The 288358-nt window shown below is 41.5% G+C and overlaps 2 protein-coding genes and 2 pseudogenes across 4 annotated transcripts; 2 read left to right on the top strand and 2 right to left on the bottom strand.

The window, feature by feature from the left end:
- The first annotated feature begins 64687 nt into the window (after positions 1-64687).
- WWTR1 (WW domain containing transcription regulator 1) lies at positions 64688-208054 on the top strand. 3 transcript variants are annotated; one of them, XM_045385124.2, is made up of 8 exons: positions 64688-64948; positions 65404-65837; positions 151990-152126; positions 181176-181378; positions 196432-196565; positions 198279-198391; positions 204294-204452; positions 206060-208054. In XM_045385124.2, exons 2-8 carry the CDS (start codon positions 65407-65409, stop codon positions 206071-206073), a joined length of 1191 nt encoding a protein of 396 aa, XP_045241059.1. In that variant the 5' UTR covers positions 64688-64948; positions 65404-65406; the 3' UTR covers positions 206074-208054. The 3 variants fall into 3 exon arrangements, with proteins under 3 accessions (XP_045241059.1, XP_005546133.1, XP_073887369.1); XM_074031268.1 differs by lacking the exon at positions 206060-208054 and adding an exon at position 65254 and having other exon boundaries at positions 64714-64774; positions 204294-205038; XM_005546076.5 differs by lacking the exon at positions 206060-208054 and having other exon boundaries at positions 204294-205038.
- LOC123572005 (U6 spliceosomal RNA) lies at positions 198673-198768 on the bottom strand (annotated as a pseudogene).
- Positions 208055-222379: 14325 nt separating the features above from the next.
- On the bottom strand, positions 222380-251258 carry TM4SF4 (transmembrane 4 L six family member 4). The gene is made up of 5 exons (XM_005546072.5): positions 250903-251258; positions 250038-250127; positions 237108-237244; positions 227451-227640; positions 222380-222988 (listed from the first exon to the last, which is right to left on the bottom strand). Exons 1-5 carry the CDS (start codon positions 251074-251076, stop codon positions 222971-222973), a joined length of 609 nt encoding a protein of 202 aa, XP_005546129.1. The 5' UTR covers positions 251077-251258; the 3' UTR covers positions 222380-222970.
- A 10321-nt stretch (positions 251259-261579) lies between these two features.
- On the top strand, positions 261580-262419 carry LOC102132353 (peptidyl-prolyl cis-trans isomerase FKBP1A pseudogene; annotated as a pseudogene).
- The last annotated feature ends 25939 nt before the right edge of the window (positions 262420-288358 follow it).

Here is a 288358-nt window from a genome sequence, read left to right as displayed (position 1 = left end):
CTTGGAGATGCCTGCAACTGCAGGCCCCCAAAGACGGAGTCACAGCCCTGGCTTGGGGAGCTCCCAGGTCTGGGCTCCTCGAAGGGCCGCAGCTGTTCTCTCCTCTTCACCCACAACACGGCGAGCAAGGGACGGGTTTCAGCCCTGTTTGTGTTAACAGCTCTTTTAGCCTTGCCATTTGGTGGGTTCCGAGTTCTTGTTCTGCCTTCAAGAAGAATGGGGTACACAGACAAGTGGAGGGTGAGCAAGGCGAAGAGGAGCTTTACTGAGCAATAGAACAGCTTAGAGGAGACCTGCAGTGGGCAGCTCCTTTCCATAGCCAGGGTGTCTCGACCAGTTTTCAGCTCTCAGCAGAGAAGGTAGCTCCTCTCTGCAGCCAGTCGTCCCATCATCTCTTCAGCTCCTCTCTGCAGCTGGTCATCCCCTTGTCTCCCTGTCCTCTCTCCATCCTCTCTTCCGAGTTTGACTCTGGGGGGTTTTTATGGGCCTCAGAGGGTAGGAAGTGTGTGCTGATTGGTCCATGGGTGGCCGTGGATGGGCCCAGGGAAAAGCACCGCACGTTCCCACTCTGGTCCGTGGGACTGGCAGCCCGGCCCCCAGGCTTCAGGCCCCCCTCCTTGGCTTGAAGGTAGGAGTTTCCTGGGGACCCACCCCATTTTGCCCAGGAGTCTATCTGCTTCCTGCTGCTGTTCATGGTGCCCAGGTTGTTCGTGCCAAGGGGCACGCCAGCGCCTGGCTGTCCTCAGCACCCCCTGGTCTCCCTCCCATGCTCATTAGTTCCCAAAGTCCAGAGAGGGCAGAGTGGCAGGGGCCGAGTGTGTCAGTGCTGCCCTGAGACTGCACACACCCAGCCAGGCTGCAACAGTGCCCGGGCTTGGCCCCATCCTTGCTCTGAGATCCGAGGGGGATGCTGGGAGCGGGGAGAGGCTAGATACTGGGGGCAGATACCTCTGAGCCTGCGGGGACAAGGGTGGCCTTCCTGGGCCCCTGAGAGTGCATAGATGCCTGGTTCTGCAGTCGCAGCTGGGCGCTGCAGCTGCGGGGCTCCTGCCTGCTCCCAGCCCCTAAGAGCACAGGGAGACCGGGGTCCATGTCCACAGCGGTGTCTTGGGTGGCTGCAACCGCACCCGAAAGGTCCAGGCTGCTCCCTGCTCCCTGCTCCCGCTAGCTTCATGAAGGTGACACCGCCCCAGGCCCAGCTCCGCCTTGGGTCCCCTCTCTGCCCACCTCTTCATGTGCGACCGCACTGCTCTTCTGTCAGTAGGCAACTCGGCCTGGCCCCATCACAGCAGCCGCCACTGGAGGGCTCCCAGGGCAGGCTCCAGAGACTGTCACCTCCTCCCCGCAGTGGTGGACAGCAAGAGCAGCGACGTGGGACCAGGGTCCAGAGCGGCAGAGGCTCTGGGCCTGGGATCAAGTCCCACCCAACTGCACGAGGGTTGGGCGAGGGTTGGGCAGGAAAGTGGAAGTCGGCTGCCTCAGGGATGCAGGCCACAGGGGTCACAACGCTGCCACTGTCGCTCCCACAGCCGCTCCCTCAGCCACTGTCCATGCCCCTCTGCTGCTGCTATCACTGTGATCCTTATTTTATAACTGCCTCAGAGAAGTTAAATAAACAGATTTAAAAATTCAAGATGTAGGACGGGCGCGGTGGCTCATGCCTGTAGTTCCAGCACTTTGGGGGGCAGAGGCTGGTGGATCACCTGAGGTCAGGAGTTCGAGACCAGCCTGGCCAACATGGCAAAACCCCGTCTCTACTAAAAATACAAAAATTAGTCGAGCGTGGTGGCGGGTACCTGTAATCCCAGCTACTCAGGAGGCTGAGGCAGGAGAATCACTTGAACCCAGGAGGCAGAGGTTGCGGTGAGCCAAGATTATGCCACTGCACTCCAGCCTGGGCAACAAAGCGAGACTCCGTCTCAAAAAAATAAAAAATAAAATTAATTAATTAATTAATTAAATAAAATAAAAATTCAAGATGTATGTACATTATTATGGAAGAGAATTCATGGTTTTATTTTTTTCAGAATTGGCATAGACAGTCCTGAATTTCTAATGGTTTATGTGTGAAAATGTTTTTTTAATGTCAAATAGTTTAACTTAAGTATATTTTTAAATGAATACTGAGTGCACGGAAAAATATATTCTGGACTTCAGTTCCTCAAACTCCACCTTCACCTGCAAATCAAATGTTTTAGACCGTTTTCTTTTCTGAGTATTACCTTTTCTCTCCACCTACATTCTCTGCTAACCAGGATAGTCACTCTTATATGCAGCATATGTGAAACCAAATGTTTGGGAGACAGTGTGGGTGGGGAGAAAAAGTGTAGCCTTGAGCATCAGACACCTCCTTACCTTACTTAATTTACAGCATGCCCTTGAGCAAATGTTGTAACTGATGGAGTCTCAGTTTACACTTTTGCAAATGTCATAATAATAATATCTATGTCTTGCAGTTTTTTAGAGGATTAAATGAGATATCATTTATATTGTCCTGAAGTGTAATTGGTTCCAAAATACTTTCCACCCTTGTTAGTAGTAAAATGAGTAATATTTATCAATAAATTACTTTGCACTTTAGTTGTAGTTTAGACTAGTGTGAAAGCCTGGATTGTTACTATTCCATAGGAATTAGCTCCTGGTTTTGGCCTGAGACTAACTAATGTCTAATCCTCAAAATTCCTACTCATAAGGTTCAATAATAAGCAGATGGGTTACACAGCCCTAATTTTGCAGGTCACACATACTTTTCCTCTTGATATAAGGTTTTGTCAGCAGCTAAAAACATCCAGGTTACTCAAAAAGTGTGATCAATATATAACAACACAGGAATTGTCTAAGAAGAATTCAGGAACAAGAGAATGCTGGGTAAATCACAGACTGATTATGAGAGAGCCACGGCTATAGAAAAAAATCTGATTTAGAGAAACGATAATTTTTTGTGTTTTCTCTTACCCCTTCCCTCCCTTTAGTTCCCAATAATTTTATTTTATAGCAAAGATACTTAAAATAAAATTTTATTTGATAGCAAGTCAGGGTCTTGCTTTGTTGCCCAGGCTGGAGTATAGTGGCTATTCGCAGGTGTGGTCATAGTGTACTACAGCCTCAAACTCTTGGCCTCAATCCTCCCATCTCAGCCTCAAAAGTAGGTTGGACTACAGCTACACATTACTAATTTTAAATTTTAAAATGTAAAATAAAATTTTGCCTTTCTTCGTTTTTCTTTCTTTCCATTACTTAAACTTCATTTGACATGTATACAATCAAGAACTACAGACTGAGTCCTTACTACATGTCAGAAACTTATAGAATACAATAATAAGTGAAACAGCCAGTCTTTGATTTCAGGAAGTTAACATTGGTTGGGAAGGCAGATAACTAGAGGTAAGTAACAATAAATAAATAAGATGGTTTCAGAGAATGCTAAATATTATAAGGAAAATAAAATAAATATGACAGAGAGTAACTAGGGAGTATCTTTAGATTGGGTGGTCAGAGAAGGCTTTCTAAAGAGAGCTTGAGCTAAGACCTGACTGATAAGGTCTGAGCCATTTGAAAATGTGGCAGGAAAATGTGATGCACAGAAGCCAAGAGAAGAAAATGTTTTAAGAAAGAGAAATTGGGCAATTGAATCTGCTGATAAAGTAGGTGAGATAAAAACCAGAAGTGATTATTAAAGTTTACCTTTGGTAACCTGGGCAAAAGCAGGGACTGTGGTGCCATCTGGATGCAAGTTCAACTGCTGAGGCTAAGGGAAGAAGTCTGCCAAAGGCAGAAACTAGTGATCAGGTTGTATATGCCCAGAAGCTGGTTAGATTGTTCTTTATAAAATAAAGTAGCTCTAGTACCCCCAGTACCTCACAAAACAAATGCATCTACTTGGTTTGTATCACTTCTGACAAGTTGTGCTAATAATAATAGTAGAATTATTTATGATTTTACTACTGATTTCATATAATTTTGACTATTATATCAAGATCCTGAATTTTCCTTTTTCTTTTTTTTAGTTGAAGTTAATAATTTTTAAAATTTTTACTTTTGTAGAGAAAAGATCTCGCTGTGGTGACCAGACTGGTCCTGAACTTCTGGGCTCAAGCCACCTTGGCCTCCCAACCTGCTGGGATTACAGGCATGAGCAGCCACATCCAGCCTCCTTTTTTTTTTTTTTTTTAACAGGTGTGTAAGACCATAGGCTTCTGTCTCCTCCTCACCCCTTCCCATCTTCTTTTGTAACTGTGCCCATAAATGAATATATAATCAATTTGGGTGGAGTTTATCACTGAAAGCTTCCTAAACTGGGGAGTAAATCAGTTTGGCACAGTGGTTATGAGAGTAGATTTTGACTGTGACTTGGCTTTATATGCTGGCTCTACTCTTTACTACATATGTGAACTTGGACAAATTATTTAACTTCCTTATGCTTCAATTTCTTCCTTTGTTAAAAGGTGATAACGGGCCAGGCACAGTGGCTCATGCCTGTAATCCCAGCACTTTGGCAGGCCGAGGTGGGTGGATCACTTGAGGTCAGGAGTTCAAGACCAGCCTGACCAACAGGTGAAACCCCGTCTCTACTAAAAATACAAAAATTAACCGGGCCTGGTGGTGTGCACCTGTAATCCCAGCTACTCAGGAGGCTGAGGCAGGAGAATCACTTAAACTTGGGAGGCAGATGTTGCAGTGAGCTGAGATCACGCCACTGCACTCCAGCCTGGACAGCACAGCGAGACTCAATCTCAAAAAAAAAAGGGGGTGGTGGGGATAATGATAATGTTTTATAAGTGTTTTGTAGGTATCAATTTATCTAATCTTCACAATAATCCTATAAGTAGTATAATTAAACTTCCTTTAGAGATGAGAAAACCATCTCATCTAAGGCAGATGTTATCTGCCTTAGATCACAAAACTGATAAATAGCAAACCAGAATTTGATCCTAGGCAGTGTGGTTCACAACCTAGAGCCTTTAACTGCAAGGATGTCTCCCTGTCTGTCCTAAAGGGTCATGCTCTGCACTGTGTAGGCCTGAAAGCCCTTCTCCAAGTCTTGTTGGACCTGGGTGAACACCTGACCCAAAAACATACAATACTTGTATAGCCCAGCTAGAAAGATGACTTGAACTGGTCAGATTCTTTCACTCTGAGGAATTTGTTCTGAAAACATGGGAATAAGCTGCCACATGATGGTGTGAACTGCAACTGAAAAGTCCAGTACAGCTGGGGCCTTGATGGCCACTGGGAGTCTTATGTGAAAAGAATCAGCAGAGGGAAGAAGAGAAAAAAAAAAAAAAAAAAACAGGGCAGATGCACCATGACAAAACTAAGTGGAACGGCTCGTGACCTCTGAGGGAGCAGCCAGCCTCATTCCGTTCCTAAAGTTTCTCAGGTCTGGTCCCGCAAAGGCCCAACTGTCGTTAGTTCTCTTCTTTTCTTTTTCTTTCTTTCCTTTTTTTTTTTTTTTTTTTTTTTTTTTTTGACAGAGTTTCGCTCTTGTTGCCCAGTCTGGAGTGCAGTGACGTGATCTCAGCTCACTGCAACCTCCGCCTGCCAGGATCAAGCAGTTGTCCCACCTCAGCCTCTTGAGTAGCTGGGATTAGAGGCATGCGCCACCACACTCGGCTAATTTTGTATTTTTAGTAGAGACAGGGTTTCACCAAGTTGATCAGGCTGGTCTCAAACTCCTAACCTCAGGTGATCCACCCAGCTCAGCCTCCCAAAGTGCTGGGATTACGGGTGTGAGCCACCGCACCTGGCCGAGTCCTTAGTTCTTTGAGTGAGCCCACTGTGTATCCTTCCAAAAAAACAACAAACAAAAGACACAGCTGTTATAATCATAGCAAAAAAAAATCCTTTACTTAACCTAGCATGAATGGTTCTCTGTTCCTTGTAAAATAACAACAGCAACTACAAAACCACCTTACTTAAAAATGGGCGAATAATTTGAACATACATTTCTCCAAAGAAGACGTACAAATCGCCAACAAAGTATAGAAAAAGATACTCAAAATCACTACTCAACAGGGAGATTTTAATACAAATCAAAACCAAAATGAGTTAACACGTCACACCAATTAGGATGGTTATTATTTTAAAAAAAGAAAAGAAAAAAAGGCCGGACATGATGGCTCACACCTATAATCCCAGCACTTTGGGAAGTCGAGGCAGGCAGACTGCTTGAGCCCAGGAATTTGAGGCCAGCCTGGGCAACATGGCAAAGCCCCCTCTCTACAGAAAATACAAAAATTATCTGGGCACGGTGGCATGTGCCTATAGTCTCAGTACTCAGGAGGCTGGGGTGAGAGGATTGCTTGAGCCCGGGAGGCAGAGGTTGCAGTGAGCGGCAGAGTGAGACCCTGTTTCAAGAAAAATAAAATAAAGTATAAATATAAATAAAACCAAAAAAAAAGGTAAGTATTGGTGAGGTTGTGAAGAAACTGGAACACTAGTATGATGTTGGTGAGAATAAAATGGTACAACAGCTGTGGAAAACAGTATGGAGATTCTTCAACAAATTAAAAATAGAACTACAGTATAATACAGAAATCCCACTTCTGGGTGTATTTCCAAAAGAATTGAAATCAGGATCTCATAAAGATATCTGCACCCTTATGTTCACTGAAGCACTATTCACAATAGTCAAGATATGAAATCAACGTAAGTGTCCATCAACAGACAAATGGGTAAACAAAATATAGCATATGCTTAAAATAGAATATTATTCTGCCTTAAAAAGGAAAAAGTTCTGACACACACTATAATATGGATGAACCCTGAGGACATATTAAGTGAAGTAAGTCAGTCACAAAAAGACAAATACTGTATATTCCCACATATATGAGATACCTAGAGTGGTCAAATTCATAGAAAGAGAAAATAGAATGGTGGCTGCCAGAAGCAGGGCCATGGTGGGGGTTGAGGGGAGATGGGGAGTTGTTTAATGGGCATAGAGTTTCAGTTTTGCAAAATGAAAAGAGATCTGAAGATTGGTTGTACGACAATGTGAATGTACTTAGTACTACTGAACTGTACACTTCAAAATGGTTAAGATAATAAATGTTATATTAAGATTGGTTGTACAACAATGTGAATGTACTTAGTACTACTGAACTGTACACTTCAAAATGGTTAAGACAATAAATGTTATATTAAGTATATTTTACCACAATTAAAAAACCAACAAGCAAACAAAACCAACCAACCAACAAAACAAACAGAAACCAACAAGAAAAAAAAAGTTGTCAGTCATATTGAGACCACAGTGAGTCTGTGTTATTGAGAGAAATAGAGAGTTGGGGGGAAAATGCCTGTTGGGTGAGGAAGACATGAACTCAGTCACTTACATGTCCAGGTACGGTGTTCTGTAGTGCACCAAGTAGAAATGTCCAGTCATGAGCTGGGGTACAGGTCCGAGGCTAGGAAGACAAAACAGTAGCCCTTTACTGCAGGATTGATTAGATGAGAGAGGGCATTGGTTAGGACAAAGGAATCAGGCAGAGGACCATGACCGTAATTCTAGTTTAGGAGAACAGTATTGGTATGGCCATACCACACTGTTGGCCATACCGATTGGTATGGCCATTTCCCCAGAAAGGGGAAGCTGGAGCCTGAGCAGGCGGTAGAGACTATTGCGAGTTCAGTAAGAGACACATAAGTTTGGGGACATGCAAACATATTCAATTGGCAGTCAGTTTGCTGCCTGAAAGGGTGATTGTAGCTGAGAACCTACATTGCCCCTAGCGCAGCATTTCCTTAGGTAGGCTGTGAGTCCTCTGAGAAATGATTCCTTCCGATATTCACAGTGCACATGAATATATCAGAGGCCCTCAGAGTGCTCTGGGAAAGAGAATTGCTTAATTTTGTTAAACCTGGGTTTTCCAAAACTCATCTGACTGCCCTGCCTTTTTTTTTTCATAAAACATCTATTAATTTAATGAGGACTACACTTTGCGGAATTTTTCTCCGGTTTATGAAGATATTTCTTAGTTGACAAAGGGAAGCAAAGGAGAAACTGGTTAGATAGTTGACACATCTGTGAATATTCAGTGTGTCCCTATTAAGTCACCAAAACAGACTGAGAAAGCTTCCAAAAACCCAGGCCTGGCCTGGAAACTGAGGACACTAACCCCTCTGCATGGGGAGTGGTGGTGAAGGTTGCTGGGGGCTTTGATCAAAGACAGCTTGCTGTCTTGGCTTTCTCCCTACACTGCATGTGCTAGTGAAGCCTGGCCAATCCCTCCCCTAGTTCTTTTTTATCCTCTACATTGGCTCCTTGTCCTTGCTTTTCCATTTGCATAACTAATGCACACAACATAGAGTTCCTGCAATTTTAAAGACAGCTGGCCAGCACATCTTGGATGCTGATGTCAGGAAACATCTGGAAGAGGGCTAAAGTTACTGTAGGCCCAGCTGAGAACAATGGAAGCACATTAATATGGAAAATTCAGTATTGGGGTTGGCGGGTGGCTTGTGTAAATAAAAATGGCTGTCAGGCCAACTTATAAAAGTCTTGTGCAAAACCTTATTGTAGTTTTGGCATTAATGCCACCGAGCAATTGAGTGGTAGACCAGCTAAAACTGAAATATTGCTGCTTTGTTTTGGATATGTGTCATTGAGACTTTCCTTTTCTTAAAAGTTTTCCTAGAAGTCCTGCCAGCTCAGCAAGATATTCTATTCTAAAAAGTTCATAAAATAGTGTTAATAATAAATAAACATTATTTATTATATTAATATTAATTAATCAATATATTAATATATTATATAATAATATGATCAATATATTAATGTATAATCAATATATTAATTTATTAATCTATAATTAATATTTATTAATAAATAATATTAGGATGACCTCTCTTCTTTCTCCTTGATCCCTCTTGCTCAAAATATAAAGATATAAAATAGAGTTCTGCTACACCGTTTTCTGCTATCTCTAAGAAGTCAGTGTTGGCCGAGTATGGTGGCTCACGCCTGTAATCTCATCACTTTGGGAGGCTGAGGCGGGTGGGTCACCTGAGGTCAGGAGTTCGGGACCAGCCTGATCAACATGGAGAAACCCCGTCTCTAGTAAAAATACAAAATTAGCCGGGCATGGTAGTGCATGCCTATAATCCCAGCTACTCGGGAGGCTGAGGCAAGAGAATCGTTTGAACCCAGGAGGCGGAGGTTGTGGTGAGCCGAGATCACGCCATTGCACTCCAGCCTGGGCAATAAGAGCGAAACTCTGTCTCAAAAAAATAAAAAAGAAGAAGTCAGTGTTAGTAGAAATATTAAGGTATACAAATATTTAAATGTGAACATTATAGGATGTGCCTGAAAATTTTAAATGTGAACATTCTTTTTCTTTTTTTTTTTTTTTTTTCTTTTGAGACAGAGTCTCTCTCTGTCACCCAGGCTTGAGTGCAGTGGTATATGGTGTGATCTAAACTCACCGTAGCCTCCACCTCCCAGGCACAAGCAATTCTTCTGCCTCAACCCCCTATCCTAAGTAGCTGGGACTGTGGGCACACGCCACCACACCCGGCTAATTTTTGTATTTTTTGTAGAGATGGAGTTTCAAATATTGCCCAGGCTGGTCTCAAACTTCTGGACTCAAGCAATCCACCCGCCTTGGCCTCCCACAGTGCTAGGATTACAGAAAGGAGCCACCTCGCTGCAACATTACTGTTCAAGGCTGTGTGGCGTAGTAGTTAAATAAAACAGATTTTGGAGTTTGAATTCTAGCTCCTCCTCTTACCCAACTATATGAAACCTTGAGAAAATTACTTAATTAGCATAACTTTGTTTTGAAAATTATGTTAATTATTTTTGCCAGTTGGAATTGTCATGCGGAGCGCACAAGCTAACATATGTTGGCAGAGATTAATGATTAGTTGCCCAGGTCAGCTATTCTTACTGTAGTTTTGTTGATATGTAAGGATTAAGAAGAAATCCTTGCTATAATCTATTTTGCAATCCAACTGCAAAACACTGAGCATTTGCTTTCAATTTCCTGTCCAACAGATAAATGTTTTGAAATTAAGGTTTCTCCCCTTAAGCATTATTTTAAACTTCTACCTACTGTTTCACTTTATTTTGTAGAAACTGAAAATGGCATCTTGTCTCTTGTACAAGTTCATGATTACTATGTCATATTGTCTTCTGACATTTGAATTCCTGGTCTTGATACCTGCTTTTTCCCTGTGAAAGCTTATTGGATTTTCTCCTATTTATAAGGGCCTGACATTTCACAATAGTCTATTTCCATCCATTGTCTAGGTATTTTTTGGGCGCTATCAATCTGGCAGCTCATATCCTTTGGTTTTCGAAATCTTGAATTATTGATTTATTATGAGCTCCTCCCCATCAATTTTTCTGTTCTCTTTCTCTCTTTCTGGAACTCCTGTTTATTGAAATATTGTACCTTGTAGACTGATCCTCTGATTGTCTTTTCTTTCCTGTTGTCCTTTTCTTTGTCTTTTAGCTTTATTTTCCTAGAGAGTTTCTCAACTTTATCATCTAACCCATCTAAGTTTTAAGATTCCGTGATTTTTTTTTTTTTTTTTTTTTTTTTTGAGACGGAGTCTTGCTCTGTCCCCCAGGCTGGAGTGCAGTGGCCGGATCTCAGCTCACTGCAAGCTCTGCCTCCCGGGTTCAGGCCATTCTCCTGCCTCAGCCTCCCGAGTAGCTGGGATTACAGGCGCCCGCCGCCTCACCCGGCTAGTTTTTTGTATTTTTTAGTAGAGACGGGGTTTCACCGTTTTAGCCAGGATGGTCTTGATCTCCTGACCTCGTGATCCGCCCGTCTCGGCCTCCCAAAGTGCTAGGATTACAGGCTTGAGCCACCACGCCCGGCCAAGATTCCGTGATTATATTTCAAATTTCTAACAGTTATTTTTTGTTCTTTTTATTTCATCCTATTCTTGTAACATCTGTTTACTTCTCTGAAGATATTATTAGCTTTTTTAAAGCTTTATTTCCCTGCATATTCTTAAGACTTTGTTTCCTCTCTAGCTTTTTTTTTTTTTCTTTTGTGTGTTCTGTCTCTGTCTTCCCTGGTAGAGGCGTTTTTCAGATGTATGATAATTCTGGCCCTTCACTTATGTTTTAGAGCTAATGGACACCTCTGTGCCATGGATGAAGCTTGTTGCCTTTTGTCTTTAGAATGATCAATCTGGGCCATTTCTATGGGAGGGGGATATTCTTGTCTTTAGGTCTTTTTCTTGGTCTGAGTAAGTTTCCTAGAAGGTAAATGTCTACTCTCCTTCCTGGAATGGTTCCTTATGCTGATTGCCTCTGTTCTGGACTGAGAATAGTGTTTCATTATATAAACCTGTTTTCAAATCTGTCTGCTTTCAGCATAGTATTCCCACTCTTTATCATGCCTAGTGTCCCTAGTTCTGGCTTAGAGACCCTCTATTACATCTTCTGCAGCAGCCACTAACCTCCATTTAGGAGGGAGGCTTTGGGGGTAGCCTATTCTGGGAACTGGCTTGCTTCTTGGTTTCCCCTGTGTTGATTTAGAATTTAGCCTTCTCAGTTTGTTACGTGACGTACTAAGTATCCTATTTTTTAGCTCTTAAAATTTTGTTGCTGTCGTTATTTTCTCCCCCTTTTAATTTGCTAAAATCCTTTTATTTTTATTTTAGTAGAGGTTTGGGGGTAAACACATTTGTTCAATCAGCCATCTTTAATCAGTATTTTTAAAAAAGATATTCTTGGCCAGGCACAGTGGCTCATGCCTGTGATCTCAGCACTTTGGGAGGCTGATGCAAGAGCACTGCTTGAGCTCAGAAGTCCAAGGCTACAATGAGCCATGATCATGCCACTGCACTCTAGCCTGGGTGACAAAGGGAAAGCCCATCTCAGAGGTGTATTAGTCCATTCTTGTGTTGCTATAAAGGAAGGCTCAAAGCGTGGTACTTTATAAGATAAAGAGGTTTATTTTGGTTCATGGTTCTATTGGCTTGATGAGAAGCATGGACCAGCATCTGCTTCTGATGGGGCCTCAGGAAGCTTCCAATCATGGCAGAAGGTGAAGGGGAGCTGGTGTGTCACATGGTGAGAGAGGGAGCAAGAGAGACAGTGAGGAGTTGCTAGGCTCATTTTAAACAACCAGATCTCGTGTGAACTCATAGAGTGAGGACTCACTCATTATGTCGAGGACAGCACCAACCCTTTTATGAAGGATCCACCCCCATGACCCAAACACCTCCCAAGAGGCCCTCCTTCTACACTGGAGGTCACATTTCAACATGAGATTTGGAGGGTACAAACATCTAAACCAAAATGAGGGTGGGGAGATGATATTCTTAATGTAATAATTTTTTTTCTGAAAAATTAGATTTTCTGTGCCAGAATCCCAAATCCAAGAACTCTAAGATAAAGTAAAGTGCCTGAGAATAGCTTTGTAAACATGTTCATTTAATTTCTAACTGGGTCTTAATATTTTGGCCATCATAACTGTTGTGTGGTAGATGTTTCTGTTTGTTGGCAAAACCCTCTTGGGTTGTTCATCACCTTTATGTCGTTATAGATGTAAACAACATGTGCGCTCCAGATGGACTCTGAAATTCAGGCTCCCACTTTATGACACACTCCTCTACAACACCAGAGACTCCCAAACACAAGTCATTATATCGGCTCATTTCAGCTCACATCTTGGCGACTCTCAAGAGAGAAACCTCAGAGTGACTAAAATCTCCATAATGAGAAGACACGTACATTCAATATCTATTTTGGTAGGAGACTTTATATTCAGCCTTCTTTCTGTAAAGTGAGATGTGGTAGATTTGGGCTTAGGGTGAGCTGTATGTGGAGTAAAGAGTAACAAGATAAGCAAGGACTTAACTCCATAGTAAATGTTAACGCTTTCTACATCTTTAACCCCAATTTTATGTGCCAAAGCAAGAATCCCCACAACTGATACCCTCCTGGCAGATCTGACTTCAGGAAAGGCAATTCAGGCAGCTATTTGAATGGGCCTGGACTGTGTGGGCCTGTGGCCAGTCTCACAACAAAACAGAATCAACAGCCTTGCAGTCTCAGAAATGCAGTGGTCATTCTGGTAAGCAATAGTCAAAACTAAAATTTCTTAAACTGATTTTTGGCCTCTATAGTCAAAGGAAAACTAATCCTACTTGTTATTTCATAGATGGAAAAAATCCATTTGCCAATCAGGATGTGTCTGATACTACTTTTTTTTGGTTTCAAGAGTAAAATCAAGAAAAATTGCTTTTTAAAAGTCAAAGAATCACTTTGCCATAATATTATTACAACCATGTTGAATCTGAAAAAAATTAATAATAATAAGGCTTAGAGAGGTTGAGTAACTTACCTAAGGTTACCAAATTAGTAAAGACTGAACTGGGATTTAAAAGCAAGGTTTTTAAAATTTTTCTCCAAAACCCAGAATCTTTGCATTGAGCCAGCCTGCCATTCTGAGACAGACAATGTTCATAACATTTGCATATTGTTTGTACAGTGTTCATTTTTTAATGTAGGACACATTTCATACATGCCAAGAGGAATCATATGCTTATTCTTGCTAGTATATGGCAAACTTGTCCATTGTGTAATACAAATATGACTCATGACTGCTGTCATCAGTACAGCAAATCACCTTTCATCACAGGTACACAGATGACAAATACAGAGTGTGGAAGGGGTCAGCTGAAGGTGCTACTTTCCTGGGCTGTCATTTTTTTGTTTGTTTGTTTGTTTTACATCTGCCACTTCATTTATTTTATTTGCAGGAGGAGTTGAAACAAATTTTAAGGGAGATTTTCATTTTCCCCCTAAACATGAATCATTCAAGTAAAACCAACTTCACTATAGAAATGTAGCAAAGTAAGGGGAAAGCAGCACAACAACCCAAGAGGCAAAGGCTGAGGGAAGGGGTGGGTGCAGTCTGTGTGTAAAATATGCATAAATGCCTTATGATTCACCTGGTCAAGACTGCCTCCCCAGAAGGCAAGCACAAGGGCCCATTTTAAGAGGATGTTTCCCCCCATACATCTAAGAATGCTTCAACTTAAAGAGCTTAAGATTAAAAAGACAAAAAAGAAAACAAAACTAACCAAAGAAACCCCCAAAATCCCCATGAACCGCCCAGCCATAACCATCTTCCTGAATCCATCATAGGAGTTTCATTTCATTTTATAAAAAGATAAATAAAAAATATGGAAAAAGATATTTTATCATCTTGTATTTGTAAAGATAATAGAATTCACGAATTTCTTAGAAAACAGACCAGACACTGCCCTCCAGTTCTACCCTGTTGCTGGGAGGATCAGCAGGACTAGAAAGTTTGGGATACTGGAGCTGCTGGTAGAGAATGGGAAGTCCAGCCCAGAAGAAATTAGGAAATATGGCTCAGGGGCACGTGAGGTGTGGTTAGGAGCAACTCCACGTGATATATGGCTGCACAGAAAAGGGGAACACAAGGTGGTTGGAAAGGCCTTAAACTCCTCCTTGACATACAAAACCGATTTTTACAAAGATCCAGGCAGTTTGGTCCCAAACTAAGGTGAACACTTCAAAGTTTATTCACATGCTTTACTTTCTCTTTTAAGAATCCTAGTTTCCTAAATTAAATTAGAATTAAATTCTAATATTACCACATACGCCTAAAAAGAAAAAAGAAAAAAAAAAAAAGAAAGGCTTTTAAAATCAGGACAGGGGAGAAGAGATTGAAAATCATCAAATTAGACCTCTTAGCTCCAAATGAAATGAAATTAAGAACAAAAACTTCTGGACCTACCGCAGCGATTGCAGCTGCAGCTCGCAACAGCGTTTTGGGCTATCATTTTATCTAAAACGATCACTGCTCCATAGAAAGACTGCAAAGACTTGGAGTCCTGTGTTTCAGTCCTGCTATTGCTGCTAACCAGTTGTATTCGGCTTGTTATCTATGAAGAAAACTCACCTTTGTTAAATTCCCAGTGTGTGTTGGGCACAGCTTTCTTTTTTAATTTATGTGGTTTTTTTTTTAGAAGCTCATACGTGTCCAAGGGTTATGAAGGATACTAAAGTTAGACTCTTCCACCCATGGCTCCCAGCCTGTGATCCCCTTCCCAGGGTTATCTATTGTTACCAATTTTGCATAATACTTCTAGAGTACCAGGAACTTTAAATATATTATGTCAGCTAAGTTTCCTGGTTGTTGCTCCAATTTAATTTAATTTAATTTTTTTTGTCTTTTTCAGGATTTAGGACAGGAAAGGAAGGCCAGTGTATGTACTCAGTCTGCATATTTGTTCCAATTTTACAGTTTCTGAAATTGAGCTTAGTAGCTACTTGCAAATAACTAATTAGTAGTGGAACTAAGATTAATTCACCCTTTCTGTACTCATTGAATAATTATAATGGTACCATGCTAGGCTTTGAAGATGGGATTGTGAGGCACCTAGATCCTTCCTGTCAGTCTAATGGAGGGGTTTTCTTTTTTTTATTAATTTTTTTCTTTAATTAGGGATAGGATCTCACTGTGTTGCCCAGGGCTGGCCTTGAGCTCCTAGGCTCAAGCAGTCTTCCCACCTCAGCTTCCCAAGGTGCTGGGATTACAGGCCTGAGCCACCTTACTCAGCCCAGTGAAGAAGTTTTAAAAAGTAAACAGATAAGCTACTGCTTCCACTGTCACCATGTGATGTGCCTGCTCCCACTTTGCCTTCTGCCATAACCGAAAGTTCCTGAAGCCTTCACCAGAAGCTGAGAAGATGTAGGTGCCATGCTTGTATAGTCTGCAGAACTGTGAGCCAGTTAAACCTCTGTTCTTTATAAATTGCCCAGTCTCTGGTATATCTTTATAGTAATGCAAAAGTGGATTGATAGAGAAAATTGGTACTGATGAGTGGGGTGTAGCTATAAAGATATTTGAAGATGTGGAAGTGGCTTTGAAACTGGGTAACAGGCAGAGGTTGCAAGAGTTTGGAGGGCTCAGAAGAAGACAGGAAGATGAGAGAAGGTTTGGAACTTCTTCAAGGCTGGTTAAATGGTTGTGACCAAATGCTGATAGAGATATTGACAATAAAATCCAGGCTGATGAGGTCTCAGACGGAAATGAGGAAATTATTGGGAACTGCAGTACAGGTTACCCATGTTATGCCCTAACAAAGAGCCTGGCTTTACTATGTTCATGCCCTAGGGGTCTGTGGGAGTTTGAACTTAAGAGTGATGACTGGCGGAGTGTGGTGGCTCATGCCTATAATCCCAGCACTTTGGGAGGCCAAGGCAGGCAGATCACCTGAGGTCGGGAGTTCAGGACCAGCCTGACCAACATGGAGAAACTCCTTCTCTACTAAAATACAAAATTAGCTGGGCATGGTGGCACATGCCTATAATCCCAGCTACTCGGGAAGCTGAAGCAGGAGAATCACTTGAACTGGGGAGGCGGAGGTTGCACTGAGCCGAGATCACACGGTTGCACTCCAGCCTGGGGAACAAGAGCAAAACTCCATCTCAAAAAAAAAAAAAAAACAGAAAGTGATGACCTAGAATATCTGGCAGAAAAAATTTCTAAGCAACAATGCATTCAAGATGTGCCCTGGCTGCTTCTAATCACCTACAATCAGATACAGGAGCAAAGAAATGACTTAAAGTTGGAACCTACATTTAAAAGGGAAGCAGACTGTAAAAGTTTGGAAAATCTGTAGCCTTGCTATATGGCAGAGAAAGAAAAAGCACTTTCAGGAGAGAAACACAAAGCAGGCTGCAGAATAAGCACTTGCTAGAGAGATTAGCATGACTAAATGGGAGCCAAGTGCTAATAGCCAAGACAATGGGAAAAGGGCCTTAAAGGCATTTCAGGGATCTTCTAGGAATTCCCTCCCATCACAGGCCCAGAGGCTTAGGAGGAAAGAATAGTTTCAGGGACCAGGTACAGGACATCACCACTCTGTGGAACCTCAGGACACTGCTTCCCATATCCTGGCTGTTCTGGCTCCAACCTTGGCTGAAAGGGGTGCAGGTACAGCTTGTGCTGAAGTTCTGGAGGGTATAATACATAAGTCTTGGCAGTTTCCATGTGGTGTTAATTCTGCAGGTGCTCAGAATGCAAGTGTGAAGAAGACTTGATGGTTTCCTCCTAGATTTCGGATGTATGGAAAAGTCTGGGTGTCCAGGCAGAAGCCTGCCACAGGAGTGGAGCTCCTACAGAGAAACCCTACTAAGGCAATGCCTAGGGGAAATGTGGATTCCAGCCCCCACCACAGTGTCCCCACCAGGGCACTGCCTCATGGAGCTATCAGGAGTGGCCCACTGTATTAGTCTGTTCTCACGCTGCTAACAAAGACATACCCAAAACTGGGTAATTTATAAAGGAAAGAGGTTTAATTGACTCACAGTTCAACATGGCTGGGGAGTCCTCAGGAAACTTACAATCATGGCAGAAGTGAAACAGGAACGTCTTACATGGTGGCAGGTGAGAGAAGTGAGAACCAAGTGAAGGGGGAAGTCCCTTGTAAAACTATCAGATATTGTGAGAACCCACTCACTATCATGACAACAGTATGGGGGGAACTGCCCTCATGATTCAATTATCTTCACCTAGGCCTGCCCTTGACACATGGGGATTATTATAATTTGAGATGAGATTTGGGTGGGGACACAGAGCCAAACCACATCACTCACCATCCTCCATATTCCAGAATGATAGATTCACTGGCAGCTTGCACCCTCTGCCTGGAAAACATGCAAGCACTCAACTCCAACCTGTGAGAGCAACCACATGGGCTGCATCCTGCAAAGCCACGTGGGCAAGGCTGCTCAAGGCCTTGGAAGCCTATCCCTCACATCAGGATGCAGGACCTAGAATCAAGGATTGTGTTGGAGCTTTAAGATTTAATGCCTGCCCTCCTGGGTTCCAGACCTGCATGGGCCTATTACCCCTTTCTTTTGGCCAACTCCTCCCTTTTGGAATGGGAATGTTTACCCAATGCCTGTACTATCACTGTATCTTTGAATTCAATAACTTGTTTTTTATTTTACAGGTTTGTAGATAGAAGGAACTTCGCCTTGAGTTTCAGATGAGACTTTGGACTTTTGAACTTTTGAGTTAAAGCTGGAATAAGTTAAGACTTTAGGGAACTATTACGAAGGCATGATTGTATTTTGAAATGTGAGAAGGACATGAGATTTGGGGGTGCAGTGGCAGAATAATATAGTTTGGATGTTTGTCCCTTCCAAATCTTATGTTGAAATGTAATCCCCAGTGTTGGAGGTGGGACCTGGTGGGAGGAGGTTGGATCATGAGGCTTTGGGTAGTGTGAACACATTAACAATATTGATTCTTCCAGTCCATGAACATGGAATATATTTCCATTTATTTGTAATCCTTTTCAATTTTTTCATCAATGTTTTATAGTTGTCATGATCCCTCATGAATGGCTTAGCATCATCCCCTGGGTGATGAGTGAGTTCTCACTCTGGTATTTTACAGGAGATCTGTTCGTTTAAAAGAGTGTGGCACCTTTCCCCTCTCTCTTGCTCCCACTCTTGCCACATGACATGCCTGCTCCCACTTTACCTTCTGCTATGATTATAAGCTTCCTGAGGCCCTCACCAGAAGCTGAGCAGATGTTGGTGCCATGCTTGTACAGCCTGTAGAACTGTGAGCCAATTAAACCTCTTTTATTTGTAAATTCCCCAGCCTCAGATATTCCTTTATAGCAATACAAAAATGAACTAAAACATCTATCATGTGCTGTGGTTCTTACGAGAGTACCATCAACTCAACTTATAGCACTGAGGAAAGCTGTTAGAAAAAGTGACCTCCATGCTAAGACATCAAGAATGAGTTAGAAGTTAGCCAGGTGAAGAGGAAAATGTGAGAGGGTGGACAGAAGAGTAATCTTAAGCCTGATGTTTTGGGAGGCTTTCAGGGTGACTGAATCTGTTGCGGGAGTGTGCCCAAGGTGACTGGGGAGGAGTAAACTGAAGACTGAGTAGTTCAGATATTATAAAGCCTGTGAAGATTTAGTAGGGGAGTGATGTGATCACATTCTAACTATGGGATGGAGAATGGATTCAAAAAGGCCATGCTGGTTGAGAGGCTGCCACAGGGGAGAACCCATAGCAGCCTGGAGTCAAGGTCAATGCTGAGGTATTTGGGAAGTAGAACCAAAAGACTTTCAGGGACTGGTATGCAGTAATGGTCATGAGAAAAGATTCTGTAACCACCAGGAATCTTTGCCCTGTTTCCTGACAGCAGAACCATTGGACATTGAATTGCTTGTGACATCGTACAGGGCATTACTATAACCTCTTTAAATATCACATTTCTTATTTGCAAGATGGGAGTAAAAATTGGGTTAAAATGGGATAATATTAGTACTTACCTTGTAAGGTCATCATAAGAACTAAAAGAGAATTCCTGTAAAGGTTTTAGTGTAGTTCCCACATATATGAAGCATTTGGGAAATCTCAAGGCAAAAGGAGGAGCCAAGCATGTCTTTCCAGGTACAAGCTTGGGCATCTAAGTGTTTGGTGATGCCAGTTTCTGTGTTGAGGAACACAGAAAAGGGGATGGATTTGGAGGACGGTGATAAACTCGGTCTGCCTTTGTTTGAGTCCAAAGCCCACATCTCTCCACTACACTAGTTTCCTTAAAGACACTGCCACTTCCTATCTGTGTTATCTTTTTTCCAAAAATATATATATTTTTTCTTTCCTTTTCTTTTTTTTTTTTTTTTTGAGATGGAGCCTTGCTGTGTCACCCAGGCTGGCGTGCAGTGGTATGATTTCAGCTCATTGCAACTTCTGCCTCCTGAGTTCAAGCAATTCTCCTGTCCCAGCCTGCCAAGTACCTGGGTTTACAGGCATCTGCCATCATGCCCAGCTAATTTTTGTATTTTTAGTAGAGATGGGGTTTCACCATGTTGACCAGGCTGATCTCAAACTCCTGACCTCAAGTGATTCGCCCGCCTCAGCCTCCCAAAGTGCTGTGATTACAGGTGTAAGCCACCACGCCCAGCCCTTTAATAATTTTTTTATTTTGAATTTTTATGGGTATGCAGTAGGTATATAGATTTATGAAGTGCATGAGATATTTTCATACAGGCATACAATGAGCAATAATCCCATCAGGGTAAATGGGGTATCATCACCTCAAGTTTTTATCATTTCTCTGTGATATAAACATTCAGATTATACTCTTAATTATTTTAAAATGTACAATAAATTATTGTTGGCTGTAGTCACCCTGTTGTGCTGTCAAATACTAGATCTTATTCGTTCCACCTAACAATATTTTTGTATGTATTAACCTTCCCCACTTGCACCCACTTTCACTATCTTTCCCAGCCTCTGGTAATCATCATTCTACACTCTATCTCCATGCATTCAATTGTTTTAATTTTTACCTTTCACAAATGATTGAGAACATGCAAAGTTTGTCTTTCTGTGCCTGGCTTATTTCACTTAACATAATGTGTTCCAATTCCATCTGTGTTGCAAATGACAGGATCTTTTTCTTTTTGTGGCTGAATAGTATTCCATTGTGTATGTGTACCATATTTTCTCTATCCATTTATCTATTGATGAACACTTAGATTGATTCCAAATCTTGGCTATTATGAATAGTGATGCAGTGAACATGGAGTGCAGATATCTCTTCTATATTCTGATTTTCTTTATTTTGTGTGTATACCTAGCAGTGGGATTGCTGGATCATATGGTAGTTTTTTAGTTTTTTGAAGAAACACCATACTGTTCTGCATAATTGATGTATTGATTTACATTCTCACCAACAGTGTATGAGGGTTCTCATTTCTGTGCATCCTTGCCTTATCGCCTGTCTTTTGGATACAAGCCACTTTAACTGGGGTAAGATGATATCCCATTTTGTTTTGGTTTGCATTTCTCTGATGATCAATAATGTTGAACACCTTTTCAGGCACCTGCTTGCCATTTGTATGTCTTCTTTTGAGAAATGTCTATTTAGATCTTTTGCCCATTTTAATTGGATTATTATTTTCCCCATTGAGTTATGCATTAATCTTCTATTTATTAATCCCTTGTTAGATGAATAGTGTGTAAATATTTTCTCCCACTTCACTTTGTCTTTTCAATTCATTGATAATATCCTTTGCTGTCCAAAAGCTTTTTAACTTGGTGTGATTCAATTTGTCCATTTTTGCTTTGGTTGCTTGTGCTTAGGAGATATTACTCAAGAAATCTTGGCCCAGACCAATGTCCTGGAGAGTTTCTCCAATGTTTTCCTTTAGCTGTTTTATAGTTTCAAGTATTATATTTAAGTCTTTAATTCATTTATATTCAACTTTTGTATATGTCAAGAGATAGTAATCTAGTTTTATTATTCCACATATGGATATCCAGTTTTCCCATCATCATTTATTAAAGAGACTGTCCTTTCCCCAATGTATGTTCTTGGCACCTTTGTTGAAAATGAATTCACTGTAGATGTATAGATTGATTTCTGGATTCTCTATTCTGTCCCATTGGTCTGTGTATCTGTTTTATGCCAGTATCTTGCTGTTTCAGTTACTATAGCTCTGTGACATAATTTGAAGTCAAGTAATATGATTCCTCCAGTTTTGCTCTTTTTGCTCAAAATGGTTATGACTATTCTAGGTTTTTCGTGGTTCCATATACATTTTAGCATGATTTTTTTTCTGTTTATGTGAAGAATGTCATTGGTATTTTGATAAAGATTGCTTTAAATCTGTAGATTGATTGGGTAGTGTAGACATATTAACAATATTGATTCTTCCAATCCATGAACATGGAATATATTTCCATTTATTTGTGTCCTTTTCAACTTTTTTCATCAACGTTTTATAGTTGTCATGGTAGAGAACACCACTTCTTTCATTACGCTTATATCTAGGTATCTAATTTTATTTGTAGTTATTGTACATGGGATACTATCTTGATTTCTTTTTCAGATTGTTTGCTGTTGGCATATAGAAATGCTACTGTTTTTGTATGCTGGCTTTGTATCCTGCAACTTTATGAAATTTGTTTATTAGTTCTAATAAATTTTTTGGGAGTCTTTAGGTTTCTCCAAATATAAGTTCATATTATCTGCAAACAAGGATAATTTGACTTCTTCTTTTCCAATTTGTGTGCCCTTTATTTTTTTTCTCTTTTATGATTGCTCTAGCTAGGACTTCCAGTAGTATGTTGAATAACAGTGGTGAAAGTGGGGCCATGCACGGTGGCTCACACCTGTAATCCCAACACTTTGGGAGGATTAGGCGGCTGGATCACCTGAGGTCAGGAGTTCACGACCAGCCTGGCCAACATGGCAAAAACCCATCTCTACTAAAAAGTGCAAAAATTAGCTGTGTGCAGTGGCAGGCACCTGTAATCCCAGCTACTTGGGAGGCTGAGGCAGAAAAATCGCTTGAACCCGAGAGGCGGAGGTTGCAGTGAGCCGAGATTGCACCATTGCACTCCAGCCTGGGTGACAAGAATGAAACTCCGCCTCAAACAAACAAACAGTGGTGAAAGTGGGCATCCTTGTTGTATTCCCAATCTTAGAGGAAAGGCTTTCAGTTTTTTCCCATTACGTGTGATACTGACTGTGGGTCTGTCATATATGGCTTCTATCATGTTGAGGTATATTCAACGCATTACCCAGTTTGTTGAGGGTTTTCATCATGAAGGGATATTGAATTTTATCAAATAGTATTTCAAGATTAATTGAAATGATCAGATGGCTTTTATCTTTCATTCTGTTGATATGATGTATCACATTGTTTGAGTTGCATATGTTGAATCATTCTTGCATTGTTGAGGTAAATTCCACTTGGTCATAATGAATTATTTTTTAATGTGTTGTTGAATTCAGTTTGCAAGTATTTTGTTAAGGATTTTTGCATCAATGTTCATCAGAGATATTGGCCTATAGTTTTCTTTTTCTTTTTATTGTATTATTTTTTATTTTTTTTAATGTGTCTTTGTCTGGTGTTGGTATCAGGGTAATACAGACCTCATAGAATGAGTTTGGAAGAATTCACTCCTCCTCTATTTTTTGGAGTAGTGTGAGTAGGATTAGTATTAGCTTTTCTTTTTAAATGTTTTGTAAAAATTAGCAGCGAAGCCATAGTGTCCCAGGTTTTTCTTTGCTGGCATACTTTTTATTGTAGCTTTGATCTCATTATTGTTTTGGTCTCTTCAGGTTTTGAATCTCTTCATGGTTCCGTCTTAGTAGGTTGTGTGTGTCTAGGAATTTATTCATTTCTTCTAGGTTTTCCTATTTATTGGCATATGGTTACTCATAATAGTCTCTAATGATCTTTTGAACTTCTGTGGTATCAGTTATAATGTCTCCTTTTTCATCTCTAATTTTATTTATCTGAGTCTTCTCTCTTTTTTTCCTAGTCTGGCTAAAGGTTTGTTGATTTTGTTTATCTTTTCAAAAAAATGAACTTTTCATTTTATTGCTCTTTTGTATTTTTTTTAAATTTCATTTTTGTTTATTTCTGCTCTGATCTTTATTATTTCTTCTACTAACTTTGGGTTTGGTTTGCTCTTGCCTTTCTGGTTCTTTAAGATACATCATTAAGTTGTTTATTTGAAGTTTTTCCTCTTTTTTGATGTAGGCATTTATTGCTATAAACTTTCCTCTCATTACTGCTTTTGCTGTATCCCATAGGTTTTGGTATGTTGTGTTTTTATTTTTATGTGTTTCAAGACATTTTTTCCTTTTAAAAATATTTTTTAAATTTTAAATTTTTTTTCAATCAATGCCATGCCAGAATTTCAAGAAATCTTTAAAGTTCTTTCTTAATTTCTTCATTGATTCACTGATCATTCAGGAGCATTGTTTAATTTCCATGTGTTTATATAGTTTTCAAAGTTCCTTATGTTACTGATTTCTCATTTTATTCCATTGTGGACAGAGAAAATACTTAAGATGATTTCAGTGTTTTTGTAGCCTAATAAATGGTCTGTTCTTGAGAATGATCCGTGTGTTGAGGAGAAGAATGTTTATTCTGTAGCCATTGGATGAAATGTTCTGTAAACATCTACTAGGTCCATTTGGTGTATAGTGCAGATTAAGTCTGATGTTTCTTTGTTGATTTGCTGTCTGGATGATCTGTGTAACGCTAAAAGTGGGGTGCTGAAGTCTCCAGCTATTATTGTATTGGGGTCTATCTCTCTCTTTAGCTCAAATATTTGCTTTATATATCTGAATGCTCCATTGTTGGGTGTGTGTGTGTATGTATATGTGTGTATATATATGTGCGTGTGTATATATATATATAAAATTGTTGTATTATCTTTCTGAATTGACCCCTTTATCATTATATAATGACCTTCTTTGCCTATTTTTATAGTTTTTGACTTGAAATCTATTTTGTCTAAGTATAGCTACTCCTGCTTTTTTTCATTTCCATTTGCATGGAATGTCTTTTTCCATCCCTTTATTTTTGGTATGTGCGTCCTTATAAGTAAAATGTATTTTGTGTAGGTAACAGATAATTGGGTCTTGTTTTTGTATCCATTCAGCCACTCTTTGTCTTTTGATTGGAGAGTTTCGTTCATTTATAGTCAACGTTATTGTTGGTAAGTGGGGACTTACTCCTGCCAGTTTGTTGTTTTCTAGTTGTTTTGTGGTTTTATCTCCCTTCTTTCCTTCTTTTCTGTCTTCCTTTTTGTGAAAATGATTTTCTCTGGTAGTATGTTTCAATTTCTTGCTTTTTATTTTTTGTGTATCTGTTGTGGGTTTTTTAATTCAAGGTTACCATGAGGCTTGCAAATAACATCTTATAACCCATTATTTAAAACTGGTAGCTTAACTCTGTTTGCAAAACCAAACTAACTAACTAACAAGCCAAGGGAAAACTAATAAAAATTATACTTTTACTTCAACCCTGCCTCTCACTTTTAACTCCTTGTTGTTTCTATTTCTATCTTATTACACTATCTATATCTTAAAAGTTATTGTTTGCATTGGGAGTTATACCTGATGTAAATGACGAGTTGATGGGTGCTGACGAGTTGATGGGTGCAGCACGCCAACATGGCACAAGTATACATATGTAACAAACCTGCACGTTATGCACATGTACCCTAGAACTTAAAGTATAATAATAAAATAATAAATAAATAAATAAATAAAAAGTTATTGTAGTTATTATTTTTTTATTTTTTTATTTTTTGAGACGGAGTCTCGCTGTGTCTCCCAGACTGGAGTGCAGTGGTGCCATCTGGGCTCACTGCAAGCTCCGCCTCCCGGGTTCACGCCATTCTCCTGCCTCAGCCTCGCCAGTAGCTGGGACTACAGGCGCCCGCCACCACGCCCAGCTAATTTTTTTGTATTTTTAGTAGAGACGGGGTTTCACTGTGTTAGCCAGGATGGTCTCTATCTCCTGACCTCGTGATCCACCCACCTCGGCCTCCCGAAGTGCTGGAATTACAGGCGTGAGCCACCACGCCCGGCCGTAGTTATTATTTTTGATAGGTTCGTCTTTTAGTATTCCTACTCAAGATTTGAGTAGTTTACACACCACAATTTTAGTGTGGTAGTATTCTGTATTTTCTGTGTACTCACTATTACCAGTGAATTTTATATGTTCAGATGATTTCTTATTGCTCATTAATTCCCTTTAGCATTTCTTATAAGACAGTCCCAGTGTTGACAAAATCCCTCAGCTTTCATTTATCTGGGAAAGTCTTTATTTATTCTTCATGTTTGAAGGATATTTCCACAGGATATAGTTTTCTAAGATAAACATTTTTTCCTTTCAGTACTTTAAATATGTCATGCCACTGTTTCCTGGCCTGCAAGATTTCCACTGGAAAGTCTGTTGCCAGAAGTATTGGAACTCCTTTATTGTTACTTGTTTCTTTTGTTTTGCTGCTTTTAGGATCCTTTCTTTATCCTTGACCTTTGGGAGTTTGATTATTAAATGTCTTGATATGGTCTTATTGGGGTTAAATCTGCTTGGTGATCTATGACCTTTCTATACTTGAATATTGATATATCTCTCTAGGTTCGGAAAGTTCTTTGTTATTATCTCTATGAATAAACTTTTTACTCCAGTCTCTCTCTCTACCTCCTCTTTAATGCCAATAACTCTTAGATTTGCCCTTTTGGGGGCTATTTTCTGGATCTTGAAGGCATTTTTAAAAATCATTTTTATTCTTTTTTTTCTGTCTTCTCTGCTTTTTTTTTTTTTTTTTTTTGAGATAAGGTCTCGCTCCGTCACCCAGGCTGGAGTGCAGTGGCATGATCTCAGCTCATTGCAACCTCCACCTCCTGTGCTCAAACAATCTTCCTGCCTCACCCTCCCAAGTAGCTGGGACTACAGGTGCAAACCACCATGCCCCGCTAATTTTTGTATTTTTGGAGAGATGGGGTTTCACCATGTTGCCAAGGCTAGACTTGCACTTCTGAGTTCAAGCGATCCACCCACCTCAGCCTCTCAAAGAGCTAGCATTATAGGTGTGAGCCACCATTCCCATCTTGCCCTTGCATATTCAAATAGCCTGTCTTGAAGCTCACTAATACATTCTTCTATTTAAGCCATTCTGCTGTAGAGAGACTCTGATGCATTCTTCAATTTCTCAATTGAAATTTTCAGCTCCAGAATTTCTCCTTGATTTTTAGAATTTATTTCAATTTCTGTTAAATTCATCTCATAGGATTTTGAATTTCTTTTCTGTGTTACCTTGAAGTTCATTGAGCTTCCTCAAAACAGCGATTTTGAATTCTCTCTCCAGAAGTTCACATGTCTCTGTCACTCTGGGATTGGTTACTGGTTCCTTATTTGGTTCATTTGGTAAGGTCCTGTTTTTCTGGATGGTCTTGATGCTTGTGAATGTTCATCAATGTCTAGGTACTGAGGAGTTAGGTATTTATTCTAATCTTCACAATGTGGGCTTGTTTGCACTCACCCTTCTTGAGAATGTTTTCCAAGTACTCAAAGGGAATTGAGTGTTGTGATCTAAGTCTTTGGTCACTGAAGCCATATATACATTAGGAGGCACCCCAATCCCAGTAATGCCGTGACTCTTGCAGACTTGTAGAAGTACTGCCTTGGTAGTCTTAGATAAGAACTGGGAGCATTCCCTGGATTACCAGGCAGTCTTCTATTCTCTTTCCTCCTTTCCCTCAAATGGAATCTCTCTCTACATGCTGAGCTGCCTGGAGTTGGGGGAAGGGTGACACAAGCAGTCCTGTGGCCACCATTGCTGGGACTGTGCTGGATCACACCTAAAGCCAGTAAAGTACTGGGTCTCGCCCAAGGCCTGTGTCAATTATTGCCTGGCTATTGCTTATGTTTACTCAAGGCCTAAGGGCTCATTAGTCAAGAGGTGATGAATCCTGCCAGGCTTATGTCTTTCCCTTCAGGGCAGCGGGTTCCCTTCTGGCCCAGGGTGGGTCTAGATATGCTGTCTGGAAGCTAGGACCTGGAATCGGGAACTTTAGGAATCTATTTGGTACTTTATTTTACTGTGGCTAAGCTGGTACCCACATTGCAAGAAAATGACCTTTTTATTCTTCCCTCTTCTTTCCTCAAGCAGAAATCTCTCCCCATGTCCACCACCACCATGAGCCCCAGGTCCACGGCAACAACTGCCTGGCTACTGCTGATGTTTATTCAAGGCACGAGGACCCTTTAGTAAGCAGTTGAATCCTGCTGGGTCTTGGTATCTCCCTTCAGGACAGCGGGTTTCCTTCAGCCCTAGGGCAGATGTAGAAATGCCATCCACTTCTAGAGCTAAGGCCTGGAGCTAAGGCCTGGAATTGGGGACCTTAGGGGTCTGTGTGGTACTTTATTTTACTGTAGCTGAGCTGGTACCCAAGTTGCAAGACAAAGTCCTTTTTACTCGTCCCTCTCCTTTCCTCTAGCAGAAGGTGTCTCTCCCATGGCCACAATAGGTGAGAACGTACTGGGTCACACCCAAAGGCAGCACTGCCTAGCTGTGTGATCTTGAGCAAATTACTCAATATCATCTGCAAAACGGAAATGATAGTAAATAGTACCTTTCCCATAGGATTGTTATAAGGATTAAATGAGTTCACATGTGAACCTAGTATATTATTAGCTACTGTAATTGGTTGTAAAAGTGTGGATATACCTAATGGTACACTTTTTAAAAAAAAATCTTTTTGCCTCTAATATCACGTGTTGAATGTCAGGCATGCCATCTCTTTTTAAATATATTTAAACTAAAAACATTATTAAAGAAGAAATGAGAGATTGCTCTGGCTACAAGGTGAAGAAATGATCAGAGTCAGGGCAGGATTCACCAGGAAAGCTTCTCAGTAGTGAGTCTGCAGTTAGTTCTGGAGGCTATGATGCAGCTATCTTATAGATAAGCACACAGGGCAAGTTGCTAGGGGAACCCAGGCTCTAAAATTGCAGTTGAGTCTTAGTAGGTAAAAGGTAATATGGGTAAGATGATTGCTGCTGGTAGAACTCAATAGGAGGGAAGGCCTGGGGGAGACTGTCAGTAGTGAACCTGGGGCCTAGAGGCAACAATAAAAGTAATGCTTATTTTCAGTTCCTGCAGTCTGTGACTCCTTCAAACATACTCCTGAGGGCAAAAGGTAACTGACCTTAGGGTGAGGTAGTTGGAAGATAGACTATATAGGTAAAGTCTATATAGACTATATAGACTATAAAGAAAGGCATTGTAGAGCTACACACAGCATTTGCAAAGCCATAAAGTGTGCAACAGATGTACTCAGAACTCCCATAGTTCAGAAGTGGGGTGGATAGCAATGAAAGAAGAGACCCCAGAAGAATGGAGAAGGGGCTAGATTATGCTATCTTGTATTGCTGTGCATGGCAGCCTCAGCCTCTTTTTAGTGCCTGCTTAGTATTTATCTATCCCTCAGGGAATGTGACCCTATTCCCAGCTCAGGGGTAAATCCTGATAGTCTACACCAATCATAATAATCTTTTTCATTTCCTAGCATTGGTTTAGGTATGAGTGTGTAACCCAGTGTAGCCAATGAGACATAGAGAGAAGTTGCCTAGGAGGTCTTTGGGAAAGGTTTATTCACTCTAATGTGTGTGTGTGTGTGTGTGTGTGTGTGTGTATTTGTGTGTGTGTGTGTATATATACATATATATTTAGAGATGGTGTCTTGCTGTATTTATTGCCCAGGCTGGAGTGCAGTGGCTATTCACAGGTATGACCATAGCCTTGAACTCCTGGCCTCAAGGGATCCTCCAGCCTCAGCCTCCTTAGAGCCTTGGACTTCAGCTACTGGCCACCATCCCTAGTTGGTTTCTTCACTCTGAAAGGAGACCTAAGAAATCGACAGTCTCTTTCCTTCCACTGATGTTGATGTCTGAGATGTGATGCCTGGAAGTAGGGCTACTACGTCATGACCATGAATAGATCTAGCCTGAAAACCGAGCTAATACTCCAAGAATGGTAGAGCAGAGATAGAACAAACTGGAGTCATTTATGTCATTGCAGGGCACTGCATCAGCCAAACATAAAAGTGCTCTACCTGGTAACCTCTCGCTATCTGAGATAATAAATGCTCCCTATTGTTTAAGCCAATCTGAGATAGGGCTTTCTGTTACTTGTGGCTGAAGGCATGGGAATTGAAACAACATGCAAATAAATTTAGCCTTATCATGTAGGCAACATGGGATCAAAAAACGATCTTTAAGCAAGAAGTGACATCAGCATTTTTTTGCATTATGGACTAAGCATTCTGTCAAATAAATTTACTATAATTTTAACATTTAAAGGTACTCCAATTTGATTTTGTCCCATGATATAAAAAATACCATATGTTATATTACATATGCCATTTAGTTTGAAATAAATTTACAAACTGGAATTTAAAATGATAAAGTCTACTCTGCTAATGATGTTGAGTAGGTGCTAGAGGAAGTGAGAGTGAAGGAAAAATGATCAGGTAAGTCCATGAGAAGTAATGAGAACTTTAATGAGGAGGAACTGATGAATCAAGAAGCAATATCATCTGGACTTAGTGATGACTGGTGGTAAAAGGGAAGGGTTACAGAATGATTCCAAAATGTTGGACTTGGATTTCCAGGGCTCTATTTACCAGGAGAAGAGCCTGAAGAAGGTTTTGGTTGCAGTGACCAGAAACCTAATCAAACTAGCTAAGGAAGGATACAGGAGTATCTCTCAGAGCCCGGAGCAAGAAGTTTCACTGGGCCTCAGCCAGAGTAGATTGAACCCTAGGGAACTGGACTCCACCTATTCTGGGTGGTGGCATATGGTCTCTCATTTCTGCTTCTCTCAGCACATCAGCCTCATTTTCTCCAGACTGGTTTTCTCTGTTGGGCATGGTGATCTTATAGTTATCCCAGCCCCAGGTTTCTTGGACCTCTTCACATAAGGTCCCAGCAGAGACTAACTCAGGTCTTCTATGTTTCAGTTCCAAACTCTCAGGAGAGAGACTCTAATTAGTCCATCTTCCATCAGGTGCCCATTCTTTGTCCTGAGGGTTCTGGTTGAACAGCTAAATTAGTGGTATGTATGCAATTCCTCCCAGGATTATGAGAGCATGTCCTCTAAAAGGGGATATGGGAGTAGCAAAACAATAATTGATGGAGGAAATGAGTACATTTCAAGTATGTTAGTGGCTTCAAATGGTGAAAGAGATAGGGATGGGAGCAAATGATAAATTAAAATTTGAATATATTAATTTTGTGGAGCTCAAGGGACTGCCAATGGAAAATGTCTTTTAAGCAGAGGTCTGAACTGAAGTTGGAAAGGTGACACCATCAGAATGTAGGTGGGAATTAAAAAAGAAAGAAGGCTGGGTACAGTGCAGCACACCTATAATCCCAACAATTTGAAAGGCAGAGGCAGGAGGATTGCTTGAGCCCAGGAGTTCGAAAGCAGCCTGAGCAATACGGTGAAACCCCGTCTCTACAAAAAATACAAATATTAGGTGGGTATGGTAGCATGCAACTGTAGTCCCAGCTACTTGAGTGACTGAGGTGGGAGGATTGCTTGAGCCCAGAAGGTTGAGCCTGCAGTGAGCCAGGATGGCCCCACGGCACTCCAGCCTGGGTGACAGAGTGAGACACTGTCTCAAAAAGGAAAAAAAAAAAAAAAGGAATAATGATATATGAGACAGACCTCTCAGAAGGATCACATAGACTGAGAAGAGGAGAGTCAAGGTTTGCGCTACCAGACGCTGATTTGTTTTTATTTTTATCTACTTTTAAAGTAATGAATAGTTCGATTTTTAGAATCTTGAAATGGTATTTACACAGAGTTTCCTTCCCACCCGTGTCCCAGTCATAACATTTCCCTTGCCTGTAGGCGATGTCGTCATTTATATCTTTTCAAAGATCAACTGGGCGTGGTGGCTGACGCCTGTAATCCTAACACTTTGGGAGGCTGAGGTTGAAGGACGTTTGGACCCAGGAGTTCAAGACCAGCCTGGGCAACATAGCGAGACCCTGTCTCTATTTATGTAATTTTATAAATATATATATATATGTAATTTTATAAATATATATATATTCTAAACGGAAAATGTTAAAAAATGATAATCTATGCATGTACCAGTAAATGCCTTTATTATTTCTACATTCCCCATATTTTTTAAACACAAATAGTAATATACCATTTACTTAACTTATTTAAACAATTCCTGAGTGATGGATGTTTAAAGTGTTTTCAACTTTTGCTATTATGAACAAAACAACCATGAGTAACTGGAATGCAATTTTTTAAAAAAGAAATGGGTGAAGAAGATAAACTAATGAAGAGGCTTGAGGAGGTCATTAATGGCTCTTGCTCCTACAGCGCCACTCAAACTACATTAACAGGAGCCATCAATAATCTCCACCCCAGCTCATCTCTCTTGGACACTGCATGCTGTCACGCTTCTCCCTTGGCCTCTGTCACACCCCCTTCCCATTGGATTTGCACTCGCTTGTCTGCTCCTCGTCAGACCTCTGGCTCTTGTCTAAATCTATACTGTCCTTTTCTTTTTCTGTTTCTTAAAGGCGGAATCTCGTTCTGTTGCCCAGGCTGAAGTGCAGTGGTGCAATCTCAGCTTACTGCAACCTCCACCTCCCAAGTTGCAGAGATTCTCCTGCCTCAGCCTCCTGAGTATCTGGGATTACAGGCGCACACCACCATGCCCAGCTAATTTTTGTATTTTTAGTAGAGATGGGGTTTCACCATGTAGGCCAGGCTGGTCTCGAACTCCTGACCTCAAGTGATCCATCCGCTTTGGCCTCCCAAAGTGCTGGGATTACAGGCATGAGCCCCTGCACCCAGCCTAAATATCCTAAGTGAGGCAGGGCAACTGTAAGAAGTTATTCTGTGGTTACACTTCTGGAATCTAGAAAGGGCTTTAGGTGTAAAACCATTATGAAAACTAACAATCTTACTAATAGGGATACATTAATATCATTCCTCAATATTTATTAGCCCTGTGACCTTGGACAAACTCATTGACCTTTCTGAGCCTTACTGTCCTCACTTGTAAAATCAAAAGAATAATAGTATTCCTTTCATAGGGTGGTTGTGAGGATGAAATGAAAAGATGTATGTAAGCACTCAGAAATAATATTCGGCAGGCACACTCTGCAGAAGGTAATGAAAAGCATTTCATAGTAACATCTCATTGCATTTCAGCTAATATAGAGCTATCTCCAGATGGGCACCTGGGAATTCCTTTCCCCATCTTTGTCTTTTGGTCTTTTCTATTTTACCCTATTGCACATCCCCCAGGGTCCATGCTTCATCCTGCCAGAGCCACAGGAGGTTCAAAGCCAAAGTCAAGTTGGGAAGACTGAAGGTGGCTTCTTATGGCTTTCCATGGTAGTTTCTGCAAGGCAAATAAATCTACTTCAAAAAATTATCCTCTTTCTACCTACAGTAGGGAGATCTCTATCTCCCTGTAGTTTAATACTATAGGTTGAAGGATAAGGGCTAAGTAAGGAGGCAGATAATATAAAAGTAGACTATACTTTTTGAAACCTTGGTAGTGAAGGGAAGAGAGACAGAAACACTAATAATGGGGTTAAGGTTGCAATCATTTGAAATTTAGGCTTATTTACAGTCTATTCAATATTGTATGTTGAATGATGCAGTCCAAGCTGGGAAAAATAGGCTTTTGTAGAGGAGTGTGCTTCTCTTCTAGACCAGAGAGGTTGGCTCATTCTGGAGCACTCAAAGCAACCAACTCTAACTTCACCAAAGTAGAAAAATTAGCCTCTTAACAAAGAAATTCTTTGCAGTCCTTGGTGCCCTGGGCCAATTTTTGAAGTCAAAAGACCTCAACACATTTTTGTTGTTTTTATCAATTTAATACATTCACTTACTATTATTATCTGCCTTCAAAAATATCTGACTTTAGGGATGACAGTTTTCACTAATCTGGGGAGTTAACCTTAAAACTAGTAAGTGTCTCTATGGTACAGCCAAAGTTACAAAGCCAGATTGAATCTGCAGATACCAGTGATGGTTGGTGTTTGCTTACCCACTAATCACTAAGAGACCTGACTCCCAGGGGTCTTAAATGTTGGGGTGGAAGATGGTGAATCAGTCTACAGTGCTTACTTCCTGACAGCAAATCAGGAAGTTGATCTTTTTTTTACATTTAAATTTAATTTTTATTTTACTGTGGTAAGAATATATAACATGAGAGCTACCCTCTTAACAGATTTTTTTTTTTTTCTTTTTTTGAGACGGAGTTTTGCTCTTGTTGGCCAGGCTGGAGTGCAATGGCATAATCTCGGCTCACCACAACCTCCACCTCCCAGGTTCAAGCGAATCTCCTGCCTCAGCCTCCCGAATAGCTGGGATTACAGGCATGTGCCACCACGCCCGGCTAATTTTGTATTTTTAGTAGATACGGGGTTTATCCATGTTGGTCAGGCTGGTCTCGAACTCCCGACCTCAGGTGATCCTCCTGCTTCGGTCTCCCAAAGTGCTGGGATTACAGGCATGAGCCACCATGCCCGGCAACAGATTTTTAAGTATGCAATACCATATTGTCAACTATAGGCACAATATTGTACAGCAGATTTCTAGAACTTATTCACCTCACATAACCGAAACTTTAACAACTCCCTGTTTTCTCTTCCCCTCCTCTGCTCTCTGTTTCCATATATATGACTATTTTAGGTTTCTCATATAAGTGGAATCATGCAATATTTGTCCTTCTGTGGCTGGTTTATTTTACTTAGCATAATGTCCTTAAGTTTCATCTATGTTGTCGCATATTCAGGATTTCCTCCTGTTTTAAAGCTGAATAATATTCTATTGTATATATACACAACATTTTCTTATCCATCCATCTACTGATGAACATTTAGGTCATTTCCACATCTTGGTTATTATGAATAGCACTGCAATGAACATAGGATTGCAAATATTTCTTTGAGATCCTGATGTCAATTCTATTGGATAAAATTTCTGAAATAAAGAACTCCCACAACTCAACAGCAAAAAAACTAACGCCTGATTTTCAAATGGACTAAGGACTTGAATATACATTTCTTAAAAAAAAACACATACAGACGGCCAATGGGTATATTAAAAAATGTTCAATTCCACTAATCATCAGGAAAACATAAATCAAAACCACAATGAGGTATCACCTCACTCCTGTTGATATGACTATTACCAAAAAGACAAAAGATAAGAGATGTTGGTGAGGATGTGGTAAAACTGGAACACTTGTTTACTGTTGGTGGAAATGTAAAATGGTACAGTCACTATGGAAAACAGCAGGGAGGTTCTTCAAAAAGTTAAAAATATAACTACCATATAATCAGCCATCTACTTCTGAGTACTTATTTAAAAAGTTGATCTTGATTGACAACCTGAAGTTAAAGAAAATATGGGAAAACTCTTACACCACACATTCAGTCTCTTTGGATGGCAGTTTATTTAGATGGATCCAAATTTCAAATTGTTTTTACCCAGCAATTCTACTTCTTATATTGAAAGCTGTAAGTACGAGATGTATGTACAAGGTATTACAGATGTATGTTCTTTGCAGCATTGTTTGATAAATCTATCCATCTTTCACTAAAAATAAAACTGAAAGCAACTAAAATGTTTATAAGTATGGAACTGATTTTATATATTATAATACAGCCACCAATATTACATAATACATATGTAAAAAGAAAAATAATAGTCAATTTTTGTTTCAGAGACAGGGCCTTGCTCTGTCACTCAGGCTGGAGTGAAGTGGCATGGTCATAGCTCACTGCAGCCCCAAACTCCTGGGCTCAAGCAATCCTCCTGCCCCAGCCTCCTGAGTAGCTGGGACTACAGGTTCATAGATGTAGCCACTGAGCCTGGCTAATTCTTTTTTCATTTTTCTTTTAGAAATGGTGTCTCTCTTGGCCGGGCGCGGTGGCTCAAGCCTGTAATCCCAGCACTTTGGGAGGCCGAGACAGGTGGATCACGAGGTCAGGAGATCAAGACCATCCTGGCGAACACGGTGAAACCCCGTCTCTACTAAAAAAAATACAAAAAAACTAGCCGGGCGAGGTGGTGGGCGCCTGTAGTCCCAGCTACTCGCGAGGCTGAGGCAGGAGAATGGCGTAAACCCGGGAGGCGGAGCTTGCAGTGAGCTGAGATCTGGCCACTGCACTCCAGCCTGGGCGACAGAGCAAGACTCCACCTCAAAAAAAAAAAAAAAAAGAAAAGAAAAAAGAAATGGTGTCTCTCTGTGTTTCCTAGGCTGGTCTCAAACTCCTGGCCTCAAGTGATCCTCCCATCTCAGCCTCCCAAATAAGTTTTTTTTTTTTGAGACGGGGTCTTGCTTTGTCACCCAGGCTGGAGTGCAGTGGCACAATGTTGGCTCACTGAAACCTCTGCCTCCTGGGTTCAAGCAATTCTTCTGCCTCAGCCTCCCAAGTAGCTAAGATTACAGGTGCCTGCCACCGCAGCGGGCTAATTTTTGTATTTTTAAAAGAGACAGGGTATCACCATATTGACCAGGCTGGTCTTGAACTCCTGACCTCAGGTGATCCGCCCACCTCGGCCTCCCAAAGTGCTGGGATTACAGGAATGAGCCACCGTGCCCGACCTCAAATAAGTATTTTACATGTGTACCCTCATTTGATATTCACAACAGCTCTATGTGCAAAGTGACCGTGCATCTTGATTTACCAAACGGTCTCCACTTATACCTGTCACAATATAATGATTAGTAGTGCCCCCTTCATTCTCAAAAGTACCTCTCTTGGACAGTAAGTTATGTGGTCACTTTATCTATGAGGAGGTTACTGTCATCACCTTATTGAATAGCTGAGGAAAGGAAAGTGTTAAGTAACTTTCCCACATTCACACAAGTAGAAGGAGAGACCAGAAGAGATTTACCATGATCTCAGAATACAATCCTGAACTTCTTGGGGCAAAGAAATGTTGCCTGTCTCGGCCGGGCGCGGTGGCTCAAGCCTGTAATCCCAGCACTTTGGGAGGCCGAGACGGGCGGATCATGAGGTCAGGAGATCGAGACCATCCTGGATAACCCAGTGAAACCCCGTCTCTACTAAAAAATACAAAAAAAAAAATTAGCCGGGCGAGGTGGCGGGCGCCTGTAGTCCCAGCTACGCGGGAGGCTGAGGCAGGAGAATGGCGTGAACCCAGGAGGCGGAGCTTGCAGTGAGCTGAGATCCGGCCACTGTACTCCAGCCTGGGCGACAGAGCCAGACTCCGTCTCAAAAAAAAAAAAAAAAAAAAAAAAGAAATGTTGCCTGTCTCTCTAGGACACGATTGGCTTCCAATCAAAGCTTGAGAAATCAGCCCTGAAAAATTGGGAAATCCTAGTGGCAGGCTTGCAGATGGCAGGGAGGGTAGGACAGTTAAGTCTGTCCATTTCCTCATAAAAGTATATCATTATTCCACCTGAGAGGTTTTTATCATCATCCCTAGGAGTTCATCACTTTTCTTTGCCAATCTTTGGCTCCTTCTCAGGAATTATGGCCTGGTTTTACTTTTCTGTGTTGGCATTTTACTTTTTTTTTTTTTTTTTTTTTTCCCACCATTCCGTCTGTTCTCTTTCCCTGAACTCCTGACAGAGGTGATGCTTTGAGGGCAGGGGTAATCACAGGCATAATGATATTTATCTAACTTATCTATAGCATGCTAGGATCAGTCCAGCTAAACTAGGTAAATTCCTGTTGTGTTTACTGTTTTACTGGAAGCCAACTTATCTGGAAAGGCTGAACAGTACAGAGAAAGAGGTTAGAATTTCAGGAAGTTAGGACACTTCTTTGGGTTCAGTGGTGAATATGCTGGCTGCCAAATTGTTATCTCATATCATGCTCAAAATAACCCTGAAAGGTAGGTAGTATTGTCCTAATTTTCTGATGTGGAAATTATAAAGCACATAAACAAATCTCACTAAATTCAAACATACGTATCCATTCTTAACTCTTTCTTAACTTGGTATCCCAAAATGCTCATCACCAACCCAATGGAAGTCAGAGAGGAAACAATAACCTACTGATTGCAGTTGAAATATACTTTTCAAAAATTTACTTTTATAAATTTTACAAAAACTTATGGCTTTGGGTCAGGCATGGTGGCTCATACCTGTAATCCTTGGCCTTTGGGAGGCCAAGGCGGGCAGATCACCTGAGGTCAGGAATTCAAGACCAGCCTGGCTAACATGGTGAAACCCCGTGTCTAAGCTAAAAATACAGAAAATTAGCTGGGCATGGTGATGTGCTCCTGTAATCCCAGTTACCAGGGAGGCTGAAGCAGGAAAATCATTTGAACCAGGAGGCAGAGGTTGCAGTGAGCCAAGATCACGCTATTGCACTCCAGCTTGGGCAACAAAGCGAAACTCCGTCTCAAAAAAAAAAAAAAAGGGGCCTTGTGAACACATTAATATAGTTCTTCCAGGACCTTGGAAAGTTCCCATGAAATTGAGGGTCGTGATGTTTAAGCTTTATTAGTTTCCTGAAAAATCTATAAATCCATTTCTGATAACAGAGATAGAATTTGGTAGATAAGGGAGAAATTCCTAACTTGTGTGTTACTGGCAGCTGGTACATAAAGAAATTGATACCGTAAACCTTCACAGTGGCAGGGTAGGACTTGGTGACTTGCCTCAGGCTGTGGATCAAAGTTGCTCCAGCGAGTGGGATCTAATGGCATAGACTGTGGTCCCTGCAGGGTAGGTAGTGAGCATGGTGAGTGATTTCTGGCACTCACTGCCTCCTGTGATTAACAGAACATGGCTATTAAGCAGAATGTACTACTGGCCATTATGGTAAAAGGGCCTGCAGAACTGCCAGGGGAGTTTGTGTTCCAGAGGAGGGGAGGCTAACTTGGGGCTGCACAGTTCTAAGTGATGGCCTCAAACCTGTCTTTACAGAAGTTGGCCACTTCTGTTGTTGCTCAGGTACCCTCCTATTGGCATCCACTCTAGCTGCACAGTAATTATAATCACGTGTATAAGTGTTCTGTGAATTAGAGCTTCAACGTAATTTTGAAATAGTTGAGATGAAAAAGTTAGACTAGATTACAAATCCATCTCATTATCTCAAGAAATGCACCATTACATTTGCCAATGATGTTAGGTTGTTTGAATATAATATCAACTGTGAATATAACATCAACTGGTTGGGTGTGGTGGCCCCTACCTGTAATCCCAGCACTTTGAGAGGCCAAAGTGAGTGGATCAGCTGAGATCAGGAGTTCAAGATCAGCCTGACCAACATGGTGAAACCCCGTCTCCACTAAAGAAATACAAAAATTAGCTGGGTGTGGTGGTGGGCATCTGTGGTACCAGCTACTCAGGAGGCTGAGGCATGAGAATTGCTTCAACTTGGGAGGTGGAGGTAGCAGTGAGCTGAGATCGCTCTGACACCCAGGCTGGAGTGCAGTGGTGTGATCTTGGCTCACTGCAACCTCCTCTTCCCAGATTCAAGCGATTCTCCTGCCTCAGCCTCCTGAGTAACTGGGATTACAGGCGCGTGCCACGACCCTGGGCTGATTTTGTATTTTTAGTAGAGATGGGGTTTCACCATGTTGGCCTGGCTGGTCTCAAACTCCTGACCTTAGTGGATCCACCAGTCTCGGCCTCTCAAAGTGCTGGGATTATAGGCGTGATACATTAGATACATTGAGTTTTAGGTTCCCGTGGGAACACCATAGGTGACGTTAAGTGGTGTCTAAGACTGGAAAGTGCTCTGCAGATATACATTTGGAGCTTGTCAGTGTATGAAAGGTAGTCAAAGCCATGGGAATGGATGAATCTGACCAAGACACTGGGTAATGGGAAGCAAATAGAGCCAACAACAGAATTTTGGGATCACTACCTTAATATTACATGCCAGGGCTGTTTGCAAATACAGTGATTTCTTTCATAAGTGTATTTGGGAGGAAAGCATTTTTAGCGAATATGAAATTGCTCCTGTAGGGAAGCATCAAGTTGCCTTGGGACTGTGCCCTCTCCATTTAAGAGTCTCGGCCAGGTGCGGCAGCTCACCCCTGTAATCCCAGCACTTTGAGAGGCCGAGGCGGGCAGATCACCTGAGGTAAAGAGTTTGAGATCAACCTGACCAACATGGTGACACCCCGTCTCTCCTAAAAATACAAAATTATCTGGGTATGGTGGCACGTGCCTGTAATCCCAGCTATTCGGGACGCTGGGGCAGGAGAATCGCTTGAACCCGGGAGTCAGAGGTGGCAGTGAGCCAAGATTGCACCATTGCACTCCAGCCTGGGCAACAAGAGTGAAACTCCGTCAAAAAAAAAAAGAGTCTCAAGATTATCCAGTTGACTGAGGAGAGCAGATGGTGGTGACAGACTTCAGGGTTTAACACGATGTTTCTGGTTGCTCCTTCTCTGACTCTTCTGCTGACTTTCACTATTGAAAAGCATGCACACTGCCATTCCCATTGCTTTTCCTGCTCTCCCTTTATTGTCTCTCTTAAAAAGTCAGTGGTGTGGCAAGCAAGGCATGTACCTTGAAAATAGGCAGACCTGGTTTAGAATCCCAGCTAACTGTGGCCATGGGCAAATTACTTAGTCTCTCTAATCTTCTGTTTTCCTTATCATAAATCTGAACTAACAATATCTGCCAGGCAGAGTTGCTGTGAGGACTGGAAACAGTGTGTAAAAGCACCCTGCAAAAAACCGGATGTACTGAAGCTGTGCTTACCATCATCAGACAGGTCATCTACCATAATGGATTTTTTTTCTTGTTCCTTCTTTCTGCAAAAAACACAAAGAATCTAATCTGATAAGGATTTTGCCCTCATTCAATAAAAATGAGACTGGATTTTCATATTGTTGAAGAGATGATTAGGACTCCCCTTTAAAACCAGAGATGCTAAAATCCTTAAATTATCTGGAAACATTCTTATTGAATTTTGCTGATGAAGAATCAATGCTGAAGATTTTTTTTTTTTTTTTTTGTCTCTTTCCCTTCTCTTTTTGGGGAAATCAGAATTCCTGTTCTGAAATGTAAGTAGATCTTTATCTTAAAAATAGGTTGACAAGGACATCTCTCTCCTTTTTCTTTAAGCAGATGGTGATTTGTGATTTTTTTCCCCTGGTGTTGGATTCTGCCTGGAGGCATTAGGTGTGGACATTAGGACATGGTCAATGTTCCAACATAATTCCTTACCAGTAGATATCAGTTTCTGCAAGTAATTTCTGCACTGAAATTTTGAGTTCTAATATTACTCCTTCACTCCACTTCCATGTTTTTAATTAGGTTCTGGCCATTTTACCTAGAAACAACACTGCTCCTCACATGAGACACTTTTAACACTGATAGTTTCATTGTCTTCTTCTAAACTCTTTCTTCTGGCTGTCCAAATTTCTTCAGTGCCATTATTCTCCTGGTGATACAAGTTCAAAAATCAGGAGGCTGGGTGGCTGAAAAACATGATCAAAGACCCTGATCATTCCTATCTTTCTGTTCACCCATCTTCATCTTCAGGCCAGCTGCCCTCTTGGTTACAAAATGGCTTCCAGAGATCTAGGCATCACCCTAGATACCCCAATGTTCAGATGAAGCGGACAGTAGTTTCTCTTGTGTATGTAATATGAATAAATAAATATTTCCCTAAAGTCCTTCAGCAGACTTCTCACATCTCGTTGGCCAAAACATGCTCATTTTAAAAACAATCAGTCACTGGTAAGGAGTATAGGGTTGTCATGATTGGCTTAGATTAATCAAGATATGGCCCTGAGCCAGGGATAGTGTCATCTTCCCTGATGTGTAGATACCCAAATAAAATGGGAGTTCTTCTAACAAGAAAAAAAGGGGAAAATCAAAAGAAGTGAGATATATGATTCCGGTTTCCTTCTACCATCTTAGTCCAAGCCCTGGACTAGCATCTCAAGGACAACTGTGATAGTTTCCCAACTGGTCTCCCCACATTTTTCCCTCACAATTTTGTTGGATTTATCTTCCAGAAACACTGCTTTTCCACTTAGCCCTTTTGTTTAAAAATGCCATTGGTTCTCTCTAACCTTCAGAAAAACATTCAGACATACCATAGAATGTTTAAACCATAAAACATAAGAGTTAGAAGGCCCAGGGAGCTTGGAATGTCAAAAGCTAGCACCAAGAATATTAGCTGTGAGCTAGACTAGAAAACATGGACGTGTGGTCTTAGCTAAATACCTCTTTTGCTTACCCAAACGAACAGTATACAGAAATCTCCCTAAAAGAACAATCTTCAAGCTAAGTTAAGTAACTTTCTAAGGAGGTGTATGAGCACAGATTTTTCTTTTAAGAGAATCAATTTTGGCTTGTTCTCTCTGAAGGCTAGCCTTAAGTTTCATACAACATCTTTTTTTTTTTTTTTTTGGTGGAGTCTCTCTCTGTCATCCAAGATGGAGTACAGTGGTGTGATCACGGCTTGCTGCAACCTCCGCCTCCTAGGTTCAAGTGATTCTTCTGCCCCAGCCTACTGAGAAGCTGGGACTACAGGCACGCACCACCATGCCTGGCTAATTTTTGTATTTCTAGTACAGATGGGATTTCACCATATTGCCAGGCTGGTCTCAAACTCCTGACCTCGTGATCCACCTGTCTTGGCCTCCCAAAGTCCTGGGACTACAGGCGTGAGCCACCATGCCCGGCCCTACAATTTATTTTATTTTATTTATTTATTTATTTTTTTTTTTGAGAGAGAAAGAGATAAAGACAGAGAGAGAGAGAGAGAGAGAGACAATGTCTTGCTCTGTCACCCAGGCTGAAGTGCAGTGGCATGATCATGGCTCACTGCCGCCTTGGCTTCCTTGGCTCAAGCGATCCTCCTACCTCAGCCTCCCCAGTAGCTGGGACTACAGGCCTGTGCCTACCATGCCCGGCTAATTTGTGTGTGTGTGTGTGTGTGTGTGTGTGTGTGTAGAGACGAGGTCTCACTATGTTGCCTAGGCTGGTCTTCTACTATGTTGCCTAGACTTAAGCAATCTTCTCACCTCAGCCTCCCAAAGTGCTGGGATTGTAGGCATGAGCCATCATAGCCGGCCAAATTCTTATTTTCACTTTCCATCTCAAAATAGCCTATCTTCTCCTTACCAGTCTTTTTTTTTTTTTTTTTTTTGAGACGGAGTCTTGCTCTGTCGCCCAGGCTGGAGTGCAGTGACCAGATCTCAGCTCACTGCAAGCTCCGCCTCCCGGGTTCCCGCCATTCTCCTGCCTCAGCCTCCCGAGTAGCTGGGACTACAGGCGCCCGCCACCTCGCCCGGCTAGTTTTTTTGTATTTTTTTAGTAGAGACGGGGTTTCACCATGTTCGCCAGGATGGTCTCGATCTCCTGACCTCGTGATCCGCCCGTCTCGGCCTCCCAAAGTGCTGGGATTACAGGCTTGAGCCACCGCGCCCGGCCCTCCTTACCAGTCTTGAATCTTACCTTGGTACCTCCAAAGTCTTGAGACCTCTGGGAAATAGGCGAGGGGGAAACAAAGGGACCATTTGAAGTATTGGCTTTGAGAAAGCCTCCTTTAATAATGAAGCAAATCACCCGGCAGGTCTTTCCATTAAGTGTGAGGTGTGGTTTTAGAGTTGGGGTATTTGGGCCTGTATTGGGAGGCTATGTATTCAGACATATTGTAGAGTGGAGAGATGGAGTGACTGAGCACCTCCCATCCCTGGCTTCTCTGGTTATTGTCAAAGAATGCATAGCTCTGGAAAGAGAGACCCATGACAGCAAAGCAAAGAACACTTCAAATGCTAAAAATGGAGTCTGCTTTCTGTTTTCACTTATTTTCAAAACAAAATTCTCAAAACCTAGGAGGTGAGATTAGCTGAAAAAAATGTCTCCGAGCAGCAGATGCGGTGCCAGATACTGATGCTGATTCAGGGCTGAGTGATGCATCCATATCAAGCACATACCAAATTTTCACGTGCCTTTCCGAGTGTCATTCACCTTTTGTAGAAAGCAGTGTGAATGATCTTCTAAACTTGGGGATAACATAAAAATAGTTTTAAATTTAAATGGAATGTTTTCTGAGGTTACTACATTCTCTACTACACACGATGGAATTCATGGATTAAAAATTCACCTGATTTTTTTACATAATGTACACATCATTGAATAAAGTAATTAAAACCTACTTCTATGAAATTACATCATTGAATATTTTTCCAGTGGTAGTCAATTCTCAACTTATTTCTTCTTTTAACTGATTTTTAATTTTTTATTTTTTTAAAAAACAGAGACAGGGTCTCACTATATTGCCCAGACTGGCCTCAGACTCCTGGGCTCAAGCAATCATCCTACCTCAGCCTCCCAAAGTGCTGGGAGCCACTGTACCTGGCCTATTTCTTCTTTTAAAACATTTATTTTTACTCCTATTAATACAAAGTAGCATTATATGCTAGCTGCCAGACTTCATTTTTAACAATTCATACTTTTTCTTTTTCATTAAATAGATAGGAAAAGTTAACAATAAAAGTTCTAAAAACAGCTAGGTGTGGCAGCATGTACCTATAGTCCCAGCTACTCAGAGGCTGAGGCGCGAGGATCGCTTGAGCCCAGGAGTCCAAGGCTGCAGTGAGCTCTGATTGTACCACTGTACTCCAGCTTGGTGACCAAGTGAGACCCTATTTCTTAAAAAAAAAAAAAAGGAAAAAACTTCTTTCATTCCCATCCATCCTCTTATATATCTTTTTATATAAAGATTTTTGGGCGGTAACATTTATAAAAATAAAAAGTAGGAATAAAACTGGTACTCTAAGTTGAGACACATGAACTAATTGAAAATAGTCCCATTCATCTTATTAAGAACTATACCTCTAATAAAATGTTTCAAGTTATTTCTATTAATTTATCATGTGTGTGGGTTATTTTGATATTTTTACACCAGTAATAATTGTCATGATAAGAAGTTTTTGACTCTTTAGAGGCTTGGCCATGGTGGAAACTATTACCTGGCTCCCAAAATTTGTTCCACCCTCCTTCGGGTACGTAGCTAGCCTACTTTTCCCCATCACCCTTGCTGGGACATGGGGTCACGTAATTGTTCTGGCAACAGAATGTGAGTGGAAATGATATAGGTCACTTCCAGGCCTGGTCCCATGAAATACCTTCTGTGCTTTTCTTTGCTTTTTCTCCTTCTACCAGCTACATGAATTGAGAATGAGGCTCTAGGAAAGGGGTTGGCAAACTTTGGTAAAAAGCCAGACAGTAACTATTTTGGGCTTTGCGGCCACATAAAGCCTCTGATGCATATTCTACATTTTTTTTTTTTTTGGTAGCCTTTTAAAGATGTAAATTTATTCTTAGCTCCCAGGGCACACAAAATAGGCCCACAAGCTAAACCCTTTTTCTAGGAGACAGTGAAACCATAAGATGAAAGGAACTAGATTCCCCTCATCATTGTGTGGTGGGGAGCACTTTGCTTCCCTGGGGACCTCACCCAGGACTATTCTGTGGGAAAGAAGTAGGTTTTGATTGTGTTGAGCCATTACATGCTGGACCTATTTGTTATTACAAATCAGTCTCACAATAACACAGGAAATAAAAAATAAATTTACAAACATTTTTAATGCAGAGAAGTATAATATAACAGAATGAATAATAAGACCTTTAAGCATAATAATATAGCACATTAAGATAAAATATGTAGAAGTAGAATAAAAATAGGAGTTTAGGGAGAAAACATCTGACTGTTAAAAAAGAGCTAATTTGTAGACTTCTAAAATGGATGTGGTGGGCATCAGATTGCTTGGATTTAGATTCAATTGGATATTTCAGAGCACATTGCAATAGTTTATTTTAAAATATCGATATTAATAACATCCCAAAAATTACAACCTTTGCAATTATTTAAACATACGATGTAATATTTTAGATGTCAACTAAAAATTTTGTGAAGGAGTACACGGTTTTAAAAATTTCTGTTAGGGGATATGCCAGCAGAAACCTTTGAAGAGGCTTCAAAGAACCCTTATAGACTCAGAACCAAACCTCTTTGAAAGCTTCATAGATTCCCTGGGCCGAATGTACAAGCAGGGGTTTTTCTGGTTTACCTCTGCTCTTTTCGAAATCCTGTGTCTAGGTCACCTTAGACAGTGTTCACACACAGGAATGTCCTTGCGTGTCAGGAGTCCTGCCAGCGGTGTTGCCAGGCCAGGTGTAGACCCGTTTCTTCTGACCTTAGATTCTCCCGTGGATCATGAGGATGAAGCTGTTTTCTTTCTTCCTTTCAAAAGTTTTCCCTTCTTGGTGGTTCTGAGGATTCATGAGTTAAATATTTGTTACGTTTTGCAATATTTAGCTGAAAGTACAAAGTCTTATTTATTATTGCTGGATGAATGAAAGGTATTATACAAGTGCAAAGTATCATTTCATCCCAGGACGGACGGCCTTGTCATGCTTAATCCCCAGGAAGCTCATGACCCCATTCTCTTGCACCACCTCCTCATTTACATAACCAGCCATAAATTGAGTTGAAAGGACTCCTGAGGATTTGCACTTTCTCCTTTTCTTCAGAGTGTGTATCTGCCTAAGCAGTGTGATAACTTTTTTCTCAAACTGGATCGATAGTTCTTAGCTGGTCCTGCTGCAGTAGGAGTCCAGTGGCTGGAGAGAGGAAGCTCCTGGGCAGTGAGTAAATAAAGAGAATTGACTTCCTTTTTCATCTGTTGCTGTCTACTCATGTGGCCCTGGACAAGTCACTTCACCTCTTGCCTCATTTTCTTTTCTTTTTTTTGAGACGGAGTCTGGCTCTGTTGCCCAGGCTGGAGAGCAGTGGCATGATCTTGGCTCACTGCAAGCTCCACCTCCCGGGTTCACGCCATTCTCTTGCCTTAGCCTCCCTAGTAGCTGAGACTACTGGCGCCCGCCACCATGCCAGGCTAATTTTTTCTATTTTTTGGTAGAGACGGGGTTTCACCGTGTTAACCAGGATGGTCTTGATCTCCTGACCTCGTGATCCGCCCGTCTCGGCCTCCCAAAGTGCTGGGATTACAGGCTTGAGCCACCGCGCCCGGCCTTGCCTCATCTTCTTCACCTAAAAAATGAGAGTTGGAATAAGTAGTTTTTACATTTCCTTTAAACCTAAAATTTCCTCCTAGCATGTCAAAATGCTGAAGAACTGGTCTGAAATTTTCAGCATACTGGCATGCATCACTTGTGATATGTGATATGGGATGTACACCGAGAAGTACAAGTGAATTCAACACATGAGAAATATGTTTTTCCAAATAACTTTAGGGTAAAGTTGTCTGTTTAAACCCAGTTTTCACAGTAAATGTGTTTTACACTGTTAGATGTATGTGGCTGCTGCTGCTGCTGATCCCAGTGATGGTGAGAGTGATGGGGGTGATGAAAATGATGGTGATGGTGGTGGTGGTAATTGTAATGGTGGTTGTGGTAGAGGTGAGGATGGTGATTTTGGTGGTGGCAAAGGCGGTATAAGTGGTGTTGATAATGATGGTAGTGCCGGTGGTGGCAGAAGTGGAGGTAATGAGGGTGGTGAGGGAGGTGATGGAGTTGGTTTCACTAGTGATGGTGGTAGTGGTGGAGACGGTGGTGTATACTTCACAGTGACTTTGAATGAAAATGTATATATTAATGCATTTATCACAGAGTCTGTTCATCTTTGTGATTCCCATAGTACTTGGCACACTGCCCTCCAGAAAGAAGGTACCCATTAAACATCTGATGAAAGAATATCTAGCAGATAATTACAGAAACATCTACTTTCGAAGGCAAAAACTTTACTCTTTTGAAGATCTCAGGTTTAATTTCGCTTGATATGGTAGGCTTTCTAAGACAGCTATGAAAATACTGTCACCAAATACTATCACATTGCTCATACTTAACTCTCTAGGGAAGGATGAAAGCTTGTGTATAATACAGAAGGTTCTTTTATCAAAATTGATGGAAAAAAGGCCACTGCGGTAAATCTACTCAAAAAGAGATCAAAATCTCACAGGAAGAAGTTTGACTAGGAATTTCTCTGAAAATTTAAACTAAAAAATATAAAAATAATGTTGTTGTATAAGTCGGTGGTCCCCAAACTTTTTGGCACCAGGGACAGGTTTCATGGAAGACAATTTTTTCACAGATGGCAAGTGGGGCTGGGTAGAGTCAGGGAGGTGGGGTAGGGGATGGGGAGGATGGCTTGGGGATAAAACTCTTTCACCTCAGATCATCAGGCGTTTGATCCTCATAAGGAGAGTGCAACCTAGATCCCTCATATGTGCAGTTCACAATAGAGTTCGTGCTCCTATGAGAATCTAATGCTCCCACTGATCCGACAGAAGGTGGAACTCAAGTGGTAATAATGCTCACTTGTGCCCACTCACCTCCTGCTATGTGGTCCATTTCCTAACAGGCCACGGACAGGTACTGGTCCAGAGCCCGGGGGGTTGGGGACCCCTGGTATTAATATAAGTGACAAAATTTAGGTTACTGTAGAAACTATAGGCTAGTCCTTAAAATGTACCCTGAATTTTTTTCATGTTTTGAGACAGGGTCTGTTGCCCAGGCTGGACAGTGGGGCAATCACAGCTCAATGCAGCCTCAACCTCTTGGGCTCAAGCGATCCTCTCACCTCAGCCTTCTGAGTAGCTGGGACTACAGGCACAAGCCACCATGCCTGGTTAATTTTTTTAATTTTTGAAGAGACAGGGTCTCACTATGTTGCCCAGGCTGGTTTCAAATTCCTTGGCTCAAGCGATCCTCCTGTTTTAGCCTCCCAAAGTGTTGGGATTACAGGCATGAGCCACCAAGACCTGCCAATGTACCATAATTAAATCAAGTGTTCCTTTTTTTCGCTTTTTGAAGGGCACATCATTTTTCCAGTAAAAATTAATAACATACAGAACATTCACTCAAAATGCATGCAAAAATACTCAAAGGGTTTAAACGACTTTCCCTAATGCCTTTATTAATATTTGGTTTTTCAAATAATTCTTCTAACATGATTATCCTTATTGATTGTTTACTTCTTAGGTTGTTAATTGGTTTAGCAGATACAAAAGAGTCTAAATATTCTCTAAAAACAATTAATTTAAAGGAATATTTTATCTTTTGCAAGATTTATATTTTTATTTGCATTGTGTAGATAGAGATTTACAACTTCCAATAATCAGAGACACTCTCAATGTTAAGTAGGAAGAGATGTTTGAGTGCATATTAGGGAATATTTTTATTATAGGGTGATTTTTGCTTTCCTATATCACAATGTTTCAGTGGAGCCCCTGGTAATTTGGAAATTTGGATAACAAAGATAACTTGTATTCACTCAGTCACCATCCATTCAATATTACTGAAAAAAATGTACTGTGACATTATATTTTTCAAAAAAGGCTGTAATGGTATTTCTCATCCCACATGCTCATCCTACCATGTGACCTAGCCCCTTCTTGATTAAGAGATGGAATCTAGGCCGGGCACAGTGGCTCACGCCTGTAATCCCAGCACTTTGGGAGGCTGAGGTGGGTGGATCACGAGGTCAGGAGTTCGAGACCAGCCTGGCCAACATGGTGAAGCCCTGTCTCTACTAAAAAATACAAAAAATTAGCCAGGCCTGGTGGTACGCACCTGTAGTCCCAGCTACTTACGAGTTTGAGGCAGGAGAATCACTTGAACCTGGGAGGCAGAGGTTGCAGTGAGCTGAGATTGTCCAACTGCACTCCAGCCTAGGTGACAGAGTGAGACTCCGTCTCAAAAAAAAAAAGAGAGAGAGAGAGATGGAATCTATATCCCTTCCCCTTGAACCTGGGTGGACTTTGTGGCTTTTCTGTCAACAGAAGGTGGTGGAAGTGACACTATGTGATTTCAGAGGATAGATCATAAGAAGTGACAGAGCTTCTGCCTGGTTCCTTCTCTGGACATTTTCTCAGCATCCAGTCATCCAGCAAGGAAGCCTAGGCCACATGGGGAGGCTACTTGTAGGTGTTCCAGTCAGCAGTCCTAGACAACGGCCAGAATCAGCCACCAGACATGTGAGTAAAGAAGCCTTTGAGATGACTCCAGTCCCAGCTTCCATCTGACACCAACTGCCTGAGAGACCTTGAGAGACAGCTGCCTAGCTGAGCTCAATCCACAGGACCATGAGAGATAATAATAACCAATTATTTTTATCATTTGATACCACTGAGGTTGGAGTGGCTTGTTTTGTAGCAATAGATAACCTGAAACACTTATTTTAATATAATTGGCTTTAAAAATACTTCTAATGTAATAAGGTTCTAAAATGGTAGTCCTGGAACAACAAGAATTCCATAGTTGCTGTGCTTAGGTCTGCTGTACAACCTCACAGTATGAAGGGAAGTCACCCTCACAGTATGAGGAGAAGTCACCCTCACAGTGTGAGGAGAAGTAGGTCTTCATTTCCTTGAACATGCAGCCATACCCATGAGACTTCTAAAAATGATATCAAGATAACAGAAGTCTGGTTAGTGTTATTGAAGTTCCTCTCCATGTAGAGAGACTCTTAAGAGAATGGGGCTGGACAGGTCGGACTAAGGTGCTTTGACTCTAATGGTAGCCGAAGCCCTCAGGTGACTTTAGTGGCTCCTGTTACCAATGGCTGCTGTAGGGAAGCTTCCTACCCATTACTCAACCCTGACCTCTAGATACAGGTCAAGAGTTTCATCAATTAGTCTGTTCTTAGCCCCATTTTACTCCAGGCAAGGAACTTAGTAAATATGAAGGAGCAGCACTGGAGAGAAGATCTAGAGCAAGAGAAATGGAGCCACCACTGAAACATGAGACAGGATGACTGGTGAAAACCGTCAGCTTGTTAGACAAAAGAAAAGCTACAGCTGAGTGTGGTGGCTCACACCTATAATCCTAGCACGTTGGGAGGCCAAGGTAGGCAGATCACTTGAGTTCAGGAGTTCGAAACAGCTTGGCTAACATGGTGAAACTCCATCTCTACTAAAATACAAAAATTAGCAGGACTTGGTGGTGGGTGCCTATAATCCCAGCTACTCGGGAGGCTGAGGTTGGAGAATCGCTTGAACCTGGGAGGGGGAGGTTGCGGGGAGCCGAGATTGTGCCATTGCACTCCAGCCTGGGCAAAAAGAGCAAAACTCCGTCTCAAAAAAAAAAAAAAAAAAAAAAAATACAACCAACCAAACAAACAAGAAACAAAGAAGTAGGGACCCTGGAATACCATGGCAAGTACTGAAAGGCTCAATAGGATGGATGGATGGATGGATGGATAATAGAGGTGGTGGGGGGCACTTAGTAGGAAAATTAGTTCATGCAATTATCATGGGTTGTTTTATGGATTGGTTGGTTCCATATGTGGGTGAAAGTTAAAAATGGAGAGTAGCTCAGAAACTTCCCAGTAGGTAGAACTACAAGCGTTGCAGCTGGTCATTCATTTTGTGTGGGAGAAGAGGTGATTGCTTGGACAAGAATATATACACTTTCATGTTTAGTAGTACTGAAAAGGAAAGGACTGGAAGACTGGAGACAAAATGGTCAGAAGGAGAGGCATTTGGATGGATATATGGGAGTGGGCATAATGCATAAAGATCTTTGTATCACATACAAAAAATTTCCCACTCAAAAGTATTTGTCATTGAAGAGGCACTAAACAACCACATAGACAGAATGGACTTGGCCAGTAATGTTAGTCAGTCTTGGCCATTTACCATGAATTGACGTGACAGGGAAATTAAAGGTGACAGAGACAGAGGCTATACATGAGCCAATGGCATGGACTCTACTTACTAACCCTGATGTAGTTCATGCTGCTTTTGAATGTCCAATGTGCTAACAACAGAAACTGAGCCTCTGATATGATGTTATTCCTAGAATAGTCCAAATGGCCACTTGGCTGATTGTAATGGGTCTCTTCCATCCAGTTCGTCCACACGGGAATAGATATGTATTCTGGTCATGAGTTTGCCTTTCTTGCCCACAGAGTCTCAGTCAGTACCACTATCTGGAAACTCCCAGAATGCCCGATTGAAATCCTATGCAATATTGTATCCGATCAGAAGAGCAGCTTTACAGCAAAGATGATGCAGAAATGACCCCTTGGCTATAGGAGCCACTGATGTATTACACAGTAAGCTATGTAGAATTAGCTGCACTAATAGAGTGAAGGTATAGCTGAAGCACCAGCTTGTAGGCAATATTCTGCAAGGATGAGGTGCCATCCTTCAGGTTATAGTACATAGACTAAATCACAGAGACCTTTATATGATTCTGTGTCACCAATAGAAAGAGTGCATGAGTCCACAAACAAAAAGGTGGAAGCAAGAGTGATTCCACTGCCATCACTCCCAGTGACCCGCTGGGAACTTTGTGCTTCCCGTCCTCACAACTTTGAGTTCTGAAGGGTTAAAGGTCCAAGTCCCCAGAAGACGTGCTCTCTCACTAGGGGATATAGCAAGGGTCCTATTGAACTATAATTTATGAATGCCACCTAGGCACTTCAGATTCTTGTGTCCAGGGACCAGTAAGAGAGAATGGTCATCATTGTTCTGGCTGGGATCCATGACCCTGGGCAACAGAAAGAGCTACAACTACTGTTGCACAAGGCAGGCAAGGAGGAATGTGCATGACCAGGTGACCCACTGGGGTGTCTCTGGGGGCTCACTTTCCTGGTTATAACTATGATGGACAATCTGAGAAGGGTATGATTCCAAAGGCATGGGCCTCTTCAGAATGAAGGTTTGAGTGGCACCACCAGGTTGGACATCAGCACCTGTAGAGGGGATAGCACTGGATATGGAAAACTTAAGAGTAGATAGTGAAGGAGGAAGAGGATAAATACCAGTTATGGCCTCAAGACCAACTACAGCGGTAGGGACTGTGGTTTGTCTCATTATTCTTCCTCTTCTAAGTTTCCCCTGAGGAGGAGAGGCCCACAGCAACCTTGGACGAACTGCACCCTGAAAATGAAGAAGTCAGCCTGTGTGATGCAGTCTGTACGGACTGTGATAAAAAAGCCATGTCCCATATGGGTAAATGCTTAGGACTTTCTTCAATAGAGTCACTGTGAGGACAGCAGTGAGCTGATATCTTCACCAGCCACACCTGTAAAATTGTCCGCACTATTTACACTGAAGGCCAAGGTTACTTGTCTACCAAGGGTTGAACCCAGCTAGGTGCTAGAGCTGAGCCATTACTGCCCATTGCAGGACGCCCCTAAAGGTCAGCTGTTGCCTTGGAAGCACTGGGCTGGTCGGGGCTGAGACTTTTCCTGGCCAGCCCTCCTTCCTACCCTCCTCCTTCACTACTGACAGACATGTATTGCAATCTGAATACTCTCCTGGCTTACTCTCCTTCTTTCTCCTCTTTAACTTTTACAGGCATTTTCCCCAATGTATCTCTGCTCAACTAACTCTATCTTGGCATCTGCTTCCTGGTGGATCTGAACTGACCCATAAATCATGCTTACTAGTTATTTCCAGGTAATCATCTATTTTTATTCATTTTTTTCTTGATTGGTAGTTTGAACAAGATATTAAACATACTTACTGTATAAATACAGATATCATTGTTGGCCAATTTACTGTAATTGAACTCTCCAGAGGGGTTTCAGGATGGTTTTGCTTCTTCTAGAAATTGTAGCAGGAAAGCAGAGGTCTACCTTTGTCTGTTTTCAGAAGGGCAAGTTTACCTTCAGAGTTTCCCTGGATTTCTTTTAATGTTTCCTTTCCTTTTCCCTCCCACTGGACTCTAGTAGTGGGGACCGTGTTTGTCTTCTTTAAACCATAGAAGTGCAAGTTCAAATGAAATGACATTTCTAGAAGAATGGAAATTCCTTAAGTGAGGCCCTTTTGAGTTCAGATGGATATGTGATAACAGAAAGAAAAGAGCACTCTTGTACCTAGACTAGCTACCCACTGCTGCCCAGGCTGCAGAGTAATGGGACTGGTGCAGGAACTCATTGGGTATTTTCTTTGGTAAGATTATGTGGTCACAAAGGAGGTTCCTTTGTAGAAAAACACCTATATGTGGGGTTCTTATTACTTGTTCCACAAAAACAAAACCCCTGGCAGTGGTGAAATAGAAAAGACTGACTAAAGGTAAAAACTTGGACTCTGTACAAAGGCCTTTGGTGATTTTGAGTAAAAAAAGGCCAAGTCTCTCCCACACCAATGGCTTACTTTGGAGGCTGTAAAGTTACTCATTTAGCAAAGCTGACCAGAAAGTCAAAGGGAGGATTCATTAGCAAGGTTGAAATTTACCACTAGATTATGCTTGTCTTTCCAGCCAAACAGAAAGAGACTTCGTGGCAGTCTTTTTGTGGGGTGTTCAAACACTAATGAAAAAAGCTTTGAAACCAAGATGACTTTTTTTGGTGAGTGGAATGTCTGAGGGAGCTTATGTGGAGAAATCAATATAACTATTGCCTCAGTGTTGTCAGAGAATTTATTAAAAGGGATCCCCCATTCCCCATTGGTAACTAATTATTTTTTTCTAAGAATGGGATTCAACAGTTCAAATTTTAGACCTTGGGTTGTGGTGTGAAGCAACCAAGAGTCAGGTTTTTCGTTTTTGTTTTTGAGACACAATCTTGCTCTATTGCCCTGCCTGGAGTGCAGTGGCGCCATCTCAGCTTACTGCAACCTCTCCCTCCCAGGCTCAAGCAATTCTAACTCCTAAGCAGCTGGGATTACAGGTGCCCGCCACCATGCCCAGCTAATTTTTTGTATTTTTAGTAGAGATGGGGTTTCACCATGTTGACCAGGCTGGTCTCGAACTCCTGACCTCAGGTGATCTGCCCGCCTTAGCCTCCCAAAGTGCTGAGATTACAGGCGTGAGCCACCATGCCTGGCCAAGAGTCAGCTCTTGACAACCCCAAAATACCTATCCTTAGGGCAGATAGAAGAGAGAGATTTTTCACATGATAATGTATTTAAATCAGGATTAGACAAAGAACTTCGTCCTTCCTTGCTGAAATATATAAGTTGTCATATTTAATGGGAAAAAAGGCAGTCTTTTACACTTATGAGAGAAGTGGATAACTAAAAATCTAGAGGCTTCTTTCCCTAAAAGTCATTAACCAGTATTATTTTTATAGATTTAATGCCAACTAACCAGACTCTGAATTATTATCATCTCTAGTGTTGAACTCCAGGCTGTACAATCTATACCAAGGATGAGTCTTGATTGACACTTTCACAGACAGCAGTTACAGAATTTTTTAGGAAGGTGACAGGTAAATCTCAGGGGTCTTCTCATTCACTTTTTCTTTGGTATCTTATCAAGACGTTTTAATTCTCTTTTCAAATATCTTCAGATTCTTCTCCCTCTGGTGAAACAGATGGCAGGTAGGAGGAAATATACAGAATGAACTGTGAAATTTTCTTGCCTAAAATCATTCACAAAACATGGGAGATGATGATTCAATAGAACTACAATGTGCAGCCACTAAGTTAGTGCCTATGTAATTCTAACGTTGTTTGGCTGTTAAGAGCTTCATGTGATACCTCCAAGTCTAGAAGGACTCAACCAGAGTATGAGGACAGACTGAGACTTGGGGGCTTCCAAGAATTTGGAGTATAGTGGGATGCTGGGTTGCCTAGACATCATTAGTAAGATTTTTTTCATACTTTTTTTTTTTTTTTTTTTTGAGACAGAGTCTCACTCTGTCGCCCAGGCTGGAGTGCAGTGGCGTGATCTCCGCTCACTGCAAGCTCCATCTCCCGGGTTCACTGTATTCTCCTGTCTCAGCCTCCCTAGTAACTGGGACTACAGGCGCCCGCCACCACGCCCTGCTAATTTCGGGATCTCCTGATTTCCTGATCCGCCCACCTCGACCTCCCAAAGTGCTGGGATTACAGGCGCAAGCCACCGCCCCCCATTAGTAAGACCTTTCTTTTCCTATAGCAAAATGCATTGAGTTCCAAATGAACAATTTACAAAATAATTTTAGGAATACAACTCTTTTTTTTTTTTTTTTTGAGACGGAGTCTTGCTCTGTTGCCCAGGCTGGACTGCAGTGGCCGGATCTCAGCTCACTGCAAGCTCCGCCTCCCGGGTTTACGCCATTCTCCTGGCTCAGCCTCCCGAGTAGCTGGGACTACAGGCGCCCGCCACCTCGCCCGGCTAGATTTTTGTATTTTTTAGTAGAGACGGGGTTTCACCGTGTTAGCCAGGATGGTCTCGATCTCCTGACCTCGTGATCTGCCCGTCTCGGCCTCCCAAAGTGCTGGGATTACAGGCTTGAGCCACCGCGCCCGGCCAGGAATACAACTCTTAAAAAAAGTAGAGACCCATTGCTTCATAGTAATTAGAAATGATGGTTCACATCACAGAAGGATTCTTTAATACACACAAGCGCTCCAAAATCAGGGTTTGATTGAATTTTCAGTACCTCCAACACATGTAAGTTTTTATTTGTTTAATGAGAGGGAGGAGACAACTAAGCTTCGATATAAATTTGAGGAGCCTCTGTGCATCGTATGGCCATTAGATGACAAAACATTTGTGAAATGATACTGTAAGTCAGTGGAGGAAAAATGCCTTTAAAAACAGCCTCTCTTTCCCTCTCTTTAAAGGAAAAGGCAGAATTGTGTATGCTCACAGAGGAGGAAGTAATTAAGAGTCTGATTCTGTTAGGAAATTGTAGAAGAAATATCATTTGAAAGCCTGAGAGATACTGGAGGGTTTGAGTCCTGGTGCTCTTATTATAAATCAGTGGCCTTTGGCAAGACATAAACTTTTCTAAACCTTGGTTTTCTTATCTGTACTATAGTTCTAGTAAGACTTATCTGCCCATTCTCACAGGGTTACTATGAGATTCATGTGTGACTGTACATGTGAAGTTGTTTTGTAGTCTGTAAAATATTATATAAATATGATTTATTATTATTGCCCTAGTTGAAATACTAACAGCTTTTAATGACCATAACTAGATTGAGATGTCTTCAGTCATATGGTCAAATTAGGATTTATTGTGTGGCAGATGCTGTATGAGAATTAATCTACTATCTTATCTAAGATTATCTAGAAATATATATTTTTAAAGAAAATTTAGCCATTTTTAAGCATGTGTGAATTGAACTGGTGCCCACAGGCACTGGCTTTCTTACACTCAGGTCCTCTCTCCACCTTATTTTGATTTGGAGGGCTGTCTTCTCCTTGGCTCCAAACCACAAATTAACTTTTTTGACCAGGCATGAAAAGTGTCCTAACTTGTGTCTGGACAATGCACAGAGAGGTAATAGTAGAGCTCATATATACTTGACTCTTGTCACCAAGAAAAATAAGACAAGGAAGAGCAGTGGCTTGAACAGCTGGTGTAACCAGATCTGTGACTTATTTGGGTAAAGGGAGGAGTTGAGTGAAATCGTCAACCAATAAATGTTCTAATCAGGTGGCAAACTCTTCCAAGCTCAGCTTGAAAGATCACTTCTGGCCTTGCACACAATGGATATTCAAAAAATATGTACTGTATTTGTTGAATGGAAGGATAATATTGAGCACCTTGAAATTCCCCCTACCCCAAACACTGCTAATTAGTTCTCTCATCACACCCAAAATAATACTAATAATATGGTTTGTACTTCTGAGAGTGATGATTCACCGTTACCATGTTACACATATATACAGATCTAAGCACAAAAAGAGAAGTATTTATCTTTTTACTTTTACATAGTTTTAAAATATAATTTTAGCACCTTTTCATTCATTTTTCCATGTTTTTGAACAAAGTTATAATGATGGTATTCACAGATCTTTGTTTCTGAATTTTTCTCATTAAAATTATAAAAATTCTTAAAAACATTTTTCAGGTTGTCACATTGTCTTCATAAACACTTTCAAATAACTATAAAACACTTAATTGCATATGTTAAGCTGTTAGATATACTCAACCATTCTCCTCTTAAATATTTAGGAAATTTCTGGGCCGGGCACAGTGTCTCATGCCTGTAATCCCAGCACTTTGGGAGGCCGAGGGGGGCGGATCATGAGGTAAGGAGATTGAGACCATCCTGGCCAACATGGTGAAATCCCATCTCTACTAAAAATATAAAAATTAGCTGGGCATGGTGATTTTGGGGCACCTGTAAACCCAGCTACTTGGGAGGCTGAGGCAGGAGAATGACTTGAACCTGGGAGGCGGAGTTTGCAGTGAGCCAAGATCACGCCACGGCACTCCAGCCTGGTGACAGAGCAAGACTCTGTCTCAAAAAAAAAAAAGAAAAGAAAAAAAAAGAAAGGAAATTTCTAATTTCTCTAACTTCCCACTATTATAGATCATGGTGCAATGAGCAACTCTGCAATATGGCTTGATAGCTTCTAAACCAAACTGTATATTGTTAAGCCTTTTCAAAAGTGTATTTTTATTTTCTAGGAAAATATCTATTACTTACTATTTCCCATTTAAAAATATTTCCACCAGTCCCTTGCCCCAAAATGATAGCAAAAATACTAAAGGATAAATAACTTACATAAGGTACTGAAGTTAAGTAAAGATTAAATATCAAAATCCCTTTTTTTCTCTAGCCCAAGTGCATTACTAAAGCACTAGATAACATCAGACAAAAGATAGTGCCTTCTGGCCGGGCGTGGTGGTTCATGCCTGTAATCCCAGCACTTTGGGAAGCCAAGGTGGGTGGATCACACCTGAGGTCGGGAGTTCGAGACCAGCCTGACCAACATGGAGAAACCCCGTCTCTACTAAAATACAAAATCAGCCAGACGTGATGGCGCGTGCCTGTAATCCAAGCTACTCCGGAGGCTAAGGCAGAAGAATCGTTTGAACCCGGGAGGCAGAGGTTGCGGTGAGCTGAGATGGTGCCATTAAACTCCAGCCTGGGCAACAGGAGTGAAACTCCGTCTGAAAAAAAAAAAAAAAAAAAAATAGTGCCTTCCATGATCATCATCATCATCATCAAAATTATCTTCCTTATCATCATGCTAGTGATGCATTTATTAAGAACAAAGTGAAGCATGGCAACGAAAGAGTAAATGCAGAAATGAGTGGCAGCACCAATTATTTTTTATTTAGGTATTTGCATATTTGCTACATGCTGGACACTGTGCTAGACACTTGGGATATGGTAAATTATGAAAACGCAAGTATCACGTTTGATTTGTCAAGGAACTGGTCAACTCTTATCCTCATGTTGAAATAAAGTTTAACCTTATTCTATAGTTTTTTGGACTCCCCATTATTCAAACCTTTATCTATTCAAGGTCCTTGTCTGTTTTGCTACTCTTCAGTTGCTAATGGCGACCCAACCCTGGCTCTGGGAATTTTCTCCATACTGGTTCAGCAAGTCAGGGCAGGTTCTGCCCCAAGGGCTTCTGGGACCACAGTCCTTTAACTTAGCCACCCCACCAAGTTTCTAACTGTACATCTTTGCTGGAATCAGTCATTCAGACCAAGTCAGCAACCCAGAAGTAGGGCTGAGAAAAGCAGCTGAGGCTTTCCTGAGACAAAAATGGCAGATGAATAGCAGGGGCAAAATCCACTGGGCTAGGCATGTACGGAACACTCCTGCATGGAGAACACTTTGTCAGGCATGGGAAAAACAAAAAGAAAGTGAAGTTCTCTTAGACTTGTTCTCAAAGAGCTTGCAATCTTGCTAAAGAGTTGAGTCCAGAAGTAGCTGAAATTGTAGTGAGTGGTGAGAAATTATCTAACAAATTTCATAGTACACTAATGGGTGCTGAAAGAGGAATGGGCAAAATCATCTAAGGGTCATTATGCTCTCAACAAGGAATTGTGGCCTTCTTAGGAGCAGTTTCATAAGGAATTTTTTTTTTTTTTGAGATGGAGTCTCGCTCTGTTGCCTAGGCTGGAGTGCAATGGCATGATCTCAGCTCACTGCAACCTCCACCTGCTGGGTTCAAGCAATTCTCCTGCCTCAGCCTCCTAAGTAGCTGGGATTGCAGGTGCGCGCCACCACGCATGGCTAATTTTTGTACTTTTAGTAGGGATGGGGTTTCACCATGTTGGCCAGGCTGGTCTCAAACTCCTGACCTCAGGTGATCTGCCTGCCTTGGCCTCCCAAAGTACTGGGATTACAGGTGTGAGCCACTGCACCTGGCCTCATAAAGAAATTTAAGCTGCTTCTAGCCCTGCAGCTATTTACAATCCAGCTGGGGAGGCACGAGATTCTGAGGTGAATGTTACAATACAATATAGGCTGTACATGGTGACTCACATCTGTAATCCCAGCACTTTGCGAGGCCGAGGTGGGTGGATTACCTGAGATCGGGAGTTCGAGATTAGCCTGGCCAACATGGTGAAACCCCATCTCTACTAAAAGTACAAAAATTAGCCAGGCGTGATGACAGGCACCTGTAATCCCAGCTACTTGAAAGGCTGAGGCAGGAGAATCTCGGCCTCCGCCCGGGAGGCAGAGATTGCAGTGAACTGAGATTGTGCCATTGCACTCCAACCTGGGCGACAGAGTGAGACTCTGTCTCAAAAAACAGTATAAGGCAGTGTTTGGTTACATGTTTGATTACATGTGGAAAGAGTGAAAAAGACAAGAACAAGGAGAATTTAGGAAGAAGGGAGAGATTACTAAACGCCTGTCAATGGAGTTTGGAGGACAATTTTGAGCAGAATTCAAATAGCAGAGTTCAGATAAGTGTAGTAAAGAATTAGGCAAAATATGCTTGGGTCAGAGCCTGGCTGAAGTGGGAGAAAGACACTTTATTAGGGAGCCATGTAAGAACCAGGGTCAGAAAGCTATGAAGATGGCAGTGTGTTGGGAAACCTTTAGTGCTGGATTGATAGCTTTGACTTATATACTTGTGAACAGTTGTTAAAAAAAAACTTCCGAGCTAGGTAATGACATTATAAAAGAAGGAGACCAGAAAACAGAGACTGGAGGCAGAGAAACCAGTTAGGAGGCCACTTCAAGCATTTTGAGATAAGGTCCTGTCCTGAGAGTGGGAAGCGAAATATGGATTTTTGGGGACACCAGAAGAAAGAACCAATAGCACTTGACACCGATTGGATGTGAACAGAGAGGGAAGAGAAATGGATGACTCAAGAGAAGCTTCAGTAGGAAGTGTGTTGAGGGGAGGATTTAGAAGCAGGCAATGGACTTTGTTGGAAAGTGTTTGCAAATGGAAAGATTTACATATCTATCAGCAGGAGTATGCTCTCAACTGATTATCTTATAAAAGCTGTGGAGTTTCTCTATGAGATAGTCAGACAAAAGGTATCACATGATTTAAAATGGCAATACCAGGAAGCAACTCCACACACAGGATGCACTCTGGAGAATGTGCTCTGGTCTAGAGTTACAAACCCTGGGCTGAATCTCAGGATTTTTTTTTTTTTTTTTTTTTTTACATGGTTTCATTGTATATATTTGGACAAAATACTTTCTAACTCATCGATCCAGTTTTCTTATCTTTAGGTCTCCATGAGACAAAACAGCCATATTTGTTGAGTGCTTTAGTATGTTAAGCAGGCTTTGTGTGAAGAACTTTATTTGTGGCCGGGCATGATGGCTCAAGCCTATAATCCTAGCACTTTGGGAGGCCAAGGTGGGCAGATCACTTGAGGCTAGGAGTTCAAGATCAGCCTGGCCAACATGATGAAATCCTGTCTCTACTAAAAAAATTAGCCGGGCATGGTGGTGCATGTCTGTAGTCCCAACTACTCAGGAGGCTGAGGCACAAGAATCACTTGAACCTGGGAGGTGAAGGGGGCAGTGAGCCGAGATTAAGCCATTGCACTCTAGCCTGGGCAACAAAGTGAAACCCTGTCTAAAAAAAAAAAAAAAGAAAAAAAAAAGAAAAAGACTTTATTTGCATTTTTTAAAATTCTTAGAATGCACATTCTGCATTTTAAAACAAAAACATTTCAATATTTTGTGGCTTAAAGCAACATCCATTTTATTTGTTCACAATTCTGCAATCTGGGCTGGGCTTGGCTCTGCAGCTCTGCTGGTCTTATTGGTGATCACTGATGTGTCTGCAGTTAGCTAGTGGGGTTGGCTGAGGCTGGGCTCAGCTCAGGTGCTGGGCAGCAGGACTTTTCCCGCTCTCCAAGTATCTCAGGGCCTTTCCTTCTCCATGTGGTTTATCCAGCAGGGTAACTGGACTTCTTAGTGGCTCAGGTCTCCTAAAAGTACAAACTGGAAGCTTCTATACCTTCCTAGGAGATGGGATGGGAAAGGCAGGGAAGTGGCACAACTTCACTGCTGCATTTTCCTGGTTAAGGCAAATCACTGGCCCAGTCCAGATTAAGTGGAAGGGGCTACATAACGGTATTGATAACATGAGGCTGGGCCATTGAAAGGCTGCAGTGTAGCAGAGAGACTACCACAATATTATTTCCAATTTGTAAATGAGCAAACTGTGACTTAGGAATGCTAAGCTACTGGCATAATGTAGCGGGTAGAGCCAGCTTCAAAGATTGTGTTCTAAATCACATATCAACAAATAAAACAAATATGTGTTTTCACCTAGAATCCTGTGGGGTCCAGAAATTATACACTTATTTACTGTGCTGCCTCTTATGGGCAGTACCTGATACATACAAGACACCTGTAAATGTTATTTAATCTGAAGCTATTGTTAGAATGGCTGGGACAACAGTAAATCTTTTGAATTATTCACTATTACATCTTATATGCTATTTGAGAACTGGGAGTTTTTCAGTTATCCTGTGTTAAGGGCAATTTCTGTTTCAGACATCTACTTCATCTGTTGCACTATCTATTTCTTGAAGCTTGGAAAGAAACGAAGACTGCATCCTTGCCCATGCAGTTCCAATCCTGATTCTCACTGCCCATCCAATTCCAACCCTGATTCTCACCTTTCTTCTGGGGTGAGGACCTTCCTGGAGTATAGCTGGCCTCAAGTTTTCATCCTTTAATCATCAAGTCAGCCTTGTGACTTCTGAATTACTATCATTAGGTTCCAGTCACTTCCTCTAGTTCCATAGCTTATTTCCTCCATTGTTGCAACTGTGATGGCTTCTGAGAGTAACTTGCAGATATTCTACTTTCCAAGGAGTGACCTGTACTAGCTTCCCCTCTCCTTTTGCCAGTCCTTGGGCAGAGGACTTGCTTCACGGAAAACATCTGGTTTCAAAGGTTCCTGAAAGGAGCTGTCCTCTGCTTACGTTTGAAGATGATACACGGCCAGGAGTGGTGTCTCACGCCTGTAATTCCAGCACTTAAGGAGGCCAAGGCAGGCAGATCACTGGAGATCAGGAGTTTGAGACCATCCTGTTTAACATGACGAAACCCCATCTCTACTAAAAGTACAAAAATTAGCCACGTGTGGTGGTGGGTGCCCGTAATCCCAGCTATTCGGGAGGCTGAGGCAGGAGAATTGCTTGAACCCTGGAGGCGGAGGTTGCAGTGAGTGGAGATTATGCCACTGCACTCCAGCCTGGGCAATAGAGTGAGAATCCATTTCAAAAAAAAAAGGATGATACATGTATGCCTGCCTTAGTCTAAGGCGGCCCTAATTTTTTCCAGTCTGTGAGGAGTCTGGAATTGGAGCACACCTCCAAGTACAGATAACAGGTGAGGTGGTTCACTTTGGTGGGTGTTGTTCTGTTTTGAGTATGGATGTAGCCATTCAGGAAGTGGCCCCAACATTCTCCTACCTTTTCCGAGGCAAAACTATCAGTGGCCTTGTCTTTTCCTTACACTTTTCTCCTTCAAGGTGTTTGGGTGAGGGAGAAAGGACTTAGCTCTCCTAAATTAAATTAAATGAAACAAAACACAAGGCAGCTCCAGATTTTAACTTTGACTTTATTTTACCCTATAAAAATATTAAGGGAGGCCGGGCGCAGTGGCTCATGCCTGTAATCCCAGCACTTAGGGAGGCCGAGGCAGGTGAATCACCTGAGGTCAGAAGTTGAGACTAGCCTGGCCAACATGGTGAAATCCCGTCTTTACTTTTGAAAAATAAAAAAATTAGCTGGGCGTGGTGGTGGCAGGCGCCTTAATCCCAGCTATTTGGGAGGTAGAGGCAGGAGAATTGTTTGAACCCGGAAGGTGGAGGTTGCGGTGAGCCGAGATGGAGCTATTGCACTAAAGCCTGGGGGACAAGAGCGAGACTTCCCTCAAAAAAAAAAAAAAAAGAAAGAAAGAAAGAAAGAAAAAAAGAAAAATTAAGGCACAATACGTGAACTTGAAGAACATACAGTTCTGTTTTAACACTTATGTAATCAGCCCGGTGCTGTGCGAAGTGCTTTACATTGTCTCATTTGATTTACTTAATAAACTCCTATTTGAATCAAATGGAGTGGGGTAGGGGTTTCCTGGAATTTGGCTTACCTCGCCATCTCCCCCCACCCTTTCCCTTCAGTGGAAAGGGAACCAGAGAGAAAAGAAATTGAGCTGCTCTGAAGGGCAAGGCCTCCTCCCACTTCCCGCAGCTGTTTCGCCAGGCTTGACCTTCTTCCCTTAGCTAGAGGCAGGGGGTCTCCACCCCTCGCCCAGATCTAGTCGGTGGGAAGGTGGGTGGCTTTTTTCGGGTCATTGGCGCACCCTCCCTACTCCTAGCCACCTGCTCGGGTTCCATCCCAGCTCCAGGCTCCCTGGAGGGCGGCAGGGACATTCCAATCCTCCCACAACCCTCACGGATGTTGCGGGGGAGGGGGGCGCAACTGCTCTTCTCTTCCAGCACCCAGCTTTGACCCGGTTTCTTCTCAATCCCTAGTGGCCTGAGTCACCCCCGTAGAGGAAATTAAGGATTGATGAATGGTTTGAAAGTTGTTTGTTTACAACCCACCCGTTGGCGAAGCCGCATCTCCAGTGACAGAGGCACTTTCTGGGCACCGTCTGTGCTCTAGCAGACAATTGAGAGCCAGGCAGCCAAGATGCCTCCTCGCCAGACCAAATATGGTCACAAGAGCTAAGCAGCCTCTCGTGGAAAGGCTGGCCTTGTTGGAGTCTCCCCACGCCGGGGCGCACCCGGGCCGGCCTTTGGGCAGAATCGCTGGTCAGCGCGGCGCTCCGGGTGCTGCCGGCCTCGGCGTCTGGCTGCAGGGGAGGGCGCGGTGTCCAGGACCGGCCCTTCCTAGGCCTGAGCCCCTCATCCGCTTGCCCTCCGCCACCCCCGGCCTTGGTTTCGGTCCACAAGCCCTTGATGAAACAGGCTCAGGCCACTTTCCCTTTGATCCCGCCCCAAGTCCGTGGTAAACTCAAAGGAACGCAGATGCAGGGCTCCGCGGGAGAGGTCCGCGTGGCCGGGAGCAGTGGGTGGGGGGCACCCGTCTCCTCTTACCCAGTAAAGTACCCATCACGCCCAGGGTTTTCTGGAGCCGGAGTGGGAGGAGGAGGAGGAGGAAGAGGAGGGGCGAGCGGGGGCCGGCCGGCTCGGGACTAGGAGGTCATACATAATTCAACAGCTCAACTTTCGGGCCCGCCTCTTTCCTGGGGGTGGGAGTTTGCTCCAAACTTTGTTTATGGGACAGTCCGGGAGCTGCTGCGGCCGCGCTGTCTGCTTCTCCTGCGCCTCCTTTTCGCCCAGCGCGAGCTCCTTAGGCCAGCTCGGGGGATGTGAGAGCCGAAGCCCCTAGACTGCCAGGCACCGAGTCGGGTCAGGATTTGTCAGCCAAGCCTCGGCTCCAGCTCCGCAATCTCGGGACTCACCCGAGCGACCCAGGCCCGACGGCAAGTTCGGGCGGGACGGCGGCCGCCTCGCGCTCAGGCTCAGCTTCGCTGCCCGCCCAGGTAGTGCCCGCTGGAGCTCGCGCGCTCACCCGGCACCACTCCAGGGCTCCAGGCTCCCCAGGCTTCCGGAGTCGAGACGTGGTGGAGTTGGCTCGGGCTGAACTTCTTTCGGGGGGCTGCCTGTCCCGGAAAGCTGCGACCTTTCCTTTGCCATCCTGCGGTTCAGCAAGCCTCGAGTGCAGTTACTCCCTCCACCCCTCGCCCTTCCTTCTCCTCCTCCCGGCAACTTCTTTGCTTCAAGAAAGTTGCATAATTCTCGAGGCCAGGAGGGACCCCTCCCCCATCCTGCTGGTCTCACCGCTGAGTGTCTGGGATCTCCAGGCGGGCAATTATCTGTCTCCTCGTTTCCTTTTCCCTCTATTCTTCCTCCCACTATCTCGCCCTCTCACCCTATAACCCTTTTACCCACTTCCTCCGACTTTAAATAAAAGACTGATCTGACCTTCTTTTTGCAGAAGATGAATCCGGCCTCGGCGCCCCCTCCGCTCCCGCCGCCTGGGCAGCAAGTGATCCACGTCACGCAGGACCTAGACACAGACCTCGAAGCCCTCTTCAACTCTGTCATGAACCCGAAGCCTAGCTCGTGGCGGAAGAAGATCCTGCCGGAGTCTTTCTTCAAGGAGCCTGATTCGGGCTCGCACTCGCGCCAGTCCAGCACCGACTCTTCGGGCGGCCACCCGGGGCCTCGACTGGCTGGGGGTGCCCAGCATGTCCGCTCGCACTCGTCGCCCGCGTCCCTGCAGCTGGGCACCGGCGCGGGTGCTGCGGGTAGCCCCGCGCAGCAGCACGCGCACCTCCGCCAGCAGTCCTACGACGTGACCGACGAGCTGCCGCTGCCCCCGGGCTGGGAGATGACCTTCACGGCCACTGGCCAGAGATACTTCCTGAAGTAAGTCAACTTGGAGCCGAAGACGGCACCAAGGCACAGTGCCCAACGCGCGCGTGTGTTCGTGTGTGTATGTGTGTGTGACACACACACAGAGAGAGAGAGATGGTGTGTGTCCTTCCACGGTTATTTCACAGATATGGAGAGCTGGAAGCAGGGAGTGAGTCTCTGGGTGTTGGAATTGTAGGGATCAGAAGCGGAGGAGAGTGTGGTGAAGTTCATCCACCATAAAACACACAGGTGACTTTGCTCTGAATCTGCAGGATTGAAGCCAACTCCTGGGCACAGACCCTTAGTCCCTTCCTTGGCCACTCTGAGTCAGATAGTCCAGAGCCAGGCCCTTTGGGATGTGACACCAAGATAAATGAGAGAAAAGCTGTGAAGCTTGAGGAACAGAGGGACTTTTGGTGAAGTAGGTGGTCTGCAGGTTCTGTCTTCTTGGGAAAAGCAAGCTGGAAAAGTGAACAGTGGCTGGTAGGCCGTAGTGCTCCCAGCTGGGTGACATAATGACCACACAGCACAGTGATGTAATTAGCAACTGTGTGGTGAAGTAGCTGTGGGCTGGACAAATCAATCGTGTGGAAATTGTGTCAGGAGTTTTATTGCATTAAACTTGTTAACCTAAAATACCATCAAATCACAAGCCTGCTCTTCTTCCTTTCACATTGTTCCAGCTTTTTGATGTCATGAATTTTACATTAGTTCAAATTATCACATTACACCCCACAGGAAAATATATTCTCAAACACTAGAGGAGATTGTTTCAATTGCAGTACCCTAAGATAACTACATTCTTCAGGAGAAACCAAGCTGGAACTTGAAATGTTCCATCGAGGTCATAGGGTCAGACTATCAAAGATGGAGGTTGTGCCAGCCTGACCACTTGGTTCAGGATTGCCTGCACTGCCAGTGAGGGAAACTCCTCTCCTAAAAAACTGACTTAGATTTCATTTTAAAGCCTATATTTCTTTAGTAGAGTAGCCTTAGTTCAAAAGACTATGTACAATTTTAAAACTTTAATCAAGCCTTTCTTTGGCACTAATATTTGATGCTTTGATTGCTATGAGAGAGCTTTAAGAATGCATACACAGTGATGGATGAAGTTTACTATAGTGAACCCTTTGACTCATACCAGTGACCAATTCCTATTCCTTCCCCATCTCAAGGCTGTTAGTATCTTGTTCAAGGAGTTCTTTTTGTGTTTCTGAGGTTGGTATAATGCTGAGATTCTGAAACAGACTTGATGGTCATTTATGCGACGGCTGGTCTTCTCTGGGTTATTGAGTGATAGTTTGTACATGTGCTCAGTCCTTTGACTTCTAAGTAGTGGGTGGAGTCAAGTATGTGATGTAATAACATGACTTTTTTTTTTTTTTTTTTTTTTTTGAGACAAAGTCTCACTTTGTCACCCACGCTGTAGTGCAGTGGGACAATCTTGGCTCACTTGCAACCTCCGCCTCCCGGGTTCAAGCAATTCCCCTGCCTCAGCCTCCCGAGTAGCTGGGATTACAGGCACCCACCACCATGCCTGGCTAATTTTTGTATTTTTAGTAGAGTGGAGGTTTCACCATGTTAGCCAGGCTGGTCTCGAACTCCTGACCTCAAGTGATCCGCCTGCCTCATCCTCCTAAAGTGCTGGCATTACAAGCTTGAGCCACCTTGCCCAGCCCTACATAATTTCTAAACTGTGTTTATGAATATATACACACATACGTATGGTATATGATCAGCATTAACTGTGATTATTAAAAATATGAAATAAGAGCTAAGCTTGCCTAAAATCTGAGGAAAACTAGATGAAAAAGACCCTGAAACAAAAGCAAAACAAAAAAATTGCTTTTACACATTGTGTTTGGAGTGATTGGAGTAGCACAGAACTGCCTGTGAACAAGGGCAAAAGTGGAATTAGCCTTGGATTTAGAGAAAGTTGCCGTGATCTCTCTGCCCATCCCCCCAACCACAACCACTCTCCAATCCAAAGCAGAGTGCATCTTCATTTCACTCTGGGTAGTCAATGAAAATGACAGCTGAAAAAAATGTGTAAGTAGTAGGCTGGCCTGATCTGGTGCTATCCCTGGAAGTTTTTTGGCCAAGTGACTAAGAGAGGTTAAGAATTTGTCAGTGACTATTGTCTTTCAGGATAAGCAATCTGCCAAGAGTTCTCTGAATTTCTTGTAGAGTTTGTTTAAAGTTGTAATAAGGTAAATGTCATACACTTTGTTACACAGCCTCAAAAGGTAATATATTTCAGTGGATTAAGTAGAAGCTTGCAAAATGATGGTGACTCACTCAGAGTTAATTTTCATTAAGTCTGTTTATTACTTTACTTGCCATCTATGAAATAGGGCTGGGGCTAGCAGATAAATCTTTTTTTTTTTTATTTTGGCTGGGGTAGAGATGGGGTTTCACTATGTTGCCTAGGCTAGTTTCAAACTCGTGGACTCAAGTGATTCTCCTGCCTTGGCCTCCCAAAGTGCTGGGATTACAGGCATGAGCTACCATGCCCAGCCAAAAGAAGAATCTTTTTCTTGACTTTGTTGGGAGTTGAGGGCTTTATAAGTTAGAAATCAAAGGATTTGGCCGGGCGCGGTGGCTCAAGCCTGTAATCCCAGCACTTTGGGAGGCCGAGACGGGCGGATCACTAGGTCAGGAGATCGAGACCATCCTGGCTAACACGGTGAAACCCGGTCTCTACTAAAAAATACAAAAAACTAGCCGGGCGAGGTGGCGGGCGCCTGTAGTCCCAGCTACTCAGGAGGCTGAGACAGGAGAATGGCCCGAACCTGGGAGGCGGAGCTTGCAGTGAGCTGAGATCTGGCCACTGCACTCCAGCCTGGGCGACAGAGCGAGACTCCGTCTCAAAAAAAAAAAAAAAAAAAAAGAAATCAAAGGATTTTAGAATAATAAGGGTCACTTTTGTTTTGTTTAGTTTTTGACTAGAAAACTGAGGCCAGGGAAAGGTGATGATAGGAATTTGGGAAAGTCATGTGGTTATTTAATGGTGGACCCTGGACTGGACCGCTAATCTGTTGCTGTCTACTTAGGGAACACTTTTCCTTTTTCCCCAGCCCACCTTTCCCCCATGTCACTTCCTTAGCTAAACAATGAACTTAATGGGAAATAGAGCCTGGACATCTAAGAAGCTTTAAAAAAGCCTTTTGTCATTTTCTCAGGTAAGATTGTTGCTAGGTATATGATGTAGTCACTTTCTGGAACCTCCCGAAGGCACCTTTCCTGACCATTTACACCTTTCCTGTGGTGTTCAGATGTCCTGTGGTATTCAGATATTCCTTTAGAGTAATAATGACCAGGGCATGGTGGTGCCTATCTGCAGACCCTCCCACCTCCACCCGATCTCTAAATAGAAAGTTCTTAAAAATTGGAGTAACAATGAAGCAGATTGAATGTTAAAACACGTAGCCTCTGAAAACCACTGTGTTCATTCATTATTCCTGCTGTTCTCTAATTCTCATGAATCAGGCTGAGGTGTTGAGCAACCTGGCACACTGATTGAATACCGATCACATTAAATTTTTAAAAGGTCTCTGATTATAAATAGAATACATGCTTTTACAGAAAATGGGGAATTATAAAGAAGAAAGTTATCTAGCTTCAGTAGAATTTCCCATCTTTACTCTTTTGCAAACATTCTTATAAAAATCTTTCATTTGAATAACGTGATTTTATAAGAAAAAAGATTTTATCCTCCTCTTAAATACAATTCCAACTATAATATTTGACTGTTACGTCTAATTTTTAGTGACAATTTTAGTGTTCTGCCTTTTCTGAAATGTGTGACAGAAAATTATTTTTGTCCAAGTGATCCATGCACTTGGTAACAAATCCAATATACAGGAGGACTTTTGTTGAAAAACAATGGTTTCCTTCACCTCCTCAAGGCTCACAGACGGAACCTTTCAATTTTTTTCAACTGTTTCCATATTTAATTCTTAGACTGTTACCTTCTTAAGCCTAAGTAATATGCTTTTACCACCATGTTTTGATTTATCAACTTTTAGCACCTGATATGAAAGTGAGAATGTAGCTCTTTAAGCTAGTTTTCTTTTTTCTCTCCCAGGTTTGATGTTTATTACATTTTAGGTTTGTCTGTTAGGTCACCTTTTTTTTATAATCACATTTTTTTTTTTTTTTTTTTTTTTTGAGACGGAGTCTCGCTCTGTCACCCAGGCTGGAGTGCAGTGGCCGGATCTCAGCTCACTGCAAGCTCCGCCTCTCGGGTTTACGCCATTCTCCTGCCTCAGCCTCCCGAGTAGCTGGGACCACAGGCGCCCGCCACCTCGCCCGGCTAGTTTTTTTTGTATTTTTTAGTAGAGACGGGGTTTCACCGGGTTAGCCAGGATGGTCTCGATCTCCTGACCTCGTGATCTGCCCGTCTCGGCCTCCCAAAGTGCTGGGATTACAGGCTTGAGCCACCGCGCCCGGCCCACTTTTTTTTTTTTTTTTTTAAAGACAAGGTCTGTCTGTGTCATCCAGGCTAGAGTGCAGTGGGAATCATAGCTCACTGCAGCCTCAAACTCCTGAGCTCAAGTGATCCTCCCACCTCAGCTTCCCAAGTAACTAGTACTATAGGTTTGCACCACCATGTTTGGCTAATTTATTTAACTCTTTTGTAGAGACAAGGTTTCCTATGCTGCCCAGGCTGGTCTCAAACTCCTGGCCTCAAGCAATCCTCCCACCTCGGCTTCCTAAAGCTGTAGGATTACAGGTGTGAGCCACCACACCTGGCTTTTGTCAACTTTTGATAGTATTTCTTGATTCCTTATGGTGTATGTCAGTAATGTTTGGACTGCTACCAGTTCTACCCTTCACTCTGACAATGTTGCTTTCACGTTGCCAAAGCCCTGAACCCATAACCTGTATTTGTGCTTTGCCCCAAAGTTGACCATCTTATTCATATATGATTCTTAAAGTTGAAAATCCATAGGCAACATTTACATGACTACAATTCTGTGAAATGATTCATTGCCTTGTGTGTTGGGATTGGATTTTAGACTTGCACTGTGGGTCTGGTATTAGGATTCCTGGGCCATTCAAAGGACGAGGTATCTAGCCCTAAAGTCAAATGGTTTTTTTTTTGGTTTCTCACTCTTCATCAGTTGTTTAAATTTGTCTTACCTTGTAGTTTTTTCATATTTGGACCATGACTTTCTTAAATTTTTTTCCTATTATTTCTGATTGCCTTTTAATGTGTTCATGCATTATTTGCCATTATTATGATCTCAAAAGTTTTCTAGGCTCTCAATCTTGTCTAACCTATCAAGTCTTCTTTGTCTAAGCTGTATGCCAAGATTCCTTTCTTGTTCTGTGCCGTTCTGAACTGATTATTCACTAGGCCCACTACAGAGCTGTCATCCTGGGACTTCTTTCCATAGCTGGAAGTGCGGTTTCCTTTTCCCGTGTCTTCCTGTTTGTTTGGTTTATCCCTCATTTTGCTGCAGTACATGCTTGAGTAACTTCTTAATAAATGGTTTGTAGGAGGTAAGTTTTTCAAGTCCTTTTCTATCTGAACGTATTTACTTAAAAATTGTTCTGACTCTGGCTTGTTTTTTCTGTTTATCTTTGAATGACAGTATTATGTAGCTGTTTTCATAAGGGCCTTTTGTTATTCAAAAAATACTGTTTGCTACCTCAGTTGTCTGTAATGTGAAGAGAGTGATACCTGTTGCCTGGTGGTTTGAAAGATGAGCATATTTAGAGCATCTGGCACACAGGAGATGTTCAGTACAAGTTAGTTCTTGCTTCCCCTTCTCTCTCTCCCAACATGCATAGCGTATTTACCCAGCCAAAATCAGAAGCAGAAACCTTGGCAATAGGGGTCAGGTGATTTTTGACTCTGGATTACAGCTGTAGCTTTGAGGGACAACCTGGATCTGGAGTTGAAAGTCAGTTTTAAGTTTAAAATAAGGACTTAGAGTCAACTTTCCTGGTTAAGAGAAACCTAAATAGGAATGCTCACTGTAAGTGCCCTTTTGCTTCAGCATCTTGGGCAGAGGATACTCAACTCCATCTGATAAGTGTCTAGTTTTTGTTGTTTGGAATCTAGATTGTCACTACAAATTGAGCTGTTTTTGTGTGTGGGATAGGGGAGGAAGAGGAAATGGAGAAGGGGGAGAAATGAGCAGGAAAGGTAATTGACATTTGTTGATTACCTGCTGAATGCCAGACAAGGCAGAAAGTGAGTGTCAGTGCATCCCAGAGAGAGAGCAACAGAATTGTATGCGTATGGAACTTTTTCATAACCCTAGATGCTTTTACATATATTATTTCTTTTAACCCTCACAGTGATCCTGTGAACAGGTATATATTATTACCTCATTTTACTGTTGAGTAAACTGAGGCTCACTGAGGTTAAGTAAATGCCCTGGGGTCACATAACAGGTGAGTGGCAGAGATGGGATTAGAACTCTGTGATTCCAAAACCTGTGTTCCTTTCCTTATGCTGTGCTGTCTCATGCCAGTTGTGTGGCCCATAATTAGATCTTGTAATTATGTATCCTTGATGATCACATAACTGTGGTGGTGGAGTGGTGGATGGATTTTTAGAGTTTGCTTCTGAACTGAGTCTGGGTTATCCTATTTGAAACTGTCATTGATGGTGAGATAGAGACGATGGAAGAAAACCCAAATATACCAGAAATGGGTAGTACACCTCCAATGCCTATTTATATTTTATTCTCATCAAAATTTCCACTAAGGTGACTCACAACAGTAATCTCATCACTTTGGGGTGCCGAGGTGGGAGGATTGCTTGAGGCCAAGAGTTTGAGACAAGCCTGGGCAACATAGTGAGACTCTGTCTCTACAGAAATATATATATATATATATATATATTTTTTTTTTTTTTTTTTTTTTTTTGAGACAGAGTTTCACTATTGTCGCCTAGGCTGGAGTGCAATGGCGCAATCTCAGCTCACTGCAGCCTCCAGCTCCCGGGTTCAACTGATTCTCCTGCCTCAGCCTCACGAGTAGCTGGGATTATAGGCACCTGCCACCACACCCGGCTAATTTTTATGTTTTTAGTAGAGATGGGGTTTCACCATGTTGGCCAGGCTGGTCTCTAACTCCTGACCTCAGGTGATCAACCTGCCTTGGCATCCGAAAGTGCTGGGATTACAGGTGTGAGCCACCGCACCCAGCAGTCATACGGATTTCTTTCAGCTTATTCTTTACTTGCGTGCTCTCTTTCCTGGACTTCTAGCTTTTATTTAATGTTCCATCTAGGCATAGCAGAAAATAAATAAGAAAGGAAAAGATGACGTTCACTTGCTCAGTGCTCTTAGGAGAGGACGTGAAATGAAGAAACATTTACAAAGTGCTGAGCGCAGTGCCTGGCACAAGCACCACCTTTGCAAGTTCGTTCCTGTTATTGTTCGGGTTTTAGGTAGTGAAGGGGGCGACGATCTTCCAGGGCCTTGCCTTTGTGCCATCTAAAGATCTTTAGCCAGTTCAGCTAATTTACAACTAAAAGTCATTGAACTCGGCTGAGCGCGGTGGCTCACGCCTGTAATCCCAGAACTTTGGGAGGCCGAGGCAGGCAGATCACCTGAGGTTGGGAGTTTGAGACCAGCCTGACCAACATGGAGAAACCTCGTCTCTACGAAAAATACAAAATTAGCCAGGCATGGTGGCGCATGCCTGTAATTCCAGCTACTCAGGAGGCTGAGGCAGGAGAATCACTTGAACCCGGGAGGCGGAGGTTGCAGTGAGCCGAGATCGTGCCATTGCACTCCAGACTGGCAACGTGAGCAAAACTCTGTCTCAAAAAAAAAAAAATAAATAAAAATAAAAAAAATAAATAAATAAAATCATTGAACTCCTGTGTGTGTTAGCATCGTGAGTATGTCTTAAAAGAAGAAATGTGTGGCTGGCTTTATCACTGCAGGCAGCTGACAGAATCTGGAGAGAGGGAATACAGACAAACCAGGCCAAAGAGCTGGTTTCGAACTGTGTGTGGTCCTAGAGCCTTGATCAGCTGCCTTCCATCTTGGTTTGCCGGAAGCCTTTGTAAGGTGTGTCCTCGGTCAGTCAGTCATTTATAATATGACTACAGGTCTGAAATTTGCAGCTGTACAGAATGTCTGTCAGTTTCTCCCGTTGGCTATGCTCCTTCTGGCCTCAGGAACTTGGCACAAGCTGTTTCCTGTGCCTGGAACACTATTTCCCTGCTTTTTGCCTGCTTAACTCCTCCATTACCTTCAGATATCAGTTTTGGATGCCACATCCTACAGGAAATTTTCCCTGACTTGCAGCCCCCACTCTGGTTTCAATGCTCCTGCTCCTCTTCCCCTAGGCCCTTCTGTTTCCCCAGTCGTTGCTCCACTCCCGTATTACTGTTTCCCGCCCCCCTGCCCCCTTTTTTTTTACTGCACTGTAACCTTCATCAGGGCAAGAACGATGTTTGTCTTGCTTGGCATTGTATAATTTGAGCACAGTGCCTGGCACATAGTAGGTGTTCGAAAGGAACCGTGTATTACTTATTTTTAGCCATTTTCATTGTAAACTTGCACCCTGGAATTCGTAGGAGTCTTCCATGCTTGGAAGTGGCATTCCATTGTATCTGTGCCCCTTTGACTGCAAGATTAATGTCAGAGCTCCAGATACTAAATACAGTGGAGAGGGAGATGGATAAAGGCTGGGTGTTCAGAGAAGTCTCATAAAGGTGCTTAGACATAAATAGAACCTTCAAAAAATGGGAAAGATATAGGTAGGTGTGCAGACAAGCCTTCCAGGACAAAAGGGATGGGAAGAGAGGTATAGAGGCAGAAATGCTGAGGGTGTGTTTCTGAGACTAAGAGGAGCTTGTACTGACTTGTATTAAAAGATAGGTGTTAGTTGGTAGATGATTATGCATCCGATTGAGGTTCTGGAGCCTCAGCTGGGATGAGCTCATTGACCTTTTGCTAGTGAATGTCAACTTTCTCATCCCTTAGTTTTGAGATACACGAGTCCTAGCTTTTTGTGACCGTAGCATAAGACTCCACCATTGTCACCTATGTGGAGATCCTCCTGGTTGTTTAGAGAACTAAGCATTTTATACTGACTTAAATGAGTCTAGAAATGATAGTCTTCCTATCTATCCTTTCATAGCTCCATCTATATTCAATTTAGTAAGTACAGTTCCAAAATTGTGGGTGGTCTTTACTTCCCAAGTAAGTGGGATACCAGGCTACCCTTGACTTGGGACCGCCCCTGCTGGATCTATCATTTCTGCTTGTAAATGAATAGCTTTTGAGTCTGCTTGTTCCCAGAATATTCTCTTGTGGTTTTCGGTACTTTCTCAGTTCCTCTGAGGCTGATCAACTAGACACAGACAAACTGAGTTTCTGGAACCGTAGTCATCCCGTCAGGGCCCACCTAGGCCCAGTTCCCTGAGGATGCCCTGCCTGAGCAGCCAGTAGCCTCCCTCTCAGGAACACATCTTCTAAACTCGAAAGTTCGTGTTTTCAGGTAACTTCTTTAAATTAAAAAAAAAAAAAAATTTTTAAAGAGGTAATAAATACATTTAAGTCCCAAAAAGCTAAAATAAGTACAAAGGCATTTACTGGGAAGAGTCTTTCACTCTCCCCCGGTCCTCTTGTCCCCCTCCCCAGAGCACTAGTTTTTTGTTTTTCCAGAGAAACTGTGTGAGTACAAGCATGCGAGTATCAATGTAGACATCCACCTAGACCATGTCAACACAATACAATGGTAGTGTACTGTACACACTCTTCGGCACCTTCTTTTTTTTCACTTAATATAATGTATCTTGGAGTTCATTTCTCTTCTGTACATAAACATCTGTTTTCTTTAAGGACCACATAGTATTCCATTGTTTAGGAATTTAAAGATACATCATGTCCCCTATTGATGAACATTTAAATTGTTTCTTTCTCTTTTGAATTAAAAATTTTATGTGTTCAAACACTGCTGGAGGGAGAAAAATGGAAAAGAAATTCTTCTGATCTTCTCTGAATCCCCCATATAGAAAGTACCACTGTTAACACTTTATTCAGAAATATTCTTTGCACAAAGAACAGCTCTCTGGTTCCCATCTAATTTGTTAGCTAGCTAGTCTGTTATCTAATTTATATGTCATCCACTGTTCTGTCAATCAATCTGCTTATCCTTCTTATACAAGGCTGATGCATGGTCTACCAAATTCAATAACCAGTTAGAGTGGATGCCCAACCAATAAGAACTGATGGCATACTGCTGGGAAGTAACTGATTATATAGCTTAGTGCTACTCAAAGTATGGTCCATGGACTGATGCCAATGTACAATTGTAACTGGCCTATGAAGAGCTAGATACAGAAGTTGGGAGTATTTAGAAACTTTATGGCGAAATGGCATTGCTGTGACATCCAAGTAGGTGACCAATGGAATTATCTTGTGGAACAGGGTAGTTTGGGTGTGTCGATCTTGTGTGGTGAGTCACATGTGGTATGAGCTATGTATAAGCCATCCACAATAGGACTACATACTGGTCTTGACAGATTGGAAATAAAACCCTGGTCCTTCACCATAGATAGTTTGAGAAGCAGTAATCTGTTTATCTCTCTCAGTGACCTATCTAATATGTCTGTCATCAATCTCTTTATCCATTCACCTATGTATCTACTTACCTATCATTTTATTTTTCCATCCATCCTTCTAGCTATATTTTATGCATCAACCAATTATTCATACCTTTCATTAACTTAATAATAATTCTAAGAGATTGAATGTCAAAATGGAAATCTGTGGCACAAAGGTTATATATAATCTGTTTTCTAGTACATAATATATTTTATGTCTTTGTGACCTCTATGCTAACTCATTATTTTAAAATTTTGCTGTGGCACATCTCAATTCTGAACACTGTACAAAAATCCAATTTCTCTTCTTTTTTGTGACTAGTGTGCTGGTAAGCATTGCCAGCGACAGACTCAGGAGTCAAAACCTGGTGACTGGAGAAAAATACACATGCTGGGTTGTTTATTTAAAAAAATAAATTTATTTTTGATGGCTTTTCTGCAGATTTTAAAATACTGAATATTTTTCTCCTAGTTTGCACTTGCAAAGCATTTCTTAGCCCAGGTTTTCAAAGGGGCACGTAGCACCTATCACAGTTGAGGCTGCAACTTTGATAACCCATCAGAAAGGAGAAAACCCAAGCAAATGGTAAATGTGACTGTAATGAATAAACATAACTTTTACTGACGTCATTTATTTTGGGGTTTGTTTTTAAAAAGCTGGCTTTTGTTATAAAAATAATATATACTCTTACCAAAAAGTCCAAACAGAGCTGAAGGATATAAAGTGAAAAGTAGGGGCCTGGCAGTGGTTTATGCCTGTAATCCCAGCATTTTAAGAGGCCATGGTGGGTGGATCACTTCAGGTCAGGAGTTTAAGAGCAGCCTGGCCAACATGGTGAAACCCTGTACCTACTATAATCCCAGCTACCTGGGAGGCTGAGGCATGAGATTGCTTGAACCTGGGAGGTGGAAGTTGGAGTGAGCTGAGATCAGGCCACTGCATTCCAGCCTGGGCAACAGAACAAGACTCTGTCTCAAAAAAAAACCAGAAGTGAACAGTAAAAGTACTACCCACCTCCCAGCACCACACCCCCTCCCCCACCAACCCCAACACACACACTAGGTTTACTCCTCAGAAGTAACTACTGTTCACAATTACTGTGTTATCTTCCAAGGATTTATGATGCATATATGTGTATATGACTTGATTGATAAAAACAGCATTACTTTGTTTTTGCATTGTGGGAAGTCTCTGTTACCGGTTAAGCCTCACATAACCTCAGGGCTGGGTAGAGTACAGACATGGATTAAATTCTGGAGAACTGGATGCAATGCCTGATGGGATGTCTTAGGGTGAAAAGCCTTATCCGGGTAACCATGATCTAGAGACTGGCATTTGGCTTTGGGGTTCAAGAAAGTGACGTCTCTACTGGCCCAAAACTGGTCAGGTTTTCGAGGACTGTCTGATGTGAGCCATACTGGGGAGAAACAGGGATAGAAATTTTCATTGCTGTTCCAGAAGTATAAGTAGTGACTGGAATGTTCTGCCACTCTGGAATGAAGGTACTCATAAGAGTGATTTAATTGCTGAAAAGTTGCTTTAGTGGTGCTGGAAAAGAGAAGAAGTGAAATCATTTTAATCATTGAAGGGATATTAGGAGGTACCTTTGACAGGATTTGGTGATGGATTGGATAAAGGCAGCAAGTAAAGCAGGAGGAAAGGAAGATTTGCAGATTGCTGGCTGTCTAATGTCAGGGCCGGTGGTGCCTCTAATTGTAGCAAGGAGTACTGGGAGGCTTGGAAGAGGTGGAGAAATTATTTAACATGCTGAGTTTGAAGTGACTTTAAGATGCTCAAGGGAAGTAAATGGGGCATAGGGGAATGTGTATAATTATTCAAATCCTGGTATGGTTGAGATTTCTTAGAGAGGTTACAGATAGAGTGAGAAGAAAAGAGAAGTCCTGATGGACCCTGTAAAGAGATGGAGAAAGAATAGAAAGAGAGGTAGGAGGAAATCCAGAGAGTGGAAAGAAAGTCTTTCAAGAAGGAAGAATGGTTAGCTCTGTGGCGTGTTTCTCAGAGATCAAGGAAGATAAGGACTGAAAAATGTCCAGTGAATGACTTTTCTACGAGGACACTTTCCCAGGATAGGTTGGAACAGGGCCTGAGGTACTAATTCTTATGATAATTCAGATAATTTAGTTTTGAGAGAGAGAAAAATGTGGAAAATAAAGATCTCTATTAGATAAGGTGTGAATATACTCCCACAGAGTCCCACGAGTTCCCATATAACCTGTAATGTCTCTCACTTTATTGCTGTATACCACACGTTTGCTTATTTAAGCACCCTATTAAAACGGGGTCCGAAATCAGTGTTTTATAACTAACTGAGATAAGTTATAAGGCTCGGGTGAAAACATGACTCTAATTGATATGATCATCACTTGCTGTGAGGAAAATTACAGTCTCCAATCCTAGCCTGGTAAAATTGTTGTCACAATTTGTAGTGCACAGGACTGTTATTGCTGGCACACGTCATAACTAAATTACAGCCATAAAAATAGCAGATTATGTTTGGAGAGTATCAGTTAAAAATTTGTGGTTCCAAATATTATGTAACTGTAGTTTCAGGTAAATGTTTATCTTTCCTATCTTTGTTTCTCTATTCACCGGAACTGATTTTGATACCTGGCAAAGGGGACTCAGATTAATGCAAGTAACTTCGTCAGGCCAGTTTGCCCTTTCACAATATAAAGTAAATAAAATGTGTTTAATTTTATCAAACTGGTTTGAGTTTGGCTGCATTTTGTAGTTAAAGCTTGTATTATGGTTAAGAGGCTATTCTGTATTTTGCTAATTTGGGAGCACTTGGTGGCCTTGTTACAGATTTGGGATTTGTAAAGACATGTGAATTTAGTAGGCCGGATTAAGAGTCATAAAAGAAGCCGTAAACTTGAGTGCTGCTCATAAAATTACTTAGGTTTTCTGCATTCTCTAGTGCAACCATCCCCACTTTGTGGGTCTTTGTTTTAGGTACTATGTGAAATATAACCCTATGCGTATGGAACTTTTGGCAAATAAGGATTTCTCTTACAAAATTATATCGTCCAACTTATATTTGGGTATTCATGCATTTTAACATAAAATCCAACCATAAAGCTACATTGTAGAAAAACTTGAAGGAAGGAAGGCAGGAATGGAGAAAGCTGATCAGCTACCTAAAAGTTAAGCTGTAACCAAGGGTATGTTTAAAACATCTCTTTTTTACCTAGGCTTTTAAAAAAGTTTAGCTATCTTATCTATCATCTAAGAAAAGTTAAACTTGAGTTATTGATCTTGCATGTCTGCATCCAAAGTATGAAGATGACAGGGACTGTGCTTTGGGCTTTGGAAAACTGTGTTCTCAAGCAAAGGTCCAAGAGCTGTAATCCGTATGGTACACAGTGGAGCCATTGTTCTTTGTATTTGTCTGTTGTTAACTTTTTAATAACTATTAAGTAGTTGGTGATTATTAACAGTAGGAGCAGAGTGTAGGGTCATTATGGACAATTTGGAGTGTCAACATTAAAGAAATGATTTTAAAGGTTAGATCCCAGTTGTTGAGGCTTTGCCTGAAACTTTGGCAGGTGAGTAGAGTGAGGGATGGATCAGCACAGCCTTTTTTAATTATTAGCCGTAGTGAAATGAGTCAAGTTTTGCCACAGTGCTTTTTGTTTAACCTAATAATTGGCCAGCCCTAGTTAATTGTCGAAAACCATTAAAGGAGTCAAATTTCCCAGTTGCACATGCATTGGAATGTCCAGCTTACCTCATGTGTGTGAATAAAGGGCCAGTGTGTGGCTAATTAAAGTGCATTGTCCTTTAAGCAAAGCGTCAGTAACGAATTAAGTTTTAAGAGTTCTCGAAAGGCCCTTCTGAGGACTGGTAAACATCTTGGTGGCTGGTACATATCGTATGGAGTCTAGGTTTGAGAGCTGCTGAAAACAAGCGTTATAAACTTCCAAGTGAGTGTGGAGGTATAAACTGATGCCATGGAGTTGCTTTAGCTGAAGCAAAAGATCATATTTACTGACACTTATTACAAATGGGTTTTTAAAACAATGTCTGTTTTGTACAGTGACAGTAAAGTCTGCCAAGAGTAAAACAAAAAGTTATATTGTGGAACAAGATAAAAGGACCCTGCATAATAAATAATATTGAATGCCATTAAAATATGAAGTTTCATTTCCAAAATATAAATATGAGCTCCTAAATGAATGTTTAAATAATTTGATTTTTCTTTGATTTGCCAGTGACTTGATACATAAAATAATTATGGCTCTGAATATGTCCAGATCTAGACCATCACAATAAAGAATATATCTGTATAGTAAATACAAAATAAAGCAACGACAAATGACATCATGTTTTAGTGATAGCTTAAGAATTGTTTTTTTATTATGATAGACCAAAAGTAGTTTATTGGCTACAAATAATATATTTATTATCTGCCAGTTTCTAAGAGTAGCATGATATCTCTGATCCAAACTATATTGATTCTGGCCAGGCTCGGTGGCTCCCTGTAATACCAGAACTTTGGGAGGCCGAGGCGAGTGGATTACTTGAGGCCAGGAGTTTGAGACCAGCCTGGCCAACATGGTGAAACCCTGTCTCTACTAAAAATACAGAAATTAGCTGGGCGTGGTGGCACACGCTTGTTATCCCAGCTACTCAGGAGGCTGAGGCAGGAGAATCACTTGAACCAGGGAGGCAGAGGTTGTAGTGAGCCAAGATCGTAGCACTTCACTCCAGCCTGGGGGACAGAGTGAAACTCTGTTTCAAAAACAAAAACAAAAACAAAAACAAAACCAATCTATCTAACCTTTATCTATAGACAAAAGCATTGGTTTGTGAAAACCATCAGAGATATAAGCCATAGAAACTTTCCATAAGTTCTTTAAGATGCAACTGTCTGGATCTGATAAATAGTTTAAATTGTTTTGCTCTTGATCTGGATGGGTTTTGAACAGGGGAGATTGCATGAAATTAAATGTTGTTTTTAAAATTGTTGACACTGGTAGAGAGGCATATATCTGAATACAGTGGGGAAGACCAGAAATGTTGCTTAGAGAGATTTTGTAAGAAAAGTAGCCACAATTCTTGTGAAAAGTGGGCCATGTGAATAAGGGCGATCCAAGAATCCCTGTTAGTGCCCCTGTGCAGTTGTATGACTTTTGTACTTTTTCAAAGGGGAGGTGATTTCTTGAGAAGTGGGGAAGATAATGGGATAAGTTGTGAAAGTTTCCAGAAATCTGAGTTTATAAGAGACCTTGAGATGTCTGTAGCGGTCCATTAGTATGAAGGAAGATCAGACATGTTGTCCAAACTGACTATAGGAAGATAGAAGAGGTAACTTTAGGTTGTCGTGGCTCACACTTACAATCCCAGAACTTTGGGAGGCCGAGGCAGGAGAATGGCTTGAGGCCAGGAGTTTGAGACCAGCCTGGGCAACAGAGCAAGACCCCATCTCCATTACAAAGTTTTAAAAATTAACAGAATGTGATGGTGCACACTACTATAGTCCCAGCTACTTGGGAGGCCGAGGCAAGGAGGATCGCTTCAGCCTAGGAGTTCAGGGCTGCAGTGAACTATGATTGCACTGCTGTACTCTGGCCTGGGCAACAGAAAGAGACCCTGTATCTTTTTTTTTTTTTTCCAAAATAACTTTTGTCTTAGTCTACTCTGAATAACAAAGAAGAATGATTTATTCATTTAAAGGCATCTTAAGAGCAGTCTTTGTAGACCACTGCTAGATCTTTTTGGAATGGGCTGACTTGAAAGCACAGAGAATGTAACCATGTGTCTTTAAGTGGCATTGTTTAGTGGTTCTTCACGGCAGCCCAAAGAGATAGTATCTGGCATCAGATTTGCTGGATGTGCAGAGATGCCAAGATCTCTCGTTTGAGCTAGCCTCTGCAGTGTTTTTGCTCTCAAACCTGGTGGTAGAGTGACGGCTTTGATTTGCTTCCTGCCTGAAGCCTGCTTTGGATGAATTTAAAAACCTGTTTGTTTCCCCATCAGCCAGCTGAGCCTTACCCATAATTCCTGAACTTTGATTATGGGGGTTATTACAGGACAAGAGCTTCTTTGTAAAAGAGCATGTTTAATACTGGGGTCTAGCGTGACTAGCGGATATAAACTGTATGGAAGCAATTAAATGCGAAGGAAATGTCATGTGGGCTGAATTTAAACATAACTTGTGGCATTGATTTTTTTTTTTTAACTTACACTAAGAAGGATGGAGAGAGAAAAAAGAAAGAGAATGGAAATAGGCCAAGAGAGTCAGAGAAGCACACGCAGAGACAAGAGAAAAGGAGTCATTTTTAACATTTGGTTAAAAGTCCAAAGCCCAGAGCTAGCATTATGTGAATTATACTAGTATTATGCCATTGCCCTTTACATGAACTCTTTAAAAGCACAAATGTCAGGAAAATATACTGTACTTGGGGCTTGTATTCCTTTCCAGTTGCTCACCTTTATCTTAAGGCATATGTGTACATACAACAGTGATTTGTTTTGGAATATGTTAATAAACAGGCCTGAAGGAAGCTCCATCAATGACTAAAGTGCTGCTTTCTCTAGTTTTCTCTCCTTTTATGCTCATGGCCACTGCATCCCTCTTTTCTTTTCTTTCTTTTTTTGACAAAGTTTTGCTCTTGTTGCCCAGGTTGGAGTGCAATGGTGCAATCTTGTCTCCCTGTAACCTCTGCTTCCTGGGTTCAAGTCATTCTCCTGCCTCAGCCTCCCAAGTAGCTGTGATTACAGGCATACAGCACCACGCCTGGCTAATTTTTTGTATTTAGTAGAGATGGGGTTTCACCATATTGGTCAGGCTGGTCTCGAACTCCTGACCTCAGGTGATCCACCTGCCTCGGTCTCCCAAAGTGCTGGGATTACAGGCGTGAGCCACCATGCCTGGTTGCCACTGCATATTTCATACAGAGTAGCTCATCTTTGGACTTTTGATTAGGAGTAGTGTGTCATTTCTCACTTGCCTAGAACGTCCTACATCTCTATGCTTGGTCTGTTAAGATTTAGCCAACCCTATCTCCTCTTAAATGCCTTATTGCACCAACCAACTAGAAGGGATCTCCTACTCCAGATCCCCATAGTAATTTGATCTGTCGCGGTAATTTGCCACTTAATCTTTTCTACTGTCCATCAAAGTGTCATGTAAGGTTTGTTTGTAAATGAATGGGTTTATTTCATTTCTCCAACTTGCCAATTCTTAGAATATGGAACTGGTGTTGTATTGTCCTTCATGCCTAGCACATATTGGTACTAGGGAATATTTGTCGAGATTAATGTTAATACTGAATATGCTGTTGAAATAATCAAAATGTGACTGGGTGGTCAGAGGCAGAAATTGATGCTTTTAGATTAGATGTAATAGTATAGCAAGTTTGATGGGAAATTGAGTTTAGAAATAATAGACAACCTTTGATTATTTGCTGTGATAGAGAGTACTTGTCCTTTATTTTTATTCTGTATGCTATGAACTCATAGTGACAAGAACCAAATCTTACCTGCCTTGCATAATATCTCTCTCTCTCTCTCTCTTTTTTTTTTTTTTTTTTGAGACAGTCTTGCTCTGTTGCCCAGGCTGGAGTGCAGTGGCATGATCTCAGCTCACTGCAACCTCTGACCCCTGGGTTTAAGCGATTCTGCCTCAGCCTGCTGAGTAGCTGGGATTACAGGCATGCGCCACCACACCCAGCTAATTTTTTGTGCATAATACTTCTCTAATGCCTGGCCCAAAGCATGGCCTGCATAGTAGGGATTCATTTAACTTTTGCTGAAAGAAATAAAAATGATTTTTTTTCTTTTAAATTTCTCCATTATTTAGATTTTCTGGTGACTCTTTCCTATGCAATAAGCCAATACATATTTATGGAGCACATACTGTGTGCCACATACTGGTACTGTGCTTAGCATAAACGATACATATAATGTGTATTTCACTTTAGAATATATTCTGTTCTTTGTATTTAATTCTTAGCCTGACTGCAAATTCTAAAAAATCACTTTTTCAAGAAAAAACAATGAAGATCCAAGAAAGGAAAATTTCCTGGTATTAATTCAATATATTAATCTATTCCCAGATTATTTCCACATTCCACTTGATGGTGGAAATTTACCACCCCCTCCTTGCCTTTCAAATGATCCTAAGATTTAACTTAGCCCAGTGGAACTGAAGAGCTAGAGTAGGCTGTTTGGGTTTCAAAGGACTTTTCCGGATACAAAGTAAATAGGGGAATTGGAGATATCAACAAAACGAATTAAGTGGGTTGACTGTGTCAGTAGTGAGTTCAGAGATGTCAGAAAAGCTAGTTAGTAGCAACTATTTAAACACAGTCTCAAGTTCATTTTCAGTGGTGCCGCCATCATCCACAAACTTCAAAGGAAGTTTAACCGGATTAATCCAGGAAAATTCATTCTCCTGGGAACATCACTTTTTTTTTTTTTTTTGAGACGGAGTCTCGCTTGTTGGCCAGGCCGCAGTGCAGTGGCGCGATCTCAGCTCACTGCAAGCTCCGCCTCCCGGGTTCACGCCGTTCTCCTGCCTCAGCCTCCCGAGTAGCTGGGACTACAGGCGCCCGCCACCGCGCCTGGCTAATTTTTTGTATTTTTTAGTAGAGACGGGGTTTCACCGTGTTAGTCAGGTGGTCTCGGCCTCCCAAAGTGCTGGGATTACAGGCGTAAGCCACTGCGCCCTGCCCATCACATTCTAAATTACATATTCATTGTTAATATCTTCATTTAAAATTTTGACTTGAGCTCTTTTATTCTTTACTTGTCCCTTAAGGTCACACAGACCCAAGATTTAATAAGGTTATCATCTTTTCAGATCTCAGAAAAGTGGGAAAATGAATCCACTTTTGACCAGAATAAAGGGAAGAAGAATTTAAAATTATAAACCAAGTTTACTTTACTCATATGTGGTCATATATTCAACATTGCCTACTTTTTTTATTTTAAAAAAACTGTCCAAGTTATAAATAAATGCATTCTTGCTTTAAGAAATTCAGCTAAAGCGATAGATTTTCTTGACCCTCTATCCCCAGTCCTGCTCATCTCCCCAGAAGGAGAGCCCCTTTCTCAGTTCAGGGACTGTCCTTCAGACATATGCATGTAGAAACTAATGATTCAAGTTTTTCTTCTTCTTCCTTCTTCTTCCTTCCTCTCCCCTCCTCCGCCTCTTCCTTCCTCTTCCTCCTCCTCCTCCTCCTCTTCTCCTTCTCCTTCTCCTTCTTCTTCTATATATTGTACCTTAATTTCGTTTTTCCCCACCGCTTGAAAGTATTTTGTTCTAGAACAGCAGCTAGAGATCTATCTTAATACGTTATTCCATTTCATGGCTATACACAGTTTATTTACCCACTTTTCCTAGTAATGGGACTGTAATGTTACTTAAACCTCATTTCAAAGACCTAGTATAAATTAAATTCTAGCTTCATTTGAATTCGTCATCTCTTTGAAGGGAGATTTTTAGTAATTATCAAAAAATACAAGCTCAAACAGGTCCAATTACTAAAAATACAATGCATTTGTATGGTAAGTTAAACTTCTTTTAAATATGGGGACCCAGAGCACTGTATGCCCAGCACTCCTGTGAGCTGGCCAGGAGAAGGGGAACGTTATCACAACCAGAAGAAGAAGAGGGTAGAGCAGGGCCCCATTCTGCTCATTTCTCATTATACGGGGCTCTTTGGTCAACATCACAGAATGTGTTTCTCCCTCCCATGCAAGAAAGGCAGGGATTCCTCCTCTCCTCTTTAGTCTTCCATCCCGACTCAGAGCTTTTTGGCTAGCATTGTCAGTTCGAGGTTTGGCCTCAGAGTCTTTGATTTAAGTTGTGAGGGGACAGACATGGTGAGGATATACTGTGGCCGGGTCTGGAGGGTGCACTCCTGAGAATCAGGGCAGGGAAGAGGTGCAGTGGTTGCTGGGGCTGAGGTAGTGTCTGCAAAGCACAGCCATGTGAAAGGGCGAATGCCAACTGAACATGGCCTTGGGTCACTGGCTACCTTGTGAACAGGAGCTCCACAGGCGAGGTGGACTTGCACAACAGCAGCCTGTCAGATCCAGGGTCTTTCACTTGCTGCTTTGGGATCCTAACCAAGCATGTCATCCATCCATTTATTGTGCATGGACCTTGGTAGGGAATAGGCATTGTTCTGTTTTCTGATTTATTTCTCTTTGAAAGTCCATCCTCAAAGGCAGGGAACATGTTTTATTCTTCCCAGAACCTTAGGATAAATGAATGGGAGAAAATGAGTATAAAAGGAAACTTTGGTAGGAGATAATGAGGCTTTTCCTTACTGCTCTTATCTTTAGAAGCTGGGTCACAGACATCTTAATATGCATTTACATGTATTTATTTAACAAACATGTACATAGCACTTACTTTGTGCCAGGCATTGTTCTCATTTAATTATGCCAACAACTCTGACAAAAACACTATTTTTATCCCCACTTTGCTCAGAAAACTGATGTACAGGGCATTTAAGTAACTTGACCAAAGCCACACACTAGTAAGGACTTAAACTTGGGCAGTCTGGGCCCAGAGTCACCCCGGCTCTCCTTTTCCCCCTCACCGGTCTTGACGTGGTTGGGTCTTCATTATGTTTCCCCTTCTGGATCTCTCATCTTTCCTTCCTCTTTCTCAATTCCTGTTGCCTCCACCCTGCTGTGTGTTGTGATCATTTATTTGTAGACTGCAGCACACTAGCCTCTGACTTCAGTCCCTTGCACACCACAGCCAGGCGAATCTTCCTTCATGATGGCTCTCATCGCCCTTTTCCTGTTACAGAACTCTCCTTGGTGTCCTGTCCTGTCAGGGCCGATCTCCTGCCTGGTTCCCAAACCTCTAGAATCTGACAGTGCCGCCCTGCTCATCTAGCCTCACTTCCCTTGGCAACGCATGTGCTGCCACAGCTCCTGACAGTGCTCGTACCCCTTCCCTGGAGCACCCTCTCCTCTTCCCTGATCCTCCATCAGTTCATTCTGCCGTGGATGTTCTTCTAGGTCTCACCTCCTGCGTGACTACACAGCTCTTAGTGTCTGCTCCACCCCTGAACCCAGTCTACAGGTTGTTGGATTTCATTGTTCCTGGCTTGAAAAAGCCTGATGAGGTTTAAACTCTTTGGGGGGTCTGCCATTATACCTAGCACTGAGCTGGGTCCCAAAGGACGTTGTTGGGTACTGGGATTAGTAGGTAGAACACATTAGGACACTAGCCTCATATTGGGCTTGTTACTTGGTTTCCTCACCCTTAAATGAAGAACTTGAAGGAGATAATGGCCAAGTTTCCTTTTAATTTGCTTAACCAATTACACTTGCATATTTATTTTAGTTTTTAGAGACAAGGTCTCACTGTGTCACCCAGAGTGGAGTGCATTGGCACAGTCATATCTCACTGTAACCTCAACGTCTTGGGCTCAAGAGATTCTCCCACCTCAGCCTCCCAAGTAGCTAGGACTACAGGTGTGCATCACCATGCCTGGCTGGTTTATTTTATTTTTGTAGAGATGGAGTCTTCCTATGTTGCCCAGGCTCTTCTTGAACTCTTGGCCTCAAGCCATCTTCCCAACTTAGCCTCCCAAAGTGCTGGGATTATAGACGTGAGCCACTGTACCTGGCCACACTTATTTTTTTAACAGCTTCATTGATATATAATTTACACAGCATATAATTCACTCATTTTAAGTGTATAATTCAATAGTTTTAAATATATTCAGGTATGTACAACCATCATCACAGTCAGGTTTAGAACATTTTCATCACCAAAAAGAAGCCCCAACTAAGTAGATAGCTATTAGCCATCCCCCTCTCCTCCACATTCTCATCTTCACCAGTCTTAAGAAATTACTAATCCACTTTATGTCTCTGTTGCTTTGTTTATTCTGGAAATTTTATGTAAATTGAATCATATGATGCATAGTCTTTTATGAGTGGCTTATTGCACTTGGCATAATGTTTTCAAGCTCCTCTATGTTGTAGCATACATCACAACTTCATCCTTTTTAGGGTTTGATAATATTGCATTGTATGGATATACCACATTTTGTTTATCCATTAATTTGTTGGTGGATTTTTGGGTTGTCTCCACCTTTTTGAAAATTACATCCATTTTTGAGGGGCAAATGATCTTCCTTTAGTGGCTTCTACAGTTGCCAACAGCAGTTTCCCTCTACTGCTTTAAAGGTAAGGATCTGGGCTTAATGGCTTTGTTTGCACTGTGTGGATGGACAGGTTGGATGCTTGGTCATCAATGTCAGAGAGCAGTCATAGAGAGTACTCGTGAGCTTTGTAATCAGACGTACTGGTTTGAATCATGGATCTGCCATTTAATGAGCTTACATAACTTCAGGAAGCACGTTTCATCGTTGGTAAAGTGGGAAGTACCTTGCCTGTTTCCTTAGAGTCAGAGCTATGCTAGAAACTACGTGGCCTTGGGGCAACTCAACCAATGCAGAGAGACCTCATGGCTATAAAAATAAATAAGTAAATAAAATTTAAAAAGTAAAAATTATTTTTAAAAAAGTGCTCTCATGCCTGTAATCCCAGTACTTTGGGAGGCTGAATCCAGGCAGATCACTTGAACCCAGGAGTTTGAGATCAGCCTGGGCAACATAGTGAGACTCTGTCTCTACAAAAAATACAAAAAAATTAGCTGTGGATAGTGGTGGGGGCCTGTAGTCCCAGTTACTTGGGGGAGCTAAGGTGGGAGGATCACTTGAACTCGGGAAGTTGAGGCTGCAGTGAGCCGCTGTACTCCAGCTCGGGTGAAAGAGTGAGATCCTGTCTATGAATGAATGAATGAATGAATGAATGAATGAATGAAGTTGAGGCTGCAGTGAGCCGCTGTACTCCAGCTCAGGTGACAGAGTGAGATCCTGTCTATGAATGAATGAATGAATGAATGAATGAATGAATACATAAATAAATAAAGTGCTTAAAGTTCTCAATTTTATTAAGGTGTCATGCCTCACAGCTCTTCCCTACCAAGCATGGAACCCAGGATCACCACACTAGTTGCAGTACCCAAAGCAGACCTACTTAGTCTTGTTGGGACAATTCATGTCTCCTTTCACGTGTATTAATGGCCTCTCTTGATCTTGGATCTGGATTTGTGCTCCAGTCACTACCCCATCAGGTCATTTGAGAAGAATGGCTATAGGGAGGGAGACATTTTTCCGTCTCTGAAAAGATACAGCGGGAGTGTATTTCATTCTTTGTGGGATAGACAAGGAGGACGCATTGCTGGTTTTTGGTAAGCTTCACCTGAAAGTTGTTATGCGAGAGGGTAGGTGGTGACACTGAGCTTGCTTATGGTTATTGAACATCCATTGGCACTTATATTTGGGGTTTGTACGTGAAGACTGAAAATGCCTTTTTTTAGTAACTGGCTGCATGAGAGATGAAATGTTAATTTGATCTAAACTTTGCTTGGAGAGTGGTGTTCACAACTGATTTTGCTAATGTCATTAAGAATCAAGGAACCCGACAATTTTGGATTTTAGGCAAGGCGTCTCTCTACACCCAGAGTAACAATTTAAAAAATTGTTTTAAAGCAAGGAGGTTTTAGAAACATACAACTCTTATAATAGTGGATCTTTTGAGAGAATGGAAAGTTAGTCATTTTCCTCATCTAAACTCAGCTTCTGCCCCCATGATATTGGTAGGAGGTGGAGAAATTTGATTGTGAGGATTACGTGGACCTTTATTCCCCTTCCTCTATTCTGACCCCAGGTGAGTGGGGACAGCTCTGGCCTGGCATTCCTCCCACTGGCTTGACCTATTAATGGCAACAGTGAAAAGGTCAACATTTCCAGGCTGACACACTGACCACATTTTGTGTGGGAGATCTCAACAAGAGAATATTTGTTTCTGGGAGACTGACGTCCCCTTTTGTCCATTAAGTCTGTCCTTTCCATCATTAGATTGTGAACCTTGTCAGAATTAAGTAGAGCTTAAAAACAAGGAAGGAATGAGTAAAGGAAATTTAGTTTGCTACATCTAAATGCAAATTGTGCAAAAACAGACGGGTGAGGTAAGAATGGACGTCATTCCTGGCGTGACTGCAGGTACTCTTGGTCTACACCATGATCCTGGAAGAGGAGGATTTAATCATCTGAGTTATTAGCCGTTTTCATTACCTTAGGCATTGTGACTCTGCTTCCTATTGATCCTAGAGCTAAGGTGCCCTGATTTATATGCAAACCCTTGTTTGCCTGCCCAGTAAGTGCAAAAGGGCTTAAGCAGGTGACTGGGGCCTCACACGAAGTGACAAGATTATTTCTGCCTGGAAAGTACAGGAGCTGAGCAGGACTGAGCAGGTCTGCAGGAAAGGCAAGAAGAAATTCTGATTATCTGTTCCCAAATAGAGCCATATCCTGTCTATCAGGTGGCCAGCTAGGAGAGTGGAAACAGTTTAGATCTTTTTTTTTTTTTTTTTTGAGACGGAGTCTCGCTCTGTTGCCCAGGCTGGAGTGCAGTGGCCGGATCTCAGCTCACTGCAAGCTCCGCCTCCCGGGTTCACGCCATTCTCCTGCCTCAGGCTCCCGAGTAGCTGGGACTACAGGCGCCCGCCACCTCTGCCGGCTAGTTTTTTTTTTTTTTTTTTTTTTTTTTGTATTTTTTAGTAGAGACGGGGTTTCACTATGTTAGCCAGGATGGTCTCGATCTCCTGACCTCGTGATCCACCTGTCTCGGCCTCCCAAAGTGCTGGGATTACAGGCTTGAGCCACCGCGCCCGGCCCAGATTAGATCTTTGTCTTTGGCTACTGGTCTGAGAGAAGTTGCTGTTTTTCTTTTATCCTTGGTAGAAAACCTTTTCTTCATCTCTCTCTATTCATTGCTAGAGGTGGAGGCTAAAGCAAAATGACAAGACTTTAATTTTATATGAGTTATTTTGGGACTAACACTCTTATAATTATGGTTCGCTTAAATATTAGAATATTACTTATTGCAAAAGTAATTTATAGGGAATTGGAATTTTTTTTACAGAAGAAAAAATGCACCGAAGATTTTATTATTCTAATATCCTTCAAGTTAGCCCAGTGCGGTGGCTCACAGCTGTAATCCCAGCACTTTGGGAAGCTGAGGCAGGAGGATTGCTTGAGCCCAGGAGTTTGAGACCAGTCTGGGCAACATAGTGAGAACCCGTCTCTACAAAAACTAGTAAAGTTAGCTAAGCACAGGGTGTGTGCCTGTAGTCCCAGCTACTGGGGAGGCTGAGGTGGGAGGATTGCTTGAGTCATGGAAGTCGAGGTTGCAGTGAGCCTTGATTGCTCCACTGCACTCCAGCCTGGGTGACAGCATGAACCTGTCTCAATAATAATACCCTTCAAGTTTTTCCCTTTATGTTTGCATATACGGTTTTCATATTGTTACATACTTTCATGATCAGATACTCCATAGTAGATGGCTTGGCTGATATGAAAGGATTTTTTGTTTTGTTTTATTCCTTTAATATGTGTCATCACCAATTTAAAACTTCCAAGGGTTAATACTCATTTAGTGCCAGTTGTCTCTGAAACAATATTTTTATCAAAGATTGTTGTGATAGAGAAGAATATCTTCATGGCTTTGTTTTGGTCTTCGCTTGGATGACAAGTTACTGGTATTTGGAGAACATGAGAGAGACTATTTTCCTCAGATTTTGAAATGGCAGAGCATAGGAGTGAGGTTGGAGAAACCACAGGGTCTAGCGGGAAAATCTTTTACAGGCCACGCTCAAGTCCCGGTTGGGGTTAGCTTGGCTTAGGTTCCCCAGCCTAGGAAATACTGACCTAGTTCTTAGATAATCTCTGAGGCATTTCTCTGTAAGGGTATGTAAGTATCCTAAATAAATAGCTGGAAAATACAAATGTAAGTACTTTTGTGAGCCCGGCGGACTCTTCTGCAAGATCAAAGACAAATATTTTAGTTTGATTGAGAAAGGAGTGAAACTTTTAAAATAAACAACAGTATTTATTTTAATAGGAAGTCTGAGGTCTTTCCAGTAGGAGTTGGGAAATAACTTTTTTTCCTCTTAAACTCATGCTGCACAATTCAAGAAAAATGTTTTTTCTCTTAACCTTTCCTTCACATACTTGGCAGAGATTACTGCCAGAAGAATGAGCTGGGCACAGTGGCTCACGCCTGGTAGTCCCATCATTTTGGGAGGACTGTGGTAAGATTGCTTGAGCCCAGGAGTTCGAGACTAGCCTGGGCAACATAGGGAGAGACCCATCTCTACAATTATTTTTTTAAAAGCCAGGCAGGGTGGTATGTGCCTGTGGTCCCAGCTACTCAGGAGGCTGAGGTGGGAAGATCACATGAGCCAGGGAGGTCCAGGTAGTGAGCTGTTATCATGCCACTGCACTCCAGCCTGGGCAACAGAGAGACCCTGTCTCAAAGTTAAAAAAAAAAAAAAAGAATGATTTGTGAGACTTGAGAGACTTATAGCATTGGATTAGAATCTTTCTTGGTACTAAAGTCTGAAATAACTGGACTTGATCTAGGTAACCACCCATTTTCCCTAACCTCCAAAAGCTCCCCTAGTCTATCCTGTGGACAGGGATATATGTGCTCCACCATACCGAAAAAGATACTGCCAGGGCAAGAATTAGCCTATCATTCAAAGCAATAAACAATACCAAGAGACAAAATTTGACTTCAGTGGCAGCTGTTTCCTAGAGCAGTATTTGTTTGTTTGAGTTGCAAAGCATGCAGCTCACAGAGTGCCTGAAACTGGCTGAGTAAGTTTTGTTTGTTTGTTTGTTTGTTTTGAGACGGAGTCTCGCTCTGTCGCCCAGGCTGGAGTGCAGTGGTGGATAACTGCAAGCTCTGCCTCCCGGGTCCACGCCATTCTCCTGCCTCAGCCTCCCGAGTAGCTGGGACTACGGGCGCCCGCCACCACGCCCGGCTAATTTGTTTTGTATTTTTTAGTAGAGACGGGGTTTCACCTTGCTAGCCAGGATGGTCTTGATTGCCTGACCTGGTGATCTGCCCGCCTTGGCCTCCCAAAGTGCTGCGATTACAGGTGTGAGCTACCGCGCCCAGCCTTTTTTTTTTTTCCTTTGTTTTTTTTTTTTTTTTTTTTTTTTTTTTTTTTGAGACGGGAGTTTCGCTCTTGTTGCCCAGGCTGGAGTGCAATGGCGCTATCTCGGCTCACCATAACCTCCGCCTCCCAGGTTCAAGCGATTCTCCTGCCTCAGCCTCCCAAGTAGCTGGGATTACAGACATGTGCCATCATGCCTGGCTAATTTTGCGTTTTTAGTAGAGACCGGGTTTCTCCATGTTGATCAGGCTAGTTGCGAACTCCCGACCTCTGGTGATCTGCCCCTCCTGGGCCTCCCAAAGTGCTGGGATTACAGGCATGAGCCACCACGCCCGGCCAATAAGTTTTTAATGTCTTTAGAATTTTTTAGAAAACGTCAACTTTCTTTAAAAATAAAAGGGCCCTCTCAGGCTACAACTATAAGGAGAAGGGAAGGAGACCTACCCTGGAGAGTTTTGGAGGTGAACCCTGCTGTGATTTCATGGGACAACATGGATATCTCTGGTTTAATACAAACTTTCACCAGCTTGATTTGGGGGCCTCCTGTAGCCACAGCACACACTCTTCAGCTATCACCACCTATTCCTTTCTCCCTGGCTTCTCGGGCGTTTCCAGGGGGTGCAGGAAAGGGCTGGTTTAAGGCAGCTGGCATACCTTCCTTTCTCTCAGCCTTCCCCACTCCTAGGATTATACACCATAGTTTCTTCCCATCAAAATTTCGTGTTCCTCTGCTCATTGCATTTCGTTGCTCAGCATAAATTCAGGGTTGACTACCCCACATGACACCCCACATGGCTGAAAATGGGGTGGATGTTTCCCAAAGGAAGTTGGGATTGTGGTCAGGAGAGAAGGGGAATAGATCATGGGTTTACCTTAAGAATATGTTTACCCTAAGAAAGGTTGTTGGATAAAATACAGATGTTCAGTTAAATTTGAATTTCAAATAAACAGTAGGTAAATTTTTAGTTTTAAGTATATCCCAGATATTGCATGGGACATATTTATACTAAACAAATTATTTATTATTTATCTGAAATTCATATTTAGCTGAGCATCTTGCATTTTTATTTGCTAAATCTGATGACCCTAGATCCCTAAGATACTTCTCATGTCTCATTTTATGTTTTTTGTTAGCTTACCTGGCCTAAGATTTCTTTGCTTTGGAGAGGTGCTGGGGAGTGGCACAGTGGGCAGGATATTACACTTGTGTGAATTAAGAGAGGGCAGGGCATAAATAAAGTATTGGCCAAGCAGCTGCTTGGTGGCCTGAGGACAGAGTAGGTGTTCAACTACCTGTTCGCTGTGTGCCAAAGTTGGGCAACACCTTGTTTTTGATACTATTCTTAGATGCACCTTTATGCTGTATGTATTTCATCACCCCATGTGCCTACACATTCAATATGGGTGGTTTTCCAATCGATGCTCTTTTGTAGTCCTCACTGGAAAATACCTCTGGTATCTTCCCTTGGAGTATGGGAAAAGAGGAATAGAATTTGACCTCTAACCAAAAATGCTCAGCCTGCTTTAGGATTTTTCAATGCTGATTACTTAAATAAAGTAAAAGTTTTTTTTATACTGAACATCACATCAGTTCTGGCCAACTTTTTTTTTTTTTTTTAACATACTATAGAATATGTATATGCTTGAATACAAACATTCTCTTTAAATTCTAGCTCAAACAACATATGATTAGCTTGGTTTTATATATTGACTGATTTCAACTGGATGGATTTTAAGGGAGGAAAAACCCATGGGAAATATGATCCTGAGGCACCGAGGATGGTTATAAGACATGGTCTGCTACTGCATGTTGCGTTACTGTATGCTGGGGTTTTGGTACTCTTTCTCAAGGCTCTGTTATTAGTTGGTAGGCTCCAGTAATGAATATAGAGGACTGACAGAGTGGGATTAACTTATTTACAATTGTTTCCTACTGAAATCAAATGCACGGTTTTCCCAATTTAAAACTTGGTCCCTTGTACCTTGATTTGATTCAGAAACCCATCTGTGATGTTTTTGTTTCCTCCCCCTGCAGGAAAACTCATTTGTCATGAGTTACAATTACCGTGCAGTCATTACTATGTGATTGTAGCACATTCATTGCTAAGAATGGTTTATGAGTGTCACCTTAATCCATGAGCTCAACTGGGTGTCAGACATCTAGGAAGGGAGGGACTTGGTAGGTACTTAAATGGTAAACTCAGGGTGCTGCATGGAGGTTATTAAGGAGATGGCATTTGGTTTGAGTCAGGGCTTTTAGTGCTATGCATAGAACAACTTGTTTCCTTATGAGAATATAATTGTTTGCATGTGATCCTAATTTCTGCTTTTTTTTTTTTTTTTTTTTGAGTTGGAGTCTCGCTCTGTCGCCCAGGCTAGAGTGTGCAGTGGTGAAGTCTCAGCTCACTGCAACCTCTGCCTCCCAGGTTCAAGTGATTCTCCTGCCTCAGTCTCCTGAGTATTTGGGATTACAGGTGTGCACTGCCATGCTCAGCTAATTTTTGTATTTTTGGTGGAGATGGGGTTTCACCATGTTAGCCAGGCTGGTCTTGAACTCCTGATCTCGGATGATCCACCCGCCTCAGCCTCCCAATGTGTTGGGATTAAAGGTGTGAGCCACCAATGCCCAGCCCCTAATTTTTGCTTTGTTAAAACTAAAACAAAAATTGAGTCACTATAATTCTGTCACAGAAGGCAGGGATGAAAAAGGGTAGAGTTGTCTATTTCACTAACAACCAACTTTTCCTGAAAAGGGACTTTCTGTAAAGATTAAGAATAGTATGGGCATGGTGGCTCACACTTATAATTCCAGCGCTTTGGGAGGCCAAGGCATGTGGATCACTTGAGGTGAGGAGTTCCAGACCAGCCTGGCCAACATGGTGAAACCCCGCCTTTACTAAAAATACAAAAAATAAAATAAAATAAAATAAATTAGCTGGGCATGGTGGCACATGCCTGTAATGCCAGCTACTTGGGAGGCTGAGGCAGGAGAATCGCTTGAACCTGGGAGGTGGAGATTGTGGCAAGCCGAGGTCACACCACTGCACTCCAGCCTGGGTGACAGAGTGAAACTCCATCTAAAAAAAAAAAGTTTAAAAATGATTATGATTTCTTTTTCTAAGTTTAGTAAGAAACAGAACATATCAGTTCATTCCCCTTAGCAGAAGCACTGTTATTTTAGAAGGATGTAGCAAACTGGATCTTATACACTCCCAAGTGTGGCTCCCATATCCAAGGTGATACCTAGCCTGGAGAGCTTGAAGAACAGAGACTGGGCCATTTGGCCACGAATGCAGCACAGAATATAGATTCCTGTCTCTGGCTTGTGTGATAAAAGGTGGACTAGTCAGGACTGTTCTAGCTGAAGGTGACAGAGGTCTAGCTCACACTAGCTGGTGCATGAACCAAGTGAGGCCAAGGTTCGCTCCAGATCCAGGGACTTCATTAGTATCATTTAGACTCCTCATCTCTCTGCCTCTTGGCCACATTGCCTTCTCCATTGGCAGGAATATGGCCTGAGGCAGGTTAGGCATCCACATCCCAAACGAGCAGCCTCTAAAAGGACAAGAGGGCTTCCCTCTACCTGCCCTCACCCACTCACTTCAGTGTATGCCAGCATCTGTTCATTTGCTCTCCTGTGAGCTCAGCAGAGAAGGGTACTGGACTGTTCATCATTCAGGAATCACAGAGTTAGAATGGAGAAAGATTAGTTCCTCAATGGAAGTAGTCATGGTAGTGGTGGGGAGGGATGTGGCCGGAAGAAGGGAAGTGATTCTGGGCAGACAATAACCACATACTTTCTGCACAGAGAGTGATGCAAGCCACATGGGAGATAGGGACCCTAGCCTTAACCCTGTAGGCTGGCTGGAGAGCTAAGCATATATGCAAGAGAGCATGGCATTGCCAAAACTACATGAAGGTATCGAGGAGATGCAGAATTAAGTGCAGCCCTCAAGCATGGCCATTCGGAAAGGACTGTGAGATTCTGGCATTGTATATAAATTCCCATTTGCCATAAATAGTAGCCCTCTAGTTTGCTTATCAGGATTCTATCTTCTCTCCACGGTCACATAGTAGATGATTAGTCCTGAAAGCAATTACATAATTTCCACTTACACAGATTTACATTTATCCATAGAAAGTATTTCTCTGCTATTCAGATAAGCATGTCAGAATGCAAGTTCATAGAAGTGATGTCATTCAATGGACAAAAAATGGATGAATTCATCAGAAAGAAAGACAACATACGTTGCAAACTTGAATGATGTCAGATGCCTTTCACAAACTAATGGCATCATAGCATGACCTTTGGGACTGCCCAACATTCCATTTTATAGCTCTACCCTACTTTGTTCATCTAGCCCCTCTTACTGAGCACTTGAGTTGTTTCCCATTTTCACACTTTAAATGGCCATATGATAAACATTCTTTTTTTTGAGTTGGAGTTTTGCTCTTGTTGCCCAGGCTGGAGTGCAATGGCGTGATCTCGGCTCACTGTAACCTCCACTTCCCAGGTTCAAGTGATTCTCCTGCCTCAGCCTCCTGAGTAGCTGGGATTACAGGCGTGCACCACCACAGCCAGCTAATTTTGTATTTTTTTGGTAGAGACAAGGTTTCACCATGTTGGTCAGGCTGGTCTCAAACTCTTGACCTCAAGTGATCCGCCCACCTCAGCCTCCCAAAGTGCTGGGATTACGGGCGTGAGCCACTGTGCCCAGCCCATAAACATTCTCAAAGATTTTTAAGATGCATCCTGAGTGCTTCATTAGAATTCATTCTTAGCAATGGAATTACTGAATCCAAGGCTATTATTGCCATAAATTTTGATGGGGGTAGTAAGGAAAGAATAATGATAAACTCAGACCCACTTTAGTGGGTTACTGAATCGAGCACATTAATTTTTTTTCTTTTTTTTGAGACAAGGTCTCACTCTCACCCAGGCTGGAGTGCAGTTGTGTGATGTGAGCTTACTGCAGCCTCTGCCTCTCAGGCTCAAGTGATCCTCCTCCCTCAGCCTCCTGAGTAACTGGGACTACAGGCTGGCTGTGCCTGGCTGAGTTTCTGTATTTTTGGTGGAGATGGGTTCTCGCCGTGTTGTCCAGGCTGGTCTTGAATTCCTTTGCTCAAGTGATCCAGCCAACTCAGCCTCTCAAAGTGTTGGGATTACAGGCGTGAGCCACTGTGCCCGGATGCTCACTTGCTCTATCTTTTCTTTTCTCTTTTCTTTTTTCTTTTCTTTTCTTTCCCTTCCCTTCCCTTCCTTTCCTTTCCTTTTCTTTCCTTTCCTTTTCCTTCCTTCCTTCCTTCCTTCCTTCCTTCCTTCCTTTTTTTCTTTCCTTTCTTTTTTGCTATGTGGGAAAATATGATTTGGTTGTAAGTACAAAAAGATAGTTATCACTGTTATACATTATTTGTATTATTGGTATAAATTTAATGTCTCTAATAAGTTACTCTGACATTTGGTCATTCATATTTTCATGGTTTTTGAAAACAAAGTGTATCATTCAAATAACAACAACTTGATAGAAAAGCTAATTGCACCTGGGAGAATAATAACAACATCCCAAATTTGCTTTAATCAACCTGGTTATACCTGAACTGTCATTGTCAGAGAAACGTCTCATAAGACTGGGTTAAACCTCTTGCTGTTTTTGAGGTGATCAAATTTATGGTAATGAAAAAATAGTTATTACCAATCATGTCATAAGATTGGGGGGCATGCAGTGAGCAGAAGCAGGTAGGGTGTGCAGTAGGAGGGTGTGGGATATGGATTCATAATCTCTACCAAAATACTTTTTAGATAAAGGTGAGTGAGAGTTGAAGTAAAGATAAGGAAAGTTCCATGATTGATAAAGCCATTTTGACTCTTTGGGTCCCAGAGGAGACATCCTTATGGTGGCAAAGAAAAACCATATAACTAATTCTGAAATTGTGCCAACAACATGTTGAAACAGTAGTAGAGAGATTCAAAGTTTAATGTTGGGTCACTGGTCCATCTTCCACATAAAACTTTGATAACACCTGTAATGCATTACATCAGACATTAAAACATATGTAGTTATTTAAAAACTGAATTCTAATATAACTGGGCATAGACCATATCAGTATGATTTCTGTCTTCTAAGTGAATGTTTTATTTGGACTTCTTCCTCTCTTTAGATTTTGCTTTTCCTGTATTTTTTCTTTCTATCATCTTTAGCAAAAGATTGCTAGTGAAAGGAGTTGCACCTGGTTACCTTGATTAACACATCAAGAGATCTGGAAAATCTGTTTGCTGGTCTCCAAATAGTCCTGACCATGGGAAAATACAACAGGCTACTGTGGTGCAGTGGTCTCTTGCTCTCGGGGACTTATTTATTACAGCACTTGCTACTAGCATTAGTCACTTCTGTTTGGGCACTGTGGTTTTCTGCTTCCTTCCAATAACATTACTTGAGTTAAAAAAAATACAGAAATATAGTTTCACAAAGACTTCTGTGATTAGAATTACTGTCTGGAATTTTTAAAAGCAGACAGCAAAGAAGCAAATTTAAGAAACTTGAAAAGTTTAAAAACAAGGACTGTTTCTTTATAAGGGAGGCCTAAAAACTGTTGGGTTCATATTTTTTGCCCTTTAAAATGCCATATTTAGTATACTTCAAAACAGTTTAAGCAAAGCAAAAGCTAAGGTAGAAAAAGCATGTTATTCTGTGACATTTTCAGGACCAAAAAGTAAGAATGGCAGAACATTTGTTTTCAGGAATCTGTGGTTCATTCAGCAAAATTAATTCCAATACAGAATTGTTCCTATCAGGGGTGACATGGATTCTTTTATGATGCTCCAGATTTCTGGTAGTTTGTTTGCATTCTCTCTACTTGTGTCATTCTGAGAAAAGGGAATAGTCATAGGACACTACAGTTGAAAAGCTTGAGATTCTTGTGAAAAGGCTGATGTGTGTGGTCTCCTAGCTCTGCATCCTAGAGGTATGGTTTATTCCTCCATGTGGGGCAGATGCAGTTGTAACTTTTTGCGATGGAAATGCTGTTAGTTTCCAGACAGATGGGATTTGAGCTGGAACTTGAGGACCTAAATAGATAAATAGGACCTAGATAAAAATGATCTAGGCATTGGCTCCTAGAAAAACATCCTCTCATGTTAAGTAGATAAGATACTCTGTTGTTTTAAGGAAATCTTTTACAAAGAAGGTGAGTGTGTGTGTGTGTGTGTGTGTGTGTGTGTGTGTGTGGTGGGGGAAGGGTGCAGAAGAACATATGAGATGCAACTCCCCAGAGGATCTTCCTGAAGGCACTTGGAACTAAGTTTGAAGGCACTGACCGCAAATTCTCTCCTTCATCAAGACTTGTCAATCCAGCTGAGCTCTGTGGTCACACCTACTATAATCTTAGAAGATGAATTCTGTGGTTGCCTCAGTTTAATGACTGACCAAAGAGGTTCCAAAAAGATCCAGTTAGATCCTCAGGTCTCATATCACGGAGGTTGGGGTGTCAATGACCTCATGACCTCTGTTTGTGCTCCGTATGCCACGCTTCCCTTTATGGATTCTTTATCCAAAAAAATAAAGAAACTGAGTTGTCTGAAACCCTCTTTGGAGGAGGCAATCTGGTGTAGTGGTTAAGAATATGGATTCTGAGTCAGAATGTTTGAGGTTTGCAACATCTCTAAACTGAGATGATACAAAAACACCTACCCAACAAAGCTGTTTACAGGATTTAAGAAAGTGTCTTTTTTATAAGAGTGCTACATGATGGAGCCCAGGACCAAAATACATCAAAGCATGTAGATGTTAAATGGAGCTAAGTCCCAAATTGGGTGACTAAAGGAAGGTGTAATGATGGAATCCTGGGTGCTTCTAATGGACCACCAATTTGGATAACAAAATTTAGAAATCAGTCTGTGAGATACTGAGAGAACCAGACCATTGATAGAATAAGATCTCCAGGTTCAGCCTGTACGAGGATTAACCAGCACCCAAGAAGGCAATATTGCTGGGGCTACCACATTTTTGGGCAAGAAAGGTAAACTGTGTCCCTCGGCAGTCCGTTCAAGCCTAAACCTGAAGTAGTAGGCTTGAACAAAATTACCTTTGTTGTGCTCTAATAAAAATAAACAGAGTGTGGAGATTGAAGAAATCATCAGCCAGTGCTATATACGTGTTTATTTGTTTGTTTGTTTGTTTGCTTTTGGTGACAGGATCTTACTGTGTCACCTAGGCTGGAGTACAGTGGTATGATCATAGCTCACTGTAACCTGGAACTCCTAGGCTCAAGTGATACTCCCGCCTCAGCCTCCTGAGTAGCTGGGACTACAGGAGCATGCCACTAGGCCTGGCTAATTTTTAAATTCTTTTGGTAGAGACAGGATTTCACTATATTGCTCAGACTGGTCTTGAACTCCTAGCCTCAAGCAATCCTCTCACCTTGGCATTCCAAAGTGTTGGGATTACAGGTGTGAGTCACTAATCTGGTCTGGTTTCTTTTTTAATAATACTACGGACAAACACTGCCCCATAGGAACTCCTGTCAGTGTGAAGAGTTTGAAGGGGAGGGGAGTAGTGCTGTTTATCTTCTTCAAGAAGTTTCAGTTTCAGGGGGCTCCTATAGGATTGCCTTCAGGAGCCTCCCTACTCCCTGCCTCTCTGCCTGTTTCTTATCAGCTAAATGGTACAACCTCCAAGAGGTGTGACTGATGGTGAATTTCATCTCTTCCTGAAGGGTGCCATGAAAACATGCAAGGCTATTCCTCTCTGCCATTGTTTCTGTCTCTCAGCAGGATGAGGTCATGACAGAATGGCACGTTTATCTTGGATTTCCTTGTTTGGCAAGTAGTCTGGATATCTCTGGGTTGAACGTCTCTGGGTATCTCACAGACGTCAATGGGTTGAAGGAGATGTTGGCTCCTGCATTGATTCTTTCAGAAGCCCAGGTGGTAGTGGGAAAGGGGAAGGAGAAGAGGGAACAGGTTCGTACTTGTCATGTCACTGCCCTCTCAGCTGGAGCTTCCTTTACCTTTCCAGGCTCCTACAGTGTGGAGAGGCAGCCTAGTATAATGCAAGGCACAGAGACTTTATGTCTAAATAGAGCTGGGTTCAAGTCTTGACTCTGCCTGTTTTAAGGTTTTTCTCCTATATACTCCTCAAAACCCCTGTACTTATTCTTCAATGATATTTTTCACATCTGACATCTCTCTCTTTTTCTGCATTTGTCTGTAAGCTTCAGATATGTGGGGACCACATCTTTTTCATAACTATCAGATTATTAAAGAGCACTTTCTGGAGCTTGGCTTACTGAGCTTCAAACGCTGGCTATGTGACATTGGGTAAGCTATCTTGCCTCTTGCCTGCCTTGGGTGGTGTTGTAAGGATTAGAAATAAATACATGTTGGATCGCTGGCACCAAGACCAGCATAGATGGATGCTCGGGAGATGTTGTTCTCCTTACCTCAAGCTTGGTACCAGCGCCTCAGTGTCTGCTGACCCCACCAGCATGCCCGGATGTATCTGTTGGCTACAAGACATTGTAGCCCCAGGCTTGTGGCCAGCCTGGGCAGGCAGCTTGTTGGCTCAAGGAGTCCTTCATACCGTTCTTCAGTCCTTCGAACGTCTTATTCTCAGACGCCCTTCTGAGAGGACATGCCTGCAAGGAGCACAGGCTTTGTCTTTGGAATCTCTTGTTTTAGTCTATCCCTAAGAAATTGACAGTAGCCTTTAAAAAGTAGCCCTTAAAAGTTATTTCAAAAGTAATTATAGTTCTTTGTTAATTAAGGGGGGAAATCTCCCATGGTCTATCATTTGCATATCCACTGTTTGCTTTGGTATACATCCTTCCAGATTTTTCTGTGTGCATGTACTATAATAACAGTTGTTTTCTTTTAGTCAATGGTGGAATATTCTGCATTTTATTTTTGTATCCATAGGAGGGATTTTTCAGAGTCCATGAATAATATTGATATGATTTATGGAATTTTATTTTATTTTACTTTATTTTGAGATGGAGTTTTGTTCTGTTGCCCAGGCTGGAGTGCAGTGATGCGATCCTTGCTCACTGTTAACCTCTACCTCCCGGATTCAAGTGATTCTCCTGTCTCAACCTCCCAAGTAGCTGGGACCACAGGCATGTGCCACCATGCTCAGCTAATTTTTGTATTTTTAGTGAAGACGGGATTTCACCATGTTGGCCAGGCTGGTCTCGAACTTGTGACCTCAGGTAATCGTCCTGCCTTGGCATCTCAAAGTGCTGGGATTACAGGCATGAGCCACTGCGCCTGGCCTGATTTATGGAATTTTAAAAGGTTCCAATTCCTTTGTTAGAATGAGGCCAGTTAGAAATAATGAAAAGTGGCTAATCGTGGAAAGCCATAAGCCTCTAGTGGTTCTGAACTTGAAGAAGCACAGTAAAGTTACATTGTGTGGACGTTGGCTCACCTACATGCTACTACATGAGCCTGGAGAGAGATGGGGACAGAAGGAAAGAGAAGACGGATTGCACAGTGCTCTAGTCCAATTGCCCTGGAGTGAGAGTGAGATGAGAGGAAAGTCCATTTTTCCTTCTGCTCATCATGGTCCCCAGGAGACCCTCAAATTGTGACGACCTTGTCATAGCACAGTGTGGCTCCTAAATGTAAACCAGCTATCTTCTCAGCTATCTGTTCCAAAGCGGGAGGTAAAACTGGGTGTACTGGTTTTATTAAGAGATAGCATGTCTAAAAATGGCACATAAACTTAATATGCAGTTAGGAGATTTTCAGGGGCATTTTTTTCGACATTAGTTTTGCTTTTTCTTGGTGACTTTAGAACCTAATCCCCTTATTAGACTCTCTGGCCTATGCATATAAAGCAATTTTTCCTCCCTCCCTCCTTCTTACTTTTTCTTCCACATTAAGCTTCTAGTTTGTGCCGGGACTGTGGGGTGTAGTAGTGAATAAGTATGTGACTTTTGTCCTAAATAACTTAGGTTCAGTTTTAGAAAGAAATCTGAAAATGACTTCTCATAATACCCGGCAGAATGAAGGAAATTAATTAAAAGAGAGCACAGTAGGCCAGGTGCAGTGGCTCATGCCTGTAATCCCAGCACTTTGGGAGGCTGAGGCGGGGAGATCACCTGAGGTCGGGAGTTCGAGACCAGCCTGACCAACATGGAGAAACCTCGTCTCTACCAAAAATACAAAATTAGCCAGGCGTGATGGCACATGCCTGTAATCACAGCTACTCAGGAGGCTGAGGCAAGAGAATCACTTGAACCCTGGAGGCAGAGGTTGCGGTGAGCCGAGATTGCGCAATTACACTCCAGCCTGGGCAACAAGAGTAAAACTCTGTCTCGGGGGGAAAAAAAAGGAGAGAGAGAGAGGACAGCCATTTTATTAGGAAAGTACAGAGGAAGAAATACGTAGTTCTAGCCAGGGGATTTCATTACATGGGATTACAGAGAAGGGTGTTCTCTGAGCTGAATTTTTAAAGATAGGGTCAAATTTTGATAGGCAGAAAGAAAGGATGGGAAGTGGGCATTCTCAATTAAGGGGGAAAATGAGATCTTATGGAAGTTTTAAAGCCTGAGACATTTGAGGGAATAGAGTTTGAGAACTGAGTCTGCGATGAGACAGGAAAAGCCCACAGGCAGTAAAAAATACCGGTGGCTGAGTGCAGTGTAGCTTCCACTGAACTCTGTGGATGTTTATGCTTATTTGAACCTTGTTGGAATATTCCTGGTTTGTTTTATGAAGGGATGTCTCTCACTGAGGATATTGACTCAGGGACGTTTCCTCTTTCAGTCAGGATGGTCTCCATCAGACCAATATTGTTCTCAGGACTTTTTTTTTTGTTTTGTTATCTTGGATAAACAGAGAGAGGCTGATTCATTTTTCTAGAAAAACAGGATGCACTAAAATACTGCAAGTGACAATGAAACAGACATGCTCACGTACAATAATATTTATAAAGAGACCAAACAATATGTATGGCAGACACCTCTGTGGTGTGGCCGCTACCCCTCCTCCATTTCACTTGCCTTGAGTCCTTGGCCAAGTGGGTTGTTTCTTTCGATCTGTTTCCTCAGATATCAAATGAGACCAATAATACCAACTGAACAGGCGTGTCTCAAGGCATTGATGGGTATCAAGTGCTAGAAATAGTGCCGGACACGTAGTAAGTAGCCATTCCAGTAGAGCTTAATTATTTGTGTTCTGGGTATGAAATATTAATTCATAATTGGAGCAATATATATTCACAATGATTTTTTTAAAACTTTGTATTATGGAAATATTCAAATATCCATAAGATAACAGTATGGTAATTTCCCATGTACCTACCATCCATCCACTTCAGCAATTGTCCACATTCTACCATTCTTATTTGTTGATCCCCTCCCTCTTTTAGAAATGTTTTAAATTTGTAATGGTTGACTGCTACCTATATTATTTTAAAGCAAATTCTGGAGAGCATATAATTTTGTGTATAGAGTTTTTAAGAGTCTGATAAATCAGTGACCAAAGAAGAAATCCTTATAAAAAAAATGGCAGAAACCAGTGTTTTGAATGCAATTTTCAGAGCTGAATTATAGGTATTTCTGCACCAAAGTAGGACATGTCTGCAAATCTTTACGAGTGGCATTTTGAAAGTTCACAATATTGTTTATTTCATTTAGGGAGCATGCCACATGCTGGTCTGCACATAGATTAGCACTTAGGAGCATATGCAAAACACTTTTTTCTAATGAAAGATTTAAAACATACCTCAATACTAGTAGAGTAATATAATGTACCCCCCTGTAACCATCACCTAACATCACCTAAGCTATCATTTTTTTGTTTGTTTGTTTGTTTTTGTTTTGTTTTTGTTTTTTTTTGAGACAGAGTGTTGCTCTTGTCGCCCAGGCTGGTATTATTAGTAGAGACAGGGTTTCATTGTGTTGGCCAGGCTGGTCTCAAACTCCTGACCTCAAGTGATCCACCCACCTCAGCTTCCCAAAGTACTGGGATTACAGGCATGAGCCACCATGCCCACCCTAAGCCATCATTCTGATGTCTCCTTTTGAAAGATGTTCATATTGTTTGTAAAAGACTTCTTAGGTCAAAAGAGCCTTATTAATTTTGGAGGAAGATATAGAATCCAATATTTATATTATACTACATGAAAAGTAGTATCAGTACTATTGCTATTGCTTGATGTGGATATGTTCTGAGAAGCGCATCATTAGATGTTTTCATCATTGTGTGAACATCATAGAATGTATAGTCTACTACACATCTAGGCTATATGCACAGCCTGTTGCTCCTAAGCTACAAAACTGTACAGTATGTGACTGTTCTGAATACTGTAGGTATTCAATTGTACAATGGTACAAATACAATGGTAAGTATTTGTGTATCTAAACATAGAGAAAGGTAATATGTTGTGCCACTGCATTTCTACTGCTATGATGTCACTAGGCAATAGGAGTTATTTAGCTCTATTATGATCTTACGGGCCCCCTGTTGAATGTACAGTTTGTTGTTGACCCACAAGTCATGCTGCACATGGCAGCGTGTCAGTAATAGCTCTCAGGACTGATTTTCCCAGATGAAATGTAAGTAAAATCTGATGTTTGAAAGCAGTTCAAGCAAGACCCCTCAAAAGACATTTAAGCAGGAACACATTTGGAAGCCAGTACTGAAGTGTTAGTAATGGATAGGGAAGTTATGTATTTTCTCTTCTTTCTTTTTTCCATTCATCTCTCTCTCTCTCATTTTTGTTTACCTGCATTGTATAATTTTTTTTTTCACCATGAGCGTGGATTTTCTTTCACCATGAGCGCGGATTATTTGATTGTTAAACAAGTAACAGCACAGTGGCTCACACCTGTAATCCCAGCACTTTGAAAGGCAGAGGCAGGCAGGTCGCTTGAGTCCAAGAGTTCAAGACCAGCCTGGGCAACAGAGTGAGACCTCATTTCTACAAAAACTTTAAAAAATAGCTGGGTATGGTGGTGTGCGCCTGTAGTTTCAACTACTTGGGAGGCTGAGGTGGGAGGATCACTTGAACTTCGGGAGGGTTGAGGCTGCAGTGAGCCAAGACTGTGTCAGTACACTCCACCCTGGGCAACAGAGTGAGACTCTGTCAAAAAAAAAAAAAAAGTAACAAAAGAATATAAGTTAGTAAATCAAAGAAGACATGCCGGGAGTGGAGATTGGCTGTATTGAGTATGTCAGGGGGAGACAGATAATGTGTCTAAACCACCAAGCTTTTTACCCTTCGTCTTGCGGCTTGTTTTTAACCATCTCCTTGCTCCTTGGTTCTTGTCTCTGCATTCTCATTACTAATAGTGGGGAGTGTACTCATCTTCATAACTTAATCTCATTAGGCCAAGAAAGAGGATAATTGGCCATAGTTGCTAGGCCAGTCCTCTAAGCTGTGTTAGGCTTTCATACATGATTCTGTCTGGTCCTGTGCCTTTACATTTCCTGATCTGCCTTCTGAGACTGCCCAGGCTTTAAGAGGTGGGTGTTGGGAAAGGCTAGGAGATGGTGGATGCTGGAAGACAATACACTAGCAGAGTGTAGTCTCTCCTCTTATGATCCTGAAAGTATAAAAATGCCTTTCTGTTCTGCTGCCAGCCTACCCACCTGCACTTTGGAAGAAGGGCTATTGGATATTTCAGAACGGTTTGCAGACCGGCATTGGAACCATGTTCTAAAGTTAATAATGATGGAAATAATTTAGTTGTAGAGGACTCTAGACAGGCTTGTGTAAAGCAAGCAGGTAAAGGAATAAAACATTAAACATTGTGTAGGAAGAGATGTTTTGGGGGATCAGTGGGGGTGGAGTGTGAGTGGAGAGACATGGGCAAGGAGTTAAAAGGAGACGATGTTCATAGTTAAAGAAACCATACAGACTTGGTGAGTGTGGAAATTCTGATCTCTTGTATGACAAATGCTGAGAATAACTCCTTTTTTCCATGCTAATTGCTAATTTACTCATCACACTGAATATCCTGCTGGTGGAGAAATTCAGTGTCCAGCCTCATATCCTCCTGCATAGGAAATACTCAGTGACCCAAGATATTCTAATCTGTTTTATGGCACTTCCCTGAAAAGAAAATATTATTACTTAATTGGCAGGCAACAGGGGCTTTTAATGGACTCATCTGAACACCACCTGTGTACTCACAAGTACAAAGGACAGGAAAATTAATTATAAATGATACCTTTCTCTTAAGGCATTTCCAGTGCAAAATAAAGATGATCCAACTGCCAAGGTATATATTGGTAGGTGGAGTTTGTGTTTTTTTTTTTTCTTTTCGCGTTCTATAATGGATTAAGTTAATCCATGAGCCCATTTACCCAATGCCCATTGTAACAAAATGATGTGAATTGACCAGATTTCATTAAGTACAAAGTGAACCTACCTCAAACTCGGTCTTTGATGTGGATTTTGAGCTACTGTCAGGCCACAGTTCAGATACAGCAAGGATATGTACCAAAAAGGCATTCCTGTTTGATTATTTGGTGTTCGATAATCAGAATTTCTGGTCTAGAATGCAGTCCAGGTGGTAACCTTTCCAATATGAGTGTCTTCCTAAGGTGGGTCATGAGATGGGTTGGAGAATCCAGAATTCTAAGCCAGTCTCTTCCCCCTGACTTCGTACGGGACATGAGGTGAGTTGCCCAGTTTTTATCATTCGTCAGGTAGGAATAGTAATGTCTGATGTGATTGAGGATTAAACGTAAGTCTAGGTAATAATGTAAATATAAGTGTTTTTGAAATTAAACTGACATGCAAACTTTTGATTGATCATAGTAATCAATCAGTGAACAAACATGTTTGTGAGCTATGGAATTAGCCATAAATGTGAAGGAAGCTACAGAAAAGGGGAATGACACTTCCAGTAAGCTAGCAAACACTCTGGAGCTGTGTTATTAACTGTTAAACCACGTAGTCTGGGTAAGCATCATTAACCACTTTGCCACAACTCCCCACCTCTTATCCCGTACCCCGTTCAAATTCAGTCCTTTCATTGCTCAGACTCATCTTGTCTTGGCCATTCTGCCCCTCACAATATGATTTTCCCATTTTTGCTTTTTGAAACGTTGAGTAACCAAAACTTAGATCAAATGTCAGTTCTTTCATATAGTCTTCTCTGATTACTCCAGTTGGATCGATCCCTCTCTGGCATATGTCAGGGATGGGCAAACTTTCTGAAAGAGTCTGGATCATTTCTTGGCTTTGCCAGACACATGGTCTCTGTTGCTTCCACTCAACTGTGCCATTGTAATGTGAAAGCATCTGTAGACAATACATAGATAAGTGGATGTGGCCATATTCAAATAAAACTTTATTCACAGAAATAAGCTGCCAGCTAGACTTGGCCTGCAGGCTGTAGTTAGCTGACCCTTGGCATGGCTCATTGTCTTGCTATGTAGCTTTTTTGGTTCTGTGTGCATTTTGCCTTAACCTGCATGTTAGTAGTCTTCTTTTTTTTTAAAAAAAAAAAACGTTTACTATTATTTTTATTTTTAAAGATAAGGTCTCGCTGTCACCCAGGCTGGAGCAGTGGTGCAATCATAGCTTACTGCAGCCTCGAACTTCTCGGGTCAAGCTATCTTCCCACCTCAGCCTCCCGAGTAGCTGGGATCACAGGCATATGAACCACCATGCCCAGCTAATGAAAAACTTTTTTTTTTGTACAGATGGGGTCTTGCTTCACTGCCCAAGCTGGTCTCAAACTCCTGACTTCAAGCGATCCTCCCGCCTTGGCCTGCCAAAGTGTTGGGATTACAGGTGTGAGCCACTGTGCCTGGACAGTAAGGCTTCTTATGAACAGCAGTGTCCAGGCTGCTTTCTTCTTTTGAGTCCCCCAGATGTTGTATAAATAGGAGGGTGTTCAGTTGATGTTTGACAAATGAGTGACCAGTGAATGAATGGTGGCTGCTTTCAGAAGTTGGCAACCCTGCTGTCCTTCCGGATGGCTGAGCTCTTCCAGCCTTCTGGTATCCTGCCTCCTTTCCCTGGCCTGCCCTGCTAGAAAGAGAGGAGAGAAGGCGTCTTTTCTCTGTCTTCCTCAGCCACCCTTCCACTACTTTGAGCAACTACTATTTACAACTCAAAGAATTCTTTATTTATACTGTGTGAGGGACTGTTTACCCGTGTTGAACTAACATTAGGTTTTTTAAAATCTGCTATTAAAACGAAGAGCGGCCATTTGTAACTTTAGGAGCATAACAGCTGGGTTCATGATGTAAGTGAACATAGACACCCTTAAAGTTATTTCCCAAGGCCCTGAGAATGGGATTTTCTTAGTTTATTTGTTACAAGGGAGTGTTTTGTACATCTGTAGAGGAAAATACTATGAAACAAAATCAAACAAAAACATCATTACATTTTAAAATCATTTTGCAACATTGAGCAAGTATGAATTTGGTACTTTACTTGCAATTGAAAAACTGGAAAGTTGAATTTTAAGTATGGATGTTATGATTTTCAATTTTTAGAAGATGTATGGTATATAATGGCAGTTTGCATTTGATATTAGAAAGAAGAGCATCTCAAGGGAAAACAAAAATGCTTTCAGTTCCAGATAATGTTAAAGGTTCCTTTTTTTCTTAGGATAAACTCACTCCTAGCTACTTTTCTTCTCCCCGAGCCCTTCATTGTAAAAGTGAACTAATGTTGTCCTCTCAATTCTGTTGGAAAATGACACAGACCCCCTGCGAATGAAGAATTGCTTTTAATTTCACTGGAAGTGAGGCAGAGGAGGGCCTTGGAAAAGGAAGGTTATTATTTCCTCTGTGGAAACGTTTATCTTTGTTTTCTGGGTGACTGGTAAAAACATTGGTTTGCTGTGGAGTTTTAGCAATCAAAGAAGAGGAAATAGCATGTGAGTGACTGCAACTGGTTGGTGGGGACAACCCTGGCTCTTTTGAAGGTGAAACTTACTAAAGTCACATTAACTCTTCTAGTGCAAAGGTCGAGAAACATTTCTGTAAAGGGCTAGAGGTAAATAGTTTAGACTTCGTGGACCATACCGTCCCTGTTGTAACTATTCAGCTCTGCTGTTGTGGTATGAAAGCAGCCATAGACAGTTTTAGAAACAAATGAGAGTAGCTGTGTTCCAATACAACTGTATTTATGGACACAAAAATTTGAATTTTCATATGTCACAAAATAGTATTATTTTAATTTGTTACAATTATTTAAAAATGTAAAAACCATTATTAGATTCCCTGTTGTACAAAAACAGGTAGTGGGTAGGATTTGGGTGCAGGGTATAGTTTGCTGACCCTATCCTGGTGAATTAGTGCAATAATTTCTTAGGTGGGGAGGTGTAGTGGATAACACATTACACATTCTGTACCTTTGAGTAGGTAATCTGATTATGATTAGCTAACCCAAACTTGTGAAGAAAATCCCCTGGTGGAGTTTGGATGGCTTTTGAGGAGTCCACTGTTCTTGCCCCGTTAGTGTAAAGCGGAATGGCACTTTGGACCTTGGTCGCCCGTCTGGTACATGATGAGGTGGGACTAGATGACTTCTAGGGCTTCATGTAGAGCTTAACATTTTATGTTAATTAATTAATTAATTAGTTTTTTTGAGACAAGGTCTCACTTTGTTACCCCGGCAGGAGGGCAATGGTGTGATCAGGACTCACTGAAACCTCTATCTCCAAAGCTCCAGCAATCTTCCTACCTCAGCCTCCTGAGTGGCTGGGACTACTGGCGCATGCCACCACAGCTCACTGATTTTTGTATTATTTCTGTTTTTTTTTCTTTTGTAGAGACGGGGTTTCGCCATGGTGCCCAGGCTGGTCTCAAACTCCTGGGCTTAAGCAGTCCTCCCGCCATGGCCTGCCAAAGTGCTGAGATTATAGCGTGTGAGCCACTTGGCAGATCTTAACATTTTAGACCCTTTATCACTTGTGTTCCGGTTCTTTTTCTGATACTTCTTGCAATTTACCTTTTAAAAAATTATTTAGGCCCGGCGTGGTGGCTCACGCCTGTAATTCTAGCACTTTGGGAGGCCAAGGCTGGCAGATCACTTGAGGTCAGGAGTTTGAAACCAGCCTGTCCAATATGGTGAAACCCCGTCTCTACTAAAAATACAAAAAAATCAGCCAGGTGTGGTGGCGCATGCCTGTAGTCACAGCTACTTGGGAGGCTGAAGCAGAAAAATGGCTTGAACCTGGGAGGTGGGAGGTTGCAGTGAGCAGAGATTGTGCCACTGCACTCCAGCCTGGGTGACAGAGCGAGACTCCATCTCAAAAAAAAAAAAATTTAGATATTTAGATATTTCTTGAGAAACTAATATATGCTAACTGTGCAGACTCTGGTGACGGTGGTTGTGTGTTTGTGCACATTTGTGTGTGTGCACGTGTGTGAAACAGATGGTAGGGTAGTTACAATAGTATTCTAAATAAAATTTTTTTCTATTTTGTGCAGTCTTTCTTGAAGTTATATAATGGGCAATTAGGCATTTACACTATTTTTATTAAAAATAATAAATTTATATGAATAATTAAACTCAGAATTCAACAATATCCGATATTGATTTTTGCAGTTACTTTAGTTATCCATTTATTTATTCATTCATGAAACAAATAGTTCTTGAGTACCTACCATGTACTTCAAGGCACTGGCTTAAGCCTTGAAGACTAAACTATTTATTTGCCCTCACGAAACTTGCGTTCTAATAGAATCTCCTGTTGAAGATGCTGGGTAGGTAGTTTTATTTGTACTTTTCAGAAGAGGTGTACTTATTCTTTACTTATTTTTCTTTTTCTTGTTTCAGTTATCTCTTGGGAAATCTCTTGAGTGATGTTTTTGAATTACCAGAGGAAGTTTTACAGTCACACAGGTCTTTGTTGACTTTTGCAGTCTCCTAAAGTCGTTAATCATTGAAGAGAACTCTGATTCCTCACTGACAAGGAACGAATTCAATCGTTTTAGCTATATTAGTTAATTTGGAAAGTACTTCAGTCAACTTAAAACTTTAGGGAAGATCAATTCAGCGCATTCTTTAGAAAATCACTATGTCAAGGCCAGGCGTGGTGGCTCACGCCTATAATCCCAGCACTTTGGGAGGCTGAGGTGGGCAGATCACGAGGTCAGGAGATCGAGACCATCCTGGCTAACACGGTGAAACCCCGTCTCTACTAAAAATACAAAAAATGAGCCGGGCATTGCGGCATGCGCCTGTAGTCCCAGCTACTTGGGAGGCCGAGGCAGGAGAATGGCGTGAACGGGAGACAGAGGTTGCAGTGAGCTGAGATCGTACCACTGCACTCCAGCCTGGGTGACAGAGCGAGACTCCGTCTCAAAAAAGAAAAGGAAATCACTATGTCAAATTCTCAAAGGACACTGACGTTAACCCGTGCTGTCAGTCTTCTAAGCAATGTTAGTTGATTTATATTTGTGTTACACATTTCTCCTCATCCAGAAAGATTTCATATGCATTTATTCAATGAATACTAAAAAAAGATGAATATTTCAAGAAGTAAAAGCAACTGAAAATAGTAATATCTGTTAAAAGTGTATCATGGCTTTGCCTTGATATCATGAATTTTGTCTGTTTTTATGAGGGTGGCATTGTTGGGCTTTACAAATAAAAAAAATACCGTTGTAATAATAGTATTATAACCGTAACCAATAGTCCATCAATAGCGAAAGCGTTCACTCTGTATCACACCCCTCCAGGCCACTCCTGGCTTTGTTCTACTTCTAGACAGAGTGGATGCCTCGCAGTTCTTTTTGAATAAAGTTAAATCTGACCTCAGGTCTTTCACACACACATTTGCCGCCCTTTGGGAAACGTGTTCTTCCTCCTCTGACTTTATCATCTAGTTAATTCCTGGTAAGTCCCACCTTAAAAGGTCTTCTGTTTATGGAAGCTTTCCCTGATTTTTCTGTGGACTGAAGTTTCCCCTGTTAGCATCCTTACTTCTTCTGAGCAGCTGTAATTGTTTATGTCATCTGACAAGAAGCTGGATGAAGGCAGAGTCTGTATTGCCCATCACTCTATTGTCAGCACTTGGTTTGAATGAGCCTATAAGTGGTATGTTACCCTCCCTCCACAAAAGAAGCTTTATCAATATAAGCTATTATTCATGTAATTTAGTGACAAATACTGATGTTTCCTCATCCCATAGTTAGTTCTGTGTGTCTTTTGTAGACCTCAGTGTTTCATGACCTATATATTATAATGTTTACTGACTAGATTTGGTCAGTTACTATTTGAGGAAATATTGGGATTTCTTAGAAATTTTAATGATAGGCCGGGCGCGGTGGCTCAAGCCTGTAATCCCAGCACTTTGGGAGGCCGAGGCGGGCGGATCACAAGGTCAGGAGATCGAGACCACAGTGAAACCCCGTCTCTACTAAAAATACAAAAAATTAGCCGGGCGCGGTGGCGGGCGCCTGTAGTCCTAGCTACTCAGGAGGCTGAGGCAGGAGAATGGCGTGAACCCAGGAGGCGGAGCTTGCAGTGAGCCGAGATTGCGCCACTGCACTCCAGCCTGGGCAACAGCGTGAGACTCCGTCTCAAAAAAAAAAAAAAAAAAAAGAAATTTTAATGATAAAAAAATGCATAGGGCCAGAATGTTCGAAACCAGGACTGCCTTAGCGAAACCCAGGGCATATAGCAGACACGTTTTTGACCTGAAATGCTTAAAGCTGAATGGGACAGGAAAATACATATGCATGAAATAATTAGTATGTTTCTTAGTCTGTCCAGGCTACTGTAACAAAAATATCACAAACTAGGTGGCTTAGGAAACAACAAACATTTATTTCTCACAGTTCTCGTAGCTAGGAAGTACAAGATCAAGGCACCAGCAGATGTGGTGTCTTGTGAGGGCCTGTTCTTCATAGGTCGTGCCTTCTACCCGAGTCATCATATGGTAGAAGGGATAAACAAGCTCTCTGGCCTCTTTCATGAGGGCCTTAATCCATTCCATGAGGGCTCTGCCCTCATGATCTAATTATCTTCCAAAGGCCCCATGTTGGGAGTTTATGTTTCAGCATATGAATTTGGTGGGGACACAGACATTCATACCATAGCAGTATGCCACCTGTGACAATACCTGTTTGTCTTTATAGCTGTCTTCTCTGGTTTCCCCAGTATCTCAGTGGTATTGGACAGGACATTAGATTCAGGAGAGGACTTCAGAATGTTAACCAGTGGTAAGAAAGCAGCTTCATGGAGTGGCTGGGGCTTGAGGGAGTCTGTAACTCAGGACCACATTTTAGTAACTAGAGAAAATGTTTCAGCAACTGTATGGTGATAAGTCCCTAGTCTAAATCTCTAGCACAAATCTTTCTTTTGAGTGCTGGATACCCTATTCTTTTGCCCATTAGACACATCTACTTGCATGTGCCACTGTCACCTCAAAGGCAACATGTCCAAAGCAAATTCATTATCTCACTCTCAAGCTTGCTCCTTCTCCATTGTTATGGAACTCAGTAACCACGTTGCTCAAATTACTGCCTCACCCATTATTTCATCCTCACCTATCACATCCAGTCCTCCAGGTTCTCTCAGTCCCACCTCATACATTTCCTCCATAACCTGCTCCCTTGTCTATGTTTTCTAGTGTAGATCACCATCATCCTTTGCTTGTGCTCCTGCGATAGTCTTCTAACTGGTCTCCCACCCGGTAGCTGGTCTTACTCTCCTCTGATCCACTCCCATGCTGTGGTCAAAGTGATTTTCTAAAAAGACAGATGTCTTAATTGTGCATGCGCTTTGAAGCTCCTCATTTGGCATTTAGGATAAAGTTCAAATGTTTTAGCTTACGAGAGGCCCTGTGACCAGGTCTCTACTCTCCAACCATATTGATGATCTTACAGTTTCTCCTATGTATTGCTCTGTCTCTGGCCTCTGGACCTTCAGTGCTGCTCCTTCTGTCTAAATTACTTGTTTTCTCAATTAGTGATCCTTCCCTCCTTTGGTGCACAGGCTTTGAAGCCTATCCATGAATCTCACTACCCTGAAATCCAAGAGATAAGGTGACTATGAACCTCAGCATCTCAAGCCTTCCATTGACAGTTCCCCCCTTTGCTCCATGGATGAGAATGCAGAACTTATGGCTTCAGCTTCTGTGTGGGCCTTTCTCTGTGCCTGGTTTTTCCTGGCACCTGTCCTCCCACCTGCCTTCTGGCCTGCCAGCGTGTCTGATCTGAGCGGACTGGGAGGGTGTGAGGAAGGGCCAGCCTACTTCGGCAGGAAGGGCAGCACACGGAAGGCCAGCAGCCTTGGGCTGGCCTGCATCTGCCCCTCACATACCCTACAGAGAAACACTGAGCAGCTGGTCAGCATGTGGGCTGCGAGGAATGGGGCTGGGCTAGGGGACTAGGGATTAATGCAGCCCTTGTAGCAGCAACTGTGACACAGGGAGCACCTGGCCCTCCTGGAAGTCCCAGGGCTCTTTCTTTGACCTCCTTCCTTCACTTCCTGCATTTTCTAAATTGTAGCTAAAAGTTGAGATAGAACCCTAAGAGTGAAACCTGGCCCTGCTAGCATTGATTTCCTGAGATTAGCTTCTCTTTTAGCTAAGGAGCTCCTCTGGATGATAAGTAGAGATGGAAGCCAAGTCACATGCCCTTAAAGCCCTGTGCAAGCCCCTTCCTGGGATGTCTTGGGGTGTGCATGCAGTGAGCTGGAGGGGGCGGCCCTATCACAGAGAATGAGGCCTCAGCCATTGTCTGGCAGTGTTGGCAGTATGATTTTAAGCCGGTTATTTAATAACTTCTAGTTCTCAGTTCCTTTGCCTATAAAGTTGGTATAATACTTATCTTACAGGGTTGGAGCATGAAATAAATATTAGGAGAATAAAAAGCAAAAATGCTTTGCATATTATATAATTTGAAAATATTTTGCATATACTACTAATAGTATTACTACTACTGTTTATGGAGTTTAAAAAGTTTCTGTCTTTTGAATATATTTCATGAATGTATCATAAATACAACACACAATCTATGACCGTTACAAAATACTATCACTGACCATAGATATGACAAATGTGCTCCTGACTGAGATCTGTACAGCTTCACAGGCTTTTTATTTTTTATTTTTTGGTGTGCCACTTATGTAGCACCAGTAGAGGATTTTTTTTTCATTGACATTATCTTATATTCCTATCATTATTAGGAGAAAATGTCAGTTGATTTTCTGCATTACTAAGGACATGAACAAAGAAAACTGTGTAACACAAAACTTTCTGTGTGGAATAGAGAAATTTAATCACTCATGATTTCATCAGTGGGGCAGTTCACAGCTTTAGGGCATGCCAATGAGCTGTACCACTTCAGAGTTAACCAAAGAAAGAAATGTAATAGGGGATGGAGAATGTAATTAGAGTGGAGTACCAGGGGAAAAAAACCTTTATAGCTAAATTATTAGCATTATTATGAAGAAACTGTCTTTTGAATTGTTTTTAAGCTAAAGAAATCATAAAGCAGTGTTTTTATGTGACTATGTAATTCCCCTTGTATTTGAGGTTAATATGTTGCAAATTCTTCATAAATCTTCATTAAGATGTCAAAATTCCTTGTGAAGCCTGTCTTCATTTGCATTCCCTTGTACAGTTATTAACAAAGACCCTTTATGTCTCTGCCCAGCTTGATTTCAGTCATGAACTCCATTTTCCTTTATTATTTCATAGAATCTGGTTCCTTGATTGAACTTAGTAAATCATTTCTTGAGGACTTGGTGGGAAGCCGAGAGTGGTAGTGAGGGGGGAAGTTTATGAGCCCAGGGTGGGTGGAGACCCTGGTTTCTCAAAGCAAGACTTATTATTAACTTTAGAGTCTCCTCTTAGATCTTAAAAATTCTTGCCCAAAGTTAACAGTTTTTGAAGTTTGCAAATAGATTTCTACAGTTGAAACCTAGAGTAGAAAGAAGCCTGGTTATTTATTTATCTTTGGCTTTAAAATTAGGCTTTTCTGGCCTGGCACGGTGGCTCATACCTATAATCTCAGCACTTTGGGAGGCCAAGGCAGGCAGATCACTTGAGGTCAGGAGTTCGAGACCAGCCTAGTCAACATGGTGAAACCTGTCTCTACTAAAAATACAAAAATTAGCTGGGTGAGGTGGTGGGCACCTGTAATCCCAGCTACTTGGGAGGCTGAGGCAGGAGAATCACTTGAAACTGGAAGGCAGAGGTTGCAGTGAGCCAAGATCGCACCATTGCACTCCAGCCTGGGCGACAGAGCGAGACTCCGTCTCAAAAAAAAAAAAAAAAACCAAACAAAAAAACAAACGCTTTTCTCACCAATTGAGCATCAGTGTGGTCAGTGTAAACAAGGATGAAAATAGCTATTTGAGGGGTTTGGTGGCCACCTAAAAGTTGTGTCAGGGCAATAATCAACACCAGAGTTTCAGCTCCTATTGAGATCTTGTGCTATCTACCTTTCAGTCTGTGAGACTGAGTCGGAGTGTCCCCAAGTATTTAGGACCCTGTGACTGCTAGGAATTCAGGGTTGCTTAGGGCCCAGAGTGAAAAGAATGCTGCCGCCGATAACGCCTTCCCATCTTGGGTTGCCTTTGTTCACACAGCTTTGCTTATTCTTTAATCCAAATCCTCAGCTCATTCCAAAATAGTTGCTAGCAAAAATACATGTGAATGTTCATTCAAGTATATAAAGGATATTAAAATATCCTCTTACATCATAACTCTGCAGATGGAAAATTCTACCTGAACTTTGCCTTTGGTTTTCTTGACATTTCCTCCTCTTAGGTACGTTTTTCTCCTGTGGGGGAAAATTTACTGTTTCCTCATTTTCCCCCAGCATTATTTGAGTATCTGCAAATGCATGTTGGTAGTTTTTCTAGTGGGACCTGGTTTGTGGTTGTTAATGGTAAATGTGAAAATTAGATGTAGTCCAGGTTCAAAAGGAGTTTAAAATCTGATAGAAATAAGACTTGCCACAACCACTAGTGTAGTAAAATCTCTGTTGGTAAATGTAACTTCAAGCATAATGTACCCATCTCTCACATCTTGCTCACGTTGAATTCCTTCTGTTTTGGGGCAGCCACTCCCTCTGTACCATATGATTACATGGCTTGCTTGCTTGCTATACTGCCTTTAGCATTGTTGGTTGGGTGTTTTAAACCTGCACATCTTATTTCTCAAGTAGACTGGAGGATCCTTAAAAGGTAGCCAAAGAATAGAAGTATATAATATTTTAAAAAGTAAAAAAAATTTTTTTTTCATATTCTGGGCCAGTGTAGTTTTGTTTACAAGGACTTTATGTGTTAAAGAACTGGAGGATGTATTAGTTTTGGGATTTTAGGTTGGTTTTTAGAGAAGTATTAGGAAGTTCCCAAGGAGATTGACCTTGTAGTTTCAAGAAAAGGAGAAATAGTCATGCCTGGTCATTTTTGGGTGCTTTTTTGGAAATATGCATCCACTTGGTGGGGTGTAGTGGCTCACGCCTATAATCCCAGCATTTTGGGAGGCCGAGGCAGGTGGATCACTTGAGGGCAGGAGTTCCAGACCAGCCTGGCCAACACAGTGAAGCCACCTCTCTACTAAAAATACAAAAATTAGCCAGGTATGGAGGGCGCACCTGTGGTCTCAGATACTCAGGAGGCTGAAGCACTTTTTTTTATTGCTTGAACCTGGGAGGCAGAGGTTGCAGTGAGCTGAGATGGCACATTGCAGTCCAGCCTGGGCAACAGAGTGAGACTCTGTCTCAAAAAAAAAAAACTATAAAAAATTATGAAATATCCATCTACCTCTTAAAATTGATACATTTTTGTATTTGGAAATGTTGAATAATTAGAACCTGAGGATAGGTCTATGTTTTGCTAGGATAATGTGCTTGGGAGGGTGGTTAAAATAGTCATTAATTTTGGTCACAAATTTAAACAGAGCTTGCTTGACAGGGACAGCTTCTCTCTGTTCCATGCAGTGTCATTTGGAGTGGCTTGACTGGAGGATAGGGGATTAATTTTCAAGGGGCTCACCCACATGACTAGCAAGTCGGTGTTGACTGTCAGCCGGGCAACAGTTTCTTTCCAAGTGGGTCTCTCTACAAAATGCTTGAGCTTCCTTATGGCATGGTGGCTGGGTTCCAAGAGTCAGCATTCCATGAAACAGAAAGTAGGAGCCATGAGTTGGTCCTGGAAACTGGTACAGCATCATATTTACCATATTCTATTGGTCAAGCAGTTGATAATGTGAATTTTAAATAGGAAATTTTCTGACTCATGGAAAGACTTTATTTGAATTTCATTCAGTATATCAAATGGGTTCCCCAGGGTGGCTATTGCCTTGAGGAAGGGGCCTTATTTCCACTAATGAATAAAGGAAGGTGCCAGGCCCATGAGGTGCAACTAATGCTTATTATCAAGTTTATTTTGCTCTTCCCCTTCAGGTGAGTGGAGTGAGTGTCAAGGACAGTGGACTGAGGTCCCAGCTTGAGGTGCTTGGAGGGACAGAGAAGAATTAGGGTGAGGAAGTTGTCAGGCTCCTCTTTTCCCTTTTGCCCTGTGACTTTATTAGCTTAACTAATACTTCATAGTGTTTACTATGTACCAGGCACTTTACATCTATCAACTCAATTATATTCCCACTGGGGACTATGTTACAGGTAGAATCTTAATTAAAGCTACTGCTACTGATTCTTAATAATGGCATTACTTGAAGAGATTATTATTAATAAACCCTTGTTCCATTTGAATACACTGTGTGATACACAGTTGTTCCTTGGTGTCCGGAAAGGATTAGTTCCAGGACCCTGGAAGATACACAGATTTGAGGATACTCAAGTCCTTTATAGAAAATGTCATCATACTTGCATAAAGCCTATACACACCCTCTCTTATACTTTAAGTCATCTCTAGATTTACTTATAATATCCAGTAAAATGTAAATGCTATGTAAATAGTTGTTATACTGTATTATTTTATTGTTTTTTATTTGTATTAATTTTTACAAATTGTTGTACTATCATTATTTATTTTGAATATTTTCAGGCCAATGTTGGTTGAATCCCAGGATGTGAAACAGGTGAAGATGGAGGGCCTATTATACACCTTGTTGCTATTTAAAGATATCTCAAATCCTTGGAATTTTGATGTTTTTGAACACATGACTTAATGGATCCTCGTTTATATTATTGTAGTTTCTCTTAACACTGAAGTAGATATTATCACTTGGTATATTTTACTTTTAAGTTTAAAATATTTTCGATTTAATGATACTCTTGAGGATTTTAGTTTGGGATATTACCACTGTCAAAGCTGGCACGTTCTTCACTTGATTAAGTCTTCTTTCCACTCAACACCATTTAAGTAGTGTGAGACTGATGAGCATTGGTACAGGACTGGGAGTCCCCTCTTTTCAGCCGAGGTCAGTTGGCAACAGCTATACACTGTTTCTTTATTTTGGAAAGGTTTTGCTTGGGCAAAGACTTACTCTTTTAACCAAATCCTGCTTTTCATCTGTTTTTGATGGCAACAGACCATATTTCCCAGCCATTTGCAAACAGTGCCTGTCTGGCGGGATTTCCTGGACACAGAGCCCTTGACAACCATTACTGGCCAACTTTTGAACTTCAGTGTTTAACCTGGTTATTTGTTCTGTGTTTCTGCCATGGGCCATGGGAACCATAAGCTTATCCTTTTGAGACTAGCAGAAGGTCCAAGAACAATCCATTTGCTAACTGGACCTATTGTTTTCCCCAGCCCATTAACCTTGATGAATCAAATCTTCCTTCCAATATCCAGCTATTAATCTACAAGTCAGTACTATGCAGAGTGATACTTTCTAACCAAGGGCCCTGTGGCAGACTTTAGTCATTGCCATTTTGGAATCCTTACCTTATGGACTGACATAATCCAAACATGTCAGTGTGTCATTAAAAATTGGTTGGCCAATTAAAGATAATTTGATAATGCAAATATCATTAAAATTGTTCTTATGTACAAATAATAATTTAAAAATCCATATATAATGACTTACAAGTAATAAGGCTGTATTTTTTTCACTCTAAAAAAATAAGCAAATGATAAAACATTCATGCTCTTTGACCCAGTAGTACTGATTCTAGAGCTCTAGCCTAGAGAAACAACTCAAAACATTGAGAAAAGCTTATGCTTATGGATGTTTATTGAAGCATTATTTGTAATGAAAAAAGAAAAATATAAATATCTAACAGTAAGGAACTGGTTAAGTAAATTATGATGTAAATGAAAGTTTTTAACAGCATGTGAATATTGTTATGATGTTAAATGAAAAAAAAAAGTGGAGTACAACATTTTCCACATATGGTCACAGCCATGAAAAAAAACATGCATTAGAAAAAAGACATAAACCAGCCAGGAGCCATGGCTCACGCCTGTAATCTGAGCAGTTTGGGAGACCGAGGCGAGTGGATCACCCGAGGTCAGGAGTTTGAGACCAGCCTGGCCAACATGGTGAAACCCCATCTCTGCTGAAAATACAAAATTGGCCGGACGTGGTAGTGGGTGCCTATAATCCCAGCTACTCGGGAAGCTGAGACAGGAGAATCACTTGAAACCGGGAGGCTGAGGTTGCAGTGAGCAGAGATCGTGCCACTGCACTTTAGCCTGGGCGACAGTCTGAAGAGCAAGACTCTGCCAAAAAAAAAAAAAAAAAAGAGAAAAGAAAGAAGGGAGGGAGGGAGGGAGGGAGGAACACAGCAGATGTACTGGAAGGCAATATAACAAATCTTTGTAAAAAAAACACTTGACTCTTTTATTGTTTGGGTAGTAAAATACAGAAAGTTGCTTATCCACCAGTTTCAGAATACAGTTCTGGTGTGGTTAAATACTCCTGTGCAAACCGATCACAATTGCCCTGTTTTCTTTTTCATAGAGGGTCATTGACATGTTCACCAGAAGGAAGCCTCTTCATACAGTAGTTGCTTAGCACAAAGATCCTGAACTTTTCTCAGGTTGAGGGGGTCTGAGATTTTATTTAGGCAGGTAAATTATGTAATGAAATAACTCCTGAAGTAATGAAAGAGGACTGAGAGAGGGGATTGTGACCTGTGTTCAAGACCTTCAGGTCATCTCATTTGAACATCAGCTGCCACCACTGAGGCACCCAGCTGGTGAACTCAGTTGCTGCCATTTGTTGACCGTTGCCAGAATGAGGCCTCCAAAGAAGGAACAAGCCTCTTTAATAATGGACGACTGGGGAAGTCCACTGGCTAGCACCCAGAAAGAACAATGCTCATGCCCAAGTCACAATCTCTTTGCTTTATGGGGTGGATGGAGGTGGTCCGTGAGATGCATGTGATCCTAACGCTTCTTGCTGTCACTTAGGAATGTGGCATAGTAAAGCAGAAATTAACAAGGAAGTTAGATTAGATGGTCTCTAAGTTTCCCCCCGCCGCCCCATTTCTTAACATCCTAAATGTGCATGGAATGATGTAGGCATTTTTGTCTCCTAGGAACAGGCTGTGTTCATAATACAAGTGGAAGAAAAAGAAGCTTTGATTTAAAAAGGTGGATTTGATAACAGCTTTTCAGAAGCACAGCCCTTCTGATGAGTTGATGAATGTTTATATATTGCTGTACTGTTAATAGTAAAACCATTTATTCAGTGTGGTGGCCCAGCTCTGAAGATAGCTGTAAATCAGGTAGGCTACCTGAGGGCTTTGCGTAACAAGCAGCCTGAGGAACACAGGAGTTCTGTTTGGAAGAGTTACTTGCATATGGTAGTAGATGCTGTAAGATTTATGGTATTGAAAACAATAACTAGACTAGTATTAGAAATATCCAGGATGTATTTTGTTTAAGCATTAAAGAATTCTGATATTTTAATTATCAGTACTCCGTCACGCAAAATTTGTTGAAAATGGGGCAAGCTGATCTACATTTTGAACATTTTTGCAAGACTCTGGAAAATGAGAATATTGTGGTCTGCATCTGGAAATAAACTGTTAGTCCTTATAGAAAAGTCTGTTTCCATAAGTTTTTTCTTTTTTTTTTTTTTTTGAGACGGAGTCTTGCTCTGCCACCCGGGCTGGAGTACAGTGGCCTGATCTCAGCTCACTGCAAGCTCCGCCTCCCGGGTTTACGCCATTCTCCTGCCTCAGCCTCCAGAGTAGCTGGGACTACAGGTGCCCGCCACCGCACCCGGCTATATTTTTGTATTTTTAGTAGAGACGGGGTTTCACCGTGTTAGCCAGGATGGTCTCGATCTCCTGACCTCGTGATCTGCCCGTCTCGGCCTCCCAAAGTGCTGGGATTACAGGCTTGAGCCACCGCGCCCGGCCCATAAGTTTTTTCTCTTAAGGGCTCAAAGTAAAATATAAAAATGCTAAGCTGGGAAGCTTTGCTATTCGTAAGTGTCACTAAAATGCCAAGACATTTATCAAAATTTTAGTTTTTTTGTTCAACAAAAATATCTAAACAAGTAAGCAAACTTCTTTTATGTATGAAATTACAGAGACAATATGGACAAAACTGTCATGATGGCTCACCCCTTTCACCCTTAGTGGTTGGACCTGCCATTGCAGGTCACAATGATTTATAATACCATCTATATTTATTTTGTTAAGAAAAAAATTTCTGGCTGGGCACGGTGGCTCACGCCTGTAATCCCAGCAATTTGGGAGGCCGAGTTGGGCAGATTGCAAGGTCAGGAGTTCGAGACCAGCCTGGCTAATATGGTGAAACCCCGTCTCAACTAAAAATACAAAGATTAGCTGGGAGTGGTGGTGGGCTAGATATTTAGTACCTGTAGTCCCAGTTACTCGGGAGGCTGAGACAGGAAAATCGCTTGAACCTGGGAGGCGGAGGTTGCAGTGAGCCAAGATCACGCCACTGCATTCTAGCCTGGGCGACAGAGTGAGACTGTCTCAAAAAAAAAAAAAAAAAAAAAATTCTGAGTGGTTCTTCTTCTAGCAGTTTTCCTCTTTTAGTTGAGTTTTATCTTCTTGAAGAAGTGTGGGAAGAAAGCCTGACAATGGGGAGGTGAAAGAGAACAAAAATATGGAAAATATAAATCTATATAAATGCAGGTTCAAGAAATTCACCTTTATGGTACAAAGGCAGTAGCTAAAAGCCGATGTTAGTTTTCTTGAATGGAAGCCCAATTTCAGATGCTATGATGGCTGTCAAACTGTTCTTCTTGCGCTTGTAGCTCAGAGTTTGAATCACATTCAGGCCCTGAATCACATTCTTTCAGTGACAAGGGAAATGCCTCCCCCATTCTGTTTCTCTGTCGCGCTCTCTCTCTCAATCTGCAGTCAGCCTCTCCAGCTGTGACAGGGTTTAAGAATGCTAATCTCCAGGTAGTGAGCTGGCCCAGGTCAGCCAGTAGGAGACTTCTTTCTAGTGTCCCATGAAAGAAAAAAGAGGACACTCAGATTCTTAAGCGTTTGAATTGAAAATTAAAGGAAAATAAATACTTTAAATAATTAAGTCCGGTTGAGTCCAGGAATTCCTCCTCATGCTCTGTGCAGAGTAAGACATCACTTTCTAAATAAATGCAGGCTGCGAGGTTCCCCACCCTTGTGTGCTCTGTTTGTTGCACAGGTTGTCTTCTGCGTGGCTAGCAGCTGACCATTCTCAATGGTGACCACGGGCTCAGGTCTCCTACTGGCTGACCTGGGCCAGCTCACTGCCTGGAGATTAGCATTCCTAAATCCTGTCACAGCTGGAGAAGCTGGCCCAGGTCAGCCAGTAGAAGTAGAAAGAAGATTAAAGAAAATGTCAAGAGTGCTTGGCTTGAGTGCCAGTCAGACTTGGGTCCAAATTCCTATTCTTTTACTTATGAGCTATGCAGTTTCAGGCAAGTCTTTCAAACTTTTGAGTCTCAGTTTCCTCATTTATAAGACAGGGATAATAATTTTTCCAGGATTATTGTATTAAGTGAGATAATGTTACAAATAAATTTATTGATATTCTATAGGCAACCAACAGCTGGATGGTGGCAGGTACTAATTCATAGCTTCAAGATGATGTTCTCAGTTGTATTCTTGACTTTGGCATTCTTCTGTGACTTTTGCACTGAGTTTTGACATGCTGCTAAGAGACAGGTAATGTGAAGGATCTATTGGGGGGTTGGGGGGGGTTGCCTTTACGGCTTTTCTGGTGTATTGTAGGTCAAACACCAACACCTGTGTTAGGCCCTGTCACCTATTCAGGGACCTTCACTGTTCACCTGAGCTTGACCAACAACACTCACCTGTAGGCATGCACTTCACTTGAGTATAGATGCTGCTTGTTTTGAGTGAAACAGATACAGAAAATCTGTACCTACAATCCCATTTATAAAATGGTGGAGCTTATTTCTTTTAAAAAATAATCATTCCAAAAAGATTTGCAACAGAATTAATTTTCAAAGGGTGACCTCTCTCTCTGTGCATTTAAAATGTGATTCAAGCAAACCAAACTAAAAAACGATTCGGCGTACACTTTCCGTGGCACAAAGTAAAGTGCACTTATGTCCAAGGTTGGACTCCTTGTTTTTCTTCCAAGCATCTTTCCCAGTCTCGTCATTTACTAGTTTATATTTTAAACTTAGTTTCAGAACGCCTTTGCTGATGTTACTGAGTCTATCTTCGAATGCTATTTTAGTTTTTCTTTTTTACTTTATTTTATTTTATTTTATTTTTTTGAGACAGGATCTCACTCTGTCACACAGCTCACTGCAGCCTCACCCTCCCTTGAGCTCAGGTGATCCTTCCACCCCAGCCTCTCGAGGTGCTGGGACTTCAGGTGTGCACCACCACGCCCAGATAATTTTTCTTTCTTTTTTTTTCTTTTCTTTTTTTTTTTTTTTTTGTAGAGATGGGGTTTCACCATGTTGCCCAGGCTTGTCTCAAACCTCTAGGCTCAAGCTATCACCCATCTTGGCATTCCAAAGTGCTGGGATTACAGGCTCCTGGCCTATTTTAGTTTTTCTCTCTTCTATATAGTGGATCCTTAAGGCATAGAGAATTTTAGGAAGAGCATGAGTACAGATAGTAAAGTCAGTGTTGTCAGCATACGACAGAGGGAAAGTCACTGAGTTTTTTTGATCCTTGGCTTCCTTATCAATAAAATGCTAATATTGGCACTGTTTACCTAACAGTTATTGTGAAGCCCAATCATAATAGCTAATATTTATTAGACAATTATGTGCTCTAGGCACCATGTTAAGTTAGTAACTTTAATTTCGGGGTAACTTTATGGAGTAGATCATTGTGTCCTAATCATCATGGTAGCTAATATTTATTGATGGTTTTCTATTTGCCAGGTTTTGTTCTAAGGTCTCTGTATGTCATAGGTATTGGTAGAAAATGGAGGCACCAAGGGATTATGTAATTTGCCCAAGTTCATATAAGTAGAAAGTGTAGGAGCTACGATTGGAACACAATCTGATTCCAGACATCTTAACCACTGTGCAGTATCTCCACTGTACAGATAAAGAAACTGAGAAATAGAGGCTGAGTAGCTTACCCAAAGTCACACAGCTAGTAAGTGGCAGATCTTACCTTCAAACAAGATTCGCCACTGCCCACATCATTGTCTGTTATGCAACATGGCTTCAAACTCTGAGATGATGGCATCAGGTACTGCTCTGAGTGCTCTTCAGCCTCTCTCCTCACAGTCAAGAAAATGTGTGCCAGTGGCAGATCCACTAGAAGATCCACTGCACTAGGTCTGTTGCCTTGTGTATTCAGATCCACAGTTCCTCATGTCCTGAGGTCAGCGAGCCACAGAGAAGTGGGCTCACCTTTTCTAACTTAATCAGTGCGCTGACAGAGGAGGAGGTTACAGAGGGATTTCTCTGGGAAAGCTGTCATGCCAGGGCTTGCTTGTGCCCAGCAAGGGAGTTAGAAATGCCAGGGCTAATTCCCTAGTGGAGAATGATTCAGAGAAAAATGAATTCCTGAAGCCTGTTGTGTTATCAGTGCCAGGTCTGAGAGAGCAGGGCAAGAATATGATGGCTTGTCTTTGGAAAACATCCGAACAACTTTCAGTTTCAGAACAGACTTTACTACTTCTCTTAGAACACTTGCTGTCCTTTACTGTAATTTTTGTTGTAACTGGAAGATAGAGAGAAATATGGTATTTGATTTAATGTACAAAGAATTTTGAGTCCATTGGGAGCTAATAATGTCTCCCAAGACAATACCAGTTTATGGAGAACTTTGTTTTTTGTTTTGAGAGATGGAATCTTGCTGTGTTGTCCAGACTGGAGTACAGTGGTGTGATCTCTGCTCACTGCAACCTCCGCCTCCCGGGTTCAAGTGATTCTCCTGCCTCAGCCTCCTGAGTAGCTGGGATTACAGGTGTGTGCCACCATGCCCGGATAACTTTCGTATTTTTAGTAGAGACGGGGTTTTACCATGTTAGACAGGCTGGTCTCAAACTCCTAACTTCAGGTGTTCCACCTACCTCGGCCTCCCAAAGTTCAGGCATTACAGGCATGGGCCACCGCGCCTGGCCCAGTTTATGGAGAACTTTGAACCATAATATGAATGTTAATTGGGGAGGAATTCTACTGCAGTTGATTTTGGAAACTTGAACCAAGAAGACGTAGGAAGGATTTTATTGTTAAAAAATCTGGTCACATTTTATGTAATAAAATGTCAAACATGCAAGAAGAGAGTAATAGTGTAATGACCCACCATATACCCCTTACCTAGATTTAAGAATTGTTAACATTTGGTATATTTGTTTAATATGTTATTTAATAGCAGTATTTTCAAGCAAATAAAATATGTGATATTTTACTCCTAAATACTTAAATAGATGCCTCTAAAAAAGGACATTTTCCTACATAACAAAATTACTATTTTCTTGTGTGACAAAATCAACAATAACTTATTTTTTTCTTTTGTTTTTGAACATTTTCAAATCTGAAAAAATGTTGAAAGAGAGTTTACTCTTCATCTAGGTTCAGCAATTGTTAACCTTTTTCCAAAAGAAGTTATAGGCAAGGCTGGACGCGGTGTAATCCCAGCACTTTGGGAGGCCGAGGTGAGCGGATCACGAGGTCAAGAGACGGAGACCGTCCTGGGCAGCATGGTGAAACCCTGTCTCTACTGAAAATACAAAAATTAGCTGGGCATGGTAGTGCGTGCCTGTAGTCCCAGCTACTCAGGTGGCCGAGGCAGAAGAATCGCTTGAACCTGGGAGGCGGAGGTTGCAGTGAGCCAAGATCGCGCCACTGTACTCCAGCCTGGCGACAGAGTAACACTCCGTCTCAAAAAAAAAAAAAAAAAAAAAAAGTAAAAAAGAAGTTATAGGCAATATGAGATTTTCCCTAAGTATTTTAGAATGCATTTCCTAAGAATAAGACATTCTTTTATACCATAACAAATTCTATTATTATGCCCAGAAAATTAAACTTAGTACAATAATATAACCTAATATTTAGCCCTTATTCAGATTCCCCCAATTGTTCCAAAAATGTCTTTTGTAGCTGTGTGTGTGTGTGTGTGTGTGTTTGTGTGTGTGTCTGTTTGTGCGTGTGTCTGTTTTCCCCAGTGCAGGATCCAATCAGTTTCACGTATTACATTTAGTAATAATTATGTTTCTCCTGATTCAAAAAGTGTCCCTCCCCGTGAGCATTTGTTTGTTTTTCATCTTAACCTGTTTTGACAAAAACTTTAGACTACTGTCACACATGATGGGTTCTTTATGATTAAATTAAGTTAAAATTTTTCACAAAAATGCAGCATAAATGATGAATTTCTTGTTCTAGCTTATCAGGATAGAAGCAATAATTTCTTAAAATATTATTTAATATCCAGTACATATTCAAATATTCCTAATGGTCTCAGATGTGATTTTTTACATTGGCTTGCTCAAACCAAATATTGTACACCATTTAAAAAGAAACCAAAATAGAAAAATCGACTACAGTCTTTTTGAGGGGGAGGGGGAACCCCTAAACCAGAGTAAGTTCAGAGAGACCCCCTGATCACAGTCTTAATTTCTATTCCTTGTAAATGCCTCAGGGTAATTCTTAGGCTTCTGCTATATGGATACTCCATCCTGTTGTCTTTTCTACAAATTACTTGAAAAATATTGAGGCAATTTCTCTTGATTACTTTAAGAAATGAAGTAAAGTTTTTGTAGAACAGTGTACAAACCATAAATAAACGGCTTGATGAATTTTCACAAATTGAACACACCCACCTAAGCAGGTCTCGGACCCAAGAAACAGGATTTTTCCCAGCTCCAAAAAGCGCCCCTTCCAGATTCCCCAAGGGTACCCACTCTCCTGACATCCAGCGTCATGGGTTCATTTGCCTTATGAAAATTTCTTCTCTTCCCTGAAAGAGGAAGCGCGAAGTAGAGATGCCATACAAAATATGTATATTTTAATTACGTATTTTGAAAGCCCACCTTCAAAGACATTTTATATGATATACTGTATATATTTTCACACAAAATAATTCCCACAACAATGTTTTACATAATGGTTTCATTCAGTGGCTCCCCCTGCTTCCCTAGAATTGGGATTTCATCCAAAACACTAAAGGTTAAGTTATCAATAGAACTCAAAGAGCATTTTGTTTCCATTTGTATAAGTCGTTTAATGTTTTTTAAGTCCACGCATATGTTAACAAAGGAGGCAGTCAATTACAGGGGAGCTTAGCAAGGCATTCTTAGAGTTCTCTTCAGTGGTGAGCAGTGTCGAAGTGGAATCAGGAAAAGAGCAACCCTTTTCACTGAAGGAAATTATTTTAATTAGTAATTCTCAAAGGGTAATAAACAGTCAAATATTTCTGAAATCTCCTGGCTTTGGGGCAAGTAATTACAATGAGCATGCAATTAAAAAAAAAAAAAGAAAGAAAACTAAGATGAGGGCAGGTACAATCAATTAAATACAAGTAATTACATTATGAGGGCTTCATGAGTAGTGTACGGTGCATTAACATTGCGAACACGAAAGCCACCAGACAGCACACTGTATGTGCGAGTCTTTTGAATCTGAGGTTGGTTTTCATGGTCTTCTAGATTCTAGGTTGTGGGGCTCTGCCACTGGTAGCAAGTAACTTTCTAATGCGCTGAGCTGGCAGGAGTGATGGCAGCATGCCTATTTGTGATGTCTAGGGAAGCCTTCTTAAATCACTGGTATGCCCTGCCTAAATCAGATCACGTGGATCCTGCAGTCGGTATCTGGGTGATACTGTGATTGGTACATGAGTGTAACTTGGCTCTGTGTGCCTGGAGTTTTTTTTAGCGGGGATAGGAATCTACCATCTCTGGTGTGTTTTTCAATGTGGCATGCCCTAGTGACATTAGTGGAGAAGTGACTTGCTAAAGTTAGAAAGTAAGATTGAACAGCTGGGTTCAAGGCCTTGTACTAGGTTCCCACCAGCTGTTTCAAAGGGATGGAGAGGAGCCACCCAGAGTGCTTTGCAGCAGCTGTGACCCCGAACCAAGGGAAGCTTTATTTCGAAAGCACACTAAGAATAGATACAGGCTCCTGATTTTGAAATACGGTGGACGATTAAAAGCTTTCTGAGTATAAACAGTTCAGGTCACTTTTTAAAAACACAAGTTAGTTTCAAGCTATATGGAAATGTACATGTGCATTTTACATATGTATATATATTTATACACGTACATATATGCCTACATATATATATTCTGATATATGCCGATTGATCTCTCTCATCTATATGAGGTCTGCTTTGAATGAACTTTGTCGTTGGGATGCTTTGGAATCAGGGCTTCGTACCATTGTACTTACCTTTGCTCAGTGACTTCGGACAGGAACTGCCTGTAGTTTTTTCAGTTCTGGTCAGTTGGGTATAAAAATATTGCTATAGTGTCAGAAGCACAATGTGTGTTCCGACAATGCTGTTGAATCAGAAGTCATGCTTGTAATAAATACCATAAATAGTATATTTTGCAACTTCTTAAAATGTATTCTATAAGATATTAATAATTAAGTGAAAAAAGTTACACATAAAATTAACTACAGAAATGTGGGATTAAGTTAATTTAAACCTAGAATCTTTTATATGCATATGTATTGTATAAATTTTAGGAGAGGAATATAACATTCAGTGTTTTCCATACTTATTTGATAACAGAACCCTTTTGGGTGCAGGGGTGAGGGGGATTATCTTCTAGGACTAATGTCTTATAGAATATAATTGAGGTTACCATGCCCCATAGCTGTGTCTCCTCACAGTCTGGTTGAGCCTGAAAGCATTTGTTACCCGAGAAATAGATTTTTCAGATTGAAATGCCAGATGCAATTGGCAGAATCAGAAGTGTCTTTCCCTCTGGTGAATTCACAATGACTTTGTATTCACTAGTCCTTTCCCCCACCCTTCCCACCCCTCACTCCGCAATGTTTCTCACATTCAGCAACATATGATAATATTTGTACATTTTTCTGCACTTTTGTATTAATATATTTATTATGTGTCTCAGCATGCAAACACGAACTGTTTTCTCAAGTCATTTAAAATGACTACAGTTCCTAACTCAAAACGAAATGTTTCTTCTAATATAACCATTTTTAATTTCAGAATACATTGCAAAAATGTTTTTTGTGTAAATGTTAAAAACATAAGATATCATCATGAAAAGGTAATTTCTTAGAAAAATTGGAATTTATCTCTACTACTCTTTTTTTTTGTTTAGAAAAAATTTAGGAAAGTTTAATGTACATCTTGAATTTTAGTTAAGTAATTACAATTATAGTCAATTATAAAGGCTGGTTACATAGCTTATTGTAGAATGAACACATTTTACAAAACATTAGCCCTATTTGAATATTTTCCCTAGTTATTAAAATAATAAAAACATTAATAAAAACTAAAGGCAATATAATATTAAAAGCATTAATAAAAACAGAAGGCAAGTTAGGCTAAAGTTACTGTCAGAGACTGGCTTCTGAAAGAACAAGTTTTGGCTTTCCAAGCGGCAGGGCGTTTAGAATCACATCCCCAGCTCTGGCTCAGGGTTCCAGCATTGCTCATGGTATATTCAGCTGCTGCCTTGCATCTCCAAATCTATCTTCAGAGTCCTTTTACCTCTTCCTTTTAGGTCATTAGTGGAGAGTTGGGGTTCTGCTTTGTATTTATGTTTTTTTAAGTAGTATTTGTATTTCTTTCTGTCCTTTCTCCCTAACAACTACAGGATCACATGGACCTAATTTGTTTTATTGTCACAAGAGTCCCTTTTCTTGACAGGATATGCCTAATTAAAACCAGGCTGTTAAAAAAAAAAAAAAAAAAAACTAAGTTTTTCAGGCAAGTTGACATACTGCATGACTCAGGGGTTTCAGGAGGGACAAGGAGGGATGGTGGTGTGTTATTGAAACAAGAGGAGGACCAAGCCTGCAGGAGATGTTGTTCCAGGACAAAGTCAGGCTATCAGCAGTGCTGACGGTCCACGTCCCCTTTTCCTTCCTTCCTAATGGCCCAAGTTATACACGTCAGCCTCTTTGAGTTCACAAGGCAGTATTGTATCACAGAAAAAGCCCTAGACCTTACTATGAGAACAAGATTTGACTCTGCTGTGCCATATGGAAACTATTTAGTAGGTTTACTTCACCCACCTCTGTTTCTATATCTTTTTTTTTTTTTTTGAGACGGAGTCTCTCTCTTGTGCCCCAGGCTGGAGTGCAATGGTGTGATCTTGGCTCACTGCAACCTCCACCTCTCGGGTTCAAGCGATTCTCCTGCCTCAGCCTCTCAAGTAGCTGGGATTACAGGCACCCGCCACCACAGCTGGTGAATTTTTGTATTTTTAGTAGAGATGGGGTTTCACCGTGTTGGCCAGGCTGGTCTCAAACTCCTAACCTCAGGTGACCCACCTGCCTCAGCCTCCCAAAGTGCTGGGATTACAGGTGTGAGCCACCGCACCCGGCCCATTTTTATATCTTAAAAACAGAGATTAGTAAACCTGTTATGTAATAATCAAGCTAAGATAATTTTTGAAGCCATAAAATGGTATATAAATATCAACTATTATTATCAGACATTAACAGCATGGTTATCGTGAATATTATGACTAATAGTTAATATGAATAATTATTATCATAACTATCATTATTACTGTGATTGTCATTATTATGAATATAAGTACCAATTCTTTCAACATACATTTATCTTTTAGTGTCTATTATATGCTAGATGTGGTGCACTTTCAGGACCCATGGTGTATAGTACCTGGTAGAGGCTCAGTCGAGCAGTTTGCAGAATCAACAGGAATGAATTGATAATGATTTAATTTGTTTAATAGAATGTTACAGCATTCTCTAGAATTTGTTCCTTTCTGGGGCAAGTAAGGAACAAATCTTCCTAGATTAGTTTTATGAGTACTTACAGATAAAAACATGTATGATGTGAATAAGATTCAGTTGTTACATGTGATACCTAGAAGCAAAATGATTTGTCGAAGTAAACCCATTAAATATGTTCATTCATTCATTCCTTTAATTCAGTGACTTATTCTATAAGTAGATTTTTAATGTCTGCTGTGTGTCAGACCTTCTGCATTTAGTCCACAGTTGGGGCTACCGAGAAGTTGAAAGCTTCTTTAAAGTCTCCTTTCATTTTAACACCATTAAAAAAAAAAAAAGTCTCATGGAAAGGAAAAATCTCAATGTATCCTGTAAAGAAAATACCATTTCCTATGGTAATTATGATGATCTATATCCTGTTTAATTCATTGCATGGGGTTCCTCTCCAAGTCAATGAGAATTGCGTACAGAGTCTGAAGACAGGATGTGCCTCATAGTGGGATGAGAAGGAGCCTTGTGGCTGGTCGTCAGACTAAATTTAAACCATTATTTGTTGTGAATATATGATTAACGTGGGGGTTAAAAATGAAAAATACAGCTGCAAGAGTAGGTTTCTTCCTTTGATAAAAAAGAAAAAGTCAGGAGGGACAAGAAGAAAACAAACAGTTACATGAGGCATGCATTCTCTTTCAGAAGAACAGTCAAAGATATTTTAGCCTAATCTTTCTTTCTAGATACAATAAATGCCACTCCCTTTTGGATTAGGCAGATGGTAGCAATAACAGTATTGCAGCTGGGAGTCTCCCAGGCTGACAGGTGCTGGATATAAGATGCCCCAGATTGTCCTGTGAAGTACAGGACATGCTAGGCCCTGCTGGATCTGCCCAAGGAGAGGGCAACTCCTGTGTCTGTTGACACCTCGTTTAGATTCTCCCGCTCACTCAACCAGCTGCCAGAGGCAGCCATAAAATATTGCTTAATTATAGAATTTCCCTTGATCCTCTTTATCCCTTCCTTCTATTGCATGTTTTTCCCCTTTTGTGCCTCTCTCTAGTTCAGAGCACCTTTAGGCTAAGCACTCATGGGAGTATTATGGTGGCGCCTTTTCCAACTCACAGTTAAGGGACAGACAAGATTTTCAGTCCTGAACGATAGCTGTGGAATTATTTTCAGAGGCTGTAATGAGCAGGTATAGGTTCAAATGTGGAATGCAACATCATTTTTTAAGCAGGAAATGAGTTCATTTTGGGGAGAGGATAGCTTTCTCATTTTTTTCTGATTAGAAAAATAATGCTTATTGTACAAAAAAAAAAAAGACATGTAAAGATATGAATAAAGCCTACTTCCCCCTCAATCATATGTGTTCTATTTACCAAAATGGGATTATGTTCACTCCCACAATATATTTTAACAAATACAGATCTACGTAATTTATCATGTCTGTTCAGTCTTCCACTGTCTGACTGTACCATAATTTGTTTAACCATTCTATCGTCATACACTAAAGATAGAAACAAAACTGCAGTGGACATCCTTGAGCATACATTCTGCATACTTGTATTGGTCTGGAGTCATGTTTGTGATTTACAGGGATGTGAAATGAGATCATTTATTTCTCTAACATTAAGGAAATCTGAATTAAGGAACTCAAGAACTGGTTTGATGGCTCCGCTGCACCTGTCTTTCTGCTTAGTTGTTCCTACCGAGTGGCTTTCATTCCTCATAATTCCAGCTGGCTGCTGCAGCTCCAGCCATCATGTTCATAAGCCAGGCTGGAGAAGAGATGGAAGGATGGGAAGCAGAAAAGTATGTCTATTGCTTCCATTTAAAAACCCTTCCCAGAATCCCACACAGCACTTCTGTTCATTGTCTAGAACTTAGTCTCTTGGCCATACTTAGCACCTAAAAAGGGAGAGCAGATATTCCAAAGCAACAACCATCTCTGTCATTCCCATCTAATTGTTTTCTGGAAATAAAAGCTTTGTGGAAATGGACTTAGTGGATCAAAGCTTTTCCCAGGTTTTTGTTACATATTGATATACTGCTCTCCAGAAAGACAGTACCAGGTTAAGTCTAGTAATATGCGAGAATAACCCGCAGTAAGTTTTCAGGTTCTTTTGTGTGCATTTTATGGGCATTTTAAAAGCTATTTTTCTGAAGCTGCATTTTTTTCTTTGTTTATTAAATCATACATTCTATAAAGAGTGAGGTGGAGATTTTATTATTTACAATTTTTTCTTTAAAATCGATGTCTGTACAAGTAGAACATTCATTCCAGGCACTGGAAGGACATTTAAACGTTATTGACACATATTTCCTCTACTCCTAAGAAAACTTATTTGGAGGCTGCCAGTTGAATTAATACATTAACCAAAGTAAGGCAGCTCTCTCCTGTTTTGAAAAACTTCCTGTCAATTAAATAAAAGGCACAGTGTAAAAGTGACTCTGCCCAAGTTAGTGTTTTAACAGAAATGTTTGTATTACACCATGGTGTGACCATCAGCAGCTCCATAAATAAAGGAATCATCTGCCGGCCTTCCCACCTTTTGGGTGGGGTCTGTTTTCTCCTTCAGTGGAAGGACATTGGGTTCATCATTACTGCTGAAATTTTATTACTTTAGATTTTATCAAAAAACTTGGTGTCACCAGGTCTGAACGGAAAAAAAATCAAACATTTCTTTTTACCCTCACACACCACCCAACACAGCACTTCTGATTCCCTAGCAGACACCAACTGGGTGTCCTGTAATTTCGTTGAATTCTGACACTATCTACCTGGAGATAGTATCAGATCTCACAGGCTGAGGGCTCAGTCTCACAAGACTGCCCCCCGCCAGCCCACCCTTTTAGATGCCAATTGCAAGCTACAGGTCGTGACCTGTGCTTCTGACTAACTCACTCCTTGGATTTGATCCATTTGCTAGAATGACTCACATAACTCAGGGAGACACTTCACTTACCTTTACCCATTTATTAGAAAGAATATTACAGGGATTCATGTGAACAGCCAGGTGGAAAAGACACATCGGATAAGGTACTTGGAGCTTCCACGCCCTCTCTGGGTATGTCACCCTCCAGGAGCCTCCACGTGTTCAGCTATCCAGAAGCTCTCCGAACCCTATCCTTTTGGATTTTTATGGAGGCTTTATTACATAGGCATGATTGATTACATCACTGGTGATCAACTCATCCTTCAGCCCCTCTTCCCTTCCCTGAAGGTTGGGATGGGGGATGGGACTGAAAGTTCTAACCTCCGGCCACGGCCACGTGGTTGGTTCCCTCTAGCAACCAGCTCCTTCCTAAGGCTATCTAGGAGCCCACCAAGAGTCGCCTCATTAAAACAAAAGATGTTCCTATCACCCAGGAAATTCCAAGGGATTAGAAACTCTGTGTCAGGAGCCGAGGTCAAAGACCAAATATTAAAACCAAAGAGTCTCCTAGCACCTCTGTCTACAAGGGTTATAGGAGCTCTAGATCAGCAATAGTGACAGAGATTTATTTCTTAATATATCACAATATCACACATGGTTTCCTGATTTGGTTATTCAAATTGATTTATCTTAGCTTTTTGTCATCTTTATCTTGTGAATGTTACAGAATAAAACTCACTTCTCTTCAAAGTTAGAAAAGTGACCAGCCAAAGGATTACTATCACTGAGGGATCATTTAGAAACAAGTGATTATTCTAATGCTACTAACTTAAAAAAAAAAAAAAAAAAAACTAAAAAAAAAAAAAGTTGGTGAATCAGTAGACAGCTGTGCTGTATATATTCTTGCAACTTTCCTATAAGTTTAAAGGTATATCAAAACAAAAAGTTATGTACGCACAAATAGATGTTGACTTTATATGATTTTTATCTGCTACTTTCATGAAGAAGGATGGGGTTTGAAGTTATAATTGAAACAGGTGCATATTTCTGTACTTTGTTAAGTAAAATTAAATCAGTCATATATTTTTTATTAACATCCACTTGTGGGTACAAAACTACTTACTGTTTGGAGTTTGCATAAACATACTTGTTTAAAACAACAGCATTTTTTAGGCTAAATCTGTTTTTCCATTAGTTGAAGTCATAGAACCTTCAAAGCTTCCTGCATTTCTGTACCTGGTATGTCCCCTCACATTTTGGAACTATTATCTTCTTGTAAATGATTAAAAAATAAAATTAGATTAAAACTTCTTGAGCATTTCTTTATTAGGAAAAATATGAATCCACTAGATATTCTTTTGCTAGCTCTTACTGTGCTTTTTACTTCAGGCTGAAGTCCCCTTTCTACTTTAAATGTAAGAGAAAATCTTGTGCTGACATGAGATGCTCATTACCACCAAGGCACTCATTACCAACAAGGGCACCAAAGGAATCGCAGCTTTGGCTGTCTCTCACACTGAATTTGAGAGTTGCTATTATTAGAATGCAAAAAAAAAAAAAAAAAAAAAAAGATGGTGGGGGAACTATGTGAGACTTGTGGTTAGCTAGACCTTCTGTGTTTTAAGAATATTTCTGTCTCTGGGTCAACTGTTACTTAACTACTCGACTATATGAAATCAAGTATATCAGCCAGGTGCGGTGGCTCATGCCTGTAATTCCAGCACTCTGGGAGGCTGAGGCAGCCAGATCACCTGAGGTCAGGAGTTCAAGAGCAGGCTTGAAACCCCGTCTCTACTAAAAATACAAAAAAATTAGCCCGGCGTAGTGACGCGTGTCTGTAGTTCAAGCTAATCAGGAAGCTGAGGCAAAAGAATCAGGAAAGAACCTGGGTTCCTTGAACCCAGGAAGTGAAGATTGCAGTGAGCAGAGATCGTGCTCCAGTCTGGGTGACAAGAGTGAAACTCCATCTTAAAAAACACAAAACACAAAACACATACACACACACACACACAAAAGAAAGAAATCAAGTATATTTGTAGTTTTTGCAGTAAATTGATGCCTACCATTATTTCTCTCCATTTTGTGTTCATTGTACTATAAGGTGTTTACTGATTTTTTTCTTCTTTTTGCATTTGAATTACTCAGATCCCTTTGAACAGTTCGGATAGATTTTCACAAGGGAAAGGAAAGGAACTAATATTTATAGTGTGTCATATATATCTGGCACTGTGCTAGGTGTTTTACTTTTGTTATTTGATGAAATTCTCCAAACATCATGTAATGGATGTTCTTATGCCCATTTTACATTGGAGGAGACCAAGGCTTGGAGATGTTACTTAACAGTAGTCTCTTAACCAGTTAATGGCAGAAGCAGATCTCAAATCCACTATACCACTCTGCCTCATTGGGGTGATATGTTCGACTGAAGATGCCAAGAAATACATGTAAAGAAACACTGTAGACTGGGTTTGAAATGTGAACCAAAAGCTGTGTTTCCTGATGATTATTTTCAAGGTCCCCAGTAGCACTCTCCTCTTCCTCTGAAGCCTAACTTGGTCCCTTTCGATGCCTCAGTTTTTGTCTTTGATCCTCCAAATAATTTTTTGCAAAATGGGACCCTCACTCTGAAAAGCACCTCTCGTCTCTCTTGAGATGCCGAGGTTCATGCCAGCCCTTTTTCCAGTTCAAGTTGTGTCATGCCTTTCAAACATGTGCAAAAAGAAAGTGGCTCTGATGGCCAGAGCCAGGGTGGCTCATCCTCTTCCCAGAATTGAAAAAAGCAAAACCAACAAAAAGGAATTAAATCTCTTCACATGAATAGAGAAGAAGCTAGCCTAACCCAAAAGAATTTTTGGTTTTAAAGAGGATTTGCCTTCTTTTTTGGGGTGAGTGACATTTAATTCACTTGGCCCCATTAGAAAGAAGAGAAAGGAGGGCAGTGCGGTTTTAACTTCGAGATATTTTACATTTGGAGTGGCTTCGGAGCAGCCAAGCACTGGGTCAGTGTCCCATTTAAGAACAACTGGAAAAACAACATGTTAGAAACATGTGTTAGGCACAGAGAGCCTGGAAAAACAATTTTCAAAGTATTTTAGCATTTAAAGTAGCTTAGTGGCTACTCTAACATATAAATTTCTTTTTAAGACTTATTGTGAGATTGAAACTGATTCCTAGATGTTAGATGCAGTTGATACGGGAAACATTTCTAACATGCAGCTATTGAGATAGAGTGTCAGGTTCTGGACCATTTATAATAACCAAAACAATAGAGTCTGTGCTGTTTACCACCATACCGCTCGTTGTTTCACTGCCGCCTTCTCTCTGCTCATCTGACTGCCAGCTCCTTGAGGGCCTAGATATTGCAGGCACTCATCACCGTATGCGTGTTTAAGTGTCGTGAATTCATTGAATGCCTAGCAAATCCCAATATACATATTTGGGTACAGCATCACTTCATCTGGATCTTGGGTGTAGAAATAGCACCATATTCTAACCCTGGAAGAAACTGGCCACACTGAGCTTACTGAAAGATAATATAACATACACAAAGCCTAGTAGACTGTATATTCAGAAGGTTTTCAGTGGTAACTTTCACTACACTCCACATTCGCCACAACTGATTTTGGGGAGCAGAGCGAGGTGGCATGCATGTGTAGACCTAGCCTCGGGAGGCTGAGGCAGGAGGATCACTTAAACCCAAGTGTTGGAGTCCAGCCTGGGCAACATCTCTTCAAAACAAAAGAAAACTGAGTTTGGAACTGAATCCTTGTAGAAGATGTATCCCGCTGTAAATACTTGTCTAATGAAAAGATGGATGAATACATTCCACTTCCTATCGATTATTCTAGAATTCACCATTCATGTGGCTGGGCATGGTGGCTCACGCCTGTCATCCTAGCACTTTGGGAGTCTGAAGCGGGTGGATCACCTGAGGTCAGGAGTTTAGGACCAGCCTGGCCAACATGGTGAAACCCCGTCTCTACTAAAAATACAAAAATTAGCCACGTGTGGTGGCGTGCGCCTATAAACCTAGCTACTCAGGAGGCTGAGGCAGGAGAATCTCTTGAACCAGAGGGTCGGAGGTTGCAGTGAGCCAAAATCATGCCACTTCATTCCAGCCTGGGTGAAAGAGCGAAACCGTCTCATCTTTTCTCTACTTCTGATTCTCATCCCATGTTTTTGTTTGTGAGAAAGGAGAAAAGTGAAATAAAGACTCTACCAAGTACATATTTTATACTTGACATCTGGAAGTAATATCGTGAAATAGACTCTCACATTGTTGTGGAGTTCCAACACAATAAACTTAAGGTGATTTATACATCTTTTATTTATTTTATTATTATTTTTGAGACAGAAGTTTGCTCTGTCGCCCACGCTGGGGTGCAGTGGTATGATCACGGCTCACTGCAGCCTCGACCTCCCAGGCTGAAGTAATCTTCCGCTTCAGCCTCCCAAGAAGCTGGGACCACAGGCATATACCACCACACCCGACTAATATTTTGATTTTTTTTTTTTTTTAAAGAAATAAGGTTTCCCCATGTTGCCCAGGCTGACCTTGAACTCCTAAGCTCAAGCAATCCTCCTGCCTCAGCCTCCCAAAGTGCTAGGATTACAGGCGTGAGCCACTGTGTCTGGACTATACATTTTTTTAATGGCATTATTGATCCTGGCATGAGAAGAGAAAAATAAATGCTGGTACTAATAATAAAATTGTTTGCAATGCAGCGCCAAAGTTCTTTAATATGGCTCTTGGCCCAAGTCAAACAAGCAACAAAAACTCCCAGTCCTTTTTTTTCCCCCCTTCTTGTGTTTTCAGAAAATAGGAAAAATGAGGTTAAGCAAGAATTTTGCTCAGTTTGCAGAGGCAAAGTGAGGCTTGCCAGTGCCGGGTACTGCTGGGGTGCGTGGAGCCGGTGACGGGGTGTCTCTAACACCGCAGCTGGACTGTTCACCTTCTGAAGTGAGGTTCCTGAGTCACACCTGGGGCTGTCTTGATGAGTCATCAGCCTTCCAAAGTGGTTTTCTCTGGGAAGTGGCACATTCACAGTGCCGCTTATTTTCCCCACCCTAGGGACAAAACTCTGGTAAATGAATCCCTGCAGGAACTGCGGGTATTACAGTCCTGATTTGGCTCATCTGCTCTTTGGGGCTGACAGCAGCTTTGCTTGACTCAGCATCTGCCTGGCTGAGTAGGTTCAGATAGAATGAGTCTGCAGAAAAGTCGGTGGTGCTCAGTGGGAAGGACGTGAGGGAGATGGATCACCACAGCTGGCCAGGGCAGAGGCACCAGGATGCCTTTCACATGGCTGCTGTGCCTACTGCTGCTAACTTAAACCAGTGGAGGCTTCTTGGCAAGTCTGCAAGGGAAGTTGAGGATTAGAGCCTAGTAGTTAAAAATACAATCCCTGCCATTCATTCGGAATTCCAGAGAACGCTGAAATTTTTTGAACTGGCAAGTGAATGGTAGAGACCGGAACCATACACTGAAATAACTTCTCTGGTCTTGTATCATCTTTTATTAGAGGATCCTAAAAAAATCCCCTATTTATATATCAGTTATTATTTCTGTGTCATAGACTGCAGCTATGTTTGATGAGCTGCCTAAGTGAAAATCTGACCGGAAACTTTTAACTATAAATTCTTTGTGGTTTCAAAGAAGGATGAACTTTCTCATCCAACACATTTCTGTTGTGTGAACAGTCACCTTTATTATATGGCATGAGTCTTTTTTTTTTTTTTTTAATAGCTTTGAGGTTTAAACTCTGAATGCTTTGCTAATAGATGTGTCAGCTGTGCACATTTGCAGCTTGACTTTTACCTCTTTGTATCTTTTATTCTAATGCATTAAAATAGCAGGAGATGGTGCCGTTTAGGATTTGGGCAGAATGGAAGAATAATTATAACCAATAATAGTGTTTTAAAAGCTGCTTTGGGACAAAGAATTATTAATTCGGGTGGTAGAAAGAATGACAATGTGGGAGGAAGATTGATTACTTTAGGGCATGTAGAGATATAATAAAACTTAAGCTATGTATCTCTTCAACCATGTGAAGAGCCATTACTTTATTTCTGATTGTCAACATATTTGTACTTACTGTCATAAGTTCAAAAGCCGACTCCACATTATGCAAATAGACTGATAAAGTTAAGCAGAGGGGATCGGTGTACTGGATGGCTACTAATCTTATCTCCAGGCTCGGAGGCTCACGCCTATAATCCCAGCACTTTGGGACCCTGAGGCGGGTGGATCGCCTGAGGTCAAGAGTTTGAGACTAGCCTGGCCAACATGGTGAAACCCCATCTCTACTAAAAATACAAAAATTAGCCAGGTGTGGTGGCGTGCACCTATAATCTCAGCTACTTGGGAGGCTGAAGGAGGAGAATTGCCTGAACCGGGAGGAAGAGGCTGTAGGGAGCTGAGATCACGCCATTGCACTCCAGCCTGGGTGACAAAGAGCGAAACTCTGTCTCAAAAATAAACAAACAAACAACCTAATCTTAATATTACAAACGTGATCAGGTCGGGTTGCTAGTTTAGATGTGGATGATGAGCTGAGCATCCACTGCGATGGGGCTTCTACTGTCACGGGCTCCCTCTGTGATGCGGCCTTCCTTCTGTGATGCCTCCCTAGGGTTTCTACTGCAATGGGCTCCCACTGCATTCTGGTTTTAGGTGACAGCAGAGGGACTACCTGGAGAAAGTGTGCATCTGGGCCTGGGAGAATTAGTAAGTGCGCATATCACCCCTGTCTTTGTTCTTGTGGTTAAGACTCATCTCTGGTGTTGGTTGGCAGAGCTAAGTACCATTGGCAAAACAAAACAAAAGGTGCTACTCAAAGAAATGTAAGATATGAGTAAGATATATGTCATCTCCTAGGTCTTGAAATCTAAATAAGAACACACTGATAGAATGTTTAATTTGATTCAAATGCAAACAGTATTTATCCCCAACATACGAGAAAGTAAACCACTTTTGCATACTTGTATTCTAATTCTAATTGAGGACAATTTTTAAAGTTTAATGTAAGTCTTGGGCAAGACTTCTTGCCATCTGGTACAGGATTAAAAATTGGCATAGCATTTGTTCTCTGCTGACAGTGGGTCAGATTCACTTGGCAGGCCCTATCGGGAATTTATCAACCTCATCCAAATCTGTTTCAGTTTCCATTTTTAACACTAGTGGGCCTATTTGGACTGAGTCACAAGAAGCACGTTGCAAAGCTGTTTCATTTAGCAAATTTTAAGCTAATTGTATTCAGTATGTGCATTTGTTTTAACATTAAGAGGATGGTGAACTGACCTACTAAATCAAAAAAGTTTTAAAAATCTGATTTTCTGAAATAAGACAGTTTGCTTATACTTAAATGGGGCTTGTAAATATCATAGGCTTGGCAGATTTTTTTTCTTTTTTCTTTTTTAAGAGATGGGATCTTTCTATGTTGCCCGAGCTGGTCTCCAACTCTGGGGCTCAAGCAGTCCTCCCACCTCAGCCTCCCAAAATGCTAGGATTACAGGTGCGAGCCACCGCACCTGGCTAGTATTATTTTTCATATGCCTACTATGTGCAGAACACTTTGCTGTGTTCCACAGGGTCATTTCTGTGGAACATTTCTTCTGGAAGAGCTTGTATTCTGCTGGAAGAGGAAAAAAGAGGTAGTAAGGACCGAGGCTACAGAGGAATTTCACCCAGGGGATGAAGACAGGGAGCAGTGAGTATGATTGAGTTTTAAACCAGTCTGCCTTGGTTTTATGACCCCAGGCTGTCTTTAAATTCTCATCTCATTGGTGCGGTTCTCTTTAACTGCTCAGCTAGGTTGTGGCAAAAGAAGAGGCAGTTTGGAGGCTGCTTCCAGGTCTTGTCCTAACTACTCTGCTGATGGCGGGGAGCCCTGATGTCGGACACTGTATGAAACTCTAATTTATTAAATAAATGGGGGCCAGAAAAAAGGCAAAACACTTATGTTTGAAGACAAAATCTTGGCCCATAGAAATAAGCAACATGCTGCTAATAGTTTTAAATTCTTTCAAAATGAAGCACTTGTAATCATTCCTATTTTTATATCTTTGTATGCTTCCAGCAATACAAAATATATTACATGGGGGATTCTCTGTTTCAGAATGTCCTTGTTGTATGGCTTCCTTCTGTGAAGTTAGTGTGGGTAAATTCATCCCAAAACACCAGGCCTTTTCCTGGGTGGTAAGAAGCTGGAGGATTTTTTTGGTTTTGTTTTGTTTTTTGTTTTGCGTTTGAGGCAGAGTTTCACTCTTGTTGCCCAGGATGGAGTGCAATGGCGCGCTCTCAGCTCACTGAAGCCTCCACCTCCCTTGAATCACTACAAGTGATTCTCCTGCTTCAGCCTCCCGAGTAGCTGGGATTACAGGCATGCACCAGCATGCCCGGCTAATTTTGTATTTTTAGTAGACACGGGGTTTCTCCATCTTGGCCAGGCTGGTCTCAAACTCCTGACCTCAGGTGATCCACCCTCCGCGGCCTCCCAAAGTGCCGGGATTACAGGCCACCGCGCCCGGTCTGATTATTCTACTTTTACAGATAAGATTTTTATCTTTGCCTTTACTATATAGTTTGCACAATGTTTTTGATTTTTACACCTAGCCAGTACATCACCCATTGTGCATAATAGGTATATGATCCATGGTTGTTGAAAAAACTTGAACCAAGTGTTGCCAACCTTGGACTCAAGGCTGGAGCTGCCTTCTCTGCACTCACTGCTGAGTGAAAATGACTTTAGGAAGCCAGGAGAACTGGCCATGAAATCTTTAAGTGACTTTGGTGGTCATAATATTCCCAGAACAGACCTGCTTTATGCTCACAATGAGGAACCAGTATACTGTTAGCTTTTTTACGTCTGTCTTGTGGATATGGGTAGTGTGACTAGGATATCCAATTAGGTCACACAAGGTCAGAACTAATATTAAACCCAGATACCCAGGTATACGTGACTCAACGACTGCGTGTGGTCTTTGCACATCTTTGCAGAGCCCACAGAGTCTGGCAGTAGGCTGCTTTGTCTGGGAGATGCCTATGTGAGTTGTGCTGTTATTTCATGGGCCGTGGTGACCCAGGGGGACTTGGATACCAGGTATCCTTGGGATATCTGCCTGGAGGTTAGACAGTGAATGGATTGTCAGAGAGAGAGGATGGGGGGAGGGAAGGAGAAGGGAGGAAAACCAGAAATATTGGCAGAAGGGAAGCCCAGAGGCCATTGCCCTCATCAAGGTGAAAGGTCATGAAGGAGGTAGAAGGAGGTAGCAGTGGCTTGAGAGGAGGAAACTGGAGCAAAGTGAACACCCTCTCCGCAGGCTGATGGGAGAGGCCAGTCTGAGGGGAGGGTGACTTGGAGGGTGGGCGTGCCGCCCCACCAATTTCAAAACATTTTAACCCCAAACACGCAATTTACCTGATAAATAAAATGTCTTTCTATTATTGTGTCTTTCTTGAAGAAAATATTAATCCATGAGGGAAAACTGATTTCACACGACACCGTTTTTCATAACCTACCATTTCCAGCCAGTATCTTCTCAGAGACGTGCTGACCTTTCTTGCCCCTTAGCAAACTCCATGCTTTCTTCCAACCTGGGCGTTCTCTAAGCAGAGACTCATAATGTGATTGGAGGCCAGAAATTGGTTGGTCTTTCTGGGACTGAGAGAAGGAGACTGTCTGGGAAGTAGTGGTCCCAGGGGCTCTTGAAGGAAGGGGAAAAGCCCACTCCCGCTTATATTTGTTACAGGCACTGTTAACCCCACATAGTAACAGGGCTCTCCATGGGAAGCACTTGTAAAGGATTTTTTTTTTTTTTTTTTAAGTCGAGGAAAAAGAATTTTTACTGTCAAGAAAATCTTTTCTTCCCCGTAGGAACTGCTATTCTTTTTCTTTATAAACAGCATGGGATCAGGTGATTGATTCCATTTGTCTTCTGATTTGAGCCACACAAAGGTAGGAGCCAAATCTGTAGTTTATCTTCGGGAACTTTTTTTTTTTTTTTTTTTTTTTTTTTTGAGACTGAGTTTTGCTCGTTGCCCAGGCTGGAGCGCAATGGCGCGATGTCGGCTCATCGCAACCTCCACCTCCCGAGTTCAAGCAATTCTCCTGCTTCAGCCTCCCAAGTAGCTGGGATTACAGGCATGTGCCACCACGCCCGGTTAATTTTGTATTTTTAGTAGAGACAGGGCTTCTCCATGTAGGTCAGGCTGGTCTTGAACTCCCAATGTCAGCTGATCTGCCCACCTCGGCCTCCCAAAGTCCTGGGACTACAGGTGTGAGCCACCAACCCCCCCCCCCGCCCCCGTGTCTTCAGGAACTTTTTGTACCTTATGACCTGTGTATTCATGCATCAGTTTTCTTTTTTGTCTTTTTGTAGCTTCATTAGTATTTTTGTTTTTGCTGGTTGTGAAAACAATACATAATCACTGCTAAAAACCTGGAAAGAACAAAGCAGTTTAGATAAGAAAAAAAAATTACCAGTGAGCCTGTTATTTGCATATATCACCATAAATAGTTTGGTATCTTTTTTTCCTTTCTTTGTTCCATTTTCAAATATGAAACCTGTACAGTGTATGTATTTACAGAATACACATATGTAGTCAGGTTAAATATATTTGTGTGTGTGTGTGTATTTCCAAGGGAAGTTATACTTTAAAACAGCAGAGAGACTTTTTCTTGAAGAAGACTAAGCAAGGGAGTGAAGCCAGGAAGGAGGTGGGAGTAGCGGGGAAGTGGGGATTAATCTAGCTAAATTGTGGTCCTGGCAACCACTGAGATTACACTGAGAAATACGAGAAAGGAAATGACTCAGTAACACTGAGAGAGGGAGCAGAGATGAGACAGCAGAGTGAAAGAGTGAATGGTGTATCCTGGGTCTGGGAAGTGGTGGGAAGTAGGGGGAGCTGGAGCCTGAGGCACTAAGTGATTAGAACAATAGGAGAATTTAGTTTTCAGATGAAATCATCAAGGCTGTATTAAGAGCCTCTTGTGAGCAATAGCTCACTCTTACTTGTTGCATTCAGCCTGGGAGCCACTCTTGACACCATGTTAGCGCAGCCTTACAGCCGATGTCAGGTCGACTGGTCTGCAGAGCCAGGAATTTGAGTGGCTTTCTTCTCAGAGTTGTTTTGGAGCAATGAGAACTGCTCACTTAAGAAAGGCTCCCTCTTGTACTACAGCCTTTGGGGAATACTGTGAGTGACACTTTTAATTAACAAATCCACTGGGAACAAAACTCCTTTAAATGTGTTGGCTGGGTGTAGTTTGAAGGGTGGGCGGTGGAGGCTCCCACTGCACTGCAGGAGTGCTGGGACTTCCAGCTGGGTAAGCTGTACATCTTTGGGGTCAGAACTATCAGGATGAGGTTCACCCAGAAGGCCCCACACTCTGTCCCAGGGGATTTTGGCTGGCAAGCTGTGCTGGCACTCCTTAGGCAAGATGAGCTCATCTGCCACTTCAGATGCTGGGCTGCCTATGCTAGATGTTCCTGCTCTCACTGCATTCAGGAGCCACAGCTCACTTGTTCAGAAGGGAGGGGAGAGTGGGGGACCAGCATTGGGGAATGCGTCATTCCAGCTCCTGTATTATTCCTACAGCTGGTAGCTGAAATTCTGATCACAGAAGTGCCCTTGTACATCTTCCAGCAAATGATGTATATTGCCACATCTCACCAGGGCCTGTGCTGATGTTGGTTCTAGCGCAGCATCAATATCCATGGTGTCAGAGAGTCTAAGAAAGGTTTATGAAAGAGAGGAGGATTCTTTTCCTTCTGGTACCAGAGTGGAAACTATTTACGTTGGACATGTCTGCCTTGGAAAACATGCCGCTTTAATAGAATGAGTTCTGAAGGAATAATCAAAGCATTTCTTAGGTCTAATTATTTTGCTAAAGGGAGTTACTTAATTTTGACACCCTCACCAATTAGTTCCTCACTTGGAAGGCCTGTGACAAGCCTGAGGCTGGCTATGCGTTTCCACCTGCCCAGAAATTGATGGATTTTATGAAAGCTTTAAACAGAAAGCTTTAAACAGAGCTACAATAGTTAAACTGAAGGTGTAACTAAAACTATTGTTTTTATTATTATTTATTTTATCCTTAGGGACATGTTTTTCATCTCTTTACTTCAGTCTTTCCCCATCTTTTCTTTTTTCTTTTTTTTCTTTTTTTTTTTTTTTTTTGAGATGGAGTCTCACTCTGCTGCCTAGGCTGGAGTGCAGTGGCATGATCCCAGCTCACTGCAACCTCCACCTCCCGGGTTCAAGCGATTCTCCTGTCTCAGCCTCCCGAGTAGCTGGGATTACAGGCACGCATCACTATACTAGCTACTTTTAATATTTTTAGTAGAGCTGGGGTTTCGCCATGGGGAACTCTTGACCTGTGGTGATCCGCCCGCCTCAGCCTCCCAAAGTGCTGGGATTATAGGCATGAGCCACCGCCCCTGGCCTTTTTTTTTTTTTTTTTTTTAAATCACATTTATTCTAAAACCTTAGACCTTTAGACCCAAGTTTTCACTCAAGGCAATGGATGAGCTCCCCGTGGCAATACCTACAAGTCTTGCATTAACAAATCTGAATAAAAATTTTAGCAGAGGAAGCATTTAAAAGTGAGGAAACAGACTGAAAAGAAAACAAGACAAATACAACCTCAGTGCAAGGAAGTTTCTAGACTGATTAAACATAATGAAAGTGAAAGTGGTTTCCTACCTTAAAAGATTCAAAGGAGGCCATTGTTATTCAAAATTGAGGTGTGTTTAACAGAAACAACAATCATGCTCCTTTTGTTGTGTGTCTAAGGAAGGTCAGCTGTGTGGGCCCGACTGGAAGAGACCAGCGTGGTTGTGAAGCCCAAAACAAAGGGCTAACATTCAGTTTCTTCTGTCAGTGTTTGTTGTCTTTGATGGATATGGAAAGATCTCTGATACTGGGCTGGGCTTGGTGGTTTGTGTCTGTAATCCCAGCACTTTGGGAGACTGAGGTGGGAGGATCACTTGAGTTCAGGAGTTCGAGACCAGCCCGGGCAATATAAGGAGACGCCCACCTCTACAAAAACAATTTTTTTTTTTTTTTTGAGACAGAGTCTTGCTCTGTCGCCCAGGCTGTAGTGCAGTGGCGCCATCTCAGCTCACTGCAAGCTCCGCCTCCTGGGTTCACGCCATTCTCCTGCCTCAGCCTCCTGAGTAGCTGGGACTACAGGCGCCCGCTACCATGCCTGGCTAATTTTTTGTATTTTTGGTAGAGACGGGGTTTCACTGTGTTAGCCAGGATGATCTCGATCTCCTGACCTCGTGATCCTCCCGTCTCGGCCTCCCAAAGTGCTGGGATTACAGGTGTGAGCCACCGCGCCCGGCCAAAAAAAATGTTTTTTTAACAAATGAGCCAGGTGTGGTCGCAGGTGCCTGTGGTCCCAGGTACTCAGGAGGCCGAGGTGGGAAGATTGCTTGAGCCCAGGATGTCGGGGCTGCAGTGGGCCATGATTGTGCCACTGTACTCCAGCCTGGGCGACAGAGCAAGACCATGTCAAAAAAGGAAGAAGAAGGAGAAGGAGAGGGTGAAGGAAGATTTCTGATACTGTTTATAAAACAGAGTAGAGGAACGGGATGAATCTACTCATCTTTTATATATATGTGTCATAAACTCTCACTAAAGGAAGAGCTTGATGGAGTGGGACAGGGAAAGTACCAGGAGTGACCTGTGATGTGATTTGGAAGGTGGTAGGCAACGCTGGAGGCCACGTCCACCTTTCTTAGAATGTACTAGAAACTCTGAGCAGAAGTTCATGTTTCATGTTGGGCTAGTTTCTCTGTGATTAAGTCATAGTAACAAACTGGAAGTTGTATGTGATCAAAAGTGTAATCATGTCTTCTCCCTTGTAAACCTTCATGCCTCAATATCTAAGTTTCTCCGTAAGCTGGCACTAGTCGACTTTCCTACTGTTATTTCCTACTACTCTGCCTTCCAGCTACACTGTTGTCACCTTGCTTGGTGACAGTGAGCTTCTTGAGGGTTTTATGTCACCTTTGTGGACCTCGAAATACCTTACACTCCTACTGTGAGAGCTTGCTTGATGACAGCCAGAGGGATCCTCATTATGTCAATTCTATGAGTCAGGAGAGTATGGGGGACTGGCTGGGAAGGTGAGCATGGCTCCCCTTCCAGGAAGGAGCTCACGCTCTATGGCACTCCAGTGATTGGATGGTCGGGAAGCACAGGTGCTGGGGAATACAAAAGCTCCACGGGCTGAGGTTCGGAAGTTCACTGGGGCTCACTGCATGTAAGGGCCTGTCTGGACAGTGAAGTCTTGGGCTTGTGTTTAGAGAGCTGCTTGCAGAATCCCCAGTGTGGCCTAACCAGGATGCAGGGAAAAATAGGCAAGTATGTCTTCGGATGAAATCTAGCACAATCCATCAACCACTCATAAGCAGATCCTAAGGGAAGAATCAGTGTCATTAACTGTTATGTTGTTGGTGGTGATGATGATAATGATGCTGACAATTAAAAAGATAATTAATTGTTTTCCTTCTTTTAGTCACATAGAAAAAATCACCACATGGCAAGACCCTAGGAAGGCGATGAATCAGCCCCTGAATCATATGAACCTCCACCCTGCCGTCAGTTCCACACCAGTGCCTCAGAGGTCCATGGCAGTATCCCAGCCAAATCTCGGTAAGCCCCAAGCTTTTTTAAAATTAAAAAGTAAATTTTTTTTGAGTTTTTTGTAGAGTTTGTTGCCCAGGCTGGTGTTGAACTCCTGGGCTCAAACAATCCTACCACCTCAGTCTCCCAAAGTGCTGCGATTACAGGCGTGAACCACTGCACCTGGCGGAGCCCCAAGCTTTGACTCCGAGCTGAAGAAATGGGTGTTCAATCAAGGGGTGGCGGGGCTCATAAGTGGTTCTGGCTGTTTCCATGTCTCTTCATGCACCCAGACGGTGTTTGCGCCTTCTTCTTGGCTGCAATACCATGTTACTCTTCTGCCGCCTTTTCCTTCTTTACTTGGTCTCTTTACCACCAACTTATGATACTGCTGCCTCAGTTTTAAACTACAGTTCTGACCTCCCCTCCGATGGCCTTAATTGGGGTAGAAAAATCAGTTAGGCCTCCTTTCTTCATCTAGACTGAGGCAAGTAGGACATACACGCTTTGGGTGACGTTGGCTCCTGGCAACTGCCTACAGGTACAATTCTAGTCTCAAATCCCTACCCTTATTTCCCTTTTTTCCATAATTGCTGCATAACATATCAGATAGCATGCTGGGTGCTTCCATGCCTTACCTTATGAAAGTCTTCCAAAACCCCTACAAAAAGTAACAGGCTCCCCAGTTTATAGATGAAGAAACTTCCCGAAAGTCATGCAGCTTGTGGAGAGCAGGGCTGGAGAACAGGCTAGTCTGATTTTGGAAGGGAGTTAACCGTTACATAACCTGCCGGTGGCTTCTCCCCATACCTGCCGTGGGATAATATGGCTCACTTTTTACTTCATTTACAATATTTAGTAAGAGTGATTTTAGACTTGAGAAGAGAGTATTTTCTGCTAAAATGATTCCCAGTAGAGAGAATCACCAGTGAATTAATACGCTGCAGCAACGGAACCCGCCAGCTCTTTTTGGTAATCATTCCCTTCCTTCTCCCCCAGGGCTAAAAATAAAAACGGGCCAATTTTAAAGTTTTATAAAAGATGGTGCCATTTTCAGATAACATTTCCATTTAAGATCAGATATCGAGATATGCTTTATACACAGAACAGTTAATTTTAGGGAGTGAAAAGAATCTCCTGTTGGATTTTCAGGAATGAACAAGATAAAAATGGAAGCGTTATTCCTGGACACCCTTCCCTCATACTGTAGCTTAGCCAAAGCGAGTATGAACTCAAGTAGACCCTGGTCAGCTTCAAGTGTCAGTTCTTCCGGGAAGTCTGAACCTACTGCTTTAAAGCTTGCAGATGTACAGTTTCCAAAAAGCAAATGACATCGAATAACCTCTGTTGTGTTCCTTATCTAAAGGGCAGATCAGAGAAAATGCAACCAGTTCTGGTACCAGCAGTGGTAAACCAAAGCCTCCCATGAGTCATTTTGTCCCAAATATTCAGGAGCTTATGTAGAAAACAGATGCCACTGTAGTAAAGAAACCTATCCTGGCTAACACGGTGAAACCCCGTCTCTACTAAAAATACAAAAAACTAGCCGGGCGTAGTGGCGGGCGCCTGTAGTCCCAGCTACTCCGGAGGCTGAGGCAGGAGAATGGCGTAAACCGGGGCGGAGCTTGCAGTGAGCCGAGATTGCGCCACTGCACTGCGGCCTGGGCGACAGAGCAAGACTCCGTCTCAAAAAAAAAAAAAAAAAAGAAACCCCAAATTGGGTGGCATTAGACTGGTTTTACAGTTTCTTTAACCATTTAATTTTCATCAAGAATTCTAAAAACTGATTATTAAGTTTTAATTTTAACTTTGTAATCAATTATAATCGGAAAAAAATCTTTCATGAACCCAGCTTACCAAAAAAAAAAAAAAAAAAAAAAAAATTCAAACACTTCCTCCACCCTCCCTTTCCTCAGTTCCCAAGTTTGTTTCCTAGAGCCAGCCAGTGTTTCTAGTTGTGTGTGTGTTTCATTATACTAAGGTTAGCATATCATAACCACTGTTCTCTATCTTGCTTTTTTCACCTGCCTGTCCATATAGAGCTGCTTCATTCTTTTAAAAATTTGCCTATTAGTCTACTATATTAATATGCTATAATTAGTTTATTTAACTAACTCCCATCTGGTAGATATTTAGGTTGTTACTAGTGTGTTGCTAGCATACAAATACTGGAGTGGATATCTTTTGTCATGTTCTTTTATGCATTCTCCTTAATTTTTAAAAATTGTGCAATACGCAGGAAGTGGACTAATGAAAAGAAGCTTGAATGCTTGGAACGAGATGTTGAAGGCACATGTGAGTCTGCCTGTATGTGCACACATGCACGCACATACACACACACACAAAGTCCAATTGCACTAGTAAAGTATATCTAAAAAGTTGTAATCTGAACATTCTGAAACAACTTTATCTATAGCTTAGTAAAATACCTTAGTTCCCAGATTTCTGTTTTTATTTAATTTTTGTTATTATTATTATCATTATTTTGAGAAAGAGGCTCACCCCGTCATCCAGGCTGGAGTGCAGTAGCACGGTCTCAGCTCACTGCAACCTCTGCCCCCTGGTTCAAGCAATTCTCATGCCTCAGCTTACCGAGGAGCTGGGACTATAGGCGTGCACCACCACACACAGATAATTTTTGTATTTTTAGTAGAGACGGAGTTTCACCATGTTGGCCAGGCTGGTCTCGAACTCCTGACCACTGGTGATCCGCTTGCCTCAGCCTCCCAAAGTGCTGGGATTATAGGCGTAAGCCACGGCACCCGGCAGTTTCCAGATTTCTCATAAGGCAGTGAATTTCTCAAGACACACATTCTGGGGTTTTTCCAACAATATTTGTGTATTTCCCCGTTGCAAAGTGTGTTTCTAGCTTATGGAGAATCACAGATGTGTCTGAAGGATGGAAACACAACTGTAAATGCCAAGTAAGTTCCGAAGACCAGGAGTTAATTTACAGAGTCTCAATAAAGTCCAAATAATAAATGATTTACTCAGACTATTTCATTTCAAGCCATAACTCTGCCTGTGGTTCATAGTCTTTATTATGTATCTTTAAACATATAAAAATAAAAAGAGCAGAGCTGGGTGTAGAGGTGCATCCCTGTAGTCCCAGCTACTTGGGAGGCTCTGAGGTGGGAGAATCTCTTGGGCATAGGAGTTTGAGACCAGCCTGGGCAACTTAGCGAGACCCCCATCTCTTAAAAACTAGAAAAAGAAAAGAGCAGATTCTTCTCCTCCAACTCTTCCTTCTTGAATCTAGAGCTTTGATACTTTTCAATGGAATGTAGCTAATAAGCGAACTATAGTGATAGGTCTTCTTTAATGCAAGGAGTTTATGTACATGTGAAAAGGATGTCAAAATACAATTAGTAACATTACTATCAGATGATAGAATAGTACTTTTTATAACTAATTTTGTGTATTTCTAAAGCTGTGATATAATCAGTGTTATAGTTAAATACATTCAGAAACAAATCTCCTTGTATTGGGACCCTGTTTCTGTAGGTTAGGTACTTGGACTTGGGTGTCTGACTGCCAGAATTTGAATCCTGGCTCTGTAGTTACTAGTTTGGTGACCCTTTAAGTTACTTATCTGTGCTTTGATTTCATCATATGTACAATGGGGATTATTAATGTATGAGGAACTTACAAGTTTATATATGCAAAGTGCTTAGGACTATGATTGCCACATAATAAGCTAAAATATATGTTTATTATTATTATTTTTATGGCAAAAATTATTTTATATTTTATTTAACTATAGCATGTTTATTTTAAGACAATCTAACTGTTCTTTATAAATGCTTTCAAGAATAAAAATGATTTGTTTTGGGCTGGTTAGATTGCAAAGTGTTTTAAATTAGGAACAATGTATTCATTACCTTCAGTGAGGATAGTGCCCTCTGGTGGAAATGTTTAAGTTACCTCTCCCAGGAGAAACTTGTTATCACTAGACACCTTATTTTTTCTAAGAGCTTTAGATGCGGGATGCGGTGGCTCTCACCTGTAATCCCGGAGGATCACGAGGTCAGGAGATTGAGACCATCCTGGCTAACACGGTGAAACTCCGTCTGTACTAAAAATACAAGAAATTAGCCGGGCATGGTGGCGGGCGCCTGTAGTCCCAGCTACTCGGGAGGCTGAGGCAGGAGAATGGCGTGAACCCAGGAGGCGGAGCTTGTAGTGAGTCGAGATTGTGCCACTGCACTCCAGCCTGGGCGACAGAGCGAGATTCCATCTCAAAAAAAAAAAAAAAAAAAAAAAAAAGAACTTCAGATGTATTCCTGTAATGCCTGTAATGCGACTTGTAAATCAAACCGTAATTTTATTGTGAGAGGAAAGACCCATTACTTAGTCATCCTGGAGTGAGTGACTTTGTAAAAACAGAGAATTCTTTCTGCAGGTTGGCAGATTTGTTGAACAGTGAATCTAAGTAAAATGAAATAAGCTCTGAATGGGAAAATTGCAAAAATAATTTTTTTTGCACTTTAATTCAAATAACCATCTCCATTTTGGTCTAGCTTAAAACTAAAATTTTAGTTTTTGTATTTGCCAAATCAGGCTTTACCAATCTGGATTCTGTCTAAGCAGAGTAATGACCTTTAAGCCTGAATTCCCAGACATATGCAATAAATGGAAGAAGAAAAGACAACCTTGGGGGACTTTAGATAATAAAGAGGAAAGGTTGCCATTTGGTGGAAGCCGTATCAGTATTGTCACTTGGGGGTTAACAAGTTGTTCGGATCCTCACTTTTAAGTAACATAGGGGAAATTACTATACATATGAAAGTAGATTTCTTTTTCTTTACACAAACCAGATAGACTTTGTTTGTTTGTTTGGGATGGAAACTTGGCTGCCCAGGCTGGAGTGCAATGGTGTGATTTTGGCTCACTGCAACCTCCACCTCTCAGGTTCAAGCAATTCTCCTGCCTCAGCCTCTGGAGTAGCTGGGATTACAGGCGCCTGCCACCACCACACCTGGCTAATTTTTGTATTTTTAGTAGAGATGGGGTTTCACCATGTTGGCCAGGGTGGTCTCAAACTCCTGACCTCAGGTGATCTACCCACCTCAGCCTCCCAAAGTGCTGGGATTACAGGCCTGAGCCACTGCACTTGGCCAGAAGTTTGTATGTTTTAAGTAGGCTGTGGGCCTTCCTTACTATTAATACTTAACTAAATTTTTAAAAAAGAGAATAAGAGGGAAAGAAACAGGGAAAAAAATAGACTGCCTATATAGGCTCTGTTATATATAGAACAATGGGCTTCAGAAAATGAAGCCTGCTGCAGATGTTGGTCCTTGGTTAGAGTGGTGGCGAAGTGGGCATGGAAGTGGGATGGAGGGTGGGGACTGTTTTGGAAGAACTCGAAGTCAGAACTGAGTTTCTCTTAATTTAGACGTTTATTTGTTGGGTTAGTTATTTAACCTCTGAGTCTCATTTTCCTTATCTGTAAAATGGTAATAATGATAGTACCTACCTGATAACGTTGTTTTGAGTATTTAGGTAGTCCATGCCTTGGTATGTGATGTATAGTAAGCTGCCAGCACTTGTACTGTTATAGCTATTATTGTTAGCCGGTAGCCTTGTTTTTCCTCCCTTTTCTGGCCCCTGTGTAATCAGAGGAAGAGCCTTTGATACGCTCTGTTAGAAAGCCATTCCATTCCTCCTTCAGGAAAACCCAACCATGGTTACCGCAACTTATATTTGTTTGGGCACTTTTGCTTATAAATTGCGAAACTAGCTGGTGTGGTACCAAAAAATAATCTTTAACCTCGGACAGCAATTGTGAGAAGATGAAGAGGAGCAAGTTTGTGACAGTCAGGTCATTCGCAGAGGGAGTTTGTGAAGAGCAGTCACACTTTTGAGTTCTAGGTGAAGAACATTTTCCCCACTGCAAGTAGTGAAGTGTTAGATTTTCCCATCTCTCTGCAGACAAATGCTGAAATCATGCAACAACTTAAAGAAGCTCCATATTTTTTAATGTTTTTACCAAGAGAAAGTGACATGCTTTTTTTTTTTTTTCTTTTCTTTTTTCTTTTTTGCCTTTTTGGTGATAATCCTAGTGATCATAAACCATGGGGTGCTGAGCTGCTGTCACACACTAATGGAGCTCTTTGTTGGAATGAGACCCTGACCTGGGATGCCAGTATCCTTCCAGACAGTACAGGAAAAATAAAGACTGTAGCAACTTCACCAGACTGCGAGCCCTAGCCAATTCAGAAACCTTTGGTAAAGTGCAACCAGAGTGTATTTTCAATACTGTAGGAACATTTTTAAATTAGATATATACACGCGTGCGCACGCGTGCACACATACACACACTCACTTACCCCTTTGAAGATGTGCCATCCACCAGCCCAGAGTCTAAGTCTTCCAGGTCTGTTTCTTGAGCTGTACTTCAAATTATAAACACATGTGTGGTTGTTTTTTCTTTTTTTTCTTTTAAGCGCATTCTTTTCAAGACAAGATGGAAAATCTCTTCTGTGCTCAGTTTGCTAAGTTGGCTTGCTCTTCTCTCTAGGAAGTATACAAAGAAACTTAACATTGTATCAAGAGCAAATAAAACAGCTAAGGGATATAAAAGCCCTGTGTTACTTACAGCACTTAGAAAGGTATCCTGAAAGTTCACTAGAAGTCAGATTGCTACTTAGGCATCTTATGTTTTCCTTTTTTCTATTGGTTTTTTTCTTAATCAAATTTACGTGGTGAGTTCACGGCAGACACATCTGGCTACTGTAATTTTTCCAGCTCTGATGTTCTCACTACTTTTGGAACTTTGTGGTTTATGCAGCATAAATTAGCCTAAAATGCACCGGCACATGCGCACAAACACAGAGACAAACAAACAAAAAAAATACCCATACACTTTTTGGGGGAATGGTGGAGGTGTTGGGTGTTGTACGTGTTGTAGGATTGTGGTGGTGGAAAGTTTGTGTTTATGGAAGAAAAGGAACACTGGTGGGCACAGGAAAGGGGAAAAGGTTTCTGTTTAAAAAGGATTTTCTTGATAAAAAAGAATAGAAGGAAAAGTTTGCTAAACACTGTAGGAAATCAATTTTCTTTTTATTTTGTAGAGATTAAGGTGTCTCACTATGTTGCTTAGGCTGGTCTCAAACTCTTAGTCTCCAGCGATCCTCTCACCTTGGCCTCCCAAAATGCTGGGATTAAAGGTGTGAGCCACTGTGCCCTCAATTTTCTTAGATTTTGAGGAAGCTATCTATTGTCAAATACACTCTAGTTAATCAGCATTATTGAAGGCTGCCTTCTTTGGGGTTTCAAGAAGGAGATACTTTTTTTTTTTTTTTTGAGACAGAGTTGTGCTTGTTGCCCAGGCTGGAGTGCAATGGCACGATCTCGGCTCATCACAACCTCCACCTCCTGGGTTCAAGCGATTCTCCTGCCTCAGCCTCCCAAGTAGCTGGGATTACAGGCATGCGCCACCATGCCTGGCTAATTTTGTATTTTTAGTAGAGACGGAGTTTCTCCATGTTGGTCAGGTTGGTCTCAAACTCCTGACCTTGGATGATCCGCCCTCCTCAGCCTCCCAAATTGCTGGGATTACAGGCGTGAGCCACTGCTCCTGGCCTGAAAAGAAAATTCTTTATAGTTCCTTTCTTTTAGGGTTTTTAAGGAATATGTTAAATGAGACTGAAAAAAAATTACCAAATCAATGGATTCAGCTACTTTTGTGTAATAAAGCAGGACATAATAGCATATAAAGAAATAAACCTTACACTTTCATGGCTATGTTCCATTTATCTTAATGTGGATGAGTCTTTGTTAAGATTAGGTGATGGAGACTTACAGGTTTTTTTATATGAAATTTAGAAACTTAGATAGAAAATTTGTTCTTTGATAAGAAATAATAAGAGCCATGAAAAGTGTCTGATGCCACAATTTTCCTAAAAAAAAAAAAAAAAAGGAGTATGCTAGGTGAATATTTTGGGAACCATACACAAAGATGTGTTAGTTATAATGGCCAGTAAACAAATGCCTGAAGTATGAAAATAAATACATTTATTTATTTATTTGTTTATTTATTTCCTGAGATGCAATCTTGGTCCATCGCCCTGGCTGGAGTGCAGTGGTGTGATCTCGGCTCACTGCAACCTCTGTCTCCCGGGTTCAAGCCATCCTCCCAGCTCAGCCTCCCAAGTATCTGGAATTACAGGTGCCCACCACCACACCCAGCTAATTTTTCTACTTTTTAATAGAGATAGATTTTCACCACGTTGGCCAGGTTAGTCTCTTAACACCTATCCTCAAGTGACCCACCTCCCTCAGCTTCCCAAAGTAAGTGCTGGGATTACAGGCTTGAGCCACTACGCCTAGCCACAAATATATTTATGAGCACTGAAATAACGGATATAGACCATGTAGACACATGAAAAACTTTGTTATAACATTCTAATTTTATACAGCATGACAAATTGTTTATGCTATAATTATACTTCTATTTTTTTGAAAAACACATTGCTTAGATTCTTTGCATTTTTTCACAAGACTAAGCTTCTTGAGGACAGGGACTTGATCTCCCATTTGTGTATTTCTAGACCCAAGCAAAGCTCATTAGGCATCATAGGTGTACTCTTCTGTAGAATGAACAGTTACGTATTTTTAAATGTTAATAGTTATTATAGTTAGGCCTTTGAATTAAGGCTGATTCCCTCTATTTTCTCTGTAATGTGGTTATATTACTTTTATAATAGCCAAAAGGAGAAAATAAAAAAAAAAGGGAGAACAACAGGGGAGAACCTTGAGATTTTTGTGGTGGAAGAGGAGAACAGTGTGTTGGAAAAAAGGCTCCAGGCCCCATGTGTATTATAGACAAAACCAAGAATGCTCAGGCCTCTGCAGTTGAGCAAGTCTGCCTGTGGCAAATAGATTATTCACTAGTCTCTAAGATCAGTGTTTATCCAAGTGTGGTCCAGATCTACCACTAGCTGGATCACTTGGGGCATTTGTGAAACATATAGTGTTAGAATACAGTGGTTTTTTTGCTCCCAAAAGAACTATCCTGGGCTGCTGCTGGGAGGAATATGCCCTGGAAATTTCTGTGTCAGTAAATGTAGGGTGGAATCTGGAAAGGTATGCTGTTTTCAAGTGTTCAGATGACTCTGATCATCAGCCAGGTGTGGGAGCCACAACAGAATTGTGTATGTGAAGGCCAAGTGCAGTGTCTCACACCTGTAATCCCAGCACTTTGGGAGGCTGAGGTGGGCAGATCACCTGAGGTCAGGAGTTTCAGACCAGCCTGGCCAACATGGCAAAACCCCGTCTCCACCGAAAATACAAAAAATTAGCCAGATGTGGTGGCACACTCCTGTAGTCCCAGCTACTTGGGAGGCTCAGGAAGGAGAATCGCTTGAACCCGGGAGGTGGAGGTTGCAGTGAGCCAAGATGGAGCCACTGCACTTCAGCCTGGGCGACAGAGCCAGACTCTACCTCAAAGCAAAGCAAAACAAAAGAAAACAAAAAAAGAATTGTGTGTGTTAGCACAGTAATGGGAAAATGCCAGTATAATAAAAATACAAGAACCTACTCAAACGTTCAGTCTTTGATTTATTTGAAAAGGACTTGGAGTATGCTCACCAACTTTTTAACTGCTTCTTTGTCTGAAATAGACATTTACTGTGGCACTGGCTTTTGCCATTTTGGTGCTTGGTGTTACTGCACACATGAGCATTGGGTAAGTGAATGCTGAATGGGCTTCCCAGAGCATCCTGACCCCAAATATACCAACTAAACTTCAAAAATGAGGGGGAAAGTTACAGCTTGGGATTCTTGAAATGTGTTGTTTAATTCACTGGGTAAATGTACAAGCCTGCTCCAGTTTTGCTTGCAGAGAGTGGGCCTGAGAATCAATCAGGCCTTCGTAGGCCTAAACCATGACGAATTCCAGAGAAGCACCCCACACCCTGGGGAAGAGGGAGTCCTTTTAGGAAGGTGAAGGCTAGGTCAAACTTGTTTTCTTTTTCAGTCCTTTCTTTGTTTGTGCCACATTAATTAATTAATTGTTAATGGAGTCTAATCTCTTCACCAAGCTGTAGACCTCTGTTGAGAGTTTTAAAAATAATTTTGACAGTTTTCATCCTGTTCGCTGGCTGACTTCCAAAAGTTTGCCCTCAGGAGCTTCCTTGCTGTGGAGAATTTCACCCAGTTAAGGGTGAAAGGCAGGCAGTGGGATTCGGGGTGGTTTGTCATTCAGCCACTTGTTCCAAATTGATAAGTGCTGAGTGATATTTTGACACTTCTCTTTGATCTCCTCTTTGGCATCCCTGGTAATATTGCTCCTGCCTATGTGTAATCATCACCTCTCCCACCCAGGTACCAACTGATTGATTTCTTCTTCCTTTCTGGAAGTCTAAATTTATTCCCTGGGTGTTTTGCAGTTGCTGGTGGTCAAGAACAGCTGTTCCTCCATGCTTTACTCTGAATAGTTCTCTAGGATGAAGTCAGCAAAATAATATCATTTAAGTGAAGCCTCAGGAAAACAAAAGCCTTGATTGTCTTTCTCCTTAAGTGCTAAAAAGATCACCCCTCCCCCTCTGTGTGTGTGTGTGTTTGTGTGTGTGTGTGTGTGTGTGTGTGTCTGTATTTTAAGGCAGGAAAAAATAAAGGTCCTAAACATTTTTGAAGCAGCAAGATTCAAGAATGTTATTTTTTTCCGTATTATATAATTGCTATTTCGTCACTGTAGAAAATGTTGATTGGCAAAAAATGAGAAAATAAAAAGCCACCAAAATGACACTAGCATGTTTTCATATATTTTCTTGACTTTCTTCAATGCAAACATAAAAATAGTTGGAAACTCCTCTGTATTCTTTTTTGTAGCTTATTTTAATATACTGTGAGCATCTTCTCATTTCAGTAATTTTTTTTTTTTTTTTGAGACAGAGTCTCACTCTGTCATCCAGACTGGAGTGCAGTGGCATGATCTCGGCTCACTGCAACCTCTGCCTCACTGGTTCAAGCGATTCTCCTGCCTCAGACTCCCGAGTAGCTGGGACTACAGGCACACGCCACCAAGCCACGCTAATTTTTGTATTTTTAGTAGAGACAGGATTTCACCATGTTGGCGAGGCTGGTCTTGGACTCCTGACCTCAGGTGATCCGCCCGCCTTGGCCTCCCAAAGTGCTGGGATTACAGGTGAGAGCAACTGCGCCTGGCCAGTAAATATTTTTCTATAATTTTTTTTATGAGTTGTTTTAATTAGAAAAGTAACACACGAATATGGCAAAAAATCCAAATAGTTCCAAAGGGTATTTATGAAAAATTAAGTCTCCTTCCCACCATGACCCCCAGCCCTTTTCTTCTCTCCAGGGAAATGCTACTACCAGCTTCCTGAGCATTCTTCTAGATGTGCACTACATACACCTGCATGCTTGGGCATGTACAGTATGTCTTTTTACAACTTAACATATCTTAGAGAGCCTTCCAAATTAGTACTTACAGATTTGCTCATTCTTTGTCAGCAATAGGTAATGTTCCACTCCACTGAGGTACCATACTTTGTTTAACCAGTCCTGGGTGCTGGATATTTAGTTTATTTTCTGGTTGGTCACTATTATTAAACAATGCCACAGTGTGCATCCTTGGACACAAATCCTTGTGCCATGTGCTGTTTATGTATAGGATAATTTTGCAGAAGTGGAATTCCTGGATCTAAGAGTATGTACATTTAAAGTTTTTAAAACTGTTGTTCCATTTCTTTCCAAAAAGGTATACCAATAGACACCCCTGCCAATAAAGTGTGTTTCTTTCCCCGTACCCTGGCCAATAATATCTGTGATCAAACTTATAGCCTTTACTATTCTGATAGCTACAAACTAGATTCTCATTATCTTCATTTTTTTTAACTTATGAATTGACTTGGACATATTTCTTTTGTTCATAAACTATCACATCATGTTAATGGCTGCAAGTAGTCCTTGTGTGAATTTATTTAACCAATAATGCCATAATTTATTTAACCAATTCTTCTATTGAGAGACATGTAGGTTGATTATATTTTTTATCATTATAAATGAATTTTCTTGCATGTATATTTTTGTGCCCACCTTTAATTTCCTCACTTTTCCAGCTTCTTTGGAATGTTTCTGAATAAAGTATAAAAATTTCTTAAAAAATACAATTTTGACATGGCTTGCTTTATCAAACTGAGAAATTGGCTAAAGATCTTGGAGCAGGGGATTTTTGGGCGGTGATACTTTCTTTTAAAAAATAACGTAACATTACCACAAAAAGTGTATTTTTAACCAGCCACCTAGCTTTCCCACTACTCTGTTTTTCAGCTTGTATATCCATATGTTTTTGACTAAGCCATAAATGGAAGTTTCATTGGAAGTTATTTTGCTTCCCAGTACATGTCATGCATTTCATTCCATATTATTTTCGTCCTTTTCCTTTTCAGTATTATATTTCTCAGACACCAGTGAAGAGTGAGTTGTGAGTTTTGAATTTTGCCAAGACTTAAATATTTGCAGAGCTGGAAAGAAATAAAGTTAAAAAAAAATTAATGTGGCTGATTTAGTCTTGGTTCACAAGACCTTCATTTAGCTGCTTCAAAGCTCACACTTCAAATGTCAAGAAAAATATTCTCTTAATTTCTCCCGTATCAACTGCTGCAATGCCTGAATTAATTAGAATAGAACTATAATTTCTCTCCAAATGGAATTGGATCATCCCATCCCAACAAAACAAATGCTCAGGGCGGCTCCAGGCTGAAGGTTTCTGGACACCTTCTCTACATCGTATCTGCCTGGGACGCTGCAGTCTAGGGCTGCCCCTCAGGAGACTTCTTCTCTGGGATCCTCGGCGTGTCTTCTTTGCTTGTGCTTTCTCCTCTCCTCTGTGTCTCCTCTAGTTTTAAGTGCACATTATATTTTTCCTGCAATTTGAGGGAATCTCAGGGTCGAAACTATGATATATTAAAATCAGATGGCTTTAGCCTGAGGCATTCCTTATTTCATAGGTTTGCATTCACTGGTGCCTTCTCCGTCCTCCACCCTTAGCTTGCTCATTTTTCCTATCAAGAAGACCACAATGGAGCAATGTCTTTAGCTCTGACCCTGGGATGTAAAGCCCTTTCACAACAGATCTCAAGCTTGACAGTCAACTCTCTTGGTGTTCCAGGTCTTTCCCAGGAAAACCTGCAATTTCCTATTCCGGGTGTCTGGTCCTCAGGGGCAGCTATCCAGGGGTGTTTCTTCTGAAAGATCTTCCCAGCCAGTCTGTTGGGGTAGCTCTCTGTCCTGTCTTCCTCTCTATGTTTTAAAATTAGAATTATTTAAATAACAGTTGGGGTTGGGGATAGAGGTGGGAGGCTGGAAGGAACTATGAGTATGAGGTATCAGAATTATGTAGCACAGATTACAGCTGGGATTCTGTTCCATCCAAATTCCAATCAGTTATCAAAGCATTGTTTAATAGGAGTTTCCTCAAAGATCAACAGTGCCACAGAACAATGGCCCATATGTAACACAGTTTCTCTGGTCCCTGCCGGACTGAGAATTCTCAGTCTCCAGGAGGTTTGGGGTATGTGTAGAGAGGTTTTATTTTTTAAAATGTCAGTATTTATTTTGAAAGAATTGTTAACTTACAGAAGAGTTTCAAGTTTAGTCTAAGGAATTCCCATACACCTTTTCCCCAGATCTGCCTTTGTTAATTGTTCAATTATAAACATAGCCACAGTTGCATCTATCTATCTGTCTGTCTATCTATCTATCTATCTATCTATCTATCTATCTATCTATCTATCTATCTGTCTGTCTGCCTGTCTATATATATATATATATATATTTTTTTTTTTTTTTTTTTGAGACGGAGTCTCGCGCTGTCGCCGGACTGGAGTGCAATGGTCAGATCTCAGCTCACTGCAAGCTCGGCCTCCCGGGTTTGCGCCATTCTCCTGCCTCAGCCTCCCGAGTAGCTGGGACTACAGGCGCCTGCCACCTCGCCCGGCTAGTTTTTTGTATTTTTTAGTAGAGACGGGGTTTCACTGTGTTAGCCAGGATGGTCTCGATCTGCTGACCTCATGATCCGCCCGTCTCGGCCTCCCAAAGTGCTGGGATTACAAGCTTGAGCCACCGCGCCCGGCCTGTCTATATATATTTTTTTCTGAACCATTTGAGACAAAGTCGGAGACATCATTCTGCTTTACCCAGAAATACTTATATTTTCTCAAAAGACATTTTCTTTTCTTTCTTCTTCTTCTTCTTTTTTTTTTTTTTTTTTTTTTTTGAGATGGAGTCTTGCTCTGTTGCCCACGCAGGAGTGCGGTGGCATGATCTCATCTCATTGCAACCTCCATCTCCTGGGTTCAAGCGATTCCCCTGCCTCAGCCTCCCAAGTAGCTGGGACTACAGGCGTGTGCCACCACGCCTGGTTACTTTTTGTATTTTTAGTAGAGATGGGGTTTCCCCATGTTGGCCAGGCTGGTCTGGAACTCCTGACCTCAGGTGATCTGCCCGCCTTGGCCTCCCAAAGTGCTGGGATTACAGGCATGAGCCACCGTGCCCAGCTGGACATTTTCTTATATAAGCACAGTATAGGTATCAAAATCAGGAAATTTAACATTGATACAATACTATTATCTAATAGCCCAGATTCGAAATGTCTTCAGTTGTCCCGGTGATGTCCTTTGTGACTATTTTTGTTTCTGGCCCAGGATGTGATTGAGGAACTCACATTGCATTTAGTTGTCTTGTCTCCATAATCTCTTCTAATTTGCAACAAGTCTTCGGTCCTTTTGTTCTGCACCTTGACATTTTTGAGGAATATATAGGCCAGTTATTTTGTGAATCGTTTTTAAATTTGGATGTGTCCAGCGTTTCTTCATGATTTTGGTTGGGGTTATACATTTTTGGCAGGAATACCATGGAAGTGATGTTGTGTTCTTCTCATTGAATCATATCACGAGGCACACGATTTGTCCCACTATAGGTGACATTAGCTTTGATCGCTTGGGGAAGGTACTGTTGTGGAAGGTGGGATGGAGGCAGCACAGCGTGCTTGTGCCAAATGGCTCCTCTAATGAGTATCTTCCGTAAAGCTAATGAAGTCTGTAGAAAGGCTTTTTGGTCTACCAGGTCTCTATAAGGTATGGCCTAAAATCATGTAAACTCTTCCCCTTGGGATGACTAACAAGTAAAATTTCCAACCTGCTCAGTTAAGCTTCACAGAACATTATTTATTTGATATATAATATATCTGTGCAGCTATATACACACACCTAGGTTTTTAAAAAAATTTATTTACAAAAGGTAGGCTATGTTAATTAGAGTCACAAGCAGTTGACTGTCTCAGTGTGACTCAAGACCACAAAAAAACCCATTTCTCCTTCACTTTATTCTGAGTCCTGGGGTTGAGACCTAGACCGGCAGGTGTACTGCTTGGGGCCCATTCACAGGTTTATAAGTTTCTCATTGAGGGCAGTCTGTGACTGACACACAGGTAGTTTTAAAATGAAATTATGATGCTTCCATTCATTTGTTCCCTACTCTTGCATCTTATAAAACATGTAATTCTTTTTTTTTTGGAGAGGGAGCCTTGATCTGTTGCCCAGGTTGGAGTGCAATGGCGTGATCTCAGCTCACTGCAACATCCACCACCCTGGTTCAAGTGATTCTCATGCTTCAGCCTCCCCAGTAGCTGAGACTACAGGCACACACCACCACGCTTGGCTAATTTTTGTATTTTTAGTAGAGACGAAGTTTCACCATGTTAGCCAGGCTGGTCTTGAACTCCTGACCTCAGGTGATCCTCCCGCCTCAGCCTCCCAGTGTTGGGATTACAGGGGTGAGCCACTGTGCCCAGCCAAAACATGTAATTCAAAAGGATAAAAATAAATAATTGAATTAAGTTGGGGTAAAGAAGAACTGTGGCTGAGAAAAAAAATAAAGCCAGGGAAAAAATACATACCATGGGGCCTTGTGTGGTTGCTAGAGGTACCTACAGATTTGGCTGTGAGATTCCTGGGGTATTGGAAAGAAGATAATATGCTCTGTTATAGGAGTCAGATCATTCAAGAGATAAAGGCTTTCATGGTATTGAAGAGAAATGTAGTTTTTCTAGATATAGAGATGTAAGAGGGAGTTCTCCTGTACTTCCCCATAAGTCATCTAGACTCTGTGATCTAGGGGACAATGCCCTTAAGAAAAAAATTCCAATAGTGGTTGGGCGTGGTGGCTCATACCTGTAATCCCAGCACTTTGGGAGGCTGAGGGGGGCGGGTCATCTGAGGTCAGGCATTCGAGATCAGCCTGGCCAACATGGTGAAACCCCGTCTCTGTTAAAAATACAAAAATTAGCTGGGCGTGGTGGTGGGCGCCTGTAATCTCAACTACTTGGGAGGCTAAGGCAGGAGAATCGCTTGAATCGGGGAGGCGGAGGTTGCAGTGAGCTGAGACCATGCCATTGCACTCCAGATTGGGTGACAGAGTGAAACTCTGTCTCAAAAAAATAAAAAATAAAAATAAAAATCCAGTAGTGAACACTAGGAATTTTATGGGGGAGGTTTTCTACAGTCTTTTTAAATACTGGGTGGTGGCATGATCTCAGAGCACCAGCCAGCGCTCACAGAAGACCAAAATGAGTGTATACTACATATGCATTTTGATTCAAGGATAACATTTAGAAAATTTAGAGTTGTAATTTTTTTGTTGTGTGTTTTGTTTTCATTTTTAAGAAGGAAGCTCCTTTTGACACACCTTCTCAAATAAAATTTAGAGCTACAGGCTTTTATTTTGTTTTGCTTGGGATCAGAATCTCCTCTTTGTAAGTGTTTAAAAGCAGAGCTGCTTTGGTTTCTGTCTGTTCCCCCATCCCTGCCCCAAACCTTATTCCTTTCCTTCCCAAAGATCCTGAACCACTTTACAGGGCTGAGAGACAACAAACTGACAGGCATTGATCCCAAGGAGTGGCCTGTTTCCTTCATGGTTGGTTGGTTTGTTTGTTTTTGAGACAGAGTCTCACTCTGTCTCTTAGGCTGGAATGCAGTGGTGCGATCTCTGCTCACCGCAACCTCTGCCACCCGGGTTCAAGCAATTCTCCCGCCTCAGCCTCCCGAGTAGCTGGGACGACAGGCGCGTGCCAACACACCCAGCTAATTTTTGTAATTTTAGTAGAGATGGGGTTTCACTATGTTGGCAAGGCTGGACTGGAACTCCTGACCTTGTGATCTGCCCACCTTGGCCTCCCAAAGTGCTAGGATTACAGGCGTGAGCCCCTGCACCTGGCCTCCTTCATGCTTTTTAACTCATTTCACTGTGTGCCCCCAGAGCTTCTTCGTCTCTGGATTTCTTCAGAATTTTAAATTTTACCATAGAGTATGAAATAATCTGGCAGTTTCCCATGCAGTCCAAGCAGTCAGCTGGAAGGAGATTTCTATCAGTCTGTTATAGAGGCCAACCACAGTGCTTACCACAGGCAAGAGGCCCCAAGGGACCTGGTCCCAGCCCCTCACCCTCTGCTCCTCAGCCACATGGGCTGCTCTGATTTTGCACAAATACTCCACGCTCACCGTTTCCACCTTAGGATCTTTGTACTTGTCCCCCACCCTGATTTCCATACTTCATTCAGATTTAGAGCACACATCACTGCTTCACAGAGGCCTTTCTTAACTTCCCTGCCTAAAATAGCTCCACATTTGTTTGTTCAGATCCCTTATCACTAAAATTATTCTATACATTTGTTATAGCCTGTTTTTTCACTAGACTATACTCTCCTATAGGGCAGGGACCTTGCTGTCTTGTTCATCATTGTATCTCTACTTCCGAGAAACAGGGGGAAGAATAGCTAGGTGAACCATAGATCATTGGAAAGAAAAAAATCATCTATAGTTTTATAAGCCAAACACCACCACTATTAATATTCTAATACTTTTCATTTCAAAGGTAATTAACTTTTTGGGGGTTACTAGAAATCCTGTAAGATAGGGTACAGTCCTCAATGAAATGCATGTATATACAAGTTTCCAAAATTTGGCACTTACTTCTACCAGATTTCCTAATCCTGTTACCCCTGGGTAAAATCTTGTTTTGTTTTTTTTTTTTTCCTGAGTGGTCCTGGCCCAATGCAAAGCACCTAAACCAAACTATTGTTTTTGCTAATTTGATTGCTGAAAAAAGGCTGTTTCTTTAATTTCCATTTGTGTGATTCCTTACGAAGCTGATAATTTGCCACATTTTATTACTAATTGCATGTCCTCTTTTATGAATTGTTGAAGTCTTTTGACTGCCTCTTGGAATCTTAGTATCTGTTACATGCTCTCCATAATAAAGATGTATACTAAAGGGGCATGCTATTAAAAAACACATGCACACATTAAAAACTAGCAACTCACACTGGCAACTTTTCCTCCGTTCCTTGTGGAACACAGCTGTGGATTCGTTTTCTCTTAGCTTGGGCTGCCATACTTTGCACCTGGAGTAGTTTTAAAATGATTCAGGAAAGCTAACCAATAAAAAACTACAATAAACTCTCTACTGACTAATGAAAAATAAATGCATGAATCAGAGTTTCCATTTCCTGCTGGATAAAAGTATACCTATTGTCTGAAGATAATAAAACAGTTTTAGTTGTACTGCTCTTGCCCAACCATGGAATTATATTCAAAATCACAAGGAAAACTCTGTGAAGCAGCAAAGTGAAGCACTAAATTTCCTCTTTTCCACAGGCTAGACAATTGTTTTTGTACATTCACTAACTCCACAGAGGTGCTTCCTGCCACAGGCCACTTGTGATAAATCTTGAGATATCCCTGCAATCAAATGCAGTCAGAGTAGCGCATTCTGATGCTGCTTTAGGTGGAAGAAAGATGATTTCTTTGCAGTCAAAAGGATCCAGAAGAAATCAGCCTGCCAGAAAGCTGTGATTTTTTTTTTCCGCTAGTGTTCCCTGGATATATTATAATGATCAGAACTAATGTCTGAATCCTTTAAATGCCAATAAAATATACATTTGGGGGTTATTATGAAAATATAAAAGCCAGTGTTACAGGCATTTCGATTTTTACACCTGAAAAAGCAGAGTTGCCTAGATACTTGCACACTGGTTTGTGGACTACATTACTGTTTGGATGGGCAGACAGGATAGCAAGGAGGAAAATCATTTCCTGGTGCTAAAAATTCAGGGTTTCCTGTGAAGTAAACGAAGCTTGGGTTACAAGTCTAAAACTAGACAGGCTTGGGGCATCTGGAGAACTGAAGGCCCATCTGGCAAGCTTTGGGGTACCTGGAAGTGGTTTTAAGGCTTGAAACAGTCAAGCTGGGAAAGTGTGGCTGAATGAACATATATTCCCGAGCTCTGTGCCTTATCAACTGAGCCGGCTGAGAAATTTCCCTGCAGTTATTCTCACCCAGAATTGGAATAAAGGGCTCAGTGTGAAGTTGGGATAGTACAACTTCTCGGTTTAATACTTTACAGATTTTTGGAACCAAATGCACCCTGAAGTGAAAAGCTGCCTTTTTTTTTTTTTTTTTTTTTTTTTTTTGCTGACCTTGTTGGATGGCTAATACTGTTTCTGGGAAATAAGAGAAACAAGCGGCTCATTGTTGGCAGGAGCTGAGAGAGACACAAGGAGGGCGAGAGACGCGTCTGCAGCCCTTTTTTTTCCCTTCATTGTATCGTGACTGAGTCAAGGCTGGACTGTGGCTAGGTTTTTCTTCCTACCTCTGAAGACATATGTTTTCCATCAGACAGGGCTGCGTGACACCTGACGTTGGCCAGTTCACATGAGTTAAGCCATGGGCGGCCCATAAACAGAGGAAAAGACCCGCAGCTGCACCCAGACACTCTTGATGCTGAAATGTTTTTTAAAGCTTGGTGTGGCTGGGTCTGCACATGCGTCAGAAACGATTTACACCTGTATGTTTTGGCTTGCTTCTTTGAGTTGCATATTATTATCCCCCCAAAGCCGCTATGGCCAGAAGGTCTAGCATTTGCTGATGGCAGTACCTCTCCTTTCCGTATATATAAGTCTTTCTAAATTATGAAATATGAGTTTTCAAAGTTTATTTGATTTTTGTCTTTTTTGTTTTTTGTTTCTGGAGGATTGAAAAACAAAGTGCTCTACCATTTCTATAAAGTGAGATCACACAAATGGTGTCATCAAAACATGCGATTCACATTGATCCCATCATTTTAAAGTAAATCAGTTAATTAAAATAGTCTGCTTTAGACGTTTTCATGAAATAGGGAAAAGGAAACACTACTTGGACTTTTCACCAAATTTAACTTATCACGTATATTTTGATGACTGTGAAAAAGAATTGGGCAGTGATTGGTGATCCATGTAGCTGATGCCAGCGGTAGCATTCTAGCAGGCGTTCTGGGCTTCCTAGGTTTGTCACAGCCTGTTCCTGAGATCTGTGCTGAGGCATTTAATCTTCCAATATTCCTCATCTCTAGAAAAAGTGAATTAATCTAAATCATTGGTTTTAAAATCTGTCCCAGAGTTCCATGCTAAAATCTCAGGGGGATGTGAGCAGAAGCTAACCTTAGTTAGTGTTCAGTTTCCAAAAGCTGGGCCCTGTTCAATGTGTTTTAAACATTTGTTTAAAGTTTCAGCATGGCACTTGAGAAGTGCTTGAAGGGAAAGCAGAGTGAAAGCACGACCAAGAGAATTTAGAGAAGACAGTCAAAGGTGCCAATGTTTAAGTGCTCATTTCCTCAGCTGATGAAAGAACCCTGGGACATAAGGATAGCCTCTGCTTCGAGCCATATACTTGGCTCTGGAGAAGGATTCTACAACTAAAGAAAAGTTTGAGAGCCATTGGTCTAAATGGACTAAGAGCCTTCTATCCTGAATTTCTATGGTGATAGCACAAAGTCAGGTAAATACATGGCCCTCACCTGTAATGAGTGCTGTGGGGAAAGTGATGGGTTTGTAAATCATGAGTGAAACTCAAAATGAAATGGGGCTAAGCAGGGAACTATGCTTTGGAAGTAAGAGGAAGCAACAACTAGAATGTGGTACTCTTTAAATATTCCCATATGAAACTCTAGGGGTAAGGGTTCAAATGCATCCTCAAGAGAAGAAGAGTTACGGATGGGGCATTTCCATTTTTTTTCTGAGTTGTCATCTTGATTATGTATGTTTCTACTTGAAATTTAAAAAGCCTATGATGATCATTTTCCTATAAATGGAACTGATATTTTGTTACCAATTTCTAACCCCCCTTAACCTTACTTTAGGAAGAATGTATTTAGTGCCTACTCTGTGCCTTAATCAGATTTGAAATGCACTAAAATTATTTTTGTTCCATTTTTGTAAGAAAGGAAGATCCGTATCATTGTGATTGGTCCCGAGGGGTAGGAGGAGACTTGGCTCCTTCTCAGGTCTTCTTTATAAAGAGCACAAGTCCAGGAATATGAGAGTTAGTTCAAATCACAGGAAGAGAATAGTTCAATGTTTCTTTTTTCTTTTTCTTTTTTTTTTTGAGACGGAGTCTTGCTCTGTCGCCCAGGCTGGAGTGCAGTGGCCGGATCTCGGCTCACTGCAAGCTCCGCCTCCCGGGTTCACGCCATTCTCCTGCCTCAGCCTCCCGAGTAGCTGGGACTACAGGCGCCCGCCACCTCGCCCGGCTAGTTTTTTGTATTTTTTAGTAGAGACGGGGTTTCACCGTGTTAGCCAGGATGGTCTTGATCTCCTGACCTCGTGATCCGCCCGTCTCGGCCTCCCAAAGTGCTGGGATTACAGGCTTGAGCCACCGCGCCCGGCCCGAATGTTTCTTAAAAGAGCTTCGTTTCAGGTATATGGCTCAACCAGGAGTCCAACAGGAAAGGTTTTCCTGACTTTCACACTTAACCAAGTGCATGTTTATGGGTGATCTAATGCAGTCATATATCATATATATGACATAAATGTCATAAGTAGTGCTTGATTTCCTTTGAAAATTACAGAGAAAATGAATATGTAATATTCCCATTCCGATTATCATGTAATATGGATACGAAAGGACAACCACCTAGTTATAATCTAGGGAGAACGCACTGACAGCTAATCTGGATAGCCTGACAGTTCTGAATAATGAATGGTCATTTTGTAGTGGCACCTGGTTCTCTTTTTAAGGGAAGGCATTAGGGTGGAAGTAGGAAATTTGAGTTCTGCTGCCCTGAGTTAGCCCTAGGTCCATGGGCGGCCACAGGCCTAGAGTGACAAACCATCCCATTTGCCTGGGACTTCCCCAGATTTAGCACTGTGACCTATGTCCTGGGAAACCCCTCAGTCCCAGGCAACCCAGGATAATTGCTCATCCTCTGTGACAGAGAAGACAGAGAATGAGGTGATTGTAAAGCTTTGCATTCTAACTTTTGGAAGCTCTTATGCTCCCCTCTCATGTTGGGTTTAGGTTCCTGGAAAGTGTTTCTGATGAAGTTTATATGAACTTGCCCAAATATCAAACTGAATTAAACCCTTGTTCCAAGGAGGAAGTTTCCCAGATGCCATACCAAGTGCATTATCCAGTGTGTGTCTTTGATTGCTGCATATTTACCTATTTTGAAGAGACTGCATTCAGGTTTTAAAAACAACGTCAGCCTCTACCTGTTCTACTCTCTTTTTTTTTTTTTCCTTTCGAGATGGAGTTTCGCTCTTGCTGCCCAGGCTGGAGAGCAATGGCATGGTCTCAGCTCACCGCAACCTCCTGCCTCCCGGGTTCAAGCGATTCTCCTGCCACAGACTCCCGAGTAGCTGGGATTAAAGGCATGCGCCACCACGCCCAGCTAAATTCACCTCAAAGTGCCAAGAGTAGAGATACCTCCACTGAAAAGTTTGTTGTCAAAAGGAGAGAGGAGGGAGATGCAACAAGAAACACATACTAGCCTAAGATATTCATCTTCACTTTCCAAGACTCACATGTGAACTGGGGAGAAGGATTTGAAGGGAGTCAAGTAATTGCTGCGTCTTCTTAGGGCTTAGGTGTGACTTCTAGCCACTGGGCACCAGCTGTTCTTTCCATAATCCACTCAGAGCCAGCCCCTTACAGGCCTGTCTGCTATGGTTTTCGTACTTGAGCTTACCCTTATGGTTTTGTTTTCTTCACTTGGCATTGTATATGTGTATGTGTGTAACTAAACCCTATTTTAAAAATGAGGGAAGCAAGCCCAGGACATAGAAGAGCAAGCCACTGAAACCCGCTGAGGCCAAAAAGACGTTTGTGAAACATTCCAGGAGGCGCTCTGGGCAGCCTCTGATTCACTGGCCTCCCTCATCGTCTGTAGCTCCTGGCTTAGGGAAGCTGCCAAAAGCACTTTCTCTATGAGCTGTGGCTCTCTGTTTCCTGGTGTTGCAAAAGGCAAAAGTTCAGGATTGAAGCCTTTACCTTTTCCATGTTTGCTTCTTATACAGCAAATCTTGTGCCGGCTTAGAATTGAGTCCAGGGAACTTCCTCGCCTTGAACACACACTTAGAGCTTTGTAGAAATGACCAAGTGTATCCTTGTCGCAGGCAGCACTCACCAGAGGGTCATGTCCAACATGAATAACCCCCACCACCTCCCCATTCCCGTGTTGACCGTTTGCTTCACCAAGGACACAGTCATTGAATTGTATCTGAGATGCCTTGGCACAGGTGGTTTTTGTTTTTTGTTTTTTGTTTTTGTTTTTGGTTATGTTTTCCTTTATAATGAATAATACCAATTAAGTGTTTCTGGTCACAAATCTGCAGAGCATGGTTTTATCAATTTCCTAACACAGAAGAGAAAGCCAATTATTCCAAAAAGAAAAAAAAAGAAAAGAAAAAAGGAAAAGGAGATGAAAACAATGAAAAAGAAAAAGATAAATGGGAATCTAAATTTAAATTCTGACTCTCTTGGAAGGAAAAACAGAAAAGATGTCCCTGCTTTAGCTTTGATGCATTCCTGCTTCGATGGAGAAATCTTCTGTTTGGGTTACTGCTTTCTGTGGGGACTGGCAACAGTCTAGAGCTGACGAGGTCTTTAGCCTTTTTGAGGCAGTTTGTGGCAGTCTGCCCTAATCCGGCTTGGCCTCAGATACTGCATTTGGAATACTCTGACTTTTCTTTTCTTTTTTTGAAGACAGAGTTTCGCTCTTGTTGCCCAGGCTGGAGTGCAATGGCCCGATCTCAGGTGACTGCAACCTTCACCTCCCGGGTTCAAGCCATTCTGCCGCCTCAGCCTCCCAAGTAGCTGGGATTACAGGCACCCGCCAACACACCCAGCTAATTTTTTGTATTTTTAGTAGAGACGGGGTTTTACTGTGTTGGCCAGGCTGGTCTGGAACTCCTGACCTCAGGCGATCCATCCGCCTCGGCCTCCCAAAGTGCTGGAATTACAGGCGTAAGCGACCTCACCTAGCTCTTTTTTTTTTTTTTTTTTTTTTTTTTTTTTTTTTAATGGAACTATTGTTCTCTCCCTAAAATGTTCTGGAATATTATCCCAAGGAGTATTTTGTTCATCACAAATGTAGATGTTTTGTCTTCCCATGCTCTGCTGAGGACTCTGTTTCTCTTTTTCTCTGCCTCGGGCCTCCTCTGCCCCCAATGTCAAAAGCAGTGGTTTTAAAGAATCTCAACCACCAGTGAAGCTCATTAGCTCCAATGTCAATGATGGTTCAGTATGGTTTGAAATTAAACAACTAGAGGGAGCAGAGAGGCAAGTTGAATCGTGGGTTCCTCGGTTGAGTCAAGTCACCTGGCTTCTACGATACTGACCAGTTTTATGACCTTGATAAAATTCACTTTCTCTGAGTTTTGGTTTCTTCATCTCCATAAGGAGAGGTTGCACCAAGCAGAGTCTCAGCTTTGACAGTCTTGATTATAGTCTAAGCTGTATTTGTTGTTTTTCAGATAATTTGGGGCTTCTTTCTTTCATTCTACCAAGAAAATATTGAGTTTGATGCTTACATGGCCATGTTTTTGTTTTATGCTTTTTAATTTTTATTTTCACTTATGTTTTACATTAAAAGGTAAATTCATGTAGGAAAACTTAAAATAGTACAGAAAAAGAGAAGAAAGATCTCCCATCCCTGATACCCGGTTTCTTCTGCAGAGGTGCTCGCTGTTGCCAGTCTCAGGTGTATCCTTCTGTGGAGATTTGCTGCACATGCATAATATGCCCCACCTTTTCTAACCGCAGATAGTAACATGCTTATACATACAGTTGTGTCCTTTGGGCTTTTCCCCTTCTAGACGATCTCTAAGAAACATTGGAATCATCATACAGAGTTTCTCTAAATGGATGGACCATATCTCCCACTGATGGACATTAAGATCATTTTTAATCTTTTGCAATTATAAACAATACTGTTTTGAATATCCTTGTACAAACTGCTCTTTTGGTATGTGCTTTACTTTGAAAACAAAGCTATCATCTAAGTTCCACTCTTTTCCAGACTCTGCAGTTAATAATGAGAGATGTTTAGTCTGAAAGATCAAATCTAAATTAAGTGGAAGAAATCAATGTCTCCACCATTACTTTCTGCGAATATCTCATGTAGGGGCAAGTGTTTTGAAGACTCCCATAGGTATGGCTTGGGAAGAGCTCTTCTCCAAGTCTGAAACTCCCCCAGATTAGGACTCAGATATTAATAAAATCTACTGAGCAATATCTGGTTGCTATGTGGCTTTGAGTAACACGGTACATTGCTTGTGAGTACGCCCAATGCAGCATTTTGTATACCGACAAGGGCAGTCTACCTAAGTGACTGATGATAGTCCTACTAGAATTTGTTATGTCAGTAAGTTACCAGGCCCGAGTCAGTTTTAAAATTTTTCAAAGTATCTAAAAGTCATAAAAATTAACATAGGCCTGGGTGCGGTGGCTCATGCCTGTAATCCCAGCACTTTGGGAGGCTGAGGCAGGTGGATCACTTGAGGCCAGGAGTTGGAGACCACCCTGCCAACATGGCAAAATCCTGTCTCTACTAAAAATACAAAAATTAGTGGGGCAGGGTGGCACACGACTGTAATCTCAGCGACTGGGGAGGCTGAGACAGGAGAATCTCTTGAACCTGGGAGGCAGAGGTTGCAGTGAGCCAAGATAGCACCACTGCACTCCAGCCTGGGTGATAGAGTGACACTCTGTTTCAAAACAACAACAACAACAACAACAACAACATAGGGTTAACAACCTGTGCCTTTGAAGCCTTTTTTTCCTAACCTGGGGGTTTCTGATACCAGAACTATTGGACATCTTTTTTGTCTTTAGTAGACGTATCAGATACTACCATATTAAATATAACTACTAGTAAGAACATACTTTTACAGAAGGTTCAGAAATGGCTGTTCCTTGAAATAATTATCATTCTTCCATCTGCACCTCTCTTCCCTGGATGACATAGGTTTCGAGAATTAAACCCTTCTGGATGTCTGGATTTTGTCTTACTTGAATCTGTACTTAAGAGAACTTTTCCCCTGTGACACCATCTGTGCACAATCCTTTACCTCCCACCCTAGGCCTTCAAGTAGAAGTTGTAATTATACTATAACAAGCTCTAGAAGTGAAATACTCATTTCAGGTTTTTCAGCATCAATCATGACTGTTTTTTCTCTTGTTCTTAATCTAAGAGTGTAAGAAATGCCCGACTGGTTTTATTCATTCATCAGATCGTTTCCTGAGCTTTCCCTGTGTACCTGGGATTGGGCCAGGAGGTGAGAATCCTTGGTGGCAGGCTTAATTCTAAGAGGGAAACCTAACTGTCTAGGCAATATCTTCTTCAATATCAATAACTGTCTAGCTGGTATCTTCCCTTTTACTAGCATGTTACTGGGCCCAGAGTTGTAAATCTATCCAGGCTTTCCTCGAACCCTCCCTCTTAGTAACGCAAGCAACATTTGGGTCCCTATTTCGATGGCCTGCTATGTGTGTGGTACTTTCTTGCAAACAATTGAAAGCAGATTGTCTGTACAGAGTTGCTCTGAGGCTTCAGCAATTGTTACTTTTCTTCAGTCTCAGATGCGACAGAAGGTGGCTAAGGACAGTTGGACGGGGTACAAGAGGATCTTGATTTTGGTCTTGGCTCTACTTGCCACTAACCAGGGCACATCCCTTAACCTTTCTGGGTTATAGTCCCTATTCCATAAAATAAGAGGATGGACTAGATAATCTCCCAGGTTCCTTATGTAGCCTAACAGTTTCACATTCCATAAGCCACACATAAAAATCCATCTCATTTCTTCATACCTCCCTTCCACCAGCCCGTTAGTTCTCATGAAGGCAGGAGCTACTTTTCCAAGTTTAAGCCCAGTGCACGACACACAGCAGGAATTGCAATAACAGTTTCAGTGAGTGTATGAATAAAAAAAGAACGTTTTTATCCCACCTTCACCTCCATCCTGGAGAAATTTCTGCCATTGAATTCTTCCTCAAAGAAATCTATTCTTCTCTAGAAAAGCTTCAGTGTTGATATTGTCTTTCAAATATATATATATATATGTTGTTCAAATATACACATATATTATACATTTAATACATACATTTAATATATCGAGGTTTGGGCTACTTAAATTCATTTAAGAAAATTTACTTGTAAATCATATTTCTATATAATATCCATAGCAAACTGAAGATTAAAAATATTTAACTTAAGCCACCGGATGTGGTGGCTTCCACCTGCAATCTCAGCACTTTGGGAGGCCAAGGTGAGAGGATTGCTTGAGCCCAGTTCAAGACCAGCCTAGGCAACATAGTGAGATCTCATCTCTATGTTTAAAACATACACATATATATGAAATATTATAAAAATATACATATATTATTAAGTGTATTAAAGTGTTTTAAAGTATTTAGTGATACTAAATATAGCAAAACTTGAGAATTTTTTTCTCAGAAATGAAGTGAGTATATAAAATTATACCTTCTTGTCTTTGATGTTGACCTAGGAGGAAATAGACTGAAAAGCATGGTTTTCTTCATTACATGACATTGCCCAGCAGAAGTTAAGCAAATTTGACTGGTAAACAATTTTGAGAAAAACTAGCACTTTTAAAAATGCATTTTTGTAGAAATACCAATTATAAAATTTATTTAAGGATTTTAAAATTATTTTTGTAAAGTGAAGTCCTTTTTTTTTTTTTTTTTTTGAGACAGAGTCTCGCTTTGTCGCCAGGCTGGAGTGCAGTGGCGCGATCTCAGCTCACTGCAACCTCCGCCTCCTGGGTTCAAGTGATTCCCCTACCTTTGTCTCCTGAGTAGCTGGGACTACAGGCATGCGTTACCACGTCCAGCTAATTTTTTTGTATTTTAGTAGAGGCGGTGTTTCACCATGTTGGCCAGGATGGTCTCCATCTCCTGACCTTGTGATCCGCCCGCCTTGGCCTCCCAAAGTGCTGGGATTACAGGCATGAGCCACTGCTCCTGGCCGTAAAGTGAAGTTCTATATGCTGTATGGTTGTTAAATGCAGATAAATAAAGAATTTTCAAAAAATTTAAAATATTTCTCATGTCTTTATCCAGGCACAACATCTTTAGCATTTCTGCGTAATTTTTTTCTCACTAATTTCTCCCTTTGAAGAGACAAACATTTTTTTCTCAATCAGGTATTTGTTCCTGAGTTTAGCTCATAGCTCAGGCTTCCTTGCGGCGTGCTTTTCAAACAAAGGATTGATGAAGTCCTCTTTATATGTCGGCTCCTGATCTAGGTGCTTTGTGGTACATGTTGCTTATCAGTTCACTGGTTCGTGTACCAAAGATCACATGCCCTCCTTACCTCTGCCATAAACACACAGATGAACTGAAAAAGTGTACACATGCGCGCGCACACACACACACAGATGATCTGGTGAAATTATCTTTTAAGTTGTGATAACCTTTGTGGAATTTGCTTTAGACCACTATGTTCTATGTAAGGCTTAAAGTATACTCTAGACAGGGAAGTGTGAAATGAGATTTTAACACAAACAAAAGCCGAGACTAGATGAGTCAGGATTGGGGCCAGTATTCGAGCCTCCATGAATTGAATTAAGGTAATAATTACTTAAACAGTAATAGTTAACAGGAAAGTACTTTGGAAGGAATCTCAGGAATCTATACTCCAAAGCACAAAACACTCTGATGGTCTATTTTTGATAAGGTATTGTGGGCCCTGGTCATTAATCTGTATGTTCTTCCCTCCTGCAGTGATGAATCACCAACACCAGCAGCAGATGGCCCCCAGTACCCTAAGCCAGCAGAACCACCCCACTCAGAACCCACCCGCAGGGCTCATGAGTATGCCCAATGCTCTGACCACTCAGCAGCAGCAGCAGCAGAAACTGCGCCTTCAGAGAATCCAGATGGAGAGAGAAAGGATTCGAATGCGCCAAGAGGAGCTCATGAGGCAGGTATGGCCTTCCATGGTGTCTGGTGGAGGCTCCCTGGCCTTGGTGCCAAAGCTGATAGATAGGTAGCTGCTTACCTTCAGGGTATTGCTTCTAGAGAAAAAAAGAGAATAGGGCTCCAAGCCCTACTCCAAGCCTCTTGATTAGAATCTAGTTTCTTCTCTCAGTGTTCTGCCTGCATTTTCAGAACCAAGTTTAAGAGTACAAGGATGAGCTGTATTATCATGGCTGCCTTTGACTTCCACTGCTAGTCTTTAGGAGAAGAGAAAGGAGAAAGTAGAGAGATAAGAGTCTGTTGTTGTGTAACAAATTATTCCAAAATGTAGTTGCTTAAATAGCCATTTCGTTATATCACACAATTTTGTGGGTCAGAATTTAAAAGGGGCTCACCTGGGGCTATTCTTCTGCTCTACATGGCATTGACTGAGGTCATTTAGTGGTATTCAACTGGTAGGTGGGTTGGTCTGCCTAGTTCACGATGGCTTTACCTAAGTGGGTGGCATGATGGTGAGGATTGCTGGAAGACTGGGCTTAGCTGGAACAAAAGCCTGGGATCTATGGTGTGGCGATCTCAGAGTAGTGGTACTTATTACACAGCAGCTTGGGTTTCCAAGAAAAAAGCATTCTAAGAGACAGGAAGTAGAAGTTGCCAATTTCGTGGGGCCTGGCTCTGGAAACGGTCATGGAGTCGCTTTTGCCATACTCTTTTGGTCAAAGTAAGTCACAGAGAACTACCCTAGATTCAAGCAGATAGTGGAGTGGATGTTCCTCGAAAGAAATGACAAAGAATCTTGGTCCACCACAGAGCATGAAAAAGAGGGAAGCTGAAGGGAGAATGAGAAGGGAAAGTGGTTTGTATATGGACTCCAACAGAGTGCTCTGATTGATGCCTGGGCATCAATCAGGCACTTTTGTGCCATACTCCATTCATTCACTTTTTATTCCCTCACTCAGGAGTATGTTACCATGTGCCCTCTGTGGGTCAGGCTCAGTGCTGTACTTCAAAAACGATTACAAGAGAATCCCTAAAAGAACCTACAGTTCTCTCCCTGTTTCAGTGGCTTGGTCTATGGAAGAGCAGAATTGTTTCTTCTGTGTTGCTAAACTACTATAACCCATGTTTGCAGGTCTCATACTTTTTTTCTGGCTACATTTTGGGAAGAAAAGCTTCAGTTTATTGTTTTAACTTTGCAGACTTTGTTTTGTGACTCACATGAAGCAAGATACGTGAATAACTTCCTTTTGCTACTTTAGAGAAATCAGAGAAATAAGTAGTTTTAACATTCCAGAGAACTTTCTTGGAGCAGAGCAAAGGACTGAGCATGTTAGAGTAAACGCTGTTTTTTAAAAGCTACATTTGATGCTTTCAGAAATACACATTGACTTCCATAAATGAATAATGTATTTCTCATCAAATAAATTCCGGGATATAAGAAATCTGTATTGTGTGAGGTTTAAAATGCATGGTAAGTTAAAATCATTTCTCAGATATAGTCTTTGAAAATGAGGAAAATGAATATAAATTGTGCTTTGTTGCTCAGCTGAACTTTCCTCCAAATTTGAGGCATACAACTTAATAATTAGGTAACTACAGTTGTCTTTTTTACCCTGAGGATTTATGTTTGAACTTTCACAGTTATTTCAGGCTAACGGTTGTTTATACTGATTTTAGATATATAGTGTCATATTTCTTGATGGGAAATAATTGTGTTATTAATGGTTTTCTGTCTTTGAATAATAATTTTATTTGGAATAATTTTTCTATTTTATAATGTAGGGTAAACAGTATTCCAACAGCATTTTACACAAAGATGTGACCATTCTACAAAGAATGACCTGCTTCTCTGTTTTTGCGGTTGTGTTTCTCTTTCTCTTGCTTCCCCACCTTCTTTCCCACAGAAAGTATTTCTGAAAAGGAGTGGGAAAAGTGCCCCAAATTGTTTCCTTTATTCTAGCTGTAAGTGCCTTTGAACCAGGATGTAGTACTGATGGTTCATATTACAGAAATGCCAACCAAGTTCCTTAAATGCTGATCCTTGGAGGCTGTGGAACGCGGGGCGTTGTGCTGCATCTTAGTGAGCAATTGCAGTGTGTATGAAGCAGGAGAAAAGGTTGTCCAGATTTGCTCACAGAGGCTCACGTAGTTCAGCCTTGACTCTCTGTGTGTGTGTGTGTGTGTGTGTGTGTGTGTGTGTGTGTGTGTGTGTGTTTGTAGTTAGGAGGAGATGGAATGGTGGAGTGGATGGTTCTGGTGTTCTGATGCCTTTTTATTTTTGTTATGGAGTACAGGAAAAGGTCTAAATAGACTTTTTAATCATGACAGATTTCTTCCACATGCAGAAGCAGCATGCTCCTGATTGTCAAAGACAGGATTTAAGACCATATAATTAATGGCATTGGAGTGTTCTATAATAGTTTTCTGGGGCTTTTATCAGGATGCCTGATTATTCAATATTCAGGTGTGGACTGTGTGTTTCATCTTGGTGGATTTTTTGAACTCTTTTGGTGATTCTCTGCTTCACTTTTTGAACCTAAGCCATGGCAGCAGCGGGAAATGGACTGGAATTAAAAGTGCTCTTTGGCTCACTTGTTTAGTTGCCTTCCAGCATATGGTAGGAATTTGGAGAGATGGGGGAAATGGTGGTCCTGGTGAAATTTAAAGATTATCTGTAGGCTTCTGTTTGTTCTGTCTGTCCTACCCCTATGTCCTGGGTAGTCAACAACTGCCTGAATATCCCTTGCTCAGTGGACAGTTTGTAATTACACTGGCTCTCCTCTTGCTTGTAGGCGGCCTTAATTGCACAGCCTGTCTTCTTGGGACCCATGCCCTGCAGGTAGGCCTAGACCTACCTGCCCTTCTACCAGCCGAGCCTCTCTGGGAGCAAGGCCCCAGGCTATGCTCTCTTTCTACAGTAGAAAGGGAGGCTGGCAAAATTTAATACGTAGATGAATTTATCCCCTAATTATTAATACATTATCACTGCTGTCTATAGTTTATCATTCTTGAATGATACGACGAATCTGAAAGGTCCCTATGGAGAATATGCTATATAAATATTGTTTCCGTTTTCCTCCTGTTCCTTCTGCTATGCCATTGTTCCACTAGGCATATAGTTTGATGATGTTGTGCCATGAAAAAAACAACTCTTTGGTCCTCGTTGCATGATTTGATGTATACCGCAATGCCAAAGGTTCACCTATTAACTCATTGGCATTGAAATCATGCTAGGATATTAACAAAATGGATCTGAGGATCTTTGATCACAACTCTAAAGCGAGTCTTCATTATTTCAGTACGGAAGCTCGTATTTTTTCCTTCCTTCATTCCTTTATCTCTTCATTCATTCAATCAATATTTATTTAGTAGAAAATAATAGACAGGTAAATGGGACGTGACTGCCTTCAGATAACTTGTATTTTAGCAGAGAAGGAAAAATAATTAACTCTAATCCAAATTCATGGCCAGAAGGGTAAATTAAAACCATTCCCTGCTTCAGAGGGGCCCAGTGGCTACCATCTTTGACTTTCATTACTGGAATTGAGACCAGATGCACCTGAGCAGAGTTCTGTGAAAGTGAGCATCAGAGACTCCTTTTTCTTTCCAGTGACCCCTCAGGTCAACAAACTGTTACCATCTACAGAATTAGGATCAAAAGAGCCAGTAAGGTTTGCTATCTCTGCTGATAAGGAATCTTCCGAAGTAGAATTTTCTTAAATGCAGTCCCTCCAATTTAACATTGGCTGCTGTAGCAACAGAGCTGAGCTACTTGTATCTGATAATTGATGAATTGTCTTGAAATATGGCAGACACTCCAAGTAGAGGGGTACCAGGGAACATGAGGGGATCCCACCAGGCCTGCAGTACACAGCCGTATCAAGAAAGTAGACCTCTTCCCACTGTCAACAGGCATCTACCGTGGAAGACATAAAGAGTGCATTTTTGTGAAAGGAAGTCTTTTGTCCGTGATAGAATTTTCTTTTATTTTTATTGAATTTCCCAAAGGCTGTGAGGCTCCTTCAGGTTCACCAAAAAAATGGCAACTCTAGAAAAAAAAGCAATTCTTATTGAAGGTTTGCTTTCTCTTCATTTTTTAAAGGAAATTAAAATTTTGTTTGTTGAGGTTTTTTTTAAGTAGAAAAAAATTTTAATTCCTGACTAAGTGTGGTGGCTGATGCGTGTAATCCCAGCACTTTGGGAAGCCAAGGTGGGGGGATCACTTGAGGTCAGGAGTTCGAGACCAGCCTGGCCAACATGGTGAAACCCTGTCTCTACTAAAAATACAAAAGTTAGCCAGACGTAATGGCAGGTGTTGGTAGTCTCAGCTACTCAGGAGGCTGAGGCAGGAGAATCGCTTGAACCTGGGAGGTGGAGGTTGCAGTGAGCTGAGATCGAGCCACTGCACTCCAGCCTGAGCAACAGAGTGAGACTCTGTCTCAAAAAAAAAAAAAAAAAAAAGAATATATATATATAAAAATTACTGAGTTACTTTTGTGATTAAGATTTTAAAGAAGTATTTTTGCCAAGTGCAAGAAGCCAGACTTCCACCCAAAACTACATCCTGTATGATTCCATTTATGTGACATTCTGGAAAAACAAAACTATAGGGACAGAGAAGAGATTAGCACTTGCCAGGGTTGGCAATAGAGAAAGAGGAGACTCCAAAGGGGCAGCACTAAGGAATTGTGGGGCAGATGGCACAGTTCCGTATCTTGGTTGTGGTGGCTATTTCACAGCTCTATGCATTTGTCAAAACTCAGGCATGTATACCACAAAGAGTGAATTTTACTGTATGTAAGCAAAAAGATAATAAAAGAAAATTAATTGCTATACACGAAAAGACAAAACATATGTTTATGGTACACAATGTATAAAATACTAAGCAACAAAAAAGGAAATTATAATCACCTATACTCTTACCTAGAAAGAGCAACTGTCGCCGGGCGCGGTGGCTCAAGCCTGTAATCCCAGCACTTTGGGAGGCCGAGACGGGCGGATCACGAGGTCAGGAGATCGAGACCATCCTGGCTAACACGGTGAAACCCCGTCTCTACTAAAAAATACAAAAAAAAAAAACTAGCCGGGCGAGGTGGCGGGCGCCTGTAGTCCCGGCTACTCGGGAGGCTGAGGCAGGAGAATGGCGGGAACCCGGGAGGCGGAGCTTGCAGTGAGCTGAGATCCGGCCACAGCACTCCAGCCTGGGTGACAGAGCGAGACTCCGTCTCACAAAAAAAAAAAAAAAAAGAAAGAGCAACTGTCAATATGTTGATGATTTCTTTCTAGTGTTTTTGTATGTATCATGTGTATCAATGTGTCTACTTTGTTTTTTAAAAGACAAAAGTGGTAGCATACTTTAATACTGTTTTGTTGCCTCTTAATATATTGAGAAATGATTTGTTTATTCTGTGTCAGCCGTGAAGTTGTGCTGTGACTTTGTATGTACCCATTCCAAGCGCCTAGAATCCTTTCTACAACAGGCCGTACATAAATTTTTAAAAGTCATGAGCCACACACACCCACAATGACTACAGAATATTCTGTTGTTACAACTGAAAAATTCAATGCAATATTTGCTCAGTATCCTAAAAGGCATGATTGCAGCTTTACCAAATGAAATAGGAAATTGTAGTCACGGGTAAGACATTGAGAAACAGGCTTGTCAGTGCCTGTTTATCTAAAAGAACAATTCCTTGACATGAGAACAGGCATATGGCTTTATCTGAAGGAGTATTTCTTTTCATGTGTATTATTCATTTAAATATAATGGTTTGGGGCCATCTGTCTGGAAGATTTTAAGCTCGAGGACCAGAACCTGGAAGATGAGTAAGTGGCAAAGCCTTAGCTCCCCCTTGTCCCTTCAATGGGGCTGCCTTGTAGAGAAATCATTATTCCCAAGCAAATTCAGCCCTGCTTTTACCCTCAACCTTTTTTTTTTGGAGTGGGGGTGGTTGAGGGACAGGAGAATGCAGTTTGTGAAACAAAAATGCTGACTAAGCCTGGTTTCCAGTCACCGGGGCAACAGGGACTAGGAAAGAGGGAGGCCTCGGAATTCTTTTGGCAGGTCTGTGGGATTTCTGCCGGGCTTGACAGCCACCAGGCCAGGCGGGCCAGCTGGCTGACCTCGCACAGCCATCCTGACAGAGGGCTCCTGGAGGGGGACACACCTGGCTGTGAGCAGCGCTGGCCTCGGGAAGGTTCTGAGGCCGGGTTTTTTTTTTTTTTTTTTTCATGCAAAGAGTAGCTTTTTAGCGAGCTAGGCAAGTGTCACTTTGGAGCAGATCATGAAGCATAAATGTAGGGCTATTTCATACCTTTGCTTCAGAACAGAGGACTATTTAAATTTTAGAAAAGCATTTCGTAGCATTAGGTTTCAGACTTGACTGGGTTAGCAGAGGTCATGTAGTCTAACATTTTGTGAATCTATAAATCCCTCCGTATAAGCTTGGCTATTTAAGTTCATTCATTCATATATTTGTTTTACAAATGCTCTAGGCATTAAATGTGCAACTGTTAACAACAGACCCAGCCCCTTCCCTCACAGAGCCTCCATTCTAGCTTGTGTCAAGTGTTTTATTTGCCTACACGTCCCAGAAATAATCCATTTTCCAAAATGTCCCAGTGTGCCCTTGTTGTTGAATAATAGTATCAATTCAAGTCTTTTTTTTTCTTTTTCTTCTTTTTGAGACACAGTCTCACTTCATCACCCAGGCTGGAGTGCAGTGGCGCAATCTTGGCTCACTGCAACCTTCACCTCCCAGGTTCAAGTGATTCTCCTGCCTCAGCCTCCTGAGTAGCTGGGATGACAGGTGCGCATCACCACGCCTGGCTAATTTTTTGTATTTTAGTAGAGACGGGGTTTTGCCATGTAGGCCAGACTGGTCTCGAACTCCTGGCTTCAAGTGATCCGCCCACCTTGGCCTCCTAAAGTGCTGGGATTACAGGTGTGAGCCACTGCACCAGGCCTCAGCCTTCTTTTTTTTAAGTGAAGACAGAAGAGCATCTAAATTATAATGTTTTCTTTAATGTGATTTGAAGGGACAACAGAAACCAATTGTGGAATAATACAAATTTGTTTTATGCACTCTGAGTAAAAAGAGCAACAAATAGACCATAGATAATAATGACAGACTTAATAAATGCCTTCCTAAAAGTATTGCAGTTTCGATTGTTCTTTTATAGGGACAATGTGGCAAATGAGCATTAGTGATGAGTTGTTTCAAAAAGAGAGTCTCCGGGAAGTGTGACAGTGCATTTCTAGAATCCCTTGGCACTGAATTAAAAAAAGATATACATCAGTAATTTTGTTTTGTCTCTCCCCCGCCACCCCACCCCGCCCAGTAAAGAAGATAAATAATTCAGCATTCTCTCTCTGAAGTCCCTCAGGGTTTTGGCAGAGAAAGCAATTTCTCTGCATCCAGAATAACTATTTTAATACTGGGATTTCACAATACTGTCTTTTTTTTTATTATTATTATTTTTTTCTACTCACCCCACCCTTTATAATTAAAACAATCCAATCTTCCATTTTTGCAGAGTCCCTGGCCACACACACTTAAATCAAGCAGAGCAGCCTCTGAAGAGCTGATTGTCATTTGTTTCCCTTTTGAAGTGCATTCTGGTGAGGGCAGGAGCTGGCTGGCAGAGTGTTCCCTCAGCCAAGGCGGGACAGAGCCACAGATGCTTTCAGCTGCTGTTTACTTTCTCACCTCCTCTGTTGGTTTATTCCACAGGCAAGCTGCAGGCCAACGACCTGGAAGAAAAGGAGGTTTGAGGTTTGCTTGCAGGGACACCTTCAGCTCACAAATCATCATTTGTCTTTCACATGCTTACTTCTCCAGGTATTTTACATATCACCCGTCCTCCAGCTGCTAGGAAAGGGTGTTTTTAACCCATAAATAATTACTCACTTCAGAGAGCGAGATAGATGACCACAAACTCACCAAGAGATTCTTGAGCCGTTATTTTGCAAGTCTTTCCACCCCAAGCTTGGACATAGACAGAAAATAAATTTGTCAGAGGAGGGTTGCATCAGGGTTAGGAGGGCGAGCTTTCCTTCTGAAAAGTGCCCTCAAAATCGGAATTTATAACTTTGCTTGATGGGTTGTGAATTCCTAGGACATGAGCTCCACTCATATACATTGAAAACTATCATTGAATATGTACAGTTCATTCTGTTGCCCTGTTCAAGGGAGGAAAACTATGTTCAGGAAAGTTAAATCGGCTGTTTCATAAAATTTCCTCTGACCTGTCTGAGGTAGAGGGGTTGGAATTTCTATTTTATAGCTGGGAAGACAGGCTCGGAAAAATGAAGTAACTTGCCCAGTTCTCACACCCAGTAGGTGAAAGGATTGACAATTTGAGGTCTGCCAACCTCAACTTGTCTTTCTCTGCCTCACTGAGACTTTGCCACAAACTGGGCCTCAGTTTCCTTATCTATAAAATGGAGATAACTGGGTTGTCATGAGGATGAGATGAAATAGCATGTTTTTTTTTCTTCTTCTTTTCTCTCTCTCTCTTTTTTTTTTTTTTTTTTAGATGGAGTCTCAGTCTGTCGCCCAGGCTGGAGTGCAGTGGCGCAACCTTGGCTCACTGCAACCTCCGCCTCCTGGGTTGAAGCAATTCTCCTGCATCAGCCTCCCGAGTAGCTGGGACTACAGGCACATGCCACCATGCCCGGCTAATTTTTTGTATTTTTAGTAGAAACAAGGTTTCACTGTGTTAGCCAGGATGGGAAATAACATGTTAAAGGGCTTAGAACAGTGTTTCACACGCAGTAAGCGATATGCAATTTTTAGCTAATATCTCTGCCTCCCACACCATTTAACACTATCAGTAGCTTGTTCTGTTGACTGCCTCACTGTGCCAGGTCCATTATAAATATGCTTTCTCATCTTTGTAGCATCCCAGCAAGATCAGTCTTATAAACCACCTTTTTTTTTTTTCCCCCAGATAAACAAACTATCAAGAAAGGTTAAGAATTTAGTTCAAGATGCCACAACATGTAGTAGCTGAACTGGGATTTGAACTCCAATCTTTCTGGTTCCAAAGACAGTTTTTCTCCTGTGCCATGCTGCCTTTTCGGTGCCAAGCTCTCGACATGTCTAATAGCATTAAACCCCAACTACTGTTTGAGAATTCCAGTGGCTAATAGCCTGGAGAATTGAGAAGCAAGCAGTTCCTGCACTGAACTGATAACTAGAAAGCCCTTCATCGTATCTGCCTCAAATCTAGGCTAGAAGAGATCTTCCTTCTTTCCTGTGACAGTTCATTAATAGTTTGAGAGCCACTGTGTGCCCTTCTAGTCTTCCCCTGTGGTTAAATAGCCCCATGCTTCTTCATAGGATGTGATGCCCTGACCCGTCGCTATCCTGATTGTTCTCTGGTCACTCTTTGTAAAGATTTCAGTTAAGGTAAAGTGTTGGGTAGGGGCCTGGATGCAGCCTTGCACTTGAAGGTTGATTGGAGGAAGAGGTCAGTTGGAATAGCTAGAGGAGCAATGATGACCTGCTTCTTGAGATGGAAAGTAGGTTTTGAGCTTGGTCTAGGAAACTGAAGATTTGTTTGGAGGGCAGGGTGGACACGGAGGGGACCCTGGAAGGGATCTTTGAATATACCTATTTAATTGGAGCACAGTGGGAAATGAGTGACAAGCCAGCTTAACGTTTGTTTTCCTGCCTCGACTAGAGGGAGCAGAGGAAGGATGGGGCGCTGAGTGAAGCCAGCTGCACCACCGATGCTCAGCGGCAGAGGCCTTGAGTCATGCCTTCAGCCAGCCTTGGCCAACTGTCACCCCTCTGTTTCCATGGAAGCTTACTTCATCCAGTGCCTGTCTTTGTCTTTGCTTCAGCTGCTTTAGTTTCATCCATTTTGACTGCTGCTGCTTGGTCTAAGTCAGATGTTTTCATTTTTACCCATGCAAGAGTAGTGGATGTCACGTGGCAGTCCAAATCCTACTGGGTCTGGGCTTTAATTTTATACCTACATTTAGTATAAAACAAAACCTTCCCCTGTTTGGATGGGAACATGTTGGTGAGGTTACCCCTTTTATTTTCAGACCTCGGGTTTTGTACTGTTTCCTTTTCTCTTTCAGTTCATGAGTTGAAATAAGAAAGTATTGTCATTCAAAAAAAGGCTAGAAGTTTTAAAGTTCTAAATACAGAACTTGTAATATAAAGTTTAAGTGAAATAAAACATCTCGCTACTCTCCATTTATATTCAGAACAAATTTTATGTTATATAAAAATGGTTTATAAACCTCTCCTCGTTTGAAAAAATTGTTTTCTTAGCCTTGGTGACCATTATGAATTTCACACTTTGGTTTAATCCCTCCAAGGTGAAAGTTGACCAGGAAGAAACCTCTCACCACTTAAAGTGGATCAGTTCCACATGACAGTGTGACTTAAAATTGTTTATTTTGGTTTTTTGAGATTGGAATTCAGAAAATGAAATAAGAATAATAATTCCTTCAGCATTTATTATGTGATCTAAGCACCTTGTGGTGTTATCCTGCTTTATCATCACAGCAACCTTCTTGGGTGGGTGCTATTATCATCCCCACTTTACAAATGAAGAACAGAGGGCTAAATAACTTTCTGTTAGATAGCAGGACCAGGGTTCCAGTTCAAGCATCTAGCTCCTGACCACTTGGCCCTCCTGCTCATCCTATGTTAGGGGCAGGAAAGAATGCAACAGGACCATTTCTTGAGGATGGAGTCTTCACCTGGCTAGTTGGGTTGTATACAACAGGCTATTATTTCACTCATATTCGTGATTGAGGTGAGATTGCATGTTTTTAGTTTGTATTTCCAAGTACCCAGTGTATGCCTAGCACTGTTAAGGTAGTTGGGATGTAGGAGTGAACATGACAAACAAGGACCCTTCCCTCGTGGAGCTTACATTCTAGTAGGAAAGACAGAGAATGAAGACCTAAGTTGCACTGAAGAAAATTAGTGCAGATTAAGAGACAGAAAAATGACAGGGGTGAGGCTATTTTAGGCAGGAGTGAGGTAGGAGCATCTCTGAAGAGATGATATCTGTAAGAGGCAGGCATTAAGTGAGGGAATAAGCTTTAGGAAGATCCAAGGAACATCTTGCAAGAAGAGGGAACAGTTTGTGCAGGTGCAGGAGGTGGGAGGAGCAGCAGAGAAACTGGGAGACTGGAAGAGGGTGAAGGAGGGGAGCACATCAGAGACATGGGAGGAAAGGGTGGCCAGTGCTGTTATGCAGGGTGTGGTGGTCTGCAGCGAGGACCTGCCTCTATTTACCATCCAGGTGGAACAAGAAGCAGGTGGCTTTAGAGCAGGGGGCCACATGAGCTTTACTTTGGCTGCTATGTGAAATAACCTGTGACCGAAGAATGATTTTGGAATAATCTTAGACAAAGTGTTGTATTATAAATAATAACTTTCTCAGACTGGCCTAATTTATATTTCAAAGCTATTATTCAGGCCGGGTGCAGTGGCTCACTCCTGTAATCCCAGCACTTTGGGAGGCCAAGGCGGGCAGATCACTTGAGGCCAGGAGTTCGAGACCAGCATGGGCAACATGGCGAAACCATATCTCCACTAAAAATACAAAAATTAGCTGGGCGTGGTGGCACATGCCTATAGTCCCAGCTACTCAGGAGGCTGAGGCACGAGACTTGCTTGACCTGGCAGGCAAAGGTTGCAGTGAGGCGAGAGCACGCCACTGTACTCCAGCCTGGGTGACAGGGTGAGACTCCATCTCAAAAAAAAAAAAAAAAAAAAAAAGGGGGGGGGCAGTTATTCTGGGCACATTCAACACCCTTTCTGATTTCTCTCTCATTTGTTAGTCAGTTGAAGGTAGAAAATGATACTGTGAGCCCCCTACAGACAGAAGGCAACATTTGCCCTTAGGATGACTTGGTGGTTAAGTCTTCAGGGTAGTTAGGGAAACATCAGGGCTGGAGAATAGAGCTTCTGTTCTCTTTGATTTAAAATAGATGGAACAAATGTGAAATGGCACAGTGAAACATTTCCTGCAATGTAGTATAGGTTTTTCAGCTTTGGTTATCATGAATAATCCTTTAAATTTTATTTAGATATTTTATTTATATATTTAGACACACACAAACATTATTTTCTGTTTTATTTAGTAGAAATAGCTAGGAGTAATTTAAATTAATAGGAAAGTTTAGAACTATTTGTTTTCTATCTAATTTTTGATATTTGTTCTTATTTTATATATCATTACAGATAACAATTTGTACGTGTTATACATAATGTATTTTTTTTATCCCATGAAGTTCCAGAAATGATTCTCACTATATCTAAATTTAGAACTCCTGGTAATTGCAGATTCAACTTGTATTCTTTTTTTTTGAGACAGAGTCTCGCTGTGTCGCCCAGGCTGAAGCACAGTGGTACAATCTCAGCTCAATGCAACCTCTGCCTCCCGGGTTCAAGTGGTTCTCCTGCCTCAGCCTCCCAAGTAGCTGGGACCACAGGTGCATGCCACCACGCCCGGCTAACTTTTGTATTTTTAGTAGAGACGGGATTTCACCTTGTTAGCCAGGGTGGTCTCGATCTCCTGACCTCGTGATCCACCTGCTTCGGCCTCCCAAAGTGCTGGGATTACAGGCTTGAGCCACTGCCCAGCCTCAACTTTTATTCTTAGGACTTATGTTGATAAAGTTTTGTCAGATAGAAAGGAATGCAGCCATCTCATCAACTTTTATATTAAAAGTGTCTTTGTTTAGAGGTAAACTCCCACATTTATTCAGAATGATTGAAAAATGGAATATTCTAGTAAAGTTCGTGTTTTTGGATAATGAGGTTATGAGTCAAAAGATTCTTGCATTTATGGTTAATAAAGTACTAGAAATTTACCATTGACAAGGTACATTTTTTCAAACTGTGGCTCAGGGTATGTGAGTGTGCTTGAGGGATGGGGACTGGTGGGGTCCAGGCTTTTTATGCCAGATTCAATCCTTGTTGCTCCTTCTGAGGCTTTCAGGAAAACTTTGGTTGGATAATAAGGTTTCTAATGCACCCTGCCTGCCATGTTAAAAACAACTATCAGAAAGTCATTTGATTTTTCTAGGTTTATTCAGAAGGCACTTCCAAGATTTAGATGGTGAATGAAAATAACTTCTTACCAAAAAAAATCTCCATTTTTTGGTTTGCTTTTTATAGATTCCTGAATAAAATTTGTTAGTTAAGTATTCGATTATTTGCAATTTAGATGAACAGAAGTGAGCCAGAGACCCTTTCCAGCTAGAAAATTTATTTCAGTATAAGTTAACAATACAGTTGTTTTTTTTTTTAATCAATCAGTTCTCTCATGGTTTGTAACAGCACAACGAACTCTAGTAACTGAAAATTTTTATAGCCAATGACTTCACTAGGACTTGTCTAGACAGCAGTTACCCTCTAAAGTCACAGCATGTTAGGGCTGGAAGAGATCTAACAAAGATACTGTAATTTAGAAGTCCTAAATGTTCTGTTTGCCATTGTAGCCATGGTTTTACGGTTTGAGGGACAGTGAGACCAATGACTTCAGCATGGAAAGTGGGAAACTGATAGGCATAAATATGGGGAAAGGCCTAACCTTAGTTTGGGATGCAAATGTAAACATATAAAAGTATTCTCTGGAAACAGCAGCAAATTTGAAAGGAATTTGATGTCTGGTTATGTTTGTCAAAAAGGAGAGACTCCTGGAGATCATACCTAGAGAAAGTAATTGCAGTCAGTAGATTTCTAGCATTTTGGATGGACTCTCCTTGGCAATGTAATGCTAGCTTTTATAAAATAATGTTTATATTATTTGTTTTTGCTAATGAAATCCATATGCTGTGAAACAGTTACTTGTCTGTGGGATTTGGATTGGATCTACATGTTTCCCCAATCTTCAGCATTTTAGTCAACGAAGTAGTCAAATGGATTGACTTTTTTTTTTCCTTTTTTTTTCCTTTTTTTTGAGACAGCGTCTCACTCTGTCATCCAGGCTAGAGTGCAGTGGCGTGATCTCTGCTCACTTTAGTCTCAACCTCCCAGGCACGAGGCTCCTCCTACCTCAGGCTCCCAAGTAACACCAGTCCCAGCTAATTTTTGTGTTTTTTGTAGAGACAAGGTTTCACCATGTTGCCCAGGCTGGTCTCGAACTTGTGGGCTCCAGTGATCCGCCCACCTCGACCTCCCAAAGTGCTGGGATTATGGACGTGAGCCACCGCCCCTGGCCACTGATTGGCTTTTCAAAGTAAACTTTCAACTCATTGTTTTGCTTTCCTGTCTGTAAACATAAAACTTCCAGATGCAATTTAATGTAGAGCCTGTACTCTGTAATTCCACAGTTTTACTGGCCTGTAAGTGGCAAAGACCAGAATGTACCTTATAGTCCAGAGGAATCTGATTGCTTTGATTGATGTAGATTTGGTTTGAGAACCTCAGATAGAAATAGCCTTGTCTCTGAGAAGTGTTTTGAGAGGACTTTCTATGATTTGGGTGTTTAAATAATTGCATGGGTGGGATGATTGCAACAGTTAAGTGCCCTTAGGTCAAATAATAGCTGAGCTTCCCATTAACTTTGTGAATGTGAAGTGACTTATGTCTGTAAGACTTTCTTCAGAGAAAGAATACCAGTGGTTACCTGGTGATTTTGACTTGCTGGGAGTAAATACACAGTGCTTTGTATTTGGTGAAAAGTTTTTGTTTTTTTTGAGACGGAATCTCGCTCTGTCACCCAGGCTGGAGCGCAATGGTGTGATCTCGGCTCATTGCAAGTTCCGCCTCCCAGGTTCACGCCATTCTCCTGCCTCAGCCTCCCGAGTAGTTGGGACTACAGGCGCCCGCCACCTCGCCCGGCTAGTTTTTTGTATTTTTTTAGTAGAGACGGGATTTCACCGTGTTGGCCAGGATGGTCTCGATCTCCCGACCTCGTGATCTGCCCGTCTCGGCCTCCCAAAGTGCTAGGATTACAGGCTTGAGCCACTGCGCCCGGCCTGGTGAAAAGTTTTGATGTGACATACACTCTGCTCCATGCCTTGTGACAATGAGTGAATGACTCTTGCTTCCCACTCTGACTGTTGTTACTTCTGTAGGAAGCTGCCCTCTGTCGACAGCTCCCCATGGAAGCTGAGACTCTTGCTCCAGTTCAGGCTGCTGTCAACCCACCCACGATGACCCCAGACATGAGATCCATCACTAATAATAGCTCAGATCCTTTCCTCAATGGGTAAGTTAATATTTGGGGGCCACTTATTTTTGTTCTCTTTATTATGTGATCTAGACTATGATATGATCTTTGTTTACATTGGGAAGAGGTGGAGAACTTGAGGGTTGAGGGTGAGGATAAAGGGAGGAAGTGGGAGGAGCTGGCAGAAAATAGAAAGGCAGGGGAAGTCATCTACCTTTTAAAAAAATTTCCAAATTAAAAAATTAGTGATAGGACATAGAGTAAACCCCTAGTCAAGAATTTGAAAATGGGCATGAATTTATATATTTTTTAAACATGATAGTGTTGTTTAGTACTTATACTTGGAAGAATCTTGTGGTTTTATGTAACCAACAGGGGATAAAAGCATGCCATATGGCAAGTTGAGAACAGAACAATTAAGAAATGATGTTCAGCCAGGCGTGGTGGCTTATGCCTGTAATCCCAGCACTTTGGGAGGCCGAGGCAGGCGGATCACCTGAGGTCGGGTGTTCGAGACCAGTCTGACCAACATGGAGAAACCCCGTCTCTATTGAAAATACAAAATTAGCAGGGCGTGGTGGTGCATGCCTGCAATCCCAGCTACTCAGGAGGCTGAGGCAGGAGAATTGCTTGAACCCAGGAGGCGGAGGTTGCGGTGAGCCGAGATTGCACCATTGCACTCCAGCCTGGGCAACAAGAGTGAAACTCTGTCTCAAAAAAAAAAAAAAAAAAAAAGATGATGTTCAGGGTGAAATGTGAATAAGATCTATAGTTTAGTAATTAGTATTCTACAATGTCAGGTTTCTGGTTTTGGTAATTGCACTATGGCTATGTAAGATGTTATCACTGGGGAAGCTGGTGAAGGGTACATGGGAACTCTCTGTACTCTTGCTGTGTCTTCTATGTGAGTTTAAAATAATTTCACAATTTAAAAAGTAATTAAAACAAAGGAGCAAAAAGGAAAGAGAATTTAGCCAGAAATATCTTCATGAGCAGAAGTAGTTTTTAAATCAGATAAAAAAGGCAATTCTGTATTTCCTATGCCTTTTCTTCTGCCCTTGCAGAGACATCTGGCAAACAAACAAATACAATTATGAACATTATTAAAGATCGAGATAAAAACAAACAGAAGCTGAAATAATAAGTAATGGAGGTTTCAAGTTGTTAATTTTATAGTATTTGAAATACAGAGAAGTACAAAGAATAATGTGAATTACCCATGTACCCACTACCCAGATTTGCCATATTTTCATTTAACCTTATTTTTTAATAAATAAAATATTACAATTAATATTTGAATCCATCCCCCCCCACCACTGAAATCCCATTTCTTTTCCCTTCTGTCCCCAGTGGTAGCCATTATTCAGAAACCGGTATGTGTCCATCACACAGACTTTTATACCTCTTACTGCCTTTAGTGTATGTATCCATAAGCAATATTCTACATTGTTTTCTGTTTTTTTTTTTAAGTTTTACATAAATGGTGTCATACTCTGTATGTCGAAGAGTGTTTAAATGGTTATTTTGAAGTGAAAAGGAAATCAGTGTCAATTCACTGTGAACGGCCACACCTGATTACTTTCATTTTCATGAGGATATGTATTTCAAAATTAAAACTTTCCTTCCTCCCCAACCTGGAAAGTTGGGCAGAATGGCACAACTACACTAGTTTAGAGCTTTTGTGACTGTGTTTTAATTTTGAGATTTATTTAGTGGGCTTGCATTGAAGTTTCTTCATCTTTTGCTCTGCAGAGGGCCATATCATTCGAGGGAGCAGAGCACTGACAGTGGTCTGGGGTTAGGGTGCTACAGTGTCCCCACAACTCCGGAGGACTTCCTCAGCAACGTGGATGAGATGGATACAGGTAGGAGCAAAGCCTGCAAGCACTTACAGTGGGCTTGTGTTTTTTAAATGTTCTCTTCGGTCATCTCAATTTTCTTTTTCTTTTCTTTTTATAATTTCAACTTTCATTTTATATTTGGGGGTACACGTGCAAGTTTGCTACATGGTTATGTTTTGTGATGCTGGGGTTCGGGATATGATTGCTCTCGTCACCCAGGTAGTGAGCATAGTACCCGATAGTTTGTTTTTCACCCCTTGTTCCTCCCCACTCCCAGTAGTTCCTAGTGTCCATAAAAATGTTGAAAAAAAATGGAATGCTTCATCAATTTACATGTCATTCTCATGCAGGGGCCATGCTTATCATTCCAGTTTTAGTATATGTGCTGCCAAAGTGAGTACGGTCATCTCAATTTTAAAATCCAACCAGAAACACACAATCTCAAAAACAACATCAAATAACAACTGAAAAGCCACTGAACCCCCAGGCACTATTAATAAACTGTAGCCCCTTCCTCATAGATTACACAAGTATAGTTTTACATCTGGGCACAGGATTTTAAATTCTGTGTGTGTGTGTGTGTTTTTTAATTCATCTTTGCTCCATATAGTCCCTTCCTCACAATTGCATCAAGACACCACTGTCTGCTTTGCCATGGTTCCACAGTGGGGTATTCGTGCTGTTCTAGTTTTCAGTTGTAGTATATGGGCCACCCTTTCTCCTGGAAAGTGACACTGGTTTATAGTTCCAGTACCCAAATTTTTTCATGTCATTCACTGCATTTGAAAAGCAATTGGGGCCGGGCGTGGTGGCTCAAGCCTGTAATCCCAGCACTTTGGGAGGCCGAGATGGGTGGATCACGAGGTGGCGGGCACCTGTAGTCCCAGCTACTCGGGAGGCTGAGGCAGGAGAATGGCATGAACCTGGGAGGCAGAGCTTGCAGTGAGCTGAGATCCAGCCACTGCACTCGAGCCTGGGCGACAGAGCGAGACTCTGTCTCAAAAAAGAAAAAAAAAAAAAAAAGAAAAGAAAAGAAAAGCAAATGGCAGTGGGCATTTGGAATGTTGAGCAGCTCAGAGGATTCAAAATTGTCAGTTCCAAGTTCCAACATGGTAACGACATCCTCCCTCGGCAATTAAAGAGAAGAGAGTCAGGGTTACTTTTACCTTGTCCCCCAGCCTGTGCATCCTTCAGGTCCAGCCTCAGCAGGCTTCCTGATTACCTTTCTTTTTCTCCTTTTCTCAAGGAGTGAGACTTCTAATTGCAGAAACTGAAATTAGTCTTATTAGCCTTATCTAGACTTAATTATGAAAGTCATAAACTCACAGAAGATATTCTAGAACCAAAAATGAATGACAGCAGGGTGTCCACTGTTTGGAGTTATTCATGCAAATTCCTCCTCCATTATCATTGATGATAGAAAAGGAATTGTTTTGTATTGAAAATAAAAAATTGCTTCCCCCAAAGTGTTTGCCATAGTGCCTGTGGTTTTTTGCACTCCACTCTTACATGGCTCCTCTTTGTGTTGTGAATCTAAATTGTTGGAAAGACCAAGAGTCAAACTCATAGCCAGGTGTCTTACAAATGCAGTAAATCAAAGCTCCTCCCCCCGTGTCTTTCGTGTAGGTTGTCATCTTTGCGTTGAGAAGATTGCAAAGACTGTCTTGTGAGGAGTCACAAGTTTATTACTTCAGTTCTCCTCCCCATCCCCGCCGACAACCCCCTGCCCCTTTATCTATCTCTCTCTCTCTCTCTCTCTCTCTCTCTGTTTTTTGAGTGTGAGATTTATTTTACTGTCTTTGGAATAGCCTTAGAAAGTGGCTCCTTTCTATGTTTAGTAATTGTTTACTATCATCTTCTAAACACTGGGCAGCCTGTAAGGATAAAAAGCAAAGTTAAGGAAAAAAGTTCAGGAGATCTAAATCTAAGTTTGGCATTCAAAAAAACAAAACCATAAAAGAGGATGGATTCTACTCTATGTCTCTTTAAAATAACCTCAAGTGGGTAAGTAGGGAGCGTTTTATTTTGAAGCCATAATGTGGAATTAAATGATGTCCTGAAAAGAACGTAGTTTCAGCCAACAGGCAGCCTGAGCTGAATCCTTGCTTCTCCATTCCTAGTAGCGCCTTTGGGTAAGTTACATAGCCTCCATGAGCCTCAGATTTCTCACCCATAAAGTGGGAGTGATATGCTCACGGCAGAGTTGTGAGGAGTCATGAGATCACAGAGCCCAGCTCAAAGTGCTCTTCTCCAGTAAGAAGGCTGATGTCACGCACACAATGGACTTGATCGTGTCAGAGTGCCAGGTTAACCTGGTTAAGTGAGAGTCAACTCGTTGAGTGTGGGGCCACCTCTGTGAAGTCTTTGTAGGAACTGGACATAAATCTTCTCAAGGGGAGAAATGTAATTATACAGTAACAAGATGAGTGAAAGCTGTGGGGGCAGGCAGAGCTCAAATGTAGCTAGGAAAGATCTGTCAGGCCGTGGACCATGCGCTGGCCACATGCTGAAGGGAAACGAGCCAGCTGAGCACTCCATTTGCAAAACATACATGGAAACAACAGCTGGGCTTGGTGCAAAGATCCAGTAAAAGGAATAACATGAGCAAGAGCTGGGAAATCATCCATCCTTCCAGAATATTCTGCAGTAATCACACCCTTTTAAGAATTGCTCTGTGGCTGGGCACAGTGGCTGACGCCTGTAATCCCAGCACTTTGGGAGGCCGAGGCGGGTGGATCACCTGAGGCCAGGAGTTCGAGACCAGCCTGACCAGCATGGAGAAATCTCATCTCTACTAAGAATACAAAATTAGCTGGGCGTGATGGCACATGCCTGTAATTCCAGCTACTCAGGAGGCTGAGGCAGGAGAATTGTTTGAACCTGGGAGGCAGAGGTTGCAGTGAGCCGAGATTGTGCCACTACACTCTAGCCTGGCCAACAAGAGCGAAACTCCATCTTAAAAAAAAAAAAAAAAAGAATTGCCTTATGTTGTTTGTCTCTTCCACTTTCTAAGTGGATAAACTGCAAAGACCAAAAATATTACTATGAGATTGCAGAGCTGCTTCTAGTTTAAGATTGTTAACCTTAATGAAGAAGCTTAGCCAGTATCCTCATGCCTTTAATCCTGAGAAGAAAGGATAAGAGGATTTTTTTTTTTTTTCTTTTTGAGACAAGGTCTCATTCTGTCACCCAGGCGGGAGTGCAGTGGTGTGATCTCAGCTCATTGTAACCTCCACCTCCTGGGTTCAAACGAGTCTCGGGCCTCAGCCTCCTGAGTAGCTGGGATTACAGGGGTGTGCCACCACACCTGGCACTGTTTTGTTTTTTTGTTGTTGTTGTTTTTCATATTTTTAGTAGAGACAGGGTTTCACCATGTTGGCAAGGCTGTTCTTGAACTCCTGGCCTCAGGTGATCCACCCACTTCGGCCTCCCAAAGTGCTGGGATTAAAGGCATGAGCCACCATACCCGGCCTAGGAATACTTTAAAACAGAGATTTTGCTTGGCTAACAATTATATTTTGAGTATTTGAAAGTTAAAATGGGACATGAGTAGAAATGAATGATTCTAACTGGAGATAAAGAGAAAAAAAGACATCCAGCACTTCAGATCAGATAGTTTTTTAGAACAGATACTTTTTAGAGCCTCATTTTTATCTGTTACACTCTAGTAAGTAGAAGAAAGTTATTTTGGATTTTGTTTTTTATTTTATGTTGTTTTTCAATATCAGTAACACTGTATTGAGGTCATATTGTTGAATTTGATTTAATTTTTCAGATTACTGCCCTTTGCAATGAAAATACTGTAAAATATTGTCCAGGAATCATTGATATTTTGTGACTTCTAGAAAAGCCATTGTGTTTTGCTATCACCAAAATCCAAATTGGATTATGGTTCCTTCATCATTTGGAAGGATATAATTTTTCTCCTTGGAAAACACAGATTGCTAAAGTGAACTTTCTGCAATTTTGCTTAAAATAGTGGAACTTCCCTGCATACTTTTCAGGAAGGCTACTGCACTTGTAACACACAAAAGATAATTTAACACGTTTTTTTAAAATGACGTTATGGTAGAAGCTGACCTTAGTTATCAATGCTTCTCAATTTTTGAAGTAGATATTATCTCTTCAGAAAATTGTTTGAGACTGTTTGAATTAACCTGTTGTTTTGATATTGTATAATTAATAGTGGCTGAAGACCTAGGTTTTTCTTTCTCTCAGGACAATCAACATTTATCATATTTTTATATGTATATAACTTTGTATATGTCAATGACACCTAGAGCCACGGATGTGTGGCAGACACTGTATGGCACTGTACTCCAACTTTTGTAGAAGGTGCTTATAATCCCAATTTCCAGATGGGTAAACTGAGAATCAAGCAAGTTAAATGTGTCTAAGCTTACACAGTCACAAAGCTCGATCTAATGACACAAAAGTCAGTAGTGCATTCTGTCCCATGCTATTACACATAAAGAACCTATATTCTTCATGTCATATCCCAGACACCTACTTTTCCTCTAGTACAGCATTTGCTCACCTGTGTTCTGTAGAACTTCAATTTTATTAGGATACACATACTGTCAAAGTAGGTTTAGGTGATTAAATGGGTTTAGGAAATAGTGGCTTAAAGAAAACAAAAGATTTCTTTTTTTATTTTTTATTTCGATATGCACTAAAGTTTTTTTTTTTCTTTCTTTTTCTTTCTTTCTTTCTTTTTATTATACTTTATGTTCTAGGGTACATGTGAACTGGCTAGCCATAAATAGAAAGCTGAAACTGGATCCCTTCCTTACACCTTATACAAAAATTAATTCAAGATGGATTAGAGACTTAAATGTTAGACCTAAAACCATAAAAACCCTAGAAGAAAACCTAGGCCGGGCGCGGTGGCTCAAGCCTGTAATCCCAGCACTTTGGGAGGCCGAGATGGGCGAATCACGAGGTCAGGAGATCGAGACCATCCTGGTTAATACGGTGAAACCCCATCTCTACTGAAAAGTACAAAAAACTAGCCGGGCGAGGTGGCGGGCGCCTGTAGTCCCAGCTACTTGGGAGGCTGAGGCAGGAGAATGGCGTGAACCCGGGAGGCGGAGCTTGCAGTGAGCTGAGATCTGGCCACTGCACTCTGGCCTGGGCGACAGAGCAAGACTCCGTCTCAAAAAATAAAAAAACAACAACAACAAAAAAAGAAAACCTAGACAATACCATTCAGGACATAGGCATGGGCAAGGACTTCATGTCTAAAACGCCAAAAGCAATGGCAACAAAAGCCGAAATTGACAAATGGGATCTAATTAAACTAAAGAGCTTCTGCACAGCAAAAGATTTCTTTACTCTAAGACTCAAAGCCTTAGCATGCTTATATGCATTTTGGCTCATATGCTTGTGAGAAAGGTAGATAGTTGTAGGGTGCAGGTATTAGCAGAAAGAGGGAGAACGCCTGCAGAACTCCCTTTATAAATAATGCCTAAAGCCATCAATGAAGACAACTTTTTATTTACCTGGTTAAAAGAAGCTTCACATCATTCTCTTTGAACATAAAGAAGGATGGTATGGATAAACACAAGTTTACAATGAAACCTGTTGATTATAGTTCTGTAATAACGCGTTTACTACAGACAGGGCCTCTCTACTCTTTTGTAAAACAGTTCTTCACACCTTTGTCATGGGAAGGCACAGATCATAGATCAGATCAACAGTGCCTTTCACATGCTCCTTTCTTATCTCCTTGGCCTTTTCCATTCTGGACCACATCTGTCCAGAAATAATTTTCGATTTCTTCCACATCTCTGTACCTCCTATGAGTAAGAGTCAATAATATGGTAGTTGAAGACATGAAGGTGAGTGTTGTGTTAATACTTGAACAGTTCCTCCTTCAAGAGCCTAAAAGAAGGAATTAAAATGGTTTCTTTTCATTCTGTTATAGGAGAAAACGCAGGACAAACACCCATGAACATCAACCCCCAACAGACCCGTTTCCCTGATTTCCTTGACTGTCTTCCAGGAACAAACGTTGACTTAGGAACTTTGGAATCTGAAGACCTGATCCCTCTCTTCAATGATGTAGAGTCTGCTCTGAACAAAAGTGAGCCCTTTCTAACCTGGCTGTAATCACTACCATTGTAACTTGGATGTAGCCATGACCTTACATTTCCTGGGCCTCTTGGAAAAAGTGATGTAGCAGAGCAAGTCTGCAGGTGCACCACTTTCTGCCTCCATGACTCGTGCTCCCTCCTTTTTATGTTGCCAGTTTAATCATTGCCTGGTTTCGATTGAGAGTAACTTAAGTTAAACATAAATAAATACTATATTTTCGTTTTCTGCAAGCCTGCATTCTTGCGACAGATTATACAGAATTGTGTCTGCAGGATTGATTATGCAGAATACTTTTCTCTTTCTTCTCTGCTGCCCCGTGGCTAAGCTTTATGAGTGTTAATTGAAATTTATACACCAATTGATTTTAAACCATGAAAAGCTGACCACAGGCAGTTAATTCTGAGGGCAGTGTGGTCCAGGAAATGTGCACAAAATCAGACCTGATTTACAGTTTCAAAAACTGTATTGATGACAGTAGTACCAAATGCTTTAAAAACTATTTAACTTGAGCTTTAAAAATCATTGTATGGATAGTAAAATTCTACTGTATGGAATACAATGTAATTTTGAATCCATGCTGGCTCTGATGGCTCTTATTAGTCTGTATTTACAAAGGCACACAGTCTTATTGTAGCTTATCCTTTGTTATTTTACTGCAGAGCATCTAGACAACTTAGTCCCTCCAGCAGGAGAGTAGCAGCAGCAGCATTAGTCACAGTTCTTACACTATAGATCTTGTGAAAGAGACCAGTTTGGTACTAATTATGAGCATTTTATTCAAACAAAAGGTTTTGAAATATTACAACTTGGGATTTAAAAAATTGCAGCTTAGAATTTGATGGTGGGTTTTGTTTGTTTGTTTGTTTTTGAGATGGAGTTTTGCTCTTGTTGCCCAGGCTGGAATGCAATGGCACGATCTCGGCTCACTGCAACCTTCACCTTCCGGGTTCAAGCAATTCTCCTGCCTCAGCCTCCCGAGTAGCTGGGACTACAGGCACCCGACACCACGCCCAGCTAATTTTTTGTATTTTTAGTAGAGATGGGGTTTCACCGTCATCGTCAGGCTGGTCTCAAACTCCTGATCTCAGGTGATCCCACCCATCTCAGCCTCCCAAAGTGCTGGGATTACTGGGATGAGCCACTGGGCTCAGCCTTAATGTTTATTTTATAAAGCACTGTAATTTTGTAGCTGATGATAAAAGGTAGCCAAATGTTTTTGATAAATCAGTGGCAACTGTATTTTTGTCTTTTGAAATAACTCTGAAAACATCAGGACAACATAGATTTCAATCTGATAGCATACCACACACAGTGAGCTGTTGCTTTTTAAATTCTGAAGCCTTGTCAGGTTTGCTTTCTAGATTTCAAGTGTTTAAAATAATTCTATCTATGAAACTGAAGGATGAAGCAGATCTCTGACTGACGTGTAAAAAAAAATGCCCTTTGAGGGTGTATGGTGGAGAAACATGTTTCTGAATTCAGTAAAATTGATTCCTAAGTATATTATCCTAACCCTGTTTGCTACAGTTGATACAAAAAAGGCATGAAATATGTATTCAATACCTATTATGTAACCAAAACCATTTTTTTTATTAGCTTTTAAGGACTGAGAGAGCATCATGTTCAACTGGCACGCAGTCTGCCTGCATTGCCAATGAAGTCCTCAACTGTTTAATATTTCAAACTAATATTATTTATAATCTATGAAGTTAATCTTTTTTGAAAGACATTAATAATTTGAGTCTCTGAGAGGACACTTTCAATTTCCATGGGGGACTTATTTGTTGGGGATCTTAAATAAGATTCCTTTTGATCTACCGGAATATACATGTACAGAGCACATTGGATCATGTTGGAAAGAAGGCAAGTGAAAAGGTCAGAGATGAAGTAGCGAAGTTATGGAATATCGTGGAAAGGATACTAGTTGTGAAATGGAAAGAGACGAGTTATAGTACCCCAAAAGCAAAACAAGTAGGAGATGCAAGAGATGCCCCAAAAGGACAAAGCAACAATTTTCTGTTACCACCTTTATTACCGGAAGACTCTGTGGTAGAAGAAAAGAAGGTTTTGGTGCACCTTATGTGGGAGGAGGAGGGGCAGGGCACGCTGATGCTGAGCATGCAGGCAGACAAGAGCGTAGCCTGCTGTTGCCTCCATCACTATGAAGTGACTTCTTTTTCCTGAAGGACCCATGGTTTATGTTCCTCTAATTCCTTTCACTCTCCCTAAGCCCTCTGAGAGAGATGAAGGTAGATGATTTTATTGCTACTAAATTGAAGGGAGCACTATTTCTTTTTGTCTTTTGTTAGCTAAAAATTGCAAAAAGAGTTGTACATTCTTGCTTAAAATAAATAAATAAATAAATAAATGATTAAAAAACAAGGGACCTAACAAAACTCAGCAGTGTTACTGTATTTTTAAAAAATATTTTTATAGAGTCATTTTCAGGTTATTAAATGTAAGAGAAACAGATACCCCTCTTTTTTTAAGTAGTTAAATCATTGATGATTTATATTACCAATTTTTAGAAGTAATTTTCTAGTAAGCTTATGGCATTAGAAAATACTAGAAGTTTTTTTTAGTTAAATTAGTTAGAACATTTATGAATGAATATAATAAATATTTTTTTTCAGAATGAAATATGGACCCTTTGTGTTTACTAATAGATAAAGCCAGATATAATTTTTTTTGTTTTTAAGGCCACAAAATACGGCCTTTGTTAAAGAACACTAAAGTTAGAAGTCTAAAGTTAGAGCAACTTTTTAATGGCTATTTCCTATTATTGTAAGTGTTAAAACCCCTGCAGAATTCTTGATAAGGTGCTATTTATACTATATTTCTTATTATAAGACAACTGTCTTTAGCCTTTTTAGTACTAGTCTTTTTAGTACTAAATCAATCAGTAAACATCATCATTTCACCCTCAAATTTTGTCACTGAAAAGGCATATCAAATGAAAAATAATTTCAGAGATCTTTCTTTCAAGATATTTTTTCCTGATATTTCCTGATATTTTGTTTTGAAGTAAATACATTGTCAAAACCTAATTGCAATTCTGTTAAATCTAAGTAATTTGTAGACAGTGTTTCACCATATTATTTAGGATGTGAAATGCCATTTCTTTCACTGATTACACCATATACAGGAAGCAGGTAAAACAGTAAAAACTTGATTGTGCTGGTCGATGCCAGCTTGGTTAAAAAGCTCTCTGCAGAAGTGATCTAGAATGACAGAAGTGTTGCCAATTACAAGATGTGTTCTCATGATGTAATTAGAAAGTAACTTCTCAAAGTACAACTTTTATGAAAAAAATAAGCTGTTAGAAAAAGGAAATCATAGGTTAATTTAATTGGGAGAATGGGCAATTGACAGAGACCATTTTCCTAACACATATATGTGCTAGTACTTTAACTTTTTAAAATTTTACTTCTATGTTTTGTAATATAAAGATTTCTATTTTAAGTTTAGAATGTTATGCGTACCAAAAGTATGCAGCCAAATCGATCAGATCAAACCATTTTACCTGGAGTTTGGTACTGGTTTTTACTTCTGTGATTCTGCATAAGAAAAATAAAGACAATTGAACTTCCACTGGAGCCTTTGGCTTTTCATTATTTGTCTGTGTTTCTTTTACTGGGGGTTTTGGGTGGTACTGAAGATAGGCTTATGTAACCCTCCTGGTAGACAATGAAAGAAAGAAAAATCTGTAGGCAAACAATTTCTTGGCTCATGTGCCTGGCCTTCAACATTCTAAATGTTTGCAGAATTCTGGTTTCCACTTTATTTACAAAGTCCACTGAGGTTTTTTACATATATATATGTATATACCTTTAAAAAATAAAAAATATACCTTTAAATATATATATATATATATATATATATAAAAATTACATTGTCCTCCCAACACCCTCACAGATTTGACAAGACCATCAAAAATACAGAATTCTCGCTGGGCACGATGGCTTATGCCCATAATCCCGGCACTTTGGGAGGCTGAGGCAGGAGCATTGCTTGAGCCCAGTAGTTTGAGACCAGCCTGGGTAACATAGTGAGACCTTGTCTCTACAAAAATATACAAAAATTAGCCAGGTATGATGGTGTAGAATATACAACAAACTCTTATAAACCAATAGAAAAAAACAAACAGCCCAATAGAAATATGGCTCAATAATGTGAATTGAAAGTTTATAGAAGATGAAACTGGGTGGTGACTAATTTACCAACCTCATTCCTAATCAGAAATTTACATAATGACTGGATCCCCAGTGGCTCATAGGCTTGCTGGAACTCTTTCACTGACCTAGACTCTGCCACCTTTTCCTACTGTTTTTTGAAATAGGTTTCCTGTAACTTAAAAGTTTGAGTTGATAAAACCTTCAACTGTAATTAGCAGAGAGTTGCGTTTAGAAATATTTATTTGTAGGGGTCACAGATAGAATATGTCAGGGAGGCTTAGGTCAAAGTAATGCATGGCACATTGGTTTGCAGTTTGAGGACCAGAAGAAGGGTGACAACTCTCCTGGTTTCCCCGGGACTGAGGGCTTTTTCAGACTCAGGAATTTCAGTGTTAAAACTGTCCAATGGGCCAGGCGCGTGGTGGCTCACGCCTGTAGTTCCAGCACTTTGGGAGGCAGAGTTGGGCGAATCACGAGGTCAGGAGATTAAGACCAACCTGGCCAACATGGTGAAACCCCGTCTCTACTAAAATACAAAAAATTAGCCGGGCGCGGTGGCGGGCACCTGTAGTCCCAGCTACTCAGGAGGCTGAGGCAGGAGAATGGCGTGAACCCGGGAGGCGGAGCTTGCAGTGAGCCGAGATCGCGCCACTGCACTCTAGGTTGGTGACAGAGCGAGACTCGGTCTCAAAAACAAAAACAAAACACAAAACAACAACAGCAACAAAAAACTGTCAAATCAGGAAACGTTGGGAAGTATGTATCATGTACTCATTGGCAGGATGGGCTACATAATTTGCAGGATCTAGTGAAAAATAAAAATATGGGGCCCGTTGCTCAAATTTATAAGAATTTCAAGATGGTGGCAGCAGAGCATTAAACCAAGCGTGGGGCTCCTCTGAGTGTGGGGCCCTGGGTGGGGGCAAGGGATTTATAAAAAAGACAATTGTAAGCATTAATCTGGGAAATTATTAGCATTTTCTCCTAAAATAGCCTCTCACCAAAATTTCCAGGCACTTAGCGGTGTTTCTCATAGTTGGAGAGAGTCAGGTGGGTCTGGGGGCCCTGAGCCTAAGGTGGATTTGGTTTCTCCTGAGGGAACCAAAGAATATAGAATTCTTAAGACCTTCTTTCTTTGACATCCCCCAACATTCTGTCACCAATACCAACCAACCAGCAGAGAGAGAGAGAGAGAGAGAGAGAGAGAGAGAGTCCATTAATTCGATCGTCAGTAAGACTTGCTGAGCTCCTGGCATGTTGAAGGCACTAAATAGGCCTAGGAAAAACAAGGATGAAGAAAACTCAATCCCGTGGTTTAATCGGGGCCATACATTATGGGACAAAGAGTTATAGGAGCTCAAGGTAGAGAAGGAAAAGAGGTGTGAACAGTCGCAAATAGGTCCCGATGTCTGAGACTTATTCACCAAGGAATTTCCCAGGCATTTCAGGTAAAGGAGACAGCCTACTTGAAAGCACAGAATTTTAAAACAGGAGTGACATAAGGTCCATGGCCCTGGAGAGCGAGAGTGTGAGGGCAATAAGGTGGGAGTTGAGACCAAATAAAGTAGAATGGAGAGTAATCCTTGAAAAGGTTTGTATGCTTCGAATCAGAGTTGGAATTTATCCTATACAACAGAAGCCATAGGAGGATTTTTAATAGTAGAGTGACTTAAAGAAAACAAGTGAAAAAGTGAAGATGAACCAAAATGGAGAGGAGTTGGTGACCCTCTCCTTGTACAAGGATCTATTTGGTGCTATGAGCATAGGAAGGAATTGAAATCATGGCCTCTGCCTCCACAAAGCTTATATACTACTATGTATTTAGCACAAAGTTAATGCTAATAAAGATCAGGAGAGAAAGATCATTCGGGGGCTTAGTGGTGAGGTAACACCAGGGAAGCCAAGGCAGAGAATTCTGGGGATGGAAAACTGGTGAACAAAGGCACAGAAGGAGAAATGGAAGGGAAACAATATATGCTGACAACCTACTGTGTTCTGCAGTAGGCATCATTAGTTCCTGTATGTGTGTGTATTTTTATTGGAATAGGCAGAATTGACATCTTTATAATTAGTCTTTCAATTCCATCTGTTTTCTCAGCTTTCTCAGAAAGGAGATCTGAAGATGAGTAGACAAACAAATGAAACCCTCAATAACCTCAGTCTTGCAAGTCAGGCACTAGTGCCAGCACTATCAGAAATAATAGATATAATTGTAATCTCCTGAGATCTGCTTAACCTTTTTAGGTCTCATTCTTTATTCTCTTTACCTATAAAAGGCTCCCTTTGTTATGGTATAAAACTCTCCCATTCTATCTTCTTCCTTAGTGTTTGAACAAATGTTCTACATTTGTTCGTGTACACAAACATACACTCCTTTTCTTTTTCTCTTTCTTTCTTTCTTTCTTTCTCTTTCTTCTTTCTTTCTTTCTTCTTTCTCTTTCTTTCCTTTCTTTCTTTCTTTCGTTTGTTCGTTTGTTCGTTATATGGCCCAGGCTGGAGTACAGTGGCGTGATCAGAGTGATTCTCCTGCCTCAGCCTCCCAAGTAGCTGGGATTACAGGTGCCACCACCGCCCAGTTACTTTTTGTATTTTTAGTAGAGATGGAGTTTCACTGTGTTGGCCAGGCTGGTCTCAAACTCCTGACCTTGTGATCTGCCCGCCTCAGCCTCCCAAAGTGCTGGGATTACAAGCGTGAGTCACCGCGCCCGGCCCACACTCCTTTTCTTACAGCACTTCCAAGTCTGATAGCTATAACAGGAGATAGAGAAACTGATATTTTAACTATGACTCTAATCTTTATAAATGGCATAAGTTCAGCAAGCCAAATTAGAATGCATATTTCTCATTACCCAACTAGAAAAGCTGACATTTCTATCATTAGGATTGGACTACTAAATCCAGAAAAAGCCCCCCACCTCCACCAAATATCTTCCCTGGGGAATGGTAATATGATCAATTGGGCTATAAATGGAGAAAACTAATTTGTGGGCTTAGCAGAAATTAACAGTCATTACTGTCTGCACAGTAGAATGATAACCAATTTATGGGATTAGCATAGAGCAAAATAAGAGTTTCAGGGAACCAAAACAAGAGTGAGATATTAATTGGGGAAGAGGAGGCCCGGCACATTCCATGTAGCATACTGAGTTCTGGAGAAGGCGGGGTGTGTGAGGGCTAATAAAAGGCATGTGTGGGCAGTCTCCTTTACAATTCACCTTCATTCCGACAACAAGTTCAGCACTGTGCAGGTATCCATTAATGCTGTGACCTTAGCCAAGTTTCTTTTTTTTTTTTTTTTTTTTGAGACGGAGTCTTTCTCTGTCGCCCAGGCTGGAGTGCAGTGGCGCGATCTCCGCTCACTGCAAGCTCCGACCCCCCGGGTTCACGCCATTCTCCTGCTTCAGCCTCCCGAGTAGCTGGGACTACAGGCGCCCGCCACCTCGCCCGGCTAGTTTTTTTGTATTTTTTAGTAGAGACAGGGTTTCACCGTGTTAGCCAGGATGGTCTCGATCTCCTGGCCTCGTGATCCGCCCGCCTCGGCCTCCCAAAGTGCGGGGATTACAGGCTTGAGCCACCGCGCCCGGCCTAGCCAAGTTTCTTAAAGTCTCAGAACTTAAGTTTCCCTTTCTTTTCTTTCTTTCTTTCTTTCTTTCTTTCTTTCTTTCTTTCTTTCTTTCTTTTTCTTTCTTTCTTTCTTTCTTTCTTTCTTTCTTTCTTTTTTTTTTTTTTTTTTTGACTGAGTTTTGTTCTTGTTGCCCAGGCTGGAATGCAATGGCATGATCTCCTCTCACTGCAACCTCTGCCTCTCAGGTTCAAGCGGTTCTCCTGCCTCAGGCTCTGGAGTAGCTGGGATTACAGGCATGTGCCACCATGCCCAGCTAATTTTGTATTTTTAGTAGAGGCAGAGTTTCACCATGTTGGTCAGGCTGGTCTCGAACTCCTGACCTCAGGTGATCCGCCTGCCTCGGCCTCCCAAAGTGTTGGGATTACCGGCGTGAGCCACCGTGCCCGGCGGGAGCTTCAGTTTCTTTACACGTGAAATTGGCATAATAAAAAAAGAGGGGTACAGTGAGAGAGTGCTGAAGATGAAGAGATTTATGTGAAAACCAGTTGTTCACAGGTGGTCAATAAATATTCATTCCCTTCTTTGAGCTTTTCCCTCTCTTGGCCCAGGCCATGTCTTTCTCTGCAGCATTTACCACCATCTAACGGTGAGAGACAACGTACTTTTCCATTGTCCCCATTAACTTGTCAGCTGCATGAGAGCAAGGATTTTGTTCGTTTTTTACCTAGCACCTTGAGCCATGCCTAACAGAAACCTTTCCTTTGGGCAGTGCCATCTTGGACTTGTTTGCTGTCACTTCCATGACTTGCATTTATAAGGTTTTTGGAAAATGTTCCTTGATGAGAAAATATTCGAGAAAAATTGGACTATTTAGGAAGATGGGCAAACCTGCTCACGGAGAAATTATCTGCTTAGTGACCTGTTATCTGCTGCCCTCTAATGGCTGAGCCGAATCGCCATTAGCAGGCGGCAGGTGGCTTTGTCACGATGCAGTGAGTGACCAGTGCCTGGCTCAGGGAGTGCAACCAACCAGGGCTGGGAATAGGATGGGGCATTGCTGAAGGGGGAAAGAGAAAGACATGCAGAATACAGACATGTTTGTTTCCTTCTTTGCACTGACCTGTGTGTCCTTTGGTGAGGAGCTCTATGGCTTTTGAGTCAGAATAAAGTTATTAAGTACAAAGAGAGAAAAAAACCAAACTAAAGTCATTTTCAGAGCAGGGTTCACAGTAGAGTCAATGGCTCACCTGCCTTAGAATTTCCCAAGTTGTTGGTGTAAATGTGAATTTCTCAGAGCTCCTGAACCTGAAAGAGACTCAGGTCTGAGACTTTGCATTTGTTCAGTGAGCTTCCCGGTGATTCTGGTGCAGTCATGTCTGACACCTGAGGAGTAATCTCCAAACTTTTTTCTTCATCATGGAGCCCCAATGTATGTATGTTTGCTTGTTTATTTTTTAATGTTATAAATTAAATACAAAATGACTGTTCTAGTGTATTGTGTACATTATCAAACATTCAAAAAATGGAAATTTTTAAAGAATAAAAAATGCATTAAAGTTTACATATGAACTTCACATGCCACATTTTGGATGAGTATAATTTATGCTAATTAAATGTTATGTAACTGATCCTTAGGGTGATTGTGATGGCACAACATTCATTTTCCAAGTTTGTGGCCCCAACATCAATAGGCATCACAAGGCAGCAGGATTATCTGCAGAGGTTTTATTTCTGCTTCAATAGCATCACGGGGAATTCTCTTTCTTCCCCTCTCCCTGTTTTTCTACTTCTTCACAATATTCACATTTGATGCTGGGAAAAGTTGTCATGTTTACTCTCTTAACCATGCTGATGTTCCTAGTATTGCAACTTCTGGGTAGGAAACTGAGTGTGGACTGGTAAGTGTGTTGGCATCGTACAGCCTGCAATGCCCAGGTGCTTAAGCAAACACACATATACACCCTTGGAACTACTCCAAGACTGAACCAGTTGCAAAATCATCTGCTGTGAAATCCTGCCTAGAAAGAGCTTTCAATGCATGATTAGACTGCAATCTGGCTCTTAATTTTTCTGGGGTCATGGATCTTTAAGAATGCGATGAAACCTTCAGGTGCTCCAGGGCTGTGAAAAAATAATTCATGTGACCATAGGTACCACTTAAGAGAGTGTAAACACTTCTGTAGTTCTAAGTGTGGACTCTGGGCTGGCAGCATTAGCATCATTAAGGAACTTAATAGAAATGCCCAGCAGGGCATGCTGGCATATGTCTGTAATCCTGGCATTTAGGCCAATGCAGGAGGATAGCTTGAGGCCAGGATAGGAGCCCAGCCTGGGCAACACAGCAAGACTCCGTCTCTACAAAAAGAAAGAGGCTGGGCACCCTGGCTCACACCAGTAATCCCAGCACTTTGGGAGGCTGAGGTGAGGTGGGTGGATCACCTGAGGTCAGGAGTTCAAGACCAGCCTGGCTAACATGGTGAAACCCTGTTTCTACTAAAAATACAAAAAATTAGCCGGGCGTGGTGGGGTGGGCCTGTAATCCCAGCTACTCGGGAGGCTGAGGCAGGAGAATCACTTGAACTCAGGAGGCGGAGTTTGCAGTGAACCGAGATAGCACCACTGCATCCCAGCTTGGGCAATGAAAGAGAAACTCTGTCAAAAAAGAAAGGAAAGGATAAGAAAGGAAAGGAAAGGAAGAAGGAAGGAAGGAAGGGAGGGAGGCAGGGAGGGAGGGAGGGAGGGAGGGAAGGAGGGAAAGGAAGGGAGGGAAAGAAAGCGAGAGAAAGAAAGAGAGAAAGAAAGAGAAAAGAGAAAGAAAGAAAAGAAAAGAAGCAATGCTCGACCCCCAAGCCTACTGAATCATTAACTTTGGGGTGGGAGCTAGCACTCTGTATTTAGCAAGCCCTCCAGGATCGAGTTTGAGACCACTCCAGAGCAGTTCTCCAACTTGCTTCCTTATTAGAATCACCTGGTGAGTTAAAAATAAAAAGGACTGATGTCTGATGCCTGGCCTCCAAACTCAAATTAATATACCTGAAAGTGGGGCCTGAACCGGACACTGGGATTTTTTTAAAGCTCCACAAAGGAGCTAAGCTCTGTAGACCCAAGTTTTACTAATCCAGGCTACTTCTCCTCCTCTTCCTCCTTCTTCTCTCTTCTCTTCTTCTCTTCTCTCTTCTTCTTCTTCATTCCTCCTCTTCTCCTCTTCTCTTCTTTTTTCTTTCTTCCTTCTTCCTTCTTTCTTTCTTCTTTCTTCTTTCCTCCTCCTCCTCCTCCCCCTCCTCCTTCCTCTTCCTCTTCCTCTTCCTCTTCTTCTTCTTATTCTTCTTCTTCCTCTTCCTCTTCCTCTTCTTCCTGAGACAGGATCTTGTTCTGTTGCTCAGGCTGTACTACAGTGGTACAGTCATAGCTCACTGCAGCCTCAAACTCCCGAGCTCAAGTGATCCTCCTGTCTTAGCCTCCCAAAGTGCTAGGATTACAGGCATGAGCCACTGCGCCTGGCCCCAGGCTACTTATGACAACTCCAAAACCAAAGCATGATAGATAGCACTAAAGAGGAACTTAGCAACAGCCTGACTCAATTGCTCTTACTTACTGAGAAGGAAACTGAGGCCCAAAGAGATGGGGAGGCTTTCCAAGGCTACACCATTGCTGAGTATCACAGTTAGCACCCAGTTCTTCTCTCCCTGCTCCAGGAAAGGCCACACAGGGAAATATTGAAATCAAAGCGCTACGGAAGAAGCCTGGAAAGTTGAGATGGGCAAGTTTAAAAGTAGCATGGGAGGTTTAGCTGCCGATCATTGACATCAGCCTCCAGGGGATTTTCCCCTTTGGCTCCATTTCATCAGCACTTGCTGCTCCTTTTCATCCAGCTCGGTTCATTGAGCTTCCCCTTGCCTGACCAGTGGAGTGCAGGAGAGCTGTAGTTCTGCCATTGGACGTCTTTGTATTGACACTTAGGGGGACAGGCAGGACAGCCAGGTGGTGGGGAGCTTGGGCTTGAGGTCCAGGTGCCCTGGGTTTAATGGCTGCTCTGCCACTGACTAGCTCAGTGCAGTTGGCTTGTTGTGCAGCCTCTTCAAGCTTCAGTTTCCTCAGCTTTCAAATAAGGTGATGATAGCACAGCTATCCCTGAAGGACGTGAAAGGACGGGGTTTGTACCGGAGGGAGAGCTCTTGGAGGGGAGGTGGGCAAGGAAGAAGGGACAGGATCGGCCCGTCACAGAGCAGAGATCGTAGGGAGTTGCCTTTTCTTTTAACTCTGAGGATTATAGAAACCTGCCTCTGCATTCGGGCCTCTTCCACCCAGATGAGGCAAAGCCACTGAATAGAATGACTCGGGAAATAAAGAGCACAGGAGTAAGCACAGGCTGCTGTGTACAGTTCTCTTCATGAGAGGTGCTTTGAGTAATCGCATAAAAATACTGATACTGATTATATTTTAGTTGATCGTTTTCCCTAATTCAGGTGAAATGAACAGTAAAAATTATGCCAGTAAAAAAAGTAACACTTCGGCCGGGTGCAGTGGCTCACTTCTGTAATCCCAACACTTCGGGAGGCCGAAGCGGGTGGATCACTTGAGGCCAGCCGTTAGAGACCAGCCTGGCCAACATGGTGAAAACCTATCTCTACTAAAAATACAAAAATTAGCCTGGCGTGGTGGTGGGCACCTGTAATCCCAGTCACTCGGGAGGCTGAGGCAGGATAATCGCGTGAACCCAGGAGGTAGAGGTTGCAGTGAGCTGAGATCGCACCATTGCACTTCTCCAGCCTGGGCTACAGAACGAGAGACTCTGCCTCAAAAACAAAACAGTCAAAACAAAAAAAAACCAACAAACAACAACAAAAAACACTTTTTATTATTTTCAGTTCTATGTAGGAACCCAAGCATTCCTTCGTAGGTGATTTTAGAATTGGTGAGAAATCTAGCTCAGTGGCTGAGGGAGTGGACTCACCCTCAGATAGTCGGACCATTTATTTGGCTTTGGAGCCCGGATTTCCTATTTGCTGTTTTGGGGGCCCTGGGAAAGTTATTTATTTTTTCTAAGCCTCACTTTACTCTTATACAAAATGGAGCTTATCATTGTTTCTATATCATAGGCTTGTGTCAAATAAAAACAAACATGGACTTAGATAAGAAGAAACGCTACTCAAAAGGACTATTGCAATAGGGAAAGCTCTCCAATCTCAGGAATTTGCAAATGTCTCAGAGACAAACAGAAAAAGCTTTTCTTTTATTGGGAGAGGTGGGCAGAGCGTAGCAGGAACTGGAAGTTGGACAAGCAAGGGGGCAGAGACTGACAGGAACAGTTCTCCAGCTAAACTGATAAGGGGGTTTTCGGGCAAGCAGAGCTGAGGCCTGACTAAAATGTGGTCACGACAAAGCAGAGGGTAAGAAATGGGCAGCTGTGAACACGTGGTCAACCACTTGGGCAATCACATCACTTACCAAGGTCTGGGGTTATTTTTATTATGAGTGGCCTGATTCCAAAATGCTTGAGCAGCCCTTTCATTTTCCCTTGAGCAGAATAGCTTTGTCACACCATCATAACAATGACAACATCCCACTGAGTGAGCACCTACCATGTGCCAGGCCCAGCGCTTGAAAGAGATGCAAACGCTGATGAGATAGTCTCTGAGTTCTCAGTCCAGGGGGAAGAACGAGTTAGGCGACCTAACGTGACACAGGCACTCAGACATGGACAGCGTGTCATGGGAGAATGAGGCAGGTTTTCCATAGTGTGGAGGTTGAGAAACCCTGACCCAGACTAAGAAACCACACACATACACAGACAAGAAAGCTAAAAAGCCACTCTCTTCTCTACATGGGGTACAGCCGTTTGGTAATGTGCCAGGCTAAACAGAACTACATTTCCCCAAATTCCCTTTCCTGTGTTTCCTGTTAGGGCGCGCTGCAGGAGGGATTCTTGAGAGCTTTGGAGGCAGAAGAGAAGCAGTATCTGCTTTTTAGCGCACATGCACGGTTGCTATCCGCTGCCTCCCCTCGCTAACACAGGACTGCTGGGCCTGCAACCGTTCATCTTCCCCAGGATTCTCCTTCAGTGCCAGGGTCGCCTGGGCCAGGTAGTGTGTCTTTAGCTGCATGACAAAGGGCTCCAGCTTCTGCAGGACACCCATACCGTCAGAGGCAACAAGAATGAACAGGGTTCCAGTCCACTCTCATGGCTGCAGTTCATGCTTGCAGGTTACAGCTTGTTCTTCTCTCTTAGGCTTTACATCCAAGTCTGACTGCCTTGTTGATTGCCTGCTCTGTGGACTTCAAGATCCAGCACCAGACACGAAGACGGCTCTCTTACAGAGACTGTTTAACTAGTTCCAACAATTACGTAAGGTCAAATCCCTGTAGTAAATGTGTGTGTGTGTGTGTGTGTGTGTGTGTGTGTGTGTGTGTATACATAGACATTGATCTCTGATTGAACCCTGATACATGGGGTTAAAGTCAAGGTCACACTATTAATGTTTCTAACACAGGACAAAGTAATTGTGTAGAAAGGTGGATATAGAAAGAGGGCCTATGTCAGTGGCCCTCCCCCATTAATTGTTCTAAACTCTGGACGTATTCTTTTCTTCTTTTCTTTTCTTTTTTTCCCTAAATCATCTTTGGATGCTTAGATTGTGAATAAATTATGGTATGTCCTAGAATTCTCTTTCTTGCATTTCAAGAGTTGAGTGCCAAGACAGTTATTCCATGTCGTGGTGACTAAATTGGAATGCACTGCATGTGTTTTGATTTCTTTTTTATGAGATCAAACCAGAATCTTCAGCCATATCCTGCTGCCTCCTGGTTCTCTGTAGATTCAAGAATCATGTTTGTTTTGGAACGCTCTATTTGACCCTTTGTGTTTTTACCCCATCTGGAGATCCTCTAGAGCCTCTGTGTCTTCCTTAATCTGCTCAGAGCAGAGCTGTCCTCAGTTCCTGGGCAGACACTACCGGGTTTGAACAGTGAGAGGAGAAGCTGGATGTCACTCACACTCTTTGTTCAGCACCTTGTTATAATGGCTTTTTGCAGACAACTGTACATGTGGCTGGTGAGTTTGAGTGTGAGCCACAAATTCGTTTCATTCCTTTTTTCCCATCATCACTAATAGCTCAGGTCCATGAGCATATTATATATGTGTAGCTGGGTGGTGTTTTGAGATAATAATTTAGGTTTTGTCTTGCTAATATTTCTCTTTTTCCTTTCCTCTATTCAAGTGGATTGTTGGCGCTGTGCTCATCAACCCAGTAGAATGCTAAGGCAGAGTGGAAAATCCCAAGAACGACCCAAAGTAAAGCCTGGTGCAATGGCATTCACAGCTAGAAAGCAAATGTGGTCATAGAAAATATAATTTTAATTTTTATACTATGGATCTGTGTACTGAGATCACTCTAGCCTCATGTTTAATTTTCACATAGACATCCACTTTCCTACTTGTTTTGTCGATTCTTTTTAAAAATTATTGTTATTATTATTTGTTTGAGATGGAGTCTCACTCTGTCACCCAGGCTGGAGTGCAGTGGCATGATCATAGGTCACTGCAACCTCCGCCTTTCAGGTTCAAGTGATTCTCCTGCCTCAGCCTCCCGAGGAGCTGGGATTACAGGCACCCACGGCCACACCTGGCTAATTTTTGCATTTTTAGTAGAGACGGGATTTCACCATGTTGGCCAGGCTGGTGTCGAACTCCTGACCTCAAGTGATCTGCCCACCTCCCAGAATGTTGGGATTACAGGCGTGAGCCACTGTGCCCAGCCTTAAATTATTTTTTAATTTTTTTTTTTAGCCTGTCACTCAGGCTGGAGTGCAGTGGCATGATCATGGCCTCCACCTGCCAGGCTCAATGAATCCTCCTGCCTCAGCCTCCAAGTAGTTGGGACTAGAGTCATGTGTCACCAGGCTTGGCTAATTTTTCTATTTTTTGTAAAGACAGAGTCTTACTATGTTATCTAGGCTGGTCTTGAACTCTGGGCTCAAGTGATCCTCCTGCTTTGGCCTCCCAAAGTGCTGGGATTACAGGTGTGAGCCACTGCACCTAGCCTTGTCTATTCATTGTTGAAATATTCCATTTATTTCAGGGCAAAGGACACTACTTCACTTAGAGTGCAGGAGAAAGAAAATCAAGGGCTCTGGCACCTCCATTCACACAACAAATTTATGAATTGCTGAATATGTGCTAGGTTAGGTACTCCTTAGTACCTAGACTTGAATCAGATTCTTTTCTTGGTTCAAGTAACTTGTAGTCCAAAGCATAGAAAAATAAAGAAATGTACTCCATTAAGCAAAATGAAGTTGGCATCTCCCATAACAGAAGTTTCTGGACAGTCTGAAGACCAACCTTGAGGTGTGTGTGTGCATACAGAGGTCTCTAAGGGAGAGGCGCACTCATCTTTACCCTTTGTTTCCTGTCTCTTCCTTTTAAGTCCTCTTATCCATAGTAAGCAATTTCCTCTAACTTTATGGTAACTGGTTTTGAAAAATGGCCTTTTGTGAAAACTCATCAAAAGTTATTTCAGTTCTTCATCTATAAAATATGAGAGCAGATTTCATGATGATTACAATTGCTTTTTATCTAAAATAATGAATCCCTGCAAACCCCTGGATAAAGAATTGATGCCTCTTAGCCACATTCAAATTCCCTCATCAAAGAACTCAGGCAAGTGAATCAGTCCTAATAGCCCAACATCTCTGAACTTCAGAACATCATTACCCCGGAACATCATTACCTGGGTCACCGTTTAGTATTTAGCATGTACTACCTTGTATTCGCCTGTGATATGTGAGCTCCTGGTAGGCAGTAATGGGGTCTGACTCGGTCTTCATCCTTGTGCCTGCAGGTGGTGTTCTAAGGCAATGGTTGCTCAAAGTGCCTGGTTTTCGACATCACTTGGTGAACTTTAAAAAATGAAATGACTGGCAGGGCGCGGTGGCTCATGCCTGTAATCCCAGCAGTTTGGGAGGCTGAGGCGGGTGGACCACCCGACGTCTGGAGTTCGAGACCAGTCTGCCCAATGTGGCGAAACCCTGTCTCTACTAAAAATACAAAAACTAGCCAGGCGTGGTGGTGGGTGCCCGTAATCCCAGCTACTCGGGAGGCTGAGGCACGAGAATCGCTTGAGCCTGGGAGGCAGAGGTCGCAGTGAGCTGAGATGGCTGTGCCACTGCACTCCAGCCTGGGTGACAGAGAGCGAGACTCCGTCTCAAACAAACAAACAAACAAAAACAAAAAGACTGACCAAAAAACAGACTTCCATATATCATGTCCAGATTTGTAGATTCAGTGGGTCTAGGTTGCAGCTCAGAAATCTGTAATTTTAGAACATTCCCTAGGTAATTTTGATGATCAGCCATGTTTGAAAACAAATGGTCTAAACTGAATCGAAACCCTGTATATGTGTGTGTGTGTGTGTGTGTGTGTGTGTGTGTGTGTGTGTGTGTGTGTGTGTAGTTCCTGCAATGAGATCTTCAATGTCTATATGCCTTTCTTGCTTCTGCCTATTGAGTTTCAGGTGCCTGCCACAATCCCTGATCTTACACAATTCTCATTGTAGTGAGGTCAAAACTATAGCGTTTAACTCTTTGTGTTTTCAGTGCCTAGCCCCTCAGGGGCCAGCACACTGTAGGTGACCATTAATTACTTTATTGCTGGCTTTGACAAACCCAGTTTTCAGTGTGCCTGACCTACATGGTGCAGCCTATTAGCTTGGCAGGGGCAGGAGGGAGACTTTCTGGCTCGGACTTCCCTGAGGCCCTTCTTATTGCACACAGTCATGTTGGCAGCCCCACAGGCCCTTGCTTCACCCTTGGTGACTTCAAAATTTCCTGTATGACTGACTGTCTTTCAAGTGTCCTTTTACAGACAGGGAAACTGAGACTTTGAAAATAACTGTCCCGGGACCCCTAAGCTGGTTTGTGGTGGAGCTGGAGTTTGAACACAAATCAACAGAATGGATCTGATGCCCTATTAGTGCCTGACTCATAAAACCAGTTAGTCTTAATATGACACGTAGAATAATAACACTTATGACCTTAACCCTGGGCAATAGGCTGACAAAATGATCACTCAAATCAATTTTTTAAAAACTTGTTTTTGTTTGATCAAAGGAAGCATTTGTAGAAAAGATGAGTTGTTATTCATTCAAGCTTTTGCCCCTCCCTCCTAAAACACACACAATCTTTGTTACATTACCTCTGAATTCAGGTTTTAATTTAACATACTTAAGAGAACCCTAGCCAAGATGACAGTCTCAAAAGATCAGTCACAAGCAACTCAAGCAAGTCAGCAAAAAAAGACAAATAACCAATACTTATGATACATGAATCATTCTTTTTTCCTTATACATCTTAAAAATTGGTCTTAGTTTCTCATTTTAAATGTGCTTTCCTCCTTTGATTTATCTAAAACGTCCAAAGATATAAATATCTTTATATACAAATAAGTAGTATGGCAGTACATGTGACTTTATACATTTTACATTTGTAATAAAAAAAATCATGAAAAGTTTGCTTTGAACCTGTTGGCAAATTCTAAAAAGAAACTAATTTGAAAGATTTATAAATCAAATTTGTTAAGTGGCCAAACTAATTTTATTTGAAAATAACAAAATTCTAACTCGAGCAAAGCTGGTTGGAAAGAAGGAATAACTGCCTTCTCTAAGCTTTGTCAGCTAGGAAGCAGATAGGAATTAACAATCCCAAGAAGAGAATTTTTATGAAAAGAAATTGTAGTCATCATGCTGTAGAGTTTGAGCAGCTTATCTCAGAGGTTTAAACGGGTCCATCTCCCTAGAAGGTAGAAAAGGTGAATTAGCTATGATGTCATGATTTATGTAAATTATTGCTTTCCCCCTCCTTCTTCCCATCCCCATCACCTGCCTTCCTCCTGGCTCCTATTGGTTGCCTATTGAATTCCTACACTTTTTTGGCTTTGTTTCAGAGCTTTAATCTGTCATCCACCTGTGTGGAGGGTATAGGAATGGAAGCTTCATTTTGTTTTGCATCATGTGTTTATTTATTTAGTCCTCAAGGAAGTTACATGTTATTTATTTATTTATTTTTGCTTTATTTTGTTTTTAATTTTTAAAAATTTCAATAGCTTTTGGGGTACAAGTGGTTGTTGGTTCAGTGGATGATGAATTAGGTACTGATGAATTATAAAATTGCAGTGCACCCATCACATAAGGAGAATACATTGTATACAATATGCATCATTTATTTTAAAAAATAATTTGGTAAGAGGTGCTGAGAGACCAAGTGCTACGTGGAAAGCCACCACTAACAAGTAGGAGAGCTGGGATTTGAACCAGGGAGGCAGAACTCAGAGACTGTGTTAAAGGAAACTCGAAGCTATGCTACCTCACTGACTTTCATAAGGTTAGTAAATAGCATTCAGTGCCATTTACTGAGCCTTCTAAGGATTCAAATGAATTCATGCTTGTCACCCTGTACTAGGCACTCCATTGACAACTGTAGGAGTAGGTATTAATAGCCACATTTTACAGACAAGGAGCAGTTGAGGGCTACTGACTGGGCCAAGACCACACAGCTGACATTCAAACCAGGTCTCATAGCATGTATTTTAAGGCACATTCCCAACTACCACTTCATTTAAGGACTGTGCCAGGCTCAGGAAGCTCTCAGTAAATACTTTCTGCCTGAATGGATAGATGTTGATCTCATAACTCTTTCCATAAAATAGGCAAGAGGCAGTTGGAATAACTGAGACTATGAGAAGTTAGTGAGCTTGCTGGAGTCACTCAGCTAGTAAGCTATGGAACTAGGCTGAGAGCCCAAGTCTTTCCGCAACGTCCTACTGGGGCAGGAATGCTGACCAGTCCCATGAGAGGCCAACTGCCCACGAGAAAAGAATCTTCAGCAGACTGACTTTAAAACTGCAGCTCTTGTGCACTGAAATATTTAGTAGTGAAATTTTGTGATGTCTAAAAATTACTTTCCAAGAGTCCAGAAAGAGAGAGGGTGAGGAAATATTAACAATTTTGTGAGCATGGGTGACAGTATATATGTGTTCATTGCACCATTCCTTCAACTTTATGTAGATTTGAAGTTTTCAAAATAAAAAGTTGGAGGAGGAGGGGGGAGAGAGACAGAGAGGAGAGATGAAGGGAGGGAGGAAGAAAGGAAGGAAAAAAATAGACAATTCTGCTGGTGTACATTCACTTCCTGTGTCTCTGGTGCCCATGTACTGACAACCATGGAGTCCATCTACTGTCTTTCAACTATCGAGTGACTCAGCCATTAAGATCTCCAAAATATGGTGTCCAGATAAATGAAACTCACTAAAAGGAACCAACGTACTGACACCTTTGAATGTGTCTTTAAATTGAAAAATAATTCTCAGGTTTAGCAAAGTATTATCAACAGTTCAAAGAGTAATCATATTTTCTTTCTTTCTTTTCTTTTTTTTTTTTTTTTTTTTCAAAAAAAGTCTTGTTCTGTTATCCAGGGTGTAGGCAGTGGCAAGATCTCAGCTCAAGCAGCCTCAGCATTGTGGGCTCAGCTGATGCTCCCAGCTCAGCCTCCTGAGTAGCTGGGACTTATGGGTGCAAACCACCACATCTGCTTAATTTTTTGTATTTTTAGTAGAGATGAGGTTTCACCATGTTGCCATGGTCAAGACCAGTTCAAGGCTGGTCTTGAACTCCTGGGCTCAAGTGATCCTCTTGCCCTGGCCTCCCAAAGTGCTGGGATTACAGGCATGAGCCACCGTGTCCAGCCAAAGTAATCATATTTTCAATAAATCTTGCAAAGAAAATTTACCACCCAGCCAAAATATGTAGAAACTGAAACTTCAGTATATAATTTAGCAAACATTCATTCACTTTGGATGAATTACAAGATTTAAATCCTCAATGTTCTCAGTCGCTATCATAAAAATAATTGTGGTGGATTGCTAGTTGGTAGTTTCTTTTCCTCTCTAGTACGTTTAAAGACCCAAACATTTAAATACAATACAATAGAACTGAAAATTTGTAGAATAAAAGGCCGGGCACGGTGGCTCAAGCCTGTAATCCCAGCACTTTGGGAGGCCGAGAGGGGCGGATCACGAGGTCAGGAGATCGAGACCATCCTGGCTAACACGGTGAAACCCCGTCTCTACTAAAAAATACAAAAAACTAGCCGGGCGAGGTGGCGGGCGCCTGTGTCCCAGCTACTCCGGAGGCTAAGGCAGGAGAATGGCGTGAACCCGGGAGGCGGAGCTTGCTGTGAGCCGAGATCCGGCCACTGCACTCCAGCCTGGGTGACAGAGCGAGACTCCGTCTCAAAAAAAAGAATTAAAAAAAAAAAAAAAAGAATAAAAATGAAATACACAGTGAAATTTACTTGTAATACATGCATTTTGCCGGGCGCGGTGGCTCACGCCTGTAATCCCAGCACTTTGGGAGGCCGAGACGGGCGGATCACGAGGTCAGGAGATCGAGACCATCCTGGCTAACCCGGTGAAACCCCGTCTCTACTAAAAAATACAAAAAAAAAAAAAAAAAAAAAAAAAAAAAAACTAGCCGGGGGAGGTGGCGGGCGCCTGTAGTCCCAGCTACTCCGGAGGCTGAGGCAGGAGAATGGCGTGAACCCGGGAGGCGGAGCTTGCTGTGAGCCGAGATCCGGCCACTGCACTCCAGCCTGGGTGACAGAGCGAGACTCCGTCTCAAAAAAAAAAAAAAAAAAAAAAAAAAAAAAAAAAAAAAACATGCATTTTACTGCTGATTTGGGGGACTTATTTATATTTTTCATTTTTAAAAAGTAATATATAATTAGTAAAATTTTTTAATACTGTAGGCTAGATTAAAGGAAAAAAGTTAGTCTTCTTACCTAGAAATAACAATTATTTAACTTTTGGTTGGATTTCCTTCGTTTTTGTTTTCTATTCACAGAATTTTGTTTTCTCCTACTTATATAATTGTATATTATGTACGATTTTTGTAACCTGCTAATAACAGTATCTCATAAGGATTTTCAATATTACTGCAGTTTTGGGGGAAACATTCTTTTAAGATAGGGAGAATAAAATAATAAAAAGAGATACTGTGACAGGATATATAAGAAATTAGGTAACCTTACCTAGGCGAGGAGACTGGAGGGAACTGGGTGGATAGAAGACAAAGGCCGGAGGGAGACTTTCCAACTGAATAGCTTTATATATTTCTCCGTATAATATATATAAATATATAAATAGCTTTATATATTTCTTTATATATTTCTCTGCATGTATACATGCACATATTTAGTTTTTGAGTTAAATACATGTAATGCTTATTTAAAATAAATTTATTTACTCATTTATTTATTGAGACAGGGTCTCGCTCTGTCGCACAGACTGGAGTGCAGTGCTGCGATCTCGGCTCACTGCAACCTCTGCCTCCCAGGTTCAAGTGATTCTCGTGCCTCAGCCTCCTGAGTAGCTGGGGCTACAGGCATGTGCCACTATGCCTGGCCTTCTTATTTAAATTTTAAATAAAATAATTTGAGTCATTTAAAGTTTTACCATAACATTATGTTACGTGAATAGACCTTTATTTACATATATTTGCATAATCCCCCAATTAGGGAATTCTCAAGTTTTATTTTATTTTTTTCTTCATACATCAATCTGTGCTTTTAATAACTTTATGTAAGTATGTGAATAATTGCCTAATTTGATTTGGGTATTAGTTGAAATAATCAGACTGTGTTACTGTCTGCAAGTCTTTTTATTTTTAGTATTTTGTTGTTGGTATTTTACAATGTTATTTAGAGACTAAAGCCTGAGTGATTTCCCTTTTTTCTTCCCATATAAGAACCACCTCTTTTTCTGTATCAGAAATCATATCAAATCTAGGTTTTGCACTGGTATGTTCTGTTCATCTGAGGAAGTGAGAACATGCCAGCCCAGACCATGATGTACTATTGCTGACATTGTACCCATATGACAAATGCTCATTTCAGGTGGATCTTCATATAAACATCATTGTAAATGTTTATATATAGTCAGAGTCCTTTGTCTCCAGAACTATGGTCAACTGGATGTGAGGCTGAAAATTATGGCCAACTTCAGCCTGGGTGTCTTAATGTGCTCTGGGTTCCAGTAATGCAATGTGTCTGTCTCCATGAGCTGACAGACTGGGCTGACTGGACTTCCCAACCTGGGCTGGTTTTCTGCAGGTGGTCACACTTGCCCCCTCATTCCCTCAGTGCTGGTGGCCTGACCTGGCCTCCCTCGTGCTGAGAAGAAACAGCAAAAGCCTTAACTTACCCCACAGCAGCCACAACACTGGCAGTCGCCACAGAGGGTCCCCAGGAGGCCATTGACCACCTGGATGGCGCAGAGAACCATCTGGATTCCTCCTACGACCAGCAGGATGGAGAAGAGGGTCAGATTCCAGGGAATCACATCGGCAGGCTTGTGGCACTCTTTCCACAAGGCTTTATCATTGAGATAATCCCTGTTGGTGATATGGGGGACAAAGGAAACATTTGTAAAAAGTGTGCAATTGCCTCGACTAGAAAGTTACCATAATGATGTTTCTTATGCGCTACTTTCCATCCAAAACTAGCTTCAGGAGAAAATACTCTGTACTAACAATTTAAATACCACAAAACTTACAGTTTTTATTGAGTACACCCTGTGTGTCAGATCCTGTTCTAATCAATTCACACATATTCACTCGTTTATTCCCCATAGAAACCTCTGGTTCCCTTTTTCGGTTTCACAAATAGGGAAGCAGAGGCACAGAGAGGCTAAGTTACTTTCTCCCAGGTCACACAACTGTCAGAACAATTTTCGTTAGCTGTCCAAAAAGACGGGCAAATTCACCATCTATGATGGGAACAGGAAAATGAAGACATTCCAGTGGTAGAATTTCACAAATGTTCACAGCTTTATCCTAGCTATCGTTGTTAGAGAGACCGTTTTGACTTTTGACAGATGACTTGTCAAGTGTAGTGGCCATCTGAAGTCATGTAAAGTACAAATGTGTCATATAGCTAAAGGGAAGAGCTTGATTTCAAGTCTTAATTTTAACTAAACTGTGAATTTGACTCACTATATTTTTGTTAACATGTAGGAATCTCTCATACACAAAGATGTAATTAGTTTTCCTCAAAAGGAACAAATATCTGTTGCCTTAATACATATTTTACATAAAATGTGAATTAGGAGAAACTGCAATATATTTATATTTTATTATATAGAGAAAGAGTTTATTGCAATATAAAGGGCATTGTGGCCGGGTGCAGTGACTCACACCTGTAATCCCAGCACTTTGGGAGGCCAAGGTGGGCAGATCACCTGAAGTCAGGAGTTCGAGACCAGCTTGGCCAACATGGCAAAGCCCTGTCTCTACTAAAAATACAAAAAATAGCTGGGCGTTGTGGTGGGCACCTGTAATCCCAGCTACTTAGGAGACTGAGGCTGGAGAATTGCTTGAACCCGGGAGGTGGAGGTTGCAGTGAGCCGAGATCATGCCATTGCACTCCAGCCTGGGCAACAAGAACGAAACTCCATCTCAAAAAGGGCACTGTGCCTTGAAGGATAAATGTGAAGTATACTATTTTGAGGTAAAAATGAGTAAAGTGGGTAAAATGTTGTGGATTATTATGACTCTTCACATTCTTAGAGGTTCAAATTGGTCTCTTTGTTTCCTCCATCCTTTCAGAGCCTTAATGAAAAACTCTTTATCTATCTACTGAATTAATGTTGATGTTATTGTTTTTAGATCTTTATAACATTCATGGAAAAGGAAGGAATGAACATTTTGCTCTTGATTTCAAAATAAAACATTGTTTATAGCATTGATTCATCTTTCCATAAGAGTACAGGTACTAGTAGCTTGCTAGCTATGTGCCTTGTGTACTTACCTGTAAAATGGGAGTTACATTATCATATCATAGGGTTATTGTTAGGACTACGTGAGTTAGTATGAGTTAAGTGCTTGGATCAGTGCTTAGCATATAGTAAGTGCTCAGTAAATGCTAGTATTGTCATTATTTTACTTAATCTAAGCAGTCTAATCTACTGGAAAGAGCTAGTATTTTCGATTCAGATGAACCGGATTTGAACCCAAGCATTCCCGTTAATAGCTATGTATTCCTCATGCAAGTTACTTACCTCCTTTAGCATCAGTTTCTTTCTTTTTCTCTTTTTTTTTTTTTTTTTTTTTAAAAAAAAGACATGGAGGTTTCACTATACTGCCTAGGCTGGTCTCAAACTCCTGAGGTTAGTCCTTCCACCTGGGTCTCCCAAAGTGTGGTGATTACAGGTGTGAGTCACCACGCCCAGCCAGTGTCAGTTTGTGTGTGTGTGTGTGTGTGTGTGTGTGTGTGTTTAAATCTATATAACGGACTAAGAACCACATCACAACTGTGAGAATTCACTGAGATGATACATCTTCTGCATAGTTGTGTGAGATTGTCGTTTTTTTTTTTTTTTTTTTTTGAGACGGAGTTTCATTCTTTGTTGCCCAGGCTGGAGTGCAATGGCACGATCTCGGCTCACTGCAACCTCTGCCACCCGGGTTCAAGCGGTTCTCCTGCTTCAGTTTCCTGAGTAGCTGGGATCACAGGCACACACCACCATGCCCGGCTAATTTTGTATTTTTGGTAGAGGCGGGGTTTCTCCATGTTGGTGAGGCTGGTCTCGAACTCCCAACCTCAGGTGATCCTCCCAAAGTGTTGGGATTACAGGCGTGAGCCACAGCGCCTGGCCAAGACTGCTCTTTTCAGTACTTTTTTTTTTCTCATTAAACTTTGCTTTAAAGGGTCTCAAAATTCTGTGGCAGATTTTTGGTCAAGTTGTTTCCATTAAAAAGTACTGGTTTTAGAAACTAATAACTTAGCCAGGCGTGGGGGCACACACCTGTAATCCCACCTACTTGGGAGGCTGAGGTGGGAGAATCGCTTGAACCCAAAAGACAAAGGGTGCAGTGAGCTGAGATTGCACCACTGCACTCCAGCCTGGGTGACAGAGTGAGACCCCATCTCAAAAACAAACAAACAACCTAGTAACTTAAAACTGCTTCATGAAAAAAAAAAAAAATCCCAAATGGTTCATAAAACATTCTCCTTTCCTTCTGAAGGTTTTAGGATGCATTGTTAACATTAACCAGCCTTTGACTATTAAACTTAAATGGCCAAATGAGACACACGGTTCTGAGGTCGTTCTTCTACCACTGATTAAGACTGTGGTGGCAGGTATTAGGGATAATATTCACTTAGTCTTCTGCGCTTTCTGGGAAGACTTGGTGATCTTGCCAAGCCTTCTGGTCAGCAACCTTCTTGTTCACTGTTTTGATGACACCCACAGCGATTGTTTGTCTCATATCAAAAACAGCAACATGACCCAGAGGAGGATAGTCAGAGGAGCTCTCAACACAAATGGGCTTCCCAGGAACCACATTAATGACGGCAGCATCACCAGATTTCAAGAATTTAGGCCCTGCTTCTTACCAGAATGGTGATCAATCTTTTCCTTCAGCTCAGCAAACTTGGAAACAATGTGACTTGTGTGACAAGCAGCAGAAGGGCGTAGCTAGCACTGATTTGGCCTAGGTGGTGCTTCATTTTAGCAGTGAAGCCAGGTGCTACCATTGGTGGGTCATTTTTGCTGTTACCAGCAATGTTGCCACTACAAAAATCTTTGACAGATGCGTTCTTAACACTGAAACCCCCATTTTCCCCAGGAAGAGCTTGCAGCATGGTGCATTTTAACAGACCTTAGTTGTAACATTGACTGGAGCAAAGGTGACCACCATGCTGGGTTTGAGAACACCAGTTTCCACTTAGCACATAGGTACCAACATCACCAACTTTGTAGACATCTGGAGGGGCAAGATGCAAGGGCTTGTCAGTTGGATGAGTTGGTGGTAGGACACAGTCCAGACTTTCAAGCAGCATGGTTCCATTGGCATTGCCATCTTCATGGGTGACTTTACATCCCTTGAACCAAGGCATGTCACTACTTGGCTCTAGCATATTGTCACCATTCCAACTGGAAATTGATACAGATGCTGCTGTGCTGGGGTTGTAGCCAATTTTCTTAATGAAAGAGCTAACTTTCTTACTGATTTTCTTGTGTCTCTTCTGACTGTAGAGTGGCTCGGTGGAATCCATTTTGTTAACATCAACAATTGGTTGTTTCATCTCCAGCAGGTAAGCAAGAAGGGCATGTTCATGGGTCTGCCCATAGAGATATCAGCTTCAGATTCACCAACACCAGCAGCAACAATCAGGATAGCACAGTCAGCCTGAGATGTGCCTGTAATCATGTTTCTGATAAAGTCTCTGTCCTGACCATCAATGACTCATGCAGTATTTGCTGGTCTCAAACTTTCTCAGGGTGATGTGTCACACTCACACTCATCTTACCATTTATTCAAGACCCAAGCATACCTGAAGGAGCTCTTTCCCTTCTTAGCATCAAATTCATCGATGATTCTTTGGTAAATTATACCACATTTGTCGATCAGTTGGCAAGTAGCAGTGGACTTACCTGAACCTACGTGTCCAATAATGACAATATTGATATGAGTCTTTTTCTTTCCCGTTTTGGCTTTGATTTAGGGGTAGTTTTCATGACACCTGTGTTCTGCTGGCAAACCCATTGTGAAAATGCCTTTTTTTTTTTTTTCCAACATGAAACACCCGCCTTTCTGTTCTGCATTTTTCCATTTAGTCCTTTCTATCTTTACAATTTTAAAACATGGTAATTATAAAAGGTTATAAAGATACAATATTTTCCAGGCACACTTGATGAAGAAAAGGTTCTGAGGTGAAAGAATTGGCAATCCTGAGTCCCGGGCCTCTTTGGAGAGCCTGAACAGCGGTGGGATGACAGCACCTCCTGGTGGTAGGATTTGTGAAACGTTTATGGGGGAAAGTAGAAGCAAGGATTGAATTTGGGTGGCTGGAGAAATCACGAGTCCCTCTCCTGCTGCAGGCTCACCCCTCACAAAACACCACATGGCCACACTCAGGCCCTTCTTCTCTCCCCTCAAACTCTCCGGTTCTGGCGGTCTTTGAGACTCTGGCAAAAAAGGCTGTGTTCACGTTCAGTTTGATCATTGTGTCCAACTCCCCAAACCCAGGGAGAGAGGGGTCCTGAGTTTTTCATGGACCTGGCAGTGAAGCAAGGAGAGCAGAAGCAGTTTAGATGCACTTAACTGATGTTTTAAAGCATCCAATTATTATGCAGGTGTTTCCACCGGAGCTGTAGTAATACCATCAACATGGGAGCAGAAAGCCACAAATTTCACAGAACTCTCTTCTCAGCTGAGGACAGGAACCAGGGGGTCCGAATATGAATGCTTTGCTGGTCTGCTCTGTCTGATGAATTCAGATGCCACCTCCTCTGGAAGAAGCTCCACGATGCTTCTGCCCTCAGCCTGGGTTTGGTTTCCTTCTGTGCTCCCCAGCGCTCTGTGTTTCGTCCCTGTTGTACAGAGCCCCTGGACCCCGTGCTGCCACCAACTGTCCATTTGTTTGTCTTCTCTTCAGGACTATAAGCTCCCAAGGGCAAAGACCATATGCCACTGTCTCTGTCCCCAGTTCCAGCACAGGGAGTGCTTCATAGACAGCAGCAGGTCTCATTTCCTGGGTCCTCTGTGCCAGGCTCTGGGTTAGCTGCTTTCCATCATCTTTCCTAATGCTCCAGGGAGCTGCTACTTTACTTGAACAGTACTTGGCATAGAGTAACCTTCAGTAAACAATCACTGAATGAATGAACATATACCCATTTTACAGATTAAGAAGGTGAGGCTAATAAATGGAAGTGCCTGGGTTTGATCTTAGGTCTGTCTGACTCCAGAGTCATCGCTCTTATCCATTACACAAATGCCCTTTGTTGGAGCAGTTATTTCCTTAGCATATTTGAAATGATTTATTTATGATATTTGATTTATACATCTATAATGGTATGTGAATCAAGGGTTACTTATATCAAAATAAAGAGTTTTTTTGAGCCTTATTTATGTGTGGTTGAAAGGATTGAAATTAAGTCAAAGAATCATTATAAAAGCATAACAATTTTAAAGTTTTAATCATGAAAATAAATTCCACTTACAATAATACTTTATATTCATAAAAATGAATAATAAGGCTGAATCAAGGAAGTATGTGGTCGGAACTGTGCTGAGTGCTTTATGTACCTCGTGTTATTTACTCTCATCTGAACCTGTGAAGTGCATGTTGCTGTTACTCACATTCATTTCACAGATGAAGCCTGAGAGATAGATGGTATACGGCAGAGGTGTGGCTAGACCCTAAGTCAGCCAAGGGCAAAACTGGCTCCTAACATTTGTGAACTGTTTCTGGTTCATGAAACCTAACATTACATGGTGCAAATCCAATATCATCCTATTAAGGTGGCTTTCAGCTCTTGGGAATATGTTCACAAGCAGCTTATGATATTCTTTGCTAATAAGTAATTTCTGAAGTGCAAATGCAGATGGTCTTAGCTGAATGTCAAGGCAGAACATTTAACTGTGTTCAGTTCCGTGTCTTAGTGTTTGAACCACAGATGTGAGGGTGCTCTCCTTGCCCTTGACTCTTTCTAAGGAGGTGGAGAGTTGCAGCCTGGCCCAGTAGTGCCATGCATGGACCCATCCCTCCCTGACTACTGACCACTCCTGGCTCTTCCTCTATTTCCCCTCCTATGGCTGTCCCCACACCCTATGCAGGCTGCTTTCATTTCAGCAGCTCAGGGTCAAGGGAGGGATGGCCAATTGTCTCAGGGAGGAAGGCCTTGGATGGGAGGAGGTTCTACCTCAAAGGAAGCCAAGAGGGTGTATTTCAAAATGCCCAAGTTTCTTTTTCCTTCTAGGGTGTTTCTTTAATATGGTTCTCAGGACAGAACAAGTTAACTACTTTTGCTCCCTCCCTTAATATTATCATCAACAAACATTTCTGAGGAAAACAGTGCTAAATGCTACGACATTGCAGAGCCCTGGATTTTGTGCACTAAATTCGAAATCTCAGAGTCCACCTTGATTAGCTTCCCCTTTTCTCCTCACACCTAAACCTGATGACTCCATTTCAAACACTCTCTGAAATTTGTCTTTTTTGAGCCCCAATTCTGCTGCCTGGGTGATGTTCACCATCTTATCTGGATTATGACGGCAGCTTTTATCTCTCTTTAGTTCCTGAACCCTCCTATTTACTTTCCACATCACTAGCACCACCATGCCTCTAAAAGTCCAAAGTAGCCATGCCATGTCTTGCTTGAAGTCCTCTGCTGTGCCCTGATGCCCTGAAGGTCTGGCTGCCTCTCAGTCTCACCACATCGTGTGGCGGTCCCTTCTGCAAATCTCTCCTCATTCACACTGAGCTTCTGCCACGCAGTGCTCTGATGTTCCCTAAGCATGGCAGCCTTTTCATGCCTGAAATGCGTTTCTCCTCCCTCACTGGAAGGCAAACTTCTGCTCATCCTCCAAAATCAGCCCATGTCACCTTCTCGAAGGAGGTTCCCCCACACTCCTTCTCCATCTCACACTTTCTGCATTATGACGATCTGTTCCATGTGTTCACCCTAACCCACATGCTGATAGGGAAGGAACCATGTCTATTCATTTTTTGTTCCATGTTTGGGATAGGCTTCAGCACAAAATAAGATACTTACTACGCACACACACATACACACACACACACACAGGTGTATATATACACCTATATATAAAAGTAGATATGTGTATATGTAGATATATAAATCGTGTGTGTGTGTGTATATGTGTGTGTATATATTATATATATATATTTTGAGACAGGGTTTGGCTCTGTTGCCCAGGCTAGAATGCAGAGGCATGATTACGGCTCACTGCAGCCTCAACCTCCTGGGCTCAAAAGATCCTCCCACATCAGGCACCTGGAGTAGCTGGGACTACAGGCATGCACAACCATGCCGAGCTAATTTTTTAATTAAAAAAATTTTTTTTTTCTTTTTTTGTAGAGGGGCGGTGGGGTGGGGAATTCTCCCTATGTTGCCCAAGCTGGTCTTGAACTCCTGGGCTCAAGCAATCCTTCCACCTCAGCATCCCAAAGTGCTGAGATTACAGGCATGAGCCACCACTCCCAGCCAATTAAAAAAAAAATCCTGCTACTAATTACTAGCCATTGAGCCCTGGGAAAGTTAACCTTTTTCAGCTTCATTTTTCTCTTTCAGGGATAAAAATTCTTCTCAGATTTATGAGGAAGATTAGGTGAGATAATGCACATAAAAACACTTAGCACTTAATCATTGGGAAGAAAAAGAAGAAGGAAAAGGAAGAAGAGGAGAGAAAGAAAAAAGAGAAGGAAAAGAAGAAAAGGAGGGGAGGGAAGAGGAAGAAGAACAAGAAGAAGCAGTTGCCACCACAGCTGCCCTTTGGTAATAAGGGACAAATGACAACTGTCTCAAGTTTTCTCGTTTTGGCTCATACAAGTGACTGATCCTTTCTAGTCTCTGAGCAGCTGTGTATGAGTGTTAGGTTTCCAGCTATAACAACAGTTACTATATGCTGATTGGATAAGAAGATTCCACAGACCCTTTTAAACTATCAGATACTAGTATAGTACAGTATAGTAAAAGGAGTAGGAGGTAGAATCCAATGAGTTTTGCCAACAGGGAATCTAGGCAAAAAGCAGACAGTATGAGTCAATATAAATTGTGTTCTAGAAAAAACACTGTGACTTCAAGTGAGAAAACTTGGATTTGAGCTTCCGCCATTAAGAAACTGTATTCCTCTTGTCAAGTCACTTGTCCTCTCTGGGCCTCGGCTATCCTGCCTCCGAAGGAGAGTTAAATAATCTCATAAACTTTTTGTGAGGAGCAAATGAAACAATGTAGGTAACAGCACTTTGTTAACTGAAAACACCAAGCTATAGAAAGTTCAATTATTGCCGTAAGAAATTCAAGGTGAACTTCGGCAGTCAGAGGGAAGATTTGGAGCTGGCAGTGGTAGATAATATCAAAAAGGAATGTGAGTTCTTGTCTCAGAAGGGAGGAAACAGGATTTGAGGAGACAACAGAATGCTGCTGAAGGTTTGCCAGATGGCAGAGAGGGTGCAGTGAGATCTGGGCCCATCCCCTGAATGCCCTTCCTGTAGCCATCATGGCATATTTTATACCTTGCGCAAAGAGCAGCCTTACATCTTACATGGGATTAAATTAAAACATAAGTAGTCAAAATCATCCTGGTCAGTGCAGGACAGAAAGATGTGTACTATGAAAGGCTAAGACTTGAAGTTAGAAGTCCTGAGTTTGAGTCCAGCACTGTCCTCAACTAACAATGTGACTTTGAAGCTCGTTAAACTTATTAAACCTGCCTTGGCACAGAGTAATTACCTCTTGAGGTTACTATGAAGATTAAATTATAAATTTGTGGGATAAAGATCTTTACAGCCTACAAAGTACCATGATAATATGAAATGTTATCTTAATGAGGCTATTAACATTAACACGAGAAACCTACAATGATTTCAATGTCATTTTCTGTACACGCACTTAAACGATTGTTTAATTATAGGCAATTTGGGGTATTAGTGAAAGCCCTTGGGCCCAGTTAGTAATTATTCTTGTTTTCTATTATAAGATTTGCAACGAAAACTATTACTCTGTTTATTAATACTATTAGTTGCCTTGTGTTGCTGGTAATAAATATTTGAGTGCAAGTGATGACACAACAAATCTCTTCCTTCCCTCAGGCTAAAGGAGGCATCCATCCTCTTTTAGTTATTTCTCCTGGGATCTGTCAAAGGAGCAATTCGAAGTGAGATTCTATGCAACTTTGCTGTACTCCACAACTCCAGCTCTGCCTCAAAGGAGCACCGAGCCTGAGACTTGCATAAGGATGAAGACATGACATTGTGTGCAGTCTCCCCTTGGGCAATTTATCTGCCCGTGCCCCTTGTGGTGACAGGTGGGCATTGCAGGGTGTGGTCTTACCCGTCGTGGAAGGGGTAGCCCCATGTACTATTGGCCATGAGGCATTTAGGACCCTTGTTGATTGAAATGGCTGAGACGATAAACGAGTATCCAGCTCCCAAGAATCCAACCACAGCAAATATCGTGGAGGTGAACATCTGAAAGAGAAGGAGAGAGACAGTCAAATTCTCCAGGTGGTCCAGAGGATACACTCAGCAAACCTAATCCACCTGCTGTTGAACATGGTGACTACAAGAAGTTATGGGGTAGGAGCTGGTCTTTATAGTAGATGGGGCCTGTGGGGTCTTCTAGAATGAATTTTGGTATCTTCTTTTCCCTTCTTCATTCCCATTTCCATTTCTTTTTCACCTTTTCATTGATGACGGAGGTGTTGATTCTGTTACCTTTGAGCCATGGGCTTTTAATCTTGTTAAAGATAAACTCTCCTCCCCAGGGCTGATACATAAAGCCAATCTATGATAGAATCAAAGAACCTTAGGATTGGCAGTAATCTTTTTTTTTTTTTTTTTTTTTGAGACGGAATTTCGTCCTTGTTGCCTAGTCTGGAGTGCAATGACATGATCTCAGCTCACTGCAACCTCCACCTCCCAGGTTCAGACGATTCTCTTGCCTCAGCCTCCTGAGTAGCTAGGATTACAGGCATGCGCCACCACGCCCGGCTATTTTTTTGTATTTTTAGTAGAGACAGGGTTTCACCATGTTGGCTAGGCTGGTCTTGAACTCGTGACCTCAGTTGATTCGCCTGCCTTGGCCTCCCAAAGTGCGGGGATTACAGACATAAGCCTCCGCACCTGGCCCGGCAGTAATCTTAAAAGTTTTCTGGTCAAATTATCCTGCTAAGGCCAGTCACTATGGTGTCTCATGTGACAGGCAGGTTCTACTTATGAGAAAGAGTAAAAGTTTAGAACCCCTCCTCACAGGCCCTCATTACGTTCCTTGAGGCCAAAAAGATCAAGTCTAACCTGTCTTCCATTTAGCATCAGTCTTTAAAATATCTGAAGATTGCCTTGACATCTTTCACCCCTTCTACCACCCTTGGAGCGTTTTCTTTTCTTTAGGTTAAACAATCCAAAAAATTCCATTCTTTTAAGTATTTTTCTATGATGGAGATTAATTAATGAAAAACAAATGAGACTACCATATTTTTTTTTCAATTTTAAAATCAAAATAGAATTATTGACTGCAAAAGGCAGAAGCAATCCTGGAGTCCAACTAGGTTAACTCCCCTTACGGATGAAAAAACGTAGGCCCAGGGATGTTAAGAACTTTTGCAATATCCATTCTAGACAATAACTAGAAAGTAGCATGAAAACATTTAAAATTTTGGAGAAAGAGGCAGAAAACGATCACCTCTATTGCTTTGATGACAAAGCACAGGGTTTAAAGTCAGCAGACCCAGACCCAGCCTCATATCTCAGCTTTGCTAGTCTTCTCTGATGTAATGACTTTGCATAATGAATGTGTCCTCAGAGCTTTAGTTTTATCATCTTAAAATGGGCATGATAGAGCCTACCTAAAATGTCTGTTGTGAACATTAGACGTGGCAACCTAAGTTAAACGTCAGCTATTTTCCCTTTCCCCTTTCATGTTATTAACAATCTTACCATAGTACATATCTGGGATGGGGTGGGGTTTGAAGGTGAAGAGGACCTGATTGTGCCTGGGTGATTGGAATCTATGTAATAATGGAGTTCTACTTTAGCTGGTATCCATTTTCATATCATAAATCAATGTATTTTGGATGCAACTTTTTAAAAAATTCTTTTTAATAGAAAATTTAACTCTTTTGCCAACTCATCTGATTGATGCAACGTTTTGATACCGAGCTCTAACTTCATGTGCTTTGTCTGACTCTCCTTGTAGAACTGACCCTTCATTCTTCATCTCTTCCAACCCCTGTACTCTAGATTGCACAAACTCTATCACAGCACAATGCCTCTAATACAATAATGCATAGGGTTTTGTTGTTGTTGTTGTTATTTAGACAGGGTCTTGCCCTGTCACCAGGCTGAGTGCAGTGGTGCAATCACAGTTCACTGCAGCCTCAACTTCCTGAGCTCAAGTGATCCTCCCACCTCAGCCTCCTAAGGAACTAGGACTACAGGCATGCACCACCATGCCCAGCTAATGCATAGCTTTTTATGGCTGTCTTCTCTAAATAGAGCACAAGTTCCTTGAAGTCACGAACAATAAGTTATTTGAAGATAGGGCATTGTTCCAAACTTAGCATAGTCTTACAGTTTTTCTTCTTCCTAGCTTATCAAAGTCACTGGATAACGATTTGTTGCATGTTTCAATGGCTAAGGTTTCATATTACTAATTGTTTAGATTTTTCCCCTTATTGTTTATGCTTAGGGTATCTAAATCCACTCTCAGCAGCAAGAACATTCATGACTTTAACCTAGGTCAGAAGTAAGTGAACATTTTGGCCAATTTCTCATGTTAAAACAAGCAATCTCTTTTCCAAAGGATGTATGGTTGAATAAGTTTGAGAATTGCTGGATTACATAAATAAGTTTCATTCCTGCTGCACTTCTAAAAATATAGTACTTATGAGACATGAATTTATGTGACCTTCTGAGAAGGAAATCTACTATGTATGCTGGAATATAAGGAAAATCATTCACTCTCACATATTCCTCAGAAATGAGGGAATTACCTTAGAGTTGAGTCCTTATTTCATCTATCAGGCAATAAGGTATTTCCTCAAACACTTTATTTTGAACAACCAAGTACTGCGCAGAGAAGACATCAATCAGAAACAACTCAATCATTGTTAGATGACGGAATTGTGTTAAAAACTTTTTCTTAACACATATTTATTAATTATTATAAAAAGGTCGACCCCATAGTTCCTAGTTCTGGAGATTATAGTTAACAAACCTTTTAAAGGGCATTCTAGGCCTGGCGTGGTGGCTCACAACTGTAATCCCAGCACTTTGGGGGGCCGAGGCGGGCGGATCACGAGGTCAGGAGTTCGAGACCAGCCTGGCCAATATGGTGAAACCCCACCTCTACTAAAAATATAAAAAAATTAGCTGGGCACAGTGGTGTGCGCCTGTTGTCCCAGTTACTCAGGAGGCTGAGGCAGAAGAATTGCTTGAACCTGGGAGGTGAAGGTGGCAGTTAGCTGAGATCATGCTACTGCATTCCAGCGTGGGCAACAGAGCAAGACTCCATCTCAAAAACAAACAAACAAACAAACAAATAGCGGGGTGCGGTGGTCCATGCCTATAATCCCAGTTACTCAGAAGGCTGAGGCAGGAGAATCGCTTGAGCCAGAGGCATATCTTGCAGTGAGCTGAGATTGCACCACTGCACTCCAACCTAGGTGACAGAGCAAGACTCCATCTCAAAAAAAATAAATAAATAAATGGCATTCTAAAATAAGCACACTTCGTGTTGATAATTGTGGTGATCATTACTTTTTTTTTATTTTTTATTTTTATTTTTTTTGAGACGGAGTCTCGCTCTGTCGCCCAGGCTGGAGTGCAGTGGCTGGATCTCAGCTCACTGCAAGCTCCGCCTCCCGGGTTCACGCCATTCTCGGGCCTCAGCCTCCCGAGTAGCTGGGACTACAGTCGCCCGCCACCTCGCCCGGCTAGTTTTTTGTATTTCTTAATAGAGACGGGGTTTCACCGTGTTAGCCAGGATGGTTTCGATCTCCTGACCTCGTGATCCGCCCGTCTCGGCCTCCCAAAGTGCTGGGATTACAGGCTTGAGCCACCGCGCCCGGCCAATTGTGGTGATCATTACTATATACCTGTAGGAGGAATGTTTGAACATTGTCTTTGTCTTTTGAGAGTTGATATTTGTGACTAATGGTGAAATTTTCCCTGACAACATCATGCATAGACACATAAATGTTGTATTCAAACTTAAGTGGAAAAGAAGATGTGCTGTGGGAGCCTTTTGATGGCTCAAAGTGTGTCTTTAGTAGTAGCAAAGACATTGATGAAAAGAAACATGAATATTATTTATTTTAAAATAAATTGGCCAGGCGTAGTGGCTTAAGCCTGTAATCCCAGCACTGTGGGAGGCTGAGGTAGACAGATCACTTGCTCCCAGGAGTTCAAGCCTAGCCTGGGCAACATGGCGAAACCTCATCTCTACAAAACCTACAAAAATTAGCCAACTATGGTAGTGCGCGCCTGTAGTCCCAGCTACTCAGGAGGCTGAGGTGGGAGAATTGCTTCAGCACGGGACATGGAGGTTGCAGTGAGCCGAGATCACACCACTGCACTCCAGTATGGGCAACAGAGTAAGAATCTGTCTCAAAAAAAAAATAAATAAATAAATAAATGGGAGAAACGTCAGTTCACAATCAATATATTAAAATTATTTCATATTATATATAACATGATTTAAAATATGTTTATGTCACAGAAAGTTTATATATTAGTTTTGGTTAAAGAGATTTTTTTAAGTTTCTTCATGGGAAAATAAGACATGGTTTTATGTTCAGATTTGCCTTATATCTGCAGTTGAGTATCCATGGTACTTGCAGTTTTCCATTCTTATTGTATCCCATAAGTTTTTTTTGTTGTTTTTGTTTTTGTTTTTCCTGTGAGTCCTTATAAAAAAACACTTTGGAAAATACTGCTACAATTTTTTTTTTAGTTTATTTTAAATAGAGATGGGTCTCACTGTGTTGCCTAGGCTGTTCTCAAACTCCTGGTCTCAAGCCATCCTCCTTCCTTGGCCTCCCAAAGTACTGGGATTACAGTACTGGGATTACTGAGCCAACATACCTGGCCTACAGTTCTTACTGAGAGCTTATATGGCTGGTTTCCTGTTTCTTAGCCACCTCCATGCTCCAACCAAATTTCTGTTCAGTTAGATACAGCTAGTATAACTCTAGGACTAGAGCAAGCGAAATCTTACACTTAGGGCAGTTTCTTCTAATGCTACCTACCGCCCTTTCAGAAATAGGTTCTGAGTGGTCTGGAAACATTTGTTGACATATGGCAGATTGAGCTGTCCTCATGAAAGACTAGGTGGTCACAGAGAAAAACAGATTCTATGAAGGAGGAGGGTCTCGGCACATTTTATGCATAAATCACAGGAAGCAAGATACATGCTGAGTCATGTTGCTTTAAGTTATTTCACATTGGGAAGTCTTAAAAATGACAAATTCTCTAGAATCAATTCTTAGAGATATGGTCAGTAGAAAAGCCAGCATAGAATAACTTCAATTTATCATGGGTTTCATGACACAAAATGTTAAAGGAAAGAAAGGCCGGGCTTGGTGGCTCACGCCTGTAATCCCAGCACTTTGGGAGGCCAAAGCTGGCAGATCGCTTGAGCCCAGGAATTTGAGACCAGACTGGCCGACATGGTGAAATTCCATCTCTACAAGAAATAAAAAGATTAATGAGGGGTGGTGGTGTGTGCTTGTAGTCCTAGCTATTCGGGAGGCTGAGGTGGGAGGATCGCTTGAGCCCAGGAGGCAGAGGTTGCAGTGAGCTGAGATTGCACCACTGCACTTCCGCCTGGACAACAGAGCCAGACCCTGTCTAGAAAAAAAGAAAAGAAAGGTTCTTGAGATCAAGTTGACTACATTAGAGCGTAGACACTTCAAAATTGGTATTATTTATAGTAAATAGGTAAAAGTCCTGGGATATCTCTGGAAGGAGACAGTAATTGAGAACAGTGGGGACCTCTGAGAAGGGAAATTGGCAGACTTTGGAATCAGATAAGGGAGACTTCCTTTGTGGTTTTTGTGCCATGGGCATGCTGTACCTGGTCCAAGTGAATAAATGGTGAAGAAGGACACTACTGTGTTGTGGCCAAAGGTATGGATTACAGGCAGATGGATCTGGATCTGAGTTCTGGTTCCTCCCTCACAATCTTGGGAAGTTAATCTTTTTTATTCCAGTTCTTCTTCTGTAAAATAAGGCTCATTAATAAGTACTTGCCTTACAGATAATATGTAAGATAACCTAACCAGTAAAGGTACACACCTCTTGAAAATCAGATCAACCCCAGGTGGGATAGGCTACCAGCAATCCCCAGTGCCTCACTGATAGGACACCTAGAATTATTTTTCCTGTTCCCAAGGTTTGGATAATTTCCCATGACATTAGCAAGCACTTGATCAATGTCATTATTATATTATAGTATTTTTGTTATCACATCCTCACATGCACTTACTTTCCACAAATACAGAGAGCATAACTCCGGAGAGAAAAAATTCAGCGGGCTAATTCCCTCATAGCTACTCAGCGCACATATTCTGCTCACGTTGTTAATGTGTATAGCATATGCTGCAAATGTTTCCCTTGAAAGAAGACCTGCAATCATATGTCCTCTAATTCACCAATTGCCAGCTTGAAGACCTCCCTTTCTGTTGGGCTCTGGAGACAGACAGGTACCATCAGATCCCAGCTCTGTCTCCACACATGTTGTGCCCTGGGGTCATGTAGGTGCTTATGTTGGCCAAAGCACATCCTGAGGGCATGGACATTCCTCCTTAGTAAGGAGGAATAGAGACTGCCTGAAGTCTTTTTTCTTCTTAAAAATTAATATCCTCTATTTTTTACCTGGGCTAGGCTTGGGAAGGGAGTGGGGGAAGTGGCAGTCAGAAACTTAACTTGCAGGAGCCCCAGTTTCCTCATTTATAAAATGAGGAGTTTAATGCCGAACTCAGAGGGTTGTTGTGAGGACTGAGCGTGATAAATATGGAAAGCCCATTTTCTTTCCTAGGTGTTCACTTACTTCATTCATCCAACAAGTACTTATTGAGGATCTGTGTCCTCCATACCCTAGGCACTTAGTTGGTAGTTCCCTCCTCTTCCCTTACACCAATGCTTGCAAAATCTTCCCCTAGAACTTACAACATCCTTATGAGAGATAGTAACTGCCACGATCCGTTTTGTAGCAGAGGATTTTGAAGCATAGAAAATCTTTACTGAAGATGTCGGTGTGGTGGCTCACGACTGTAATCCCAGCACTTTGGGAGGCCAAGGCAGGCAGATCAAGAGGTCAGGAGTTTGAGACCAGCCTGGTCAACGTAGTGAAACCCTGTCTCTACTAAAAATACAAAAAATTAGTTGGGCGTGGTGGCGGCGCCTGCAATCCCAGCTACTCGGGAGGCTGAGACAAGAGAATCGCGTGAATCCAGGACTCGGAGGTTGCAGCAAGCCGAGATCGAGCCACTGCACACCAGCCTGGGTGGCAGTGCAAGACTCTGTCTCAAAATATAAATAAATAAAAATAAAATATGTCAAAGTAGAATAAAAATAGGAGCTTAAGGAGAAAGCATCTGGAAAAAAAAAGAAATAAAATTCCATACTTCTTTCTTTCTTTCTTTCTTTCTTTCTTTCTTTCTTTCTTTCTTTCTTTCTTTCTTTCTTTCTTTCTTTCTTTCTTTCTTTCTTTCTTTCTTTCTTTCTTTCTTTCTTTCTTTCTTTCTTTCTTTCTTTCTTTCTTTCTTTCTTTCTTCTTTCTTTTTCTTTTTTTAGACGGAGTCTCGTTCTGTGGCCCGACTGGAGTGCAGTGGCCGATCTCAGCTCACTGCAAGTTCCGCCTCCCGGGTTTACGCCATTCTCCTGCCTCGGCCTCCCTAGTAGCTGGGACTACAGGCGCCCGCCACCTCGCCCGGCTAGTTTTTTGTATTTTTTAGTAGAGACGGGGTTTCACCGTGTTAGCCAGGATGGTCTCGGTCTCCTGACCTCGTGATCTGCCCGTCTCGGCCTCCCAAAGTGCTGGGATTACAGGCTTGAGCCACCGCGACCGGCCTTTTTTTTTCTTTCAATATATTCCATTTTTCTAAAGGAATGGTCTTTCTTAAATCTTCCTCAAGCTGGCTGTATTTCCAAGGAATGAGGAGGTAGATTAGGGATGCTTTTGGCCTGCAGGACCTCTGCAAGAGGGAGTCCTCAGAAATGCTCACTCAGGAGGCATCTCTAGGGGGCACTGATGAGCCAGGCACGGGAAGAAGTGCTGACCACGGCACACAGACTGCATCGGGACATGACCAAGACCTTTCTTCAAAACAGAGAGGTTGATCATCTGGCCCTGCCTATGGGTGGGGTGGGCCTTGATCTATCTAATATGCTTTAAGGATGGTGAAATGCCTGCCTACCCAAGACACGTCCTCATCAATCTACCTTTGGTCTCATTATTAAAGACACTCCTTTGAGTCAAATCCAAGATTTACAAAAGGCTCTTAATAAAACACATACTTAACATAAACGAGTTGACAAAATTAATTTGCTGCCCCACTGGGCCCTGAGAGATCCATTTTTTAGAAGGATTAGAGGACAGGAGATATTGACCAGCCACCGATATGCTGCCAAGAAGCCACTGGGAATCTCCGGTTTGGGAGGATGAAGCTGTGACCTGAAAACAAACCCAGGCCAGGGTTCTCACTATTTTTGCTCCAGGGCTCACTTTTTCCGGCTCTCCTTTAGCCTAATTTATTTCAAAGAGCGCAGGTCTTTGGAGCTGAACTTCAGTCTCGCTCTGCCTCAGAGGAGAGCCATTTTCTCGGCTTTACCAAGAAACTGAATCAGGTGATCCAAGATTCTTTCCAGCTTATTGTCTTGCTTTATCTCTGCAGCCACCACATCCTGCTTCTCCTATCTCCTACTTGGTTTTGCTACCCGAGGAAAGGGAAGAGAATGGTGCAGTGGGCCTCTGGGGAATGTTCCAGAAAGATATAATGAAGATGAGAGGAGAGAGAGAGGAGCCAGGAAAATAAATGACAGCGAGCAGACTGTAGAGAGGACAGAGGATTCAGCCTAGCAGCTGGTGGCCCAGTCTGTGTCTGCCTCACAGGCCTTTCCACCTGCAGGGCTTCCTGTGCACTGCTCCCTATGCAATGCTCCTCAGAAGCCCTGTGTCCCTGAAGGAGCTGGAGCCTGGAGGGGAATGCGTGAGCCTTTGGAAAATAATTCAGAACTTCAGCAGTGTAGTTCTCTCCAAATTAGTCTGTAGTTTTTGCTTCTTGTCTGACAAAATGCAAATACCTCATTTTGGAAAAATGATTAGGCAGGTGAAGTGGTGAGCACTTCTAGCACCAGCTACTCAGGAGGCTGAGAGGGGAGGATTGCTTGAGTTCAGGAGTTCCAGAAGTTTGGGACCAACCTGGGCAACATAGTGAGACCCTCAACCACCTCAAAAAAAAAAAAAAAAAAAGAAAGAAAGAAAAAAATGATTATTGCTTGATGCTCCAAAGCCTCAGAACATAACATTAAGCAAACAAGAGTCTGAAGCAGGGGACATGAGCTCAATGGCCTTAGGGGCAGGAAAGGGGCCCTAACTGAGTAGAGCAGCCAGGGTGGGCCCTGTGGAGCTCAGGCAGGCCCAGTGAAGGCTGCTGTTGTGCCAAAATGCAGGCTAGGGGTGCCAGATTAATTTTTTATTTCTTGGGGAAAAAAGTCAGATATCTAGATACTTTATGTTCTATCTCTGAATTTTAAAAAATTGGCAGCTGATTAAAAAACAAAACAATCGGCTGGGTGCAGTGACTCACACCTATAATCCCAACACTTTGGGAGACCGAGGCAGGTGGATCACCTGAGGTCAGGAGTTCGAGACCAGTCTAACATGGTGAAACCCTGTCTCTACTAAAAATAAAAAAGAAGTTAGCCGAGCATGGTGGAAGCGCCTGTAATCCCAGTTACTCAGGAAGCTAAGGCAGGAGAATTGCTTGTACCCAGGAGGTGGAGGTTGCACTGAGCTGAGATTGCATCATCGCACTCCAGCTTGGGGGACAAGAGCGAGACCTGATCTCAACAAAACAAAACAAAATAAAACAAAAAATCAAAGATAAGAAATCCTTCTGCTGGCTACCCAGCTTGTGGTCGACCCTGGCCCAGGGCAGCCATGCTAGGTGCCTTAGTTTACAGTCTGGCACAGCTGGTCCTTTGATGGACACTGCCTCGTAATTTGGATGGTCAGTTGGTTATTTGGAGGAGTTACCCTCAACTCATGCCAACGGCAGCTTCCACATGGAGGCTTAGACAGCCCCCACAGACAACTTGTATTGGGAAGACCAAATATTTCAGATCCTATTGACTCAAAACTTTCTTTTATGTAATGTACTTATAAAAACTTTTTTTTCGGCAGTGGCTCATGCCTGTAATCCCAGCACTTTGGAAGGCAGAGGTGGGCAGATCACCTCAGGTTGGGAGTTCGAGACCAGTCTGGCCAACATGGAGAAACCACGTCTCTACTAAAAATACAAAATTAGCCGGGCATGGTGGCACATGGCTGTAATCCCAGCTCCTTGGGAGGCTGAGGCAGGAGAATCACTTGAACCCGGGAGGCAGAGGTTGCAGGGAGCCGAGATCGCACCATTGCACTCCAGCCTGGGCAACAAGAGTGAAACTCCATCTCAAACAAACAACAACAACAACAACAAAACAAACTTTTTTGCCTTCATCTTGGACTTCATTTACATCTAATTTTAAAAACCAAGTTTTGTTTAATACTTAGAATGCTATTTCACTTCTCACTGTGGTTATATGTAAACCTAAAAACAAAAATCAAGCAAACAAAAGATCCTTTATTTTATATTAGCCAGTCTTTAGCCTTTTACTCAACATCAGGTATGAAATGTTAGATTTCTAAAAGCAATGACTCTTCTTTCTTTTCATCCCTATTTTCTTAATTGCTAGTTTTAAAAAAATCCTCATCTCCAACTTCTACCCCCAAAAGTTCACAACGTATAAGGGGAAAACAAGTTATAAATATCTTCTTTTCATTTATAATCACATAAAATATCATTTGTTATATAAAACATATATTACATGATTATATTAAATTGTGGGTTTTAAAAAATCTCTTTGTAAATGATGATTTTAAATGTTAACATAACAATTATCAATACTTATTTGGGACTCATGACGTTATATTTTCTTTGACTGACCTTTGAACTCACATGGAAACTGTAATGTATGCACATTGGACCAACCTCAGCCTTTCTTTTTTTTTTTTTTTTTTTTTTGAGACGGAGCCTCGTTCTGCCGCCCAGGCTGGAGTGCAGTGGCCGGATCTCAGCTCACTGCAGGCTCCGCCTCCCGGGTTCACGCAATTCTCCTGCCTCAGCCTCCCCAGTAGCTGGGACTACAGGCGCCCGCCACCTCGCCCGGCTAGTTTTTGTTTTTTTGTTTTTTTGTATTTTTTAGTAGAGACGGGGTTTCACCGTGTCAGCCAGGATGGTCTCGATCTCCTGACCTCGTGATCCGCCCGCCTCGGCCTCCCAAAGTGCTGGGATTACAGGCTTGAGCCACCGCGCCCGGCCTCAACCTCAGCCTTTCACGTATGCACAATATTTTTTGATTGAATAAATGAACAAATAATGCTAAGAAAGAAATGTTAAAAGGATCCTGCTTCAGAATGGATAGATGCACCTTTCCCTTTAGGAAGTTAAAGTAAATGTGGTTAATTCATTATTGTGGTTCATGAATCTTTTAGGTGGACATGTGAACCATGGGAGATTACAGGAGAAATTGGACTTCCTCATTTTTCAGACCAGTAATTCCAGTTCTACTGTGCTTCATTTCTGCCTCATCAATATATCTAACTCTTAATATTTTTTGTCAACTCTCATTTTATTCATTTATATCACTACATGAATGAAAAATTAGAATCACTGGCAGAGAGAAACACAATATAATTGCATTTTAGTTAAATAATGTTGCATTCATTCCTGGAGCCTAAGACTTGTCCTCTCTTTGTTATAAAGGGAGATTATGAAGGGTAAAAAAAATAGTAAAGACGACTGGGCACGGTACCTCACACCTGTAATCCCAGCACTTTGGGAGGCTCAGGTGGGTGGATTGCTTGAGTCCGGGAGTTTGAGACCAGCCTAGGAAACATGCCAAAACTCTGTCTCTACTAAAAATACAAAAAATCAGCTGGGTGGGGTGGCGCACTTGTACTCCCAGCTACTTGGAAGGCTGAGGTGGGAGAATCACTTGAGCCCAGAAGGTCAAGAGGTCAAGGCCGCTGTGAGCCAAGATCTAGCCTGGGCAAACAGAGTGAGACCCTGTCTCAAAACAAAACAAACAAACAAAAACAAAAAAAAAAAAAGAAAGAAAGAAAAGAAAAGAAAAAAGAAAGACTTATGTCTATCAAAATAAGATATTTTTCCTGAAAGTATCAAAAGGATTGAAGGAGAATTGAATGACAATGACATTCTATGTTGTTGAAAGATATAGCACATCTGTGTAGCACCAGAGCTTGTCCCACACTTGAGAAATTCTGGTCTAATTCAGCTTCCTGCTTTATACATGAGCAAAGGGAGGCAGAGCAGTACAATGACTTGCTCAATTGTAGAATGGGTCCTATCCCCAAGTCCCAGCATTCTTTCTACTGCACCCTGGAACTCTGATGCCTAACGTCTCTAGTTCACCTACTCAAAATTCCATGGCCACATGAAACAAGAGAGGAAACAAGTCCTGAGGCAGAGCCCTGTGGAAGCCAGAGGTGCTGGGCCACAGAGATAGAGAACACGGAAGTGGTGTGGGTGAGGAACCTAGGAGCCTACTGGGGAGGGGAGGATACCATCTTTTGTCATGTCCCAAGTTCCCTTTGCAGATGAGGCAATTCAGGGCCAGAAAAGGGAAATGACTTGTCCAAGTTCTTGTGGCCTCTCAGTGGTAGAGGAATGCTGCAGCCCCATCTCTGCCTTCCAGGCTTGCATTCTGTATATGGGACCCCTCTGAATCTCCAGTTCTGACATCCCTGTCGGTTTGCAAAATCTAATACTGTATTCATACCCTGTAAGTATGAGGGCTATGGTATTTTGGAAAATTATTATTATTTCACACTGACAGGAAAAAGCAGTTTTATCCCTTCACCAGCTGCTCCCAGAGTCCTGGCTGGAGCTGATAACTTGTCTCCATCCCCATGTTGCCCAGCACAAAAACACAGAGCACCCTGGAGTAATTCTAGTGGCTGCCCCCCATGGTAACTCACCGCAAATCGCTTCCCGCAGCCCTTGTTGCCGCAGCACCCACAGCAGTCATTGTTCTTCAGGCCCAAGAACACCAGCGCAGGGAAGATCATCTACCAGCAAGACAGGCACCTCAGAGAGAGTCCAGGAGTTGAAGGGAGGGCCCGAGCCTGCCTGACTGTATAAGGAGCCCCATCCACAATGAGGGACTTGGAGGCCCAAAGGGAACGGCAAAGTAACAGAACATGGCTGGAGGGGTAATGGAGTGTTATGGAGTACTTAGGTTCCATTTGGGGTGACTAACCAGCTTCAGTGAGTCAGGGTTTCAAAATCTGAGTTTCCATTTAGATGGTGTAATAGAAAAAAGAATAAGAAACTTGTCCTCAATTGTCATGAAAAGTGAGTCTCTCTTCCTTTCACTCTCTCAAATGGAGGTTTCCAATTCTATTGGAAACCACAGGTAAAGAAATCATTAGGTCCTAAGTGGAAGACGACTGCACCGACAACCGCTTCTCATGGTGGTTTTAAATCAATTTGCTTTTCTAGCGGGTTTGCATTGTGGCTTTGTTGTTGTTGTTATTGTTTTGGGCACTATCTTGTTGGAATCAAGAAATTATGTGACCTTCACTTCGGTTCATGGCACTCAAATGACCCATGAGAACTCCCGACCCAAGTCTGGAAATTAATTACTTAGTAAATTTAGCTGATGTGTCCTTGTCAGATCCTAACAGAAAGGAGAAATAAATTAAGGCATTGACCTCTCATCATGCAATGCTTGAGCTTCTATTACCAACTAAATATCTCCCTGTTCAATAAGTACATGATTTAAAAAGGATTGGGGGGAAGGGGAAATCTCCCTTAGGGGGATTTTAAGGCTTCCCTACTCACCAAGACACCGCTTCCTAATATTCCTCCGAAAAACCAGATCTCTTGGGAAAGGTGGTCGTTGTCATCTATCACTTTTCCTCCAGGAAAAAATAACAGGATGTTAGCCAGGAAGCCAAATAAAGCAAGGGGAATGAGGGTGCCCCCCAGGCATCTGGCACAGCTCCCAGTGCACATGCTGGGGTGATACAATATAGGTCAGCAATCAAAAGCTCCTCACTGCCTCCTTCACGGGGCCTCTTCAAGGGTTTTTGGCCAGAGAGTCCTTGTAACTGTGCCCAATTCAATCAGTATTTTGGGGCTGAGAACCAAATTTCTATGAACTGCGTCCTTGGAGTCGCTTCAGCTTCTCAAAAATAGCAGAACCTTGATGGCGATGGACATTTATACATTCTCCCTGACCTGAAGTGCTTTTTTTTTTGCACCCCCATAAATGAGATTACGTTCAGAGCAATCATTCAATCGCTTTGCCATGGAGACCAATAACCTCTGTTAATAATCCACCAGCACAGACAAGACACTCACATTGTTGCAATCGAAGACAGGGCTGGAACAAACAGCATTTAGAACCACTGCACCTTTAATCTGACAGTGCCCATGCTCAAATAAAGAAATATTTTCTCCAGACTCTTTATAAATCACTAATATAATTGAGTTACATCCTGGTTAAAATCATGTCTCCCAAGTACTTAATGCTGTACAGTGTGTGTCTTTGTCTTTTCCACCGAAAGCCTGGAATGCAGGGTTATCCAAAAGAGTTTCTGTTTTCCTCAATATGAAAATAATTTGATGGTCTAGTTGTGTATCATTGAGCTCAGACTTACAATAATTTTTTAAGGAAAAAAGTAACTGTACATTTTATTGTCTGATTGCTCTATTTCTCTACTTGTTACCCAATTAAGTAATTAAGTTGTATCTTTTCCCTACACGATGTGATGGAATTAGTAAAAACAATTTTCCTAATCAACCCTTTCAGCTATGTCTTCCATATAGAAATAAATAAACCATCATTCACTAAGAGGGCTAAGGGGAAGGGAAGGTCGGCATTGGGTAGAGAGGGAGAGAAAAGGTCCTGAGGGGTTGACTGGGGAGAAGACACAGTTGGAAGGGCAGTTAGAGTGTAGGAGGCAGTAAAACACACCCCTATTAGAAAGTTTGCCAACTGCCAGGGGCATGATTCATTATTCATTTGCTTTGTGTCACTTAAGAAGGTCTCTGCCACGCCTGGACCAAGCTCTACATTATGCGATGGCCCTGCCTGGTACTAGTATTACATAACAGCTGAAGGATTAAGAGGTGGAACCGGAAGTCTTACTAGTTCTTCATTGAGAATCTAGAGGTTAAAATAGGTTGAATATTTTAGGGAGTCAAATTTTAGCTAAATAAAAAGCAAGTGACATTATTACCATGGTGAGACCTGTCCTACCGTGGAATAGGCCACCTGCTCACAAGGAAGCCATGGACTGGGCTCTGCCAAGCCTCAGAGTCCCTTGGAAAGGGAAGCTGTGGGAAGGATTCCAGAGAAGTCAGACTGGATAAATGTTGAGGCTCCTTTTAAAATTTCTACAAAATGAGTACTGGTTGCTTTATAAAGATACTTAGAAATTTCAGGGTCAGGATGAGAAAGAAAGCAGAAAAACAGCAAATGTTTATTGAGCCATGCATAATATTCCAAGCACAAATGAGCACTTTAAATGTTCCTCACCCTTCTGTGAAGAAGGTATCATGCCCCCTTCACAAGTGGGTATGCGTCTGCTCAAAGTGATTTTTGCAAGGTTATCTCAGCAAAACAGGAAGAGCTAAGATTTTATTTTTTATTTATACATAATATTTTACACATTTATGGGGTATGTGTGATATTCTGCTACTTGTGTAGAATGTGTAGTGATTAAACCAGGGTATTTGGTGGTATCCATTACTGAATATTTATCATTTCTATGTGCTGGGAACAATTTAAGTCCTCTCTTCTAGCTACTTTGAAATCTGTAATACATTATCACTAACCATGGTCACTTTACTCTGATGTCAAACAATAGAGCTCATCCCTTTGGCTAACTGTATGTTTATACCCGTTAGCCTACCTCCCTTCACCTCTGTGTTGCCAAAACCCAGGCTATAGTCTCTCTCATAGATTTTCCCTTTCAAAAACAAACAAACAAGCACAAAGCATCACCTTTTAAATATAAACAATAGAATGATACTGTGTGCGAGGTATATGCATACAGTGGGAAACACTTCCTTCTGAACACAACAACAAACTGTGATTTTATTCCTTATTATAAAATAATATGTGACTTTTTTGGTAGAAAAATTAGACATACAGACAGAAGGAAGAAAAGGAAAACCAGCTGTGTTTCCACCAGAAGCAAACAACGACTGTCATCACTGTGCTGGCAGCTGTTTTCCAACACCCTAGGCAGGTGCAAATGAGCTTTATTTATAACCCACTGGCTTCTGACAGGGAGTCCTGAGCATGTGAACTCTAAAGAAGGCAACAGTCCTGGGGGTGGGCGGATGGGTTAATCAAATGCATATGCCACTTAGAGCTAGGCAGCTCCTCTCTGGGGACTGGGAAGCTTTTTTCTTTCTCCCTGGACTACACCTTTTGCTTCTTGATATTACCATCATGGCATTTGACCAACACTAGCCCTAATGTCCTAGATTTTTCAGACTTGCAACTGGATTTACCCATGTATACTGTCTGAGTGAATAGATGAAAGTAAGAAATACTGTGGACCACACTTCGGTTTTCTTTCAGGCCTGAGGTAACTTATTTCATGGGTAGAGGAAGAGAAGCACTGAAAAACAGTCACTTTTCTGGAATGCCCTGACCACTTCAGACTTCAGACACTTGGATAGTGACTAACTCATTAATTGTTCAACTATTAATTGTGCCTTCAGACCTCCAGGCGAGAAGTGGAATATCTAATCCGGGGAGAGGGGATCGTAGGGGAAGCGAACCTTGGTGAAATTCACCTTCTGGAAGTGTAGCCGGGGGGTCACCAACAGACTGCTATAGGTGCAAGAGGGAAAATTGTGTGAGATTCTGAGAATCATTTTTGTGACACCCCTACTTGATAGTTTATTGCTTACTCTGTTCCTCTGGGAGTTTAGTAGTGAAGGCTTTAAACCAAAAAGGCTAACCCCCTTGTTTTCAGAGACAGCAAGAAGGAAGTGGCTGAGGACACTGAGCCCTACTCTGTCATTACTCATGTAAGGAGGCCTCAGAAATGAGAGCAGATGGTAGCCCTGGAAGGGATAAAAAGACAGGAGGGATCCTTGGGGGAAGAAAGGGAGAAGAACGTGAATATGGGCACTGTCTTCATGGACAATCCCGTTTGACCACACGAGATTAAGCAGCAGGAAGTCCAGGGGCTTCTTCCAGTGATGCAAGAAGTCAATTCCTCAGCCAACAACCATAGAAGCAGAAGACATTCACCCTGAAATGGGTGAAGAGTTGTCAATTCAGTGCAATGCAGTGCAACCAATAAGTGTGTTTGATACATGCATGATATGTCCACCAATGTGCCAAGTACTGTCCTTGTGAATAAAATAAATCTAAGACTTGCTTTCTGCCCTCAATGATATTACAACCTTCTACTTGTGACAAAAGACAAGAGAACCCATAGACAGAGGTTAAATGAGTAACCGCCGCTTAGCAGAAGAACAAGACATGGCTTCTTCTGCTTGTCTGAAAGCAGAGCATTCCCATCTATTCATACAGAATATCAGGAAGAAGACGGGGGTCTCCACACATTTGCATTCAAATAAAATTCAGGTCCTCATCTTTGCTTACCTGGATGATGAAAATAGATTGTTAAAAGTGATTTCCCAAAGGAGGAAAAAATAATATAAAATATTAATGGGCATTGCATGTAATAAGAGCCATTTTATGAAATTTTTGTTATCTGTGCATAGATGTTAGGTAATAATGCAACATGTTTTCCTTACTATAGGTCTTCAATCAAAAAATAAAGATCAAACCAGGTAGTGAGAGTTAGTGATCTTTATAAAGTGAGAACTAGTGATCTCTATAAATGCTAAACTGATATTATATTTTTGCCAAAAGCCCTCAGGAGGCTTCCAGGGCCCTCAGATCTTAAATGTAGTCCTCCCTGATTTGTCTTCCAACCAGATCAATCCTCCTGTCTTCCTGCTTCCTTCTCTGCTCCCTTCTCCCCCTGCACCCCTCCAGAACTCAGCTCGGTGGTCACTTTTTCTGAGAAGTCTTGTTTTATAAGAAAACTGTTTTACCGTCAAGATATGTTTGGGAAATCTGAATAACACAGAGCAAAATAGGGCTCTGAATGGCAGAACTTTTGGGGGCCTTTAATTTGCAAGTGCATGTGTAATTATTGGGGAGCTGAGAAATATAAGATCCAGTGTTTTCCAAGCTTCAATGCCTGCAGAACCCATCTTTTGTATCCTGTAGCTGGCAGGGCCAGGATTCTCCAAAACATCCTTTGGAAAACTTGGAGCTTACTCATTTCCCAAGTGCTTGTGATGGAATCTGTGTTGGCAGAGAGAAAGTGAGTAGTGATTTGAGGTAAGGAAGTATAACAAGAGCAAAGATGGAAGACGGGATTAAGACGATTTGGGGAGATTGTGAGGTGCCAAGGTGGTGAGCTGGGAGCAGGGTTGAGAGCCAACTTGGCCTCCACGAACAGAGGAATGTGAAATATCTTGCCTAAGGGAAGACAGTCACTATTCTCTAAGAGCTCTGATGCTTCATGATAGACTCCTCCATGCCTGGGCCACTTCAATGTGAGTGTTCCCTAAAGCACCAGGGTCCTGGGAGAGGCTGGACTACTAAAGGGCCACATGGTCTGGAGAACTAGAAGAAACAGAGCTCCCTCTCAGATGTCTCTTATCTCACTATCTAGAGTTGTCATCGAGCTCTATAGAAGCAAGCAATTACATGACATTATTGTCCCTATTTTAGAGATGAGGAAACAAAAACAAGTGGTAAGCACTGTTCTGGGTTTTTTTTTTTTTTTTTTTTTTTTTTTTTTGAGACTGGGTATCACTCTGTCACCCAGACGGGAGTGCAGTGGCACAGTTGCAGCTCACCAAAGCCCTGACTGCCTGAGCTCAAGCGATCCTCCAGCCTTATCCTCCTGAGGGGCCACAGGCACATGCCACCATGCCAGGCTAACTTTTTTTTTCTTTGAGACAGAGTCTCACTCTGTTGCCCAGGCTGGAGTGCAGTGGTGCGATCTCAGCTCACTGCAGCCTCTGCCTCCCAGGTTCAAGCAATTCTCCTGCCTCAGCCTCCCGAGTAGCTGAGAACATGCCCAGCTAATTTTTGTATTTTTAGTAGAGACGGGGTTTCACTATTTTGGCCAGGCTGGTCTCAAACTCCTGGGCTCAAGCAATCCTCCTGCCTCTGCCTCTCAAATTGTTGGGATTACAGGTGTGAGCCACCGCATCAGGCCACTGGTTATCTTTCGATGTATAATAAACCAACTCAAAACTGTGTATTTAAAACAATAATCATTTTACTCTATCTCAGGATTTTGTGGGTCAGGAAGGTGGGTAGAGACAAACTGGGTGATTCTTCTGCTCCAAGTAGCATTGATTGGGGTTATTGCTGTTGCTCAATTGTGGCCACATTGGTGTGCAGAGTATAAGGTGGTTTCACTTATATGCCAAGGTGCCTTGATGGGAACAGCTATAACACTGGGCTCATATAAAGCTGAGCCCCTCTTTTTCTTCTTGTAGTCTCAGGGCTCTCCATGTGGTTTCTGCAATACTGTAGTTAGACTTTTACATGGTAGCATAAGGCTCTGAGATATAAGTAGAAGCTGCCATTGTCTTAAGGCCTGGGCCAGAAAATGGGACGGGGTCACTTTGGCCATATTTTATTGGTCGGTGTGGTCGGAATGATCTCAAATTCAAGGGGCGGGAACATAGACCTCATCTCTTTATGAAAGAAATGTCAGAGAATTTCTAGCCATCTTTAATTCACCACAGAGATAAAGGTAGATTTAAACCAAGGGAGTCTGATTATAGATACCATCCTCTTAATCACCACAGTATCCTGCTTCAGAAACCAAAGACTGGTACCTATTGTTTGCTCAACACAGATAGGACTGCCTGCATGCATTTAGGTTCAAATGAAGGGCTTTTCTTAGCCACAGGATAAATTATCTGGATAATTCCCACAATTTTGTATGGGTAGACACAGCCTGAGTTATGATTTGAACTTGAGGAGCTAGCAGGCACTATCTACACCCTAAAAGTATCTCCAGTTGTTTTCAAAATTAGAATGAGCAAATGCAAATCTGTTCCTGCCTCATGACTCAAAGGGGGTGCTATATAGTTCCCTCTAACGTAGTTCTTAGTACAAAAGGGCACAGCTGTGACCTCTCAGAGAGACGTCAGCTCTGGCTGGTAAATCTGTCCCAGATGACCTGCCCAAATATTGATTTGTTTTAGCATTCTTTCATATCGTCATGGTTATAGGTGAAAAGTTAACTTTCAACAGGAACTCACCCTTCACCCACTCTCCATAAGGTAAAACATCACTAACTGTGGTTCCTCATCTTCTTTTTAAGATTAAACATGGGTTCAAAAATAAACCAAGTTTAAAAATTCATGTTATGGCTTTAAAATGCAGAGAAATTTTAACACTGCATTTATTTTAATGTCTATAAATCTGACTATATAGTTATGTATTATTCTTTTCGTCTGTGCCTTTGCACAAGTGTTTCCCCATTTGTTTTTAAAAATTATTTTTCCAAATAATTTTTGCTTATAAAAATTTACAAACATATTGGGAAACGATAACAACACTAAGAGAGCAAGCACAATATGGAAAAAATAACATCAAAAGCAACTGTCTTAAAATTTCATGTCAGTGAACTTTTCTGGGGGTCAATTTTAGCTTTTATATATTTATTCTTTTAGCATGTTTTTTGAGCACTGATGTGTCAGGTACTGGAGACATGTTAAGACAGAGCTTATAAGAAAAGGAAGACAGATATTAATAACGCTAATAACCGAAAACAGAGCAATTGTATGAAGTTGGTTCTATTTTAATCTGAATTTTACTAATAAGGAAACTGCATCCCAGAGAGGTTAAGTAACTTTCCCAAGATCTCATCACTAGTAACTGCAAGAGATAGGATTTGATCTCAAGCAATCTAGTTAAAAAAAAAAAGTCTGTGCTCATAACCTCTATGCATGTTGCCTTTCATTAATCAGACCATCTCAAAAACATATAATAACAAACTATGATTTGTTCCATGGACTAGAGAAAGCCACAAAAGCATATAGGGTAACAGGGGGATTCCAGTGAGGATAGGGAAGGCTTCCCTGAATAGGCTCCTTTGAAACTGTTCATTGCCAAGAATAGAATTTTGATAAAATTACATTATGTAGTACTATTTATTGTACGCTTGTTACATGCTAGGTATAACTTCAATGCTTTTCAGTGTTAACTCACAATGTCCCTCTGAGGTGGGTAACAGTAACCCAGTAACCTCCCTCTTTGCTTTATGGAAGGAAGTTGAGGCTCAGGGGGTAAGGAGTTTGCTCAAAACTACACAGCTAGAAAGCAAGTCAGCACTTGAACCCAAGCCCACACTCTTTAGACTGAGTGCGTGTCTTATGAAAGAGCAATGCCAACGAGTTGGAAGGGACATTTGGTCCCACTGCTCAAAGATGTTCTCACTGACTCTAAGTATGGATTTCTAGTTGCCAAAGGACTGAGCAAAGAGAGCAAAAATTATGGGTAAGACCAAATTCTAAGGCAGTAAAAACATTAAAACTAAGTTTTAAAAGGAAGTAACTTGGTGTAGTAATTGGTATGATGTGTGCCTGCTCTAAGTGCACCTGGGCTACCCTGCCACTGACAGTGGTGGAGAGTCCAGAAGCAAGGTCGAATGATAAACTTCCTTGCTTGAAATTGAATAATCAGCTCCAATTCACAGAATGTCAAAGTTAGATAAACCTTTTCCCTTTTATAGGTTTCCAAGACTGAACTGCAATTGCAAAAATAATTCCTCCTTGCAATAACTACTGTGATTAAACCTAAAGGGTAGAGAATGCATCCAGGTCTTTGGTGGTCTTCACAGTGTGAGGCACACTGCAGATGCCCAATTTTTTTTTTTTTAAATTGACATTAGCTTTTCTGTGATTACCCATATGTATATCAAAGCTTCTAGCAAAGTTATAGATCAAGGCTTCTCAAATTTTAATGGGCATGTAAATCATCTACAATCTTGTTACAACACAGATACTGATTTAGAAAGTCTGGAGCAGGGCCTTAGATTTTGAATTTCTAACAAGCTTCGGGTGATTCTGGCAGTCCAAGGACCATACATTGAGGTTGGACACATTTATTACTCTACTTACTTTGGGGCAAATGGATGCCCTTCCTTAGACTTTCCACTGGAGCAGCTCATTGTGGTGTGTTTCAAGCAGTTGCTACTTGCTCTAAGAAACTTTTGTTCTTGGGACAGTCAGTTGCCAGCTTAGGGATTTCAGAAGGCTCTAGGGTTGGAAGAGACCTCACATCACTCTCGCTTGCTGTTTTCTGCATGCTTTATGGTCGTGGTTCTCAAAGTACGAACCGGTTAAAAGTTTGGGCTCCCTTTCTCTAGATGGGCCTGCTTCTCAATAGTCATCTTCCCCTCTTACTCATTCCCTACTGCATTCCACAACTGTTATTGCAACCTTTTTCCACATTCCTCAAACCCTCCCTCCTCCCGCGCCCCAACTCCTTTGAGAGTTATAACCTCTCCTCCCACTTGCAGAAAGGAAGGCCCAAGTTCCTTCATCCATCTTCCTTTCAGCCTTATAATATTTTTATATGAACACTTTCCTCTTTCATCCACATTTTATTCTTATCTTCATCCATTTTTATTATCTTTCCCCTGTCAGCAGATTAATTCCCTCACGGGTGCTTTTGTTTCCATCTCTAAACCTCCCCTGAGACTGTACCACCAATTATCGTTATTCTGTCTTAAAGATTTAGTATCCTCTCTTACCCATTTCTTCATTCTCTTTACACATTCTCAGTTCTCACTTTGCCTTTCCTAAATTTTTATTAAAGAAATTAAAAAATACCCACTAGGTATAGAGAATTGTATAATGAATTCCCATTTACCCATCAAACAACCAGAAATAATCAAACTTTTCCATTTTTGAATTATCTCTTGGAAACATCTTCCCTTGACCCTGCCCCTTTCTCCTCATGACCAAGCCTCTCTCTCCAGTTCCCGACCCCCTCTGATTCGTTAACCTCTTGCCATCTGGTTCCTGTCCCGGTCTCACTATGGCAAGTTCATCAGTGCCATTACCCGTTACTGAACGCTGTGGCCATGTCTCAGGCTTCATTCTCCTTTTACCTCCCTGCAGCGTTCCACTATTTCTGAGGCTCTTCCCACTGAGCAGCTGGAAGCACACTGGCTATCTGCGGAAAGACTTTGGAAGTCAGCACTCTGAAGCTTGCTCCCTCTCCTCCTCCCTTCGCCCCGGGATTTCCAGGGCTGTATCTGTTTTTCAAACTTATCACCATGTGAGAACCTCTAATCTTACCTCTGGGCCAGAAACGGAGATGGGACACTCCTTAAAAACAGTGACTGTACCTTCTAGAAAGGTAAAGTCCTTAACTGTACCTAGCACTGTGCCTCCACTTAATCAAGGCACCATAAAATATTCGCTGATAATAGTGATGATGACGATAATGACTGCCACCCACATACAACTGTTAAACCAGACTATGGAAAATACAAGACAAGGGAGCGAGCCGGAAGTCGCCCTGCCTGCCCACTTCCACGCTGCACCGGCGGACCCTCAAGCACTGGAAGAGAAGTTCCGGGGCTGAGCTGGCCTGGCAGCAGGCGGCGAAAGGGAGACGCGGACCGAGGACCGGGCCTCACTCAGGCCCCATGCTGTCCTCTTCCTGGGATGCCGCAGGCGGAGCCCTGACCCACAGCCTGCTTCTCACTCGGGCTGTCTTAGCGCTGGCGACTTCGAATGTGAGGAGCTGCTAGCGCCGCCTGTTCCAGGCGAGCGTCTGGTGATTTTGAAGAGGCCTGAACAACCAACATGAAAACCCCTGCTTCCTTTTCCTGAAGTGTAACCCTGATGGAGGTGAAGAAATCGCTTCTATTGGCATTTTAAGTTCAACAAGAAATACGGAAGTGTACCCAGGAGAGGAGTACTGTGGAACCAGCAGGTGCAAGAATGTTTATACTGTCCTGGATTACAGGACTGTGAGGACGTGGGAAATTGAAAATCCAAAGAAACAAAAAAGTGTGTTTAAACCACGGACGATGCAGGGCAAAAAAGTCATTCCCACAACGTGCATATATAATAGAGATGGGAATCTCATAGCAGCTGCCTGCCAGAATGGAAGCATACAGATCTGGGACCGATATCTGACTGTTCATCCTAAGTTCAACTATAAACAGCGTCATTACCTGGGCACAGACACTTCTTGGCATGACTTTCTCCTGTGATGGTAATGTCCTTGCCTCTCGTGGAGGTGATGATTCGTTAAAATTATGGGACATCTGACAATTTAATAAGCCACATTTTTTCAGCCTCGGGTCTTCCCACCATGTTCCCAATGACTGACTGTGTTTCAGTCCAGATGGTAAGCTCATAGTCACTGGTACATCTGTTCAAAGAGGATGTGGCAGGGGCAAACTAGTTTGCCTTGAGTGTAGGACTTTCCAAAGGTTCTGTGAAACAGACATCACAGACGCAGCCTGCGGCATGCAAGGCTGAACCAGATCATGGTTGGAACTGGAAATGATTGCCTTAAGTCTATTACAACCCCAACAAGAGTCAGAGGGGAGCAAAATTATGTGTGGTTAAAACCCGGCGGAAGGGGACTAGGCAGAGCCATGGAACTGCCGCCGGGTAGCTGTGAGTCCACGCCGCCCGTCGCGCCGCCTGTCCGCCCAGCGTCCGCAGCAGCCGTGGGGAGTGCAGGTGGAAACCATCTCCCCAGGAGACGCGCACACCCTCCCGAAGCGTGGCCAGACCTGCTTGATGCACTACACCGGGATGCTTGAAGATGGAAAGAAAATTGATTCCTCCCGGGATAGAAAAAGCCCTTTAAGCTTATGGTAGGCAAGCAGGAGGTGATCCCAGGGTGAGAAGTAGGGGTTGTCCAGAAGAAGGTGGGTCAGACAGCCAAACTGACTATATCTCCAGATTACACCTACAGTGCCACTGAGCACCCAGGCATCATCCCACCACATGCCACTCTCGTCTTCGATGTGGAGCTTCTAAAACTGGAATGACAGGAATGGCCTCCTCCTGACATTCCAGTTTTAGAATGATCCAAGATCCAGATCCCTGTTCTTGGATCTGCCATGGAGGGATCTGGTGCCTCCAGACGCGTGCACATGAATCCATATGGAGCTTTTCCTGATGTTCCACTCCACTCTATATAGACATCTGCCCTTACTGAATGTGTTCTGTCACTCAGCTTTGCTTCCGACACCTCCATCTCCTCTTCCCCTTTCTCCTCATATGTGTGTTTACCTAAACTATATGCCATAAACCTCAAGTTATTCATTTTAATTTGCTTTCATTTTAGGGTGAAGATTCAGTTTCAGTCTTTTGGATCTGGGTTTCCAATAAGTATATCATCAAGTATTAACAGCATAAGTGATAAGTTAACTTTAGAATAGGAATTGGTGTGTGTGTGTGTGTTGGCGCGGGGGGAGGGGAGTTGCAAGAATATTTTATTTTATTTTTGGGGATGAAATTTTAATCTATTATATATTAAACATTCTTGCTGCTGAGCTACAAAGCCATAGCAGATTTGAGGCACTGTTTAGGGCTGAATTATTCTCCAAGTTGAGAGATGTCATTGGGTTAAATTAAAAGCCCTACCTCAAACTGAGGTGGGGATGGGGAGAGCCTTTGCTTCCACTAGTCTCACCCCACCCTCCCCTTAAACCCTCTGCCTTTGAAAGCAGATCATGTTCACTGCCATGCTGGACACTACAGGTATCTGTCCCTAGGCCAGCGGGGACCTCTGAAGTCTTCTTTGTGGCCTGGCTTATTTATTTATTTTTTTTCTATCCTGTGGTTTTTCTAGTGGACTTTCAGGAATTTTGTAATCTCATAACTTTCCAAGCTCCACCACTTCCTGAATTTTAAAAACTTTAATTGATAGTTTAAATTGAAGGTGCTGTTTGTAGACTTAACGCCCAATGAAAGCCCAGGCGTCATGAGAAATCCTTGAATGTTCTCTTAAGAAAATAATGCTGGTCATCGCAGCTTCAGCATCTCCTGTTTTTTGATGCTTGGCTCCCTCTGCTGATCTCAGTTTCCTGGCTTTTCCTCCCTCAGGCCATTCTCACCCCCTTTGCTGTCCTGCATAGTGATTTGGTGAGAGAAATCATTGCTGTCTCGTCCCCCCAGCACCATATATGAGTTTCAAGTTTTGTTATTGCAATAAAAGTTTTTTATGCTGGGTTTTCTAACAAACACACAAAAAACCAGTGAAAGGCAAAACAAGCTGAGACACTAACCCAGGACTACATCATCACCCCTCATGTCTTGCCTATGTTCCGTGAGCCCCGCCAAAGGAGTACAAGGAAACAGCTGGAGAAGGACAGACTGGATTCCCTGAAGTCGCATAAACTTGAACCTCCTGTAGCCAACCCAGGTTGTGGTGGCAGAGTTGGGACCCACAAGGGCACTCTTTCTTCCTGTATTGTGAAGAACATTGCTTTGGACAAGACTGATAACAGTAATCATTGGGAAGCCATTTTGCATCATTCCAAAGCAGCAGAAGACAACCCATATTGGGTTTTTCCAACATGTTCCAAGACTCAGCACAGAATCATGTTTGGCCAATTTGAATCTGATCATGAGGAAGCAAAGGATGAGCCAGAATGGAAAAAATGTAAAATTTGAAGAATCTCATTTGAGAGCTGTTTGTATGAGTGGGAAGGAAATGTGACAGGTTTTGGTTTTCTTTTTAATGCTCATGAAATTAAAAATTCATTTTTATTAAAAAAAGAAGAAAATACAAGACAGGATCATTTATTTACTTCTTGAACCTTTAGTTTTGGTCCGTGTTGGGACCAAACCATCTATCTAATTACCTAAGCTGCTGAGGCTAAAATGTACATGCTCTTGTGATTCTTATGTATTAATAATTTCGAATGCATTTTAAAATTCAACTTAACACTTAAAATATCATCACTTATTGACAATTGAATTGAGAGCTACTCAAATGCATAAATGCAACTGGCAAGGTGGGGTGAGTTGGGGGAAGAAGGGCTTGGAGAGAGGACTAAGGAGAGAAGTGATTCTATCTGGTTCAAGCATAGTATTTCTCTCTACTACCATCACAAAAACATAAACACCTGAAAATTACCATCATACAGAACACTTTCTGACCGTCTGGACAATTATGTTTCAGACAGGGTTGTGATGCACAAGAAGCTTTGGCCATGTTCCTCTGCCATGTGCACATGCTGGCTGGGAAGCCCCAAATGAGTACAATCTCATCCACCACCATCCATGGGGTCTCCCTCTGCCCGGACCCAAGGCACCTCTGGTATTCATTTACTGTGAAGTCAGTGGTGCTTTCAAGTGCTGCCTGATTTATTCACCAGCTCTAGTGCAGGCAAAGAAGAGAAACAAAAAGATCTCCAAAACTCCCTGGCTGAAGGGATTTGTTCTTATGAAGATGCCTGGGCATCATCCTACATAAAGCTACCTTCTCAGAATCAGTGATGTACGTGTGCCTTTGAGGCCATCTTGCCTTCAATCTTTTTGAGAAACCTTGCTGGGATATAATGGAAAGGGTCCCTGGGCACAAGTTCTGGCTCTACTGCTTAGTAACTGTGGCCCTTGAGAAGTTACTTAATCTCTCAGAGTCTCAGTCACTTCACCTATGAAGCAGAGTAATTGTTTATCCAGGGTTAGCCAATTATTAATCAGTTTATAGCATTGATTACATATATTATCATACACAAAACTGTATTTATTTTGTAAAATGAAGTCCAGGTATTTGACATCATATAGACTAAAGACTGGCTTTTTTTTTTTTTTAACAGAAAAGTTTTATCAGACATTTTGAATAGTCCAGGCAAAACTATAGTGTATTCAGTTGAGATCCTACGTCACATCCTCATGTCATCTCATGAGTGTGTATGCATATGACTACCTTTCAGCATTCACTGTGTGTTCATATCATCATCTTACTCGATCCTGCCAGTGAGGTGGGTAGGCCAGCCAGGTAGGGATTATTATAGCCAGTATTTTTCATGAATGAGGAAACTGAGGCCAGAGAGGTCCAGTGAGTAGCCAAAGTTCACACAACCAGCAAGTGGCAGAGACAGAATTAGAGTAAACATCCTCTAACTACTGGGCTAGGGCTCTAGCTGCTGCCATGCAAGGAAAAACAGAATGTCCATACCAGAAAGCTTGGCAGCCACGTAACCCCAACTACCAGCTCTAACCATGTATGGCCAAGTCTCCTGCTCACTCAGCCTCCGACTTTGCCACCCACTCAGGTAAAAGTAACCTGAAGAAATACATATAAGGGATTTAATTATTACATTATTATTAATAATACATGGTCACTTTGTTGACAGAATATTGTCTAATATCAGGATTGGAGATTTTGCATTTTCTTCTGTGTTGGTTAGTGATTATTGTGTAACAAACCGACCCAAAACTTAATAGCTGAAAGCAACATTGGCAAGGCCAGAAATGACCTTGTAGTCTCAGGCACACAGCTGTCCAAAATCTGAGGCCCAAGGAGAAAAGCAGATTGTGGCCAACTGCTGCTACAATGGAATTTCCCTTCTGCCTGTGGCTCACACGTTCTCTCTTTGATTCCCCAGCCCATTCATAAGAATTTCTTCACTTTGAGCTGCCAAATGGCCACAGAGAACTATTTTTCAATGTGAAGAATACTCTGAGAAAAATCATGTTTTTACTTTTTACTGTTTCTTTACTATGAAGCTGGTTATCATGCCTCTTAAAATCACTCCTGTTTTCTAAAACTGTTGTCCACTTGCCATCACACCATTAAATGAAAACTCTTTCTCCTTACATTTCTATATAGGAGCAAATGTGACATTGTGGTGCACCAAGTTAAAACACTTTTTCTTTCTTCATTTCTTCCAGTAAGGAAAAGCAGATGAAATGATATGTCTGGGGATTTGCTTCAAAATAGACACTAGTGTGGGTAGGTGTGGAGACAGAAGCAACAATTGGCCAAGGAAACTGGTGATGGCTACGGTGAAGGAGATAGATGGATTCATAACACAGCTAAGACTATTTTACTCCCTAGAAGCAGAGACTGACAGAGCTAGAAAGTTACCTAGCCCAAGCTAGTTATATTGTAGATAAGATAATGGGGGCCTGGTGAGATAGTGCCCAAGACTACGCAAATGTGGGTCTTGAACTCCAGCCCTTCCCATATCAACGCCAGTGTTGCACAAGGTCACGTTATACTGTATTCCTTAATCTTTCCTGACTCATATATCATAATTTTACTGTCATCAAAAGTTTGGAAACTGTTTTTAAGCAACTATGTTGACTTGGATCTCAATAAGAATGCAGACCAAGAGAAGAATATTTCATTTATTTAGGTCATAATATAATTTTTGTAAGCAAAAAGTATAAAACACACAACAGATATGTGCTTTATATATAATGTAAACATTCAGTATATATATATTCAAAATATAATTACTTGGAACTTTCTCAAATTAATTCTCCCCTTGTACACACACACACACACACACACACACACACACACACACACACACAGAGTTCAGGTTCTTGATTCTAAGTTCGAACAGCATATATTATTCTTTTTTCTGGCACTTATTACCTCCTACTTTGTATTTAATTTACTCATATGTCTGGTATTGTATCAATATCAGACATATTGATATGATATGCCAATTTTTGTACTTTTAATAGAGATGGGGTTTCCCCATGTTGGCCAAGCTGGTCTCAAACTCCTGACCTCAGGTAATCCACCTGCCTCGGCCTCCCAAATTGCAGGGATTACAGGCATGAGCCACTACACCCTGTCTGGACCCACACTCTTTTAAAAAATTGTAGCAAAATATATATTACATAAAATTTACCATTGTAATCATTTTAAAGTATACAATTCAGTGGCATTAAGTGGCATCCTTGTGCAACCATCATCAGTACTCATCTCTAAAACTTTCTCATCTTTCCAAGCTGAAATTCCATACCCATTAAACACCTGTTCCCCATTCTAGCCTCCCCCAGTCCCTAGTAACCACTATTTTACTTTCTGTGTCTGTGAATTTGACTATTCTAGCTACCTCATGTAAATAAATCATACAAGATTTGTCCTTTTGTAACGGATTTATTTCACTTATCAGGTTTCAAGGTTTATCTATGTTATAGCATGTGTCAGAATTTTATTCCTTTTAAAAAGACTTGTGCTTTTTTTTTTTTTCCCCAGCAGCTAAACAACTAAGCTTGCAAAAATGATTAGTTAAAATTAAATTGCTCTCCTCAGGTGATTTGGCAATGGGCAGTCCAGGGTATTGGGTCAAAATTTGTCACTGAGCTCACGCTGGCAGGGAGGGATGGGCAGTACCCTGATGCTACTCCACTCTCACCGAGGTGTCCTGTCTAGTCAGGTTTCCTCAGTGATATGGTTTGACTTTGTGTCTCCATCCAAATCTCATCTCAAATTGTCATCGCCACGTGTTGAGGAAGGGAAGTGACTGGATCATGGGGGCAGATTCCCCCATGTTATTCTCATGACAGTGAGTAAGTTCTCACGAGATATGACAGTTTTATAAGGGGATCTTCCCCCTTCATTTTCTCTTCTCTCTTTCCTGCTGCCTTGTGAAGAAGGTACTTGCTTCTCCTTTGCCTTCCGCCATGATTGTAAGTTTCCTGAGGCTTCCCCAGTCATGTGGACCTGTGAGTCGATTAAACTTCTTTCCTTGGTAAATTACCCAGCCTCAGGTATGTCTTTAGAGCAGCGTGAAAATGGACTAATACACCTGGCATGGCATGGCTCCCCTAGCCTCCAGAGTAGTAATGCCCCTTCCTTTGTTAATCTCCATTACCAATCCCCCCTTCCTTTGTTAATTTCCATTACCAACCCTACCACAATCCCACCTGTCCACACACCAGGCTGTCCATCCTGAAGTATTCAACTTAGTCCTGCTACTGTGTTCTTCTTTGATCTCTAACCTGTTATTGATAAATAAATAAACTTCTTGGTCTCTTCTGCTCTTGATGTTCAATGCCAAGTTTAAGTCTACCTTTGATGGTGAGTTTAAAAACTTCATTCAGAATATCATTTACTCTGTCAGGGTAAATTTAGATCCTTTCTTCTTTCTGACAGATGAAAGAACTACAGAACAATAAAGAATAATGTTGACAGTAATAAGGGTAGAAATGCGGAGTCAGCAAAGAAAGACTTAGGTTTAATATATATTCCAAATATCATCCTTTCACGGTCATGCCTTTCTTTCTTCCTTTCTTTCTTTCTTTCTTTCTTTCTTTCTTTCTTTCTTTCTTTCTTTCTTTCTTTCTTTCTTTCTTTCCTTCTTTCTTTCTTCCTTCCTGTCTTCCTTCCTTCCTTCCTTCCTTCCTTCCTTCCTTCCTTCCTTCTTTCCTTCCTTCCTTTTAGACAAAGTCTTCCTCTGTCACCTAGGCTGGAGTGCAGTGACATGATCTTGGCTCACTGCAACGTCCACCTTCCAGGTCCAACCAATTCTCCTGTCTCAGCCTCCTGAGTACCTGGGATTACAGGTGCACACCACCACACCTGGCTAACTTTTATATTTTTAGTAGGGATCAGGTTTCTCCATGTTGGCCAGGCTGGTCTCGAACTCCTGGGCTCAAGCCATCCACCCACCTCAGCCTCCCAAAGTGCTGGGATTACAGGTGTGAGCGACTGTCCCTGTCCCTTTCACTGTCATTTCTGACAGCTAAGCTTTTGAGAAGGGAGAAGAGAGTTCATTCTTCTTGACAAGTATTGAAATTCAGTTATTCTGTGCTAATAATTTGAGTCTGAATCTGGTTTAAAATCCAGTTATAAGAATCTTGGTCCATAATGAAGACACATGCCCAACATAGGTCATCTCTGCATGGTGACGGCCAAGTCAGTAATAAGAGGCAGGGTTAAGATTTCTCTCTCCAAATAGTTTGTTGTATTTTATATCGTTCTACATAATTTGCCATCATTTAGCCAAGAAAGATTTTTAAGTGATTATTACAAAATACCCACCATGGTTTTAACAAACAGCAGCAGCATCAAAATTAATTCAATGAATTAATTAATTCAATTAATTCCACAAATGTTTTGTTTTGTGAAAAGTAATGCCCTAGTGCCCAGTAAGTTTTTTCAAATGCAGATTGAGATCCGGTAGGGAGTCATGAGCTGAACTTAGAAGGTCAGTATTTAATTTTAAAAATGAAATAAAAATAGAATGAAATAGAAAATACTGGAGTACATCACAATTAGTAAGAATAAATACTGTTTTGTGGCTGGGCATGGTGGCTCACACCTGTAATCCCAGCATTTTTGGAGGCCGAGGCGTGCCGATCACGAGGTCAGGAGATCGAGACCATCCTGGCTAACACGAGGAAACCCTCTCTCTACTAAAAATACAAAAAATTAGCCAGGTGTGGTGATGGGTGCCTGTAGTCCCAGCTACTCGGGAGGCTGAGGCAGGAGAATGGCCTTGAACCCAGGAGGCGGAGCTTGCAGTGCACTCCAGCCTGGCTGACAGAGCGAGACTCCAAAAAAGAAATAAATAAATATTGTTTTGTTAAATTTTGAATCTGGTAAGGGGTGTGTGTGTGCGTGTGTGTGTGTGTGTGTTATATTTTGTGGTATAGTTTATACTGAGCATAATGTGCTTCTTACTGAGGGTTCCAGTAGAAGAGAGTAGTTTGAGAAAATTTTCCTTGTTAACTGAATGAATAGATTGCAAAGTAGGCCAGCTTACTGCCCTCTACAAGTAAAATGCTGCTGGATATCTACTCAAAATGCATTTGATTATGGAGTGGGCAACAATAAATAGGTAGCAGGAATATCTTACATTTTCAGATACTCATTGTTTTTCTTCATTCAAACATGAATTTATTTTTTCTTCTCTAGAAAAGGATTTAAAGAAGCTTATAAACACTTGAATAAAATAGAATAGAACATACATACTAGTAAATAATGAGTGGTAAAAATAATCCAAAAGGAAAAATAGGTTGAGAAGATGGTATGGAACCAGGACTGAAAGTAGCAGTATTCAGTAAACTCACACACCCTGGAAAGTGATAAAACAATGAAAAAGGATAAAAGTACCCCCCAACATCTAGGACTGATTTGACGTTCACACCTGGACCTCAATGCTATTACAAGTTGGTCTGACACACACAGCCTGGTCATTTTATTTTCCTCTTGAACATAAACAATCTCGCAGAATACCTATATCTAACAAGGTCACTCTTAGGCCATGATAAAGTGAGACAAAAATAAGGTCGCTGTGCAACACAAAATAGCAGACATTTTCTTCTCTTGCTGAATGAGTGACAGTGACTTCTTTACCAATGACAGCTTTAATGTCTCCCTAGTCTGTGTTCCCCACAGATAAGACCTATCGAGATTCCCAAAAGTAGGATTACCTCCACTTATTGATAATATCCAATCTGGAGAGAACCCTGTTTTCTTAGTCCCTCCCAAAAATTGCTCAACCAAACCCCAAATTCTATACCAGGTTTTTTTTGACAACCTTTTCTGAGATGCTCTATGACTCTTTCACGGTGTATGTTTTCCTTTACTGCAGTTTGTGAAAAACTCAACTTGTTCAACTACAAGTGTCTCTGGCAGTCTTTGTCTGAGAGTATAGATAATAGCAAAGCTGATTGTCAGCACCATGTCTTGCACGGGACAACAAAATATCTTGTTAGAAGCACCTTTCCATCCTTTAGAGAGTGTGTAGGCGCACTCATGTGTGGAGTATGCGTAGGAGGACAGCAGTCGTAAAGAGCTAGCTTCATGGAGCTTTATCACCTCAATATATTTTGGACTGAAAATTATCAGTTGCTGAAACTTAAGAGTACCCAGAGTAATTTTAGGTGTGGTAATGTTTTTCGTTGTGTTTTTGAAAAGTACTTATCTTTTAAAGATAGATACCAGAATAGTTATGGATAAAACACTGTGATATCTAGCTGAGACTTGCTTCGAAATCATTTAGGGCAGCGGGAAAGTGGATAAGGGTGTGGGAGAAATAAGACTGGTCATGAGCTAATAATAATTGAAACTGGGTGATGTTCCTATTAAAGTTTATCACTACATTTTCTTTAACTTTAAAATTTTCCATAGTAAAAAGTAACAATAAAAAGATTTCTGGAGTCCAATTGCTCATTTGTGTTTCCAGTTTGGGGAACACCAAAGCTAAATGACGCTATGTCTGAATATGCTGAGAATCAAGGTGTTGGAATTTAGTAGCAGATTCCAGAGTTATGTGTGGGTGTGGAGGTGAGGCAGGACAGGCTTTGGAAAGATGTTATTCAAGGGGAGCAGAGAGTTCAGGCAGATTTCAAGGCAAATGTACACTCCAACTGCAACATCCATCTGAAGGGCTTGGGCAATCAGGTATGAGGCAACAAGGAAGGAATTTGAGATGCAGGAACAGAGCAAGGAGGTCTGAAATACTGAGTGGAGATTGAAACCTAGGTATACTCCTTCAATAGAGACTGGCATGCCTGAGATTATGTCTGCTGCTGTGGAGGGAATTCTTAAAGAGAACTACTTAGTTGATATTGCTTGAGTCACAGAATCAAATAATTTTGCTTTTTAAAAATCAGATATCATGATTTTTCTAAGGGTTGACACTTAAAAATCAAACACCATGCTTGTGAAAATAAATTCCTAAAATTGCTTTCCATTTTAATGGGGCTCACCTTTTTATTTCAGCATTAAATATTTCTGGAGAGAAGGAACAATTCATTCATTCAAATAATATTGTTGAGCATCTAGTATACACGAGCCTCAGACCTATGTGCTGGAGATAAATAAAACCTGACTATATAGAGCTTAGGCTCTCATAAGGAAGATAGAAAGTAATCCAACAATTGTACAAATATTAAGTTACAAACTAATGTTAAGTGCTTTGAAGAAGTACAAGGAGCTATTAAAGCATGTTCCTTATTCTATCTAGAAGAATTACTTGAATATCTCATTGGAATCTATAATTACTGGAAACATAGAAGAAAATAGGGCAGTATCAGGAGATGGGAGCAAGAGCAGGCATTTGGTTTGAATGATCAGAATTCTTGGTTTTTACTCTAGAGACAGAGCAATGAGTTACACAGTGACATGCTCACGTGGAGGATAAAATTTGTTGTTAAAAAAATAAAGCCCAAGGTGACAAAGTCATCTTAGCCATAAGGAAAACATGATCTGATACAAAAATTTGCCCTTTTTTTGAGAATCATTTTAACTGGTAGGAGCTCAGAAGCCTGAGGCATGTGGCGGATGGTGTCTATCTTGCACTTGGTTGAAGAACTACCAGCTAAAATATAGCACAAGTAAATATCTTGTGTTTCTAGGCACATGAAACTCATATATCTTATCCATCAGTGGTAGCTTGTCTCCAAAGACATTCACCATTAATCCCTTCCCTTTGTGCACATACATGCCATTCCCCCATGAAGAGGTGGAAACTACCCCTCCTCCTTCTTGAATCTTGGCTGGTCTATACCTGCCTTTGCTATCAGAATATGGCATAAGAGACCTGGGCCATTTCTGGGCTAAGGTTTTAAGATTATTGGTAGTTTCTGCTTCCTTTTTCTTCCTTTTCTTAGAGCATTAAGTCACCATACAATACATCTAGACTACTCTCCTGGAGAAAGGCACCATGTGGAGGAGCATGGAGGCACTAAAACAGAGGGTGAAGTAGCTGTCTTGGAAGCCCAGCCCAGACAAGCCTCCAGATGACTCAACTGCTGACTGCCATTGCATGAGAACCAACCAGCCAGGTCTAGTAAATCTGCAGAACCATGATAGTCAACAATACATTGTTGTTTTAAGACGCTACTGATATGGTTTGTATCTGTGTCCTCACCCAAATCTCACGTTCAATTGTAACCCCCAGTGTTGGAGGTGAAGCCTGGTAGGAGGTGACTGGATCATGGGGACAGTTTCTCATGAATAGTTTAAAGCACCACGACCTCAGTGCTGTTGTCATCATGATAGTGAGTGAGTGAATTATTGTGAAGTCTGATTGTTTAAAAATGTGTAGCACCTCCTCTCCTACTCTTGGTCCTGGTTAATAACCAATTGAACCCCTTTTCTTTATAAAGTACCCAGATTCAGGTGTTTCTTTGTAGCAATATGAGAACAGGCTAATACAGAAAATTGGTACCAAGTAGTGAGGCATTGCTATAGAGATATCTGAAAACGTAGAAGCAGCTTTGGAATTGGGTAATGGGCAGAGGTTGGAACAGTTTGGAGGGCTCAGAAGAAGACAGGAGGATGAGAGAAAGTTTGGAACTTCCTAGAAACTTGTTGAATGGTTGTGACCAAAATGCTGAGAGTGATATGGACAGTAAGTCCATGCTGAGGAGGTATCAGATGGAGATGAGGAACTTATTGGTAACTGGAGCAAAGGTCACTTTTGTTATGCATTAGCAAAGCACTTGGAGGCATTGTGCTGCTGCCCTAGTGATTTGTGGAACTTTGAGCTTGAGATTGATAATTTAGGGTATCTGGCAGAATAAATTTCTGAGTGGCAAAGTGTTCAAGATGTGAACTGGCTGCTTCTAACACCCTATGTTCACAAGCATGAGCAAAGAAATGATGTAAAACTGGAACTTACATTTAAAGGGGAAGCAGAGCATAAAAGTTTGAAAAATTTGCAGCCCAGCCATGTGTTAGAAAAGAAAAGCCCATTTTTCAGAGGAGAAACTCAAGCAGAATGCATAAATTTGCATAAGTTAAAAGGAGCTAAATGCTAATATCCAAGACAATAGGAAAGGCCTCAATGGCATTTCAGAAATCTTTCCAGCAGTACTGCCCATCACAGGCCCAAAGGACTAGGAAAGAAGAATGGTTTCATGGGCCAGGCCCAAGGTCTTACTGGCCTGTGCAGCGTCAGGATCCTGGATACTCCAGTTCCATCCATGGCTCAAAGGGGCCCAGGTAGAGCTTGGGCCACTCATTTAGAGGGTGCCATCCATAAGCATTGGCAGCTTCCATGTGGTATTAAGACTTCAGGTGCACAGAGTGTAAGAGTTGAGACTTGGGAGCCTCCGCCTGAATTTCAGAGGAAGTATGGAAAAGCCTGGATGTTCAGACAGAAACCTACTGCAGAGGTGGAGCCCTTATGGAGAATCTCTACCAGAGCAGTGCAGAGAGGAAATGTGGGGTTGGACCCCCCACACAGAGTCCCCACTGGGTCTCTGCCTATGCCTAGTGGAGCTGTGAGGAGGGGGCCACCACCCTCCAGACCCCAGAATGGTAGATCCACTGGCAGCTTGTACCCTGAACCTGAAAAGCCACACTCAACACCAGCCCATGAGAAGAGCCACAGGGGCTGACTCCTGCAAAGCCACAGAGGTGGAGATGCCCAAGGCCTTGGGAGCCCACCACTTGCACGAGAGTGCCCTGAATGTGGGGCATGGAGCCAAAGGAGATTATTTTGGAGCTTTAAGGTTTAATGACTGCCCTGCTAGGTTTTGAACTTGCATGGTGCCTGTAGTCCCTTTCTTTTGGTCAATTTCTTCCTTTTGGAATGGGAGTGTTTACCCAATGCTGGTACCCCAATTCTTTCTTCCTTCCTTCCCTTCCTTCCTTCTTTCTTTCTTTCTTTTTTTCTTTCTTTCTTTCTTTCTTTCTTTCTTTCTTTCTTTCTTTCTTTCTTTCTTCCTTCCTTCCTTCCTTCCTTCCTTCCTTCCTTCCCTCCCTCCCTCTCTCCCTCCTTTCTTTCTTTCTTTCTTTCTTTCTTTCTTTCTTTCTTTCTTTCTTTCTTTCTTTCTCTCTCTCTCTCTCTCTCTTTTTTCAAGGTCGTGCTCTGTTGTCCAGGCTGGAGTGCAGTGGTGTGATCTCAGTTCACTGCAACCTCTACCTCCTGGGCTCAGGTGATCCTCCCACCTCAGCCTCCTGAGTAGCTGGGACCACAGGCACACATGACCATGCCCAGCTAATTTTTGTATTTTTTTGTAGAGATGGGTTTCACCATGTTGCCCAGGCTGACCTCAAACTCCTAGTATCAAGCAATATGCCTGCCTCAGCCTCCAAAAGTGCTGGGATTACAGGCATGAGCCACCATTCCAAGCTCCCCCATTGTATTTCGAAGGTAACTAACTTGTTTTTGATTTTGCAGGCTCATAGGTAGAAGGGGCTTGCCTTGTCTCAGATGAGACTTTGGACTTTGGACTTTTGAGTTAATGCTGAAATGAGTTAAGACTTTGTGGGACTGTTGGGAAGGCATTATTGTAGTTTGCAATTCGAGAAGGATATGAGATTTGGGAGGGCCTAGGGGAATAATAATATGGTGTGGATCTGTATCTGCACCCAAATCTCATGTTTAATTGTAATCCCCAGTGTTGGAGGTGGGGTCTAGTGGGAGGTGATTGGATCATGGGGATGGTTTCTCATAAACAGTTTAGTACCACCCCCTCGGTGCTGTTCTTGTCATTGTGAGTGAGTTATCATGAGATATAGTTTTTTAAAAGTGTGTAGCACCTCTACCATCTCTCTTTCTTGGTTCTGCTCCTGCCATGTAAGAGGTCTGTTCCCACTTTGTCTCCCACTGTGAGTATAATCTCCCTGAGGCTTCCCCAGAAGCAGATGCTGCCATATTTCTGTATAGCCCATGGAACCATGAGCCAGTTAAACCTCTTTTCTTTATAAGTTACCCTGTCTCAGATCTTTCTTTATAGGAATGCAAGAACAGACTAATAAAATTATGTTTTGGAGTGATTTTGACCATAAGTAACCAGAATTTATCTTTAACTGCAAGTACCTACAAAGAGCACAGCTTGTGTTCCACAAATGCTTATTTTTAAAGTTAAATTTGGGTTAAGCTATCTTTCTTTGCAGAACATTCCAGATCTCTCCAAATTTTACTGTGGCTTTTAGTAAGGGACCATGATGAGAATTTAGCAGGATTGGGTAAGTTGTCTAGCACATTCCAACTGGACCTGTGTGAAATGACATTGGACAAGGGAAGACTAATATTTACTGATGCTCTATTATGAGCCAGGAACAGTACCATGTACTTGACATGTACATGGTCAAGTACATTTCATTCATCTCATTTCATTCTCAAAACAACCACACAAAGGAGATGATGTGATCATCTCTATTTTAGAGATGGAAAAACCGAGGCCACAAAGTTGCTGAATGACAGAGCTCAGTTGGTAGATCTGTTTGATTTCAATGCCAGTTACCTTTCCTGAATGTGTCCCTTATCTGGAGGAGATTCCACAGAAGTATCCTATGGAAGTTACTGAAAAATTTCTATTAAGCAGATGCAGATTCCTTGGAGCCTGACCTGACTCTCTGATGTTTACTTTTCTTTGTGTGAGTGTGAGGAGAGGTGTACTTGAAGGAGGAGAGGGTATAACAATGGATATATTAGAATTCGTTCATGTTCCCTGGGATAAGAGCTTGGTTCTGTCTCCTCCTTGTTATCCACAGAAATGCCCCCTGCCATATCAGCCAGGTTAGAGCTGCAGCAGTCTCCAGCAACTGTTTGAAAGCCTTGAGCATTCTCAGATCTTGGAGGACATCAAAAGAAACGGTCATGCCATATGGAGAGGGGAGGAAGCCAGCGAGAACTGACCTGCTACGTTCTTTCAGACCTCCAAGCTGGCAGGAGACTGCATTCCCTGAACGCCACTCCTAAACCTCCTGGATACAGCAGTCTCCACCCTGGGCCCAGATGCTTCTCTGGGGGAGTGAGGTGAAGACACCCCAAGTGTAAAGCTCTGGTTTGGATTAATCTTCTCCCTGGCTTGAGATGCTAAGATGTCACTTTGTAACACAGTGGCTTCAACTTCTGAAACCTCAGCATTCTTTAACATAGAATTATATATATCATCTTGGTTTAGGGCTTGCAGAAGAAATATGTATTCATTATGCTTAAGAGATTCTTAAGATTATCTTCCTTCCCCTTCAGAAAGTTTTGTGGGGTTCTTTTCCCCTTCCTTTTTTTTTTTCTTTTTAAGGACTTAGCCTCTTGCTTCCAGCTTTAGTTTTATTTTTGCTTTTCTTTCCACAATTAGGTTCACGAAAGAAAAATACATCAAGACTCTGTCCCATCCTGTGGAGTTGGAAAATCTCCTTAGCAAGAGTCTTGAAAGGAGGAACACAATGTTTGTTTACTGAATTAAATAACCTTATGTTGGCCATCTGGAAAGAGACTTAAAACTATCATCAAAAGGACACAGTCACTACCACAAAGGCTGAAAGACTTGTCTAGTAAGGGGCCATGATGAGAATTTACAGGGCTGAGAATTAACACGAGGTTACAGGGCTTTTTTCTGTAACTTAGTTTTATATCCCTGAGGGCATCCGCCTGAATCGCTAGAGTATGTAGAAGAAGAAGGTCTCAGTCTAAAGCAAGTGGAAGCTACCTTAGGATTGCTAGTCCAGTCGGAATCCAGGTCTTGCAGGTCTTTCACCAGCTCTACTGCTAAATCACAGACTTCTTATTAGAAAAATTGCTTCTATGTCACAGTTTACTTTTCTATAAAACAGCATAGGCCAGGCATGGTGGCTCACACTTGTAATCCCAGCACTTTGGGAGGCTGAGGTGGCAGGATCACTTGAGGTCAGTAGTTCAAAAGCAGTCTGGCCAACATAGTGAAACCTCATCTCTACTAAAAATACAGGCATGGTGGCACACACCTGTAATCTCAGCTACTCAGGAGGCTGAGGCAGGAGAATCGCTTGAACCCAGGAGGTGAAAGTTGCAGTGAGCTGAGATAGCACCACTGTGCTCCAGCCTGGGCAACAGAGGGAGACTCTGCCTCAAAAACAAAACCAAAACCCAGCATAAAACTTCTCTATAAAACAATATCAAGCCCAGGGATCTGAGGCATGATTAACGTGTTTGAAATCATTGAGCAAGCTACTTCTTGTGAAGATTAAAAGATAACTATGCATTTTCAGCTTTGTTTTTATTTTGTGTTTAGTCGTCATTAAACCACAGGGCATTTTGCATTTTTACAAAATGATTTTATGCATCTTAGTCATTCTTCATAAAACATCATTAGGTAGAATATTATGAGAAGGGAAGGAAGAAGAGGAAGGAGAAAGGGGGAAGGAAGAAGCAGGGAGGGGTCCTCAAGGAGCTATGTGAGTTAGGTAAGTCATAGGAGAAGTCAGAACTGAAAGGGAAGTCACACTGTGACCTGGAGGCTTTAGTCTCTCTGGCAGGAATATTACATTTGTCTTCTTGAAGCCTTGAGGGCATCATTGTACAGTAGCTGACTGGGAAGTTCTGCTCTTCAAGTCAGTTGCTTCCTTGGGATGGAGAGATGGGTAGGTCTGGAAACCCTTCCATTTTCTATGTCCTACTCCTGAAGCTTGGTACCCATGGGTTGCATTGCTTTAAACAGCCATTAAATCAAGTACTAATTTTGATCACCATAGTTTTTTCTCCCCAAATGTTTCTGCTTGTTCTAAACCCTGTAAAACTGTCCTCCACCCATAGGCCTTCTCAAACAGCCTCTTCTGGGCTCCTGCTTTCCTAGACAGAACCATTATAGCACCTGGTTAATACCTATTCTACGACAATTATCAGCCTCCTGCAGGTAGCAGAGTTATTTATGCATTCAAGTAGGTATTCATGTAGCTATGGTCACCACAAATCTCTGTTCCTCTAAATAATATTAACCAGGATTTATTTTGTTCTTACTAAGTCTCAGTCATTGTTCTAAGTGTTTGATATGAATTACATCATTTAGTTCTCATAACAACTTTATGGAGCAGGTAATATTATTATACCCTATACACAGATGGGGAAATGTAGGCACAGTAAACTACCCAAGGTCATGCTTTTAGGAAGTGGTGGGCTGGGATTCAAGCCTAGGTAGTCTGTTTCCAGAGTCGTTAGCCTACTGCAATATCCTGCCTGCCCAAGAAAGAGCAAGCCTCTATGTCATGATCACTGAGTTTAATAAATATGTGTGGAACTGAATTAAATGAAAATTTTTGACAAAGAGTCTTGCAACCTCTGTATGGCCCTGATTTCAGGAAAATGTCTGAAAAGGAAACATGCAGGAAAATGACTGGAGGTGAGAAGAACCACATGTAGTATTAGGCTGGCGCAAAAGTAATTGTGTTTTTTGCCATTACTTTGGCAAAAAAAACACAAAAAACCAAAAACGCAATTACTTTTGCTCCAACCTAACAGAAAGAACTCTGGGTTTAGAATCTAAAACCTGGCTTAAGTCCTGCTCATGACACTTAGCAGCTTAGAATTCTTGGATAAGGAAATTAGGCTCGTTGAGTCTCAGTTTTTTCATCTGTCAAAGAGGGCTAACATTTTTCATTTGTCAAAGAGAACTAATCTACTTCAAATGGTTGTTGTGAAGGTTAAATAAGGCAATATGGCCAGGCACGGTGGCTCATGCCTGTAATCCCAGCACTTTGGGAAGCTGAGGCAGGTGAATCACTTGAGGCTAGGAGTTCAAGCCAGCTGGGCACAGTGGCTCACACCTGTAATCCCACTACTAGGGAACCTGAGGTGGGAGAATTGCTTGAACCTGGGAGGCAAGGTTGCAGTGAACTGAGATCATGTCACTGGACTCCAGCCTGGGTGACAGAGTGAGACTCTGTCTCAAATATGTAACATGTCTGTGTGTGTGTGTTTTGAGATGGAGTTTCATTATTCTTGCCCAGGCTGGAGTGCAATGGTACGATCTCAGCTCACTGCATCCTCTGCCTCCCAGGTTCAAGCGATTCTCCTGCCTCAGCCTCCCAGGTAGCTGGGATTACAGGCATGCACCACCATGCCAGGCTAATTTTGTATTTTTAGTAGAGACAGGGTTTCTCTATATTGGTCAGGCTCGTCTCGATCTCCCGACCTCAGGTGATCTGCCCTCCTTGGCCTCCCAAAGTGCTGGGATTACAGGCGTAAGCCACCACGCCCAGCCCGTGTGTTTTGTATATTATAAACCATCATACAAAATGCTTGCTTAATTTAAAATAAAATTATAGAAACTATATATTTTTTAAAAATTACTAGAAAAAATGGAATGGAAGAAAAGTCTTGTTTTCCTTGATTGAAAATATAATTTCAGTTCCAAAGATAATGACTTTGTGGGTCTTCAGCAGACTTTGTATTTTATACATCAGATCTTGCAGTTTCCAACTTGACAGTTGGACACAGGGTTCAGATTTCAACAGCAGTTTTATTTCAGTGGGAGCATCCCAAGAGGGTGAAGTGGAGGTAGTTTTTCTAACTCTTCTCGAAGACTGAACATTTTAATTTTGATTTATTCAATCATGTTCGTGTTTAAACAAAACTTTGCTCCTGTAGAAAAGTCTGACGTTTTGTTTGCCCCATAGCTGTAATAAGGTCACCTTGAAAATACTTCGTTTGGCTATGGGTCTCAAGTTTAAAAGTTCCCCTTCTTACAGAAGGAACAGAGTAGAAAAATTGTAACTTTAAAACAGAAATATCTCTATCCAAAGAATTGCCGGAAACAAAAGGGCATCCTTATACAATAGACTACATTTTTTCTTTTTTGATTTGTTTCTCTTTTAGGAAAATGATCCTTTCAGGAACTGTGAAGTGTTAAAGGGAAAGTATATTAGAACTATCATGAAGTCACAGGAGAAGCCATATGAGCTGTCAGTGGTTGCTCTTTTTGCTACCCTTTCTTAACGATGCTGGCTTCCATATCTCAGCTTCAACTAGAGTCCCTTCATAAAATTGATGATGATGATGATGATGTGTGTGTGTGTGTAGGGCTTCTTAAAGTAGGGATCATATTCATATTTACCTTACTCTGCATTGTTCATAGAAACTCTCCGGGACCCACATTGGTAGCCCCATAGCCAGCCTCTAGGAGCATCTGGCCAAAACTCTTCCAGGTCCACTAGAGTCCAGTGGGATTCTGGGTGGATCCTTTGGGCTTTCCATAGGAAATTATTTCTGTTCCTCCTATGGCTGATGCAGAGCTTTCTGTCTTTCTCCCCTAAGTGCCTTCCCTACCTGCTACAGAAACTCCATCTTTTCTGAGGCTTCCTGGAACCAAAGTTCTGGCTTGAATGACATTGACTTGGGATTGTGGTTTGAGTGACTTTCCGACTCTAGAGCATCAGCTATCCCATTACTCTTCTCTACCTCAGTGTCTAGGTCCCATTGAGAGTCCCTACACTCTTTGAACCTATAGGCAGTGTCCCTCCTTAGAAGCTAAGAACTGGAGAAACAGGGCCCTTGCCACATCAGGGTTAAACAGGAGGGCTGCCATGCTAGAAGTACTCCCTTATAATAAATAACAGGGGGATCTACTATGCCTGGAGGAGGGACACGACACCACCTGTTAGTCACCGCCACTCAGTCATATCTGGGGGCCGACGTGGTAATTAGGTGCTCCATATCATACCATGTTTCCTGTAACCTTTGTTCAATTCCTAATTATTATATCATGCTTTTTTTTTTCAACTTAGATAAGAACATATTACAGGTGTATTTGTAAGCAAAGTTCTTTTTTGAAAAAAGATAGGTAATCAATTCATGGGAAACCAATGTTATGAACTCAAAAAAGGAGTTAATATAGGCAATATTTTCTACTTGTGTTTATATTTTGAAGTTGGAGATTAGTGACCTTAACTGGAAGTTTGGGATCATTGCCTTCACAGAGTTTGGAGCACAGTGAGGATATTTTTCTAAGCACCACTCAGGCAAGAGAGACTAAAATGCCAGTTCGTGCTTTTTATTTGCATAGTAAGGTTTGGACGCAGAACCAGTAAAGACAGTTGGGGAAGCTGACTTCATCAAAATCTACATTTCATATTCCTATCACACAGCCATTTGGAAAGAAAAAAACACACATAAACAAACAAATGAACAGACCCGTTTTCCCATATGTCCTAAGAACCTCCCACTGCATTGTTATTCTTTTCCTATGCAAATCTCCATATGGAAAATATTTTAGGTAGCAGTCAGGCCTATGAATATAAGGCAGTGGCAACACAAGAAAAGATGTATGTTTTACTGCTGCTAAAAATAACTAGAGCAAGCCATACCTCAACATGATTAATCAGCTCAGTGTTCTCTAATAAAAGCTAATTATTTCCTTCTCTTTAATTGCTTATTTATATTTGTAGCCTTCACTTATTACTGAGGGTTTGATGTAAAAATGTCATGGGGGTTGGCTGGTAGAATGTACCACATGAAATAATATGATTTGAATGGAAGAATCTTTCTAATTAAAAGATTAATTAGAGAAAATTGTCTGATACATTGGAAGGCAAACTGGCAGCTTTCAGATCCTGAAGAGTCACATATGCACACTTTAGCTTATTATTAAGCTGCTTAAATACAGTTATAAAAACTAAAGTCTTTATTTTTCTGGGAGTGGTACTGCTTTTAATAAAACTTCAAATTATCTTTGATTCTCTTATTCCTGGCTGAAAAGTTTGAATGTGCTTCTTAATAGAATCAAAATACACATATTAAAATATTAAAATAGAATCAAAATACACATATTAAAACACTAGAAGGATCAAGTACTTCTAAAAAACTTTTTGTTTTTCAGTTGTAGAATCTTCTTTATTAAATTCGTTTGTTACATTTATTCTGTGTTGCTTCCAAAGAAATATCTACGGAAAGTTAAAAATGCAGGGAAACCATGGTTACACTCATCAGAACAGGGTTACAGAATTACTACCATGTATCTTCACTATCTTCAGAAGATTTATTCTGCATTGTTGATTTCAATTATATGTAGCATATAAGGCTACTGTGAGCTAATCACATACCTATGTACAAAGTAACATTAAGTCATAATTTCTAAAGCTGAAAATCTGGTGCACCAGAGGCTGAACGTTTGTGACTGCTGGAGATTCTTATTTTGGAAAGTACCATGATTTGCTCTGTAATGATAGGACTATGTATGACACAGACTGGAAAGTGGTTGGTGTTCCTGTCCAATGTGGAACTCTATAGTACACATATCTGAGACTAGGGAGGAACAAAAGGAAAATAAATGAGTAGACAATACGTGTAAGAAAAGAGAAAAGGAATTGGGATGGTTTGGTTCAGACATGAGAAGGCTAAATGGAAGTTCAGTTTTATGAAGGCTCTACCATTGCATTGTCTATATTGGGAGGTGGCCACTTTATCTTTGCAGAACTGTGTCTTCTGAAAGCCACGGCTCAGAAGCCATCTTTAAGGTATTAGGGAGGCAGACTGTGATGGCTAAACTACACTGTGACATGAAATGCCAAGAATGATGGGATCTTAACATGCAAGAGTAGATATAAAGCAAGCTACTGGCTTGAATAATGATTTTGTAGTGACTTAAAGGATTTCATGTCCAAATTTGGATTGTTTCATGTTTATTATTGTTATCATTACTGGGTGCCTACTAAGTGCATAACATTTTGGGAATATGACAGTGTCATTTAGCTATTTATTTAATTAATGTATTCAGGGAATATACAAAATGCCAACACTGAGCATTTTTGTTAATGTTTTACTTTTTGTGTATATTAACTCATTTACTCAATATAATTGCACTGTGAAATAGGTACAATTATATTTCTCATTTTACAGATAAGGAAACTGTAAAGGCTACATAACCAAAATAACCAATTTACTAACAAAGAATAAATTACTTCCATAAAGTCTCATAAATTGTAAATGGCATAATTTGGATTCAAACCCAGACATTCTGGCTTGAACACTTTTCCTTTTAATCTCTCAGCTATATACGATTATATATATACACACACCTACACATATATATACACACACGTATACATATATATAGATAAAGAGTAATTTAAAATTTCACATACAGAATTTGATCAAATGTAGATGGCCTACAGATGCCTGCTCTGAAAGCTGATATTAGCTAATAATTACTATGAGAATAGAATCCTGTGATTACCTCCTTAATAACCAACAATTATCCCTCCCTCCCTCCTTCCCCCATTCTCTCACTTCCTTGCTTTCCTTCTTTCTTTTTTTCAGAAGGTTTGTGATTCTTGTTTTGCTTGTGAAACATAGTCTTTGTATTTTGAAATAAAACATCCTGCCCTCTTTCCTAGTTATTTTAAAGGGTAGTAATTATTATGATTGTACATGTCATTGAACTTTGAAGTGTTACTGATTTGGTGGCTCTGGTTCTAATTATAACATAAAAACCAAAGGAGGTTTATGACTTCCAAGGGTGATATGGTCTAGAGATAAGGCCTCAGAAGAATATCCTTACCAACAGAAATTCAAACTAGTCAGCATAAATTGTGAGATCACTCAGTATCATCTACTTTTAGAGATTCTTTGTGACTTTCTACTGTCATTCTGTGAACTTTAGCCATACTGACTTCCTTGGGCTATTAAAGCCAAATTAAAGAAAAAAATTCAAACCGTATAAAATATAAGCAAATATTTAGCCAAAACGATACATATCTAAGTTGTTTGTTTGTTTTGGGAATGAAATAAAACTTTATGGTTAAAATTGCAATTCTTTTTTTTATCTTGTCCCGGTCCTAATTCCCTTCCTCCCTTTCCAGAGTTAATGCTGTCACAAATCTGTTGTGCATCTTTTAAGTCTATATTTTCATATGTTTTTCTATTTTTATATGTAAAAACAAACTCTCTCTATATATCTGTATGTATGTATATATAGAGAGTATAATACATAGAGAGAGTATATGTATATATAGAGAGAGTTTTATATATATATATAAAAAAATAGAGAAATAGAGTTTGTGTGTGTGTGTGTGTGTGCATATATCTACATATAGAAAGAGAGAGAGAGAGAGAGAGAAAGTATTCATGGAGGGTTAATTTCAGGAACCCCCAATCCTATGGATACCAAAATCCACAGACGCTCAAGTCCCTGATATAAAATGGCATAGTATTAATGTTTGCATTAATCTACATGTAATCTACACATATCCTCCCATATACTTTAAATCATCTCTAGATTACTTATAATACCCAATACAATGTAAACGCTGTGTAAATAGCTGTTTTACTTTATTATTTAGAGAACAATGATGAAAAAAGAAAAAGTCTGTACATGTTTATCCACGTTTTTCCCTGAATATTTTTGATTACAGTTGGTTGAATTCATGGATGTGGAACTCACAGATACTGAGGGCTGACTATGTATAATATTTTTTGTGATTTTTTACACTTTTAGATAAATATTATGTTATACATGTAATTTTGAACCTTACTTTTTTATTCAATAATATTGTATAATATCTAATCCTGATAGTATATAGTTCACATGAATAAAATAAATTTTATTAATGCATCTTCACATATAGAATGTTTCTAGCTCCTACATAGTTTTAAAAATTGTGTTTATAAACACCTTTGCCCTAATTTTTTATCCTTATGTGCACGTGAGAAAATTTTTCTGGAACATTTACACAGAAATTGATTGACATGATGGGGAATAAGTCTGTTTTTAATTTTACTAGAAATTGGAAAATTGTTTCCAATGCAGCTGATCTAATTTACACTACACGCCCATCATGAGTATATGAAAATTCTGGTTTCTTTACCAATACTCAGATTTTTAAGATTTTGTAAATCTGATAGATGCAAAATGGTATCTCAGAAACTGACTTCATTTTAAAGTGAATATAAACATACTACACAATTATCAGTAGAATAACTACAAAGTGTTATGAGGTAGGAAATTAAACATGTTCTGCATACTTCTCTATTTGGTGAAGGTAACATATTTTATGTAATGAATCTCCTAGTGTTGAACATTTCTGCTTTTCCTTTAGGAAAATTCCTAGAAGTGGCATTCCAGGGTTAAAGGGTATGAATGATTTTAAAAGGGCCAGATAGTAAATATTTGAGGCTTTGTGAGACAGATGGTCTCTATTGTGGCTATTGTAATGTGAAAGCAGCTATTATACTATGTAATGAATGAGCCTGACTATGTTCCAATAAGACTTTATTATGGACACTGAATTTGAATTTTGTGTAATTCTCATGTATCACAAGAAGTTACTATTCTTTTGATTTTTTTCAACTATTTAAAAATGCAAAAACTATCCTTATCTCATTGGCTACACAGAAACAGTGATGGCCATGGGTTTGTCAGATATCTTAATTGCAGATTCTGATAGAATAACAGAACTGGATGAAACCTTAGGAATAAATTAGAGCAACTTCTTCCTTTTAAATATTAAAAAAAAGTAAGGCCTAGAGAGTGTAAAATTTTGATGAGGTTTTCTACATTATTCATGGAGACATGGAACATCAATAGTACTGAGTCAAAAGAAAATAATTTCATCACCTAAAGATGAAAAGAACAACCCCAAAACACTTAAAAAGATACGTTTAAAGTAGGTAAAAAGTATGCAAAATTTCTACATTATTTCTTTTTTCTTTTTTTTAATTTGATTTATTTTGAGAAGGAGTCTCACTCTGTCACCCAGGCTGGAGTGAAATAACATGGTCTCGGCTTACTGCAACCTCTGCCTTCCGGGTTCAAGTGATTCTCCTGCCTCAACCTCCCGAGTAGCTGGGATTACAGGTGCCCACCACCATGCCTGGCTAATTTTTGCATTTTTAGTAGAGATGGGGTTTCACCATGTTGGTCAGGCTGGTATCAAAATCCTGACCTCATGATCCGCCCGCCTTGGCCTCCCAAAGCGCTGGGATTACAGGCGTGAGTCACCGCACCCGGCCCAATTTCTGCGTTATTTATTACAACTGCATATGAATCTACAATTATCTCAAGAAGCATTTCAATTAAAAATAAAGATATGTTTAAGCTAACAAAAATCAAATTTTCTAGAAACCACATCCTGCCCTAGGAAGAAATCAGGAAACAATCTTTCATTCTAAATAGCATTTAAAATGTCTCATTAGCAATCATTTAATTTCTTGATGTAGAAACCAATGTTATAGCCTGTAACAGTTAACGTCATAGATGCCGAATACTGAAGAGAGCATCAAATTTACATCCCCTTAGAAATAAGCGTGCTAGGGAACTCAATGACTCAAGACACTGCCCTTTATAAAGCCTATTAAGGGAAGTTTTATAGCTAACTCTTGTTAAGAATAAGCCTGGTCAATGAAGGCCACTCCTAGGACTCTTGAAGCCAACAGGGAAACCTCTGTGCTGCATTCCCTGTTGGCAGTCATGACAGTACTTTGCACTGCACTAGAACACCCTGTGACCATCTTTATGTGACAAAGGCAAAGATAGAGAAAACTTCAGTCTCTGTGGAAATGTAGTCATGCCTACTACAGTGGGGAAAAGCCCAATTCCAAACCATCTGCAATGGAAATAAAATACCAGATGTCTCTTTGCTATTGGTAGGTCTCCTGTAGAAGACAGGCCCATTTGGGATCACCAAATAGTCCCACATATTTTGGAATTTTTAAATAATAAACCAGAGAAGTAAGTACAAAAGGAGGATTTCTTCATACATTGGTTAGAGAGTCTCACAGTTTCCTGAAATCTAAAAATTGATTTAAGAATTGGTTGATTGATAATGTATTTATCTATTGACTAGTTCATTTATCACACAACATCATTAGGCAGGAGCTATGAACCTTGTCCTGAGCTAAGCACTACATAAGTTACAAAACTTCATTTCAGGAAGATATAGAAGTATCTGACGTTCTGGGTCTAAATGTGGCTGGGACACATCCACCTGCAGCAACCAAATTTCCATTCATTAGTTCAACAGTGATAAGGTAGACTAAAGTAACTGAAATATGTTTTAAAGTTCTCTAAAGCCTTCCAAAACTGTAGGCATAGTCTTTTCTGTTAGGATTCTCTGTATGGATAGAAGGATATTTTGTGTCTCTACAGTGGTGCAGACTCCCAAATAAACTTTCACAAGTTATCTCATTTAAACCTTTCAAACTTCTCTTAAGTAGTCTTGCAGAGTGACTATTGTTTATCATATTTGAATTTAAAGGACTTACTGATGTTTACCCAGTTCTTGAGGCAACCAGTCATTGAGGCAAGCAGTATAATATAACAGAAATAAAACGTGGTCTTTGAGCTTAAACTGTCCTGAATTTGAATTCTGTGTTTGCATTTATAACTAAGGCAGCTTGGACAAATTACTCAGCCTCCTTGAGTCTCAGCTTTCTTGTTTGCTAAACAAGAATAATGTCCATTGCAATGAGTTGTTATGAGGATTAAAGGAGATAGGTTCTCAGTTTTCTCACTATAGGCTCAGTGTTATAGATTAAATTGTGTCCCCTTCAAAATTCATATATTGAAGTTCTAACCCATGTACCACAGAATGTGGGCTTCTTTGGAAATAAGGTTA

The sequence above is a fragment of the Macaca fascicularis genome, chromosome 2 (genome assembly GCF_037993035.2).
Source record: "Macaca fascicularis isolate 582-1 chromosome 2, T2T-MFA8v1.1".
Classification (NCBI taxonomy): Eukaryota; Metazoa; Chordata; class Mammalia; order Primates; family Cercopithecidae; genus Macaca; species Macaca fascicularis.
The sequence above is the reverse complement of the archived record's forward strand: the minus strand, read 5'-3'. Positions and strand labels throughout refer to the sequence as shown.

Coding starts and splice junctions, on each gene's coding strand:
- WWTR1 (XM_005546076.5), top strand. CDS start 65,407: ATGAATCCGGCCTCGGCGCCCCCTCCGCTCCCGCCGCCTGGGCAGCAA. Junction 152,127..181,175: donor AGTATCCCAGCCAAATCTCG/GTAAGCCCCAAG, acceptor TCCCTCCTGCAG/TGATGAATCACCAACACCAG. Junction 181,379..196,431: donor AAGAGGAGCTCATGAGGCAG/GTATGGCCTTCC, acceptor TTACTTCTGTAG/GAAGCTGCCCTCTGTCGACA.
- TM4SF4 (XM_005546072.5), bottom strand. CDS start 251,076: ATGTGCACTGGGAGCTGTGCCAGATGCCTGGGGGGCACCCTCATTCCC. Junction 250,128..250,902: donor TATTAGGAAGCGGTGTCTTG/GTGAGTAGGGAA, acceptor TCTTGCTGGTAG/ATGATCTTCCCTGCGCTGGT. Junction 237,245..250,037: donor GCTGCGGGAAGCGATTTGCG/GTGAGTTACCAT, acceptor CTTCTCTTTCAG/ATGTTCACCTCCACGATATT.